The sequence below is a fragment of the Hirsutella rhossiliensis genome (assembly GCF_020360975.1).
Source record: "Hirsutella rhossiliensis strain HR02 chromosome Unknown scaffold00004, whole genome shotgun sequence".
Lineage (NCBI taxonomy): Eukaryota > Fungi > Ascomycota > Sordariomycetes > Hypocreales > Ophiocordycipitaceae > Hirsutella > Hirsutella rhossiliensis.
Genome location: NW_025408670.1, coordinates 6226049 through 6501994, shown reverse-complemented (window position 1 = coordinate 6501994; position 275946 = coordinate 6226049). Strand labels below are relative to the sequence as shown.

Genomic DNA, 275946 nt, shown 5'->3' with positions numbered 1-275946 from the left:
AGGATAGCTCCTAGAAATTAACGAAAATAGGAACTACTAGCAACGATAGCTAAATATAATATTTAAAGTATAACCCGACGACTTAATATACTAAAAGATCCTAAAATAGATAAAAGAATATAAAGCACTAAACGGATACGATATAGAATATTCGGAAGTTCTAATATATAAGAATAAAATCTAGATACTACTAGCGTTACGAGATAAAGTTATATAAGATATATACGAATATCTAATATATAGATACTAAGGAATCTAAAGAATAATAGAACGGATTAAACGATAATATAACTTCCTATAGCTTAAAGAAGTAGTACGATAAGTTATTAAAGAATATAAACTTTACGTACGAAGTAAAGCTAAACGATATAAACTATATAGAGAATTATAACCGCTACTAGTACTAGAAAAACCATAGGATTTAATAGCTTTTAACTATATTATAAAGCTACTACTATTAAAAGAACCTATAACTAACGTTAAGTATAATAGTATATTCGTTATTACTAATAGACTAACGAAGTATAGATACTTCTTACTATATAAAGAAGTAAGTAATATAGAAGAGCTAGTATATATATTCCTACGAATAATTATTAGTAATTACGGACTACCGAATAAGATTATCTCTAATAGAGGAAGTATATTTATAGCTAAGTTTTAGCAAGCTTTTATAGTATAATTAGGGACGAAATATAAGCTTAGTATAGCTTATTACCTATAAATAGATAGATAAATAGAACGACTTAACTAAACGCTTAAATAATATTTACGATACTATATTAGCTATAAATAAAACGATTAGGTTAAATAGCTACTAATAGCGTAACTAGCTTATAATAGCTTAGTTATAGAAATAACTAAGCTCTTACTAGTATACGCTAATTATAGATATAACCTAGAAGCATTTAAGGTTACTCGATAAGGACTATAAGCGGAACGAGCGATACTATAAGTAGATTAGCTATGAAAATTATATAAAGAAATATAATAAGAACTTTAATTCGTTAGAGAACGAATATCTACTTATTATAATCGGAAAAGATTATAGGGACTAATCTTTTAAGAGGGAGATATAGTCTACCTCGTATAACGAAATATTAAAATAAAACGACTAAGTAATAAATTAGATTTTAAGAAACTTAGACCGTTTAAGGTTAAGAAAACTATTTTAAAAGTTAACTACGAACTTTCGCTACTAATAATAATATAGATATACCCGATATTTTATATCTCGTTATTAGAACTAGCACTATAAGACGCTAAACTATAAGATAAAATCGAAGTCGACGACGATTAAGAATATAAAGCCGAATAAATACTAGATATAAGAAAATAAGGTTAGTAATAAGAATACCTTATTAAATAGAAAGGATATAGACTAAAAGAGAATACCTAGGAACCACTTAAGCACTTAACCTATTATAGCTCTCTACTTTAATAATTTTACTAGAAGGTTTAGGAGGGATTAAAGGACTAAGATCCGTAAACTCCTCGCTAATACTAAACGAGGACTAATTCGCCTTATTAGGAACGCTTAACGATTATAAGTTATTTGCCACCTAATACTTATACGCATCGAGCGTAGGTAAAACGCTATCCTCGGTATCTACTTCTTAGATACTACGATAAAATAACTTAGAACTCTTTTCCTTCGCACGATTCCGAATCTTCTAGATATAAGCTAAACGATTAACGGCGATAGATATTTACGACTAAAGGTTCGCAAGCTATGCCTAAAGCTCTAATAAGGCTTCCCTAGCTTCCTCCTCTTCGGAATACAGCCTACGCTGCTCCGCTAATAATTTAGTTACTAAAAGAAATACGTTAGCTACTACGCGTAGAAAGAATTAGAAGACACCTATAAAAAGAGGCTACTAAAACACTATTATAATAGGGACGACTACTAGCAATATAATTATTATAGCGCAAAGAATTTTCGGCTATCCGATAATTTATCTTCTTCGCCTTAAAGTATCGAGTACACGGTATATTAGTAGGATCTCTACTTAAGTCGATATATTCGGTAAGAGTAGCGCACTCGGAGGCTTTTCGGGAACGATTTTTTAGTATACGACTAGATATACTATTAGCAGTATATCCCGAAAAGATAAAGAAATAAGGAACGATATACTTACGCACGACGCGATAAGGGTATATTTATATACGGCGGCTAAGGCAGCTATAGTAGGTCTTACGGATAAGACTAAAAGGAGGGGAGATATCGTGTTACGACCACGGCTACTAGGCCGCTAACGGTCGACCGCGTTAAGCACGTAACACGGTCTAACGGATAAATAGTCGGCACGACTATCTAATAGATATAGGATCGAGGGGATCGTAAAGATCTAAGTAATCTAGGATTAATAGGATTACTACGCTCTATACGACCTAATATTAGGGATTATAGCTAGGCCTATAATCTAAGGATAGTCTCTATAGGTATATATAGCTACCTACTTTTACTCCTTTAGATAGATAGCTCTCTAGCTTTTAATATAGATCTTTATTACGATTCTATCTCTAATTCTAATTACCTAGTTATAGTCTACGGTCTACGACCTCCGACTTATTACTAACGTAATATACTTATTATTGCTTAGACCACGCCCTATTATATCTGCTAATATAAACCCCTCGATAGGTTTATCCCTTAGGAATAACACCGGTCGTTATAATTAGCTAGGTTATTTACTAATATAATCTAGCTAACTTATATTTAATCTTACTATACCTCTTAATAAAGCTAGTATTTATAAACGTTAATATACTTAAGGTTTATCTTAAGCTTCGCGCTTAATTTAGTTAGAAGCTTAATAGTCTAAAGGTTATTATACTAAAGCTCTATAGTTCTTTTAATACTAATACTAAGCTCCTTAATTAGCCGGCTAAATACTACCTATTCCTTAGCTATTTATAAGAGTACTAATAATTTAGCTTTTATAAAAGACGTTATTATAGTAGCCTACTTAATAGCTTTTTAGTTAATTAGCCTATTAAGAAATAGGAATATATATCCTTATAAGGACTTCTTAGTTTCTAAGTTATTAGCGTATAAGGAGTTAAATATATCTTATAGCCGCCTTATTAAGTTTATCGCTATAAAGTAAATATAATAGTCTCTTATATAATAAAAGTAAGCTAGGCACTTATATACTTTAATAGGGACGAGGGTATATACTTAAAGTATATATAGTATATAGCTAAGGATTAATAGAGTAGTTAACTACGCGATTATTTAATTATCGGTCTTAAATATAACTCTAAGGATCTTAGGTTATTAATATAAGTCTTAGAGATTTCTTTACTTTATACCTCTTTATCTTTATTAAAGTTATATAATAGGCGGCCTTTACTTTTAAAGGGGAAAAATAAACGTTTAAATTAATTATAATTAAAAGGGATACTTAATTAAATAATCTAGGCTTTTCTAAAGCCTTTAAGTATACTTAGGGGGGGGGGGGGTAGATAGGAAGCGCTAAGGGTCTTATCCCTTTAATAGGCTAATATTTATAAAGGGTATAATCTTACTTATTAAACTCTTTTTTAGAGGCTTTCTAACCTAAGATACTAATTTTTAAAAACTACTTTAATAGGACGTCTTCTTAGCTAACTTTTTAAAACTAAGCCTAAAATATAAAAAAAGTATACGCCTAAAACTACTATAAATAGCGTACTACGCCCCCTTAAGTATAGCCTTATATAGCTACTAGTAGGTATATAATATACTATTAAAGATTACGAATTAAGTAAGGTTCTCTTTTATATAGGTAGAAAACTCTTCCCTACCCTCGCTAACTAAGGGTATATACCCCCTACTAATAGGACCTAGCTTAGACCTAACTTAGGACCCCGGCCTAGACCTAAGGAAGGCCCTTTTAACTTTAACCCCCCCCCCCTCTTAACTTAAGGGTCGAAATAAGTACCTTAGAGGCTAAGGCTTACTTAGAAAAACTTTAAAAAGCTAATGCTTTTTAAGGACCTTAAAAGAAAGGCCTAGGACCTAAGACTAAGACTTAAAGGATATTAAAATAAAAGATAATACCTAGCCTATACTAAAGACTAGCCTCTTTAGGCCTAGCCTAGCCCTGCTTTAAGCTATCTACTTCTAGCCTAACTAAGCCTTAAAGTAAGTAAAGGGGTAAAAGAAAGCTACCCTTAATAGCCTTATTAGCCCTATACTTATCTAACCTATACTTTAATACTTATAGTAGATCTAGCCCTAGCCCTAGTACCTTTTTCCTAAGGACTAAGCCTAGGGATTCTTTTAATAGGCCCTCTAGGCCTTTAAGGAAGCCTAAAAAATTAAACCCTTTTATAAGACCCTTATAAAAGGGCTTAAGAAGGTAGCTATAAGGACCTTAGACCGCTAATAGCTCCTATAATAGCCCTTATACTAGCTTAAGGCTACTTAGTAGCTTAAAGCTACTTAAGGAAACCTTAAAGCGAGCTTATAGGCTAAGGTTACTATAAAAAAAGCGCCTAAGGCCCTAGCTAAGGCCCTAGCTAAGGCTCTAGTAAAAGCCCTAGTAAAAGCCTTAACTATAAGGGCTTTTACCTTATATAGGCCTAGACTAAGGTCTAGGCTAAGTCTATATATAAGCGGCCTTTATACCTATATAAGCTAAGCTTATACTTCTCTTCCTTTTCCTTTTTATAGATTATTAACCTTCTTTTAATAAACTATACTTAAGCCTATACTTTTACTTACTCTATAATAGTATAATTTACCTTTTATTTTACCTTCTTTATATCCCTATATATAAAATAGCTATTTTTTTTTAGCTGCCTTTAAAGCTAACGTTTAATTACCTAGTCTAGTTAAACCGCCCGCGCTAGTATATATATACGTAAAATATCTATACTCTTATAATTATAAAATTAAAGTAAATATAATACTTAGTTCGCCTAGGCAATTAAAAGCCTCTTATAATAGTAGGGCTCTATATAACTAAGAGCGGTACTACTATACCTTAGTAAGTTTAATAGCTCCTTTATATAGCTTAAGCTATAGCTACTTTATATAAAAGTAAAGCTTTATATTAATAGCGCTATAATAAAGGATATCTATACTTAATTTAACTATCTTTACGCGAGCTTATCCCTATACCTATAAAAGCATCTCTTACTATTTACGCGTACTAGTATAAATAGACTAGCTAACCTCCTTATAAAGCTCTATACTAATTATAGCGAACCTAATATAGCTAAGTTAATAGGCTAGGAGCTTATAACGCTTTATTAAAAGCAAAGTAAAGCTATTCTAGCCTACCTTATATAGTTTAAAGAGGTGCTTTATTAAGTAGATATATATAGCTAGCCTAATATAGTAAAGTATAACTACCTTATTATAAGCTTAAATATAAATTAGTATATCTATTTAAGTAAAAGGTCTATACTACTAAATATATATACTAATCTTATTTACCTTCTTTATAAGCTTAATAGTAATAAGTTTCTTTTTTTATCTTCTTTTATAGTATAAAAAGAAGATAACGCTAGTAATACTATAAATATCTTTATCTCCGCCTTAAAAAGTAAGGATAGAAAGAGGTAGCGGTAAGAGGGTTACTATATAGGCTATAGTAGTAAATCCTATTAGTTTTTAAAGTACCCGCGCTAAGAGGCACGGGTAAACATACTCTAAGTAGTAGAGGGGCATACGCGCTAAGATAAAAAGGAGGTTAGGTTTAACGATAGTAACTCTAATAATAAGTAATCTTAGTAACGCCTTTATAAGCTTTATCGGTATTCCCTTATATATAGTAGAAGCTACTATATAGATAGGATATATACCTATAGTAACTAAAAGGGCGGCTAAGATATAGGAAGGCCGCTAATATAATATAACTATAGTAAAAGGGAGTGCTTATATAGCCCTATATAAGAGGGAGCGGAGCTTTATATACTAAAGTACTATCCTTTATATTACGGTACTAAGAGCTACTACCGTATACCGATATAGGGGGGCGGGATACTATAAGCTTACTAAAGCTAGCTATACGCCGTTCTATATACCTTTACTCCTTAGCTATAAGTACTAAAGCCCGACTCCTAGGGCGCGGCCCTTACTAATAATATAGTTTATTTAAGAAGCTCGCTTAAGAAGGTATTATATATTATTTACTAACGTTTTTTCCGCGACTAAGCGTATATAGTCCGCGTAAGGATTCTATCCTTTTAAGCGCGGTATTAAGTATTATTTAAAGGCACGCTTCTTTAAAAGCTAAGTAGGGGTATAATATAAGGGCTTTTACCCTATATAGGCCTAGACTAAGGTCTAAGCTAAGTCTATATATAAGTAGCCTCCGCGCTTATATAAGCTAAGCTTATACCTTTTTTTCTTTTCCCCTTTATAGATTATTAACCTTCTTTTAATAAACTATACCTAAGCCTATATATTTACTTACTCTATAATACTAACTAAGGCCTTAGCTAAGAAGAATATAAAAAAGGACTTTTAACTTATCTTAAAGCTAAAAAAGGAATCGCTAACGCTAACTATTAACCTTATTACCTTTTATAATAAGCTTAATAAGGCTATAAGGGAACTAGCTATATTAGCTTTATTAACTTTAAATAAAGGTAATATAGTTATAATAATAAAGGCCCTATATATAGTAAAGAAGCTTCTAAAGTAATAAGAGAAGTAGTCCTTATACCTTAAGGAGCTACCTATTAAATCGGCCGACCTTTTAACTAGCTAGACTAAGCTAGTAGCCTAGAGCGTCCCTAACTTCTTAAAGACCCTTATCTTTAATATCTTTACTATAAAAGCTAAAACCTTTAGTAGGATTAATATCCTAGGGTAGCCTAGGTAGCTAGGTACCTTAGGCTTAACGTAAAAGGTAGGATCTATTATCTTTATAGTCCCTTTAAAGGCTATAAGGGCTAAATATTAAAAAAAAGGCCTTTATATAATAGGTCTATAGATTTAAGTTAAGGCCTATAAGGAATATACTATATATATATAGTATTATAGGTACCTTTCCTTTAGCTATAACCCTTAGACCTATTAATAGCTTATTAAGTATACCTTTTACTTAGAAAAGTACTTAACTAAGGACTATAACTACCTTAGCTATAAAGCTAGCTAAGGCTACTCTTACTTTAAGGTCTAATATTATAACTATAAGGGAGAGCACCTTATAACTAATAAGGTATAATCTAGAGTTTATAAGGGAATAATTAATACTTAATAGCCTTAGCCCCTTTATACTTATAAGGCCCTTAAAGCCCCTTAAGCCCCTTAAGCTTAACTATAACCTTATTAGTATTATATAGTATAATACTAATAAGTAGGAAATAGCTAACCTATTAATCTTAAAGTAAGCCTACCTTAGAAATAAAAGTAAACCTTATCTTATTATAAAAGCCTTACCTTTATAAGATCGATAATAGCTATATTATTATATAATACCTAGCCTATAATATTATAACCCTTATCCTTTTTACTAACTTTTCTAAGCTTACTAAGAGGCCTAGGGTTATAGCTTATAAGAGGAAGGAAGCTTAGATAAAAGCTAGCCTTAGCTTTAACCTCTTTTACGATCCTAATATATAGGCTATAAGGTAAAAGGTATTAAACTATTTACTTTTATTAACCTATATAATAAAAAAGAAGTTAAAAGGGCTTTAGCTAGCTAAGGCTAGTAAGGGCCCCTTATAATAAAAAGGCTACTATTAATAGCCTAGCTCTTAAAGTAGCCCTTTCTATTAGTAAGGGACTTTAACCTATACTACCTTTAATAAAACCTATTTATAAAACCCTTTAAAGCCTATAAGGTAAAAGCCCTTATTAGCTAGCTTAACCGCTATAAAGCTTCCTTACTAATAAACCTTAAGGTAGCTATAGAAAGCACTATTACTATAAGAGTCTTTAACTATTATAAGTTATAAGCTTAAGCTATAGCTTAAGCTATATAGTTATATATAAAGGGCTAGATCCTATATATATATATATAAGCTAGCCGCGTATAAGAGAGCTCTATATAGCTTATTAATATTATCCTATAAATAGTACCTATATATACGCCTCTACTTACTCTATAATAGTATAAGCTATTAACTAATAGATTTAATAGATATCTCTTTAAAGAGAGTACTACCTCTTTAAGGAAGTACTCCGCCCCTCCCTAGATAAATAAGAAGTATTATAGCTATCCTAAAAGCAATTAAAAGCGCGATAGCTAGCGAGAAGGATAAGGTTCTTACTATACTAAGGGAGCTGTCTATAGGACTAGCTTTAACCCCTATAACCTCTATACCGCTAGTTATAGCGGCGAAACTACTAACGCGGAAGCCGCTCTCTTAGCTAACTTAAGATAGTAAGCTAAAGTCCTTTTACTTCTTCCTTAGCTAGCTATAAATAAAGTTTATAACTAACGAGAAATAGGGCCTAAATAGCTATTGCGATATAGCGTAGTATTCGCTCTTTTATATACTACTAGAGCCTTAGATATAGCGGATCTCCGGATTCTAAGATAAGGGCGGCCTTAAGGGTAAACGCGACCTATAAGACTTCTTCTAATACCTTATATATACGTTCGGCAACGTATAGGAGCGGGAGAAGGCGTAAGATAAGCTATAGACCCTTAAGTAAAGAGATAGATAAACCTTTAGCGAATTCCTCCTTAATTTTAAAGAGACGCTCTTATAGGTAATAGGGACCATAGTATAAGAAGATAGCGCGAAGCTTATATAGCTATAGAGTTTAATTACGCTAGCCCTATAAGAGCTACTTATCCTTATAATTATACCTACTAACTATAGCGAGTATATAAGCCGGTTAATAAAGGTAGTATAGGGCTATAAGTAAACGCTATATTTCTAAAAGCTCTATAAGCGTACGCTATATAGCGGTAATAGGATTACTACCCCTCTATAAGATAAATAACTAGCTATCGATATAGATAAGGATACCTTAATATTAGCTACCTATATAGACCGGGCTAAATATAGTAGGAAGACGCCGTCGGCTACCCCTTATACCGCCCTATACTTTAAGTAGCGGGCGAAGTAAGTAACGAGCTAGGAAATTAAAAAAAGGAAGGCTAACGGCCGCTACCTACGTTACGGCGCGTTTATATACTTTATATTAAAATGCCCTTTCCTTTTAGCTAAGCGGCCGATAGCGGTTTAAGTAGTAAAGATAGAACCGCTCCTTACCTTAGACGATAAAAAGGACTCCGCCCCCCTAGGCCTAGAGGAAAAAGAGTAGCTCCGGAGTAAAGATAGGCTCTAGAGCCTTAATTACTAGCACTAATAAGAAAGAAGGAGGAATTATCTACCTATATAAAAGAGGAGCCTACTTTAATATAGGTTATAATTAATAACTCCTTACCTATCGCCGCCCTTATAGATAAGGGCTACTAGTACTATACTATAGTTAACGAGGCGCTTATATAAGAGATATAAGTACTAGTAGAAAAGATCGCCTTAAAGTAATTAAAAGGCGCTTTAAGCGCGATAGAAGGTATAGTAATTAAGGGCATTATATAGCTAGCTATAGAGGTCGACGGCTACTATAAGCTTATCGTAGCCTATATAATCCCTTAACTAAAGTTTCCCTTAATCCTTAGGAAACCTTAGTTATTATATATAGAGTTATACTTAGTTCTATACTAAAAAAAGCTATAGTTTAGGCCTATATAATAGTAGGTCCGCTATAACGATAGTTCTATAGGTATAGGACTAAGCGTACGAGCTTTATACTTAGCTTAAGAAGTCCTTACCTCTATCTTTATAGGAACTATATAATATATAAAGTAGGAGGAAGGCTAGGCAGCGGCTAATATAGCGGTCTATATAGTTAGCTTAGCGGATATTAATAAAGCCCTTTAAATAAAGAAGCTAAAGTTAACTATTAAGCTATAGTAGTAGATACTAAAGCGCTTTTATAACCTTCTACTACTATTTAAGTCCTAGGAAGCGGATAAGCTTAACCTATATAAGCTAGGGGTAGACTATAAGATCGTACTCTATACTAATAAAAAGGGGTAAGAACTACCTATACTATTTAGACCGCTATATAGTATATTATATATAGAGCTACTAGTACTAAAGAAGATACTAAGGGACCTCTTAAATAAGGGTTTTATTTAAGTAAGTAGCTTTAAAGCGGGAGCGCTAGTCTTATTTATACGTAAACTAAAGGGTAGGATATAGTTCTACTATAACTATAGGGCTTTAAATATAATTATAAGGCTAAACCGCTACCTTTTACCTTTAATCTTAGATATACTTTATAACCTCTTAAAGGCAAAGTAGTTTATAAAGCTAGATATAAAATAAGCGTTTTATAAGGTATAGATCTTAGAGGGTAATAAGTAAAAGATAGCGTTCTATACGCGCTATAGCTTATTTAAGTAGCTTATAACGCCCTTTAGCCTCTTAGGAGCGCCCGCTACCTTTTAGCGTTATATTAATAATATACTTTAAGACTTCTTCGATAAGTTTGCCTCTATATATATAGATAATATCCTTATTTATATAAGCGGCTTTTATAAGGACTATATATAGAAAGTATAAAGGGTCCTAAAGCGCCTTTAACTTTATAGGCTCTACCTTAACCTAGATAAGTACGAATTTAAGGTTAAGAGGGTTAAGTACTTAGGCTTTATTATCTATATAAGCGTAGGTATATAAGTAGATCCTATAAAGATATAAGCGATTTAGGACTAAGTAGCCCTAACTATATAAATAAGCGTATAGAGCTTCCTTAGGTTCGCGAACTATTATAGGATATTTATTAAGGGCTTCTCCTATATTATAATGCCCTTAAATAAGATTACTAGGAAGCGGACCGCCTTTTATTAAGGGCCTATATAAGAAGGAGCGTTCTATACGCTTAAGGGCCTTTTCTTTTAAGCCCTAGTACTACTTTAGTAAGACTTCGACTAGTCTACGTTAGTTAAAGCGGACTATAGCGGCTAGGCACTTAAAGGAACGCTCTCTTAGGAGGTAGATAGGCGGAAGTAACTAGTAGCGTTCTACTCTTATAAGCTAACCTTAGTAGAGCGGAATTATACTATTTATAATAAGGAGATACTAGCGATTATTAGCTACCTTAAGTAATAGTAAGCGGAGCTCTAAAGCTATAAGAGCTTCGAGGTTCTTATAGACTATAAGAACCTTAAGTACTTTATAACTTACTAGTACCTCTTAGAGCGGTAAGCCTACTAAGCGGAGTATCTCTTATACTTTAACTTCTTAATTAAGTACTAGCTAAGGCGGGACTCTATAGTCCTAGATATACTTTCTTAGAGGGATTAAGACCGGCTAACGGGAGTAGATATCGAGGCCTAGGATCTATAGCTTATCCTATAAGAGGCGCTATAGACTTATATACGAGCTTCCTTAGTAAAGAGATGCGCGGCGCTAACGGATAAGCTTTCCCCTATACCTTTACCTCGGTCTAGTAAGGAGGGATAGACCGGCCTAAGGGCGCGTATAGCGTAGGTATTCTAAGATAAGGTCCTTTAACGCTTATAGGATAAGATATTATCTTTAAACTATACCTATAAGAATATACGCTATACTATTAAGTCCGGCGCTCGACGCTTTAATCTAAAGCTAAAGCTAAAGGTATAAGTAGCTAACTATTATATCGACCTATAGGGGCATTTACGTTAGCGGGGGAGACTATAGGTACTAGGCGCGCTATATATTATAGAAGCTAAGGAGAAGGATAGACTACTAGAGCTAGATAAATAGAACGAGCTTTAAGGGAAGCTAGTCTAGCTTATCTATAACTTTAGTATCGTAAGATACCTAGGTCGGCAGGGTATAGTAGTAGGCCTTATAAGGGATTTTTACTAGCCCCTTTTATAGTACTATATTTACCGCTTCCTTTATAACTATAATATCTATAGCTATACTAAGATTAAAGGGCATAGCTTAAAGGGCTACTTAAGTAGCTTTTAGTACTTAACCGGTTCTATATATATATATAAATAGACTTTATAATAGACCTCTTACTTATAGAGGGCGGTAACTACTATATATAGGTAATTAAGGACCGACTTAGTAAGTCTATAGTATTAAAGCTAATACTATTTATAAATATAGAGTCTTATATAAAGCGCTTCCTATAGTACTAGGCCCGCTTATATAGCTAGCAAGCTTTTATTATAAGCGATAAGGGATCGAATTAAACTAGCTGCTTTTAATAGTACCTATACTAGCTACTTTAGATTATATAGCTACTTAGTATAGTATATTACTTATAGACCGATAAAGGGCCTAAAAAGGTTAACTAAGAGGTATAGGCTTACCTATAGGCTATTATAGCCTATAACTAAGTAGACTAAGACTAGTAGCTCCTTATAGCCTAACTTACGTTAAATAGTAAGCTATATACCTTTATTAAGATAGCCCCTTTCTTTATAACGTATAGCTTCGAACTACCCTTATTAGTTCCTTTTACTATAGATATAGTAGCGGAGTAGTATAGTAATTTATTACTAAAGGGCCGCGCCTTTATATTTATATAAAAGCTATAAGAGACTATAAATTACTATTAATCCGCGATAGCTACCGGGGTATAAGATTAAGAGCAGTATACTAATAAGACTAGGGCTTTAGTAGATAGGTTTATAGTAAGAGATAAAGTATAGCTAGACCTTTATAACTATAGGTTAGTATAGCTAAAGAAAAAGCTTAACTAGCTATATATAAAGTTTATAGTATAAAGGGTTATTAGCTTATAGGTTATAAAGCTTAATAGTATCTTAATAAGGGTCTATAATAAGATTATTATTATTATTATTATTAAGATTATACTAGTAACCTATCTAGAGGTATCTAGAACTTCGACGTTAAATAGGAGGGAAAAACTAGAGTGCTTAGAGGAAAACCCTCCCCTCTTTCGTAGCTAGTCCGCCCTTATACCGGGTCGCGGTTATAATACGTAGGAATCTTACGCCGGCTATCTTAGGTATCGTTATAGTTAGTCGGAATCGTATTAGCCCCGCTATAAAGTAACCTTAGAAAGTAACTCCTTTATATACGCGGGGTATATAGCGTTAATCGGTAGTACGAGCGTTTTTAGTTAACGGTTAATAGTTAATTATATAATTATCTCCGACCTTATCCTATAACGATATCTTCCCGGGCTCTGCCTTGTTTTTCCGCGGTAAGGCTTAGCGGGCTATTTTTATTAATGCCGGCCTTTAGCCGGGCCGGTAATCGGGTTATCGCACCGGCTTCGCTATACTTATTAAGTTACTAGTATCGGCCCTAGGTTTTTATTTTCCCGGTTAGGGGCCCGGACCGGGGTTAGGGGGAGGTCTTAACGAATTCGTTGCTAGGTCCGGGTAAGCGAGGTCCGGGCCGGCCTACTTATAGCAGGGCTAGACTACTAGTATATTTATAAGCGCTTCTAGAAGCGCTAATTAGCTAATTAATAAGTAGGTTAGCGTAGTTTACTAGTCCGACTAAAAATTAATCGTGCCCCTAGCCGGATTCGAACCGACTCTAGTATTATAGCTAGTAGGCTTCCTAGGTATATAACTACTATACTACGAGGGTTCTATAATAAGATTAATATAGACCTCCTTTATAGAGCCTCCTTTAACCCGCTACCTAGATAAGAAGTAGCGGACGCTTAACCGCCTATAATTAAGGTAAAGGGAAAGGATAAGTTTAAGGTTAAAGAGATATAAGCCGCGCGCTAGAAAAGGGTTAGTAAGAGGAAACGCTAAAAGGTCCTCGTTAAGTAGTATAGGTATCTTAACCCTACGTAAGAACCTATATATAAGTTTATAAGAGCTATAGCCCTCGATAAGTTTAAGGCCTTATTTAAGATAGTAAATAAGAATAATAAACTAGTAAACTACTAATAGTAGCTTAGGCTAGGACTATAAAGTAGGTAAAGTAAAGTAGGTAGTTATAATAACGTAAGCGTAATAATATAAGCGGAGATAAAAATAGCGTTTATTTTAAAGAAAAGCCCTTAGACTACTTAGACCTACTCCTTATCCTTATCGTTATCGTTATCCTCTTCCTTATTATCCTCCTTTACCTTATTAGTAGCGGCGGCGCTCTCTAAGGCGCTTAGGCGGCCTTCGAAGCCCGCGAGCTAGTTAGCGGTAGCGGCGGCTCTAAGGGCTCTAGGGGTAGGGGGGGCCCAGCTAATAGTAGTAGCGGGGGCGGCGGCGAGTATAGATAAGGGGACCGCCGATAAGGCGACGGAGGTAGTATCCTTAGTACCGGGAGAGTTAGTAGTAGGAGTCCGGGATAACTATTACTAGCTTAGGGACCTCGAGAGACTAAACTATCGATCTAATAGCTAGAAGAGCTATTTAATTAAGGAGATAGAGCTAATATTACTAACGTAGATAACTTACGCGGCCTTTAGTAAGTAGTAAGAAGTGCCCTCTTCTTAATAGAATATATACTAACTTATACCTAAAAACGGGATATTAACTTAGGAGAAGCTTAGAGGGATATAAAAGGGGCTATTTAGACGGGAAAGGGTAACCGGGGAGAAGAGCAATAAAAATAGATATATATTATAGACTATTAGATTATCTAGGAATCTACCTACGAAAAGTCCCTTTATTTACTTTTATACCTACTTTTAATCTCTCCTTCGCGAGATACTTATATATATTTAGATATATATATATATTATATATATTATATATATTCTATCTCCTAAACCCCGGTCTTAAGGGAGGAGAGGGCCTAGCTTACCTAGCCGAGCAATTATAATCGGTAGCCGTGCTCCTCGCTTACGTAATAGACCTAACCTAAGACGACGTCCTATATCTCGCCGCACGCGTCCCCTCGATAGTGTCGCTGTGATTGCCCTCGCGATGCTAGCCCTATAAGTCGAGGTATAGCGCTATTAGTGCTGCGTAGCGTTAGTTAAAGGCAATATCCTACACCGGGACATTTCCGAGAACAATATTATTAAAACCGACCGTAAAACGACTAGCTATATAGGCATGCTAATCGACCTAGACCTTACTAAGGAGCTATCTTTACTATAGCTAGAAAGTAAGCTAGCGCCGCTGTCCCTACTAGGCAGCAGCGGAAGGATCTAGGAGCGATACCCCGTAACTCGTCTCTACTTATCGGAACTAACGGGTAGAAACATATGTCGGATTACGTGCACTATCACGTGCAGACACCGGGTAAATCCGGCAGCTAATTTCCCCTTTAGGGACGAGGCCTCCTTAGAGGCCTTAAGAAGAAAAAAGAACATATAATTATTATAATTAATATAACCTCTTTTATAGCTATATATAAGCTGCTATATTAAACCTTAATCTATCGTATATACCTACCTATTTCCTTATTAGGCCCGAGCTATAGAACTACCGTTCTAATAATTAAGAGTCTTATATCTCTATTTACTACTAACTATTTATTACGAAAAGGCTCCCTTTAAGAAATACTAATAGCCCGAATATATAGCGATCGAAATATACCTATAAAACACTTAATACTAAGTAAGATAGACACTAACACGAAAAATAAGGAGGTCTTACTTAATAACCTATAAGATTGGTCTATCTAGAATAATAAGTTCTACGCTTACGCCTACGACCGAAAGCTCTAGCTATAGATTGCTAACGACCTTGCCGCTAGGCTCCTTAAGAGGTTCCCGGCCGAGCTAGTGCCTCTAAACTTTATAGAGCTATAGACGGCCCTAGAGAGAGATAGGGCCTAGAAAGAATACTCCTAATAGTAGCAAATCTATACCTATTACTTTCGACTATACGAAAAATAGGAAGACTTACTCCGCGAGCTTTAGGACTAGATCTTAAAGACGATATATTATATATACTATTAGACCTACTATAACCCCGATAAGTCCTTACGCGTATAGTACGTAAAGCTATAAAAACACGCTAAGGGATTATAGGAAGAAGTTCTCTATACTCTTTAAAATAACTACGAAGATATAGTTAAGCCTCTTATAAAGGCCCCTCGAAACTAGCACCTTTAGTTAGATACCTAGAAGAAAGCTATAAATAAAGGAATCTAGGAGGGCCTCCTAGAAGCTTTCTACTACTTAATTTAGATCCGCGACTTCTTTAAGGCTATCTCGCTATAGTTCCCCACGTAGGTAATATTAGTCTAAGTATCTAAAAGAATAAGAGACCTAAGTTTCGATATATATACTATATTAAATATATTTACCGAATTTATCGATACCCTACTTATAATACCTACCGTAGTAAAGAAGGGAGCCTTTAGCTTAACCTATAATAATAAGGGCAAATCTAATAAGAAAGGAAAGAGGCTAAGAGCCCTTACTACTAACGAATAAGGATAAAAGCTTTATAGACTCTACGATCTTAACGGCTATACTATCGAAAAATACTAGAGCGTCGACCTAAAAGGCGCCGCTAGCTAGTGGCCTAGGAAGAGGGTAGATATTATAAAGAAGAACCTTTAAGATCTAGAGATCGCTAAGGAGGTAGAAAAACTTAAAGGAAAGAAGAAGACGGTGTACTAGGAAGATAATAAAGACGATTAACTTATACGAGCGATAGGGAAGGTTTTAATCGCGTCTTTCCTTATTACTCTTCCTAGTTAGGTTAAAGGATTATTTACTATTAATTCCTACCCTCTATACTACTTTTTAATCCTTGATTTTAGATCTATAATCTATATCTTTATCGAGATTACTCGATTTATTAACTTCTATATAGCTTAAGTAAGAGACTTCTTTTAGGCCGGCGAGGATAAGGTCCCTATCTAAGGATATAGCGACGTCGATATCTAGGTTAAGACTCTAATAGGATTAAAGGTACTTAGGCTACTCGATGCCGCCTACTATAAGAATTTTACTTATAACCTCGTCTCTTACTAGCTACTTAAGAAATAGGGTATTTAGTAGGATAAAGACCTAAGTAAGAAACTAAGCCTACGCGCCCTTAACTAAAGTATTGTTAGCCTTATAAAACGACGCTATAGTTAATTTATACTTAAATATATTCCTTAATATTTCTTAAGGTAGGTATTCTTTACCCGCCGAAATATATTTAATTCCTTTACTAAGCGGAAGCCTTAAAAGGCATTAGCTAAAGTATAGTATCTATAACTAGGACACCCTAAACCTAGGGCCCTAGAACACCTTATTAACTACTCTAGAGGAGTTAGAATTAAGGGAATTACTATAAGAGTCTTTAACTATTATAGGTTATAGGCTTAGGCTACGGCCTAAGCTATATAGTTATATATAGAGGGCTAGATCCTATACGTATATATATAGGCTAGCCGCGTATAGGAGAGCTCTATATAGCTTATTAATATTATTCTACGGACGGTACCTACGCGCACGCCTCTACCTACTCTATAATAGTATAAGCTATTAACTAATAGATCTAATAGATATCTCTCTAGAGAGGGCGCCTCCCCCTTAAGGAAGCACTCCGCCCTTCCCTAGATAGATAGGAAGTATCGCAGCTATCTTAGAAGCGATTAGAAGCGCGATAGCTAGCGAGAAGGACGAGGTTCTCGCTATACTAAGGGAGCCGTCTACGAGACCGGCTTTAACCCTTACGGCCTCTATAACGCCGGTTACGGCGGCGATACTACCGACGAGGAAGCCGCTCCCTTAGCCGACTTAAGATAGCAAGCTAGAGTCCTTTTACTTCTTCCTTAGCCGGCTATAGATAAAGTTTATAACCGACGAGAAATAGGGCCTAAATAGCTATCGCGATATAGCGTAGTATTCGCTCCTTTATACGCTGCCGGAGCCCTAGATATAGCGGATCTCTAGATTCTAGGATAAGGGCGGCCCTAGGGGTAGACGCGACCTATAAGACTTCTTCTAATACCTTATATATATATTCGGCAACGTATAGGAGTAGGAGAAGGCGTAAGATAGGCTATAGACCCTTAAGTAGAGAGACGGATAAACCTTTAGCGAATTCCTTCCCGATTTTGAAGAGACGCTCTTACGGGTAGCGGGGACTATAGTATAGGAAGATAGCGCGAAGCTTATATAGCTACGGAATTCGATTACGCTAGCCCTATAAGAGCTACTTATCCCCGTAATTATACTTACTAACTACGGCGAGTATATAAGCCGGTTAATAAAGGTAGCTTAGGGCTATAAGTAGACGCCGCGTTTTTAAAAGCTCCGTAAGCGCACGCCGTATAGCGGCGATAGGATTACCGCCCCTTTATAAGATAAATAACCGGCTATCGATATAGACGGGGATACCTTAATATCGGCTACCCGCACGGACCGGGTTAGACGCGGTAAGAAGACGCCGTCGATATTACGACCACGGTCAGCGGGCCGCAGGAGAGCCGGCCACGTTCACGTAATAAGGCGGCTCGGAACAATGGTCGGGACGAGAAGTCACTTAGGCTTAGCTCACCTAGAGCGTACGTGAGCTAAGTAAGCCTTATATAGATAGATCACTACTTAGGAGCATAGCTTACGAGTGAGCTATGGTGAGCTACGAAGGGGATCACGGCTAGGACCGTGATCTAAGGACAGTCTCTACGGGTATATATAGCCACCTACTTTTACTCCTTTAGATATATAGCTCTCTAGCTTTTAATATATTATAGATCTTTATCACGATTCTATCTCTAATTCTAATTACCTAGTTATAGTCTACGGTCTACGACCTCCGACTTATTACTAACGTAATATACTTATTATTGCTTAGACCACGCCCTGTTATATCTGCTAATATAAACCCCTCGATAGGTTTATCCCTTAGGAATAATACCGGTCGTTATACGTTAAAAGCTCTTATTTAGTATAATACCGCGTTACTCTAAGCAATATCGCAACTATCGATATGCCTATATAGCAAGCCGGATCAACTAACTCTAGAGCTACTATATCGCCTTAGGATATAATGCGCGAGATTATTACCCTTCGATAAGAGGTATAGTTACTTAGGAACGGAGGAGGCAACGGATAAGTTAGAGACCTTAGAGAAGCAGTTAAACTAAAGCAGCTAGGACTATTCGACGGTACTTATAGCACTCTTTAAGACTTTCTTACCTAACTTAAGGCCTACCACCGGTTTTACCCGAAACTTTCGAACCTAGTCGAAAAGGTACTCTACGTAGGAAATTATTTATCTAGAACGGCACTCGCTTAGTTTAGACCTATTATAAGGGACTATCTCGACAACTAACTAGCATAACGAAATAGTAAAACGGACGAAGTCTTTGCTAGTTTCTAAGGATTTAAAGAAGCTATTACTAAGGTATTCGGAATAACCGACGAAGAACGAGAAGCCGAATAGAAACTTCGAGAACTCCGATAAAGGACCTTAGCATCGGACTATACTGCTAAATTCCGTTAAGTCACCTTAAAACTTAAATAGGACGACGAACCCCTTATATCGCGATTCTACGACGGACTTAAGGAAGAAGTTAAGGACGAACTCTATAAGGAAGATCGACCCGACGGCCTCTTAAACTATATCGCTATAGTAGTACGAATCGACGATAGATAGTATGCGCGACGCTAAGAAAAGAAATAAGGAAGAGGAAACTAGAACCCTTCCTATAGGAATAACTTTAACCGACGCGCTAACTATAAAAGAAGCGCAAACTCCTATTGCCTACGCCTATATAACTAACCTAGGTAGGATAGATCTAGATATAATATAAAAAGCAAAGGAAAGTATTTTAACTGCGGAAAACCTAGACATTACTCTAAGAATATAGACAACCTCGGGAGAGAGAAAACCTACTAGGCACTAGCCCTAGAGGTAAGAAACACCTAAACGCTACTAATAGATAGGAACTAAAGTATAAACTCCTTAGTTAGACTATATGCTACGACGACGAATGCACGGTATACTTAAGCGATAAGAACGGTACCGGATAGTTCCTAAAGCTACTAAAGAAAACCCTTATAATAATATAACGAAGGGATCCTAAAACATAGAAATAAGTTAAATTCGTAGAACTAGAATACCCCTATCCTAAAGGAGTCTCCTAAGACTAGATTAGGAAGCACGGCAAACGATTCTAGGAAGATATACGAAATAAAAATCGATAATAGCGACGGGCAGTCTATAAACAATATAATAAAGAAGATAAGGACGTAGCCCTTATGCTTACGAAACTTAGACAATAACTTAAAAAAGAATAACGAAGTGTCGACGATATAAGCTCTAAAGAATAAGAAATACCTAGAGAAACGGAAGACGAGAACGAACTCGTACTACCACCCTCGCTACTAAGGGAAAATACCACGATTAGAGAACACGCTCTATACTTTAAAGAATTTAAAGAAATGCTTAAAATTAGAACCTAATAAACACCTTAAATTCTTATAGAAAACTAATAAGCTATATTAATTCGATATTAACCGGCACTACGTAGAGGAGACTACGCTATAGCTATCGCCGTAGTCGATACCTTTATAGCTCTATAACGAGAATAGTAACTATAAGGAGAATTTAGAGACGATCTATAAATACTACTTACTTATAAGCACTATAAGTATATTTTATAGATATTATACGTCTACCTAGATTGCATAATATACTTCTAGATAAGGCACGACGACGCCTTCCCGGTTAGGTTCGAGGATAAGTACTTTCGAAACCCTACTTAAGCATAGAACTAGACTACTAGAAAATCGATTAACGCTACCCGAACGACTAAGTTATATTATTAGAACCCGATTACGGTACGCTACTCGAATACCGCGATAATTATGGTTTATTAACGAGATATCTTTCGGAGATATATAAAATCTATAGACACGCTAAAATAGAGGAATAGCACAACGCTACTCGCTCTAAGATATCCGAACCCTTAATCTTCTAAAGACTTACGCAACGAGTTAAATGCGATAAAGAAAATTATAACGAATACGCATACCTAAACTATAGAATTTATAAATATAAAAAAGCACGAGCATAGCATAAACGATATAACGGTATACTAAAAGATTATTAGCAGTACGTACGAAGGCTATAAGCCGTATTCGACTAAGGAAGAATCGATATAGAAACACTACGTAAAAAATAGAAAGACGCTAAACGAAAACTCGACCTTTAGTACGAAAACGAATAGAATTGCGAAGCATAGTACGCAATTAACTACGAAGCAGCACAATGCAAACGACATAGCGTCGAGAAACAAGAAATCTTCGATTAGCTATAAGAAATCAGTCTCTTAAGCTCCGACACGATACTACGCGATAAAAACGTAAAGAAACGATATTAATAATAAATCGAAGAAGAATACCTAAATAAAACGAATAAGGACTAGGTAAAAAACGAGGTACGCTATCTATAAAAGGGCTATAGACTAGCACGACACGATAAGATCTAAGGACCCTATACATAGCAACGGCAAGCTATAGCGACTAAATAGTATTAGACATCTAAATCGCGGGACATTACGCACGCATACTTTTAGACTACGGCGCGATAGGCAACTACGTTTTACCTAGAGTCGTTAATCGTTACCGACTTATATAGAGATATAAGATAGATCTATATAAACTTACGAATATTAAAGGAGAGGCCTTTAACTATAATAACGGAATTATTAATATAGAGATTAATTACCTTGATATTAATATCTAGGGCCACGACGAACGAGTTAACTTTAATATTATAGATATTAGAGAACATAACCTTATATTAGGGCTTCTATAGCTATAGGAGAGTAACCTACTAATTAACTAGAAAACTAGCTAGCTACGTTAGAACGAAGACGTAAGTTTCTAGGACTAGTAGATTTAGGAGAAAGTAAAATTTTGCGATGATTTAGCCACTAAATAGGATAAAAGGGATAACCGTTTAAGCAAATCATTACGGGCTTTAGCGATATAAACGAAAACAGTCACCGAACCGGCGGATACGACAAAATCGACTAATAAGACCTACTTACTAACTAACACGGCTATATAACCTAGCATCCGATATAAATAGAATAAAGGACATAATATAAAGATCCGAAGAGTTATTGCTACTCTAAGGAAAGACCTTAAATAAATTAATAAAGAGCTCGAGTTAAGAGAAACCAGCTCTTAAGAGAAAGAACAAAGCCTATAAGACAGAATAAAGAACATCCCCTAGGAATACCGGAAATACAATAAACTCTTTAAGGAAGAACTTAAGATAGGGTTACCTAAACACAGCTAATAGGACTACGAAATTTATCTTAAGGATAGAACAACGCCGACGTTCTATAAAATCTATAACCTAAACGAAAAGCAACTATAAACGCTACGCGACTACCTCGACGAGAATCTACGAAAAGGATATATACGAACATTAATATCTAAAGCAGGCTATCTAGTTATATTTATTCTAAAGAAAAACGGCAAGCTACGACTAGTTATCGACTATAGACGCCTAAACGATATTATAATAAAGGACCGAACACTATTACCGCTTATATCGGAACTACGAGATCGACTATACGGCAAAAAATAGTTTATAGCCCTCGACCTTAAAGGCGCCTATAACTTAATACGCATAAAAAAGGGACACAAATAGATAATAGCCTTTAGAACGAAATTCGGACTATTCGAATATCTAGTAATACTATTTAGACTTATAAATACACTAGCTACCTTCTAATAGATAATTAACAATGTCCTACGCGAACACTTAGATATCTTTATAGTAGTATATCTAGATAATATCCTAATCTTCTTAGACACCCTAGAAGAATATAAGGAATACGTCTATAAGGTACTCCGCGTACTTTAGAATGCGAAGTTACTAGTTAAACTAAAGAAAAGTAAGTTCTATATATAGGAAGTAGACTTCCTTAGACACACGATCTTACTAGGAGAGATACGTATATAATAAGATAAAATTAACTTAGTTAAAGAATAGCTAACGCTAAAGAACGTTAAGGACGTATAAAGTTTCCTAGGATTTATAAATTACTACCGACGATTTATTAAAGATTTCGGAAAGATTGTAGCACTACTATACGACTTAATAAAGAAGGAAAAAGAATTTATATAGGACGACAAAGCCAACGAAGCTTTCGAATGCATTAAGACTACGATTACGTAAGAACTAGTCTTAACTACCTTCGATCTAAAACGATAAATCGAACTCGAAACCGATGTATTAGACTTTACTCTAGGAGTATAAATCGGATAAAAAGATAAGGAAGGAAGACTACGACTAATTGCATTTTACTTAAAAAGGCTATATAGCGTAGAACTTAATTACCCTATCTACGATAAAGAATTCCTCGCAATTATTTAATCTTTTAAGGAATTTTAACACTACCTTCTTAGAAGTAAATATAAAGTTAAGGTCTATATAGACTATAAGAATATCTTATATTTTACAACGACGTAATAGTTAAACGGACGATAGATCTAATAGGCCGAATACTTATTAGAATTCGACTACGAAATAATCTATAGAAAAGGAATAGAAAACGGTCGAGCTAATGCCCTTAGTCGACGAAGTAACTACGACATAGGGGCACCTATAGCGAAAGGATAGCTCCTAGAAATCAACGAAAACGGGAACTACTAGCAACGATAGCTAAATATAATATTTAAAGTATAACCCGACAACTCGATATACTAGAAGATCCTAAAATAGATAAAAGAACACGAAGCACTAAACGGATGCGATATAGAACATTTAGAAGTTCTAATATATAAAAACAAAATCTAGATACTACTAAAATTACGAGATAAAGTTATATAAGATATATACGAATATCTAATATATAGATACTAAGGAATCCGAAGAATAATAGAACGGATTAAACGATAATATAACTTCCTATAGCTTAAAGAAGCAGTATAATAAGTTATTAAAGAATATAAACTTTGCGCATAAAGTAAGGCTAAACGACATAAACCATACGGAGAATTATAACCGCTACTAGTACTAGAAAAACCATAGGATTCGATAGCTTTCGACTATATTATAAAGCTACTACTATTAAAAGAACCTATAACTAACGTTAAGTATAACAGCATATTCGTTATTACCGATAGACTAACGAAGTATAGGTATTTTTTACCGTATAAAGAAGCAAGTAATACGGAAGAGCTAGCATATATATTCCTACGAATAATTATTAGTAATTACGGACTACCGAACGAGATTATCTCTAATAGAGGAAGCACGTTTATAGCTAAGTTTTAGCAAGCTCTTATAGTATAATTAGGGACGAAATATAAGCTTAGTATAGCTTATTACCTATAAATAGATAGATAAATAGAACGACTTAACTAAACGCTTAAATAATATTTACGATGCTATATTAGCTACGAATAAAACGATTAAGTTAAATAGCTACTAATAGATAGGGACTAATCTTTCGAGAGGGAGATATAGTCTACCTTATACGACGAAATATTAAAATAAAACGACTAAGCAATAAATTAGATTTTAAGAAACTTAGACCGTTTAAGGTTAAGAAAACCATTTTAAAAGTTAACTACGAACTTTCGCTACTAATAATAATGCGGATACACCCGATATTTTATATCTTATTATTAGAACTAGCGCCACGAAACGCTAAACTATAGGAAAAAATCAAAGTCAACGATAATTAGGAATATAAAGCCGAATAAATACTAGATATAAGAAAACAAGGTTAGCAATAAGAATACCTTATTAAGTAGAAGGGATACGGACTAGAGGAAAATACCTAGGAACCACTTAAGCACTTAACCTACTACGGTTCTCTACTTCGATAGTTCTACTAGCAAAATCCACCCTAGGTATCGTAAAATCGCCTAACGAACTAATAGCATTCTAATCAATTATATTAAATCCACCTATAGACTAAACATCGACTACCGCTTTAGATTCTTAGCGCTCAGCCTCGTTAAGGTTATCTAAGGAATAAAGGCCCCGACGGACTATCTTAGTACCCTTCGTCTTTAGCTAGCGCTTTTAACGGCGAAACCGCGCTAAACGAGCTAAGGCTTCGTTTAGGTCGGCTTAAGCTTTTAACATTCGCTCCTTAGCAATTTCTTCTTCTTTATCTAATCGATCGGACTCTAGATTTATTCGGGATACTAAGAAACACGTTAGCTGCAAACAATAGGTAGGACAACGAAGTCACCTACGGGAGCTAATCGCTACGCCCAACGCATCGCAGGAACGACCCCGCCGTATATATTCGGCATACTTAGAAGATTTCTCTAGCATTTTATAGCGGAAGCCGCGCAACAAATAGAAAGAACACGGTATAACGTCGAAACTAAGACGAATAATAGACTTAGCTAAACGAATACGCTTAAGGGTCTTACGAGAACGATCCTTCGACACGCGACTAGACATACTATTAGTAGCATATCCTAAGGGATAGAAAGGACGAAACGGGGAACACATATACGCGCGATAAGGGTATATTTATACACGGCGGCTAAGGCAGCAGCAGGTCTTACGGACAAGACTAAAAGGAGGGGAGACATCGTGTTACGACCACGGTCAGCGGGCCGTAGGAGAGCCGGCCACGTTCACGTAATAAGGCGGCTCGGAACAATAGTCGGGACGAGAAGTCACTTAGGCTTAGCTCACCTAGAGCGTACGTGAGCTAAGTGAGCCTTATATAGATAGATCACCACTTAGGAGCATAGCTTACGAGTAAGCTATAGTAAGCCACGAAGGGGATTATAGCTAGGACCGTAATCTAAGGACAGTCTCTACGGGTATATATAGCTACCTACTTTTACTCCTTTAGATATATAGCTCTCTAGCTTTTAATATATTATAGATCTTTATTACGATTCTATCTCTAATTCTAATTACCTAGTTATAGTCTACGGTCTACGACCTCCGACTTATTACTAACGTAATATACTTATTATTGCTTAGACCACGCCCTATTATATCTGCTAATATAAACCCCTCGATAGGTTTATCCCTTAGGAATAACACCGGTCGTTATAGTCGACTACCCCTTATACCGCCCCGTACTCTAAGTAGCGGGCGAAGTAGGTAATAAGCGAGGAAATTAAGAAAAGGAAGGCTAACGGCCGCTGCCTATATTATAGAGTATCTACGTACTTTATATTAAATTGCCTCTTCCTTTTAGCTAAGCGGCCTATAGCGGTTTAAGTAGCGAAGATAGAACCGCTCCTCGCCTTAGATAATAAGGAGGACTCCGCCCCCCTAGGCCTAGAGGAAAAAGAGTAGCTCCGGAGTAAAGACGGGCTCCGGAGCCTTAATTACTAGCACTAGTAAAGGAGAAGGAAGAATTATCCGCCTATATAGAAGAGGAGCCTACTTTAATATAGGTTATAATTAATAACTCCTTACCTATTACCGCCCTTATAGATAAGGGCTACTAGTACTACGCTATAGTTAACGAGGCGCTTATATAAGAGATATAAGTACTAGTAGAAAAGATCGCCTTAAGGCGAGTAAAGGGCGCCTTAGGCGCGATAAAGGGTATAGTAATTAAGGGTATTATATAGCTAGCTATAGAGGTCGACGGTTACTATAAGCTTATCGTAGCCTATATAATCCCTTAACTAGAGTTTCCCTTAATCCTTAGGAAACCCTAGTTATTATATATAGAGTTATACTTAGTTCTATATTAAAGAAAGCTATAGTTTAGGCCTATATAATAGTAGGTCCGCTATAATAATAGTTCCGTAGGCGTAGGACTAGGCGTATAAGCTTTATACTTAGTATAAGGAGTCCTTACCTCTATCTTTATAAGAACCGTGCGACGGGTAGAGCGGGGGCAAGGCCGGGTAGCGGCTAACGTAGCGGTCTACGTAGTTAGCCTAGCGGATATCGATAAGGCCCTCTAAATAAAGAAGCTAAAGTCGCCCTTTAAGCTATAGCAATAGATACTAAAGCGTTTTTATAACCTCCTACTACTATTTAAGGCCTAAGAAGCGGATAAGCTTAACTTATATAAGCTAAGGGTAGACTATAAGATCGTACTCCGCACTAATAAGAAGGGGTAGGAACTGCCTATACTATTCGGACCGCTATATAGTATATTATACGTAGAGCTACTAGTGCTAAAGAAAACGCTAAGGGACCTCTTAGATAAGGGTTTTTTTTAAGTAAGTAGCTCTAAAGTAAGAGCGCTAGTCTTATTTATACGTAAACTAAGGGGCGGGATATAGTTCTATTACGACTATAGGGCTCTAAATATAATTATAAGGCTAGACCGCTACCCCTTACCCTTAATCTCGGATATACTCTATAACCTTTTAAAGGCAAAGTAGTTTACGAAGCTAGATATAAAATAAGCGTTCTATAAGGTATAGATCTTAGAGGGTAACGAGTAGAAGATAGCGTTCTATATACGCTATAGCTTATTTAAGTAGCTCGTAACGCCCTTCGGCCTCTTAGGAGCGCCCGCTACCTTCTAGCGTTATATTAATAACGTACTTTAGGACTTCCTCGATAAGTTCGCCTCTATATATATAGATAATATCCTTATCTATATAAGCGGCTCCTACGAGGACTATATATAGAAAGTATAAAGGGTCCTAGAGCGCCTCTAACTTTATAGGCTCTACCTTAACCTAAATAAGTACGAATTTAGGGTTAAGAGGGTTAAGTACTTAGGCTTTATTATCTACGTAGGTATAGGTATATAGGCGGACCCCGTAAAGATCTAAGCGATTTAAGACTAGGCTGCCCTAACTATATAAATAAGCGTATAGAGCTTCCTTAGGTTCGCGAACTATTATAGGATATTTATTAAGGGCTTCTCCTATATTATAATGCCCTTAAACGAGATTACTAGGAAGTAGACTACCTTTCGCTAGGGGCCTATATAGGAAGGAGCGTTTTATACGCTTAAGGACCTATTCTTTTAAGCCTTAGTACTACTTTAGTAGGACTTTAACTAGTCTACGTTAGTTAAAGCGGACTATAGCGGCTAGGCACTTAGAGGAACGCTCTCCTAAGAGGTAGATAAGCGGAAGTAACTAGTAGCGTTCTACTCTTATAAGCTAACCCTAGTAGAGCGGAATTACGCTATTTACGATAAAGAGATACTAGCGGTTATTAGCTACCTTAAGTAATAGTAAGTAGAGCTCTAGAGCTATAAGAGCTTCGAGGTCCTTATAGACTATAGGAACCTTAAGTACTTTATAACTCGCTAGTACCTCTTAGAGCGGTAAGCCCGCTAAGCGGAGTATCTCTTATACTTTAACTTCTTAATTAAGTACCGCCCTAGGCGGGACTCCGCGGTCTTAGACGCGCTTTCTTAGAGGGATTAAGACCGGCTAACGGGAGCGGATATCGAGGCCCGGGATCTATAGCTTATCTTATAAGAAGCACTACGGACTTATATAGGAGCTTCCTTAGTAGAGGAAGACGTAGTACTAGCGAATAAGCTTCCCTCCGCGCCCTTACCTTAGTCCGGCGAGGAGGGATAGACCGGCCTAGGGGCGCGCGCGGCGAGAGTATTCTAAGATAAGGCCCTTTAACGCTTATAGGATAGGATAGCGGCTCTAAACTATACTTACGAGGGCGTGCGCCGCGCTATTAAGTCCGGCGCTTAACGCTTAGATCTAAAGCTAAAGCTAAAGGTATAGGTGGCCGACTACTATATTAACCTATAAGGGTATCTACGCTAGCGGGGGAGACTATAGGTACCGGGCGCACTATATACTACGGAAGCTAAAGAGAAGGAGGGACCGCTAGAGCTAGATAAATATAAGGAACGGTGTTCCTACTATAAATAAAGCAGCTATAATATACTCTCCCGATTATATAAGCTAATAAGTAGTATATTAATTATAGATAAAATCTTATCCTATAGAGTAAGAATCGCTCGTTATTTTGCATATTATTGTGCATTAAACGGGTTGCCGGTTATCGATAATCGGGAATCCGTTTAATATATAATAATATATAAAATAACGAGCGATTCTTACTCTATAGGATAAGATTTTATCTATAATTAATATACTACTATAACTATATAAGAAAGTATATTATAGCTTTGCTTTAAATAGAACACCGTTCCTTATAATAAACGGAACGAGCTCTAAGGGAGGCTAGTTTAACTTATCTATAACTTTAGCGTTATAGGTTACCTAGGTAGATAGGGTATAGTAGTAGGCCTTATAAGGGACTTTTACTAGCCCCTCCTATAGTACTACGTTCGTTGCTTCCTCTATAACTATAATATCTATAGCTATATAAAGATCTAGAGGGCGTAGCTTAAAGGGCTACTTAAGTAGCTTTTAGTACCTAACCGGTTCTATATATATATATAGATAGACTTTATAATAGACCTCCTACTTATAGAGGGCGGCAACCGCTATATATAGGTAATTAAGGACCGACTTAGTAAGTCTATAGTATTAAAGCTAATACCGTCTATAGATATAGAGTCTTATATAAAGCGCTTCCTATAGTACTAGGCCCGCTCGTATAGCTAGCTAGCCTCTATTATAAGCGATAAGGGATCGAATTAGACTAGCTGCTTTTAGTAGTACTTATACTAGCTACTTTAGATTACGTAGCTACTTAGTATAGTATATTACCTATAGACTAATAGAGGGCCTAAGAGGGTTAACTAGGAGGCGTAGGCTTACCTATAGGCTATTATAGCCTATAATTAAGTAGACTAAGACTAGTAGCTCCCCGCGGCCTAACTTACGTTAAATAGTAAACTATATACCTCTATTAAAATAGCCCCTTTCTTTATAATATATAGCTTTAAACTACCCTTACTAGTTCCCTTTACTATAGATATAGTAGTAGAGTAGTATAGTAATTTATTATTAGAGGGCCGCGCCTCTACGTTTATATAAAAGCTATAGGAGACTATAGATTATTACTAATCCGCGATAGCCGCCGCGGCGTAAGATTAAGAGCGGCACGCTAATAAGACTAAGGCCCTAGTAGATAGGTTCGCGGTAAGAGATAAAGTATAGCTAGACCTCTATAACTATAGGTTAGTACGACTAAAGAAGAAGCTTAACTAGCTATACGCGAAGTTTATAGTATAGAAGGTTATTAGCCCGTAGGTTATAGAGCTTAATAGTCTCTTAATAAGGGTCTATAATAAGATTAATATAGACCTCCTTTATAGAGCCTCCTTTAACCCGCTACCTAGATAAAAAGTAGCGGACGCTTAACTGCCTATAATCGAGGTAGAAGGAGAGGACGAGTTTAAGGTTAAAGAGATATAAGCTACGCGCTAGAAAAAAGTTAGTAAGAGGAAACGCTAGGAGGTCCTCGTTAAGTAGCGCGGGTATCTTAACCCTATATAAGAACCTATATATAAGTTTACGGGAACTATAGCCCTCGATAAGTTTAAAGCCTTATTTAGAATAATAGACGAGAACGATAGACTAATAGACTACTAATAGTAGCCTAAGCTAAGACTATAAAGTAAGTAAAGCGGAGTAAGTAGTTATAATAACGCGAGCGTAATTATATAAGTAAAGATAAAAATAGCGTTTATTTTAGGGCGGAGCCCCTAGACTACCTAGACCTACTCCTTATCCTTATCGTCGTCCTTATCTTTATCCTTATCGTTCTCCTTTACCTTATTAGCGGCGGCGGCGCTTTCTAGGGCGCTTAGGCGGCCCTCTAAGCCCGCGAGCTAGTCGGCGGCAGCGGCGGCTCTAAGGGCTCCTAGGGCGGGGGGGGCCCGGCTAGTAATAGCGGCGGGGGCGGCGGCGGGCACGGCTAAGGGGACCGCTAATAAGGCGACGGAGGTAATATCCCTAGTACCGGGAGAGTTAGTAGCGGAAGTAAAAGAGCTAGATAAGAGGAACTTATTTAAGGATAAGGCCCTAGCGCTCGAGGGCGCGGAGATTACGGTAGGCGGCGGCGGCGGCGGTAAGGCGCTTCTTAGTAGCCCCCCGTGCCTGCCTATACGCGCCGGCCTTTTAAGCCAACGCCGTAGCGAGTAGGATAGGAGGCGCCGCCTTATAGGCGCGGCCGGCACGCGCGCACTAGTAATAACTACCGCTACGGCGGCGCCCGACTTAGTCGGCGTAGGGGAGCTCCTATAACGCGTACTATATATAGGGGGCCGCGCGGGCGGCTCTAGCCTATACTTAGCGTTTATACTTTAAGAAGTTAGCGGAAAATAGCTACTACGCTCGCTAGGTAGCGGACTTATAGGGGTAGTAGTAGCGGAGGTAGGGGTAAAGGGGCCGGGCGTTATAGCCGGCGGCGGGGACGGCATTATTACCCGGAAGGGCGACGTAAGGGCGGCTAGCGTAGTAGAGGCAGAGGCGGCGGCGGTAGGCGCGGTCGCGGGGGCGCGGGCAAGAGCAGCGGCAGCGGCGGAGCCGTCGTCGGCCGTGCTTAGTACGGCGTCGACGAACGACTCCGCACGCTCCGAGAAGGAGGAAGCGGGGGAGGGGAAGGTAGATATATCTATCGCGGAAGTTAGTATTACGGATTATAGCCTCCCGCTCTATAAGGTAGAGAACTTACTAGTTAAAGTTATTATTATTAGGGCTATTATTGCTACTATAGCTATTACTATAAGTATACGTTAATAAGGCGGCCTATATAGCTAAGAACGAACTAACGCCTTAAGTAGAGCGGAACTTACTTATTACTACTATTATTATAGTTAAAGAAAGAGGAGAAGGAAAGAAAGGAGGAAGGGGGGGATGCCGCCTTATATAACCCTAGGTAGAGGAGGCTGCCTAAGGCTAAGGGGACGGGCAACCTAAGGCTTATATAGGTCTAGGCCGGCCGCCGGCTACTTAGGGGCGTATATAATAGGTTACGCCCCTATTTAAACGGCTAGCCGGCCGATAAGTATAGAGCCCGGTTCTAGCTACCCGGGCTAATAAGCATAGGGATAATAGGGCTAGTTAGGCTAGTACGATTAACGGAAAAGGGTAGGGTAGAGCTAGCGGCACGGGCCCTATAGTATAGAAGCCGTTAATAGGGTAACGCCGCGCCGCGCTTAAGGAAGGGTATTATATAAGAGTCTTTAACTATTATAGGTTATAGGCTTAGGCTATAGCCTAAGCCGTATAGTTACGTATAGAGGGCCGGATCCTATATATATATATACGGGCTAGCCGCGTATAGGAGAGCTCTATATAGCTTATTAATATTATTCTATAGACGGCACCTATATATACGCCTTTGCCTACTTTATAATAATTACTACCGCGTAATACGATAATTATAAGATAGTAAAGGTAAAACAGATAATTTAATAAGAGCCTTATACTATAGACTACTATAAAAGTAAGAGACTAGCGATCGATTTTTATAACCTTTAGCTTAATTTAAAAGGATTTAACTCCCTAATACTTCTTACCGATAAAGTAAGCGGCTTTTCTTAGGACTACTACCTCTAAGATTAGAAAGCTAATACTATTATTACTACCCTTAAACACGCTATTAACTACCTTACGTACTAATTTAACTTTAAGGTTAAAGTTATCGAATACGATAATAAACTAACGAGCTAAAAGCTAGTAGTTATATAGTTCCTACTTAAAAGAAACCTTAAAGTCGAACCCTTAGCCCCTTATACTTAAGACTAAAACGGAGGTGCTAAGCGCTTAGGGGGTATAATTAAAGATAAGGTATATATAATAAGAGGTAACCTTCCTTCGAAACTATAGAGAGAAGTTTATAAATCTACCGTCTACCTTAATAAACGTACGCTAAAATATAGAATTAAGTAGACTTCGCTATATAAAGATCTAATAAGGAGAAAGCCTATATAAGAGTATCTCCGAGCTTATAGCTATAAAGCTTTTACTATAACTCTATTAAACTAAGATAAGAGGAATCGCTTTAAGAAACTTAACCTATAGGCTTAGATAGGATACCTTATAGGATATACGTCCTTTAATATATACCGAATTTAGGTACTATTAGAAGGCAAAGTAATCTCTACCTAAGACGTTATTTTTAACGAGTACTAGATTTTCGATAGAATACTTAAGAGCCTCGCTTAAAACGTTAAGGAAGTAGACCTTAAGGAGCTAGCTCTAGCCCTTATATATATAAGTCTTCTAGAAGACGATAAAATCGCCCCGAAAGCAGCCCTATAGGCGCTTAACGAGCAAATCTTCGAATTTAACTATAATAACGATAACGAGTATATAGTAGAGCCTAAGAAAGACCTAGAAGGTTAGGAAAGTCGATATATAGAAGCCCGATTCGAGCTACTACCGACGCCTCCTTTAACTCGCATTAATATAAATAAATCTACCTAAAAAGCGAGTTAAGCTTAACGAGCCCTAGGAAATTATCTATTAGTAGGGTTAAGGAATCCTTCCCTCGTATATTAATAGAAGCTTATATTAGGAATCTTCCCTTAAGCACGCCTAGCTAGGAATACTTCCTACGTATAGTATAAATTATACCTAGTAATAAGGAACCCTTAAGCTTAAAGTAGTAGAGCAAGGAATCCTTTCCTATATAAATATACTACGTTAAGGAACCCTCTTTATAGTAAAGCAAAGGAATCCTTCCCTTATAATAATTACGTATTAAGGAACCCTCTTTACGGTAAGTAGAAGGAACCCTTCTCTTATACTTATACCTATATATTAAGGAACCCTCTTTATAGTAAGGCAAAGGAATCCTTCCCTTACGATAATTATATATTAAGGAACCCTCTTTATAGTAAGTAGAAGGAACCCTTCTCTTATAACTATATCTACGCGTTATAGAACCCTCTTTATAGCGAGTAGAGGGAACCCCTCTCTCGTAATAACTATACCGCTTTAAGGAATCCTCTTAGTAGTAGGGTTAAGGAATCCTTCCCTCGCGTAAATATATAGCTAACTAGTATGCCGCCTTTATAGTAGGTATATAAGTAAGACTACTTATAAAAGATAAGCTAAGCTATAAGATTAAAGATAAAGTATATTTTAAACGGCTAATTATAAAGAAATAGATCTATTACCGAGACCTTCTAGACGTGCCGAAATACTACTCTTAACTATAAGACTACCCTCTAAGATATTAATTCGAGGAGGTAGAGGAAGTATACCTTTAGAGCTATAAAGATATAAAGTCTTAGTTTAAGGTAAGCTCTATAGAGCTCCTAAAGAAGGCCTAAGTACTTAACTATATATAGGTTTACGTATATAAATTTAATAAGCACGGGAGGCTCTTAAAATATAAGGTAAGACTAGTAGTATAAGGGGATTAATAGCTCCGAAATAGGTAAGAAACCTATATAGCTATACTTACTAAAAGAAGCTTTTATATATTAATAGCGATAGCGGTAAGGTTCGACCTCGAACTAATCTAATATAACGCTATTAACGCGTTTATAAATACCTATCTTAATAAGGAAGTCTTTATAAAGATACTACTAAGCTATAGGAAATATAGGACCGTATTAAAGCTTAATAAAGCCCTTTACGGATTAAGGAAATTACTATTACTATAGCATCGAGAGCTTACTAATACGCTTAAGAAGCTTAGCTTTAAGCTAGTACTATACGAGCCTTACTACCTTACCCTTAATAGAATCATCGTTTTCTTTTATATTAACGATATCGTCTTTATATATTAGCTAAAGAATAAGATAAGGGCGTAAGCCCTAGAAGTGTAAATACGTAAGAAATACTAGCTAATAAGTAGTAATAGCCTTTAGTAGTTTCTTAGTATTAAGATTCTTTAAGACCGCGAGAAAGGCTTTATTTAGCTATTATAAGCCTTATATATCGATAAGATCTTACGCCTCGCGAAGAAACATAGGAGCTTTAACACCCTAATAAGGGTTAACGAACTTTTCCTATTTAATAGCATTGCTTTATTTACTAATATTAATTCGTACTAAGTAAAAATAGGCTCCGTGCTATACGCTATAGTTATTACGCGCCTAGATATTGCGTTTATAACTTTAAAGCTATTAAAGTTTAACTTTAACCTAGGACCTAAATATTATAAAGCGGCCGACCGCGTAATCTACTATCTATAGTAGATAAAATAACTAGCGCTCCGCTTAAGGGGTAGGGAAGATTTCGAAGTAGTAAGCGACGCCTCTTTCGCTAATAACTTATTAGACTATAAGAGCTCTTAAGCTTTTATAATAAAGCTATTTAGAGGCCTTATCGGCTAGCGAGTAAATAAATAAGATACTATTACTACTTTAACTATAGAGGCGGAGCTACTTACCCTCTTATAAGCGGCAAAGGAATTAATATACGTAAGCCGCTTAATCTAAGAACTTAACGTAAAACTTAACTACTCTTAAATTAGTATTTAATACGATAATATATAAATAATACGTATCGTAACCGCGGAGGTAGTAACGCTACGAACTAAGCTATAGCACGTCGATATTTATAACTACTTTAACGGTGACTACGGTATATACCTAAAGACATACCTACGCTAACGGCAATAGTAGTAGCTAGATACCGAAAGACGAGGGGGTCTAAGGGGAATAAAGGAAACGAGAAAGCACTAGGCAGGGCAAGGCAAAGGCGAAGAGGGCTAAAAAGGTATATTAGTATATAAGGAACGGTGTTCCTACTATAAATAAAGCAGCTATAATATACTCTCCCGATTATATAAGCTAATAAGTAGTATATTAATTATAGATAAAATCTTATCCTATAGAGTAAGAATCGCTCGTTATTTTGCATGTTATTATATATTAAAGGGGTTGCCGGTTATCGTATAATCGGGAATCGAAGGAACAGAGCTAGCTTAGAATGCTAGCTAAGACCTCTTAAGAACACCGGCACGACCAACCTCCTTTAAACACGAATATTAGAGGAACCAAGACACTTCTAGATTCACTCGAGGTATCACGGAATTCCCTAGTCTTAGGGCTATACGGCAGCCTAAATCTAGTCCCGAAAGGTTCTTCCGTTCAGCTACAATTGTCTATATAAGACAGCATGTCCGCTAGTAGATAGAGAGAGAATTATTAACTTTAACACCTCTTCTACACACTAATATACTATTAATAAATTCCATTGAAAATCCTACCTTATACTCCTTCTTCCCCTCTATTACGTAGTCTTACGTAATTCCTTGATTTCCTAAAATTCCGCTTTTGCTTATATACCTTAAGAGGTTATAAGCCCGGCTTGCTCCTTTTAAGCTAGGAAATCAACTACTTATACCTTTGAAATTCCTCGTCGAAATATTCAATTAAAATTCCTTTCGAAATTCCCCCTAACTTCTTTTACCTTCCTATGCTCTTAAACTCCCGTCTAGACTTCTCGATCCCTACGAACGAAATAATACCGAATTTATATAAAATAGGTAGATAGAAAGAATACGAATTTACTAGACTTAAGGGAAATTTAAATTATACTTTATAGACTACGAGGATAGAAGCTATCCTTATAAAAGAAAAGCTTATTACTGCTCTAGAGCAAGCAAATTATATATAGACTACGGAGGTTTTATCTATAATATTCCTTTAAGTCGAAGATAGTCCCTTAATATAAATTCGGCATCTAAAAAATGCTAAAGAAGCGTAGGATAGGCTTAAAAAGCTATATAATCCGTCGAACTTTTCGTCGAATTATCTGCTTATTAAGCAGCTCTTTAATCTTAGTCCCTCGGACTCTAATTTAGAGAAATACCTTTATAAGGTAAAGGAAATCTACGAGGATTTAAAATCCTATAATATAGAAATTCTAGAAGTTATTCTTATAGCATGGATTCTTAATTGCCTTAATAAGGAATTTAGAAGCTATATTATAAATATTACGTAGAGCCTTAAGTATAATTCTACGGCGTTTACCCTCGAAACCCTTATAGCCAGTCTTTTAGACGAAGCTAGAAGAATAGAGGATATAGACGAATCTTCGGAGAAAACCTTCCTAATACGAAGGAAGCCTTAGAAATCCCATAGAAATTCTATAGATACTCCTTATTATAAGGAATGCAAAAAACCAGGGCATTTTATAGTAAATTGCTATAAATTATACCCGAATAAGGCTCCCGCTTATTAGGTATTAAATAAAGGAAAAAGGGACGATAGGACTTAAATTTCTAAGAAGAGAAAATCTTCTTCTTCTTCTTCTTCTAGGAAGAAATCCCCTTCTAGTAGCATTTCTACTACTAATAAAAGAAGGAAGGCTCGAATTACTAAGCTAGAGTCCGATTCGGAAGATAGTAATAAGGTCTTAAATATAGCTTCGTAAGAAAATATAGACCTAGATATCGACCTTATAGACCTTTCTAGGGCTCCGACCCCTATATAAACGTCTAAGGATTTAGAGGTAATTTTAACTTCTATAAATACCCCTATAGCAGAAGCTAATAAAGACTCTCTTTTAGGACCTCTAGAAGCCTCGATTCCTAGAATAAAGGAATTAGTCTTAAAGGTAAGAGAGGAGGATTTCTAGTTATAAGAATAAAAGGATCTTTAATTTTATCTATAATACCGGAGCTACTAGGCATATAGTATCTAATAAGAATTTCCTTATTAACTATAAAGAAATTAAGTCTAAAGTTTACTAGGAAAAGCTTCCTTTATATTAGTAAAAGGAAGGGGACTTAGTATTTAAGTTCCTATATAGTAGAAAAGGTATATCCTTCGAGACTGCTTTTATATACCCAATTAGGGTAAATATACTATCCTAATCTTATTTTAATAATACCTATGCCTTAATAGGAGGAAATAAAGTCCTTTTATTAGATAATAAGGCTAAGGTCCTTATTAAAGGACTTCTTAGAAATAAATTATATTATATTCTTATAGAACCTTTATTAGAAAGCTAATTAATCCTTATTACGTCTTTAAAAGCAAAGGATATAGATTTTTATACTTAGCACTTACGCTTAGGGTATATAAATAGTAGGGCTATTTTAGAAATATTAAAAAGATATAATAAGGATATAAAAATGCCTTTAAAAGAGGAAAATAAAATAAGGCAATGCGAAATATATATTAGAGCTAAAGCAACGAATAAGGTTAATAAATAACCTTCGTATAAGTCTTATTCTTATTTAGAAAAAATAGTACTAGATATTTAAGGGCTAATTAAAGTGCCTACTTATAATAAATATTACTATTATATCTCTTTCCTAGATATAGGAACCCGATATCTAGAAATATACCTTCTTCGAAAAAAGGGAGAAGCTCTAGATAGGTTCCTAGAATTTAAAAATAGGGTAGAAAATAACCTAAAAAATACTAGGATTAGAGAAGCATTTTCTAATAATGCTAAAGAATTTATATATAAAATAAAGCTCTATTGCGAAAAGAAGGAATTACCTTTAATTCTAGTCCTCCTAGGACATGGAATCTAATAGTAGAATAGAAAGAATAAATCGTACTATATTAGAAAAGTACGAGCTCTTTTATTTACTACTAGGCTTCCTAAATATCTATAGGAGAAGCTGTTTTAATAGCTACCTATTTATATAATAGATCACCGTATTCTACGATAGGATTTAAAGTCCTATAGAAAGAGGATAATATAATACTACCCTTTAAGACCTTAAATAAAATTAAGACCTTCGGAAGCCTTATATATTATAAGAATAAAGACCTAAAGATAAGCTAGATAATAGAGCTTTTAAGGGAATAATAGTAGGCTATTTAGAAAATATATATAAAATCTAGGATTTTCTAAGAGAAAGATTACTATCTCTAGAGATATTACTATACTAGAAAATAAATTTATAAAAATCTAGAAATCTCTAGTAGTAATAATACCTTTGATTTTAATTCTATTCCGAATAAAGATAAGCTAGGCTATATCCCTATAGAGGAAGCTACTAGAGAACCTAGAGATAAAAGTCCTCGCCTCTATATAAGAAGAGTCTTTAAATAACGATCCTATTCCTACTACTAGTAAAATAGTAGTAGAATTACCTAAGAAGCCGGAAGGGTTTAATTCTAACTATATCGAATACCCTAACGTTAATTTATTTCTAAACTACGATTTTATAGAGTTAATTCTAGCTAGTATAGAAAATTAGGATCTAAAAATTCTAAAGACCTATAAATAGGCAATAAATAGCCCTAAATTAGTATTTTAGAAAGATACTATAATTAAAAATTATCTAGCTAATTAAATATAAAACTTAGAATTTTCCTACCTCCTAGGGATAGGGAGGCTATAGGAGGCCGCTAGGTCTATACTATTAAGAAGGATAGTTAAAATAATATAATAAAATATAAAGCCCGTTTTATAATATAGGGATTTAAGTAGATCTATAGCTTAGATTTCCTAGATACCTTCTCGACTACGGCTAGACCCGAATCTATTAGAATTCTACTTATTTTAGCTATTATCTACGAATTCGAAGCTTTATAGATAGATATAATAAATGCCTTTATATATACCGATATAGATAGCGAAGTATATATCGATCTTCCTATAGGCTACGAAGAATACGCTCTTAAAGAATATTATTTAAAATATAGATTAGCTTATAGAGCTAAAGGAATTAAATTAACTAAATTCCTAGACCTATATAAAACCGGTTAAATTAAAGCAAAGCTAAAGAAAGCATTATATAGCCTAAAATAAAGTCCTAAGCTCTAGTATAATCATTTAAAAATTATACTAAATAAACTCGGATTTCTTCCTCTTTTAATAGATAAAGGAGTATTTATAAATAAGGACTATAGTATAGCCTTAGCAATTTACGTCGACGACTTTCTTATAGTAGGGCCCTTTAAATCTATAATAAAAGAAAGATTATTTAAAGAATTATCTAAATTCCTAGATTTTAGTATCTTAGGAGATATAAAAGACTTCTTTATAATAACCGGTATTATTCCTAAGGGATAAACCTATCGAGGGGTTTATATTAGCAGATATAATAGGGCGTGGTCTAAGCAATAATAAGTATATTACCTTAGTAATAAGTCGGAGGTTATAAACCATAGACTATAACTAGGTAATTAGAATTAGAGATAGAATCGTAATAAAGATCTATAATATATTAAAAGCTAGAGAGCTATCTATTTAAAGGAGTAAAAGTAGGTAGCTATATATACCCGTAGAGACTATCCTTAGATCACGGTCCTAGCCGTGATCCCCTTCGTAGCTTACTATAGCTTACTCATAAGCTATGCTCCTAAGTAGTAATCTATCTATATAAGGCTTACTTAGCTCACGTACGCTCTAGGTAAGCTAAGCCTAAGTAACTTCTCGTCCCGACTATTATTCCGAGCCGCCTTATTACGTAAACGTGGCCGGCTCTCCTACGGCCCGCTAACCGTAGTCGTAATATTCTTAGGTCTAAATATTATAATAAACCGAGAAAATAAAGAGCTATATATATCCTAAGAAAATTATACCTTAAATAAATTAAAGGAATTTAATAAAGAAGGTTTAGGAACTTCGAATTTACCCGCTATAGTAGGTATTTATAAAAGCAAAGGAATTACCTTCTAAGGAAGATATATTATAATTTTAGAAAGAAATAGGATCTCTATTATACTTAGCCTTATTTACTAGGCTAGATATCTTATATTCTATAATTTCCTGCGCTAGATTCGCGGCTAAGCCCGACTAGACGTATTTTAAGGCTTTAAATATAATTTAGAAATATTTAAATAAATTCCCTAGCCTAAAGATTAAATATAATTGCAATATCCCTTTTACCTATCTATATAAAGGGTTTTACCGACTCTAGCTAGGCGTCGGATTTAACGGACGGAAAATCCTTTTCCGGTTACTGTTTTATATATATAATAATATAATAAGCTAGGCTTGCTCTAAGTAGAAAGCCGTTGCCCTTTCTACTACAGTAGAGTATATTAGCCTTAGAGGCAAATAAAAAAGCTATTTATTTAAATATGCTTTTTAAAAATATTACTAAGGATCTATCTATTAAGATTCTTAATACTATACCTCCTATTTTAACGGATAATACTACTACTATTAAATTAGTAGAAAATCTAGAATTTTATAAAAGGTCTAAGTATATAAGATTAGCCTATTACTATACTAGAACTAGTATAAGAGAAGGGGAAATTAGAGTTTTTTATATTAAATTAGAAGATAATATAGCTAATATTTTTACGAAGGAATTAAGACCTAGATTACTCTATAAATTTAGAGACGGTCTATCCTTAATATAAGTTCCTAAGTAATTAAAAGGGGTTTTTAGATATTTCTTATACTTTCTATATCTTTCCCCTACTAGGTTTTTCCTTTTAGGTTTCCTAGAAAAATATTTACTAGGTTTTTATCTATTAAGATTTTCTTAGTAATAATAGGTTTTACCTTATATAAGGTTATCCTATAAATAATTATTATAACTATAGATTTTTTCCTACCATAGGTTTTTCTATTAGTATATACCTAAGGATTTTTTCCTAAGAAAGAATAGGTTTTTATATATCTTATTAAGGTATAAGAATAGTTTTCCTATATTAGGTTTTTACCTATATATATACTACTATAAATAAATTAGTAAAGAGTATATAAATCTACTCTTTAAGGGAGGCTATAAGGAACGGTGTTCCTACTATAAATAAAGCAGCTATAATATACTCTCCTGATTATATAAGCTAATAAGTAGTATATTAATTATAGATAAAATCTTATCCTATAGAGCAAGAATCGCTCGTTATTTTATATATTATTATGCATTAAACGGGTTGCCGGTTATCGTATAATCGGGAATCGAAGGAATAGAGCTAGCTTAGAATACTAGCTAAGACCTCTTAAGAACACCGGCACGACTAACCTCCTTTAAACATAAATATTAGAGGAACTAAGACACTTCTAGATTTACTCGAGGTATCACGGAATTTCCTAGTCTTAGGGCTATACGGCAGCCTAAATCTAGTCCCGAAAGGTTCTTCCGTTTAGCTATAATTATCTATATAAGACAGTATGTCCGCTAGTAGATAGAGTAAGAATTATTAACTTTAACACCTCTTCTATATACTAATATACTACTAATAAATTCCGTTGAAAATCCTACCTTATACTCCTTCTTCCCCTCTATTACGTAGTCTTATATAATTCCTTAATTTTCTAAAATTCCGCTTTTACTTATATACCTTAAGAGTTCTCTACTACTTAGCGGAGAAATTCTATATAAAGCCTCTTATATACCCTTCTTAGTATATTAAGCTCTACTATATATAGGCTTACTACCTTTATTATAGTATACTTTTAATATAGCTAGTCGAGCTTCTTATATAGCCGGTTAGTTATATATTTAGCTATATCTACCTATACTTTATTACTTACCTCGAACCTCTCTACTAAGGCTCTCCTTTAGTTTACCGTTTCCTCTTATCTTACTTACGCTATAATAATAGCGGTTTATAGGAAGTCGGTTACCTCTCTTATCTTTTAGGCGAGCTCCTTCGCCCCTCTTACTTCTAGCGCTAGCGGCCTTTCCTCCTTCGCTATTTAAACTAGCTCGATATCGTATCTATATATCGCAAAGAACGAGCTTACGCCCGTTATCGATACTACGCGGTTATTTAATATAGCTTATATATATAGTAGCTATACTCCTTAGTTATCCTAGCTATAGTAAACGTATGCTTAAAGGTACGCCTATACTTCTTAGTTCGCGCGCTTAGTCGACCTATCTATCTATAAATAGTATACTAAACTTAACTTCTTTTATACTCTTATTTATTTATAGAACTCCCTTTAAAAGCTTCCTATTTAGTTTATCCCTTTATTTAATACGATCGACCTTAGTATCCTATAAAAGCGGAAGTAAGCTTAGAGGAACCTTATTATATATACTACTACCCCTATCGTTAGTATCGCTTTAAGCGTTACCGCCTTCGTTAGCCGGTCTATAATTACCTAAAGGTACCTTACGCCTTTTATCTTAGTTAGTAGTAGTTCGACTATAAAGTCTATCGATAGGTATATAAATAGTTAAGATAGCGGTATTAAAGGCTTTAAGAGTCCCTTTTAAAGTTACCTTTATATATACCCCCTCTTATATAGTCTATAGTTAGCGATAAGCCGCCTTACTATCGCCGACTAGCTAGGCTAAAAGAATTCTTAGGCTAGTATCGCTAAGGTCCCCTCTCTCCCTAAGTATCTTACCGCTATTAAGTCGTGCGTTTATTAAGCTATCTATACTTAAAGTATATTCTATTCCTTGCCCCCTTTTCCTTTATCGTACTTTAGTTTCCCCGATACTTATAGCCTCTCTTAAAAGTATAACTGTCTCTTAACGTCGATCGTATATTCGCTTAGCTATACCTTTAGCTACTATTTTAGTGCTAGCGATCTCTCCCCTTTATATACTACTTAAAACACCGCCTAGTATTCCTTATCTTTCCCTAGCGCCTTTATCTATTTCTTCTATAGCTCTTAGTTATCGAATACTAATATAGGGTTAGCCTATTCCTAGGGTATATTTCGGCCTAAGTTTAGGTCGAGTTCTAGTCGGTTATTGCCCTTATTCGCCTCTTCCTTAGGTCGTTTAACGGGTTTCCCCCGCTTCGCTAACGTACGCTATTGCGCCTAGCCCTCCCCTACCTACCTATAGCGCCGCTACTACCGCCCTATCTTAAGTTAAGCGTCCTAGTAGGTCGGCGTATTAGCCCCCGGCGGGGACTAAGCGGCCCTATAGGTATACGGTCTCTAGAATTATCTAGACTACCCGCCTTATCTCCCTTTTATCTATTTCGCCCGCTAGCCGATCCTACTTATAGCGGGATAGCGCGTCGGGCACCGCCGCTAGCCTCCCTAGCTAGAACTCTAGTATAAAGTTATAGGATATAAGCTCTATTATCTATTAGCTTTATCTCTTATTTAACTTCTTCTTTATTATAAAGTACCTTAGGTTATCGTAGTTAGTTAGTACTATAAAAGTAGGTATATTCTAGAGTTTTACTCTTTAAAAGTCTAGGCACTATATAATTACGAGTATCTCCTTATCGTAGATTAAGTAGTTATACTCCGCTAGGTTTAGTCTCTTTAAGAAAAATCCTACTAGGTATTATATACCGTCTAGCCCTACCTATATTAGCGCCCCCCCTATCGCGAATCTAGAGTAGTCCGCCTCTAGGTATATTTCTCTCTTTAGGTTTTAAAGTTATAGTACCAGGGCGTTATAAAAGGCGTTCTAGATAAACTTAAACGCTACTTAGTACTTATCTATTTACTTAAAGATCGCGCCCTTCTTATAAAGGCTATCTAGGTATACCGATACCTCTACGTAGAGTAATATAAAGGCCCGGTAGTAGTTCGCGAAGCTAAGGAAGCTCCGGACTCCTCTTATATTCTAGGGTGCTCGCTATATCTATATTACCTAGATCTTCTCTAGGTTATATCGAACCTTGCCCCTTACCTATATAATAAAGCCTAGGTACTTAACCTCCTTTATTATAAAGTTATACTTCCTTAGGTCTAGTATTAAGCTTGCCTTTTATAGCTTTTAAAGTACCCTCGCTACCTTCTCTTAATAGTCTTAGAGAGACCCCGATAAGTAGATTAAGACGTTATTTATATACGCTATAACGAACTTATATAGGTATTCCTTTAGTACCTTATTAATATATTATTAGAAAGTAGCTAGCGTCTCTATTAAGCTAAATAGGTATACTTACTACTTAAATAACCTAAACCTTATTTAAAAGGCTATCTTAAACTTATAGCCCTTTACTATCTAGATTTTATAGAACGCTACTATTATAAGAGTCTTTAACTATTATAGGTAATAAGCTTAGGCCGCGGCCTAAGCTATATAGTTACGTATAAAGGGCCGGATCCCGTAAGTATAAGGGCGGGCTAGCCGCGTATAAAAGAGCTCTATATAGCTTATTAATATTATCCTATAGACGGCACCTACGTATACGCTTCTGCCTACTCTATAATAGTATAAGCTATTAACTAATAGATCTAATAGATATCTCTCTAGAAAGGGTACCGCTTCCTTAAGGGAGTACCCCGCTACCCCTTAGGCGGATAGGAAGTATTATAGCTATCCTAGAAGCGATTAGAAGCGCGACGGCTAGCGAGAAGAACGAGGTTCTCGCTATACTAGGGGAGCTATCTACGAGACTAGCGTTAACCCCTACGACCTTAGCAATACCGGTTACGGCGGCGGTACTACTAATATAGAAGCCGCTTCCTTAGCCGACTTAGGACGGTAAGCCTAAGTCCTTTTACTTCTTCCTTAGCCGGCTATAAACGAAGTTTATAATAGACGAGAAATAGGGCCTAAACGGCTATTATAATATAGCGTGGTATTCGCTCCTTTATACGCTACTAGAGCCCTAGATATAGCGGATCTCTAGATTCTAAGATAAGGGCGGCCCTAGAGGCAGACGCGACCTATAGGACTTCTTTTAACACCTTATATATACGTTCGGCAACGTATAGGAGCGGGAGAAGGCATAGGATAGGCTACGGACCCTTAAGTAGAGGGATAGGTTATTACGACCACGGCTACTAGGCCGCTAACGGTCGACCGCGTTAAGCACGTAACACGGTCTAACGGATAAATAGTCGGCACGACTATCTAATAGATATAGGATCGAGGGGATCGTAGAGATCTAAGTAATCTAGGATTAACGAGATTACTACGCTCTATACGATCTAACGTTAGGGATTATAGCTAGGCCTATAATCTAAGGATAGTCTCTATAGGTATATATAGCTACCTACTTTTACTTCTTTAAATAGATAGCTCTCTAGCTTTTAATATAGATCTTTATTACGATTTATCTTTAATTTTAATTACTTAGTTATAGTCTACGGTCTACGACCTCCGACTTATTACTAACGTAATATACTTATTATTGCTTAGACCACGCCCTATTATATCTACTAATATAAACCCCTCGATAGGTTTATCCCTTAGGAATAATACCGGTCGTTATACGTTAAAAGCTCTTATTTAGTATAATACCGCGTTACTTTAAGTAATATCGTAACTATTAATATACCTATATAGTAAGCTAGATTAACTAACTCTAGAGCTACTATATCGCCTTAGGATATATTGCGCGAGATTATTACCCTTTAATATAAGGTATAGTTACTTAGGAATAAATGAGGCAACGGATAAGTTAAGGACCTTAGAGAAGTAGTTAAACTAAAATAGCTAGGACTATTTAACGGTACTTATAGTACGCTTCGAGACTTTCTTACCTAACTTAAGGCCTACTACTAGTTTTACTCTACTAAACTCTTAGACCTAGTCGAAAAGGTACTCTACATAGGAAATTATTTATCTAGAATAGTACTCGCTTAGTTTAGACTTATTATAAGGGACTTTCTCGATAACTAACTAGCGCGATAAGATAACGAAATAGATAAAGTCTTTGCTAGTTTCTAAGGATTTAAAGAAGCTATTACGAAGGTATTTAGAATAACTAATAAGGAACGAGAAGCTAAATAGAAACTCTAAGAACTCTAATAAAGGATCTTAGTATTAGATTATACTACGAAGTTCCGTTAAGTTACCTTAAAGCTTAATTAAGACGACGAACCCCTTATATTACGATTCTACGATAGGCTTAAAGAAGAAGTTAAGGACGAGCTCTATAAGGAAAATCGACTTAATAACCTCTTAGACTATATTACTATAGTAGTACGAATCGACGATAGATAGTATACGCGATACTAAGAAAAGAAATAAGGAAGAGGAAACTAGAACCCTTCCTATAGAAATAACTTTAGCTAACGCGCTAACTATAAGAAAAAGCGCGAAACTCTTATTACCTACGCTTATATAACTAACCTAGGTAGGATAGATCTAGATATAATATAGAAAAGTAAAGGAAAGTATTTTAACTATAGGAAACTTAGATATTACTTTAAAGAATATAAATAACCTCGTAAGGAGAAGAAAACCTACTAAGTACTAGCCCTAAAAGGTAAGAAATACCTAAACGCTACTAATAGATAGGAACTAAAGTATAAACTCCTTAGTTAGACTATATACTATAACGACGAATATATAGTATACTTAAGCGATAAAAATAGTACTAGATAGTTCCTAAAGCTATTAAAGAAAACCCTTATAATAATATAACGAAGGGATCTTAAAATATAGAAATAAGTTAAATTCGTAGAACTAGAATACCCTTATCCTAAAGGAGTCTCCTAAGACTAAATTAAGAAGAATAGCAAATAATTCTAGGAAGATATATAAAATAAAAATCGATAATAATAATAAGCAGTCTATAAATAATATAATAAAGAAGATATAGATATAGCCCTTATACTTATAAAACTCGGATAATAACCTAAGGAGGAATAACGAAGTATCGATAATATAAGCTCTAAAGAATAAGAAATACCTAGAGAAACGGAAGACGAAAACGAACTTATACTACTACCCTTACTACTAAGGGAAAATACTACGATTAGAGAACACGCTTTATACTTTAAAGAATTTAAAGAAATACTTAAAATTAAAACCTAATAAATACCTTAAATTCTTATAGAAAACTAATAAGCTATACTAATTCGATATTAACCGGCACTACGCGAAGGAGACTATACTATAGCTATCGCCGTAATCGATACCTTTATAGCTCTATAACGAGAATAGTAACTATAAGGAGAATTTAAAGACGATCTATAAATACTACTTACTTATAAGTACTATAAGTATATTTTATAGATATTATACGTTTACCTAGATTATATAATATACTTCTAGATAAAGGCACGATACGATGCCTTCTTAGTTAGGTTTAAGGGATAAGTACTTTTAAAACCTTACTTAAGTATAGAACTAGACTACTAGAAAATCGATTAACGCTACTTAAATAACTAAGTTATATTATTAGAACCCGATTATAGTACGCTACTTAAATACCGCGATAATTATAGTTTATTAGCGAGATATCTTTTAAAGATATATAAAATCTATAAATACGCTAAAATAGAAGAATAGTATAATACTACTCGCTCTAAGATATCTAAACGCTTAATCTTTTAAAGACTTACATAATAAGTTAAATATAACGAAGAAGATTATAATAAATATATATACCTAAACTATAGAGTTTATAAATATAAAAAAGTATAAGTATAGTATAAACGATATAACGGTATACTAAAAGATTATTAGTAATATATATAAAGGCTATAAGCTATATTCGACTAAGGAAGAATTAATATAAAAATACTATATAAAAAATAGAAAGATATAGAACGAAAACTTAACCTTTAGTATAAAAACAAATAGAATTATAAAGTATAGTATATAATTAACTATAAAGTAGTATAATATAAACGATATAGCATTAAGAAATAAGAAATCTTCGATTAGCTATAAGAAATTAGTCTCTTAAGCCCCGATACGATACTATATAACGAAAATATAAAGAAACGATATTAATAATAAATCGAAGAAGAATACCTAAATAAAATAAATAAGGACTAAGTAAAAAACGAGGTATACTATCTATAAAAGGGCTATAGACTAGTACGATATAATAAGATCTAAGGACCCTATATATAGTAACGGTAAGCTATAGTAACTAAATAGTATTAGATATCTAAATCGCGGGATATTATATATATATACTTTTAGACTATAGCGCGATAGGTAACTACGTTTTACTTAAAGTCGTTAATCGTTACCGACTTATATAAAGATATAAGATAGATCTATATAAACTTATAAATATTAAAGGAGAGGCCTTTAACTATAATAATAGAATTATTAATATAGAGATTAATTACCTTAATATTAATATCTAGGGCTATAACGAATATGTTAACTTCGATATTATAAATATTAAAGAATATAACCTTATATTAGGACTTTTATAGCTATAGGAGAGCAACCTATTAATTAACTAGAAAACTAGCTAGCTACGTTAGAATAAAGATATAAGTTTCTAGGACTAGTAGATTTAAGAGAAAGTAAAATTTTACGATAATTTAGCTACTAAATAGGATAAAAGGGATAACTATTTAAGTAAATTATTACGGGCTTTAACGATATAAATAAAAATAGTAACCGAACTAGCGGATATAATAAAATCGACCAATAAGACCTATATACTAACTAATATAGCTATATAACCTAGTATCCGATATAAATAGAATAAAGGATATAATATAAAGATCTAAAGAGTTATTGCTACTTTAAAGAAAGACCTTAAATAAATTCATAAAGAGCTTAAGTTAAGAGAAACTAGCTCTTAAAAGAAAGAATATAGCTTATAAGATAAAATAAAGAATATCCCCTAGGAATACCGGAAATATAATAAACTCTTTAAGGAAGAACTTAAGATAGGGTTACTTAAATATAGCTAATAAGACTATAAAATTTATCTTAAGGATAGAATAACGCTAACGTTTTATAAAATCTATAACTTAAACGAAAAGTAACTATAAACGCTACGCGACTACCTTAACGAGAATCTATAAAAAGGATATATATAAATATTAATATCTAAAGTAAGCTATCTAGTTATATTTATTTTAAAGAAAAACGGTAAGCTACGACTAGTTATTAACTATAGACGCCTAAACGATATTATAATAAAGGACCGAATACTATTACCGCTTATATCGGAACTATAAGATCGACTATATAGTAAAAAATAGTTTATAGCCCTCGACCTTAAAGGCGCTTATAACTTAATACGTATAAAAAAGGGACGCGAATAGATAATAGCTTTTAGAACGAAATTTAGACTATTTAAATATCTAGTAATACTATTTAGACTTATAAATATACTAGCTACCTTCTAATAGATAATTAATAATATCCTACGTAAATACTTAGATATCTTTATAGTAGTATATCTAGATAATATCTTAATCTTCTTAGATACCTTAGAAGAATATAAGGAATACGTCTATAAGGTACTCCGCGTACTTTAGAATATAAAGTTACTAGTTAAACTAAAGAAAAGTAAGTTCTATATATAGGAAGTAGACTTCCTTAAATATACGATCTTACTAAGAGAGATATATATATAATAAGATAAAATTAACTTAGTTAAAGAATAGCTAACGCTAAAGAACGTTAAGGACGTATAAAGTTTCCTAGGATTTATAAATTACTACTAACGATTTATTAAAGATTTTAGAAAGATTATAGTACTATTATACGACTTAATAAAGAAGGAAAAAGAATTTATATAGAACGATAAAGCTAATAAAGCTTTCGAATATATTAAGACTACGATTACGTAAGAACTAGTCTTAACTACCTTCGATCTAAAATAATAAATCGAACTTAAAACCGATATATTAGACTTTACTTTAAGAGTATAAATTAAATAAAAAGATAATAAAGGAAGACTATAACTAATTATATTCTACTTAAAAAAGCTATATAGCGTAGAACTTAATTACCCTATCTATAATAAAGAATTCCTTACAATTATTTAAGCTTTTAAGGAATTTCGATACTACCTTCTTAGAAGTAAATATAAAGTTAAGGTCTATATAGACTATAAGAATATCTTATATTTTATAATAACGTAATAGTTAAACGGATAATAGATCCGATAAGCTAAATACTTATTAGAATTTAACTATAAAATAATCTATAAAAAAGGAATAGAAAACGGTCGAGCTAATACCCTTAGTCGACGAAGTAACTACGATATAAGGGCACCTATAGCGAAAGGATAGCTCCTAGAAATTAATGAAAACGGGAACTACTAGCAACGATAGCTAAATATAATATTTAAAGTATAACCTAACGACTTAACTTACTAAAAGATCCTAAAATAGATAAAAAAATATAAAGTACTAAACGGATATAATATAGGATATTTAAAAGTTCTAATATATAAAAATAAAATCTAGATACTACTAGAATTGCGAGATAAAGTTATATAAGATATATATAAATATCTAATATATAGATACTAAGGAATCTAAAGAGTAATAGAACGGATTAAATAATAATATAACTTCCTATAGCTTAAAGAAGTAGTACGATAAGTTATTAAAGAATATAAACTTTATATACGAAGTAAAGCTAAATAATATAAACTATACGGAGAATTATAACCGCTACTAGTACTAGAGAAACTATAGGATTTAATAGCTTTCGACTATATTATAAAGCTACTACCGTTAAAAGAACCTATAACTAACGTTAAGTATAATAGTATATTCGTTATTACTAATAGATTAATAAAGTATAGATACTTTTTACCGTATAAAGAAGTAAGTAATATAAAAGAGCTAGTATATATATTCCTATAAATAATTATTAGTAATTATAGACTACTAAATAAGATTATCTTTAATAGAGGAAGTATATTTATAGCTAAGTTTTAGTAAGCTCTTATAGTATAATTAGGACGAAATATAAGCTTAGTATAGCTTATTACCTATAAATAAATAGATAAATAGAACGACTTAACTAAACGCTTAAATAATATTTACGATACTATATTAGCTACGAATAAAACGATTAAGTTAAATAGCTACTAATAGCGTAACTAGCTTATAATAGCTTAGTTACGGAAATAACTAAGCTCTTACTAATATATACTAATTACGGATATAACTTAGAAGTATTTAAGGTTACTCGATAAGGACTATAAGCGGAACGAGTAATACTATAAGTAGATTAGCTATAAAAATTATATAAAGAAATATAATAAGAACTTTAATTTATTAGAGAATAAATATCTACTTACTATAATCGGAAAAGATTATAGGGACTAATCTTTTAAGAGGGAGATATAGTCTACCTTGTACAACGAAATATTAAAATAAAACGACTAAGTAATAAATTAGATTTTAAGAAACTTAGACCGTTTAAGGTTAAGAAAACTATTTTAAAAGTTAACTATAAACTTTCGCTACTAATAATAATATAGATATACCTAATATTTTATATCTTATTATTAAAACTAGCGCTATAAAACGCTAAACTATAGGAAAAAATCGAAGTTAACGACGATTAAGAATATAAAGTAGAATAAATACTAGATATAAGAAAATAAAGTTAGTAATAAGAATACCTTATTAAGTAGAAGGGATATAGACTAGAGGAAAATACCTAGGAACTACTTAAGTACTTAACCTACTATAGTTCTCTACTTCGATAATTTTACTAGAAGGTTTAGGAGGGATTAAAGGACTAAGATCCGTAAACTCCTTACTAATACTAAACGAGGACTAATTCGCCTTATTAGGAACGCCTAACGATTATAAGTTATTTACTACTTAATACTTATATATATCGAGCGTAGGTAAAACGCTATCCTTAGTATCTACTTCTTAGATACTACGACGAAATAACTTAGAACTCTTTTCCTTTATATAATTCCGAATCTTCCGGATACGAGCTAAACGATTAACGGCGATAGATATTTACGACTAAAGATTCGTAAGCTATGCCTAAAGCTCTAATAAGGCTTCCCTAGCTTCCTCCTCTTTAGAATATAGCCTATACTACTCCGCTAATAATTTAGTTACTAAAAGAAATATATTAGCTACTACGTATAAAAAGAATTAAAAGACACCTATAAAAAGAGGCTACTAAAATACTATTATAATAGGGACGACTACTAGCAATATAATTATTATAGCGCGAAGAATTTTCGGCTATCTAATAATTCGTTTTCTTCGCCTTAAAGTATCGAGTATATAGTATATTAATAGGATCTCTACTTAAGTCGATATATTCGGTAAGAGCAGCGCGCTTAGAGGCTTTTTAGGAACAATTTTTTAGTATATAACTAGATATACTATTAGTAGTATATCCCGAAAGGATAAAGAGATAAGGAACGATATACTTACGCACGACGCGATAAGGGTATATTTATATATAGCGGCTAAGGCAGCTATAGTAGGTCTTACGGATAAGACTAAAAGGAGGGGAGATATCGTATTACGACCACGGCTACTAGGCCGCTAATAGTCGACCGCGTTAAGTACGTAATACGGTCTAACGGATAAATAGTCGGCACGACTATTTAATAGATATAGGATCGAGGGGATCGTAGAGATCTAAGTAATCTAGGATTAATAAGATTACTACGCTCTATACGATTTAATATTAGGGATTATAGCTAGGCCTATAATCTAAGGATAGTCTCTATAGGTATATATAGCTACCTACTTTTACTTCTTTAGATAGATAGCTCTCTAGCTTTTAATATAGATCTTTATTACGATTTATCTCTAATTCTAATTACCTAGTTATAGTCTATAGTCTACGACCTCCGACTTATTACTAACGTAATATACTTATTATTACTTAGACCACGCCCTATTATATCTACTAATATAAACCCCTCGATAGGTTTATCCCTTAGGAATAACACCGGTCGTTATATAGGTAGACCTTTAGCGAATTCCTCCTTAACTTTAAAGAGACGCTCTTATAAGTAGCGGGAACTATAGTATAAGAAGATAGCGCGAAGCTTATATAGTTATAGAACTTAATTACGCTAGCCCTATAGGAGCTACTTATCCCTATAATTATACCTACTAACTATAGCGAGTATATAAGCCGGTTAATAAAGGTAGTATAGGGCTATAAGTAGACGCCGCGTTTTTAAAAGCTTTATAAGCGTACGCCGTATAGCGGTAATAGGATTACCGCCCCTTTATAAGAAGAATAGCCGACTATCGATACTAACGGAGATACCTTAATATCGGCTACCTATATAGACCGAGCTAAACGTAGTAGGAAGTTATCTTCGAATATCCCCTATACTATCCCGCTCTCTAAGTAGCGGGCGAAGTAAGTAATAAGTAAGGAAATCGGGAAAAGGAAGGCTAATAGCCGCTGCCTATATTACGGCGCGTCTATATACTTTATATTAAAATGCCCCTTCCTTTTAGCTAAGCGGCCTATAGTAGTTCGAGTAGTAAAGATAGAACCGCTCCTTACCTTAGATAATAAAGAGGACTCCGCTCCCTTAGGCCTAGAGGAAAAAGAGTAGCTTTAGAGTAAAGACGGGCTCCGGAGCCCTAATTACTAGCACTAGTAAAGGAGAAGGAGGAATTATCCGCCTATATAGAAAAGGAGCCTACTTTAATATAGGTTATAGTTAATAATTCTTTACCTATCGCTGCCTTTATAGATAAGGGCTACTAGTACTACGCCGTAGTTAATAAGGCGCTTATACGAGAGATATAAGTACCGGTAGAAAAGATCGCCTTAAGGTAAGTAAAGGGCGCCTTAGGCGCGATAAAGGGTATAGTAATTAGGGGTATTATATAGCTAGCTATAGAGGTTAACGGTTACTATAAGCTTATCGTAGCCTATATAATCCCTTAACTAGAGTTTCCCTTAATCCTTAGGAAACCCTAGTTATTATATATAGAGTTATACTCGGTTCCGTACTAAAAGAAGCTATAGTTTAAGCCTATATAACGGTAGGTCCGCTATAACGACGGTTTTATAGGCATAGGACTAAGCGTGCGAGCTTTATACTTAGTATAAGAAGTCCTTACCTCTATCTTTATAAGAACTATACGATAGTTAGAGCGGGAGGAAGGCTAGGTAGCGGCTAACGTAGCGGTCTATATAGTTAGCTTAGCGGATATCGATAAGGCCCTCTAAGCGAAGAAGCTAAAGTCGCCTTCTAAGCTATAGTAGTAGATACTAAAGCGCTTTTATAACCTCCTACTACTATTTAAGTCCTAGGAAGCGGATAAGCTTAACCTATATAAGCTAAGGGTAGACTATAAGATCGTACTCTATACCGATAAGAAGGGGTAGGAACTACCTATACTATTTAGACCGCTATATAGTATATTATACGCGGAGCTACTAGTACTAAAGAAGACGCTAAGGGACCTCCTAGATAAGGGTTTTATTTAAATAAGTAGCTCTAAAGTAGGAGCGCCGGTCCTATTTATATATAAACTAAAGGGCGGGATATAGTTTTATTACGACTATAGGGCTCTAAACGTAATTATAAGGCTAGACCGCTACCCCTTACCCTTAATCTTAGATACGCTCTATAACCTTTCGAAGGTAAAGTAGTTTATAAAGCTAGATATAAAATAAGCGTTTTATAAGGTATAGATCTCGGAGGGTAATAAGTAAAAGACAGCGTTCTATATACGCTATAGCTTATTTAAGTAGCTTATAACGCCCTTCGGCCTCTTAAGAGCGCCCGCTACCTTTTAGCGTTATATTAATAACGTACTTTAGGACTTCCTTAATAAGTTCGCCTCTATATATATAGATAATATCCTTATCTATATAAGCGGCTCCTACGAGGACTATATATAGAAAGTATAGAGGGTCTTAGAGCGCCTTTAACTTTATAAGCTCTACCTTAACCTAAATAAGTACGAATTTAGGGTTAAGAGGGTTAAGTACTTAGGCTTTATTATCTACGCTAGTATAGGTATATAGGCGGATCCCGTAAAGATCTAAGCGATTTAGGACTAAGCTACCCTAACTATATAGATAGGCGTATAGAGCTTCCTTAAGTTCGCGAACTATTATAGGATATTTATTAAGGGCTTCTCCTATATTATAATACCCTTAAATAAGATTACTAGGAAGCGGACCGCCTTTTACTAAGGGCCTATATAGGAAGGAGCGTTCTATACGCTTAAGGACCTATTCTCTTAAGCCCTAGTACTACTTTAGTAGGACTTCGACTAGTCTACGTTAGTTAAAGCAGACTATAGCGGCTAGGTACTTAAAGGAACGCTCTCTTAAAAGGTAAACGGGCGGAAGTAACCGGTAGCGTTCTACTCCTATAAGCTAACCTTAGTAAAGTAGAATTACGCTATTTACGATAAGGAGATACTAGCGATTATTAGCTACCTTAAGTAATAGTAAGCGGAGCTCTAGAGCTATAAGAGCTTTAAGGTTCTTATAGACTATAAGAACCTTAAGTACTTTATAACTCGCTAGTACCTCTTAAAGCAGTAAGCCTACTAAGTAGAGTATCTCTTACGCTTTAACTTCTCGATTAAGTACCGGCTAGGGCGGGACTCTATAGTCCTAGATACGCTTTCCTAGAGGGATTAGGACCGGCTAACGGGAGCGGATATCGAGGCCTAGGATCTATAGCTTATCTCGTAAGAAGCGCTACGGACTTATATAGGAGCTTTCCTAGTAGAGGAAGGCGCGGCGCTAACGGATAAGCCTTCCCTTATACCTTCGCCTCGGCCCAGCGAGGAGGGATAGACTAGCCTAGGGGCGCGTGCGGTGCGGGTATTCTAAGATAAGGTCCTTTAGCGCTTATAGGATATAATATTATCTCTAGACCGTACCTACGAGAGCGTGCGCCGCGCTATTAAGTCCGGCGCTTAACGCCTTAATCTAAAGCTAAAGCTAAAGGTATAAGTAGCCGACTATTATATCGACCTACGGGGGTACCTACGTTAGCGGGGGAGACTATAGGTGCCGGGCGCGCCGTATACTATAGAAGCTAGGGAGAAGGATAGACCGCTAGAGCTAGATAAATAGAATAAGCTCTAAAGGAAGCTAGTCTAGCTCGTCTATAACTCTAATATCGTAGGCTACCTAGGTAGGCAGGGCATAGTAGTAGGCCTTGCGAGGGGTTTCTACTAGCCCCTCCTATAGTACTACGTTCGCTACTTCCTCTATAACTATAATATCTATAGCCGTACTAAGATTTAAAGGGCATAGCTTAAGGGGCTACTTAAGTAGCTTCCGGTACCCGACTAGTTCTATATATATATATAGATAGACTTTATAACGGACCTCTTACTTATAGAGGGCGGCAGCCGCTACATATAGGTAATTAAGGACTAACTTAGTAAGTCTATAGTATTAAAGCCGATACTATTTATAGATATAAAGTCCTATATAGAGCGCTTCCTATAGTACTAGGCCCGCTTATATAGCTAGCTAGCCTTTATTATAAGTAATAGGGGATCGAATTAAACTAGCCGCTTTTAGTAATACCTATACTAGCTACTTTAGATTATATAGCTACTTAGTATAGTATATTACCTATAGACTAATAGAGGGCCTAACAGGGTTAACTAAGAAGCGTAGGCTTACCTATAGGCCGTTATAGCCTATAACTAAGTAAACTAAGACCGTTAGCTTCATGCCTAACTTATATTAAAGTAAACTATATACTCTATTAAGATAGCCCCTTTCTTTATAACGTATAGCTTCGAACTACCCTTACTAGTTCCCTTTACTATAGATATAGTAGTAGAGTAGTATAGTAATTTATTACTAAAGGGCCGCGCCTCTACGTTTATACGAAAGCTATAGGAGACTACGGATTATTACTAATCCGCGATAGCCGCTATAGCGTAAGATTAAGAGTAGTACGCTAATAAGACTAGGGCCCTAGTAGATAGGTTTATAGTAGGAAATAAGGTATAGCTAGACCTCCGTAACTATAGGTCGGTATAGCTAAAAAAGAAGCTTAACTAGCTATACGTAAAGTTTATAGTATAGAGGGTTATTAGCCTATAGGTTATAGAGCTCGATAGTCTCTTAATAGGGGTCTATAATAAGATTAATATAGACCTCCTTTATAGAGCCTCCTTTAACCCGCTGCCTAGATAAGAAATAGCGGACGCTTAACTGCCTATAATCGAGGTAAAGGGAGAGGACGAGTTTAAGGTTAAAGAGATATAAGCCGCGCGCTAGAAAAAGGTCGGTAGGGGGAAACGCTAGAAGGTCCTCGTTAAGTAGCGTAGGTATCTCGACCTTACGTAGGAACCTATATATAAGTTTATAGAAACTATAGCCCTTAATAAGTTCGAAGCCTTATATAGAACGGTAGACGAGAATAATAGACTAGCGGACTACTAATAGTAGCTTAGGCTAGGACTATAAAGTAGGTATAGCGGAGGGGGCAGTTATAGTAATATAAGCAATATAAGTATAATAGTATAGGCGGAGATAAAAACAGCGTTTATTATAGGGCGGAGCCCCTAAACTACTTAGGCCTATTTATCTTTATTATTATTATCCTTATCGGCCTCCTCCTTCTTATTAGCGGCGGCGGCGGTCTCTAAGGCGCTAAGGCGGCCCTTTAAGCCTATAAGCTAGTCGGCGGCGGCGGCGGCTCTAAGGGTAAAAGGGCGGCGGCTAGCGGCGGCGGTAGGGGCAGCGGCGGTAGCGGAGGCGGGCACGGCTAAGGGGACCGCCGATAGGGCGACGGAGGTAGTATCCCTAGCGCCGGGTACGTTAAAGGCGGAAATAAGGGAGCGGAGGAGTAGGACTTACTTAGGTATAAGGCCCTATCGCTCGAGGGCGTAGAGGTTATAGTAGGCAGCGGCGGCAGCGGTAAGGCGCTTCTTAGTAGCCCCCTACGCCTACCTATATAAGCCGGCCTTTTAAGCCGACGCCGTAGCGAGTAGGATAGGAGGCGCCGCCTTATAGGCGCGGCCGGCTCGCGCGTACTAGTAGTAGCTACCGCCGCGGCGGCGCCCGGCCTAGTTAGAGTAGTCGAGCTAGGTAGCGGCGGGGACGGCGTCGTTACCCTAAGGGGCGACGTAAGAGCGAATAGCGTAGTAGAAGCGGCGGCGGCGGCGGTAGGAGCAGTAGCAGCGGCGCGGGTAGGAGCGGCGGTAGCGGCGGAGTTATCGTCGGCCGCGGCTAGTATAGTATCAACGAACGACTCCGTACGCTCTAAGAAGGAGGAGGTAGGAGAGGGAGAGGCGGATATATCTATCGTAGAAGTTAGTATAATAGAATACGGCCTCCCGCTCTATAAGGCGCGGAACTTATTAGTTAAAGTTATTATTATTATTAAGGCTATTATTACTACTACCGCTACTATTATAAGTATACGTTAATAGAGCGGCCTATATAGCTAAGAACGGACTAACGCCTTAGGTAGAGCGGAACTTACCTATTAATACTATTACTACGGTTAAAGAAAGGAGAGAAGGAAGGGAAGGGGGAAGGGGGGGATGCCGCCTTATATACCCCTTAGTAGAGGATACTACCTAAGGTAGAGGGGAGGGGCAACCTAAGGCTTATATAGGTCTAAACTAGCCGCCGGCTACTTAGGGGCGTATATAATAGGTTATACCTTTATTTAAACGGCTAGCTAGCTAATAAGTATAGAGCTAGGTCCTAGCTACCTAGGCTAACGGGCGCGGGGATAATAGGGCTAGTAGGGCCAGCCCTATTAACGGGAAAGGGTAAGGAAGAGCCCGCGGTATAGGCCTAATTATATAGGAGCTATTAATAGGGCAGCGCTATACCGCGCTTAAGGGAGGGTATTATATAAGAGTCTTTAACTATTATAGGTAATAGGCTTAGGCCGCGGCCTAAGCTATATAGTTACGTATAGAGGGCCGGATCCTATAAGTATAAGGGCGGGCTAGCCGCGTATAAAAGAGCTCTATATAGCTTATTAATATTATCCTATAAATAGCACCTATATATACGCCTTTACTTACTCTATAATAACTATAACGTCGAGCTTTATAAACTACTTTACCTTTGCGAGTATCTATAGTATCTCTATAATTAAGGGTAGCGTATACCTATCCTTCTTTATAATCGCGTTTAAGGCCTAGTAGTTATAGTAAAATCGTAAGCGACTATCTAACTTTTAGGTAAAGAGTACTAAGGCCGCGGCTAAGAAGCTACTTAAGTAGATTAAGTCTACCTCTATTAACTCGCTTAGGGTCTTCCTTAGTACTAAGAGTTCCTCCCTTAATATATTATAAAGGGGTCCTTATAGTAAGGGGGGCTCTACCCTATCTTTATTTAGTATTAGGTTAATCTTATAGTCTACCCCTAGCTTATATAAGGGTATCTCTAACGCTTTCTTTAGTATAAAGAAGTCTAAGTATATATCTAGCGCCTACTTTAGGACGTAGTCCGCTAGGTCTACCGCCGTCTTTAGCTAGAGTACTCTCTTTATATCCTTTATTATAATCGCCTAAATATCGACTATCCTCCGCCTTCCTTTATTATCCCTTACTACCCTCTCCCTTTAATATTCCGCTATAAATACTACCGCGCTAACGATCTTTACCCTTTAAATCTATTTTACCCTCTTTACTACTTCTAATCCCTATAGGCCTATTTAGATCTTAGCCTTACTATATTAAATCCGATCCCCCGCTACGTTATATATTACTTAGTTCTTCTTTATCTATAGCCTTCCTAAGAATATATTATAGCTTAGCCTAGGGACTATATATATAAAGGTCTACTCTATATAACTATTAATATCTAGCTTAAATACTATAATTTCTTTTATTTATAGGGCTAGAGTATCTTTTAAGAACGGCCTTAGTTATCTTCTCTTCTTATCGGTAAGAAGTATTTATAGCTTCTTTACTACTATAAGGGAACACGTATTATAGTACGATTAGTTAGGTAGTAGAGATAGCTAGAGGTACTACGCTATATATATTATATTCTCCTTATTATAAGACTAAAGCTTTTAAGAAGAGGGATTTCTCCTTTTTAGTCGGAGTAGTAAGTAGTCTATAATATATAAGTAGGGTAGGCACGATTCCTTACTAATACCCTACCGATATATTAGTACTATATACCTAAGTACTTTATTAGCCTATACCTCTTAGTAGCGCTCTTATAACTACCCTCTCGCTTACTATAGTATAGTAATTATAGCTAGTATCTATAAGCGCGTTAAGTCCTTTCTTCCTATTAATACTTACCCTTAGCGTTACTAGGCCTAGTATAAGATAGTCCCTCGTTAACTTCTAAGCTTCTTACTATTTTTCTTCTACTATTAGCGCCCGACTTTATACTAAGGTTCCCCTTTTTCTAAGTCGTTATTATCCTTAGCGTCTCTCTCTTCCTTTATTACGCCCGCCCTCTAGGTTTCCTATCTCCTCTTCTTATAATAGAGCGCGATATATCCTCTAACTCTATAGTTAAAGTACGTCCGATTCTCTAGCTAGCTCTACCCCTCCTTTTATCTATCTAGGGCGTTAATACCGGTTATTAAGGTATCCCTATCTTTATCCTTCCTTTCCTAGGGGTATATATCCGCTAGTCTCCTTTAGTTTAAGGGGGGTTATCTTATTTACTAGACCCTCTCTAGCTTAGCCGCTATTTACGCTACCCGATTAATATAGGCGGCGAAGCTTAATATAAGGAGGTCGACTATAGCTAACGCCTTATAGAGCTAGATTCCTAGAGCCCCCTCTAAGAAGACGATCTAAACGTCGTATAGCTAAGACCCGCCTCTAGCCTTAAAGAGTCTTTACTTAAACTTTAAGAGGAATACTATAAACGTTTAACCTTCCCCTTATTTTATTATCTAGATCGCCGCCGCTACGCGTAACTTAATATCTATATTAAGGTAGATTAAGTTAAGGTACTTTAGGAATTCCTTTTAGTTATAGCCCCTCTCCGCCCTTATTCTATAGTATATAGCGACCGTTTATTATAGCCCGGCGTTTAGGTAGTTATAAATAAGGTAGAAGATTTCCCTTAAGCTTAAGAAGAATTCTTTATTAATCTTATACTTCTCCTATATATATCGTGCCTATAGGGTATAGTACTATTATTATCTATCGAATTTTCCTAGGCTTAGGAGAGGCTTCCTATAGCTATTCTTCCTTACTACCTCCCTTTTAGTCGTAGGCGTCGCTGCCTCCCCCGTTACCCCTAAGGGCGGTATTATACTACCTACCCCGCCCCTAGCCCCCTCCTATATACCTATCTATATTAATTTATCTATCCTTTAATATATCCTCTTAATCTAGCTAATTAGTTCCTATATCTATAGTTAGCTCTATATTACCTAATACCTTATCTCTACCTCTCTTACCTATAGCGAGAGTATCGCTTACTCTATCGTTAGCCGGGCGTCTAGCCTTCCTATCGCCGCTCCCTACCGTCTTTAGGCTTATTCTCCCTCCTTTAAGTCGTTAGGATATCTATATTATATCCTTTCGGTCCGATCTCTCTCTAGGCTTTATAGCCTTATCTAAAAGGAGCTTTAGATATATTAAGGGCCGGCGTATACGTAGTATAGTAGTATAGGGCCGAATAATTATTTATCTAAAGCTAAGGAGAAAAGAGGAAAACTCTATCTTAGTCGCGACGGTTATTTATCTTCTTTAGTCCCTAGCTCGACCTATATTCGGGTGCTATTCGGCCTAAGTTTAGCTCGAGCTCTGCCTATATATAGGTCTACTTCGGCCCGACTTTAGTACGGTCGCTATAGCGTAACCTTAGCCTTTTACGGGCGTAGCCTATAATAGCTATATAGTAGGGAGCAATTCTCCTTAGTCGTCCTATACGTACGATATATAGGCTCTTAGGTAGGCCTTAATCTCTTAGTTTATCCTCTTTAGTCCCTTATTAGTTTATAGATAATACGCCGTGCTAAGCCGCTACGATATACCCGCTAGCTAGTAGAATCTCTTTTAAAATTAGCTTAACTAGTTACTTCCGCGGTCGCTAATAATTAAGCGTAGTATCTTATAGAACCTATAATAATACTAGAGAAAACGCTATATATACGACTTAGCTTCTATAGTATTTATTACCTTAAGGGTTATAGCCTTTATTAGTCTATCTATAATTACCTATAAGTACCTTACCTTACTCGGTCCTATAGGCGGTAGGTCTATAATAAAGTCTATAGATAAATAACTTTAAGGTCGATCTAGAATTAGTAGAGGCTTAAGAAATCCCCTTTTTAACTAACGCTAGATATATACTTTACTATAGGTATTATAATTAGCTACGAACTAGTAAACTAACTAGGACTATCTAGGCTAGTAAAATCAGCGTGCTATAATAGCTAGTATACCTTCCCGGCTAAGATAGCTAGCTATAATAGAGTTATATAACTACTATATAATATAGGTTCTTAACTAGTCTTTTAGATTCTTCTTAGTTGCCCTTCTCTTTAGATCTACTAAGCACCTAAATACGGTTTCTAAATATTAGCCTTTAGCCTACGTCGATCGCGTATTTTAAAATCTAAATCTTTAGGCCTAGCTAGGTATAATAACCGGTATTATTCTTAAGGGATAAACCTATCGAGGGGATAATATTAGTAGATATAATAGGGCGTAGTCTAAGTAATAATAAGTATATTATATTAGTAATAAGTCGGAGGTTATAGACTATAGACTATAACTAGGTAATTAAGTAATCGGAATTAAAGATAAGATTATAATAGAGATCGTAATAATTATAATATATTAAAAGCTATCGAGCTATTTATCTAAAGGAGTATTTTATTCTTTCCTTATATATCTTAAGAGCTTCCTTAGATCGCCGAGAGCGCTAAGTAATCCTATTATCTAAGAGCGCTAGAGCGCTAAAGTAATCCTATAATCCTAGCCGTAGAGCGTTAGAGCGCTAAAGTAACCCGTTGCTTTAAACTTAATTAGCCCGTCGGTCTATTTAATATTCCTTGCTCCCTACGTTATATAACCTCGTAATATATATTAGTCCCCGCGGTTCGCTAGACTATAGTCGTAATAGGATGCCTCCCCTCCTTTTAGTCTTATCCCTAAGACCTACTACTTTAGCCGCTATATATAAATATACCCTTATCGCGTCGTATATAAGTATATCGTTCCTTATTCTTTTATCTTTTTAGGATATACTACTAATAGTATATCTAGTTATATTTAAAAATCCTATTCTTATAATTCCGATAAATTATATTAACGATCGGAGCTAGTATCCTAGACCGAGATCTATAGTATTAAAATTATACCTTACTCTTATTATTTTCGGTTAAGCCTAACTTATAAAGTCGGCGAGCGTTTTAATTAGTATTCTAAATATACCTCTATAGGCCGTTCTTATAATAGTTATAATATAGCGTCTGCTTATTTATTTTATCCCTTTCCTTCTTTATTATTCTTTTTACTAATATTCCTTCTTTTCTAGTTCGTTATATTATAAATTAATAGTAAAAGATTAATTCGGACGAATAGAAAGTAAAAGAAGTATTAAAGGAAGCAATAGCTTACCTAGCTTAGATTAGGAAATAGAAGCGTTTCCTAAAGGACCGAGGTAGTAAGTTATTTTAGCGGGGTATATAAGCTATTAATAAAGAAGATAGTATAACGCGTTCTTTTTAAGATAAATCGGTTTATTTATTAAATAAGGAAACTATTACTATTAGCGAGGTTTAATCGTTTAGTACTTTAGACGTATTAAACTAGGATACTATTCTTAGTAACCCTATATTTCCGATTAAGGGTTCGCTTAATAGAACTATTAAAGTAGAGAGCTATAGTAGGTTAAGTATTTAAGTAGTTCCTAGGTATTTTCCTCTAGCTTATATTCCTTTTACTTAATAAGGTATTCTTATTACTAACCTTATTTTCTTATATCTAGTATTTATTTAGCTTTATATTCTTAATTATTATTAACTTTGATTTTATCCTATAGTTTAGCGTTTTATAGTACTAGTTTTAATTATAAGATATAAAATATTAGGTATATCCGTATTATTATTAGTAGCGAAAGTTCGTAGTTAACTTTTAAAATAGCTTTCTTAACCTTAAATAGTCTAAGTTTCTTAAAATCTAATTTATTACTTAGTTATTTTATTTTAATATTTCGTTATATAAGGTAGACTATATCTCCCTCTTAAAAGATTAGTCCCTATAATCTTTTCCGATTATAATAAGTAGATATTTATTCTCTAATAAATTAAAGTTCTTATTATATTTCTTTATATAATTTTTATAGCTAATCTACCTATAGTATCGCTCGTTCCGCTTATAGTCCTTATTAAGTAACCTTAAATGCTTCTAGGTTATATCCGTAATTAGTATATACTAGTAAGAGCTTAGTTATTTCTATAACTAAGCTATTATAAGCTAGTTACGCTATTAGTAGCTATTTAACTTAATCGTTTTATTTATAGCTAATATAGTATTATAAATATTATTTAAGCGTTTAGTTAAGTCGTTCTATTTATCTATCTATTTATAGGTAATAAGCTATACTAAGCTTATATTTCGTCCTTAATTATACTATAAGAGCTTACTAAAATTTAGCTATAAACGTACTTCCTTTAATAAAGATAATCTTATTTAGTAGTCTATAATTACTAATAATAGTTTATAGGAATATATATACTAGCTCTTCTATATTACTTACTTCTTTATATAGTAAGAAGTACTTATACTTTATTAGTCTATCGGTAATAATAAATACACTATTATACTTAACGTTAGTTATAGGTTCTTTTAATAGTAGTAGCTTTATAATATAGTCGAAAGCTATTAAATCCTATGGTTTTTCTAGTACTAGTAGCGGTTATAATTCTCTATATAGTTTATATTATTTAGCTTTACTTTATACGTAAAGTTTATATTCTTTAATAACTTATTATACTACTTCTTTAAGCTATAAGTATAAGGGCTTTTACCCTATATAGGCCTAGACTAGGGTCTAGGCTAAGTCTATATATAAGCGGCCTCCGCCCCTATATAGGCTAGGCCTATACTTCTCTTCCTTTTCCCCCTTATAGATTAATAACCTTCTTTTAATAGACCGTACCTAAGCCTACGCCTCTACCTACTCTATAATAATATAATCTACCCTTTATTTTACCCTCTCTATATCCCTATATATAGAATAGCTATTTTTAGCTGCCTTTAAAGCCGACGTTTAATTACTTAGTTTAGTTAAACCGCCCGCGCTAGTATATACGTATATAAAATATCTATACTCCTATAATCGTAAAATTAAGGCGAACGTAATACTTAGTTCGCCCGGGCAATTAAGAGCCTTTTATAATAGTAGGGCTCCGTATAACTAAGAGCGGTACTACCGCACCTTAGTAAGTTCGACGGCTCCTCCGTAGAGCTCGAGCTATAGCTACTTTATATAGAAGTAAAGCTCCGTACTAATAGCGCTATAATAGGGGATATCCGCGCCTAATTCGACTATCTTTATGCGAGCCTATCCCTATGCCTATAAAGGTATCTCTTACCGTTTACGCGTACTAGTATAAACGGACTAGCTAACCTCCTCGCGAAGCTCCGTACTAATTACGGCGAACCTAACGTAGCTAAGTCGGTAGGCTAGGAGCTTATAACGCTCTATTAAAAGCGGAGTAAAGCTATTCTAGCCTACCTCGTATAGTTCGAAGAGGTGCTTTATCGAGTAAACGTATATAGCTAGCCCGACGCGGTAAAGTATAATTACCTCGTTACGAGCTTAAATTCGGATTAGCGTACCCGTCTAAGCGAAAGGTCTATACTACTAAATACGTATACCGATCTCGTCCGCCTTCTTCGCGAGCTTAGTAGCAATAAGTTTCTTTTTTCGTCTTCTTCCGTAGTATAAGAAGAAGATAACGCTAGTAATACTATAGATATCTCTATCTCCGCCTCGAGGACCGAGGATAGAAAGAGGTAGCGATAGGAGGGTCGCTATATAGGCTACGGCAGTAAATCCTACTAGTTTTTAAAGTACCCGCGCCTCCCGGCGCGGGTAAACGCACTCTAAGTAGTAGAGGGGCGTACGCGCTAGGACGGAAAGGAGGTTAGGTTCGACGATAGCGACTCTAGCGATAAGTAATCTTAGTAACGCCTTTACGGGCTTCGTCGGCGTCCCCTCGCGTGCGGTAGTAGCTACTATATAGATAGGACGTATGCCCGTAGCGACTAAAAGAGCGGCTAAGATATAGGAAGGCCGCTAATATAATATAACTATAGTAAAAGGGAGTGCCTATATAGCCCTATATAGGAGGGAGTAGAGCCTTATATACCGGAGTACCGTCCCCTACGTTGCGGTACTAGGAGCTACTACCGTACGCCGATATAGGGGGGGCGGGATACTATAAGCTTACCGAAGCTAGCTACGCGCTATTCTACGTACCTCTACTCCTTAGCTAAAAGTACTAAAGCCCGACTCCTAGGGCGCGGCCCCTACTAATAATATAGTTTATCCGAGAAGCTCGCTTAGGAGGGTATTATACGTTATTTGCTAACGTTTTTTCCGCGACTAAGCGTACGTAGTCCGCGTAAGGGTTCCGTCCCCTTAAGCGCGGTATTAGGTATTATTTAGAGGCGCGCTTCTTTAAAAGCTAGGTAGGGGTATAATATAAGGGCTTTTGCTTATATAGGCCTAGACTAAGGTCTAGGCTAAGTCTATATATAAGCGGCCTCCGCGCCTATATAGGCTAGGCCTATACTTCTCTTCTTTTTCCCCCTTATAGATTAATAACCTTCTTTTAATAAACTATACCTAAGCCTATGCCTTTATCTACTCTATAATAATAAGAAGTTATATTATCGTTTAATCCGTTCTATTATTCTTTAGATTCCTTAGTATCTATATATTAGATATTTATATATATCTTATATAACTTTATCTTATAATTTTAATAGTATTTAGATTTTATTTTTATATATTAGAACTTCTAAATATTCTATATTATATCTATTTAATACTTTATATTCTTTTATTTATTTTAGGATCTTTTAATATATCGAGTTATTAGGTTATACTTTAAATATTATATTTAGCTATTATTGCTAGTAGTTCCTATTTTCGTTAATTTCTAGGAGCTATCCTTTTACTATAAGTGCTCCTATATCGTAGTTACTTCGTCGACTAAGGGTATTAGCTTAACCGTTTTCTATTCCTTTTCTATAGATTATTTCGTAGTCGAATTCTAATAAATATTCGGCCTATTAGATCTATCGTCCGTTTAACTATTACGTCGTTATAAAATATAAGATATTCTTATAATCTATATAAACCTTAACTTTATATTTACTTTTAAAAAGGTAGTATTAAAACTCCTTAAAAGCTTAAATAATTACGAGGAATTCTTTATCGTAGATAGGGTAATTAAGTTCTACGCTATATAGCTTTTTCGAGTAAAATATAATTAGTTATAGTCTTCCTTTATTATCTTTTTATCCGATTTATACTCTTAGAGTAAAGTCTAATATATTAGTTTCGAGTTCGATTTATTATTTTAGATCGAAGGTAGTTAAGACTAATTCTTATATAATCGTAGTCTTAATATAATCGAAAGCTTCGTTAGCTTTATCGTCCTATATAAATTCTTTTTCCTTTTTTATTAAGTTATATAATAGTATTATAATCTTTCCGAAATCTTTAATAAATCGTCGGTAGTAATTTATAAATCCTAGGAAACTTTATATATCCTTAACGTTCTTTAGCGTTAGCTATTCTTTAACTAAGTTAATCTTATCTTATTATATTTATATCTCTCTTAGTAAGATTATATATCTAAGAAAGTCTACTTTCTATATATAGAACTTACTTTTTTTTAGTTTAACTAGTAACTTTATATTTTAAAGTATATAGAGTACCTTATAAATATATTCCTTATATTCTTTTAGGGTATCTAAGAAGATTAGGATATTATCTAGGTATACTACTATAAAGATATCTAAGTATTCGCGTAGGATATTATTAATTATCTATTAAAAGGTAGCTAGTATATTTATAAGTCTAAATAGTATTACTAGATATTTAAATAGTCCGAATTTCGTTTTAAAAGCTATTATCTATTTATATCCCTTTTTTATATATATTAAGTTATAAGCGCCTTTAAGATCGAGGGCTATAAACTATTTTTTACTATATAATCGATCTTATAGTTTTAAAATAAGTAGTAATAGTATTCGGTCTTTTATTATAATATTATTTAAGCGTTTATAGTTAATAACTAGTTATAGCTTACCGTTTTTCTTTAAAATAAATATAACTAGATAGCTTACTTTAGATATTAATATTTATATATATCCCTTTTATAGATTCTCGTTAAGGTAGTTATATAGCGTTTATAGTTACTTTTCGTTTAAGTTATAGATTTTATAAAACGTCGGCGTTATTCTATCCTTAAGATAAATTTCGTGGTCTTATTAACTATATTTAAGTAACCCTATCTTAAGTTCTTCCTTAAAGAGTTTATTATATTTCCGGTATTCCTAGGGGATATTCTTTATTCTATCTTATAGGCTTTATTCTTTCTTTTAAGAGCTAGTTTCTCTTAACTTAAGCTCTTTATTAATTTATTTAAGGTCTTTCCTTAGAGTAGCAATAACTCTTTAGATCTTTATATTATATCCTTTATTCTATTTATATTAGATACTAGGTTATATAGCTATATTAGTTAGTATATAGGTCTTATTAGTCGATTTTATTATATCCGCTAGTTCGGTTACTATTTTTATTTATATTACTAAAGCCCGTAATAATTTACTTAAATAGTTATCCCTTTTATCTTATTTAGTAGCTAAATTATTATAAAATTTTACTTTCTTTTAAATCTACTAGTCCTAGAAACTTATATCTTCGTTTTAATATAGCTAGCTAGTTTTCTAGTTAGTTAGTAGGTTGCTCTCCTATAGCTATAGAAGCCTTAATATAAGGTCGTATTCTTTAATATCTATAATATTAAAGTTAACTCGTTTATTATAGCCCTAGATATTAATATCGAGGTAATTAACCTTTATATTAATAATTCCGTTATTATAGTTAAAGGCCTCTCCTTTAATATTTATAAGTTTATATAGATCTATCTTATATCTCTATATAAGTCGGTAACGATTAATAACTTTAAGTAAAACGTAATTACCTATCGCGCTATAGTCTAAAAGTATACGTATATAATATCCCGCGATTTAGATATTTAATACTATTTAGTCGCTATAGCTTACCGTTGCTATATATAGGGTCCTTAGATCTTATCGTATCGTGCTAGTCTATAGCCCTTTTATAAATAGTATACCTTATTTTTTACTTAGTCTTTATTTATTTTATTTAGGTATTCTTCTTTAATTTATTATTAATATCGTTTCTTTATATTTTCGTCGCATAGTATTATATCGGGGCTTAAGAGACTAATTTCTTATAGCTAATCGAAGATTTCTTATTTCTTAACGCTATATCGTTTATATTATACTACTTTATAGTTAATTATATACTATACTTTATAATTTTATTTATTTTTATACTAAAGGTTAAGTTTTCGTTTTATATCTTTTTATTTTATATATAGTATTTCTATAATAATTCTTCCTTAGTTAAATATAGCTTATAGCCTTTATACGTATTACTAATAATCTTTTAATATACTATTATATTGTTTATACTATACTTATACTTTTTTATATTTATAAACTCTATAGTTTAAGTATATATATTCGTTATAATCTTCTTTATTATATTTAATTTATTATATAAGTCTTTAAAAGATTAATAGTTCGGATACCTTAAAGTAAGTAGCGCTATACTATTCCTCTATTTTAGCGTATTTATAGATTTTATATATCTCTAAAAGATATCTCGTTAATAAACCGTAATTATCGCGGTATTTAAGTAGCGTACCGTAATTAGGTTCTAATAATATAACTTAGTTATTTAGGTAGCGTTAATTAATTTTTTAGTAGTTTAGTTTTATACTTAGGTAGGGTTTCGAAAGTACTTATCCTTTAAATCTAACTAAGAAGGCGTTATATTATACCTTTATCTAGAAGTATATTATATAGTCTAAGTAAACGTATAAGATCTATGAAATATACTTATACTCTTTATAACTAAGTACTATTCTTAGGTTATTTAAAAATTCTCCTTATAGTTACTATTCTTATTATAGAGCTATAAAGGTATCGACTATAGCGATAGCTATAGCGTAGTCTCCTCTATATAGTGCTAGTTAATATCGAATTAATATACCTTATTAGTTTTCTATAAGAATTTAAGGTATTTATTAAGTTCTAATTTTAAGTATTTCTTTAAATTCTTCGAAGTATAGAGCGTGTTCTTTAATTATAGTATTTTCCCTTAATAGCGAGGGTAGTAGTATAAGTTCGTTCTTATCTTCTATTTCTCTAGGTATTTCTTATTTTTTAGACCTTATATCGTCGATACTTCGTTATTCCTCTTTAGGTTATTATCTAAGTTTTATAAGTATAAGGGCTATATTTATATCTTCTTTATTATATTATTTATAGACTACCCGTTATTATTATCGATTTTTATTTCGTATATCTTCTTAGAATCGTTTACCGTTCTTCTTAATTTAGTCTTAAGAGACTCTTTTAAGATAAGGGTATTCTAGTTCTATAAATTTAACTTATTTCTATATTTTAGGATCCCTTTATTATATTATTATAAGGGTCTTCTTTAGTAGCTTTAGGAACTATCTAGTACCGTTCTTATCGCTTAAGTATACTATATATTCGTCGTCGTAGTATATAGTCTAACTAAGGAGTTTATACTTTAGTTCCTATTTATTAGTAGTATTTAGGTATTTCTTACCTTTTAGGGCTAGTGCCTAGTAGGTTTTCTTTTCCTTATAGGGTTATCTATATTTCTTAGAGTAATATCTAAGTTTCCTATAGTTAAAATACTTTCTTTTACTTTTTTATATTATATCTAGATCTATCCTACTTAGGTTAATTATATAGGCGTAAGTAATAGGAGTTTCGCGCTTCTTTTTATAGTTAGCGCGTTAGTTAAAGTTATTCTTATAGGAAGGGTTTTAGTTTCCTCTTCCTTATTTCTTTTCTTAGCGTCGCGTATACTATCTATTATTAATTTATACTACTATAGTAATATAGTTTAAGAGGTTATTAGGTCGATTTTCCTTATAAAGCTCGTCCTTAACTTCTTTTTTAAGCCTATTATAGAATTATAATATAAGAGGTTCGTTATCTTAATTAAGCTTTAAGGTAACTTTATAGAACTTTATAGTATAATCTAATACTAAGATCCTTTATTAAAGTTCTTAAAGTTTTTATTTAACTTCTTATTCCTCGTCGGTTATTCTAAATACCTTTATAATAGCTTCTTTAAATCCTTAGAAACTAGTAAAGACTTTATCTATCTTATTATCTTATCGCGCTAGTTAGTTATCGAGAAAGTCCCTTATAATAGGTCTAAACTAAGCGAGTACTATTCTAAATAAATAATTTCCTACGTAGAGTACCTTTTCGACTAAGTCCGAGAGTTTAGTAGGGTAAAACCAGTAGTAGGCCTTAAGTTAGGTAAGAAAGTCTTAAAGTATATTATAAGTACTATCGAATAGTCCTAGCTATTTTAGTTTAACTACTTCTCTAAGGTCCTTAACTTATCCGTTACCTCCTTTATTCCTAAGTAACTATACCTTATATTAAAGGGCGATAATTTCGCGTATTATATCTTAAGGCGATATAGTAGCTCTAGAGTTAGCTAATCTAGCTTACTATATAAGTATATTAATAGTTACGATATTACTTAGAGTAACGCGGTATTATACTAAATAAGAGCTTTTAATATATAATAACTAGTATTATTCCTAAGGGATAAACCTATTAAGGGGTTTATATTAGTAGATATAATAAGGCGTAGTCTAAGCAATAATAAGTATATTATATTAATAATAAGTTAGAGGTTATAGACTATAGACTATAACTAAGTAATTAAGTAATCGGAATTAAAGATAAGATTATAATAGAGATCGTAATAATTATAATATATTAAAAGCTATCGAGCTATCTATTTAAAGGAGTATTCCGTTCCTTCCTTATATATCTCGAGAGCTTCCTTAGATCGCCGAGAGCGCTAGGTAATCCCGTCGTCTAGGAGCGCTAGAGCGCTAGAGCGATCCTACGATCCTAGCCGTAGAGCGCTAGAGCGCTAGAGTAACCCGTCGCTCTAAACTTAATTAGCCTATCGGTCCGTCTAATATTCCTTGCTCCCTACGTTACGTGACCTCGTAATATATATTAGTCCCCGCGGTTCGCTGGACCGTGGTCGTAATACTAGGGTAGGAAGACACGCTCGCGATCGCGGACTGCCTTATAGGCTGCCCGGAATATTAAGTCCTTTTCCGCCGTTTTATCTTAGAGTTACTAAAGGTCTACTTCCTCGAAGACCTTTATCTTTAGTAAGGTAAATATCTCTAAATAGTTAGAACTTATTACGTTAATACGTACTCTTATCGATAATAAAATCGCACTATCTAGTATTAACTATATTATTCTTTCTTATTCCTACTCGTTATCGATGCCCTATAGTTTATCTTATTTATAGCGGGATAATATATTAAGTATAATAGTCTCGCTTCCTAGTTAATACTTAAGCTTAAAGTCGAACTAAGATAATTCGGCTACTTAATAGCTTTACTATTTTATAAGCTTCTAGCGTATTATAAAATACTTTAGGTTATAGTAATCGGTAAGGATTATAAATAAGCTATAGCTTTTAAGCTTAGTACTCTAATTATCGAGGCATCTTATAATAGCTAGTATCTCTTTATTATAAATAGGATAGTTATACTTTACTAATAAAAGTCGCTTTAAGAAGAAGGTATATATATATCGATATCCGTTAGCGTCCTCTTATACTAGAACCCCTCTTAATATATAGCCTAAGCAATCTATCTCTAAGAATATCGGTAGACCTAGATCCTACTACTTAAGTATAGGTAACTTATAAAATCATCGCTTTAGTTCCTAAAATACCTTATTCTCTACCTATCCCTAACGGAAGGTAGTTCCCTTCTTAAGTATAGTATCTAGCGGCTAAGTAATCTTAGCGTAGTTAGGAATAAAGATCTAGTAGTAGTTAGCGAAACCTAGAAAACTTTTAATACCCTTTACTATAATTAGAGCCTCTTATTTACGGATAGCACGCTACTTCTTAGGATTATAAGCGATCCCCTTTCCTACGTTAATAATAAATCTAAGGTACTTAACCTCTTATACTAAAAACTTATACTTCGCTAGGTCTAGATATAGCCTAGCGTCGGCGAGTACTTAGAGAACTTTTTATACCTTAGCCTTATAATTAGCCTTTAAACTACTTAAGTAGATTAATATATTATCTAGGTACGCTATAATAAAACTATTTAGCTACTCGCGTAATATACTATTTATATATCGCTAAAATAATACTAGTATACCGCTTAAGCTAAAGAGGTATACGAGCTACTTATAGAGCCCGAATCTTATCTAAAATATAGTTTTCTATTTATATCTTAGGGCTATACGGATCTTATAAAAGGCGGCTACTACGTTTAGTTTAGTAAACTACTTAGCTTTAGCTAAGTTTTATAAGGTCTCCGCGATAAAGGGAAGTAGGTATCGGTCGCGCTTAGTAATTATATTTAGCGCCTAGTAGTTATAGTAAAATCGCAGCCCTTTATTTAGCTTCTTTATAAATAGCACTAGTGCTATAGCGGCCGAGCTACTTACTTAGATAAACCCTTTATCTAAAAGGTCCTTTAAGGTCTTTTATAAGACTAATAACTCTTTACGTAATATATTATAAAGCGGTCCCTAGGGTAGGGGCGGCTCGTTCTTATTCTTATTAGGCTATAAGTTTACCTTATAGCCTATACCTAGCCGGTATAGCGGTAGCTTTATAGCCTCTTTTAATAAAAATAGGTTATAGAACTCTTTTAATACTTCCGCTAGAACTATCTTACTTAAATTAACTAGCGGCTTTAGCTAAAGCGCCTTCTCTATATCTAATAAGCTAATCGCTTATATTAAGAACGCGTTATGCTTCTAGCGTTTCTTTATATATCGATACTCGGCTATAAATACGGCTACTAATATAAGTCTCGCGCTTTAAATCGCGCGTACTTTAGCGGGTTCTTTTTACCCTACGAGGCGTATTATTACGCCTCCTCTCCTATAGTATACTCGCTACTTAGTAGCGTCGTAAACAACCTAGTTCCCTACTATTTAAGGCTAGCTAAGGAATATATCTTAGCCTAGGCCTAGGACTATATATATAAATATACGTTTATTAAACCTTATAGTTTTAACTATAATAGCTATAACTCCTAAAGATATAATACTCTTTATTATCTCTAAAAAACCCTTAATCTTTTATAGTTTTAAATTAACGAAGAGAACCTAAAACTTCTAAATAAGAGCTTTATCGATTACGGTATAGTAATTATATCTATAATTAACTAGGATATATATAGGATTGCCTTTATTTAGCCGCGTATTTACTAGTATAGGCTAACTATTTATATACGGCTTAAACGCCTTCTAGTCTTAAATATCTACCTTTAAAGGCCCTAGCGCCCGCTTTCGTACTAGGGCTAGTCTTTTCCCTCTAACTTATCCTTATTAAATTCTTTTATTAGTTCTAAGTTATTTACGTTATTAGATTTTCTCGCGCGTATAACCTTAGAGCGATATCGCTTCTCTTTACTAAGGAAGACTACTTTAGCTAGGCAATCTATAATAATATAGTCCGTTTAACTATAGTAGAAGTAACTACGCTTATCCTTATACTTTTAATTATAATTACGATAACTATTTAACTCTTAGATAGTACGGTTAACGTCCGTTATCTCGATATCTCTATTAGAATCCCCTAGGCTCCCTTTAGCTCGCTCCCTTAGTAGCTATAGGGTTATCCTCTTAGTCGAAGGCGGCTATTTACCTAACTTAAGCCTTTCTAGTCTTTTAGTAATCTCCTAAAGCCTTATAAGCTATCCTTAGTAATCTTTAGGAAAGACGGCTATAACTAAGCTTTCTTAAAGGCGCTTATTTATTATATTCTCTAGGAATATAATCTTTATATTATTAGGCTAATCTACGCCCCTAGCCTCGGCTAATGCCTATTTAAAACGAGGAAGGAAGGTAGCGAGCGGCTAGTCTTCCTATTACTATATAGTTCTTAGTATAATAATAGTATAAGACTAGATATTACTATCTTAATAGGTTCGGTTAAGATACTATATAAACTCCTAAGGATTATAGGAACCTCTAGGGCCTCCCGCTTATAAGAGTCTAGGCGTTGCCTAGACAGTTAATAAGTGTGGTCAATTAACAAGCTAGGCAGCTTAGTCAATTCGTTACCTTTTATCGCGTGCGTGCAACACGCCGTACGTGGCAGAGGGGGGTAGTGGCGCGACCATAGCCTGTGCCCTCTTAGGTCTACTCTATGATATGTTGACTAAGCTACCTACTGGTCGTAGGTTCGAGTCCCCGTGCGTGAGGCCAGACAGGCGCGCATGCATACGGGCGCCGCAGCCTAGAGGCGTGTGCATGGCGCAGGCAGCGGGGGATCTCAACCTAGGCTAACAGGTGGTGCGGCACCTAGGGGTAATAGCCTATCAACTAAGGGAGTGACGGAAGAGAGCGCGGGAAGAAACCATGTGTAAGAGTCTAGGCGTTGCCTAGATAGTTGATAAGTGTGGTCAATTGACAAGCTAGGCAGCTTAGTCAATTCGTTACCTTTTGTCGCGTGCGTGCAACACGCCGTACGTAGCAGAGGGGGGTAGTGGCGCGACCATAGCCTGTGCCCTCTTGGGTCTACTCCATGACACCGCTATATAAAATATAGTAACTACCTACTAAGGTTTCTCTCCTAAGTATAAGTTAATAAGATACTAGAGTTTACGATTCCTATTATAGTAGTACGCGTTAAGCTTAAGCTTATCCTATATCTACCTAGCCTAGGCGGTATAGCTCTTCTATAAGCCGTCGTATTTCGGCGGGTTTAGTAAGGGTTTCCGTATTACTATACGGTAGGTCTTCGAGAATAGGGTATAAAAACTAGGCGTGCTCTTACCTAGGCCTCCTACTATAGGCGGCGGTAGTAAACCCTTAGCGTTTTATAGCTAAGCTCGACCGAGCTAATCTATTATTAAGGCGAGTTAGTCTTATAAGGGGTTAAGGGTCGCGCTAACCGCTTCTTAAATTCGTTTATTAATCTACTATTATTAGAGCCTCGGGCTCTCGCTCTATTAATCTATCCTAACGAGCAGTATCTAATCGGTAGCTTTATTTTAGAGCTCTAGATATATAAGAGGCTAGCCCGGAGTTTACTTAATAAGTAGGTGCCTATATATTATCTATCTAGAGCTAAGGAGGAAAGGAAGCTAAACTTAAGGCGTAGCCTCGAGTGCGAGCCTATATTACCCTTTATAGAATGTTCTCGTAGCTTCCGGGTCCGCGGAGCGGGGCCGGTGCTGCCACCCGAGCACGACCCACCGGACCCGGTACAACCGGGTCCACCAAGCCGGGCACAGCCCGTGACAATTGGTATGCATAACTATGGATCCGCTCTTAATGGAAACCACTCTGGCTGGCCGAGCTGGAGCTCAAGCGGGTGGAACTCCGTACCACAGCCAAAGCCCTCCCAGTGCATGAGCATGCCCTGATATTTCCTCTTCCTGTCGTCGTTCACTAATCGCATTGGTGGCCACTGAAGAAGTCTTGTTAGCTCGCCGGCTGTACATGTCCTGTCCGTAAGGGGCAAAAGAATTACTTATCCGCTGAAATTGCCTATCGGACAAGCATGAAGCTTACTAGTTCCCTATTAGCTAACAAGATCCAGCGGTTCCTATAATCGTAAACCGTCTCAGCATACCGCTAACAGCTTACCCAGCTATTAAACACTCGAAAAGCTATTTGCAAACTATCATTATAGCCTATACCGTTGCCACTTAGAACATATTAATCCATCCGTCTCAGGTCAGGGTTATCACTTACATGCTTCGTCGCCCATGATAAGCAGGTCGCTGGCATGCTGTCAACTTATTGATGGCGGAATGAGGTGTTTACGCCCTGTACTTGTTCGTCGTATTAACAAGTCGCTAGTAATCACCGTTGTCGCTTCTGGAGTCAAGGGTTGCTTGCATCATATTATCCCCATTCGCGTCAGCAGGTCCCCAGTCGCCAGTCTTTTAGCAACGGTAGCAAGCGCTACTTGTATCCTTTCGTCACGTAGCGTATCAGCATACGGGGCCTAAATTGTGACGGCCCGAGGAGCTACTTACATTCTAAGTTCACCGGTCGTGCCTGGAAATACCAATGTATTCATCGGCAGCAGGAAAATGACTTACTCGTTTGCGCCCGTTATACTAGCCCACTGCATCTAGCCAGCCATTAAAGCAGCGATCATATGATTCCACTTACGCCCTAGTCGCCTATCGTAAGTATGCTTGCTAATATGTATGTCAAGCGAGGAGCAACTCATGGACTACAGGAGCCCGTATGTTGGTGTTGCTATATTAACTATTATCACCGAGGTCACTTGTTTGCTTAACAGCATCGTATTAACATGCCATTAACTGTCTAGTAGCTCCTGTATAGTTACTAGAGCGGTCACGTACATCATAAAGTCGCCCATCGCATTAGTCGCCGGTGCTTGATATGGGCTTGGTCTGTAATGAGAGACTCATTCTCTGTTCAAAATTGCGTCAACCTGTCATCCGTCGCTGAAATTTGCACAAGAAAAACTGGTGACTTACATGCGACTATCCTCGTTTAGTATATTGCTCCGATCTATGACAACCCGTTGCCTTCTTCATTGAAGTCATAAAGATTGACTCACAACTTATACCTCCCATCGTATCAGCACGCTGCCGGTTATCAATGTTTCTTGGCGATATCGGAAGCCACTCATCACCGGCTGCTATACGTATCAGCACATCCCAAGGAAGATGGTGAAAATGATAGTCGACGGCTTCATTTGATGATGGAGTCTTAAAGGAAAAAGTATTTAGGGGTCCGAGTGCTTGTGGTGAAGTTCCAGTGATGAGTTCTTATGGTGAGACTAGCTGAGAAGTTGATGATTCTGGCCTCTTTATATCTATCAATAGATGCCACAAGACCACTGTTTTCTCAGTTTGGATAGGAGTCATCGTATGTGCCAGCATATAAGAATGTCCTGCATGGTCAATTCCTCGGGTTGCTCGAATCAACTATAAACCCCGATAGGTACGTTGCATGTGCATTCCGTAGGGTCGTTGAAACCTTGTTTATATCATGTGTTCTCTTAGGGTTTTGAACATTCCGTCATGCGTAATTTTGGAATTTCGCCCTTTGTAACACAAGACTCAACTGCCGCAACTAACTTTCATCTAGGTTTCTAGTTACTATAATTAGCATAAACTACTATCTATACATTTCTACGGGTTACACGTCTATTTGATCACCGGTCATTCTCTACGCTATACGCCATCGCTGAAATTTCTCTAGCTATACCTCTATGGTTAGGTTCGTTAATTCAGCCCGAAGGGCGTTCTACTCAGTCAGAAAGATTCGAGCATAAAACCTCCTCTGATTGGCTAATTGGCCTGGCTTGTGCTCAACTCGTGCGCGGATTGGTCGGCCGATAACGTCACCAAATGAAGGCCCGCAAAATTACCCTGAGCGTTGACTAGGTAACTGGCCAGCTTGGCAGGCTCTCCAAGAGCTTCCAGTTCTTCCTTTCTTCCATCCATGCCATCAATTTACTGGGTCGCTAGGCACTCTTTACACTAACCTACATAGCGGCTGCTTCTCTTTCTGCCCAATCTATCAAACTAATCATGTTACTAACGGTTTATAGGTTCACCTATTACCTCGGCAGCCGGCCCACCTCCCAAGATTCTCCGGTTATTCTGTCTCTTCTAGCAGTCTGAAGGGTAAGAGGTGGATACATATACGGCCAGATGGAGGACGACATACCCCAGGCAGTTCGGAATTGCCATACCTGCAAGCAAGACCTGCCTGAAGTCGAATTTCGAAGCGTCAAGGACCCTACGAAGTTTACAAGAGACTGTGCTAGCTGTAGGCACGCCGAAAGGAACGGGTAACCGAATCTCGAGCCGCCGTTGCCGCAATGCGGAATTTCGCCTTGAGGCTATCGCCACGCAGAGCCACGAAACGGACCGATTCTCTAGCTAACCTGACGCCTCCAAGGCGGGCTGCGCCAACGCCTGCGTGTGTGCAAGTCTTACGACCCCTGCCACATCTACGTTATGCCGTGCCCTGGCGCCCGCACTCCAGGGACTGCCTAGACCTCTGCCGGGCCATCTACCTCAAGCGCGGTAGAGGACCTTCCCCACCCCTCCTACCCTTGGCCTGCCAACAGTAGTTCTGGGCACGCCGATTCCAGAAACGCCAATTCCTCAAGGCACTCTCCCATCGGCTTCTGTTGTGCAAGGCACGCCTATACCGAAGGAATCGCCTCGTACCCCTCCTTCATTACTGCCACAGAGTCGTCGCCGCGGCCGCTATACACGTCGAGTCAACATTAACCCCCGGCCACGGCCACAGCCTGAAGAGCGACAGTTCGATCAGATAGTTGATCCGCCTTTTACAGGGGACCTTGACTTGCCTGCCCTTTGTGAGGGGGATCGAGCCCTTGTGCGCGAGTTCTATACTGCCCTGAATGACGACAAGATGCATAGTTGCATTCGCTGCCAGGAGCGTTGGTTCGATATGAAGCGAAATAGCTTGAAAATCTGCAGCCGCTGCATTAGTCGAGACAGGAAGAAAGGCCCCAACGAGCCCTACTTCTTTAGCGCTGCGAACAACCTTGACTTTGGGAAGTCCCGAGCGATCTACCCGATCTAACGATGGTCGAGGAGATGCTCATTGCTAGAGTTCACGTACATGTGAAGGTCCTGCAGGTACGTGGCGCTCAATATAAATATCGCGGTCATGTTGTCCACTTCCTTCGCAATGTTGGCAGGCTATTTGAAGAGCTCCCGGTCCTACCTGAAGAGCTAGATGTCGTCCTCCTGCGGCCTCCTAATATGGAGGGCAGCCCTCGCTTCCGGCAACAGTTTGCTCGCGATTTGCGGGTACGCCGCTCATGCCTGTTGGCGTGGCTGCACTACCTACAGCGCCACCACCGGGGCTATCGCGATATCGTCGTGAGTCAGAATCGCTTGCACCGGCTTCCTCTTGATGGCAACATAGTTGATTCCATTGCCAGCCAAGTGGCTGACATACCTGACGGCGAGGTCCCCAAAGGCCCCGTCGAGGAGGCTGTGGAAGAGGATCCTAGCGATGCCGATGCATCAGCGATCCCGAATTTGCAGGTTACCGATACCGAATTGAACGCTCTGCAGTCCCGATTTCTTGATGGTACCCCTAACCCTGAGCGTATGACTGATGTGGAGCATATACCGTGTAACGCGCAGGCTCACCACCAGATGCCGCTGCCTTCAGTTCGCAGGACCCCCATCGACGAATTCAACCGTTCCCAGCCGCTGCTAACGCTTGCATTCCCTACCCTCTACCCTGACGGCAAGGCCGACTTCGTGGAGCCTCGTTTACGGAGCATCACGTTCCAGGACTACCTTGCCCATGCGATGAGATGGCATGACGGACGTTTCGCCCGCCATAAGACGTGGCCTTCGTCGCCCTCAACACGCTGTTACGTGCGCAGGTCCGAAAGCGAAGTGACTACCTCGTCAAGCAACGCGACAGCCGCCGTCAGCCCCTTACACGCGCCGACCTAGAGGAAGCAATGGCTGAGCCTGACGAGCCGGAGGCTCAGGTCCTGATCCAGTCGATCACGCGCCAAGCCGCAGTAATTAGGGCACCCGGCCGTATTGGTATAAACAAAGGAAGGAGTTGGAAGCATATGCCTATAATCTAGGCAAGCCCGGCCTTTTCGCTACTGCAAGTGCAGCCGATTACCACTGGGAATCCCTATACCGCCATATGCCTCGATTTGACGAGTGGCAAACAGCTCCTGAGGCGGCGCGGATGGCTCTATCCGGCAACTACTGCGAGACAACGCCCACATCGCTGCGTACCACTTTCATAAGCGTTATGCGCTGTTTAGGCTATTGTCTTGAAGCAGAAGTTCAACCTAACGGACTCTTGGGGCCGCTACGAGTGGCAGGGCAGGGGTTCCAGTCACCACCACGGCCTATATTGGCTAAGTGGCCACCCAGACTTAGATCCTGACAACGATCAGTCCGGAGCAATTCGCTCGCATCTGGGGATACCACGTATCTGCAGTGAACCCAGAGCCACAGCGAATACAGGCTCCTGGGGAAGGGAACCCTGATCGGTAATCTACTGGAACATCCCTTACCGTTCAGTTCCTATCGATGGTAGTCAACCGCGTGCAACGCCACCGCTGCAACAACTACTGCATGCAGCTCAATAAGCATACCAAGCAGGTGGAGTGCCGCTTTGATTTCCTCACGGCCAGCGCCTACTAGCCTCCTTGACAAGGTTCCTCACTCTAAACACTGGAGCTTTAGGGCGAGCGGAACGATGGCCAGATTAACCACTACAACCGCTTGCTTACCGTTGCGTGGCTAGCCAATACAGATGTTTCGCCTTGCACGAGTCTACAGCAGGTAATCGATTACGCGGCCAAATACTGCTCCAAGTCGGAAAAGAAGAGCGAGTCTTTTGCCCAGATTGGGAAGGCCCTGATGCCCCGGGTCAAGGACCACAACCCCTTGATTTCCTTCACGTCAAAGCTCCTCAATCAGCTGGTTGCGGAGCGGGATTACTCGAAGCAGGAGGTCAGCCACTTGCTCCTCGGCCTGCCGTTACAGGAAGGGTCACGAACTTGCCTGTACGTCGACTGTCGTAATCCTGACAGGCATTCCCGCTCCCTCCGTATTGACGGCGATGAGGTGGACGAGGCCCCCAACGTTTACGAAAAGTACACTCAACGCCCGGAAGCCCTAGCGGACCTAAGCTACGTCTCCTTCCTGAAATGCTGGAATTTCCGCCCTAGGGACCCTTCCGTGGAAGCAATGGCAGCCAGGCAACATTAACGGCAGGCCTCGAGTGCTGGTTTACTTTCCTCGCTATCAGGCTGATCCAGAAGGTCAACAGTGGTCAGATTACTGTCGTGTAAAGCTAACATTAAACCACCCACATCGGCGGGTTGATGATCTCCTCACAGTTGACGGCCAGCTTTTTGGTTCTCACGCTGAGGCCTTCTCCTATTGTTGGCAGCATCACAGTCATGGTGATGACCATTACGGTCGGCCAAAAGAGGCTCGATTACAGCCTCAAGATGATCAATACGAGGCTCTGCCTGTGGAGGAAGAATTTGATGACGAAGACTGGATTCGCCTCGCCGCCCTTTACCTGACAACTCCCTTACCCAGGAAGATCTTGACCTACTTGGCCGCCGCGATATCGACATCAATTACGACTGGACACAGCATGTGGGTACTTATCCGGAACTCCGAGACGGCTACTGGAAAGACCTTATCGCTAGCCACCCCATGGCCAACGATGTGGAGGTCCTTGGCCCTCACTGGCGTAATACGCTGAATACGCAACAACGGCTCGTGTACGACACATTCATGGGCCACTTCCAGGCGCAAAATCCTGCTCAAATCCTTCTCCACGTTGATGGTGGTGGTGGCACAGGCAAGTCGTTCCTTATCAAGGTGCTTTCTTCCCATCTTCAGGCAGCCGCCCTACCGAATCCTAGCCCTATATGCCGCGTGGCGCCAACAGGCGTTGCGAGTAACCAGATACAGGGCAGCACCATTCATTCGTTGCTGCGCCTCCCAGTAGGCGGTACTTTCACCGACCTTCCCCCGGCCGACGCAGCCGCCCTTCAGTCCCGCCTACGGCACATCAAATACCTCGTTATCGATGAAAAGAGCATGCTAGGGCTTGAGCAGCTCGCGCGGATCGATTCCCGTTTGCGACAAGCCTTTCCACAGCGTAACCTCGAGTTCTTTGGTGGTGTGAGCGTTGTGCTTGTGGGCGATTTCTTCCAGTTACCACCAGTCCGACAAAAGCCCTGTATTCGACTAGCACCGGCCTGTCTTCGTTGGAAAGGAGGGCAGGTGGCCTACCGCCTATTTGACCGCACCGTCTTCCTGACCACGGCACAGCGCCAGGCTGGTGATGATCAGGCCCAGTTCCGTCAGGCGTTGCAGGAACTGCGTGATGTAAAGTTATCTATACCATCCTGGAACCTCCTTAGCAATCGGGTACAGGCCAGGCTACCGCGGAGCGAGCTTGACGGCTTCAGGACCGCTTTGCGAGTGTATTCTACAAAGGCACGGGTCAACCAATACAACCACGAGCATATGGTGCATCTCAACGCCCCGGCAATACAAGTGGAGGCAAAGAATCACGGCAACGGCGCTGGGCAGGCACCAAGCAACAATGCTGGCAATCTATCTAACAAGTTCCCTGTTGCTAAGGGCACCAGGGTGATGCTCACGACTAATCTGTGGCAATCAGCTGGCCTAGTTAACGGTGCTCAGGGTACTGTATACGATATCGCCTGGAGCGCAGGCGCCGATCCATTGGAAGACCCCCCAGCCGTTATTATGGTGGACTTTGATAGCTACGACGGACCGCCGTATCTAACAACTAACGAGGGCAGGAAAATCTCACCCCATCCTGCCAGTCAGGCGGGACTTCCTTGTGGGCAACGAGACCTGCGCTCGCACGCAGTTTCCTAATCGTGGCGTTTGCTATTACTGTTCACAAATGCCAGAGCCTAACAAAGGATAAAATAGTTACTGATCTCGCTACACGCGACTTCCAGGCCGGTATTAGCTATGTTGCCGTCTCACGGGTTACCTCGCTCCAAGGCTTACTCCTTGAGGCGCCGTTCGATCGTCAGAGCCTCTATAACCACACGCCGACGGAAGGTTATACGCCTGCGTTTCCTACGTACTGCATTCACGGCTAACTATGAGACAGGGATGAAGATGCGCCTCGCTGACCAACAACGGCGTCAGGGTCAACAGCTGAGCGATCCACTGTATCCACCACTCTACCGTGACTAAACGTCGTCTTCCTACAAGCTACAGGAAGGGGGTACGATATAGGGTTATAGTTAGACTGGGCCTGCCAGGAAGTAGTTCGAACGGCTGGTTAGCCGCTGAAGGCGGAAGGGGGGTTCTAGTGGGTACCCCTTAAGAAAGTCGAGTGCAGGTATACGATATTCACCCTTCGGGCTGGATATTCAGCCGTTAAGCCCCTTGCATTGGCAACTTAACGGGTGTTCGAAGTATTTTATTTAAAAACATGATTCAACTCCTACTATTTTCATCTCCTCCTATCGTAAACGAGCAACCCGAGGCCATTTTCCCGAGTGCTGGCTTGGTCTTCCCGAGATGCTCCCGTGTAATTTATTTATTGTATTAACATAGTCTGCTCTACTTGTAAATCTACAGCCTCTTGACAACGGGTGTCTTTCGCCGTTGAAACCAATAGACTGAGTCTCATCACACCGGCAAGTGGAGTTTCCTTCCCATATGCTCAAGGCTCGCCAACCGCACTCTTGCCGCCAAATATCCGAGTGGATTTATGGTAGCATACCTTTTTTCCTTTCAACCAGGGGAGGGTTTATCGCGCCTATAAATTACAGCTGTCAAAGTCAGCAACGATTGCGGCGACAAAACCACCACCCTAAGCACCCACAAAAGCCCAGAAAAAGAGTGGGTTAATTGACATCGAGAAGAGAAGAGGAGCGTGCCAAGCAACGGCGAGATGTAAAGAAGCGGGTAAAACGACAAATATAAGGGAAGCTTGGCGCCCCTAGGCAACGTGCACCACGGGTATGTATAAGTGCAGGCATGGGTACATTGCCCGTGGGTGTAATAAACAGCTCTAAGAGTCTTCATTGTGCGCAGTTTGTGGTTACCGTATTGTCACCATCTTTAAGGGTAATACACATCCCCCGGCCGTAAGGTCCTCCCTTTATAAAGATCCATTATAAACTTTATAAACGACCGACATGCGTTTCTCAAATAATACAAACACTCGATGACCCCCGGTACGACTGTCTGTTGGCCATTCCTGCACCTATTCTTAATAATCAACGAACTAAGTTACTCCGTAGGCATCAAGCATTCAGACCAAGCAGAAACGCTGTCTACCCAGGTATCTCATTCCCTCCTTTCTTCTTGGCTGCGGTGCTGCTTTTACGTAAATTGGTGTTACTTCGTATACGCATGCGACTCACTATGCCCGGACCGCTATCCACGTATCTCTGCTCCGGAAAGACCTTCCAACGCTGTGTGCATACAGCTGCAGCAGCTCCTTGCAGCTTGGCGGCGTGTCGATTCGAATCCGAGGGGAGTTGGGCTGATGTGCGGAGTCAAGGACCCTTGTCATCGTAACTTTGACGGAGTACTCCGCATCTCACCTTGGCCCAAGAAGAAGAAAGTATAATACATCAGTTCGGCCACGTTGTTATCGTGCGCGAGCCGTCTCTTCTCCTCCCGCCCCTCTTGATGTAGCGAGCAGCGGCAAATCCTGCGCCGTCACCACCCCGAGTAACCCACCCACCCACGGCGGCTTGCCAAATGGTGCGTCTCGCTGACGACTGAATATCGGCAGACCAACCATTGTTCGCGTCAGAGTACTGTGGCGTGACCGTCCAGCCGCGCTCTCTCCAGCACCATGAGCACCAAGCTGGGGGAGCCTCTCCCGCCAGGAGACGACCATGTAAGAATCACTAATCACTACCAACATCTAGACGGACCCAGCCCGTAATCTCGCTCGCTGACTCTTTCCGCAAAGGCTGTCAGCGTATCGCTTCCGAAATGGAGCGACACAGTGGGCTGGGCTAGCCGAGACCCAGGCGTGCTTTCACGGCTTCAGGCTGGGTATCCCCGGTTCTATGTGCCCCATATCGTCCGGGATCTGGCAGACAACTTACTCAAATGGGCTGCGGCGACTCCTCTCCGTGGTTCTGGCAAACAGGGGCACGTCGCTGGTGGTCAGGCCGCAATGCTGTTTCCGAGCCAAAGAATGGCCGAGGCTTGCCAACGATACTTGGAGAAACGTGACGAGAACAACGTCCGCGAGCATGGGCCGATTGCGGTCATTCATGTCAGCTTCGACGGCCGGGCAACGGGAATTGACAGTTCAATGACATGCCCTCCAAGCCCTGGCCAGGACGTCTTCGTGGCCATGTATCCCGACCAATTGGGGCCCGAGGCAAAGGCGTTCTGGCAGCATACCGGCTTCGGTATCTCGAGTCGATTCGCTGCCTTTTGGTTAAAGAACGCGCCATTTCTTCGACAGCAGGGCGATGAAGCCGGTGACGGCGGTAAGACCGAGACACTGCCCATAGAGGATGCACAAAGTGCAGCCATCTCTCTTCGCCAGCGCATCGCAGGCCTTTATTCCACGGCGCCCAATAATGTGGGTGTAAGTGATGTGTACCTCTATCCCACGGGCATGTCCGCCATGGCCCACACGGCATTGGCTTTGCAAAGTCTCGGTAGCCATGCGTCCGAAAGATATCGAGTAGCCGTGTTTGGGTAGGTTCCAGCCACATGCCCAGGTTGACTCCCAGAGAAAGGGGCATGCATCACGATGCCCTCACCTACCCCGACTGATCACTTCAATTCATAGGTTCCTGTACGTCGATACCTTCAAGGTCCTCAGCAAAGTCCATGGCTTCGACTGCGTGCTGTATGGCCACGCCTCATCCTCTGACATGGATACGCTCGAGAAAGACCTACAGTCTGGCGTGCATTTTGATGCACTCTATACAGAGTTTCCCGGAAATCCCCTGCTCGGCTCGTTGGACCTCGACCGCCTGTACGCTTTAGCCAAGAAGTATGGCTTCCTCGTGGTAGTCGACGATACCATCGGGACCTCGGTCAACTTGAACCTGGCGCCGCTGTGCGACGTCCTCTGCACGAGCTTGACCAAGATGTTCAGCGGAGCCTGCAATGTCATGGGCGGCAGTGCGGTGCTGAGCCCGCAGTCGAGGCATCACGAGAAGCTGCGCACGACGTTTTCCAATGCCTACCTGGACACGTACTTTCCCCTCGATGTGGTTGTCATGGACAAGAATAGTGCAGATTTCTCGAGCCGCGTCCTTTCGGCGAGCCGGAACGCAGAGCGTATCGCAGAGCGGTTGCGCGGGCATCGAGCTGTCGAGAATGTCTTCTACCCCAAGGGCAGCCCGACACAGCACCTTTACGACCGGTATAAGCGAGCCAGAGGCGAGTACGGATACCTGCTGTCGATCCGGTTCGTGAAGCCGGCGGCGGCAATAGCCTTTCATGATGCCCTGGATGTGGCCAAGGGTCCGAGCCTGGGGACGAACTTTACGCTCTGTTGCGCGTATACCTTACTCGCTCACTATTCGGAGCTCGAATGGGCTGCCAAATACGGCGTGGTCGAGCACCTCGTCCGCATCAGCGTGGGCATCGAGGAGTCGGGCACCTTGGAGGGACTCGTAGTAAAGGCCCTTTCTGCGGCCGAGGAGCTTTGTTAATGCGCTTGATCAGAGTAAAAGATGGGAATTCATGGAGGGGAAGAATGACCATATAGGGCAACCGTGAACGACAAGCAGACTTTGGTATGGTCTGAGTTGACATGACATCCCCAGAATCTTGATCAACGAACGTTTGCTGCAATGCTAAGCGACGTTTACCTTGAAGCAAGCTTCAGTGCTGGTCCCCCATTTGTATCGTATCGAGACACGTTCCAAGGCATGACATCGCTGACATCCCATCTCCACAAGTGCTGATGTAAAATCCCTCCTTTTCCCGCCCGCATCTCAAGAGCATGAAGACCGTGAGACCGGACACAAGTGACGACAGGCCGGACATGAAACGTCGTCTTTCCAGGTTCACACACACTCAGCCGCATTATGGATCACGACGCGGGGCATAGCAGTGATTGCCGGTAAATGGGGAGCTGGTAATCCATCTCATCGAGCTTATTTACCTAATGTCATCTCCATTGGCTTCCATCTACCTATCATCGTTCCTCACTGCATCAGCCCACACATACCTCAGTCTGGTAACGTCACATCAAACTCATCCTGCGCACTCTGCTCTTCCCCCGCCCCGTCATCTTGTCCGGCCCCTTCCGCCAAGAAAAGCGACGAGTATGAGGTCTATAAAACAGATAAAGGGGGGCTGTTCGTCGCCAGAGGCCACGCCTTGCTCGTCGCACGTACGCACGACCCTGACAGAGCCTAGCCAGCAACCCTTTTAAGCGTTGAGAGATGGGCCGCTTCGTCTGGCTTGCCAGCATGGCCGCTGGCCTTGCTGCCGCTACCTGTGCCTCCAAACAGCCAAGCGTTCATGCTCTGGCATGCCCTCGCGTCGGCACCCTCGACTTTGCCCAGTCGGTGCCGGATCGCAAGCCCTTTCCCCGAACACAGGTCGACCTCTGCTACACGAACGAGCATCTCGAGGTGCGGTTCACTGCGTACGACGAGGTCAACTTCTACTTCAACGAGTCCCATGGCACCAATGACGATATATGGGCGTATGAGGTCATGGAGGCATTTATCCACATGGGTACCGGTGACCCACAGACCTACCTCGAGTTTGAAGTGAGCCCCAACAACGTCACGTACCAGGCTTTCGTCTACAACCCGTCCAAGGATCGCTCAGCCAATGCCCCATTTGACCATTTCTTCGTCACGGACCCGGCCAAGGACGGATTCAGTGCCGTTACAGAGCTCAACCGGACGGGAAATATTTGGAAAAGCAACGTCAAGATCCCCCTCGGCCTCTTCAACGTGAATAAAGGCGCGGCCAGGGGGACAAAATGGAGGATGAACTTTTTCAGGACAGTCGTGAGTCCGACGACATACCCTAACCAGGAGCTCGGGGCGTGGAGCTCGCCCCTAAAGGCCAGCTTTCACATTACGGAATGCTTTGGCAAAGTATTGTTTCTCTAGGAGGAGATAGCCGTGAGGACACAAGACTTTCACCGAACTTGGCTTCTTGTTGAGTTGTGGCTATTTGAAGCCATTGAGCGATCATCCACCGGGGGCCCGGCTGCGCGCACATGTCGCTCGAGCTTTGCCATCAATAATTCAATTCACTTATCCTCGGCTCTCAGTGACGATAGTTTCTTGCACTGCACGTCTTGCTCTAGATGACCATGGTGTGGAGAAAATAAGGCATGCCCGAAGACGAGAGTATCATCTGTACTGGACTCGACTACCAAAGGTTAGAACCATCTTTCTCCCTCGCTCGTTCAGGAAGTCGTTCTGTCAGATCGGACCCAGTGGCATAGCTATTGTTAGCACGCAAAGAAAGGCACTCATGTGGAAGCTTCTTGTATCTTTTCGTGGTGGTTTGGGTACAGGACAGCAAAGAGACGCTGGGAGAGAAGGCCTCATTTCGCTCGCCACACGTAGCTCCGCGGTGGCCTCGCATCCGAGGCTTTTCTTGGCCCTCTTAGCCTTGGAATGGGTCCAGGTGACGTCGGCAGATTTGGTGGCTTTTCTTGGCCTAACGAATTACCATGCCCCACCCCCCTTTCGGTAACACCCACCTTTCGGTAGCGCAATTGAAAAATTCTCCACCAAAAGTCTACCATTTGAACTACATGAAATATGATCAGAACTTAACATTATAAACACAAAAATTATATCATTCCGTAGAGAAATGGACGCTCTTATATGTACCGGCGCTTTTTTTACCATTCGCCCGGATCTGGTGGTGACTGGAAGGGCTTCGGGTGCCACCTTGACTTCGATCACTGAAGCTGTCTCCACCTCTGAGACCGCCTCCTCCTCTGTGTCAGAATTCAGCACAACGGCTATCTCTTGGCTTTTAATTTGGGGAATGGCTTCCTCAGCCACCAAAGCTTCACTGAGAGTCATGAACCGTCTGTTCCGGTTCGGAATTGCTCTCCTCTTCTTGCCTCTCTGCAGCCGGGCCACTTCTTCCTCTAGCTTCGCGATTCTGTTGCTGTGCTCGGCAAGCGTCTGTTCTTGGGCTTCAAAGCCTCTAGCTATCACGGCGTATCGTCTCCGGGTGCCAGGAGTCTTGTTCTTTCCGAAATCGCGAATCTGGCGGCTGTTTCTTGGCGTATCATCAGAACCCAAAAATGGCGCGGACTTTGGAGACGTCTCTACAATGTCCGCGTGAATTTCTGGATGCCGCAATGCCTTGGATCGTGAGATCGGCCAATTCCCAGTGACCCTCCAGCCGGACAATATATTCTTTGCCGTCATTCCAACCTCGCGCGCTTTAGCATATGCCCGTATAAAATTGACCTTATGAACAGGCGCAGAATCGGTCAAACAGGTCAATTTCTGAAGTTCTTTCCGGTAAGCTGCCTTGGAGGCATTGAATACACCGTTATCTAACGGCTGGAGGCCATGAGAGCAGTGGGCAGGAAGGTAACAGCAATAAACGTTGTTCAAAAGCATGTGGCCATCCATGCATCCTGGTCCCGGTTAACGGTAATTCCTACAGAGGTGGATAAAGAAACGCACCGTTGCATGACTTCCATGTCCATCTAATATGATCAGTCTAGCATCTGAGGCATCGGCTGGTCGCGTCTGGGGCAAATAGACCCTCTCAAGCCACTCAATAGCGATATGGTTGTCCGTCCATCCGTTGGGCGACGTTATGTAATGCCAGTCGGCTATTTTGCCGAATTCCGTCAAGAACCACTGTTTCTGAAGTTCTTTGCCCTTAAAGATAATGCCAAGGTAAGGACACGGCCGTCCGCGGTGATAGCTTCAATAAATGAGGTCCAGTTGCGGGACTGTGGCCCTTTCAGAAGGGCCTTCCGTTTTGGGTCTGCACTCCCAACCACAAGACTATCCAAACCTGGCAAAAAGAGTCTGGTTAGTAAAAGTAATGAAAGACAAGCCAAATACTCACCAAAGCCAGACATAATACCGCCTTCGTCAACATTCACGGTATTTTCTGGTTTAATCCATCCATACTCCTTTTCCTGATATCGAAGAACCAGTGAACCGCACGAGGCGTAAAAGCATTAAATCGGTTAGCTTCCTGACGTCTCCACGCTTGTTCTTGATGTCCGGATGGCGATTGATGAATTTAGAGACCCAGTTGCGCCCCACTGTCCGCTCGTTGTTCAGTTGCTTCATAAGAGCCTCCACACATGCGCGGATCTGACTGTGGGAGGGAGCATAGCCGAGAGACTCTTGGCGGAGGATCCAAGAAACCAAGCGAGCTTCCTGAGACTTACTCAAGAGTTGACGAGGCTGGATCTGATCAGCCAGGGCTACCTGGCCTTTGAGTCTGTCGGAAATAGACTGCTGAGGTATGTCATACTTTTGGGCGGCGCGGTACTGCGACAAGCCGTTTTTTGTGACATCAATTATCGCATTAGCCATAATATCCTCCGTATAAATACTCCGAGGCCGCTTTAAGGTCATTTTGGTCATGTGGTGGAGGAATAACGAGAAGAATCATCGTCAGGAGGCGGAAGGAGATTAGGGGGTTGGATGGTAATTTCGCGTGCAAGGTACGCACAGGCCACAGACCCCTGTACAAACATTCAACCATCGAAAAGTAGAATTCAATCAATCCTCTATCTACTCCAAGTGACGGCTTGTGAATATCTTCAAAGCTGGCTGGAATCGGTGTAAGTGAAATTGATGGGTTTTGGTGGGGATATTTCCTAATGCGCTACCGAAAGGTGGGTGTTACCGAAAGGGGGGTGGGGCATGGTAGTCCACGATGCTCCCCCGCAAATGTGGTGGCTTGACTCTGATTCTGCCCTACCGCTTCGCCTATCCGAATACCAATTAATAGATATATATGTGTATATCTGTATATATGTCCGTGTTTCGCGTCGAGTGCAATCCCAACCATGGAAGTTAGAATTCAAGGAACCGAAGCGCTTGTTGGCCAGCCACTCGACGGTAAGGGGTCAACTGTTGGCAAATAAGAAGACAATTCTCGCGTGTCCCTATTCCCATTTCATCCTAGTTGGATTCTCTCGTGGGGCATGTGGCGCTTCAAGGGCCGGCCAAACCGTAAAGGGGCGAACTTGGAGAGATGGCGTGGCGTCATGGCCATTATGTGGCAAACGCTGCTCGAGTTAAACCCTATCCGATCTGGAGTACCGGCTGGCCTGCAGCAGGGAGCTTTGAAAATTATGTCGAACGAGTTTCCAGGATAATTTCACAAATGTATCCATCGGGTTTTCTTTCCCACGTGCCGACAATGCGAGCCGTGTCCCTCCTGACATGTCTCGGATCCTGCCTCGTGTACTTCCCCAGTATCCTTCCCGTAAGACACTGCGGCTGCTCTCCCCTGGATCAAGGTTTTGGAAAGAGAGGGAAATAAAAAGTCTCAAAATGTGTTTGCTTCAGCAGCTGAGCCGTGGCATCAGAATTCGCCTGTCTCGGTCCGTGTGTTCTCAGCGACAAGGGCATACACAGAAGCCCTTCATTGACAGATAATGGCGTGTCCGCCATGCCAAATTCAGCGTCAAAGGCAGTCTGTCACCACAATGGACACCCGGGAATCCAACCGGCGATAATTAGCAGGCCGCCGGAGGGAGAGGTGGAGCCGGCCCACATCGGCCGGGCCTGTCCGGGGCTACGAGTCGGCGCCGCCGTGGGTGATGTGATTTGACGCTCCCACTCCCCTCGCACATCTCCATGATGCATGTTGCATGTAGGTAGTCATCATGGCGCAGTAGCCCTCCTACACTTCGGTTCACAAACCGTGGGGGCCCTCGGCGCGGAGATGCCGGTGTCACCCATTCGGAGTTGCACCCTGCGCACAGGCTGACGTCTGCTGCGAATAAATATGAATCAGGGACACGGCCTTTTTTGCTTCTTCTCTGGCCAAGCTTCTCTGCTCTAGCCGTATATGTGTATATTTTATCCTTCGGTCAATGTTGTGACCTGAGCAGCCCTCTTATCCCCAGTCGTAGTCGAAGCGTACGCCTACGCAGCCATGAAGCTTCAAAACGCTTCCATCGTCGCAGCGGCACTGCTGCTGCCCACCGCAGCAGCCGTCAATACGACGGTGGACCTTTCGTACAGCAAGTACAAGGGCATCTCGCTGGAAAACGGCATCAGCCAATGGCTCGGCATACGGTTCGCAGCGCCGCCCGTGGGCAGCTTGAGGTTCATGCCGCCCCAGGATCCCCCCCATACGAGTGGGTTGCAAAGGGCAGACAAGGTAAGCTAAACGACAAAACTTGCGTGGCTTCGAGGAAGATTGGCCCCGACGCCCCATTCCTTTGTTCGCTCACTGACAAGCTTCGTAGCATGGCAAGTATTGTTTGGCAACTATGGCGAACCCAAAGAGCAAAAAGACATCCGAGGACTGCCTCTTCTTGGATGTGCAGGCTCCTACAAAGGCCACACCCAACTCAAAGCTGCCCGTATTCCTCTACGTCCAGGGAGGAGGCTTCAGCACCAACTCCAACCCCAACATCAATGCCTCGGGGCTCATCAAGGCGAGCGACTTCAGCATGGTCGTCGTCAGCTTCAACTACCGCGTCGGACCCTACGGCTTTCTCACCGACGGCAAGCATATCTCGGCCAACAACGGCCTCCGAGACCAGCTCAAAGTCATGGAGTGGGTGCAGAAGCACATTTCCAAGTTCGGGGGCGACCCCAAGCACGTCGTGCTCGGCGGGTCCAGCGCCGGCGCCGAGAGCGTCGTCTTGCACATGACGTCCAACAACGGGACGGGGCAGAAGCTGTTCCACGGCGCCATTGCCGAGTCGCCCTCGTTTGCCACGATGCTCACAGTGTCCGCGTCTGCCTACCAGTACCGTCACCTAGCGACACGCCTCGGTTGCGTCGGCCGCGATAGTCTCGGCTGCCTCCGGAACAAGACGGCCGCGGAAATGCAGGCGCAAAACATCAATATCCCGCTCCCCGGCGCCGCCTCGGCCCCCAACTACATGTACGTGCCCGTCATCGACGGCGACCTGGTACCCGACTACACCTACCGGCTCCTAGAGCAGGGCAAGTTTGCCAGGATGCCGGCCATTTTCGGAGACGACAGCAACGGAGGCACACAGTTCACCCCCGAGAACACGTCGACGCTGGCCGAGAGCAACCAGTACATCTTGGACCAGTACCCCTTCATGAACCTGGATCAGCTCAGCGAAATCAACGAGCTGTATCCAAACCCGAATAACACCTGTCCCAGCAAGGGCTGCTACTGGAGGCAGGTCAGCAACGTCTACGGCGAGGCGCGCTACATGTGCCCGTCCCGTGCCTTCACCTCGGCGCTGGCCGGCGCCGGCGTCAACAACTCGTTCGCCTATCGGTGGAACGTGGAGGATCCTGAGCAGGTGAAACAGGGCCTCGGCGTGCCGCACACGGTCGAACTCAACGCCCTTTGGGGGCCCGAGTATTCGCCCAAGCCGCCAAAGAGCTATAAGAAGGGTGGCAGGAACGAAGAGGCATCGCCCGTCATACAGCGATACTGGACCAACTTTATCCGGACCTATGATCCGAACAAGGGCGGCTCAGGAAGCCCCGACCGCAACCAGACTGCGAAATGGGAGCCGTGGTCCAAGGGGACGCAGGCACGACTCGTCTTCCAGACCGGGGGCAAGGCTGAGATGGAGCCGTTTGGCGATGCGCTGAACAAGAGGTGTGATTTTTGGGCCAAGAATGGCATCTCGATGCGATTATGAGCCGGCATACGACAGTGAATGTTGCCCAGCGGTCTTTCCATTCGTTACTACATATAGGGCATGGACATGGAGTTTGGTGGTTATCACGGACACGATAACTCGGGAGTCTTCAATGTTTCAGCTCTTCTGAGTGTTTCCAATGCCTCGCGGGCGGGAGCATGAACAAATAGCACATATTTAATGGAACAAGTAAATTCAAAATCCGACCAGACTTGCACAAACATCGACAGAGTAACAGAGCTACCTTGAGAGAGATGGATGGACACATTACCTCTACTGAGAAACTGTTTCCTGATTGAATGTTGAATTTCCGGTCTTCAACTGCCTCTTTGGCATTTCTTCAGAGCATTCATGACAGTTACTCAAACATTCCCCTTGTTCATTCAAGGACACTGAAATTCACCTTGCCATCTGCTTCTGGCCAACACAATACAGCGTGACAGTAGACTGTCGATACCAGTTGTGCAACCTCACGCCGTAGCAGGCAAAGCCCGGTGAACATGCTCGGGCTGATCAGCGGATGGCTTATTGAGCATTCAAGCAGTCACGCTTGGGCTCTTCATCTCGGTCTCTCTTATATAAGACGGCGGGGAGAAAAGGCACAGGTAAACAAGCAAATGCAGCTCGGGCTGACATTCCCCATCACGGTGCTGGTGAGTGGTAGCAGGCGAACTCTCGACAGTGCTTCGGGTCAACGGGGTTGCATCAACGACCAACCTCAAGAGGGAGCCGCGGCAGCTCGGCATCTCTGCAGTGACACGCGACACCCGCCGTGCTGCGGGGTAATCACGGATGGGCAATGGCTTCGTTCTCGTGTGCATGCAAGGCCTGTGTCTCTCCTCACTCCTCGGCATGTCGTTTGATGACCTCAACTGGCCGTTTCCGCAACCACGAACCCGCACGCGACAGACGGCGCAGATAATCAAAGCCAATACGCAAATCCGGTGCCATGACGGGCCACGACACCTACTCGCTCTGGATCGGCGGCCGCGAGACGCCGGGCAACGGTGAAGTGTGCGCCGGCCCATTGAACCCCTTGCCGCCCCAGCACGGCTTTGGCTGTACGAGCAGCACGCCCTTGCTGAGACTTGATGGCCCTTCTTTATAAACAGCATTTCCGTTCAAGACCCAGCAACCGGCCGTGTCTTCGCCGAGTACGTCCAAGTGGCCCCGCAAGAGCAGTTCGAAAACCGAACCAGCCCGCCTTGCTAAACTCTCCCTTCCGGGCCGCTTTCTTTGAACTCGCAGGTGTCATTCTGCTTCCCCGTCCGATGTCGAGGCCGCCGTCCAGTTCGCACACGAGGCCTTCCGGTCCGGAGCCTGGTCCAAGGCACCTCGCCACTTCCGCGCCGACGTCTTGGACAAGGCAGCCGAGCTCTTGTCGCTCGAGCTGCCGCAGCTCATTGAGCTCGAGGTCCGCCAGACGGGCAGGGCGATCCGAGAGATGAAGGCTCAGGTTCCTTCTCTGCTCCGCTGGTTCCGATACTACGCCGCCCTTCTTCGCACCGAGCAAAGGCCCGTCCTGCCCACTGCGGGGAAGCTTCACAACTGGCTTGAGCGCGTGCCTCTCGGCGTCGTCGTCCAGATCACGCCCTTCAACCACCCGCTCCTCATCGCCGTCAAGAAGCTGGCCCCTGCCCTGGCAGCCGGCAACAGCATCTTGCTGAAGCCGAGCGAGCTTACCCCCATCACCAGCCTGCTGCTGGGCCCGCTGCTCAAGAGCGCCGGCCTGCCGGACGGCGTCTTCAGCGTGCTTCCCGGCCTCGGCTCCGTCACCGGTACGGCCCTCGTCAGTCATCCCCTTGTGCGCAAAGTCGACGTGACGGGAGGGACGGCTGCGGGACGGGCCATCGGATGCATCGTTGGAGGAAACCTGGCCCGCTACACGGCTGAGTTGGGTGGCAAGGCGCCCTTGGTGGTGTTTGACAAGGCGTGCATCGATGCAGCCGTCAACGGCATCGCGTTTGGCTCCTTTGTCGCGTCAGGTCAGACCTGCGTGGCTGCAACGCGAATCATTGTGCACAGCGCCGTGCTTCCTGAGCTCGAGGAGAAGCTGAGGGCCAAGAGCGAATCTATTGCTCGACGCATTGGCTCGCCTTCACATCCAGAGTCGTCCATGGGGCCCCTGATATCGTCCCGGCAGCTTCAGAACGTCGAGACGCTGGTGGGCGAGACCCTCTCCGGCGGCGCGGCAAGACTGGTCTGCGGCGGACGGCGAATGGACGGCCTTTCGTCCCTCGACAGGACCGACTTGTCCCAGGGCTACTTTTACCCGCCGACCGTGATAGCATCGGCCTCCGGGCGCAGCATCACCGCCACCAGACTCTGGCGAGAAGAGGCATTCGGCCCTGTCATTGTCCTGGTAGGTTTCGACTCCGACGCCGAGGCAGTAGAGCTGGCCAACAACAGCGACTTTGGCCTCGGCGCCGCAATTTGGACCCAGGACCTCAGCCAGGCATTTAGGGTGTCGGAGCAGATTGACACCGGCATTGTCTGGGTCAACACGCACCACCGCAACGATCCAAGCAGCCCGTGGGGCGGTGCGACGAGCGCCAGCGGCGTCGGCAGCGAGAACGGGCTGGATGCCTATCACGCTTACACGACGACCAAGAGCATCATCATCAACTACGCGTCGACGGAGGAGTCGCTGGTCGCGGATGACTGGTTCAAGGAGGGCGCTGCCGGTGTTCGTTATGGCTGAGGCGGCTCATTGCGGCTTCAGCCGGAGTGCCAGGCCTCTGCATCGCGAACCTCATCATGGCATGGCAAGAGACCCGCCCCCTACATATAGTCTCGAAGCACCAGGAGGACGAGCATCTGCGCTGCACAGAGCTTGGAGTGGACGTGATGATTTACAAGATTACCGGCCCGTAGTATCTATGGAGTATGGACATGTGCCTTCCGCCTTACCCCTGGGCCAAGACGTCCATCCCACTACCAAGAGTTGTATATCCAGCTTGCCTCGCTATATAACACGTGGTTTTAAATTAACATGCATGCTCGTTCTACGAGATTCGTATGAGTTGTATCTGATGCACCCGAGCCCCGTCACGAATGTCTCAAACTCAATGCCGTAGAGCTCGCTGACGGTTCCACGACACTGGCAGTGGTCATGCCACGGTCATGTGCCAACTCTATTGCACTTTGGCATCAATCAACCCCGCAGTAGAAGAGAGTGGTGGTATTGAGGGGAGAGTCGTTGCGGAAGAGGGCCCTGGGTAGGTAAAGGACGGGATGAGGCGGGAGATGGGGAGCGGAGAAGCGGAGAGAGGGCTGTCGGTGCTTGTTTTCGGCCCCTCGCTCCCCAGAAAGCGCGGCATGCGCCGATCCGGGGCTTTGGCAGGACGCCAATCGGCTGGCTCCAATAGCAGCAGGGGCACGGTGAAGCCCCGGGACTTTCACATGAGTCTCGGGGCATGGACACGTAGGTAGTGCCAACTCCTCCAGAGCTCCATGCGCGCCTCAGAGGGCAGGACATGTCCGCTCCGGAAACGAAAGGGGAAGCGAGGAGTTGCAGTGCATCCATTCCGCCGCAATGCCTTCCTGTTAGGTCATGGGCCGGCGATGGACTACATGCGGTGGCTTACAGGCGGTGGCCCATCTGCGTCACTGCACATGCCTCGATGGCTGCATGTGGCCGAACCATGCGGCCGTGACCTCGGAACAAACGTCAGATCGCAAATAGAAAGGCCCGACGCCAATCGTTGAGGTGCACACCGTGGTCCCCGATGAGACGTAACCATACCCTCGCGTCCAACCAAGAGCGAGGGAAGGATGGCTTGAATCAACGCGTCAGTGGCCCGTCGGCCGGCACCACGTCAGGCACAGCAGCCCTTTGTTCCGTCCACACGGCTTCCGCGGATCATGTGCTTAATACGGCATGTTGAGGCGATTCCGGAGTCGATTCAGACAACCCGTCTACGGGGCTTATCCCATATCGACACCCGCCAGGCCGACTGCATCTGGGGAGGACTTTTGAGACCCAAATGCTACGTCGTTTCGTACCCATACTACATCTGTTCCATGGAGCGAGGCTAATGCAATCCGCGGTGGCTTCGCCGAACAAATGGTGCAGACCGATTTGGCCTGTGCCGGCATGAACCGGTCTGCTCGTCGCAACGCCAGCTCTCTCAGTTCACGATTGGCCTTTGCGGAAGTAATTCTTGGGTGGAGGCGCCTTCGGATTGAAGCCACCAAGGTCATAAATGTATGTCATACGTGGCTTCGAGCTTCCCATACGAGAAGTATGTCCGTCAACAAGACCAGGGGGTTGAGTCCGACTCAGTCCGTTGTACTCGGCGCTCAACGTGGCTTCCAAGTCTTCCAATGGATTGCTCAAGCCGTTCGTCTCTCTAGTCACACTGCAATAGGGGCGTTGATCATGCTACTGACATTACTGTATCCATGACCATGTTCAACGTCACGCGGCCCCGGCTGTTGATCAGAGGGCCCATTCCATGATGCTTCCCAGTACAAAAGCCTCAGCTGCCGCTCTTCATCTTTCTCGAGCTCCCTCCAAGCCCCATATATCGGTCGCATATACTTACAGTCCTTGTCGAACCTTCAGCTCACGCCTATTCCCCCACCACCCAACATGAAGCTCTCTGTCGTCGCTCTTGTCTTTGCCGCCGCCGTGCAGGCTCAAAGCCTCAAAGACATACCCGCCTGCGCCGTCCCTTGCCTTGAGGCCTCCGTTAAGAAGAAGACTTCCTGCCAGACAACGGACCTGCGTTGTGTCTGCAAGCCCGAAAACTTCTCCAAGATTCGCGACGACGCGACCAGCTGCGTCATTACGAGGTGTGGTGCCGAGACAGGTAAGATGACATCGCGCCTCGTGTCGGCTGAGATGGACTTGCAGTCGAAAGCAACGCATCATACTAACAAACGGCCCTTTAGGCAAAGTAATCGAGGCTACCCAGAAGCTCTGCAAGTCTGTTGGAGGCAAGTAGGGGAGATGAGCTCAGGCTGGACCATGTAATTACGTTGCCACGCATTAGGTAGGCGGCCAACACGATCTATGTAGCGATTCAGGGATCACAATGCATTTCTGGGAGCAATATCCTCTTCGCAGTATAGCTCCCGTATGAGAATGGACGAAGTAATCCGCTGAGATGGGTCTCAACCAGTTACGCAACAACGGACCCAAAACATGCCGAGTAAATCCCCTTGAATATACGAACACGCTTGGGGAGAGAGCACAGGCAACGACTCGTTACAAAGCACTACACGTAGGCAACCGCTTACATCCGACACCGGATCCCACGGCCGGTTTCTCAGTCGTCCCACATCACCTTCATAGAAGTGGGAAACGGCCAAAAGTCCCCCCAATCCTCCGTCAAGAACGTCCCATACCCTCCCGGCCCCGGCACCTTCTTCAGCGTCCCCTGGGGCCCGGGGACTCTCCTCAGGCCCTTCTTCCGGAACAGGGCTCTGAACAGCTCGACCAGGGCCACCTGGCTGACGTCCTTGCCGAGGCTCGCGAGCGGCTCGGCGCCGTAGTGGACGTACGAGTCGATGGGCCGTCGCGGATTGACCATGTCGGCGTTGGGGAAGTGTATTTTGTCGCGGGCGGCAGTGTCAAACGAGACGTAGACGCGGTCGCCCGGCCGGATCACGACTTGGCGGCCGTCCTCCTCGGCGAACGAGTCGGCTTCCGAGGCCTTGCGGCAGAAGCCGGGCGGCCCGGACAGGCGGATGCCCTCGAGGGCGTATCCGAGCAGCAAGGCGTCGGCATCGTCGCTCGTCCCCTGGGCGGCCAGGCGATAGATATCGTCAACGTACGGCTGTCCTTGAGGCGACAGGTAGAAGTCGACGGCTTGAGCAAACTATGTGATGGAAGGGTCAGTAACTGAAACATTGTTCTTCTGCAACTCGAAGCGTATTCGAGACAATATGAGAGGTCAGCACCCACCAATTGAGCTTCGCTTGGCACCAAGGCGCCCGCTGTTGGGAGAATCTGCCCCCACGCAATGTCGTGCGCCTTGAGTCCTGCCTTGGAGAGCCCCTTGATCAGGTTGACTCCGTAGGCGGCCAGCGTGTTATCCTTGGGCTTGCCCGTGAACAGGCCGGTCGTGCCGAGCATGGTGCTAATCTTGACATTGGTCTCGACGATGCTTCCCAGCTGCGAGGCCAGCTCCTTGGCCGTTTGCCTGAGCGAGAACGACTTGACGGGGTCGAGGTCGTGGAAGACGGTCATGAACAGCGTCGTCAGCGCCGTGTAGAGCTCCTGCTCCGAGAAGACGCCCCTGGGGTTCTCCTTGGACTTGAGGGGAAGGTTGAACATGCGAGCGGCAAAGTGCGTGTGAGCCAGGTTCCCGACGTCGCGCACCACGTCGCACTGCGTCTTGCCGGCCATGTTGCGCGATTTTTCCGCCAGCAGCCGCTCGGCAATCATGGAGTAAAAGGCCTTGATGGACGGCTTCCAGCTGTGAGTGTAGACGAGCGCGTCTAGGCGTTTCCGGTCGTCACCCTTCTCGCTGCCGCGGCCGCCGTGGCCCATGAGCTGGTCCAGACCCTCCTTCCAGTTGACGGGATACCGCTCGGCGGTGCCGAGGATGTGCGTGATGCCCGCCAGCGACGAGACGGCGATGTAGGGCGGCACGAAGCGCGGCCGCTCGAAGCTGAAGCGCTGGACGCGGCCGAGATTGGTCAGGATCTTGCGGTTCTCGGACGGGATCACCATGGGGTAGTGGGCGTAGACCGAGTCGCGCTTGAAGTGGTTGGGGAACGCGCGGATGAAGAGCTTGTAGAAGACGCAGCCGTGGTTGATGTCGAGGTCGTAGTTGGCCTCGTTGAACCCCCACTGGGTCAGGTAGCCCGGGTGGTAGTCGGTCGTGTAGTGGCGGTCGCCGCGGACCAGCGACACGGCATCGGAGAGGACGACGCGCGAGATGGTGTAAGTCGGGGCGATGCCGACGCCCGGCACCATGGGCGTCTTGCCCTCCTCGGCGACGATGCCCGGGTACAGCTCGACGTTGTCCGGGTGCTGGTACAGGTTGCGCAGCGCGTCGGCGACGGCAGGGTCCGAGTTGATGTCCTCAAAGGTGGCGTAGGCCTTGAGGCCGAAGTGCTTGCGGAACTCGTTGAGCCCGGCCAGGTTCCACTTGCGGCCGCGGATGATGCCCAGCAGCTCGACGGGCTTCATGATGCGCGGCACGTTGCGGGCGCCGAATGCTCCGCCGGGCTGCTCGATGGCCGTGGCCATGCAGCCGGCCAGCTCGTCGTCGTTGAAGCGGCCGTCGGGCCCGCGACTGAAGCCGCCAAAGGTGCGGTGGCCCGGGTCAGGGGCAACCGTCGTCTCAAACTTGCGGGCGGCGCCCATCAGCGTCTGCAGGTCCATGGCGCCGTAGTTGTCGCCGAGCAGCTGCTTGTAAAAGTCCTGGATCCAGGCCTCGTCCATCTCCGAGATGCACGAGTGCCAGCGGTAGCACAGGTTGAACTCGGCCGACACGACGTTTCCGACGCCGCTCTCGGCGCCCTTGGCGGTGCCCACGGCCACGCCCATCTCCTGCCGCGGATCCAGCGTCCACGTCGTGTCGACGCGGTTGAGGTTGATGATGTTCCGCACGTAGTCGATGAGCGTGATGTTGATGTACAGGCCCGACGTGATGAGCCGGGCCGTCTGGAACAGATCCTCGTCGTGCTTTTTCCACGCCGCCGCCTCGGCCTCGTCGCTCAGGCCCCGTGCCGGCTTGGGGAACCTATTGTGCTCGTTGATGGCCGCCAGGTTGCCGGCCACGTGGTTGTGGAAGCGGTTGAGCATGATGAGGAGGATGCACACGCCCGGAGGGTTGCCAACCAGGCGCTTGTCGGCAAACGTGTCGGGCTTCATCATGCCATCCTTGAAGGTGCGGATCGAGTCGACGGCTTCCTTGGAGCTTCCGTAGAGGGGGGACAGGTCGAGGTAGGAGGAAGAGTCGTTTTGGTTTCCGTCCTGTCTGTTGGTAGAAAACAGGTCTGCATCACATCAGTCGCCGCCCGAGCTCAGGGGCCACTATGCTCGCCCACTCACCGTGGATGATGATGGTGGCCCAGTACCAGAGGATGCTCGACACGTTGTTGGGGTTCCGCTTGAATCCGTCTCGCGCCATGACGGCCTCGTAGACGGTCTCGGGGTCGGGCAAAGCGCCCAGGTTCGCCTTTCCGGGCTTCACCGTGCGCGAGTAGGGCGTGCCGGCCGCGCCCAGCGTGGGCATGAGGGGGTTCTGCAGAGCCGATCAGCAACACAGACGGAAGAGAGGGTGACGGCTGGTCCTACGTTGTTGGACCCGTCGGGCTGGCGGTAGCGAAACTCATCGCCCATGTACAGCAGCGGCGGGTGATCGAGCGAGTTCCACAGCTGGTCGATGAAGACGTTTGTGAGAACCTCTTGCCTGGTCGAGCGATTCGGCATCGTGGCCACCAGCCGGATCGTCCGTTCCATGACCATGGTCTTGTCGTCGGCTTGGGTCTCGCCCTTGAGCTTTGCCTTGACGATGTCCTTGAGAGTCATGAGGTCTGCCTCGACATGTCAGCCGTCTGGCCAAGCCGGGTGGCCACACGCTTCGATATACCTGCCCATCCGATGCTGCGGAGATCCTGCACCAGAGTCGGTCGCTTCAAGAGCACTCGGTAGGAGCCGTCGCCCATCTCGGTCGGGAGTGGCCGGCGCGATGCCTGGCGATAGTGCGACAGAGACCACGTCTCGCCCTTGGAGGGCTTGCGCGGCGCCTTGGGCGACTTTCCATCTTTCCTGACGCTCGACGAGCGGCGCCGATGCCCATTGACCTGCGCTCCGTCGGTTCCGTTGGTTTGAGCGCCGTTCTGGATGTCATTTTGAGCTCCGTTGTGAGCTCCGTTGTGAGCTCCGTTGTGAGCTCCCTCGGCCTTGGGCTCTTCTCCTGGCGACATGGTTCTTCTGTTCCTTCACGATGTCTGTGACGTGACCCGCGTATTGTATTTCCACGCGCGGGGGCGCGGGACTTCCGTCTTTTATGTATGGCAGCATTACAGGCGCACATGCAATACATGCAATGGCCTGTCTCCTCCCGTGGCCTTGTCCTAGACTCGCACCCATGCATACATAGGGCCTACAATGTGAGGGCCCCAGATGATGGAATGTCGGGCTGGCCGCCCCTGCATCTGATCATTTCCAAGTTGGGCACATTAGCGGGATCCAAGCTTCGGATCTGTGGCCGGGGTCTCCCTCGTACCCTCCCTTGGGTTGTATTCACACGAGCTCGACGCATTCCTCGACAAAGACGTGAGTGTAAGGGCACGGCAGGGAACCAGTACAGTTCAGCGCGAGAACTGGCCCGCGGATAATTACCAGGTAATTTGCCAGCGTTGGATTCTCAGGAGCCCCCCCGGCTGGTGCTACCCCGGACTTGGATGCGAAAGCATGAGGCGAATCGGACAACTGGACGGCAGGGCGGCAAAGTGGTGGTGGCATCGGCTCCCACGACGAGATGTACGGTAAGTGCAGTTCAGCTTTGCTGCCGGACACGCTACGGTATGCACGCCGGGAGACGGTGATTGGGGAAAGCACCTCGCTGTGGCGAATGAGGTAGCTGGCCGACGTAATCTGCATCTGGCGAGATTGGGCAGTTCCGGCGCCGGGGCACGATGCCGGCGGACCGGGGCCCCGCTTCAGCCCGCGTCTCGCTCCCGCGTCTCGCTCGGGCCGGCAATAATACTGTAGTTGCAGTATATATGCACCCATGAGCCCACAGCAGCAGACTGCTCTGGTATTGTACAGTACATACAGAAGACGGCAGAACAAGCAGAGGTAGTGTAGTACTGTAGTGAGCGCCAGCCTACAGCCCCTCGACCACCCATGGACGCCGAAATCATGTGCCTATACAAGGTGGCTCGCTCTCCGCGGTTGGGGATGCCGTGTGTTTGCCGCAGCTCAACATCTTTTCCCTTGTCCCTGGTCCCTTTTGTCCCCTTTGCTTTTTCCTCTCCATATCGTACGTCCTCTTATTACATACAGTTGCTCGGTACCGCCCCGGCCCCCTGCTCTTAATAAGTTGCATCGGCAAAGTGACCCATCAGCTGTTTAACCAACCGAGCTTCACGGCCATGGCCATGTCGTCTCCGTCATTCTCGGTGCCGGGCAGCAATGAGATCAGACGGCCGGCCACGTACCGCAGCCTCTTCACGACCCTTTGACCGCGGCTAGCCAGTGATACGGTAGAGCAGAAACTATGCCGGGCTCGCAGAATTTCATCGCCGTCCCGCCGTCGCATTCGAGTCCCGAGAGACTAGCTGACCAAACAGAGCAAGAGCTGAAATCTCGACGCCATCACATGTCTCTGCTGGGCAAAACACAGGTCTTACCTTTAAATTCACCGCGCTCTCCATTGGTCATGCCAATCCCTGCGAGGCCACTTTGTGCGGCGGACCTCAGAGAAGCAAACATGGAGCAGGGTCTATCACGTAGCACAGATGCAACTCCGCATCTCAACTCTCGTCGAGCCAGCCACGCCCTGCCCACTACTGAGACATGCAGCAAGACACGCGTCTCAGCAGCAAAGCAATGCTTCTCCTTTTCTCTTTTTCTTTTGCTCTTCCCTTCTCGCTCAATCAGCTGGAAACAGCATGGCCATCACCACCGGTCCATCGATCGCTCTTGGCCAGTGTCGATATGTATGGTAGGGTCCATACGGCGCAGGTCAATGCATACACCTCCAGCAGCCTTCGCAAATAAATACCAGTCACACAAACTCGCCTGCCGGGCGATGCGACGTTTCACGTCGAGCGCACAAAGCTGTCTCTTAGCTGGATATTTACCGTGTCGAGGCCGGTGGAGTCGTCTCCGTTGGCCTCAATCGGGCCTCTAATCTCCTTCACTCAATAGCACCCCGGTTCTGCCAATTGCCTCCCTTCCAAAGCCGTAGCCCCCTCACATGGCTCATCCGCCAAGCTCTGGGGCTGAGCAAGCGCGAGCTGCCCGGCCTGTGGTTGGCATGGCCAAGATCCATTAACCGCCGCGTCCCAGCGTCCGGCGTCGTCTTCCATTCCAAGCTCGTTTCGTCATGTCAAGATAGCAACAGCCCAAGACCAGCATGTACGGGTACACCGTCCTCCCTCGCAGTGCTAGCCATCACCGGGCAATTCCCCCTCTGCCGTCCAGCTTTCCGTCACTGCAGGCGTTGGATGTCGCCAAGTTCAAGGTTGGAAGCTCGGGCGTTCGTCGTCTCTACTTTCTCCATGATGCCTCTACTTCGTTCGCAAATCATGCACGTAAAACGGCAATTTATCGCTGTCGTAGACGTGCCCGTGTGGTTGCTCCGTGTCGCGATAGATGTTGCCAATCGAGTGCTGATGAAAGGTATCTTGATGCTTGCAATCTAGGATGTGGTCCAGTCCAGGCGGATGGGTAAGTCGAAATATTCCATACCTGTGACCGGTCAGCGCTTGTGGCATGTCACGCCCAGGAAACCGAGGAAGCAATTACTCTGGCTTAAACTTGGGAGCACACACAATGGCGATGCTCTCTGGCATCATGACCTGGTATCCCGCCTGTGTATGGAGGTCGCGAGAGCTCATGAAGCACGTCTGCGTTGGGTGCGTGTGGATCCATCCCAGAACCAGCAAGTCCTCGCTCGCGCAGTAGTCGAACATGGCACCTTCGTTCTCCGTCTCGCAAGTGTCCGAGGTACACTTTTGATCGGGAATGAGGAGACATCGCACGAACAGGGCGTTGTTGACTGGGGTACCGCAGAGGATCCCGCACATTTCCAACCCGGCTCGGGTGTTTTTGGAAGCAATCTCGAGAAACGCAGACCGAAGCTTGCTGGGGAGGAAGACGGGGCGGATAGGGTCGCCGTTCTCGAGATAGGCTCCAGGTTTGAACGCAAGCCGCTCTTTCTTTGGGAGCGGCGGTCCGTCCAAGGGCCCCTTTGGCGGTCGAGGAGGCTGGTCAGTGGCTGCAGAGGGACGAGTCGAAATCAGCGGGGCTCCATCGTCCCAGTGCACTTTGCGCGGAACGGCGGGCCCCTGATGGCTTGAAGTGGAAGAACGAACCGAGCCATCTTTCACGTCCGGAATATCCGGCGAGAGCAGGCGTTCCTTTGGTGGCCGGCTCGGTCCGGGCACCGGCGACGGGCGCTGCTGACGCTGGGAATCATCGAACTCGAGCGGCCTAGACTTGGCTATCGAGGGATAGCTGTACTGGATCGGAGTCGTCATGTGAGCTGGAGTGTGGTCGCGGAACTTCCCTGGATCGCTGTCTGCATGCTCATCGAGACTCATGGCTCGCCTAGCTGCTTCCATCTGCCTCTGAAGGTCATGTTCGTCGGGAACTCGGGATCTGCCGTCGTGGAAAGCCGTCTCGCCATGTCCCGGTGTCATGGAGGTTTGATAGTCGGGGCTGCGGCTGGTCCTAGACGCCCTTCTGGCTTTGTCTCTGCGGGCGAGCTCCTGCTGGGCCAAGTCGACGGCCAGCTCCTGATGTTCCGAGGCGTCGAGCACTTTTGCAGGGCCACTGAGGCTCGGGTCGCGAGCGGCAAAGTCTGCATAGCTAGAGGGGGCAGCCGGGCGTTGGCGCGCAGCATGGGCGGCTTCCGACGACGTGCGCTCCCACTCGGCATGCTCTTGTTCCAGGATGGGCTTGATGCGCTCCAGGTCGCCGAGGACACCGTCGATGCGTTTCGACAAGGGTCGGAATGCCCTGCGGCTCTCCGGGTCCTTGAACTGGGGATGCGTGGGCAGGCATTTGAGGACCAATATCGAGTGGCGGTACAGCATCATGTATGCTCGTCCATAGTCGCCGTCGGAGCGGGCAAACGAGGCCTGGTGCGACGGTCAGCTCGAGACGACCGGCGGGAGGAGGGCCAAGGGGGGTCGTACCTCTTGCTGAAGGGTTTCGGCGGCCCTGGTCCAGTGCTTGAAGGGGATGTTTGTGTTGAATCTAAAGTTTTCGGCCTGGGCAGCCAGGGCGGCGACCGACTGCGGCCGCGACGAGGAGCGAGGCTCCATCTTCCTCTGCGACGACGACGTCAACTGGGGTTGGGTTGGCAATGTTAGCAGCGCGACAAGCGCTCACGATGGCTCGGGGCATAATAAGGTGGACCAGGCGGAGATGATGCTGAGATGGCCAGTAGTTCGTACTCCCATGGCGGTTTTTGTGGCCCGAGGTGCGCGATGGGCAGGCAGACGGATGTATGAAATGGTTGCGGATGCTGTGACGCGTTGCTGGAACCAGTTCTAGCAGGTGGCGGCGGGCGGGGTGACGTGGTGTAGCTGCCCTGTGCTGCTATGGAGGGGCAGGTCAGGTCAGGTCGTACAGGTACCCCGCCGCCGACTTTCGGCCGCCGACATGCCCTGATGGCAGCCTTGAGCCAACTGGACAGCGCCTGAGGTGTGCTGGCCCGCCAAATCACGAAGCTTTGCAAACAACAGTGCCTCCTCGTCAGGCTGTAATATGACTCACCACTGAGTCGATTCTGCAGGTATTTTCTTACCAACTATGGTCAATGGTCGCTTGAAAACTCCCAGTCACGCTGGCAGATGTGCGGCCTCTCGAAATCTCCCACGCTCGCTTCACCGTGGGCACTCTCCCTCACCCAATGGCTCTACTGGGACAAATGCAAGAGATTCGCAAGCTTTCCAAATCTCCACCCACGAGGCCGTCTCTGCTTTTCCTGGCCGCCTTTTTCCTGGCCATGACGGCATGGGTTTGAATGCCTGGTTTTATAGATTGAACACCTCCATCCCAACCGGTTTCATTGAGTCGGCTGCTTGCCCTGGCCAACTGCCGCCCCCTGTGCGCTCGCCTGTACTTGGATAATTTCTGCTTTTTTTCGTTCGAGCTTCTCCTGCGTTTCTGTGACTTGGGTCTCCAGTCTCGAGCTACAGCAGCTTGTCAGCCCATCAGATCTGACGCCGGGGATTAGGCTCACCAACACTTCGGCGCCAATAAAGTCAAGCCGGCCTTTGACCGTGCTTTCTGCCTCCACCTTATCTTGCTTAAGCAGTACTGGTCCCACGAGCTTGTAGATGGTCTCGTCGTCACCCAGGTTGTCAAACTCCTTGCCGTCTCGTCAGTCAACCAGGGCGCACGTTGGGGCTGGTCACGTTTTACCTTTTGAACGCCGAGGTTTTCTTGCTTCTGCCCTTCTAGCTTCTGCCTTGCCGCCACATGGTTCTGTAGGTCTGGGGGTTATGTTTAGCAACAGATAGAGGTGCTCGGCGAACGAGACGTCGTCACCTTGCTGAAGTTTCTGGTAGTCCTCGGAGAGAGACTGGAGGAGAGCTTGGGCCTCAGCCATGGTTGCGCCAAAGCACTCGAGACACACAGGCTCTTTCCTGTCTGGCTTGCTTCACCGCTGCAACTGGCGCGTCGTCCTTGGCCGTCCTGTCCTGTCTTCTCAGGTAAATGTTGTTCATGTCCGAAGCCGATGAGGCAGACGACGGCCCACTGGCCATCAAATTGATAAGGATAAGAGCCCCTCCCTCCCCGGTACAAGGGTAGGTACGCGTTACTCGGCCGATCCTAGGCGCCTCAAAGTACCCCAGCTGATGTCCACTCGCCGCCACATCAACATCGAACCGTCTGCCTCACGCCGAGCAGCATCGCCTCTCTGCCCTCTTCGCCTCGGCCAATCCTCTTTTTGACCCTGCGATTTGGGCCTGCTATCACCAAAGGCTCGCTACCCCCCCGCGGCCCCTTTCCCATCCGCCAACCACGACCTAGGCGGGCAGGCTTCGACATGTCGACCAACTTTCGCGACCGGGCCATCGCCGAGGTCCAAAAGGCCATCGCCGCGGACCACAACAAGGAGTATCAAAAGGCCTTTGATCTCTACATGTCGTCGATGGAGCTCTGGGTAAAGGCGCTCAAGTGGGAGAAGAACAAGGCACTCAAGGCCACCATGCAAGAAAAGATGGCCACCTACCTCGATCGCGCCGAGAAGCTCAAGCAGTTCCTTCAGTCCGAGGTCGACAACAACGCAAACGGCGGCAAGGCCCTGATGGGAGTCAATGGCTCCAGCACGGGCAAGAGCAAGGGCGTCGCCGAGGACGACGACAGCAAGAAGCTCCGCAACGCGCTCTCTGGCGCCATCTTGCAGGAGAGGCCAAACGTCCGGTGGGAGGATATCGCGGGGCTCGAGGGCGCCAAGGAGACTCTGAAGGAGGCCGTGGTGCTGCCCATAAAGTTTCCAAACTTGTTTCAAGGCAAGAGACAGGCGTGGAAGGGCATCCTGCTCTACGGCCCCCCCGGCACTGGTAAAAGCTACCTCGCAAAGGCAGTGGCCACGGAGGCAAACAGCACCTTTTTCAGCATCAGCAGTTCCGACTTGGTGAGCAAATGGATGGGCGAAAGCGAACGGTAAGCAGATCACCAAGGGCCAAGGTGTTGAACTCGCTGCTGAACACTGCATTTCTCGCCAGGCTCGTCAAGCTCCTGTTTTCAATGGCTAGGGAAAACAAGCCGTCGGTAATTTTCATTGACGAAATCGATGCTCTATGCGGCCCTCGCGGCGAAGGCGAGTCGGAAGCTTCTCGCCGTATAAAGACGGAAATTCTCGTTCAGATGGATGGCGTCGGCAACGACAGCAAGGGGATCCTCGTGCTTGGAGCAACAAACATCCCCTGGCAACTCGATGCCGCCATCCGCCGGCGGTTCCAGCGACGAGTTCACATTGGGCTCCCGGACGTCAATGGCCGGGCAAGGATGTTCAAGCTCGCCATTGGCGACACCGACACTGCCCTGCAAGCCAACGACTTCAACGTCCTGGCCTCCAAGTCTGACGGTTTCTCGGGCAGCGACATCAGCAACGTGGTTCAGCATGCCCTGATGCGCCCTGTTCGCAAGATTCTGCAGGCCACGCACTTCAAGCCGGTTCGTGGTAGCCCACGCACCGCGTGCAGCTCGGTACTGACAACGGCACAGGTCATGAAAGATGGAAAGCGGATGCTTACACCATGTTCGCCTGGCGATGCCCAAAACATTGAAATGACGTACGACGACGTCAACGCGGACGAGCTGCTTGCCCCTGATGTCATGCTAAAGGATTTCGAAATGGCGCTGGAGGATTCGCATCCTACGGTGGCCAAGGGGGATGTCGACAGACAGATTGAGTGGACAAATGAGTTTGGCAGCGAGGGCGCCTGACGGCGGCTTCTCTGTCTTTCTGCGACGATGTGGTATGACGGCGTCTTGAGGAGTTCATCTTGGGCATCTGGGCGAGCTACCGTATGCACGTTGGTTCTCGGGAGCGGCGTCGGTAGCCTCTGTTTACTCGCGTGCTGGGGAAACATATCGGGAAGTAGGCAACGGTTTGAAGACAAGATTTGCGGCCTGGACCGTCGTTGTTTTGCACTTCTTGAGCAAAGTTCATGTTGAGGCCTCACCAAGCAGCTGCTTCAGTTTCAAGCACGACTCCTATACATTTCGTGACAGCAGTGATGGAATGACGATGGTTCCTGTATCGTCATGATCCGAGCATAGCTGCCAAAGGCGTCTATTCACCACATGAGCAGAAGCAGATGCCAATCCAGCTCATGGGGACTGCTGGGGGCCCTCCTAGAAAACAGTCAAGGTACAGGGTAAGCCTTGGCGTGTCATGGGCCAAGCGCCGTCTATCGCGGCACCGCGAAACTGCCGGGCGGTCTGAACTGGCAATAATTCCGTCGTACTATTATTTCCTGATCAAAAGCCGCTTTGCGCTACTACCAGGACGTCACCAGCGGAACAGCTATGTTCTCGGGCCCAACTGCCAAAACCTCATGTTGGCAAGTCTCCGAAATGGGCATGCGACCTTTGCAAGGCTGGCCTGTCGGCCAATCGCGGCCCAGCAGATCCGAGCGAAGGCGACGGCAAAGACGACGGTAAAGCCGACGGTGAAGAGGACGAGAAAGGCGACAGCAACTATGGCAACAGAGACGCCAGCAGGACCGACGGAAAGAAAGACGGAAACCCCGGCGGAAGACACGGAGGGAATCACGGCAAAACTGGCGGCGGAAGAGAGCGAAGAGACGGCAGAGGGGAAAACCATGGCAAAGAGGACGGCAAAGAGGACGGCAAAGACGCCCGCAAAGACGCCCGCAAAGACGCCCGCAAGGACGACGAAAATGAAGACGGAAGAGAAGACGGGAAAAAAGACCGTAAAGACAAAGAAAACGGCCGAGACAAACGAAGCGCAAGAGGGAGAAGAGACGGAAGAGGAAAAGCGGGCGACAGAGAAAAATGAGGCGGAAGAGGAGGAGACGAAGAAGAAAAACAAGAGGGGAGGTCCTATGCTGAATGTCAAAGGCGTCGTGGCGCGCAAACTCGACGATACAAACATTTGGAAACGCGGGCGCGCGCGCAAGGACGTCGGTGCTCCGCGCGTGGTAGACCCGCGCAGGGTCAACATTGTGAGCTCGAGCCTCTGCGGTAAGATTCGCCGGATGCCCCTGTCCTAAGCCCGAGGCTGACCAGGAGGCGCAACAGACAGCATTGTCAAGAACCTGGGCCCGTCGCTTGAGCGGCACCGAGGATGCGATCTGGTCGACTTGAACCCCGGCGTGGGCTTGTGGAGCCGGAAGCTGCACGAGTTTCTTCAGCCACGCAAGCATATTCTCATGGACCTCGACGCAGAGCTTTACAAGCCCTTTCTGTCCAAGCTCCTCAAGCAGGACAACGTTGAGCTGGTACCCAAGTCGGGCATTGTGTGGAAGGATCTGCTCGAGATGATGCACAGTCATCTGCCCGGCCAGACGGAGAGGGACAAGGACGATGTGCCAAGCCGCAACGACACGCTCCTCGTCACGGCCAACCTCTCCATGTTCCCCAAGAAGACGTTCCACGGCTTCGAGAGCGTCAGCACAATGGTCCTCTACCAGCTCCTGTCGAGCATCCGCACGTCGAGCTTGTTCCAAAAGTACGGCCTGGTCCGCATGCTCATCTGGATCAACGACGAGGACAAGAAGAGGATCCTCCCCCGCTCGCTCCCTCGGCGCAGACGCAGCGCCTTTGAGGCCGAGATTTCCTGCGAGTGGGTCCACGAGGTCGCCGGCGTAGATGTGCCCGAGAACCGATGCTCGCTGCGCGACTGGTGGGTCAGTACCGAGTCGGGATACCGGGCCGTGGAGCGCATGGCGGCGCAGGGCTTGGAGATGCCGAGCAGAAGAATGACCAAGGCCTATAAAGAGTGTATGCAAAGGCCGGAGCTCATGGGGCAGATGCTGGCTGGCGTCCATCCACCGACGCTGGAGCGCCCTTTCAAGGGGGAGCTGGAACAGCTCGAACGGGCTGAGCAGCGGCGAGGATCCAACGACGCCACGTCGAAGCGGCTGAGGATCCTGCGGTCGCGGGACAAGCTGGTGCAGGGCGAGGCTCTCCAATACCTCGAATATCTCCAGCAGTTCAGAGACATCTCACGGCTCGCAGCCTCGTCGCCGAGCGAGTTTGAAACGGCAAACGCAGAGTGGAACGAGCGAATAGGCAACCTCAAGAAGAACATGCGCACCGAGTTCAATGGCATCAAGGACAACTACATTCTCTTCCGCCAGGACCCGCCCGCCATGCTATGGGACAGGAGGGCCCTGGAGCCCCTGAGCGTGTTCCCGACCGACTTCTTCCCCAACGCACCGACGGCCCTGCTCGACATCCAGCCCAAAGCCATGCGGCCCGTCTTTCGGCAGTACGGGCCGGCGAGCTCGCGGTCCGGCGACATGTCGGACATCATGCTGCGCTTCTGGTACCAGCACACGCTCTTCCCCGTCGCCAAGGCCATGGACGGCCTCTGGGGCGGCTTCGGCGACCTCGTGGCCCAGTGCCCCAGCTTGACGGACCCGGACCGCGGCGGCTCGCCGCTGACGGGCCACGGGGCCATGGTGTCGCGCGCCATGAACGAGGAGCAGTGGGCCGAGATTGTGCAGGCCTGGATGGACTGGCCGTTTCGGCCGACGTATGTGCAGATGCTGGGCCGCATGGTGGAGGAGGCCGACGCCGACGCCGAGGAGGAGGACGGCAAGTCTGGCGCCATGGGCGTCATGTTCTGAAGCCATGGCGCAAGCGTACAGAGAGGCTCGGTCTGGCCGTGGCATGAGCGTGTGTACCATTTTTGTACTCTATAGAGGCTGGCAGGGCGTCGGCGAGGCATCTGGCGGTTGGGTAGATGGACCAAGACAAGCACATTCAACGGTATCGCAGCAAGCTCAACATTGACTTTGTCGGTACAGAAGCCACGAATGCGTCGACAGAGATTTATTCCCTCCCCTTCTTATTGTCCACTCTGTTCTTTTCCACGCTCTTTCTCACACCTCATCTTGACGAGAGGGAGCAAGGCCAGGGTGAAGCTCGTGCGCATGCCTCTTCCCCCCTGAGCGCCCGCGAGACAAGGACCGCATTGAAAAGAGGCACAATATCCACGACCCCCTTTCCGCACACCCACAACACTCCCCCCAGCTCGTCCACGACAGCCGCAATGCTCCCGCCACGCCACCTCCCCAGCACCCTCTCCCTCACGCACCTGCTACCACTCCTCCTCCTCCTCCTCCTCCTCCTCCTCTCGCACGCCGCACACGCCAACTTCCTCGACCGCTACAGCCGCTGCAAGAAGCTGTGGCACCACCTCGACCCGCGCGCCAGCGTCATCGTGCGCATCGCCGACCTCGCCGGCGCATGGCCGCTCGAGATGGCGCCGTGGGACTTTGTCGACTACGTGACGCGCGCGTGCCCGTCCGATCAGCGCGCGTGCTTCCGCCGTGCCATGGCCGTGCCGGGCACCATCATGCTCGCCGACGACCGCGCCCCCGTGCGCACCAATGTCAGCGTCACCCTCGAGGGCGTCTTTGATGTCCACCGCAGTTCTCTCTCGGGCGGTGGTCGCGATGACCTCGTGCGCATGCTGGCCTTGTTGCTGCGGCGCTTGTATAACCCCCAGCGCACCTTGTTCGCCGAGTATGAGAGTCGCAATCCCGAGACGAACAAGACCTCTGTCGGTGCGTTTGCGGTGCTTTCACCTCCTCGCTCTCCAAACACCCCCCTCCCCTTTCTCTCTCGCGTGGACGGAAGAGCAAAGCTGATGACCCGTCTGTCCTAACGCAGTATACCGCCCCATATACCACGCTCCCGCAGCCATCGGCGTCGGCGTCGGCTTCCACCCTTGGCAAGCAAAATACTGGCTCTCCATCCAAGTCGACGGCCACTCCTCCCGTCCTGCGCCCAGCGGCCAGTGCCGCTACTTCAAGGATCACGCCCTCGACGACTACTATCACGACCTGAGGACGCGCCTGAGTCGCTTGCGCCGCCTCGGCTACGTGAAGTGCCTGTGGCCTGGGGACCTGTCAGAGCCTACCTTACCGCTCGACTACGAGAGCCCAGCCGACAAGATTGTCGAGAGAGATCGGGCCGAGCTTCAGAACCGCCGTGAGAATCCAGAAGAGCAGTGAAAGAGATGTGGGAGGACCAAGCATGGCTGCGCAGCGCCAACTGAAGTGGTGGAGACAGGGCAGCATGGGGATATGAGCGAGTGGGAGTTGCGGACATATCAAACTGCCAACGGACGTGAACGTGTCAACTTTGATTTTCCCTGCGTCTCCAGAGTGTAGGAACACCAGCCCGCAGGGCCCTAATCATCCATTTATCCTCTGAAACGTCCCGACCCAACAGTAACTCCTACCTGTCCATGCCCCTGAGTGTGCTTCAACTGTCTAAGTAGGCTTGTAGGCACTCGCCCATTCTAGCTGAATGCTGGTATCAAAAGGGGTAGTTGGTGCACGCCCAAACGCCGCCGCAAGTCAATATCCAAATCAAAGACCAAAAATTGTACACGGCTTTCGGCTCTCTGGCCACTCAAGTCAAAGCCATCGGTCCTACCGTGACTCTTTCAGAGATGAATCTTTGAGGAGGTCGGCCACCCAGCCCATGGTCTCTCGTCGGTCGTCGAGGACGCGCGCATACTCGAGCAGCAGCCGCATGACGTATACCAACATGTCTTCCTTGCGGAGCACCCGCTCCGCCCACTCCTTGCCCTCGGTGGCAATCTTCTCGGCGGCGGCGTCGTGGTCGTTGCGGCCCTTGTACCCGAGGAAGTACTCCATGATGCCGTAGTAGTCGGAGAAGCGGTTGTCCATGGGTACAAAGTGCTTCCACGGCACGAGGCGGCTGTCGTGCCATTCTCGCCAGACGGTGGCCTTGATAGGCAGCGACGTCGACCGCAGGAATCCGAGGTAGCGCCCCGAGAACGAGTTGCCGTCAATGTCTGGCAGGAACTTGGAGTTGAACTGCTCAGCCATTTTGACGGCGGACTGGGGCTCAAAGTAAAAGTCGGTATAGTTGCAGCCCCCGTCCTGTGGGGGGTCGCAGAAGAGATCGATAAAGGCAACGTCGGAAAACTCGGCGACCCATTCGCCCAGCTTGCCATGCTGTGCCGGGTTCACGTGGTACTCGTCGCTGGGCAGGACAAAGTTCTCGGCTCTCGCCTTGCCCGACTCGACCAGCCCGATCTTGGTCCCGTTGCCCATGGACACGAAGCGATGGCGCTGAAAGCCTCTCCAGTTGGTCTCACGGTTCTTGCCACCAGTGGCAACGCCGCGCCAGACGATCGTATTGTTCTTGTCGGCCCAGCGAGCGCCACGAGCGCCGCCGCCAGTGAAGCGCTCCTCCTCGCTCCAGTACATGGGCGCGGGCAGGAGGATTTCGTTGTTGACCGTGAGCTTGGAGCCGCCAAACATGGGGAACATGATTTTGGTCGCGCTAGTGGAAATGGGCTCGATGAGGATGCCCTCGAGACCCTGTAGATCCGGCTGGTGGCAGAGCTCGTTGGACTTGGTGTAGTTGGCAACGTAGCCTTCGTGAAGATGTTGAGCGGCGTACTTGTTGCAGATGACGGGAGGATCGGCGAACGACTCCTGCAGGGGGGCTTCGCGAGCGGGACTGTCTGGGGAGCAACCGCGGCGGGCAACGGACCAGTACGGCTCTTTGCACATGTTAGCTCTTCGGACGCCCGTGCACAGTCTGATGCAGTTTTGGGAATCAGTCGACTCACTGGTACCCTCCCACTCTATCTTGGGGACCTTGACGCCCAGCTCGTCCGTCTGGGGAGCCGGGAGCGTCTGGAACGTAGACACGACAGTTTTGGCGTCGGGCAGCTTGACCGTCTTGGCTGCCTTTTCCATGTACCCGTTGATGTCCTCCCAAGGAACGACAAGTCTGGGCTCGTCCATGGCGTTCAAGGCAATGTCCATGTCGGGGAGACCGTGCTCAATCTCCTTGATCATCTCGAGCCATATCTTTGTCCAGAACCAGTCTGATGCGGCCGAGGCATTGCCCTTTCGAATATTGATTGTCATCTCAGCCTGGCTGGCTCGGCGCCGCATATCCAAGGGTTCCATGCCCCAGAACGGCTCGATGTCGTGGTGAATCTGGTCAAAGAAGTCCTCGACCAGGACGACGTTGTGCGAGCGAGCAAACTCGTGCCACTTGTCGAAGCCCGGGGGAGGGTGGCGACCGCGGCGCTTGCGGTATGCCTCGGCAGCCTGCTCTACCGTCTTGGACTCTTTGGACATGAGCTCGGCAAAGGAGTGCTGGGCATCGTATATCAACTTGTCGATGGGGTGGTGATGCTGATCGGGGTTGACTGGCAGCGGGGCCTTGGGCTCGTCGGCGGAAGGCTGATGCTTTAACATGGGCCGGTGAGGTTTTGACGCAATCTTTTCAAATGCCAACCCCGGATTCAGAGACGTGTCGTGCAAGGGGCGGCGCAATATGGCGGAGGAGACGTATATGTCGCGAGAGCTGCGGTGCAAAGAGAAGAAGGCGACGAGGAGCAGGACGGAGACGACAAGGTATCGGACAAAGCCCGAAGGCCTTCGCGGAAACGGGCCTGGGGATAGCATCTTCTTGACCATGTTGGAGGATTGCCCGCGGACTGGGCAGGGGGGAGGAGGTTGGAGGCTCGAGGTGAGGAAGATGCGTCGGAGCGGTCGCAGGTGGCGACGGGAATGGCCGGTGGTCGGGGAATAAGGGGCGCTAGCTGGTCTAGACGGCGCCCTCTCGCACGCAAAGGTCAGCCGTCAGGACACAGGTATGGTGTTGCATCCCAGGGCGAAGGAGAGACGAGATGGACGGCAGTGGACGGCAGTGGACAGCGGTGGCAGTTTCAGCGGTGGTCAGAGGAGGTGGCGGCGGATGGCGGCTTTACCGACTGGTGGAAAGGGGAGCTTGATATGAGTTGGCCGATGGACACCGAGGTAGGCAGGTAGGTACCCGGGCTTGCCAGGGAAGATGGGTGAGGAGCGAGGTAGCTCGGATTACATACGCCCGCAGTAAAGGGGGAGGATCGTGCACGGAGTGGAGGCCCTCGGGGAAGCTGGCGGAATAAGTAAGTTAACAATGGGAGAAAAGGGTACGGAGTCCGTGAGAATGAGATGGCCGCCAAGAAAAAGACAGAAGCCACTAAGACAGAATATCGAGACTCTCGGGTGCATCATGAGGCGGGGAGGGAACCATGACAAGGGGGTCGTGGGGCCGTTCTGCTGGTGAGGAGCCACCTGTGGGTAGGCCAAGCCGGGCGATCTGCAAACGCACAGTATGTACAGAGTACTTGGCGCAAACTCGCGAGGCCAGCAAATTCCAGTGCTCCCTGGCTGGGGGGGGGGCGCCTGAATGAATGCATTCGGGCCGCGTGTGTGCTCGGCTCTCGAGGAGACCGTTTACTTGGTCGCAAGCCACGAATCTAAATGACGACCGTTGCCGAAGCATGGTAAAAGGCAGGGAACCGTGTAGAGATTCAGAGGCAAGGAGGAAGCCTAAGAAAAGGGGCCACCTACCGACTTAGGTAGGTACCTATCTACCTTGCGGTACCTAGGTACCTAGCCTCAACGGGTGGGTACCTAGGTAGGTAGGTAGGTACCTAGGTAGGTAGGTAGGTACCTAGGTAAGGTAGGTAGGTACCTTTGCTCATGGTACCTCCGACCGACCGGCGCAGCACAATCCAAACAGCCAGCGGAGAGACTCGAAAGGCATTCACTCTGTCAGTCAACCGTCTACTCCGTAGAAATTGAGATGTATAATAATTTGCTGCCTTGCGACCGACACTCCGACTACAGCTATTCGAGATGGGGCCCTGCATCCACTAAGCCGTGCTCGAAGCGCCGTCCCTTTTCTCTCTCGCACCAAGACGCGCTGGACGCGGCCCGAATACTTTACGGGCCCGCCCCCGCGTCAAACTTTCTTCACCATCCATCTGCATCTACATGCCGCTTCACACAGCCATCTCGAGCCATCCCTCTCCCTTGACGGCCGCCATGTCTCTCCTCTCCGCCCACCTCGAACAAATCGCCTACTCCTGTCAAGGCATCGACGCCCTCCAGTACGTCGCGCATTCCAATCGCATTGCCAGCCATCCATCTCGCTGACCCACAATAGCTTCCCTCCTCCCAAGATATTCACAAACGCCCTCCTGTCCAGCCACGACATCACATGCCTCATCCGCGACACCGAAGCCCATGAGCGCGCCCTCTTCTCCGTTCCGCCGCCACCGCCCCCCTCTGCCTCCCTCCGCAGCCCCGACCTCGAGTCCCAGCCCTCCGCCAACCGCCGTCAGACCGTCTTCAATGTCGCCGAGGGCGAGGTGACGGCCGCCGGCCCCGGTCGCGGCTCCACCCACCCACGCCGCCGCACCGCCGTCGCCGCCGTCCTGGGCGGCGAGATGCACGAGCAGCTGCGCGCCGATCGCAAGGGAGACGTCGACGTCGACGTGCTGCTCCGCGGCGCCGAGAAGCTCTGCGGCGTCTATGAGCTGCCCGGCGCCCGCGAGCGCATCGCTGCCCTGCGAAGCCGCTATCGCAACGGTAAAAACACCACCGCCTACTACGAAGCAAAGGTCGCCGAGCAGGCCGAGCAGCTTGCAAGCATGAACAAGGGCTGGCTCGGCGACGACGACGACGACGAGCAGCAACACCAAGCCCCCGAGGACGAGAGCGAGCTCTGGACCGAGGCTGACTTGCGCCGAGAAGAGGACGAGGCGCGCGAGATGGAGCTCAAGAAAAAGGAGCTGCAGGCAAGGTTACTGGCCATGGACAAAGACCTCGGAGGGCTCTTGAATATGTGACGTGACCAACAGTTGACGTGCTATGATACCCCCTTTTATATAACAAGCAAAATGAGGCCTCAGAAGACGCAGCCGCTCTCTGCACCGCATACGGCACGTATGCGTCTCTCTTTCGCGGCGACGCCGTCCTCTGCCGCATCCTTGGCCGCCACGAGCTGCGCCAGAAAGCCAGACACATCCTCAGCCCCGTCCACCTCGTACGCGCCGTTGATGATGAACTTGGGCACGCCGTTCAAGCCCATGCGATACGCCTCGGCCACCTCCCGGTCAACCTGCTCACCGCCCTCGCCATCCTCGAGCCACCTCCTCGCCTCGTCACGGTCGATGCCCACCCTCGCCGCCGCAGTCTCAAGGTCATCCCAGCTCGTAATGTCGGCCCCCTCCTCGAAAAACATGCCCATGATGGCGCCCATGAGCCGGTCCGCTACGTCCAGCCCCTTGGTCACCCCCAGCTGTACCATCCGATGCGAATCGCGCGACGCGCCGATGCGGCCCGCAAACGTATAGTCAAGCCCCTCCTGCGCGCCGAGCTGCGCCATGCGCGCCTGCTTGGCCGGCAGACGGTGCGCGCCGAACCGGCCCGCCGCCGCGTCCAGGACCGACATGGACTTGGCCGGCGGGTTGCGGTCCAGCAGGTACGCGTGCCAGCGGATGGTAAAGGTCGAGGACGAGCCCCCGGGGACCGTCTTGCGGTACAGGCTGATGGCGCGGTCCAGGCGCATCTTGCCGAGGTGACAGAAGGGACATACCGTGTCAGAGATGATGGTGATGTCAAAGTGCGTCATTGCGAGCGCTGTCTTGATCGCGTGCAGGGCGAGCGGCTAATGCTGCTTGTTTATAATGGAAAACTATTGGGACGATGACGGACATTGGCTAGACATCTGGCAGTCGATGGATGAGGCATGATTGCTTATATACTGGACCTTTTACGGATCGATTGTATTCAAACGTTGAATAGGCGAAACAATAGTCGTAGCCTTGGCGTTTACGAGCTGCGCAATGCCGTTAGTGGAGTTTCGTCATCAAGCCGCGCCAACAGGCGGACTTCCGCCCACATGCGAACAGTAGCTGCGGAACAGCTCTTGCGGAGATGGCCTGGGTTCCGCAACCCAACACGACGGGCTGAAAAGTAGCAAGAGACTCAAAATCAGAACTAAATAATTACACGTCATCACGCAAATAGGACCAAGGCACCTGCCGCCCGCCTTTGTGGAAGCGGCGGCCTCAAAATTTCCTATGGACGGCGGGTCAAGTTGCTGCCATGGCGTATTCGACCCGAAGCTATTTAGACTCTAATACACGCAGAGAATATCATCTGCTATTCTAGACATCAATCGTTATCCGTCATTCGTCATTGAGATTGCCCTCTTGGGGTATCACAACCATAACATCTCGTTCTTCCAGTGCCCCAGAGACAGGAAGGGGGAAGCCTTTGCTGCTCAAATGCGATTCGGCTTCAACGCTTGGTAGGACCACAGAGATTGACGACGAAGCTAGCCAGCCGAGGGGTCTCTTCGCCATCATCTTGACGTTGACGAGTGGCGTCATCTGAAGGGACATCGCTACCAGAGTTGCGGCTACGCCGATTGTCCCGGGGAGATGCGCCAAGGTACGGGCCACGAGAAGAGACCGCATGAGATTCGTTGGCGGGTGCACTCGGCCTATTGTACCCGAGTCTCGCTGCCTCGGGGCGAACGAGGCTATCCCTCGGTCGGTAGCTGTTTCTATCGCGGTTGGTGGCGGATCGCTGCTCATGGGCGCTTCGCTCAGTCGACGCACCTCGGTCCCTGACTAGGTCGACCCCACCGCTTCTTGCCTCGGAGTTGTTAGAATACTGAGCCACGCGGTCCCAATCTTCGAGTGCCGAGTACGGGCTGCGGAGGAAGGAATGTAATTCGTGCAGGAGAAGCCTGGTGTTCTCGCGACCGAGATGGGTGGTCACGACATCCTCGACGCTTCCGTCGCTGCCTCGGAGCTCGAAGTGCTGCAACAGCCAGATGATGTGACCGAGCAGCCTCTCGACCGTTGTAGCCCGCCTCCGATCCTGGAAAGTCTGAGGGCTTTCTCCAACACAAGGCGTGATGTCGTCGGCGTCAGGGGTTGTGAGCCAGCTGAAGACTCGAAGCTCTCGGCGGAGAAATGTCTTGGCGCGTCTCTGCAGTTCATCGTCGTTGCGGAAACTGTCTCGCGTTAGTTCGCGGTAGCGAGATACTGGATTTGACCCGACATGCATCGAGTAGCGTAGACGGCGGTAGACGTCGCGCCGGAACGCTAGGCCGGCAGGCTCGTCCCTTTCCACCCTGGCTCGCCAGGGTCGTGGACCGCGAGTGTGAGAGCGAGCTCGTCCAAACTGGAGAGCAGTGTTTAGCGGTGGCTGGACTCCCCTTTGAGCATCGGCGAGTGTCATATTGGGTGGCGGTCTCATACCGAGGGGACCGTACTCGTGGGTTTGCTGCAGGTCGGCTGGTCCATGGACAGCTCTGTAAACAGGTGCTTTGCAAATGGGACACATACGGCCTGGGTTTTGAAGCAACCAGAAATGAACGCATGCGAAATGAAAGTTTCGGTGGCCACAGGGGAATAGCTGGCAAGGCTCGGCGAGAGCGTCGAGGCAGACGACGCAGCGTCCGATGTCCGCGGCGTCTTGCTCGTCCTGTCTCTGTCTCTCCAGCCGTTCTTCCCTGTCCAACACCCACGGCGGAACGGGATCCATGGCTGGACTCGAGCCCAGACGCCGGTGCTCAGCCAGCGTCGCGAAACTGGGGGCGAGATCGGCTCAGCTGGGGAGGTCGAGATGCTTCACCAAGTACGAAGGTTGAAATGTGAAGCAGGTGGGGCTTGCACGTACAGCTTTGTTTTGTTGTGGGTGCCTCTGATGGGGCTAGTCTGGCTTAGTCAGCCTGAACAGCGGCACCAGCCCTGCTGTACAGGCCAGTGAGTGTACCTGATCTGGTGGGGCTACAGGGCAGTGCCGGGGCAAGTACGTAGTGAGGGGCCAATCCCGCTACAGGGGTGGTGACGCGAACCCGACAGCTGCCCACGCGTCGTGCTAGAGTGAGACGCGTCGGGTGCGTTTATTGCCCTGAAGCACCAAGGGCTCTCAGCGCCTGTGGAGCAAGGCGCCCCAGACGCTGCATGTCCGGCACGAAAGCGATTCTTGATACTGCTGCAACTCGTGGCCGCAGCAGCCATGAACGAGGAATTAACTTTTCTTTACGAAGCAAAGGCCAAGGACCTGCGTGCGCACCTCAAGACCTGGGAGAATGACTGGGCGAGGACGCATCGTGGCAGCAAGCCGGGCCGGCAGGACATCAAGGACAACCCAGGCATTGGTAGGCCGGCTCTTCTGATAACCAAAAATTTGGGCCAGCATCTTACTGTGTTGTTACAGCCGAAAAGTACAAGGAATACAGCAAGGTACGGGATATACTCGCCGGCAAGGCGCCTGCGCCTCCGGCCAAGGACGATGAGCCCAGGTCCAAGAAGCGCAGACCCGAGCCTACACCGTCCGAGACCCCCCTCAAGCGAACCAGGCACGCCGAAACTCCCCATCGAGACCGCGCCCGAGACGACGAGCTCATGAACTCACCCGGCATCTCGAGAAAGCTCTTCAGCCCCGCCAAGGTCACATCACTAGGCCCAACGCCGCAAAAGGATGGACGAGTGCTCGGCCTCTTCGACTTGCTCGTCGAACGGGAACTCGGGACGCCGTCGCAGAAGAACAAGGATGCGGCAAAGAAGCCGGCAAGTCGATACAACATTCACGCGACGCCGAGTAAGCGCACAGGCAGCGAAAACGTGGACGGCGACGCGGAACTGGCCCGGACGCCCATGTCGGCGAGCAAGCGGCATCTTGTGAATGCGACCATGACACCGATGAAGAATCGAGGAGAGACGAGATGCGGGAGAACGCCGACGTCGGTGTCGAAGCTGCAGTTTGACACGCCGGCTTTTCTGAAGAGGAACACGCTTCCGACACTCAATGAGAATGACGCATTCGACATGCCTGCCCCGTTGAAACTGCCGCGGAAGCCACTCGTTCGCGGCCTGAGCGAGATTGTCGCCAGTCTCAGACGAGTGGAGGAAGAGACGCTCGATGACGACCTAGAAGCTCTACGCGAGGCAGAAAACGAACAAGATGGCGGGGCGCCGGTCAAGCGTCCACCACAAATGCCGACAGAACCAGACAGCCAAGCTAGGCGCCTCCCGCTCGGCGGGTTTGACGACGAGGGATTGTACGACAGTCCAGAGGAGGACAAGTCGCATCGAAACGGGAATCCGTTGGCAGTGTACAAGAAAAAGGCACCCAAGAGGACAACCAGGCGGGTCAACATCAAGCCGACGTGGAACAAGCGTCCTACGGACATGGCTGAAAGCAGCGGTAGCCTTGAGGCCGATGAAGACAGCACCTTGGGAGCGAGGCCTGATGCCGCTGGCCCGAGCGGGCAAGTTGAAGGGCTGTTGGATGACCAAGATTTCCAAGACGTCAATCCAACGAGAAAGCCCAAGGCAAAGGCGGCAAAGGAGGGCCCTATCAAGAAGACGGTGAGAAAGGTCAACGAGCTGGCGCACGCCAACTTCCAGAGGCTCAAGCTACGCAACTCGGGAGCAAAGGGGGGGCCGGGACACAACAGTCGCTTCCGCCGGCGGCGTTGACAGACCAGACTGGTCTGTCGCGAGTCTGTCGCGGGGCTGCGACGGGGTCTGAGTCATTTGGAAGTGCACCTGAACGGTCGATCATTGTTATTCAAGCGTGCATATTGCGGAGTTTGGGGCTTTGGGTGCTCCGTGACAGCCGCGGACGGGGCTCGAGATGATGAAGTTATGACAATCCACACAAACTCATGAAGGAGCTTGAATGGCAATCGTGGCAACTGCCTCAGCAACTGGCATGTCCTTAAGAGGAAAGGCGGATGCGATGCGCACCAATCAGCTGCGTGTGTGAATGGATGTACCCGCGATTGTACCTCGAGACTCCTCCTCGCCAACTGCCCGAAAATCCAGCTGGCATCTTCGGCAGATTTTCCCTCCTATTTTTCGTCCTCGTTTGGTTATTGTAGCTGGTAGTCACATTCATTCAGCATCACTCCCGCCCCATTGTCTCTCCCTTGACCTCCCTTGACCTCCCTTGACCTCAACGGGTCTTGGGGTTTCTTGCGCTCTTGCGCCGGCGCGTAACTCTAGCGCCAGCTGTCGACGCCCCTGCGCTCCTCGTTCACGCCCTCCCTGTTTGCGATGCGACACGCGCCCCCACAGCCTTTGCCCGACCATCTCCTCGTTCATGGACTGCATTGGATGCATTAGACCTCCCCCCTCGCCTCTGCTTTCGCATCTCGCCGCTCTCTTCACATCCCTGCGGGTCTAGATGCCGCAGCATGAGATCGATGCTGTACGGGGAGGCTATTTCACATTTAAATTATGGTATGTTTCCTCCCTCGCCTCTCACTATCTCGCTATCTTTGCTCTCTGCTCACAAACTTCAGACGCCGGTAATGTACGATGCGGAAAACGTCGTCGGGGCGCCTGACTTTGAGCCACAGGGAGACGGCTTCCCCGGCGTCGACTTGCTCATGGACCTCAGCAATCATCGCTGTGGGACGCTAGACCTTGTGAAGTGTACAGCAGACCTCGGCGAAGTCTCAGAATTTCCCGTCAAATCGCCCGAACAATCAGTCCCGGGAGAGCAACGAGCCTTCGATGACGACTCGGGCGCATTCCCTGAAGCCTCGGCAGACACAATCAACCAAGGCCACCCGGAGACGGGCAGCTCGCCCATTGCGCCATCTCTTCCGCCTCCGGAGAGCAGCTCTGTACGCGTGGAAATCCCCGAGTGTGCCCTTCTGACGCCTCGGTCCTACTACGAGCCTTTCGAACCACCTGTGCTCACAATGCCTGAATCGCAGGCTTTGGCAACGCTAGCTTCAGTCCGCAGACGGCTTCGAAAGCCCGCTGCTGAATTCGTCGAGTATAACCTCGACGAGTTCGCCGTCTATTGTGACACGCAAACCTATCCTTGCGAGATGAGACCGTTGCACCATCTTGATACCAAGTTGCAACTCGGCGTCTTCTTCTTCGACGGCGTTTTAAGTGTTTGCGGTCAAAGCAGCATCTTTGTGAGGCGCGTTCCCATCTTCGCCATGCCAATCGACAACTACGGCGATGTCTCCAAGCACACGGTTCAAGGCGACGTGTGGCTCCAATCAGCACTCAACCGCCACCGAAACATCTACTACAGGTTGGGCAAACCAGCAAAGGAGTACTCGCGCTTTTACCATCCCTCGCTGTGGGTGGCCGACCTCGCGAAGCACTTTGTCGACTTCTTAAAGGTCATGGAAGACCACAAGAGAAAAGTCTCCATCCGCCTGTTCAGCACCACGTTTTGCACATGGCTCAAGCGAAGACACAAGAACGCGCCGGCGTTTTTGAGGTGGCTCAAACAACATCCGTGTGAGGATTTCCGAACTGCCATTGCCGCCAACCTCCCATTTCTGCACAAGGAAGCCATCGGCGTTCTCGGACCAGCGAGCACATATTTCCATATGATATGGTCTGAGACCTGGAACTTCAGTCGCTACAAAGTGCAGCCCGCCGCCGCCAGTCCTCGAACGGTCGTGACACAGTACACCTACGATTGTTTTAAGCACATGCCCTTTGGAGATCAGCTGGAGGTGGTCCCAATCAGCGCAAAGACTAAGAACCTGCGAAACAGGCTCATCCGAGAGCGTCACTTGGAGTTGCCTGCTGCCCTCCACGAGTCCCCCAAAAGCGTATCCACCGCGCCAGATGCACGAATCAAGAACATCAAGCCAGGGGACACCATTTCCACGCACCGAGACGGCGAGCAGTCGGGAACAATGTGGAAACGTGAGGTTTCCAGGGATTTCAACGACGTTGACCGGTGGTTCGCGCTGGTCCAGGAGGTGTATACCCAGAAAGGTGGCAAGCGAGCCTTCGACGTCATCTGGTACTATCGGCCAGTCGACACGCTCTGTGGCTTGATGAAGTACCCCTGGAATAACGAGTTGTTTCTGTCGGACCATTGCTCGTGCCCCGAAAATCACAAGATTGGCGAGGACGAGGTGCTGGGGGTCCACGATGTCGAATTTGGCGCGACTTCAGCGACAAACGCCGAGTTCTTTTGTCGGCAGACTTACGTCCATGAGGAGCGCAAGTGGGTTACGTTGGACGCCCAGCACAGGTGGTGCGAGCACACGGGCCAGAAAAGCCGATCGTCTCAATACAGAACTGGAGACACCTTGCTGGTATGCATCGATGCTGCGAGCGGCATGTCCGAACCCTGCGAGCTCGTCATCTCCTATATGGAACTCAGCAAGACCATATACCGGCTCCGAAGGCTGCTTCGACGCATACAGGTCGATCCACAAGCCCAGACTGCCCGCCCCAACGAGCTTGTGTACAGCGAGCTCTTCATCGAATGCGGAGAGAACCGGATCGTCGGCCGCTGCCACGTCCGCTTCTTTGCGGTTGGTGCCACCATCCCGCCTCCATACGACCGTGATGGGGTGGGTGGTTGCTTTTATCTTGGCCACCAGCAAGTCGTGGACGAAGACGGTGTTTCGCGATGTGTGCCCCTTGAATCGGGGCCCACGACCATGCGACAGGGCTACGATCCGGAAATGGAGATGCCCAAACTCCGTGGAATCGACCTATTCTGCGGCGGCGGCAACTTCGGAAGGGGTCTCGAGGAAGGTGGTGGCATCCAGATGAACTGGGCGAACGACTACGACAGCAAGGCCATGCACACGTACATGGCCAACTTGCCGGATCCAGAGGCAGTGACGCCCTTCCTCGGCTCCATTGACGACTTGCAGCGCCTCGCCATCAAGGGCAACTTTTCCAAGCGCGTTCCGGCCATCGGCGACGTCGACTTCGTTTCCGCGGGCAGTCCGTGTCCGGGGTTTTCTCAGCTGACCAACGACAAGACGACGGTCCGGCAGCGCAAGAATCAGTCTCTGGTGGCCGCCTTTGCATCCTTTGTCGACCTCTACCGGCCCAAGTACGGCCTCTTGGAGAACGTCCCGGGCATCGTACACAAGCATGCCAACCGCGACCAGGACGTCTTCAGCCAGCTCATTTGCGCCGCAGTCGGCCTCGGCTACCAGACGCAGTTTTTCTTCCTCGACGCCTCGTCCTGCGGGTCGCCCCAGCGCCGCTCCCGCGTCTTTCTCGCCTTCGCCGCGCCAGGCTACAAGCTCCCGGGCAAGCCTCTCATGACGCACTCGCACCCCCCAAAGACGAGGTCTCAAGGCTTGGGAATGCTGCCCACCGGCGAGCCAATGGCGGTGAGGGAGATGCCGCGGGCAACGCCCTTTAAGTTTGTCACCGCGGAGCAGGCGACGTCGGACCTGCCCGCAATCCTAGATGCGAAGCCAGATATATGTGTCCCGTTTCCAGACCATCGTGTCTCTCTGGGAATAACGCGCAAACAGAGAACACGCATCTCGCTCATCCCGAATCAACCCTGGGGCATAAACTTTGCGCAGGCCTGGTTTGGTATGGGCTCGAAGCGCGCCCCCGGTGCCGGGATCCTGACACCCGCCGAGCACGCACTGTTTGTCCTGTCTAGACGTAATGCGCCCACCGAGGGAAGAGACGCGAGCGAGGTTAAGTGCCGCCAAAGCCGCGTCGGCCCCACAGGCGACCTTTCCAATGCTTACGGACGCCTCTACCCACACCGGCTTATGGAGACAATAGTCACGGCGAACAACCCGTGCGATGGAAAGAACGGGCGCTCGCTGCACTGGCGCGAGGATCGCATCATGACCATCATGGAGGCACGCCGCGCACAGGGCGTCCGCGACGACGAGGTGCTCCTGGGCAACCCGGCCACGCAGTACAAGATTGTGGGCAACAGCGTGGCAAGGGAGGTGGCCGTTGCGCTGGGTATTGTCTTCCGGGAGGCATGGGCGGAGAGCCTCGAGGCGGGCGGCGGGTTTTCCGGTGAGCCGATCAAGCTGGTGGACAATGGCGAGAGCGTGGACGAGGCCGAGGCAATGCTCGCAACAGAGCCCCCCGTGGTCATGGTTGACGACGCGTCGGCCATGTCGGAGCCGGCGCCGGGGCTCTGGTCCTCGTGCGGCAGTTCGACGCCCGCCACGACGATAGCATACCCTTCTCCCACGCCGAGCCAAGCCGGCACGGCTGGGGGCGTCAAACGGCAAATGTCGCTCACCGTTGAAATCCGCAGCCCCAAGCGACGTCGCAGTGAATCGCCCAAGGGGGCCAATGTCATGGGCGAGCCCAGTCCACTTGGCAAGACGGTTGTCGCGCTCGACGATGTGCAGCCTCTTGAGTAGCCAGCACTCAGCTAAGCATGGTACCGGCGTTGATTGATGGATAGTGGGAATTTTGAATGCCCGGTAACTATTGGATTGAGGAAGGGGGCTTTCTAGGGAGTGAAGGTACTAGACACGGCGCCGGGGTGAGGCTCTTTCGTCCACGCACAAGGCGGAGTTCTCTCGTCGTCAATATACAATGTGCACCAGCCCAAGGGCTTGGTCAGTGCAACTCGAAATTCCATTCCATTCCCTGTGTGCATGGGGGATCTATATATGCTCCCAAAGCAAGGTGTCCAAGGAGCAGGGACGGCGCTCTTGCTGCAGCTCGACGTTGCATTATCTCGGGTCTCTTGGACCGTAGCCAGGAGGAGGACATGGCAAGAATGGTTAGCCGTGACTTGCATACAGCTTGATCCGGGTTGCCAGACTAGTAGGGCAGCTGACCGGCCAGCAGGGACAGGGATGGGAGAGTCATGAACGAGGTTGAAGTGCGGAGAAGTCTGACATGACTGCGGAGGAGGAGTGTCGCACAGAGTCGGGGCATCTGGACGTAAGTTGTTACTGTTCACCCGGTTTGGTTGCAATGCGTCGATGATGATGGACAGAGGCGCACAGGGTGATGAGACAAGTAATATAATATAAATAAAAAAAGGACGACGACGACGATGACGGTCGGGGTTGGGGCATGGCTTGACCGTCGGACACGGCTTGCTGGTGTTTTGGCGCGCGCACGGTTGCGCCTTCGGCGGCGGCTCACTCACACCATGGACTGGGTCTATTGAAAGCATGCGAAGCTACAGGCTACGGGGGGCCCAGGATGACGCCCGAGGAGACGGTGAGATGGTGATGGTGGATGGTGGTGCGTCGTACAGACGGGTATGAAAAGCAAAGGCAGGGAAATAGCGCGTCGCACGGCAATGCGTTTGCTGATGACACAAAAGGTCCACGTGGCTCTCTGGTCTGTGTGGGTGAACCAAGATGCGGGCCGCCCGGTCGGTTCAGCAAGGGCCGAGGTTGAGGACATTGATTGAGAGAGCTTGTGCGACGAGGAATTGGGGGGGTGGAGGGGGAAGGGGGAGAGAGAGAGAGGGAGAGAGAGAGACAAGTAGGTGGTTGAGATGCGGGGAGGAGGGGAAAGAAGAGTTGGACAAGGCGGCGACGCGGCCAACGAGAATTGCCGGTGTTGGGGGGTTGGAGGGGAGCTGTTGTTGACGCGAGATGCAAGAATCCGAAAGCAGTTCGGTGTCGGTTCGAGAGAGAGATGCAAGTCGAGTCGAGGCTAACTTAGGGGACCAAGTGTTAGGGGAGCAAGAGTGGTGCTGCCTGGAGGCGGGCCGGCCGGCAGGGGTCTTGAAAAAACGGTCGGTTCAGCTCGCTTGGATGGATGCCTGGGGGACTCCAGCGCCCAGGAGAGGGGAAGGGGGGGGGGGGGGTTCCCACATGGACCCCTAATTATTAGAGGTAAGTATTAATTAAGCACTGTACTAGCAAGTGGCTGTAAGTTACTACTTACTACCTCCTTAGGCCGCGGTGCTACGTGCCACAGCGGGACACCGTAAATGTGTTTTCCTGCCGCCGTGGCGTACGAAATACAACCTTACTGTACAGACTGCAGGCTGGTTGCCAGCACCCGTTCAAATCGCTGGGCAAGGACACGCAGCAATAGCCACCGACGGACGTCGTACAGTAATTAGTACGTCGTGGTTGCTGAGTGAGTGAGTGGGTGGGTGAGAGGGTGGGTGAGAGGGTGGGTGAGAGGGTGGGTGAGAGTGCGTGAGCGTAAGTGAGTGAATGAGTGCATAATAATAGTAATAGGCGAATGAACCGCGAGAGTGGATCGAGCTGTTGTACGTACTTTGTTCTAGAAGGCCTGAAGGCTGAAGGCCAGCCAGTCTCCCAACTCGGCTTTGTCAGTGTCGCAGCCTGACTGGCCCCTCCACCAACGTAATAATAAATGGCAAATCTGTCTCGACAAAAAACCCACCGTCGAGAGCAAAGTCGCTTATAATTACCGCCCAGTACGAAGAACCGTTGCGCGTACAATGCGGCTTGCCGACCCGCGTCCTCTACCCAACGGCACGTCTCCCTGTCCGTCTCCGTACTCGGCCAAGCGGTCCTGAGCTACTGCCTAAGCCACCTGCCCGTCCTTCTAGTCAGCGCCTTCCTGTCCCGGGCCCAATCAAGCCCATTTTGACTTCCGTGAATTCCGTGCCATCCCCGTCTCGCCGACTTTCTTCTCTCTCTCTCTCTCTCTCTCTCTCTCTCCCTCTGTCTCTTTTTTTCTCTCTCTCTTCTCTCTCTCTCTCTCTCTCTCTCTCTCTGTCTCCCCCATCGCCAGACACGACTCTTCTTCTTTCTCCTCTCCGCCGACGAGTCGCGCGCCCTTTTCGCCCGTCTCCCATCCTCGCCCCTCCTGTCAACTCCCTCTTCTTCTTCCACTTCCTTTTCTCCTTCCTCTTCTCCTTCCTCTTCCTCCTCGTCCCCCTCGTCATCCGCCGCCGCCTGTTCCATTTCCGTCGTCGTCGTCGCCGCCGCCGCCGGAAGCTCGTCGTCAAGCACCGACACTTGACTGAGCATCCGTCTCCCTCGCCGAATGGCTTCACACACACGCACCTAGCCCACGCGACAAACAACGCCCATACTTCTCTCGGCGCCCGACTGTTGCTTGCAGCGCAAACCAGCCGCCTACCTTCGCCCACCACCTCGCGCTTCCACAGCAGCTGCACCCTCCCTCAGATCCCTCGGGTTCCGTCCAGCCGCAGCTCGCGAATGCGAATCTTCTTCCGGCCCTCCCATCCTCCTTACACTCGACCTCGCGCGATAAGATATCGACACCAGCCCGCCGATGCGCCATGACATACATTGTGAGCCGCCCCTCCTTCCCTTGACACCCCTCCTTTGCCCCCTCCCCTCTCCCCCTTGGAATATCCCGGTCCTCGAGCATCACATGCCTGCTCTCCGAAGCGCCATGCATGCAGCCATCTGAGCAGACGTGCATTCCCCCGACCACATCTTCAAGGATTCGAGCCTTGCCTGCCACCACATGTGTCGACAAGCAACCTATCGTCGTGCTTACCACGACGTGCGAGACGGCATTGCTACCCTTCTTCCCACCACCATCTGCCCAATCCCTACTCTCCCGCCCTCTTATACACACCGCTCCGTTCTCTTCGGCCCTTGGTCGGCACTAATCCTCTCACCGATCATCAATCAATCGCGCAACACATTTGCTGAGCCTCTCTGTTGGCTCGCCATGTCGCCCATTCCGTCGCCCGTCTGGATGAGATGCGCCACGATTCTCTGCCAAGAGAGCAACATGTCCCTCATTTGTCCCTTCGCTCCCTGCTTCTCCCTGCTATTGGCCCGCTATGCTCCCATCAATCCATTGCCACCCTGACATGCGCTTCTGCAATTGACATCTAGCCCCTTCTCGCTCTTGGTTTTGGCGCGGATATGTGGCTGACGCGACGCCTACAGCTCTGCCTGGCTCACTACTGCGACACGCATGGCCCGACGCCCTTGATGGTTACCGAGGGCTTGGGAAACCCATGCTCCGTCTGCTTCGACGATTCCTCGTCGACTCCCAACGCCCAGCCCAAGTCGGCCGTCGACGGGCGCCCTCGATCTAGCGCCCCGACTTCGGCGCCAGACTCCCAGAGCCCGGCCGCTGCCCTCAATGACGCCCTCCGCGAGCTGCACATTGCCCGAAGCGCCTCCGTCCCGGCCTCGGAGCAGGACGCTCAAGCGAAGCGCGCTGCCTTGCGGCACACTGCCGCAGCGGCCGGCGTTGGCGCCGCCTCCACTTCGGCTCTCGAAAGCGTCTTGGACAGCCTAAGGCCCGGCTTTCCACAACACTCGCGCCGCGATTCCAGCTTCCGACGAACATACGATGAGACGGTCACCAAGAAACAAGGCCCCTGCGATAATTGTGCCATGACGCTCCCGCGGCGACAGACTAGCGCCGGCAGCAGTCGCGAACACGCGACCGATACACAAAGGCCGACGCTGCGGACCCGAACGCCCATCGAGCGAGTCTTTGGGGCTGCCGACCAAGCCTCGCCTCCAAGCTCGCAGTCCTCGAGCGATACCGATGGAGACGAGGCCACGCGGCGCGTGCGCAATAGGAGGGCGGCAATGGTCAGCTCACGAACCACGTCGTGCTCCAGCATGTCGACGTCGTCGGACAGATCGGCGTATCACTTCCACTACATTAATTACACGTCCACCCACGAGCCCATCCAGGCAGACTCCTTTTCTCTCGTCCGAGCCTCGTGTCTACGAGCTCTGTCCTTTGAGACTCTTCCAAGAGCCCCTTCAACCTCGACGCCCGCCTCTTCTCCGCAGCTGAACCATTCGCCCTCCTTCGTAACGACACAAAGTCCCGGGTCGGCAGCTACGGGAGGCGCCATCTTCTTCGGCGACGCCATGGCAGGCTACACGACCGCATACATCTTTCGCATCCCCGACCTCCACGCTCGTGGTCACAAGCGCGTCTATGCCTTCTTGGCTCTGAGCACGTACAAGGAGAGACTCGCCATGAAGACGTTTGCCATGGTTTCGGCAGCTTTTCGCGATCTGGCAACTTGGATCCAGCAGCTTGCAGAGGCCGAGGCAGAGCGGACGAGAGAGTCGTCGCCCATCGGCAGTGTCTTGCACAATGGAGCGTGGATTCCCCCACCAACAATGTCTGCCTTGGACGTGTCGGCGGCCGCGGACCGTTGTGGGAGTAGCTTTCTCACGGGCGGAAGCGGTTTCGCAAGGCGCATGGGCGGCCCAGGCGGCACCTCGTCACTCAAGGCCCGCGGGCTCGCCGAACTCGTTGGCCAACCCGACTTTTTCATCGAGCTCCACGGAAAGTTCATCCGGCTTCTGTTGGAGGTCGGGGTCGCGTTGAGTTCCTAGAGTTTCAACCTCTTTGAGGCCCCCAGGTTGCTTGTGCAATCCGGGGGCTGGCCTCCTTTTGCGCCGGCAGAGTGCAGTTTTGCGTTTGGGACCTTTCGTCAGCAGCATAGCACTGGCGTTTCACCGGCCTCGGTTTTCGCTTTACGCTTAACGTCTAATCGCCCTCGTCATGTTGCTTATATTTTTCTGTCTCTTTGATTTTGTCTTTGACTTGTTTTGAGGTCCTTGAAGCGATTGCTGTTTGACCACATTTCTGAGAATTGTTTGTAAAGTATTATCCAGTGCGCTGACTCCTGAAGGGCGTGACCTCAAGGCGAAGGAGTGCGGCTCGGTTCGCCGGCCACGCTTGGGCGAGCAACCAAGGGACAAGACCGTTTGTACTACCTACGTATCGAATAACTAACTAGACTGAGACGTGTCTTTGTCTTGCCGCGCGCATGGGGCGCGCGGCTCTTTTACCACAGCGGGGGAGGGAAAGGGACACCACGATGAGCCGCGGCAGCAATGGAAATGTCCTCGTGGCATCAAGCGAGGAGATTTTGTGTAGTATATTCTTTACCCATGATTTGTAGGGCGACATGTTGTAGCGATCTGCTGCCAATGTAATGTATATGTATATTCACCTCTGCACATGGGCGCGGCCAAGCTCAAGGTGGCCGTGTGGCTGCAACAATTACCCCGTAGCTGTCCATCAGCAGCATCGAAGCCAGACGTGCGCAAAACCACCGTCCCGAGGACAACGTCCGTAGTCTCCGCTTCGCACCGCTCCGCTCTGCACTGCCCTTCCCCTCCAGCACCAACTTCGATGCACGACGGCACGCCCCAAGCCTGTCCAACCCTTGCCTGCAGCCCGCGCTCACTTGTAAAAGTCAAACTTGTTGTCGTCGCTGGTGCCCTTGACCTGGCTCGAGTAGGCATCCTCCAGGTCGCTCTGGATGATGTTGTACCTGTTCTTGCGGACGGCGCGCAGGCCGGCCTCCTGCATGATGGCGGCGATGATGGCGCCCGACAGGGGGTCGTTGCGGACAATGAGGCTGTCGAGGTCGACCTCGGGCGCGAGGCTCATCTTGCTGGCAATGGTGGAGAAGATGAGGCGGCGCTCGCGGCGGTCGCGCAGCGAGGGAAACTCAATCTTGCGGTCCAGGCGCCCCGGACGTAGCAGGGCCGGGTCCAGCGTGTCGGCGCGGTTGGTGGCCATGATGACCTTGACGTTGGACGTCTGGTCGAAGCCGTCCATCTGGTTGAGCAGCTCGAGCAGGATGCGCTGGACCTCGCGGTCGGCGCCGGTTTGCGCGTCGAAGCGCTTGGTGGCAATGGCGTCGATCTCGTCGATGAAGATGATGGCGGGGGAGTTTTCGCGGGCCATGCGGAACACGTCACGCACCATGCGCGGGCCCTCGCCGAGATACTTTTGCACAAATTCGGAGCCCACGACGCGGATGAAGCTGGCCGTTGTCGAGTTTGCAACGGCCTTTACGAGCATCGTCTTGCCCGTTCCGGGGGGGCCGTAGAGCAGGACGCCGCGCGGGGGGTCAATGCCAATCTGCTTGTATAGGTCAAAGTGCGTCAGGGGCAGTTCGACGGCCTCGCGAATCTCCTGCTTCTGCATGTCAAGGCCACCGACGTCGGCGTACGTCACGTCGGGCTTCTCGTCGGCGCCGAGCATGGCAATGGAGGAGTCGGCTTCGGGGGGGAGGATGTCGACAAGGGCATTGGAGTGTCGGTGGAGGGCGACCGAGGACGAGGGCTTGAGCTTCTCGCGGTCGAGCGTTGACAGGATGCGGACGACATAGTTGGAACCGGTGCTGGATTGCACGATGCCAGTGCTGGGAGGATGGGTTAGAGTCCGGTGTTAGGGACAGATGAGGTGTAATTTACTTTTGATCGATGGCTTCCATGAATTGGCCGATGACTAGGGGCACGCTCTGGATGCGCTTGATCTCCTCCTGGGCTCGAACAAGCTCGCGCTTCAGGCTCCTGAGCAGGTGGTCAGGGCGTTGCACAGAGCAGGATTGAAGGGGGGGCGTACCTCTGCTCATCCTTGATGTATTCCTCTTGCAGCTGGATATACCTGGGCTGGCCGTCAGTCCTGGCCATGGGTAGAGAGCCGGATGCAAGGAGATAGCGCCGCAACATACTCCAACTGCCGCTGGAGCTTCTTCAGCGTGGCATAGTCGTCCCCTCCGTCGACGGGTAGGCCCTCAAAGTGGTCTATGGTGGGTATGGTCGAGGGCGCGGCCTTTTTGTGCGGCGGGACGTGATTAGCCGGGTTCTCGACAGCGATATCGCCCATCTTGTGGCGCTTTGCCGGGACGGTTGATGGTTTGGGTGTTGTGTCGGATGAGGCGGCGCAGAGACTGCGGGGGGCGATGCGATGTTGCCCGGCTCTTGGATTATCGCAACGAGTAGGCTGCGAGGAGCCGGTGGCGGGATTGGGCGGCGGCGATGGCTGTGGTGATGATGGTGGTGGTAGTGATGTGAAGGATGCTGGTGAGCAGGCGACAGAGGGCGACGACGTCTTTGTTGGCCATTGTCAGGTAGCTGATAGCTTCCGGCGGCGAAGCGCTTAGTCAGAATAGTCAGAGTGAGACATGCGCACGTGACCGAGGCCGAGTAACCTAGACTGTCTTGGTCTCCCTCCCTCTCCGTCTGCTTTGTGGCGCAACAAGCGATATAGACGAGACATCAAAAGGGTAGCACTTGAAGCAGGTGCCCGCGCTGGTAGCTTGAGGCTTGCAGCACGAGGGCCTGCCTTGGGCTACAGCTGCAAGAAAACAAAAATGCAGTTTCGAGAGCGGCAGCCATGTCCGAGCTCGGCAGGTCGGGGGGAGGGGGAAGGGGAAAACTTGTCCATCTGCGATGCGAGGCAGAAGCGGGCTCGAGAGATGCTCCGACTGGGCCACGGGACCCTGGATATGAGTTGTCACGACAGACGGGGACTCTGGCGAGCGTCTCGGCGCAGGCAGCCACCTCGTAGCGCATGGCGGCTGCTGGGGCCTCGCCCACGGTTGACGATGGCAGCTGAGCTGTTGGGTCTCTGAGGTGCAAGACATTCTTCAGGTGCCCGTCCACAGCTGGTGACGGTGCCCGTATTCTGAGCAAGGCGAAAAGTCTGCCCGGCCATTGCTGTCAACCCGGCTTCCAGGCTGCCAGAAAGGACGGGCTGGCCAGTAGTACTTGGACGCGCAGCGCACAGTGCCGCCAGCAGCAGAGCATCGTCGGGTGCGTCACCCCCTCCGTTGACCGGAAGCCGACTGACTGTACTCCGTACGGAGTACATGAAGCCCCATCAAAAGCCCGATGGGCAGGTACTCGCTCCGTGCATACTGTGTGTCGGCGGTCCGTGAGGTACTCGGCTTCTCGGTACCCTGAGTGCGGCAGGCTTGTACTCTCTGCTGGCCCGGTACCTGCTCAAGGCCCGAACAGGTTCCAAGGCGGGCCACTTACTCCGGCACCTGCCCGGCTGCGTCTGGCAACCTTAATACCAGAGGTACCCGGCCTCGTGTGTGCCTGATGTACTGTACATGGCCAAAAAGGTGGGTACCTGGCCCCAAGTACCTCGTCCGTCTCCTCTCCTCCTCCTCTCCTCTCACCACTTCTCCAACCGCTGCTAACCTTTCCATATTTCTCTCCTCCTCACCTCCTTTCCACCCTGCCCTCGCCGCTTCTCTCCAGCCCAACCACCACCACCCAAGGCGCTCCAGCACTCGCAACCACCAGGATTCCGCCTTTTCCCCTCTCTCGCCAACGCACCGGCCATCCGCCCCTCTCCGCCGTGCCCCCGATATTTCGGTGGATCGAGTGTGTCACCACCCTCTCTTGTCGGCTGACAGGCATCAACACCGTCGTCTCTCTTCCGCCCATCTCGTCCGTTCCTCATCTGCCTCAGCCGACACGCATCGGCTTCTCTTAGCTGCAATCCGACCCTTTGCCGCTTTCCTCCGCCCGCTGCACCAATGTCGTCGGTCATCAGCATCCCCGCCGGCCGCCCAGCAGTCGGGCCAGGGTACCACGATTCTCCAAAGGCCATGGGCAGCTCGTCGGCGAGCTCCTACTCCAGCTTGTCGTCGCCCTCGTCGCCCTCTTCGACACCCAACGCAAAGATGCTGCACGCCCGCCGCCCGAGTCTCCTTGGTACGCCATACTCCTGAAGCCCTCACCGCCAATGTGGCTGGTGTTCCCCCACTCCCGCCCATGGTCGCTGGCCGGGGATAGCGGCAACCTACCAAGCGTAAACTGACCCAGATACATGTCTAGGCTCCGCCATCTCCAAGCAAGAATGCACCGTCATCAACATCGGTGACCCTGATGGTCCCCCCCGCCTGGTATGAAACCTGCCCGTGTGGTCCACTCCAAATGCTGACCAGCCTGTCCACAGATCTCGTATCTTTCCTCCAGCCAAGGATTTGCCTGGAACCCAGGTAAGCGAACCCGAACGCCCTTTGTCCCCTAGTTTCTGACTCGAGTACCCAGAAATCTTTCTGCCCTCCTACGTCGACTGCGACTACAAACCGCTCGAGAACCAATGCGAACCCGTACACGAAATCGTGCTCAGCGACGAAGAGTCGAGGGACCTGCTGCCGCAATAGCCGAGCCCGTCGATCCGGCGGTTGGGGGACGGCTTGGTTCCCCAAGAACCGGAGTCGCAAGTTAGACTCGTTGTTCTCACGAAAAGCTCGGCGCTCAGGGCTGTCTTTGTTGTCTCCTCTCCACATGTCATGGCAATTTGGACTCGAAGGGGTGTTTTTTCTTTTGATACGGGCGGGAGTTTTGGCACGGAAGCTCAAGACTGTTGCGGCGGCACAGAAGTGGCCTGCACATGGCTAATACGGGACTGCTTGGGTTGGAGGAGGCTCGGTTTGGGCCGCCTTTGTTGGCAAGGCGCACGATACGGTGGTTAGTAGGATTATGACATGTTGTATGGCTGGAAGCGGCGGTTGAGGGCGAGGAGTCTCGTATTCCCCCGGTCTTTTTCTCTCTTGCCTGGCGCTGATTTTAGAATGCGACTGCCTGAGGATGGACTTGAAGCATGGCCATGCCGACTTGTTGAAGACGTGTATCTGTAGGGTTCGGACGCGGTAGCAGAGTGAAGGGAGACGATCAGATGTCCTGAATGCCACTCGTTGCAGAAGAGAGGTGAAAAGTAGGATAATCCAATGACGTTGACGAGACAAACAGGGGTAGCGAGGGCGCCTTGAAGATTGCATGACATGACGCCTTCACGAGCCCAAGAGTCGAGTGTCAGCCTGCTTGTTGGCTAGTGCAGCCGGGGAGGTACCTCAAGTGCATGGAGCTGCCGTGAGAGCAGCTGGGGCGTGGTACCGGTACATGCTGGACCAGTCCCCGCTTCGGTTGTGGGCGCTACAGGACGCTTATGGATTGACGATTCCCCACATGCGCAAGGGAAATCTTGGGGTCTGTTCATGTCTGCAGGGCACGTGACTCTGCACAAGGCACGGGGCACGTTGGTAGACCTGGTAGAAACCTTAGGTAAGCTGACTTTCACCCGGTCCGACAGGCTTCTTTATCAGCCATTATTTCTCAGGTTCCCTATTCGTACTGGTACAACATAATTCCATGGATGTGTTAGGTCGCCGGCAACGTTGGCCCACGGCCGGGTAAGACATGCACATGCAGCCTAGCTTGGGGAGGCGCGCGTGCGCTGTCTGACGGCGTTGGAGGAGGATTGTCGCGCAAGGCCGGGCAACAATGGCCAATGTCGTCGAGATGCCGGGTACGTACCTGCCTACTCTGCACCACCGGGCGGCGCGCGCGGTGCAGAGAGCGAGAGCCGGCGGTACCTCGTCCCGGTACTCCGTGGCCCCCCCGACCGAGAAGCCGGCGTCAAGGTGCTTTGTCCACAGTGCGGATACTCGCCGCCCGGGCTTGCGGGCTGGCTGGCGGCTGGGCGATGGGGTGAGCTGGCCTGCGTGGTAAGTTACCGTGTTTTCTCCCTTTGGGACACTGTACATATGTAGCGTCAACGAGGGCGGGCCGTCATCAAGCATCAGACGGTTTGCTCGCCACCAAGCTACGGGTACCGAATAGCCAGCGTTTCGTTTACGAAAATCCAGAGACGCAAAGGGTTCGAACGATGACGGTGGCATCATTTGTCCAAGTTGACAGCTTGCCGAGCAGAAAGCCCATGCACGCCTTCCACCGCATCTGCCGCGCAACCCTAAACCCGTCCAAGTAAACAAGCAGCAAGTGCCAGCGCGGGGGACCACCAACCAACCAACCGACCCAACAAAGCCGGCCATCGTCCAACACCCGCCACGCAACGCGCACTCACTCACTCCCCTTGCACAGGGCGACCCGGGGCCGTGGGCACCCAAAGCCCCAGAAAGGCACACGCGCCTGTCCGAACAACAGCAACTACAGCCCCATCGCGCGCGCGCGCGCACACACGCGGATCAGCACCGCCGTCCCACACGCGCCGCCGCCGGCCATGGACGCCGAGTCCATCGTCTCGCAGGTCCAGCGCAGGATCGAGCTCCAGTCCCCCGACGACCTGGCCTACCTGCTCGCCAACGTGCGCCGCGCCGCCGCCGCGCGCCTCGACGAGGCCTTCCCCCACGTCGACGGCGGCGACGGCGACGACGACGATGGGCTGCGCAACCAAATCGCCGCCCTGGTCGACGAGGTGGGATCGCATTGGAACCCCCCTGCCTGACGAGAAGAAGAGAGAGAGAGAGGGAGACGATTCCTGTCGCTGACGTTGCTTCCTTGCGCACTCGCAGTACATTGACAAGACCTTCACCCTCGCCGCCCCAAACCTCTCCATAAACGGCCTCGCCGTGCCCGACCACCAGCTCCGCACCACCACCTCCTCATCCGGCCCCTCACCCCCCTCAGCCGTCTACGAGCCCTTTGACGCGCGCAAGCGCCACCGCGTCGCAGACCTCATCGCCGCCGAGGAGAAGCTGCTCGAGGAGGTGGCCGCCCTGAAGCGCGCCGTCCCCGCCGCCGCCGCCGCCGACCACGCCGCCCGCGTCCGCGACGCCACCGCCCGCGACGACGCCCTCGTCGACCAGCGCCTCGCCCGCGAGGCTGCCGATGCCGCCGCCGCCGCCGCCGCCCTGTCCGTGCCGGACCTCGAGAGGCAGCATGCTGTCGAGGCCGGCTTTCGCGGCGCCGTCGATGTCCTCGGGAGGTTGAAGAGGGACATGCCCGCCGTTGTCGCCAAGATGGAGAGGGCCCGGGTCGCGGGGGAATATGTCATTACCGAGGGGAGGTAGGTGACAGGCGCCGTTTGTAGGAACATTCACGGGGGAAGCGCTCCGATGCCCGTAAGGACAAAGGAAGGAGTTGAGGCGTCTGGAAATGGGGAGGCAGGGTTAAATAACTCCATGATATCCGCTTGGTTGAAGCCACGCCCAAGCTGCTCCATCACGGCGGGCGTGGCACTTGATTCATCATACTTTGTTGGCCTAGGCGACCATGTTCTTCGTCACTCTCGAATGCACACGTCTTGATAACACGGCCGGCGAGAACCATCCATGGGAACCTTCGTACGTCTGCCGGCGGGGAAATACCGCTCACTCTCGATACAATCTCCCATACTACTCTACTTCGTACGCGCCACCCTCTAATGCCATTGTTGCCGAGCTTTCCCCTTCTTTTCACGTCGGCTTTTTATTTTTTGTCCCAATTGTCTCAAACCCTTTGCTTCTCTCTCCCAACTCCGCGTGAAAGCCATTCACGCCCGACGTCTTGTTGTGGCTGTAATACCAGCTTCTATGCCGCGGCAGTCTCCTTGGCGACGTCCTTCTCCGGCACAGGGGCCGATGCAACACCAGTGGTCACCACAGGGGTCTCAATCTCAGAGCCCTTGTTCTCAATGGTCCTGCCGTCCGCCTCTCCCTTCTTCTTCTCCCACTTGGCGGGCTTGGCCCACTCGGCCTCGTGCCACGGGCCGGCGTCGCTGTTCTCGCAGCCCCCGGGGCACTCGCAGGTACCGCCAAACGCCTTGGGCAGGCTCTCGGCGGGGACCTGTTTCAGGAGCTCGCTCTGGTAGCCGGAGCCGAGGATGTTGATCTTGGCGACGGTGACGGGGTCGAGCCAGCCCTTGACGACGCTCCAGACGGTGGAGAAGCCCCACGGGGCGTTGATCATGTACAGCTTGCCCAGGCGCTCGGGGTAGTAGTTCTGGGAGATGACCGATGCCTGGCGGACATATGAGTAGACCTGGGGCACCTTGGTAAGGGTCACGCCCTTGAGGTCCATGACGGTGCAGCACGTCTCGAGGAGCTTGCCGGCCTTGCGCGAGCAGGCGGGGAGACGCGGGTCAGCGAGGCGCTCATACTCGACGGCGAGGTTGGTGAGCATGCGCTCGGCCGTAGTGATCTTGTACATGGCGTTCAGGTCGATACCGCCGAGCGTCTCGATGTAGATGGGGCGTCCATCCTGAGCGGAAAGGACAAGTGTCAGCAGAGAGCATGGCTGTCTCTGGGGCCACAACCATTTCTCACCTTGTCCGTCTTGTGGTAGAACTGCTTGTAGTACTTGGCCACCTCGGTCTTCTCGGGGTAGTCCCAGATGGGCACCGTCTCGTCAAGCTTGGTGTCCTTTCGCCACTTCTCGCAGTCGACGAACCTGGGAGGCGGGCCTGTCAACGTCCGGAACCTCGCGCCGGGGGATTCCACGTCTGTCTGCTCACATTTGCTTGGCCAGGGAAACGTCAAACTTGCGCGCTCGCAGGAACCGCAGCTGTGAGATGCAGAGTTAGTCGGTCCTCCGGAGAATCCTCTCCATTGAGTTGGAGGGGCGGAGGTACCATGGTCAGCGTGTCCAGGCGATCCGTGTACCCCTCGGCCTCGAGCATCATCCTGAGCTGGTGGACCTGAGCAATCTGCTGCTCCTTGAGGTGGCCGGCGTGGCCATCCTGGGCCTCGGCCGCCGTGTGCGGGAAGTCGTAGTCGTCGTACTTGGAGTTGAGATCCATGGTGAGCGAGTAGCTGGGCTGGTGAGGAGGGAAGCCGAAGTCAGAAGGGGTGGGGGGGGGTCAGGAGGAGAGAGAGCAAGAGATGAAGAAGCGAGATCGGCAGAGGCAAGAGTCCCCGCTATATAAATAGGAGGTGGCAGACGATAGAGCCTGGATGGTGGGCAAACCAGATCGAGGCGGAGCCAGTGACGGTATCAACGGTGGTCTTTCTTTCTGGGCGCTTTCAGTGGGGATCGAAGTACTGGTACTCCCTGTCCAGTGCCTTGAAGCTGCGCAAGGCAAGTATTATATACGGAAAACGTGCATGTAATTTTCACGCCTCCTCCGTACCGCCTGCCGTTCTCCATTCGGCCGGGGCATCCCGCTGCGGGGCACTCACGTGCAGCATCACATGCCGATTAGATAACGGGTAAGAGGCCCTTGCGTTGCTCAACGTGCGCCACACCTTTTTTTCTGCACCGGATTTCAAGTGCAATGTCGACCGACCTCCAATCGACAGACGACGAATCCACAGCTTCCGACACATGCACATGGTGGCCGAGACCGACGGCTCGTCATGAGGGCTGTCCCGCAGAGGATCGGCCTCGTCAACGTCTCGCGACAAGTCGTCACCAGCCCCCGGCCGCGGCGATGCCTCCACCTCACCGCGCCCGCCGGCCTGCCGCGGAAGCGCTACTTCTTCACCTCGAACCCCTTTCTCTCCAGAAACCCGGCTGACGAGTCCAAACCGCCGCTCTCGCCGCCCCCGTCTGAATCCGCCCTCGCCGCCGAGCATGCGTCCACGTCAACGGCCGCCGCCCCCGCCCCCGCAAAGAGGAAGCCCCCGCGCGCCACGACGGCCAAGAACTCGTTGCGCCGCGTCGCCATCATCGCCCAGCAGCCCAAGCGCGACGCCGCCGCCGCCGCTGCCCACAAGCCCCAGCCCCCGTCGCCCGAGGGCTCGGAGCTGGACCCCTCGACCACCATGAGCGCCGCCTGCGTGGCCGAGTCGTTCAACATGCCCATGGTGCTCGAGATCCTGGCGTCGCACGGCTTCGCCATCGACCCCGACCGTACCGGCTTCGACGCCGGCGAGGTGGTGCACGCAAAGGGTGTCAACGGCGGCGACATCTTCGTCTTCCCCTCGGGCACCATCGTCACCTGGTCGCTGCCGCCGGACGTGGTCACCAAGCAGCTGCTGCGCGCCGCCGAGGACGCCCACCCGCCGCAGCTGCGAGAGGTCGAGGACCTCGACTTCGTCGTCGATACCAACAAGGCTGAGAGCACCATGAAGGGCGACCTCGTCGTACTCGGCACGCGCAGGGAGCACAAGGAGGGCGACACGCTCGACACGACGCTCGCAAAGATTGCCTTTTCCTCGGGCCTGGCGCGCAGCACAAAGCTGGCCGTGCTCGAGAGTGCGCTGACGTCGTACTTTGAAAGCACCAGGAACATCCCCGACCTCCTCTCCCGCGGCGCCGGCGTGCCCCTCGGCCGCCGCTTCATCCTGCAGAAGACGGGCGAGCTGCTCAGCCTCCGCGCCCGCCTCAACCACTACTCGGAGCTCACCGACTCCCTGCCCGACATCTTCTGGGACAGCCGCGCCGAGCTCGGCCTCGAGGGCTACTACGACCAGGTCGGCCGCGCCCTCGACGTCAACGTCCGCATCCGCACCCTCAACCAGAAGATGGACTACGCCCAGGAGATTGCCACGGTCCTGCGCGAAATGTCGAGCGAGCAGCACGGCACCCGCCTCGAGCTCATCATCATCCTCCTCATCGCCGTCGAGGTCGTCTTTGAGCTGCGCCGCATCGTCCTCGAGTGGGGCCAGGAAAAGACCACTGCAAAGGCTGTAGTAGTCGAGCAGCTCCGCCCGCCGCAGTGAGTGCCTCGGCGGCCCATTTCTCGCACGCCCCTTTTGCGCTCTGCCATGGGAGGTCTGTCTTGCTTCGTGGCATTGTATTATACGTTTGGCTGGTTGGCGCCGCTTCTGGCCACAGCGCCCACCTTTTCGCCATTGCCGTTGCATAGCATTCTAGATTTCTCGAAACAAAGGATACCCATCTCTTCAACCCCTCCACCGCTCTTTGTGCCAGATCCCGATAAAATCATCCCGTAAACTGTGTCTGGTCGTAGAAGCCCTGGTCCTCGAGTCGACGGCGGCCGCGCCAGTCTCCCAACCACGCACCGCCCGAAAGAATCTTTCTGGGCTTGGTACCTGGTTTGTATCCAACCTCGCCCTTCTCACGTCGCCGACTCTTCCCACCCTGACCAGTCGGGAGCCCCCGCTCTTGATGCCACGGATACAGTAGCATGGCCTGCATTCTCGTACCGACATCGGTGATAGCTCTTCTACTTCTCCTTGCTGACCATCTCGGCTTCGCTCGTCAGCTTCTCTCTGGATATTACTCGACGTGTTTCCAGCGCTCCGCAACCCACAGCATCAAGCACGCAAGTGGACACATCAAGATGAGACAGAATTGATTGCTCAGACAAGGCCGTCTACCTCACTAGCTCTAGATGCTCAAAGCCCGACAAAAACACGGGAGATATGCCCCCATGCCCCAGCCCAGAGCCAGAGTCCCCAGCCAGTCCGAAAGTTATCCGACCCCGTCCAGCGTCCGTCTCAAAAGTTTTTTTTCGGTTTTTTCTTCTTCATAGCGATGCCTCTCTGCCCTTTCAAACCTGCCAGCCGCAAACACCAAAAGTTTGACGTCGACGTGTTACTCGCCCAAGAAATGGGTAATGTTTCATAGGAAAGCACGCGAGGTGCCCAAACGTCGACGCTTCTTGGCAGGGCCCTGGCGAGTCCGGCCAGCCGCGGCTAGGGAGCAAAAGTCGACTCCCAAGCATCTTCGATGGGTGCAAGAGGCATCCTCCGCAACACTTCGGCCCCACTGGCCCATTCGTCCAACGTAGTCGTATCGTGAGTGGTATCGTCGAACCCGCCCATTGCAAGGCAATCGTCTGGTCTGTTCCCAACACCCTTTGCCAAGGCCCCCCTTGCGGGCGAGGAGCATGCAGAAAAACGAGCCTGGTCGAGCCTTTTGCGCCGCACCTCGTCCCGTAGATCACTCCATGCAAAAGCCACGCCAACGCCCCTCCTTGTAGTGCAACCGCCGCTGTCATAACGAGTAGCCGTTCCCCATCCGCTTCCTCCCGCTCGGAGTCTGCGCATCCTCTCGACTCCCTCTCTATCCTTTCATCGCATTAGGATTTTGCTTAGAGCGGGCTCGGACGCCGATCCAGCGCCAACGAGGGTATGTTACAAGTGACAGCCTTCTGCGCCAATGCAACTCGGGGTAAGATAGAAGTAGGAAGAAAAAAGGTAGGCGAGACTGTCCTCCAAGACAGAGTCCTGTCGTGTCCTCTCGCCTGTCGATGAGTGAATGATCCCATCCTGGGACCCGAGGGAAATGGTCCGCTTCCGGGACCAGGAGGGAGCGAGGGGCGGCGTGTGGTCATCGTCCGTGAGTATTCGAGTCCGATTCGCCGCCCCGCCGATTCGCCAAAATGGGCGAATAATGTACATCCAACATTAAAATCAACATCAGTCCCTGTGCTGGCGATAAAAATAATCCATGTTGAGCTCCAAAACGCCGTCCGTCCTCACCTGCACCGCCGCTTACCCGAGGTCTCGAGCGAGACGACAAGGTTAGGACTGCGGATCGCGGGGCGGGCCTCGGCCACGACCGCCGCCGCCACGACCGCGGAAGCCGCCGCGGCCTCGGCCCCGTCCACGTCCGCTGGGGTAGCCGTTATGCTGGCCGTTCTGGCTTTGCCAGTTGCTCTGAGGCTGGCCTTGGTGGAGGGCCTGTTGAGGCATGGCTTGGGTGCCCGGCTGCGCATTCTTGGGGAGACTGGAGATGGGGCGGGGGATGGAGTCGGGATTTTCATAGACATAGAGGCTCTTGTCGATGCTTGGGGGGATGGGCTGGATTTCGGTTCCGAGATCCCGCTCAATGTTGTAGAGATTGAAGCGGTCGTCCCAGTTGATGAGGTTGATGGCGAGACCAAGGTGGCCGTAGCGTCCGGACCGGCCAATTCGGTGGAGGTAGGTTTCGGCGTTCTTGGGAAAGTCAAAGTTGATGACGACATTGACGGCCTGGATGTCAATGCCGCGGGTAAGGAGATCAGAGCAGACGAGGTTTCGGCACACACCGTTGCGGAAGTCGTGGAAGACGCGGTTGCGGGCCTGCTGGGCCATGCGGGCGTGGCTGTAGAAGCACGAGTAGCCCAGCTCGGTGATTTTCTTGGCGAGCAGCTCGACGCGGTTGGTCGAGTTGCAGAAGATGATGGATTGGTTGATCTGGAGCTTGGAGAAGAGGGTGTTGAGGCAGTGGACCTTTTGCTTTTCCTCGACAAAGGCGTAGTATTGCGTGATGCCCCGCAGGGTGAGCTCATCCATGAGGTTGATTTCGTAGGGGCTTGTCATGTTGCGGTCGGAGAAGTCTTTTACGGAGACGGGGAAGGTGGCGGAGAAGAGCATCACCTGGCGGTCCTTGGGATGGAACTGCAGCAGCTGCTCGATGACGGGGGTGAATTCGACGGACAGAAGCTTGTCAGCTTCGTCCATGATAAACATGGGGCACTCGCTCAGGTCGGCGACGTTCTTGCCTGCCAGGTCGAGGATTCTGCCGGGGGTTCCGACGACAATGTGGACGGGCTCCTGGAGCCGCATGATGTCGTCGCGCAGGCCAGTGCCGCCTGTGGTGACCATGATGTTGACGCCGAGGTGCTTGCCCAGAGTCTTGCAGACTTGTGACGTCTGCATGGCGAGCTCGCGCGTGGGGACGAGGATGAGGCATTGAATCTTGGAAACCTTGGGGTTAATGCGCTCGAGGATGGGGATGACGAAGGCGGCAGTCTTGCCGGTGCCGTTCTTTGCTCTTGCCAGGATGTCGCGGCCAGTCAAGGCGACGGGGATGGCCTCTTCTTGGATGGGCGATGGCTTCTCGAAACCGGCTTCGAAGATGCCCATGAGCAAGTCTCGCTTGAGCGCAAAGTTTTCGAACTCGAGGCCTTTTGTTTTGGTAACATCCTGCAGGTGGTTTGCGTCAGTCGCTGGTGCAGATCAGATAGTGGGGATGAAGCAGCGAAAGGAACAACCGGAGAGCACGTACTTCTGTTTGATGCCGGTTGTCCTTTGCGGGAAGTTTGAGGCTCCGCTTCCAGTCGTCGTTCTGAGCTCCTTCGCTACGACGTGCGTCAGCAAGCAGAGAGCTACGGGGAGCCGACACGGCTGCCACGGACCTGAGCTGCGTGCTTCTCAGCTGATCTGCCAGCTGTTCCGACATTGTTTGTGCCTCGTCTGCCCGTGCGCAGACAGTGAGAGCCACGAGGCTATTCGCTTTGCCTGTCCTCGACCGGTCAAACGACGGGTCCAAGGAGCCGCTGCTTTTGGTTTTTTACTGGGCGGAGGCGGCGGAGCTAATCGGCGAGGTAGTGGCCCGCCGTTGGGGAGCTTCGAGGGGACGTAACTGCTGGGCGTGGCACAAAAGGCCTCGAGGGTTCGCGGGAGAGGAGGTTTGTTTGGATCGTGGTGGTTTTTCTGCGCCGGAGGGGAAGGGATTTGATGGATGAATTGGGCGAAGTTCCAGTTCAAGGCGGGCCGAGCAACGCGATGTGTGCTTGCTCTTGGCCAGGGCACGTGACCCAAGGGGGCTCCTCCTCCTCCTGCCGCTGTTCAGGTACCGTCCACTGCGTTGCATTGCAGCATCATGGCTGCCATGGCTGCTTGCCTCTTCTCACCATTGTCGACTTTGGAGCCCAAGCAGTGTGCAGGCCATAATCAACATGCTTCAACCGGGTGCCAAAGCCAACGATCGAGTCCCATTCTTACATCTCTCCTCGAGAGTCGAGAGTCTGCCTCGGCCTCTATTGCCGCGGAACCGTCTACCAGAGAGTCTCCCAAAAGGAAAACAAGACAAAATACAAGACCCATCTTCATGTTTATCCAAAGACGGCACACGCCACTCCAACTTGCGGCCTATAGCTTCATGCCCATGGCCTTGGCCACCCTCAGGCTCTGCCTCATGCTCAGGTCCAGCATAATCTCCTCGCTGCCGCCGGGGATGGCGTACGCCCTGACGTCGCGGTACAGCCTCTCCACCTTGCCGCCCTGGCCGCCGCGCGAGTAGCTCAGCCCGCCAAAGATCTGGCTGGCCTCGCGCGCGCAGAACTCAAACGTCAACGTCGACTGCGCCTTGAGGCTGGCAATGGGTCCGCCCAGTCGCAGCATGGCCTCGGTCTCGCCCATCTTCTTGCACTGGTACACCAGGTTCTCGAGCCAGTTGTACGACGCCTCAATCTGCCGCGCCATGTGCGCCAGCTTCATGCGGATAACGGGGTGCTCGATGAGCTTCTTGTCAAAGGTGCGCCGCTTGTTGGCGTACTTGACCGACTCTTCGTAGCAGACGCGCGAGAAGCGGAGCGACTGGATGATGATGCCCATGCGCTCGTGGTTGAAGTTTGTCATGATGACTGGGAAAAGAATGTCAGCCCACGATATGCCCCACGTCCCCGGGAGAGCCGTACCTCGGAAGCCCTGGTTCTTCTTGCCCAGCAGATTATCCACGGGCACCTTGACATCCTCAAAGGTAATGTACGTGGTGCCCGACGACCACACGCCCTGGCAGTCCATGCGACGGGTGCTGACGCCCTCGCCGCGCTCAATGAGGAGCAGGCTGACGCCGTTCATGCCGGGCCCGCCGGTGCGCACGGCCGTGGTGAAGTAGTCGCACCAGATGCCGTTTGTGATCCACTTCTTCTCGCCGTTGACGATGAAGTGCTTGCCGTCGTCGCTCAGGCGCGCCTCGCACGTCAGGTTGGCCACGTCGCTGCCGGCGTCGGGCTCGGTAATGGCCAGGCAGATGCGCTTGTCGCCGCTGAGGATGCCCGGCATGATGCGGTCCTTGAGGGCCTGGCTGCCAAACTTCATGACGGGCGGGCAGCCGATGCCGAAGCCGCCAATGATGTTCCAGACGAAGCCGCCCGAGCCGGTGCGCGACAGCTCGTCCGTCAGCAGCATCTCGTGGAACAGATCCCACTTCTCGGGCGGCACCGACTTGACGGCGGCCGCGTACTGGGTCGGGAACTTGATGCCCAGCAGGCCGGCCAGGTATCCGCGGCGGCCCATTTCCTTGTAGATTTCCTCGGGCACGCGCTTGGCCTCGTCCCACTCGGTCACATTGGGCTCGATTTCGGTTTCCACCCACTCGCGCACCTCGGCGCGCAGGGCAGCGTGCGTCTCATCAAAGTAGGGAGAGTGGTACTGGTCGGGGGTTCAGCCACGGCGCAACGAGAGAAGAGAGGCCACTTACGCTCTGGTACCAGGCAGGGTCGGCAAAGGGAATCTGGTGGCCAAAGGGCTCGAGGGGCTCCGAGTCGTCGTCGTGGCTCGACGTCGCCTGCTTCTTGGGGGCGGCGGGAGCCTTGGCGGGCGCGGGGCTGTGCTCGGCCTTGGGCTTGGGCTTGGGCTTGGAGTCGAGCGAGCCGACCTGGAGCTTGGCCTGGTACTTTTTGAGGATGCCCTCGTTGTGGTATTTCCAAAACTGCTTGGACGCGTCCTTGCCGGCCACGCGCTGGAGGATCTTTTTGCCGCCTGCATGGTTGCGCCGTCAGTCACTTGCGTCAAGGCCGGGAGACTCCAGGGGAAGGTTGGTACCGGGATGGTCGTCCTGGAACTTGGTCAGGTCGTAGACGTCGCCATCGACAATAATGTACAGGTCGTCGGGCTTGTTGTGCGACGCAACGTCGCTGGTCGCAAAGACCTTGGACATGGTGGCTGGGTGGGTTGGGTAGGTTGTGAAGAGGTCAGATGGGTGGTGGGTGTGGAAGCGAACGGAGAGAGAGAGAGGGTTGGGGGTTTTGGGCAAGGGAAGAGAAGAAGGGAGGAGAAGGGGGGGACGGAGGGAAGAGATGGGCTTGGGCCGTTGCTCGATGGAAAGCTTAGCTTGAAGCCAATCGGCAATGGAGACTATCACATGCCTACTTAATTACCTACGGATACATGCTTGATTACCTTGTTGCCATTAAGCGAATATAGACCCGGTGCAGCCCCAAAGTGTCCCCAGATTCTTTCTCCCCCACAAGATGCGGCACCGGCCCTGCAAATGCACCTTATTATCATGCAGCACATGACCTGCCTCAGCCTTCTACCCTCCTCCTTGGTGCCTTGCCTAGGCATACACACGCATGTCCACCGTTTGATCCGTCACGCGACGCTTGCCTCTCGGTACCTGTCAAGCATGTGAATGCGCTGGTGCTGATGTCACCGCCCTCGTCGAGCCCCGGAGCCTCGCTGGTGGGGGCGAGCCCATGTGGGGGGGCGCCAGAGGACAGCCGAGGTAACTAGATCCGTACCGGGACGGCCACCAGTCAGAGCGTCAGCGTTGCCAATATCCGGCCGGCCCCAGGCTTGAACCCACTCTCCGGACTACCGGTTTCCATTGAGACAAGAGACGCGACGAAAAGACGGAAAAGTAGGTAGACGACTAGACGGTCTGTCCGTGTCACTGCGCCCTCCCACGATCATGTATGCACCTGTAGAAAAAGACGAAAAGTAGTGTCGTCTTCACATCCCGTGATATGCTTGGTCCAAGCCCCTTTCTCCAAACGCCAGAGCCTCACCCCTATCCCAAAGCCCTCCTCAGACGCCGAGGTGCCACGGCTAAGCGCTAAGCACCTCCTGCGCGCGGCTTGGCCTTTGCAGCCGCCTTCTCCTTCTTGTCCTGCCTCAGCTTCTTCTTCTTCTCCTCATTCTTCTCCTCCAGCTTGCGCTTGTGCGCCGCCCTCTCCTCCTCCGTCTTGGCCACCGGCTTGAAGAAGCCCTCGAGCCGCGCCTGCTGCGACGACTTGAGGTTCTTCTCCAGCCGCGCCCCGCCGCTGCGCACCCGGTCCTCCGAGAAGCCCTTTTCCGTCACCAGAAACGTCACCAGCCCCTCAATGTCGGGCTTCTCCCACTTGAAGTCGCACAGCGCGTCGTCGGCCTTGCGCACGTCGGGCTCAAAGAAGAGATCCCGCGCGTCCTTGAACGGCCAGTCCTCGGGCAGCGTGTACTTTTTCTTCGAGTCCTTTTCGATGGCCTCGACCACCTTTTCCAGCGACCCGTGCTCGCGGATCAGCTTGAGCGCCGTCGTCGGCCCAATCTTGGGAATCGGGTCGAGGTAGTCGCAGCCGAGGAGGATGCAGAGATCGACAAACTGCAACGGTCAGTTGGTTTTGAATCATTGGCGGCCACGCCAAGGCAACCCACCTGCTTCCGCTCCATGTTGAGGCCCTCGAGGACCTTGTCGAGCCGGATCTCCTGGATCGGCTCCTTGCGCTGCTCACTAAAGGTGAGATGGCGTAGCAGAATGGGCGTGTTGAAGCACAGCGTGTCCATGTCCTCGCTCGCCGCCGCGTACACCTTGCCGGCCTGCGCCAGCACCGCGCACTGCGCCTCGGCCTCTGTCGGCGCCACAATGTAGGGGATGCCCATGAGCTTCAGCAGGCGCCGGCACTCCTCGTTGTGTTCTCGCGTCACGCGCACCGTCCGCCTCGAAAACTTTTCCACGTCCTCGGCCGTGCCCGTCTCCTTGGCCTCCTCGAGGCCCTCGGTCGCCTCTTGCTTGCGCTGGAACCGCTTCGCCAGCTCGCCCGACTTGAGCTTGGGCGGCGCGCCGTCAAACACGTAGAGGGGTTTGATGCCGTTGTCCACCATGCGCAGGGTGCGGTAGAACATGCCCATGAGATGCGACGTCGTCTCGCCGCTCTCGTTCATGAGCTGCTGCCCGTCGGACCGCACGGCAATCAGGAAACTGTAGATGCTCATGGACGCGTCCTGGTCGCCAGCCTGGTCAGCGCCTCGACTAAATCGGCATTACCGGTGATTCAACGCACAATGGCAACTTTGCGACCAAAGTGGTTCTTGATCTCGCCCTCCTTGATCGAGTCGGGCGCCTCCTCCTTGATGATCTGGAACAGCTGCTTGATGCCCATGGTTGCTGTATGCCTGCTCCGCGGCAGGACTTCGTGCTCCTCGCAAGCTATCTGACAATACAAAGGCTGGCGGGTTTGACGATGCCGTCTGTTGCGATGCGAAGGCCGAAATGTATTGGGTGAATGCTATGAACAAGAGACGCGCCAAAAAAAGAGGGTCGTGACGCGAACAGGACTTTAAGTGGTCCCACTTTTATTACCGCACAGCCGGAAGCCCGAATAGGCACGACAAGAAGATGACCAGCCTCTGCGGAGTATCCAGATCCAGAGCCCATGATTCGACATGCGATACTCTCCCATTCCATCTTTCCAACAGGCAAATCATCCATCATCATTCACGCCAAAGTCATGTCCCGAGGTCACCACCTCCCCCTCCATCCGACGACCGCCAGCAGTCCTCTGAGGCACGGCGCCGCATCGTGCTGGCCAGGCCGGGGTGGAAGATGGCAGGTCGCTGCTCGCGCAGGGAGAGCAGTAGTTCAGTGAGACGAGTTGCTCCTCCTCTGCCCTCCTTTGCAGATGCCATCGGGTTCTGTTTAATCTACCGCTCGGAATACAGAGCAGTCAAGGAGGAATCTAGCCTTGCGCTCCACCTTGCCGTGCGGAATTGTCAAGTGCCCCTCGGGCCTTGCCTTGGCAAAGGCGTCGTCGTCGTGCAGAGCCACTGGGTCTGCTGGGGGATCATGGAGAATGCCCAGCACTGCCTGGTCTATATCCACTATGTCTGGGTATCGTACATTCGTCTCTCTCCGAGATGGTCCCCAAAGTGGCTGCAGATAGTCTCAGTGTCGGCTCTGGAGGGTGGCATCAGCAAGCTTCTCACCCGTCCTCGAAAAATACCTTCTTCCTCCCGCTGCCCCGGCTGTCTTCCATGCTGTCCAGCGCCTGGTCGATTTCCATGATGTCCAGCATTTCGGCCTCGACGTCACGCGTCAGGTCGGCGCTGACATCGGCTGCCGCATTCAGCGTGTTCATAAAGTCGAATCCAACGCGCGGGCGAGATGGTAATTGTGCCAAGGGATCCTTGCCATCAGGCGTGTCGTCTTGATTCTTCGAGATAGACCGCCGCCTCAAAACTCCAGATTTGGACGTGCCGAGATTGTACGACATGCTGGCAATCCTGTCATTCTGTCCGCGCACAATGATTGCGTCCGATCGTTCGCCCTTTGAAAACGGCCGTCTCCTTCGCCTGTCCACCACACCGCCAATCTTCGTCCCAGGGCCATCCTCTCCCTGTCGCACAACAACAATCCGCGACTCGCCTTGGATCAGGACGTCGACGGGGAGACCGCCGTCCGGGTCAATCTGCCCACTGCTGCTGGTGGGGTCTGCCACGAGGCTGGCGCCACAGCAGCGTTCGCCGAGAAGGCCCGTGGATAAGTCAAGGAGCTTGACCATTCTCGTTGGCTGCGCTCCGCTGAACAGGTTGACACCGCCACCGTGCCCTCTCCGCAGCTGCGAGTCCCAGAACTTGGAAATCGCCGGGATGACGCAGACATGCTCCTGGCCACCGATCCAGAGGACCAGGCTCTCGTCCTGGAGAACCCGACCCGCCGAGGGCAGCGCAACTGTCCTGATGCCGCCCCGGACGCTGGAGAGGCGGTCAAGCGTTGCCGCCGTGCTCAGGGATGCAGTGGCCTGGCGTCGTGTGTGAGGGGTCATCGGTGCGAACTCTCCCAACGAGTTCTCTTTTGGTTGTGTGGCGATGCTACGCAGCGAGCCAGTCCCTTCGACATGTCCAGATACGCTAAAGACCGTCAACGCCGCGCCTTGAACGCCAGGCTTGAGTTTGTTGGAAATGGCAGCGCTGGGCGGAGAGGGGCTGACGCCGTCGACATCCCAGATCCCCCACATGCCGTCGGCCAGGAGGGCGAAAACTGCACGCCCATGCGATATCCACACAGCATCCAAGATGGGCTTCCTAGACGCCGAAGGTCTGGCAAACGGCTGGTACAGGGACAATAGCCAGGACCCTTGTGGCGGAAAGGGGCCGACTGCTTCGGGTTCGGGCGGCAAGGACGAGGCAGCGAGATCATAGATTCGGACTGCCTGACGCGAGGAAACGGTGAGAAGCTGCGTGGTGTGCGTCGGGTTGAACGAGATGCTGGTGAGGGGATGCGGCAAGAACTCGGTCTGGAACGGCTCCAGCGGCCGCTGTGGCTTGGATCTCCAGCCCAGCGGAACATCCCACAGCAGCAGTGTGCCGGAAGCTTGCATGGAGTGCGCCGCTACCACAACTCTACCCTGCTTGACCTGTGACTCTGGTGAGTGCTTGGACTTGATCAGATTCATGGCGAGTCCGTCGCTATGCCTCGTCTGTCCACCGAGGAGAACCAACGACTCGCCCCAAGCCCCAGAACCGGCTGTTCCGGCCAGAAGGTCGGTCCTCAGCTCCGCCCTCGCCTTGCTCTCCGGCGACGGGGGCGTCAGTGGCAGGGTGATGAGGTAGACGTCGTTGGTGACACAAGACACGGCGAAGACCATCTTCTCCGCCAAAAGAGGGGCATCTCCAGCCGCGGAGACGTCTTGAGCAGCACACGGGGCCATGGGTATCACTGCCACATTCAACACGCTCGTACCCAGGGCCAGGTCAAGCGTCTGGATAATTTGGGGATACGGGGTGCGCTCTGCGACGTCCTCGAAACGCGGCTTGTCCTCGAAAGTTGGCGTCGCCTGCGCCTTGGCAGGCGGCTGGTCGTCGTCGTCGGAATCGATTATCATGATGACATCTTCAGAAGCCCCGTTTCGCTTCTCCTTGGGCGCTTGTTTTTCTGCCGGTTTGAGTCGTCGACCGCCTCGCCACACGAGCGTGACGCCATTCTCGTGGGCGAATATCAAGATGGTAGCGCCTTGGGGAGACTGGACGGGATATGTCTGGACGTCATTGATGCGACGCGACAGGTTGTAGCTTTGACACAAAAATTAGTTCTCCCGTGCACTTGTTTATCTGAATTCAGATGTCTTGACCCACGTGAATTGCCAGTTCTGGGCCGTGCGACGGATACGAGGCGTCGTAGCCGAGCTCATCGTGCAGGTTGTGCCGGAGCACTCCGGGGCGAGTGAGACTCTCGTGAGCTCCAAAATGTTGCTCTCGAAGCTTTATCTCATGGTATCTGGCGGATGGGGAGGTTAGGCGATGGTGAGGTGGGAGGTCGGCGAAATGCCTTGGAAGCTTTGCAAGTCGCTAGCGGTGTTTGTCGCCCGTTGGAAACTTTTCAGCGCACCGGCCTGGCGTACCGTGTCGCGCAGCTACGAGCTTTGGTTGGCTGTCACGTGATGCGCGTAACCCCCTCGCAGCATGCTCTCCAATGTCCACGCTCGTTACTCCGTATTTCGTACGCAAAGCATTTGAGCAGAACGCGTCACGTGTTTTTGGCCTCTGCTTCCATCAGTTATCGACTGCAGTACTGCACACACGGCTGACTTGATGTCAGGTAAAGACATGAGACGCATTGTCCAATGACGCTGGGACAAGGCCACTAACATCACGCAATCTACGGAGTAGGTTGACGAACAGTTGTGCCAGCGACGTGTCACGCCTTCACGGAAAACATTGCCTACCAGGCAATCTTCCCAACTAATCCATCAACGACCATGTTAAGATGGTGCTACCTAAAATTAATGAAGCTTTTCGAATACCCGTCGGCGACTCAAGAGATCCGTCTACACATGCAGATCTGTCCACGAGCCGACATGGCAGTCCCGAGCATTTCCCCAGTCCATCACCCTGAGACGGTCATGGCGACGCGATATGACTATACTTAGTTTTACTATGGCGCAATCCATACGTACATTCCTCCCCAGACCCTACCAGGAAAATGTCCTTCGCTCCTCGTCCGAAGAAATATAAGAATAGGTGAAAAAAGAAAGCTCGGTCGGCGACCATCAGACATGTCGTCAAAATATTGTCCGACAATGGGCTCGTTCGACGCGCCTTACGTTGCGGGAGTTTCATGGCCGAGTCTCGGCGTCGATCTTCTCGCGTGAGGTGCGGGGCGAAGTGTCATCGTGTTAATCGACCTCGCCCAAGATCGAAAGTCGAGAATGCCAAAATCGGTAGAGCCGTCGCCCACAGTGACTCTGATAGACATCACTGGGGCGGATGGCCAGATTGGCCCATGCTTCGGCTGCCAGCGGGAGGCACAGGTCAGTGAAGCAGCTGAAGTGATGACACTGATCTGAAGTCGCCAGAGCCGAGCTTCGAAGGTGAAGTGAGAAGTAAAGAGCGGATGGCATAGGGGTCAGCGGAGGTGTATCGCACGTGCCGTCGAATTCGGCCGTCTCCTCTGGGCAAATAAATGCACAACCCTACGCCTGGAAGCAAAACGAGTCAAACGCCGCCAGGCCATTGGTCGGTTGCCTACCAATGGGCTGAGCTTCATCCCAAAACGCCGTGAATGCCCGAGTGGTGGTATTTTTCAGAGACAAAAGAAGAAGAGGCTCGGTTTATATATTGACAGATTCCGCTTGTCGTGTCACTGGGCTAGTTTTGAGCTCATGCATTGGTGACCTGTGACGGCAAGTTAGAAAACGGTCTCGGAGCCGAGGGCCTGCGGGTGTTGGGGGGATCGACATACCCGAAGGATCCTGCGCGAGTAATCTTCATTGTCTGCGATGCTGCCGTCACTCATTCGGCGGTGGGCCAGAACGGGATCCAGACGCGAATCAGTCATGGACATGCTTCCACTGCTGCCGGGCGGCTTGGACCCGTTGATGAAGGCGTTGACTGCAGCATTCCGGCGGTGTTCCTCCTCTATCTCCGAGTTACGTCTCCGCCGAATGAAGAAGAAGATGCCGCCGATTAACAAGGCAGCAGCGACCACACCAGCGACTGAGCCCGCAACGATGGGAGCTGTGTTGGGGCCGCTCTTGACTTCGTCACCGGCAGCTGACGGCCTCGCGGTTCGGGTTTGAGTGACAATAGCTGGTGCCGTAGAATCCGAGTCGGTCGTCGATGAGCGGGTGGGATCGGACGACGAGCTCGAGGAAGACGAAGAGGCCGGCTCGTAGTCTCCGACGTTGACTGTGACACCGGTGTTGTAGACGGACCAATGGCCGGGGTTGCCGAGTCCACCACAGGCCTCCAAGGGGTAGGAAGGGCACGGGTAGTTGCAGTTCCCGTCCTCGACAACATCGGACGCGGGCGGATAGACAAAGCCGCAATAGCACTGCGGGCCTTGTAATCCCGAAACTGGGAACTTGCCTTTCTTGCAGACTTCGTTGCAGGACCCCGATGACATGTTTTCAACAGTGTGAGTGGTCATGTTACCTCCCGATTTGTAGCACCCATGGGGGGTGGGCGAGTTCGGTAGTGGAAAGGTCGAGGGCTCCTGTTTGGCCTTTGACGTCTGGCGGCCGGCTAACGTGCCCATTTCGTCACGGACGACGAGCGTGGGCGGATCGAGTGCGCCACAGACTCTCGATGCAACCAGCATGGCCGCGCAGGCGATTGTTGACGTCTTCATGACTTTGGTTTTTAGTGGCAGCCGTACGATGGAGCGAGTATTGTAGAGAAAAGTCTGTCCTCTTTTCTTTCCCCTGGCAATGGGAAAAGAAATTGACCGGCTTCGTCGGTCGACACCCAGGCCACGAGAAGTAGATTTGCCGTCGCTGTCGTCGGTCGTCGACGTGAAGAACGTGAAAAGGCAGCTGAACCTGCCCAGTCGAAAAGGCGTCCAGTCAGGAGAGGGACAGCCAGAAGCCCAAATTCGATGGCGAAACGGGCATGAGAGGGCGGTTTGGTGACCTGTACTTGCCAAGGCACCGTGGCCCGATGCCGCGTCGAAGGCAGTCTATCCGGGGAGAAGGGTTGATTCGTGGCCGTACACGGTTCGGAAGTGCCTCGAGGGGGGGAAGGACAGCACAACCCGCGCGTTTGGTGACCAAAAGGTTGGCGATATGGACGGGTGGCCTGAATGGAGTTGAGGCAGTGGACTCGGGGGGGAAGGGGGGGAAGGAGGGACTGGAACGAGCGACGAGGTGTTTTGGTTGAAAGTCGGCGTTGACTGCTGGGCGAGAGAGCGAGCGACGAGAGAGGGAGAGTGGGAGTGGGCGGGAAAGAATAGGAGGGAGCTGGAGGATGGCAGAATGAGTGGGAACGCCCGGGGGTGGAGGGGGGTATGGATAATTAGGAAATGACCACCTAATCAGGCCAGGGGCCAGGGGAACAGTGGAACACGCAGGTATCCGACACGAGTGGGCGGGGATAGTCAGAAACCTTTGAGTACCTGGGCAGGACAAAGAACAAAGGGTCCTCCGGCTATCTGAACATGGGGATTCGAGGGCCCACAGACTGCTAAGGTACGAGGGATGCTGGGGTCTCAGGACACAATGACACATGTACCTGGACAGTATCCCGCAAACGGGGAGTACTTGGAGGCGCGTGGCCAGTCGCTAGCTTGACCAAGCTGGTCAGGGGCCGGAGCAACCAAGGCAACCCAAGGCAGAGGGCCATACGAGGCTTGCCTGCGAGGAGGAAATTACTCACGGACCCAAGGTGTGGGCGTCGACGAGCGCTGGTTGGCAGACGTTGATGGTGGATGACCGCACAGGACCACCATTACGGCAGACGGCTACTGCACGTAGCGGACGATGGCGTGCGTATTTGAGAGCGCCCAGATGCCGGAAGGGGAGCGAAGCGCCGACGAGCAGACAGGAACAGTGTTCTGGGTAAAGTCAGGGCATTTGCGCAGGGCATTTGCGCAGGGCATTTGCGCAGGGGGCTCAGGATTCTCTCGCCCATCACACCGGCGCAGTCTGTCGGCGGGCTGGAATGGCGGGCGCCTATTGGCCGGGCTGCGCGTCAGCCACGCAGACGCCGTATCGGGTACTGGGCGCGGCGACGGGCCTGCTAGGCGGGCAGCGGGCCCGCTCGGCCACTTCCCTAACGGACCACATGCGTCGGCCAAGGCATCAATGTCCCGTGTACTTGAGCTAGGATTCCAGCTCGGCCCCCATTCGCTGGGTGGTAATTACCGCGCTAGTGCGAGCACATGTCTTTCTCCGCAACAACAAGGGGCTCCACCGACAATGGAAAAGAGCGTCGTGCCCTCGGCGTCGACGCATCAATGCCTACGGAGTGCTAGGACGGATCGATTGTGCTCTTGTGTTAGGGTTGGCCAGTGCATAATGTGACTGTGCTAGGTACGTAGTGGCCGGCCCACCCGGTGGATGAAATGGGCGCGAGCGATGCGACACTGCACAAATGGCGCCTCCATTGTGCCCGAGGCCGACCGACGGGCACGTGTCCGGAGGAGAAAGGGACGAAAATCACGAACGCGATGGTGTCGTTTCCGCGGACTCACATGGCCAACTGACCTGACCCTTGCCCTCTTGCATCCTGACGACGACAGGCATGGACGACGGAACGAGGCCACGCGGTTGCTGTTGGGCCCGTATCAAAAATGGGGGTGCGTGAACGATAATGCAAGGTCCTGCAGGTACTTTGTGGTCCCATCTCCGCGCATGAGCCGAGTACTGATCGCTACCTGAAGCACGATGCTGCCGGGGCACACCGTTGCGTACCGCCTTTGTAGACGCGGCCTGGCATTGTGGGTTACAGTATGTACAACAACAACATCGACATGCTGCTCAAGGTTGCACAAGTCGCCGGGCGAAGACATAACTTGGTTTCCTTTCTTCTCGTCCCTTGCTCCCTCGCCCCCTTTTTTCTCGTTTCCTTTGGGTTCGCGCGGTTTCGGTTTCGGCTCCTAGCACCAACGACGGCTCGAGGCCACCAGCGAGGCGCAAATGCAAGGGCCGTGCAGCGCAGCCCCCGACGGAAACCCCCCGACACCATACGCATGGCAGGCAGGGCGTCGCAGGCAGCGTCCAAGTGCTGCACTCGTGTATCGACGCTTCTACACTGTTGGGAGTGGGTTCTCTTGCGTTGCGTGGAGACCAAACTCGCCATACCTTCTTGGCTGTTTATGCGGTGTACGGCCTTGGATAAACTACAGCGCATCTCGCAAGGGAGCAGGCATTTGAGCTGTGTACTGTACACACGCATGAGCAGACGCGAGTGGAGATTGGCTTTTTTTTCTCCTCACTCCGCGTCTCTCTGGATGATCCCGGGAGCCTTGGCTCAGCCTCTTTGTCCCAATGGCCGTGGACGGATGTACTGTACTACTCACCACTGCCCATGCGCAATTACCTTGATTCTAATAATAACCCAGAATTGCTCGGCAGGGTTCCCGAGCGAGACATTCTACAGGATACAGAGAATGAAATAGGCTTACAAATTTGTCGGCGCCGGAGCACGCATCGTCTTGCTGGCATGCCAACGAGATGATGCAGAGGCACCGCGCTCGCTCCGGCCAGGTGAAGCGCGCGCGCGTCCGGAATGCCTGACGCCGACGCATTCGTACGTGTTCGTCGAGACATATATCGACACCCGGTCAACCGCAATATATCGGACAAGCAATCAAAGAGAGGACCAAGGCAAATATGTGGGGATCAAAGGTTAAAATGTCTGCCATCTCGTCTTCCATCCTGGATTCGACCGAAGTGGAATAATACCTTCCTTGCTTTGATCGCTGGTAGGTACATGCCTGGGTTACTAAAGGCAATCCACGTGCTCCAGCTGATAGATACGTACAGGTATCAGTAAGCTCCACTGATGAGGTAAGCCGCAACCTCTTACCACGTGTAGCCGGCCGTTGTTGGCTGGCCTCGATTGCGGTATCGGAGCCGGCATCTCGGTGACTCAAGATGAAGTCGAAGCAACAAAAAAAATTGGCATCGCCAGACAAACATACACCGAATGAAGCTCTGCAACATCTTGCACGCGCCCTTCCGTCCTCGCCTGCTCTGTTCAATTGCAGCCACGCCGGGCACCACTAGCCAGAGCCATTCATATTGTGCGTCAGACACACCGCCCCCAAAATAATTCATCCCCGCGTCCAACATCTAACCCACCCGCGCCGCAGGACGCCGAGTTTCCGTCGTCATACCAAGCATCTTTCCACCCATCATTGATCCGATAAACCACCTCTCCCGGTGGTCTCGCAGCAAGATGGGCCAACAACAACACCCCGCCATCCTCCTCCGAGCGGAGCAGAAGCCCCTCGAGCACCGCTCCTTTTCCCCCGCCGTCATCCGCTCCCTCGTCGACGCCGGCTACCCCGTCTCGGTCGAGCGCTCCTCGACCGACCCCGACTTCCGGCGCATCTTTGACGACGCCGAGTACGCGGCTGCGGGGGCCACCCTCGTCCCCGCCGGCGGATGGCCCAATGCCGCCCCCGGCACCCTGGTCCTCGGCCTCAAGGAGATCCCCGAGGACGACTTTGCCCTGGCCAATGACCACATCGCCTTTGCCCACTGCTACAAGAACCAGGGCGGCTGGGAAAAGGTCCTCGCCCGCTTCCCGCGCGGCGGCTCCGTCCTGTACGACCTCGAGTTCCTCGTCGACGAGCAGGGCCGCCGCGTGAGCGCCTTTGGCTACCACGCCGGCTTCACCGGCGCCGCTCTCGGCGTCAAGGCGTGGGCGCGCCAGCTGTCCCACCCCGGCGAGAAGCTCCCCTCGGTCGGCAGCTTTACCGACGGCCGGGGCTACTACCGCAACGAGGACGAGCTGGTCGACCAGATCCGCAAGGACGTCGAGGCGGGCGAGAAGGCGTTGGGCCGCAAGCCCACGGCCATGGTGCTGGGCGCCCTGGGCCGGTGTGGAAAGGGGGCCTGCGACTTGTTCCTCAAGGCCGGCATCCCCGCGGAGAACATTACCAGATGGGACCTGGCCGAGACCAAGGACCGGGACGGCCCATATGAGGAGATTGTCCAACACGACATCTTCCTCAACGCCGTAAGATTTCCTCTTCTCCCCTTTCGAGTTGGGCTGACGAGGCATGCAGATATACCTTTCCAAGCCCATCCCTCCCTTTGTCAACGGCGACCTCCTCACCCGGGCAGGCCGCAAGCTGTCCGTGGTCGTCGACGTGTCGTGCGACACGACCAACCCGCACAACCCCATCCCCATCTACAGCATCAACACCACCTTTGACGACCCCACGGTGCCCGCCGAGATCAAGGGCGACCAGAACACGGGCCCGCTGTCCGTCATCAGCATCGACCACCTGCCCTCGATGCTGCCGCGCGAGGCCAGCGAGGCCTTTAGCGAGGGCCTGCGCGAGTCGCTGCTCCAGCTCAAGGACCTCAAGACGTCGCGCGTCTGGGTGGATGCCGAGAAGCTCTTCAACGAAAAGGTTGCGCAGCTGCCCGAGGCGCTGAGGGGGCCGCACAGGGGATAGGCGTCTTTCGTGTAACGTCTATCCATGGCATGGGGCCGCGGCCGAGGATGCAACAGGCCTGGCTCACTAAACAAGACGGCACAACGGGGTTTGCTCTTGCTAGTGGACATGATGACATCATGTCTTGTGTACGTCACAATTTGCACCCTGAGACTGGTGGTTTCCAAGGTACAGATGAGTATAAATCATCCTTTGCCGTCTGGCCGCAGTCTTTATCAAGGACATGCAGCGCATGGACGTAGTCGTACAGCAGATGCATGTTTCGTAGTCGGCTAACACGACGGCCAAGTCCCGGCATGGACCGTCAGTCTTGGCCAATGTAAGCAGCAGACCCAGGCGAGGACGACAAAGGGCGAGGCAAGGCGTGAAAACAGTTGTTGGCCGCTCGCTTGTATCTAAGGCGTCCAGCGAGATGCATCGCGCGTCTCGAGGCTGGCGCCACTCAACGGCAGCTGGACCTGAGTGAGATCTTGCTCTTCTCCTCATCACGGTACACGAGGCGAAATCCTCCGTATCAAACCCCCGAGAGCCATCTGCTCCGGCTCACAATGACAACCGAGTGACACCCCGACGCCAAGAAAGACACCAGCACGAGGCCCCAACCGCGCCTTTGTCCAACCATAACTTGATACCACATTCAACAAGCCCCGGCCCTTCTTCACGGGCTCTAACTCGGCCGCCAAGCCCGCCCGTCCGTGCCGCAACGCCTTCGCCGTAAATTACACGCCCTGTCGGGTGGTGCGTCTCGACCAAAGAGTCCGTGTTCGCCCCCTGAATAAGACTTCCCTCCTTGGCCAACAGTATGCTGCCTGTCGCTCCCCGAATTTTGCCCTCTGTCCATTTTTCTCTTCTCTGCCACCCCTGCAAGCAAGCTGCCCCGCCCAACGCAGGCGAACAACATCCGAGACAGCCCTCTCCATCAGTTGCCTCCCCTCTGCGACAGTTCAGCCCCCTGGAGGACCAACCAACAGCATGGCCGTCGGGCATCTATGCTGTGGCTGACTCTTCTCCTCGCATCGCATCACCGTGGTGAGAAAGCAATCGGCCCATAGACAGCCAGCTTCGCGGTTCTGAATAGGTTCTTCACTGTAAAGTAACAGGCGTTAGGAGCTCATGCGCGCTCTACAACTTGCCAAGTCGGCAGGTTCTTGCATCACGCATCAGACTTTCGTTGCTGCTGTTGCTGCCCTGCTCCGGGGATAACGGGGACGGGAACTGGAGTCACCTTTTGCGGCGGCACAAACGCTGCCCCTGGCGTCCCATTCGACCCCTGCCGCTGGCCGACTGGTGTCGATGGCTTCTGCTGATCCATCACGCTTACACGCGCGGCTGCCAGTCTGTTGCCTTCACCCCCTGGGGTGCCATAGCCCATGCCGGGAGAGGCTCCTGGCTGGGCAATCTTATCCGCAAACATGGCGGTGCGTTCTTGAGCCGCCACGCGGGCCTTGGCCTGGTCAAGTATCCGCTGCTGCTGGGCTTCGGGGATCACGGTGTGATATCCCGTCAGGCCCGGGTTCTGGTTCGATCCAGGCTGGCCCGCGGCACTGCCCGGGTACCTGTTCATCGGCGCATTCCCTTGGCTGGGGAATCGCTGATTCTGCTGCAAGTTAGGCGAGGGGCTGTACGGTGGTCTCTGGGGGACTTGGGGAGACATGGTCCTAGGTGGCGCGCCCGAGCCGTTGGTGTAGGCTGCCCCATAGTTGGGTTGACCAGGGGTTCCTTGCTGTTGCGGATAGCCTTGAGGGAAAGCATAGCGCGCGTTTGGGTTGCCCTGTTGGGGCTGGATCGGTTGCTGAGGCGGAAGCTGATGCTGGGGCGGCGCCGGCGCCGGCTGCTGCTGCAGAGGCTGCTGTTGCGGCTGCAGAGGCATTTGCGCGTAGCCTGGCCGCTGTTGACCTGCATACAGGGGCATGTTTTGATGTCCGTAGGGCGTCTGCGCCTTGGCCAGCTGGGTGGCGTACTGGTTCGGGTAGCCGTTGGGACGGGTGTACTGGTTCGGCTGCGGGGGCCGAGCTTGATGGGCAGAGGGGGGTATGTTCCGCGGCTGTTGATAGTTGGGCGCAGGGCTTGGCCGGTAGTACTGCTGCGGGTGCGAGGGAGGCCGCGTCGGCGTTGCGTACTGGTTCGGCGCCTGGTACTTGGTCCCGTAAGGCGTCGAGATGCTTGGGGTGCGCTGACTGCCAGGACGACCAGCGACATGTGCGGCCTGTTGCTGAGCCTGCTGAGCTTGCTGAGCCTGCTGAGCCTGCTGCTGGGCTCGCAACCGGGCTTGAAGACCGACATCGTCTTCTTCCATGACGCCCCGGTACTGGTCGGTCTGGACCTGGACCCTGGTGCTGATCAAGAGATCGTCCAGCTGGTCGCCGTTCAGCTTGGCCACCGCATACGGCGGCAGCGTCTTGATGATGAGCGCCAACTGCGCCTTGAGCATTTGGTAGGTCGCATGCTCTTCTTCGGACGGCTGGGGACCAGCGGTAGCGAGCATGTCTCCCGTCACCGGGTCGCTCGACTGGCGGTTTTGAGAGTTGGGAAGCGTGAGATTTCGGATGCGCTGGTACGAGGCGAGCGTCTCGATCATGTCGCTCACTTCGTCGAGGATTTCATCGGCCTCCTTCTCGCCTTCGTCCCGTCCGCTGCCCATGACGTCTTCGAGGGTGGGATCGACGACAGATTCATCCCAGTTGTCGATGGCCTCTTGGACGGCCGCCTCATCCAGTTCAGCCAGTTTTGTACTTTGCGCGTCGGCATCGTCGACGTCGCCGTAGCATTCAATCTCAATCAACCGTTGGAAGCTGCGCTGGCCAGACTTTTGCCACCACATTCGCCCGGCGACGCTGGACGGAACCACGGCAGCAGCGTCGTCCTTACACGGTGCAAAGCTGGAAAAGGCGCCTCGGAACAGGGCCTCCATCTCCGTCATCTCCAGCTCCGACGCAGACGGCTTCTTGCCCGCCAGGCTCTGGGCCCGTTCACGCTGCTTCGTTTTTGTTTGGGACGATGGAGTCGCATTACTGTAGTCGAGATAGTGGCCGGCCGTGAGCTTCGTGGTGTAGTAGCAGTTGGTCCGGTACTTGGAAGTGTCGGTGAGTTCCGGATGATAAAAGTCCAAAATGTTGCCCTTGGCCTGGGTCTTGGGCTGCTTCGGGGGCTGTAGCGGCGGCAGCGACCGAGGCGGCGCAAACAGCTCGCCGAGAGTTTGCGTCATCTCCCGAGGCGTCGAGGGCGCGACTCGGGAGATGGAAACGCCCGGAGGCAGGGTGAGCTTGAAAAGGTCGGTGCCGCGGGCAAGGGGAAGGCTCGAAAACAGACGCCTCTCCTGTGGCGCGTAGCCAACGACGGAGAGCACCGTCTCGCCGGCGTCCGAGGCAGCTTCAGCGGCCGCGTCGCCCGATGAATGCGCGGCTGCCACGTTGGGGTATGCCTTTTCACGATTAAGAATCTGCATGGCCTTGTTCTTGAAGTCACGTATCCGAAGCGCCGCCTTGGCGGTCATCGTCTTGTCGGCGTCCTCGGATGGCTTGGAGTCCAAGTCGGACAGCGCGGCCTTGACGGCGGAGAGGACATCATTGGCCATGTCCTCCATGTCTGCGTACTCGCCGGCCACCACCTTGTCCGAGACGCTGGAACGCGAAGGCGGCTCCGACGACTTTTGCCGTTTCGCATCGGGCTCAAGATCGGGCGACGCTTCGGACAGCGGGCGTTTGAGGATGGAGTGTTCGACATCGAGGCTTGACGGGGACGGTTAGCTGGCTCGGTCGAGGGAGGGCCGCAGCATGATGGCGGAGGGCAAGGCAAAGGAAGGAAGAGACGCGGGCTACCTTGTCAAAACGTCAAAATACGACTTGATCAAGTCCCTTTGGTTGCCTGCAGGCCACCGGCGGGGTGCAGTGGGCTTCTGCTCGACCTGATGCTTGGCCTCGGCGGGCGGCTCGTCTCCGGAGTCACGTTTCCGCTTGCTGGGGACGGCGAGCTGGTCGTTGGAGTCGCTGTCCGGGGTCATGGCGCCATTTGGCTCGGGGGCGGTTGCGTGCGCCATTTTTTCAATCTCGGGGCGCGAGTCGGGCGGACTTGTCGTGGTGATGATGGTGGCCGCGCCGTGTCGCGATACGCGGTGGATTGGCAGATTGGTGCGACTCCCAACCTAAGCCCGTTTGTCGAGGCCGCGCCGACACAACGGCTGCATCCAGCGTTTGCCGTGCAATCGAGGGCAGCGCCTGAGTACAAGGCAGCCAGGCGTCCTCGGGCAAGAGGGGACCGTTTTTTTGTCGTCTCACGGGCTGCGCAGAGGCGTAATGCAACCGGATGGGCGGCCAGAGGGAAGAAAACGGATGTTGTCCTAGATCGCCGAGCAGGAAGGTACTCGTCCTCCAGCGGCACCAACGCTAAGGCTTGTCGAGGAAAAGTCTAAAATTGGCAGCACGTGATTTGTCGATGCCCTCTCGCCGCTCCCACCACCGCCTCTCCCACTGCCATGACGGCCTCATTTTACTGCCTTTGATTGCCCCCTGCACCTCCCATTTTCGCACTCGGCCTTTCCGCTGCACGATGCCGTGAAACCTGCCTACCTTACCTAAGGCATCCGCCTACCGCACGCCTGTCTGCCTAGCAGCACACGCCTATCTGCCTAGCAGAAGCCTATCTGCCTCTACGGCCAGTGCCTGAATTCACTGCTGACTCACCCCCCTCCCGCACCACGTAGGGAGACAATGGGAATGGCTGTTGACTGGCGCCTGCTCGCTCAAACAAAACACTGGAAATTCGGATGAAACATTTACAGGCCCATAAGACCCGTCGACTTCACTCGCCCCTCAGAGAAGTGGCTGTCCTTAAGCAACATCATAGCATCACCGACGTCCATCACCAGTGCTGTTCGTCTTGCCCGCTCGCCATGTGTGATTCTTGTTTACACAGCATCAAGCTGCCTGGTGCTACAAGTTGCGTCCCAATTCAAGCAGACAAACAGTCCCATTCCGTTGTCGAACCAAACCCCATTCTTGGGCAAAAGGGTTGCTCCAATTACCTATCCAGACTTCAATGTCCTCGTCACGGCAGCGAGCCAGTGCCTCAAGGCCACGGTACACACCAACATGTATGGCTTGCATCCAGTATGTGTTCTGCGTGCATTACAAAGAAGACACGGTCTCACCTGTTCAAAAAGTGCGTGCTGCTACGCCCTGAATGGTACACCATAACCTCGTCCCTGCCCGTCCCTCACTAACTGGCCAAAGCCAAGCCGACAGCGCCCCTTTCGAGGTCGTACACAGAGTAGTACTTTCGGAGAAAGGCATCGCCCAGGATGGCCAACGGGCCGACGGGTTCGGGAAAGTCCATGCCCTGGAATGTGGAGATGCAGGACCCGGAGACTTCGAGGATGTAATGCGAGGCGGGCAGGCTGTAGTTGGCACCGCCGAGCGCAAAGGTGATGTCGGGCAGCTTGTCGCGCTTGGCACAGTCAATCGTGTACTGTCCGTTCCAGCCCTTCTTGGCCCCCATTTGCGCGTTCAGCATCTCGGCAATGGAGCTGGGGAGCATGTTGAGCGAAGTGCCAGTGTCCAGGATGACGCCCGTATTATCAAGCTCGGCCACGTCATGGCCATATGCAATAGACTTGAAATCGACCTCCCAGTACGCCTTGCGACGGAGGGGAATGTACTCGATATCGCCCTTGTAGTGATCCTTGTCAACTCCGCCAAAGACGGCCTCGCTGCCTTTCTCGTCGTTGTTTGAGAGATAGAATGCGAAGACGGCCTTGTCCAGAAGCTTCTGCTTGATCATGTTGTAGAAGGGAGGGACGATTTTGTTGACGGAAATGGTGTCGAAGCCGAGACCAAGAATGCCATCAAATCGACCGAAGGCGAAGGCGAGGCCAGGCTCACTGGTGGCCTCGGCAAAGTCCTGGTTTTTTATCTTCAGGTTGCCGATGGACATGACATCGTTGGAAACGAAGCCAGACAGGCTTCCAGACCCGTAGCGGATCTCAAAGCTAGACCCGTTCTTCTTGAATGTTGACGACGACGATGAGTCGTATTTCGAGTGGAGGAAGCAGGCAATGCTGCTGCACTGGGTTGAGGGCACCCAAAGATTGGAGCTTCCCGTGTCCAGCACGACCTTGAAAGTCTGTGGCGGCGTGCCAACAGTGATCTCGGAGAAGTCTAGGCATCGTCAGCGCACGCAGCCTGCGGGGATAACGGACTGGGAGCCTTACACTGAGCATTCATGAAGTTGGTAACGGGGACGGGGTGATCGCCTTGCACCACAGGAGGCGCAGAGTTGAACATGGCGTCGGCATGGGTCTTGGGGCGCGAGCCCAGGAACTTTTGGGCTTCGGATCGAGCGCCCAGATACTTGTTGCGGAGGTGCTCGGCGTGATCCATCAAGGAGGCGCCAGCCTGTAGAGGGTTGCGTCAGCATCCGCCGCTATGCAGTCGGCTTCTTTCAGCGAGCGGGGGGGCATACCAGCTGCTCCTCCAGGTGAACCTTTTGCAGCTTCATCTTGTGGATGCCGGCCTGGGCAGACCCCGCCAGGGCGGCCGCGACGACGAGGGCGCTCTTCATGATGGCGACACCTCGGGGAAGTGAGCTGAGAGTCTAGAGAGTAGGCTGTGGTACGATGGCCGCAGGCGACGACGGCTAGAAAAGGCGAGACGGATGGTGCTGATGGCCTTCGGGCGATGCGAGAGGCCAAGGAAGACGCGAACGATAAATACCGACGATATCAGAGAGTGGAAGCAAGGAAAGTATGGGTGGGTATTGGGGAGGAGGGAGAGGGGAGGGAGGAGAAGGAAGGACAGGAGGCAAGAGCTTAGGCCCTGGAGCTGCGTGGAGGGATGGCTGCCATGTTTTGGCCGACAAAGCGCCCCAGCGCCGGTGGCGTGCTGGCGTGCTGGCGTTCATGTTCGGCCGCCGAGGTATGTACCTCTCCTCGTACAGACTTCGTACAGCGCTCAATGACGAAACTGCCTCCTGCCGGGGAACATCGGCGGTTGGACGGGGGGAGCTCTAGCAGGAAACTCCTGGGGTACCTAAGGGACTGTACCTTAACGTGATGTAAGGTACGAAGTACCAAAGTACCCCCCGTGCTGCGGGCCGGACGTGCTGGGTGGATCACGGTGCTCGCGGCTGAGGCGGATACTTGAATTTCAGGTACCCTCTAAGGCAGGCCTGGAAGTAGAGTATGTACTTAGAGGTAACGTCGGGGGCGGAAGCTTGCCCTGTCGCCCCTAGCCGAGAGCGGAGCAGGCGCCAAAGATTGTGCACGAGGCTGCTAAAGCCCCAAAGAGGAAGGAGGAGCAAGTACAGTACGAAGTACAAGCTAGACGGAACCTCCGGCTGCTGAAACCGGACATAGGCCATACTCGAGCGCAGGTTGTGAGGTTAGGCGTCAAGTACATACTGTACATGCAGCTACAGAGTACAGCAGAGGACATCCCGAGCCATGAGCCCTGCTCTAATGGACGGATGTCGCCGCCTCACGCGCTGTTCTGCCTGCTCACGCCAGCGTTGGCGCTCGCGGGGCGCTGAATGCGAATCGGCTAATAACCCCAGATGATCCTCCGTGTACGGCCACGCGCTCCATTGGGAACTCGCCCACAAAGTATACTGTACGTTTCCGCACCGTATGTGAGCGTCATTGTCATCTGCATCTTATTGTTCTGGGGCCTCTGGTTCCCTTAGCCTTAGCCCAATCGCAGGCTTGCCTGTCAGCTGTCTCGTAGCTTCTGACCCCAGGAGTGACACAACCGGATCTCGCCGACGAGGCAGATGGGAGCCTTTCTCTGCCACGGAAGAACGACGATCCCACGGATCGCAACTATTGGCCGGCGTGCAATGTCACGGTATGTACATTCACCCGCGTTGCTGCCGACCATGGATCGCCTGGTGGCATTACAGTATGTGCAGGGCAAGCAACATGGTACGTATTTGTTTTGACTCAAAACCCGTCTCACTCTCCAACGCTGCGGGCGCCACATCATCGGATTACTGTTTCGGGGCGCGTTGGATGCGGTGCGAGCTCTGTGCATCCAAGACGAACAGTTGTGCCGGCAACGACTCCAGCTGGCTCCATGGCATCGGCGGCTCAGAACTACCGGTCAAGCAAGAGGCGCATGCAGGATGAACAAGACATTTTACTTGAGCCTCTTTATCCAAAGAACCGTCAACGCGCAGAGCTACCCTATGCAAACGGAGAGCCGAAAAAAGGCGCGCAACGCGTCATCCACCCACCCACGCAAGGATCCCTTGACCAACCTGGCGGGTCTCAGCCGGCGAACAAACCCAGTTACACGATAGCACACCTTCACCACCAGCTAGCTAGCCTGCCCACAGGCCTCGCCTGATCCAGCTCGAGTGTTGGCCTGCGCCGCACTCTGTAGACTCTGCTCCATCTAGAATCGTCATCCGCCCTCCATATAAGGCTGCTAAGAAGCACTCACCCGGGCCCAGGCCCCTCTCCTCTACAGGGTACGAATACTTCGTAGCAAATCCCATATCCTCAGTGGAAACGGGGCCGTGAGTGCCTTGTCTCCTGGAGACGTGGTTGTACGTGAAAATCGCCAAGAATCGCGGTCTCCATCAACCAATCTGACCTCGCAGAGCATCCACCTCCCTCTGCAGGGCGTCCAGATCCGCCAGTATATCGTCACCCTTCCCAGGATCCGGAGCCTGCTCTTCCCCCAAAGTCGCCGTCCCGCCAGAGCTCGACACAAGTAGCCTCTGCCCCGAGTGCGCCGATGCCGCCTCTCCGCTAGTTCGCCGCGGCAGGGCATCTAGGCTGCCGGAGCTGCTGCCCCGCTGTCTCGGCGGCGGAGGTGGTGGCCGGGCAGGCCCGTCTCGGGCCCTGCTTTCCACCGAGACGCGTCGGCTGAGGCCCTCGACACTGATGACGCTCGCGGGACGCTTGACGGAGGGCTTACGCGTCGGCGGGCGGGGTGGTGGCGACACGAGTTTCGAGCCTGCGGGGTGCGCTTCGTCATGTGCGGTAGCGGCCGAGGCATCGAGGGGGGCGGAATGGTCCGAATCGGACTGAGGCGTGGGCGACGGTGGGACTGAGGTGACTTGCGATGATGTCGGCGTTATCTGCCGCGACGCTGCGTGCGGTCTTCGTGGCGGCGGAGGAGTTGGAGCATGGCCTGCGTGTCGGGGCTCGTCGGATCGAGTGGGCGTCTCGTCGCCAGACGTACCAACAGGCACCTCGTCGCCGCGCCGCCTCGAGGGAGTCGATTCAGCAGCAGGCAGATGCCCCCTGCTCTCTCCCCGAGCGTGGCCCCTTCGTGGCGGAGGCGCCGGGGCCGACTTCTTGCCGCCGCTGGGCTGCGTTGCGGAATCGCGCTGTGGCTCTGCCGCTCCAGCATCCGGCTCCCGCCCCGGCGGCTGCTCCGGAACCCTGCCTGCTGATTCGCGGTCGAATGGAGAATCGGCTCCGTCGTCTACACTTGTGCGCACGGGTGAAGGGGGGAGGGGCTTGTTGACATCGGTGGGCAGGCCAATACCCAGCGCGTCGCTGCCGTCGTCCCGTAGTGATCTGCCTCGCCGAGAACTCGGAGGCGGTGGCGGGGCTTTCTTCTCCTTGCCAGAGTGTCCATCGGGGCTGGTTGTGGATACCGGCCTGGCATGGTTGTCCGAGTTGTCGGCTGATGAGGTTTCCGAGTTTGACGACTCCTCTTCCTCCTCGCTCCCCTCTGCCGTAGTTCCCCCGGCGTGGAGGTTGTTAGCAGGCGCCGCTCTCTTTGCTGCGGAGTCGTTGCTTGCCGGGGAGTCCGTTGCCAGGAGGGGCTCTGTGTCGTTGACCTTGCCCGTGAGAAGCAGCCTCTTGAACGAATCCACGTTGAGCGACTGCCTCGCCAGGTTCCCCGCCTTGAGCGCAGCCCCCTCGCTCTTCCTCTGGTTTTCCAGATGCTCGGAGTCCTCTGGGGCCTGCAACGTCTTGCTGAAAGGGTTGGCCGGCGACGCGGCGTTCCCGGTTGGCACGACGGCCGGCGGCGCCGGAGCTGGCGCGGTCGCTGGGGTGTCGGGATCGCTCTCGTCTGTCGACCACGAGACGCCAAAGGGGTCGCGGTAGAGCGACTCAGCGTAGCCGCTGCGGCTCACGTTGGCTGGCCATTCTGGCGAGTCGGGGGAGAGGGGCGGCGGCGACAGCACGCGGACCTTCTTGACGGTCCTGGGCTTGTCGAGGATGGCGCCATCGCCGCCGAGGGGCGAGTCGCTGCGGAGGCTCGACTTGACGGGCGACTGCACGCGGGTCGTGTCAATGGCCTCGAGCGCCTTTTTCCGGAACGGGTTCGACGACATGGTGACGGTTCGTTCAGAGGTCGGGTCGGCAGCGGCGGGTGGTCTTACGCAGGCTTGCGCAAGCACACACGTCGTCGTCGCAACAGCAAGCAGACAAACAATCGCGGACCCTGGACTTGGTGGAGGGGGGCGGCCCTGTGTTTGTTTCTGGGGTCGGATCGAACCGGATCGGACGAGTAGAGAGGACAGCCAGCAAAGGCTGGTAGGGCGCCGAGGCAGAGCTGTCTTAGCTCGAGGACGGGAGTCACGGAACGCGGAGTTGATGACGCAGGGCCGTCATTTTCGGCCTGCAGCCAGGCTGTGCCTCTTGGGCGGAGGCGTAAGAGGGTGCACTTGGTACCAGACGGGCCGTCACAGTCTCGTCGACGACAATCCGTCACATGGGAAATCGTCTCCTGGGAATCCTCGGGACTTCGGACCTTGGGGAGGCCATCTCGGAGGGCTGTCAGCCATGACTGTTGGCGTGGAGGCACGTTAGCTGCTAGTGGGGGCTGATTCGTTTCCATTAACAGGGTACTGAGCCCCAGGCGACGCTTCTCTGCCGATAGGCATGTATCTTGCTAACTGAGGCTGCCACGCCGCCGCGTTTGCGGATGCGCAGTGAGGGGCTATTGAGAGGCTAGCAACCGTTCGGCGTGCCTGAGATAAGAGACGGCTTCTCTCGAGATAGTGCCATGTGAGAACTTGAAGTCAGGCATGAGACTGCCTGTTCCGTCACGGTTCCTCGCACTCATGAACATGGTGTTTGGCACTCTGGCGCTCTGGCACTGTATCTTTACCTCGCTGATCTAGCGATGAGGACATGATTTTTCACGGTACATTCAACCGTCATTACCCCTTGCTACCCTATACTTGAGGGCATATTGTTTATCATGCGATGAGCTGCGAAAAGATGGCGAGAAAGGGAACAGGAATGATATTGCTATGCTGTTTTCGACCACGATCGACGGTGCAGTACATCTACACCGTCGTCATCTCGCCATCAGTCACTTTTGAATGACCATTCCACTCACCCGTCAGCCCACTTGACAGTCCCAGCGCTGGCATGTCCCCGACGGATAAAGACACGAGCTTAATTATCGGCGAAGTAAACAAGGCGGGCTTCCAGGCGCGTCGCAACACTCAAACAGCTCTTGCGCAAACAAGCTCACGGGCGCTCCGAGATGGAACAGCAGGCACAGGCAAGCCAATCTTCATAGCATATCATTCCTCACCCCCCGGATCCCAAGTGGTATAATTACAATTCGTGCCAGCACTGTACAAGTGCCTTTCCGCGGCCAAGTCTCGTGAGACGTGCGCCCTCTCCGGCTCCAAGTCGCGCGTACGTCCCCAGTTCTGCGACGTGAAACTCGCCCTCCAACGTCGCGCAGACCCTCCTGCCGTGAAAAGTGGAATCAAAAAAGAAGAAAAGCTCGGCCACGGCCCTTTCAGACTCAGCCTTGTTCCCCCAACATCTGACAACCTGGCAGATGCGAAGGAAAAGGCCATCATGCCCATGCGCGCGCACAAAACAACACAAGACCCATTTCCCAGCGCTCCCGCCCAACCAATTCACAAATCCGAGTTCAGCCTGCGTCTCCTTGCCGTGCCATTCCAATCGAAACCCGGAACGCCGTAGACATCATTGAAGGGAAAGGAAAAAAAAAGAACGTAGCAAAGTGGCCTATGCCTTGGCGGAAGCAGGAGTGGCAGCCGCCTTCTTGGGCGCAGCCCTCTTTGGTGTCGCCTTCTTTGCTACAGGCTTCTGGGCCTTGGTGACGCGTCCCGATTTCGTCTTGGTCAAGACAGTTTCAGGCTTTTCAGGCTATCGAATTAAGGGCGTTAGAAGACGCATCCCCGTGCACGAGCGACAGACAAAACAAGTACCTTGGCGACAGGGGCAGCGGCGGCAGGAGCCTTCTTGGTGGCGGGTGCCTTTTTGGGAGCAGCAGGCTTCTTGGCAGTGGTTGAAGCAGCGGCCTTGGGCTCGCTCTTGGCGGGGGCAGCCTTCTTGGGGGCAGCCTTCTTGGCGGCGGGGGCGGCGACGGGCTTCTTCGGAGGAGGAGCAGGGTCCTTCTTCACGGCGGGCTTCTTAGGTTCGGCCTTCTTCTTGGCCAGTTTGGTGCCGCCGGAGGGACCCTTGGGCTGAGCGAAAACACCCTTGTCGACGCCGTTCTTCAGGGCCTTGTTGAAGAGAGAATCGAACATGTTGTCCGACACATTGAGCTGGTTGTTGGCCTTGACGTACTTCTTCAGGGACTGGCGGCTGTACAGGGTCGTCAGCATCCTCCACGGGTAGCAGCAAGGCGCGTCCCGCTGGGCGGGGACAGTGAGGAGTCTCACCTGGAGCCATTGCGGTCCTTGAGCTGTTGGGGGCGGGCGCGTTAGCAAAGGGCGCTCTCGCATGCGATACGCGTTGGGGGGAAAAGGGCCATCCACGGGCGACCATGCGCTCCCCATGGCGCGACACGGTCGGGACCAAGCGACGGGGAGAGGCGGCACGGCCAATGCGCCGGAAGCACGGGGCGCATAAAACTCACGTTGACAATGGCGTCAATGATCATGTCCTGCGGTGTGTCAGAAGACGAGTTGCCTCGAGTAAAAGCCGGATTGCGACGAACCTGGTAACTGGCGTGGGTTGCGCCAGCCTTTGCCTTCGGGGCAGCGGCTTCGGCCTTCTTGGGAGGCATGGCTGGGGATTGAGGGGGGGGGGATTCGTGCGAGCGGGGACGGACGCGAGGTGGCAAAAAAAAAGGCAGACGAGGCTTTGATCGACAGCGGGATGGAAGGGCGACGAGAATCAAGAAGAAATCGGGCGAGGCTTTTGTGCTTGATCAAATGGGGGAGAGCAGACGAGCAGGATCGGCGGGCGCGTGGAGGGGATGGGGCTTGTTTATATATCGGGCGGGGGCAAGACCGCAATCAGTACCGCGGGAGCTCCTGGCTGCTGTTGTGCGTGCGGCCGTCCACCACGTCCACGCTTCTTTCCTTCCTTCCTCCCCCTAGTGCGAGCCGTGGAACCCACCCGCTACCGTTCCCGGCCGGGGGTAACGAGACAAGCCTTGGGTCTCGGCGCAGCTGAGCTACCGGTGCCTTGCCTAGAGGGAGAGAGAGAGAGAGAGAGACGGGGAGAGGGTTTATTCGCGAGCCACGCGGCGCCCGCTCCTGGGCCCCCCTCTCTTCCCCTGGTGCCTCGCATCTCTGCCACCACTTGCCTCCCCTCCATCCCCCCTCTCTCGGCGTCTACCTCACTCTCTCGTCACCTCTCCCCCCCCCTTTTTGTGCCTCGAGATGGTGACGCTGGCAACATGTGGGCGACGTGAATCCATACACGCGCACGTGTCTTTCGCCCTGCCTCGCCCTGCCCCTCCAACCAAAACCCCCGTTGGCTTCGACTCGCTGTGTGACCGCCAGGGACCGAGATCAAAACCTATAACATAGTCCAGGTTCCGCTCCCCGGGGCCGAGCGCAAGACAGGCTCCCCCCCCGAGCGCATGATTCGAAAGGCCGTCCTGTCCTGCCCGGGATGGACGCTCTGCGACACTGTCTGCAGCACCTTGTGCCATGACGGACGGGATGAGAAACTGACAGCTTCAGCCACATCCCAAGCCGTGCGTGAGCACCCAGAGAGGCCAAGTCCTCCCGCGTGACATGCCATCAGCCCCCCGTGTCCCCGTGTTATGGCTCGAGGTAAAAATGGGTGCCAATTCCTCCAAAATCATACCTCGAGAGGGACCAATTTTCTGATTGGCTGCAGCCCTTCAACCTCACCTCGCCGCCCCTCACACGTCTGATCTGGCATGGGTAGAGCCTCGACCGCCCACCTCCCCCGACTTTGCTTTCCTCTGCCTCTCCCTCTTTCTCTCCTTGTGCAGTCGAGGTCTCGATGAGTCATTCCGCCTGGCCCTCTAGGTTTTGCCCTAGGATGGGATGCCGCAGGAAAAGCGAAGAGTGCATTTATCAAGGTGATATCTTGCTGCCGTGCCGCTGCTGTCGCCTTGTTTTTTCCTTCGCTGCGAGACGTGTTGTGTTTTGAATGGTTTTGATATCCGAATGGGCGCCCGCCTGCCTTTCCCTGCCGCTTCAATCATCTGACGTGGACCCGAGGTGATTTGCGCCTAGCTACCGGCTGCGTTCGATTGTTTGCCGAAATCTCGAGCTTAGCCGTGCGGCTCTTGCGGTGGCGGGACGCTCCCAGGCTTCAAAGGCCAGCCGCCCCGCGCATTCCCGACACAGCCTGAAGCTATCCGCACCTCTCGCACCTGCACATTGCTGCCCCAATGAATCGCCATCGCATCACCAGAACGCGCTCGCCCTTGACTCAAAGCGTGCGTGCTGTTCGAAAATTTAAACGACTCCTTTTCTGCGCCTCAGCTGCCCGTAATACCCAGCTGCCGCGACCGAGTGCTCTGCCGGACCTGATGCGTGGCCTGAAGGTCACACTGTCGGACACTGGCCATTTCGCATGGCTCGCCACCACCGGCACTGATGCATGACTTGCACATTCAAATTCAATGAGCACGTTGTACCGCAATATGAGGTGCTGGTGTAAAATCATCCCTTGGTTGGGTACTGCGCTGAGCGATTGAATATAGTGCTTAAAGGGGACGTGGCGTCGAGTTTGCTCTCCATGTCCGCCATCCACGCCGCCTGGAATCCATAGACCAGCGGGGCCGAGTAACGGGACGGTAAAACGGTCAAGACGGAGAAAACAGGTCCAAGTTCTTTCCTCAATGTGTCCTCTGAATGCTTACATTTCGCTCTATGCCGAGCTGCGCCGTCATGTTTATGCAACATCACGCGTGGCCCGCAAAGACGCGAGAGGGATGCTCGACGCGACTCATCACGTCCGAGGGGCTCATGTACATCTCTTGCGCGGTCACCAACTGCCATAGATGTCATGTAGAAAGCAAAGCTTGGCCTTGAATAGCTTCGAGGGCTGTCCCATGGAATATTTCCCAAGTTTGAGCCACTCTTAGAGGCGCTTGGCTGAAGAGGGCACCACCGCCTCCATGGTCGGCTTTCCGAGCACCGTGTCGCCACGTCCCCCTGGAAGCATGGCTACAAAGCACAAGCCCTCGGCCTGTCCGCTTTTGAGCGGTTCTCAGCATGGGCAGGCAGAGTAGCGCGTCTCTCGGACAATCCGGACCATTTGGACTTTGATTCTAGCGAACACCTAGGCTTTCTGGGTCACCTGTACTTCGCCGAGGCGGGTGTTTAGCGGGCAGGCCCGCCAGCTCAATTACATGATATGATATGGAATGATACTCGGACGAGAAGAAAGAATGGTTACGGCTCCATCTCTGTATGCGCTTCGCTGTCCGTTTGTTGGCACAGCATTCGTCCGAGCACATCGACGACGACTTACACGACGAGGGCAGCGTGTAAGTGGCTAGAAGTGGGGCGCTGACTCGAGACAGCACCAAGGCAGATCCACGTGATGAAGAGAAAGCTCACGCTCCGAACGACTGGATCGTACGTCAGCCAACCAGGTATCTGCGCTGGAAGAGTCTGCCGCCCAGTACGGATTAGTCAAGAGCTCCGAGACCGAGGCACTTGCTCCAAAATAGGGGGACTTCTTCAGAAGCTGCCACGGAGAACACAATACCCGATCCGATAACCCCCCCGCCTCCCCTGCCAATGAGGAGGCAGGAGCACGGCCAACGGCGGCCGGCCGAACCCTGCCAATCAGGCAAAAAGGCCAGCGAGGCACGACGACTGCACCTCTCGGTAGTAGAGGAACGTGCGAATTTCAGCCTGCAAAACCCCAGCCCCGCCAGCTGTCCGACGTGCTGCGCAACGGGGACACGAGGATCATGGAAGAGCGCCTGAGCCTGTGATTGTTTCTTCCTCGTTTCTTCCCGCCGTCCTTGCCAAGGCACCTCGCCAACCGCCTCCTTCTCCCCGCTTGGCGCGCTCTCTCGACCGGCCCTCGACTCCAGCAACGCCGAGCTTCGCCTCCTCTCCCGCAATGTCCGACTACTCCCAATACCACGCCCTCGGCCAAGGCGTAGGCGCCGACCCCAACGATCGCAATCGAAACAACGCATACGCCCAATCGCCATCCCATGCCCCGGGAGCAGCTCCCTATGGTGGTGCGTCCCAGCAACCATCCATGGGCGGGCAGCCACCGCCGGGCTTTGGTCACCCACAAGGCCAAAGCTTTCACGCCCATCCTCCCTCGCAGCCAGACGACGCTTCCCTCGCAGCGCAAATGGGGGGGATGAACCTGGGTCCCGCCGACGGCCAGGGAACAATACGCAAGAAGAAGAAGGATCGCCATGCCTATCACACAGTCGAGCCAACGGGCTCGTCCCAGGCTTTCAACGGCATGCCGCCTACCGGCCTCGCGAGTAGCCCGTTCATGCCCTCTGCCGCTGGGCCGACAAGCCCGGGCTTTGGCGGCCACTTTGGCGAACAGCAGGGCATTCCTGGCATCATGAACCCAAACCAGTTCCCGGCTCCGGCCGGCACACCCTTTAGCCCCGCTAACGCGATGGCTCCCGCTGGTTTCGTGGCCGGCAATGGTTCTGCCGACGCGGCTGCGACCATTGCGCCCACGGGCGCCTCCAAGATATCCCTCGACGACATGCCCAGCGTGCCCGTATCGCGAGACTCGGCTCAGCAGCACTTCCTCAAGAACGTGTATCCTACATTTGAACGTCACGTCCCGCCTCCCACGACCATCTCCTTTGTGGCGTACGACCAAGGCAACGCCTCGCCCAAGTTTGCTCGCCTTACGATGAACAACATTCCCGCCACACCCGACGGCCTACAGGCCACGGGCCTTCCCCTTGGTCTGCTCCTACAACCCCTTGCACCTGTTCAAGCAGGAGAAGCGGCCATTCCTGTTCTAGACTTTGGAGACACCGGGCCGCCACGATGCCGCAGATGCCGCGCCTATATCAACCCCTTTATGATGTTTCGATCAGGAGGCAACAAGTTTGTTTGCAACCTCTGTACTCATCCCAACGACACCTCGCCCGAGTATTTCTGTGCCACGAGCCCGCAGGGTGTGCGGGTGGATCGCGATCAGCGGCCGGAGCTTCACCGTGGCACCGTGGAGTTTGTGGTGCCAAAAGAGTACTGGACAAGAGAGCCGGTTGGCTTACGCTGGCTCTTTGTCATCGACGCGACACAGGAGTCATATAACAAGGGCTTCATGGAGACATTCTGCGATGGCATCCTGAACGCTCTTTACGGGGGCGAGGCCGACGTCGGTGGCGAGCCGAAGCCAAGGCTACCCGAAGGCGCCAAGGTTGGATTCATGACATATGACAAGGATATTCATTTCTACAATATCAACGTAAGTTCCACTCGGGCGTCGAAATGTCTGCGGCTCTGGCGGGTGATGGCTGACTGACGGTGCTGCAGCCCCGATTGGAACAGGCTCAGATGATGATAATGCCTGATCTGGAGGACCCCTTCGTGCCACTGGGCGAGGGCTTATTCGTTGATCCGTACGAGTCCAAGGCGCTCATCTCCTCTCTGCTAACTCGTCTGCCCGAGATGTTCTCGGACATCAAGAACCCGGAGCCGGCCCTGCTCGCGGGCCTGAACTCGGCCCTGGCAGCCCTGGAGAAGACGGGAGGCAAGATTGTCTGCTCATGCTCTGCGCTGCCTACATGGGGCCCTGGACGACTTTTCATGCGGGACGATGGCAATCATCCCGGCGGCGAGATGGACAAGAAGCTGTACACGACTGAGCACCCGGCGTGGAAGAAGGTTGCCGAGAAGATGGCGGCATCTGGTGTTGGTACTGACTTCTTCCTCGCGGCTCCATCTGGGGGCTACCTTGACGTTGCCACCATCGGTAAGAACGCCTGGCTTGATGTGCGGAGAGGAGGCTCAAGGGTTGACGCTTCGTGCAGGACATGTTGCTGCCACGACGGGCGGCGAGACCTTTTACTACCCGAATTTCATTGCCCCACGAGACAGCCCCAAACTGTCTGCAGAGATTGCGCACACCGTCACGCGAGAAACCGGCTTCCAAGCTTTGATGAAGGTCCGATGCTCCAACGGCCTGCAGGTTGGCGCGTACCACGGCAACTTTGTGCAGCATACCTTTGGCGCCGACTTGGAAATAGGAGTCATCGACGCGGACAAGGCGCTTGCGGTGTCGTTCAGCTACGATGGCAAGCTCGACTCCAAGCTGGATGCCCATTTCCAGTCGGCCCTCCTCTACACAACGGCCTCTGGCCAGCGTAGAGTGCGATGCTGCAACGTGATTGCTAGTGTCAGCGAGACGTCAAAGGAAGCTAGCATGAGAGATCAGAGCATCCGCGGCTGCATGAAATTCGTCGACCAAGATGCGGTCGTCGCCCTGCTGGCCAAGGAAGCCAGCACGAAGCTCGCAACGACGTCGAGTAACCTCAAGGACGTCCGAAACTGGCTCAGCGAACGAACAATCGACGTCATGGCCTGCTACCGGAAACACTCGGCCCAGCAACACCCCGCTGGCCAGCTGGTCATGCCCGAGCGGCTGAAGGAGTTCTGCATGTACATCCTGTGTCTCATCAAGTCGCGGGCTTTCAAGGGCGGCATTGAGAACTCGGACCGGAGAGTCCAAGAGATGCGAATGGTGCGCTCCATGGGCTCCACTGAGCTGAGCCTGTACCTGTATCCTCGTATCATCCCCATCCACAACCTTCAGCCCGATGAAGGTTTCGCCGACGCCGAAACAGGGCATCTGAAGATGCCGCCGTCGGTCCGCGCATCGTTTGGCCGCGTGGAGCCTGGCGGTGTCTACCTCGTGGAGAACGGACAACAGTGCCTGCTCTGGTTCCACGAGCAAACGTCGCCAAACCTTGTCACGGACCTCTTTGGCGAGGGGAAGGACTCGCTCACGAGCCTGGACGCGTACACATCATCCCTGCCCGTGTTGGAGACGCACCTGAACTGCCAGGTCCGCAATATCATCGAGTTCCTCAAGACGATGAGGGGGTCCAAGGGCTTGACGATACAGCTCGCACGGCGTGGGATTGACGGCGCCGAGTACGAATTCGCACGGATGTTGGTCGAGGACCGGAACAACGAGGCGCAGAGTTATGTTGACTGGCTGGTTCACGTGCACAAGGGTGTGCAGCTGGAGGTGAGTTGACTCGGACATGTCACCCCCTGGCCTCTCACCAGGAGCGAGCTAACCGGCGGTTGTAGTTGAGCGGACAGCGCAAAAAAGAAGCTGAGAGCGAGGCGGCGCAGACGTTGGCTAACTTTACGGGGCTGAGACCGGCGTACTGGTAGGCGTGGTCTGTCGACCGGACCATGCTGTGCCACGGCACCTGTCATCTGCACAAAATGACGGGGTGATGAGACGATTCGGTATTGTACTCGACGACCGGCCTCGCCCGCGCGACTTGTCGTGCCGACGGAAGACAGTGAGAGGAGAGGAGAGAGGTCAAGGCAAGGCGGGGAGTGTTAGGGGGGGGGGGCAGAGAGGGGTCAGCATAAGCTGCCTTGCAGGCCTTGTAGCACGATCCAAGCAACCAATGGCACAGACAAAAGTCCAGAAAGGGAAATCGAGTCGCCGACGGGATGAAAAGCTCGTCTTGCTTAGTGCCCTCTTCCCTCTTCCGGCCTTCCCGTCCCTGTCTCTAAGCCGGAAAGGAACAGCTCCGTAGAGGGGAAAAAATTAAACATAAAAAAGAAGTCCCGTCACTCACGCCCCCTCCTCTTTCACGCCCCCCTTCTTTCGTCGGGCGTTCCTCTATCGCTTCCACATCCAGACACGTGCATGGCACGCTTAAGCACGGGGCAAAGCAGATCCCCAACGACCCGGGACCGGGCCGCACACAGCGGGTCCGTCCCAGGCGGGCCCAAAAAAAGAGGCGAACGAGTCTGCCGATCCGCCGGCAGTGGCAGACCAGAAAGGTGGGGGAAGCAACATCTACGTATAAGCCAAGACGGGTTTGCCTTTGTCTTAGAGAGATTCAGGCTAGAGGATACTATATCTGGTAGTGTAAGTAATGTACATTGTGACAGTGACAGTATAGTAGAAGATAGGGGGGGGGGGGGGAGGACAAGAGCAAGCCATGGAATACCTATTACATGTAGAAAAGGTAAGTCATGCGCCATCTTGTCTGTCCTCTCGTCCCCCCGTTTCCCCCGGCGTTGCCCATTTTGCCTCCAAGGGGAAAAGGGGGGGTGGTCTTGGTCCGGCGCGGCGCGGGAATGTGCGTCTTGCCGGCCGGGCCAGGGAAGGGGGGGGGCGAGAAAGAGAGAGAGAGAAGGCTGCCCGGCCGGAGGGAGGGAGAACGAGCTGCTTTGGCTCTCCGACTACTCACTCGTACATGCTACCAACCCTCCCTTGGGGGACCGACCCTGCCACAACGCCCGGCTTTGCATGCTCCCCCGTAGTCAATTCTCACTCCCCATGGCGACTGTGCGCGCGTACATATGTACGACCTGCTCGGGTCGGGTGGCTCGATGCCGATGCTTATGCCTCCCTACCTAGCTAGACACATATATTACCTCGTCCAACAGGGGGCACAGGTGGAGAGTGCGTATGTATGCGTATATGTAGACAGGACGCAGGCCCGCGAGGGCGGTAACTCGATCTGCTCTTCGCTCCACGATGAACCCCCCCCCCCCTTTTTTCCCCCTTTTTTTCCCCCTTCCGGCGGGCAGACGGAGGAGACCCTTGGTTCAGCTGCGGCGGCGGAGAGTAGACCAACCGTGACGAGGTGACGGGGATGAGTCAGGTTGCAGTGAGATGTTCAAATCAGAAAAAATGAAGATGTCACTGTGCGCGTTGTGTCGAGACTTGACCGGGACGTGCAGTGTGCTGGCACCGACGTCTTCGATGCAATGCTACTCTACCACACCCTCCCCGCCCTTGAACGGCTCCCGCCCCCTCGTTACCGGATCTGGGCCTTGGGCGGTCCTGGCTAAAACACGCCAGCCGCATCACCTGCTCTGACAGCTCATACCTCTTCGCCCACCCGCAAGAGCCTTGTCACACCAGAGAGCCCAGCAACCACCAGTCTCTCACTTCCCCGTGATCCACAGCATGCAACCCCGATCCTCGCCGTCAACCAATACACACTAACACCATGTGCCCTATGCGGAACGCCGCTCGGGGGGGCCGGGCAGGGGGCCTGGGACATGAGAAAAAGCAAACACACGACAAATAAGACTTCACCCGGAGCGTCGAGGTGAGACGGAATGCAGCAGCCAACGCCATGCTAATACATGACTGCTCCACTCTCACAGCCGTAAAGGCCTTCCGCAGCATCCTCCCGGAGTTATTGAGAGCGGCCCCCGCCGGTAGCGCCTCTTGTCTTCCTGGCGATGCGGGGGTGCGCGTGGGCTGAAGCGCCGACCATTGTTGGGCGGCGCGCAAGGTCGAGGAATGAGCAGCGGCGGAACTAGGAGATGGGGGCAGACCAGGACGAGGCGACGGGTCAAGGGAGGAGCCTGGCGAGTTTAGTTCTTCTGAACTCCCGTCCCGGAGCGCCGAGATCGAACGCCATCTCCTCGGAAACGTCGTTGCTTCATGACGTGATCATGCTTAAGCCGTAGCGCGGATCGGGTCGGCTGAGAACACGCTCAATCTCGCCGGTATCAAAGACTCGCTGGAAGATGGCAATGTCTGTGGGCGCGTAGCTTCGGCTCGAGGCAGAGCCCGAGGAGCCGGACCCGTCGCGCGATCGCCCCTTGGAGCCCCCCTTCTTGTCCTTCTTGGCTATCTCGTCCAGGATCAGGCGCGTCGTGCTTTGCGCAGGGTCTTCGAACGCAAAGATGACGTAGCGGAATTGGCCGCGCAAGTCCGGGTCAAAGAGGAAGACGTCGCGCCAAATCTCGGCCACCTCCTGTGGGGGGTTGCGACAGCTGTTGCCCAGGCCGAAATCCCCAATGACAATCTGGTTGTAGTTGTTGTAGAGACATATGCGCAACGCGCCTCGTATCTTCTCCCTCATCATGTCGCGTTCTTCCGAAAAGGAGTATCTGGACCCATTGTCCTTGAGTTTGGGCCACCGTGTCGGAGGCACAGAGACGACGGGCAGGTCGTACCAGCTCTCCAGCTTCTCGTAGCGGTCGTGGGGGCCTCTACAGACGACGACGGCATCGGACAGTATACCCCCCGTGGACGGGATGGGGTAGTTTGACGCCTCACCTGTGTTGGGCCAGGGGTTGCTGAGAGTGGCCGAGAGGTTACTTCGACGACAGAGCTTCTCCTCGTAGCCAGCACAGCCAGTTTCCCAGTCACCCCCCGGGCGGCGCTCGTTTGCGGCGCAGATGAAGGGCATGCGGACCCTGGGCCCTCCAGCCGCCTCGCTGGCCCTGCTGGCAGCTGCGCCCGAAGAAATGGCTGTCATGACCGGGTCCTCTGTGACGAAGTGGAAGACGGGCGGGCGCGTGCTCAGGGTGTGGCGTCGAATATCCAGCTGGGCCGTCGGCTGCCGATACAGGACTGAGAAAGGGGGGAAGTCTTCGGCGTAGCCTGCGTTGATCATGGGTATAAAGTTTCTCTTGGTGTCTGCCGCCACCTCGGACGGCTTCACCCTGCTGGACTTTGCTCCCGGAGCCATGTCGATGCTTGTTGCGCTTCCACGGGAACGGCAGAAGGCGTGGAGGCAGGCAGCTCGACGACGTCAGGCAGAGAGCGATGCAAAGAGGGGATAAGCGGATACATGGACGAGCGGAGCCGACTTTTATATGCTTTCCTGTCTTGTCGACGGCTGTTGAGCGAAGAGAAGAACAGTCATTCGGATTCCTACCATCCAGGGCGGAGAAGCGAGGTGTAGGGATGCTCGACGAGTTGTGCGACCCAATATGTCCAGGATCTGAATCACTTGTTTGGAACAGACTTCTCTCTCGAGGCGAGAGGCGAGCAGGTCCAGATATGGATGGCCGTCTCGAGAGTCGAGAGCGGGAACAGGTGATGGTGCAAAAGCCCATGTCTGGACGGATGAGGCTCTTTGGCGAGAGACAAATGAAATGCCCAAGAGCCCGAGAGTATCTAGCTTCCAAGATGGCGGGACAGCGAGTGGTGGCACGGAACTGCGGGCTGCCATCCTGCTGGCAGATCTAACGGTATTGGGGGGGCGTGTCGACATCTCAGACATGGACCCTTGGCAGAGTTCCTGGCATCTAGGCACTGGCCACGTCGACATCCAACAGCCAGAGGTCAGCAGCGCGATGCTTGATAGACAATCTGCCGCCCCGGAACATTGCCCTGAGCTGGGGGCTCAGATCTGTGGTACCTCATCTCGCCTTGGTCCAACGTGGAGGCGTGCATGCCGCCCAGAAGGGCAAGCCTCTCTCTCTTGCTCTCGCTCGCTCTCTTGGCGCACCCCCACTCGCCTCAGTCCCTCCCATCATCCTTGCTCGGTCATGGAATTGGCCTGGCACGGAGGTGAGCGAGATACCGCAGGCCGGGGTGGCCGATTCGAGCAATGATCCGAGACCGGGCAAGACAGCAAGGGGAATAGACGAAAGACTGTCGAGCGTGGGCCATCTCGGGACGGCTGGCATTAGAGGTCTGGGAGAGAAACATGGGCTGCCAATGAAAAGCGCCGCGTCCCGTCACGAGAAGGAGACGGAGGGCGGCGACGACAGAGCACAGGCGGGATCGAGTTCCAGCAACGAGGGCCATCAGTAAGCGGGGGGAACAATGAGACCGTGATGAGAGAGGTCGATGGCGAAGGCGACAATGAGGGTGATGGATGACGGTATTGTTGGCGTTGAAGAATGCGCGCGTGAGTCCAAGGCGGGACGATGGGATGAGCCCGCACTGTACGCAGGATGAGCCCTCGGGTCTCGTCACACTGTAGAGACATTCAAAGCAAACACGGTGCTCGGACCGGCAGGAAGCGGACGCGACCTTCTTTCCCAGATGATTCCACCCGGCACGCTCTCCAGGGTAGGTGCCAAGGTAGGTGCACTGGGTAGGTGCACATGGCCCAAGCGAGGCAGCGGGTCGCATGAGGTTGCAGCAGGCATTTGTGGCTGCAGCGCGTTAGACCGCTAAATCGGAGCCCTCCTAGTGGACGCCTCTGCCGCCGGCGCGCGGTTCTTCGGAGCGGCGCCGCGGCTTTTCCTTAATCCCGCCTCACCTCATCCAATCCTACTCTGCCTGCCAACGACCAATTGGCCTGTCACGAGCCACTCGCTGCCGCCTTGCCCGGCCCGTCACGCACACATGCAGCTTGAGATAGAGATTGCCCTCCGTCATGCCGCCTGCACCGTGCCGGGCTTCTCGTCTGCTTCCCTGGTCACCCGCGAGGCGCTACTCAGTCCGCATCCCGGGCGAATCGCACCCGTCCATCAAGACCGTGGCCGACCTGAGGGCTTGGTCGCCTCAGGCCAATGTCCCTGATGTCGAGGTCTGCGGCTGGGTGAGGTCTGTTCGCAAGAGCTCAGGGGTCCGCTTCGTCGACATCACCGACGGCTCCTCCATGAGGCCGGTGCAGGCCGTTGTCGACAAGAAACAGTCGAGCGAGTGCGCATCCACCCCCCTCGGCTCTCTCCAGCACAGGCACGTGGCTGACCATGCTGCAGCCTGCGACTCGGCGCGGCCGTTCGCCTGAGAGGCACCTGGTACAATGCGAAGAACCTGCCTGGCTCCGAGGCCAATGTCTCAAATGCTCCATCATCAGAACCAGGCGAGCCGACCTCTCACGCCAGCAACAACCATGCCGTCCCTCCGGATCCCGAAACCTCACAACCCATGCACGAGCTGCAGGTGAACCATGTTGAGGTCTTGGCATCATCCGATCCCGAGGTGAGCCTCGTTTGCTTTCGTCATTCCGTGGGCCGCCACTAACTCTTCCGTCTCCAAGACGTACCCCATCCAGAACAAGTACCAGACACCCGAGAGCCTGCGCGCCGTTACGCATCTTCGCTCGCGGACGCCTGTCAACGCCACCCTGCTCCGTCTGCGATCCGACGCCATGGCCGCGCTGACACGGTTCTTCTCCCAAGAAAAGTTTCAGCAAACTCACCCACCCATCATCACCTCATCCGATTGCGAGGGCGCCGGCGAGGCCTTCGCTGTTGGGGCTGGTGGGCGTGCCGACTTTTTCAGAGACCCCAAGTATCTCACTGTCTCAACCCAGCTTCATCTCGAGGCCCTGGCTCAGGCTCTCGGTAACGTGTGGACTCTTTCGCCTACATTTCGAGCGGAGAAAAGTGACACCTCTCGGCACTTGAGCGAGTTCTACATGCTCGAGGCGGAGATGAGTTTTGTTCAAGACATGAACCAAGTCATGGATCTGGTACAGAGCATGATGGCCTTTTTGGCCGGCGAGCTGAAGCAGCTTGACGCCGCCAAAGAGCTCGACAAGAACAGGCTTGATTCCCGCGATCCCGCGGAAAACTTGGCCTTGGCCGATCTCGTGGACCCGGAGGAGCTTGGGCGGCGGTGGAGAGGGCTCCTCTTGCCGAGAAAGTGGCCGCGAATCACCTACACCGAAGCTGTGGAGAGGCTGCAGCCCGCTGCCGGCCAATTTGAGCACGAGCCTATCTGGGGTCGTGGTCTGCAGTCAGAGCACGAAAAGTACCTGGCCGAACAGATTGGGTACGACAAGGCCGAGGACGCCTACGTACCCGTCTTTGTCACGCACTTTCCTCAAGAGATCAAGGCCTTCTACATGATACGGTCAGATTCGCGTCCATCCCATGGGGAGACGGTCGATTGCTTCGATCTCTTGGTACCCAGCCTTGGCGAGCTTGCGGGCGGTTCCATGCGCGAGCACCGGCTGTCACAGCTCGAAGACAACATGAGACTCCAAGGGCTGCCGGTGCCGTCCCGCCGCAAGGCAACAGGAAACGACATGACGTGGTATCTGGACCTGAGGCGCTGGGGCTGTCCCCCCCATGGTGGCTTCGGGCTCGGCTTCGACAGGCTGCTGAGTTACTTGACGGGCGTGCCGAATGTTCGCGACGTCGTCCCGTTCCCACGGCATTTCGGGCGTTGCGACTGCTAGCCGGGGTAGCACAACATATTGGCATCTCGTCGCATCTCCGCTGTTTCAACCAAATGTCGACCCGACGTTTCGGACGGCTAAAATGGTGCGCCCCATGCTGTGCTCGCCAATGCCTACCCAGCTCGGTCGGCCCTTCAAGAGTTGGGGCCGTTGTACATGTCTAATAAGCGCCGGGTTTATTTTCGGCAACCAGACGGACTGTTGATTGTGCCGATCCGTGAGCGCTTGGGGTTCTTGCCTGCCTAGGCAGTCGGTGTGTGCTATTCTGCCGGCGTACAGCCGGGGCATCTACCAAACGCCGTGAACTCGTCTAAAACATCAATAGACAAGATTAAGAGCCCTTCGATCTTTCACGACGTCTTCCTGCTTTCTTCTTGACAATGAGGTAGGCCTTTGAAACATACTCTGTATCTCGTCACTGACATGCCATTAGCTCAACGACAGACGCTGGCAACACACCGTTCCCCTACGTCGTAGGTCGACAAATGGAATTAAAGACGACAAGCGGTAAAGACATCCGAGTCACCATTACGCACGTCTACCCTATCACTACATCGCCTGTTATGGAGGTTCAAATGACAACGCCCGACGGATACCGCAAGCTGTTCCTGAAATTTTTTGATCGACGCTTTGGGGAGCCCCGCCGGAAGCACCCGCACGACCAGCAAGCTGAAGCGGCATGGCAAAATTGTGTTCGCTCCGGTTTGGCTCAGAGTCTCCTTGAATCCCTCCGACACGATGATGAAATGATTAAGATGGCACGCCTCCAAGAGGACGACGACAATAACAACGAGAAGGAGAGTGACGAAGAAGAGGAGGAGGAGGAAGAAGACGACGAGGAGCAGCAGCTTCAAGAGCAAGAAGCTATTATTTACTACGGAACTCAAGAAGGCTATACGAACGAGGTCCGAGCCTACACTCAATTATCATCACTTCAGGGCCGATGCATTCCTAGCTTTATCGAGTCAGTCATCAACGACTCCGTCGCAGCACCTATAGATCTACCTGCTAGCTACTTTCAGATTCCAGGCATATTACTCCAGCATATTCATGGCTTTCCCCTATCAGACCTTATCCTAAAAATTCCAAATTCACCTAGCATTTGGAGTAAAATAGTCAGGGGCGCTATTGAAGTCGCCAAGCAAGTCAACCAGGCGGGGGTCATTCACTTAGACTGTCAGCCTCGGAATATTCTAGTATCCGAGACGAGCCTTGGGAATTTCGAGGCCTACATGATTGATTTCGCGCAATGTGCTTTTGGAGCCGACTATAAGAACACGGACGATTTGGACGACGAGAAGGGCTATGCACATCATGTACATCTGTTCGATAATCGCGGGGCGATTGCAGTTCTCATGTCTCGAAGGGTAGCTAGGGAAACGCCTTTTAAGATTTTCTTTCCGGTGGTATAGAGATCATATTGCTCATAGAATGATTTGTGCGTGACAGCACAAGTTATGTCCTCCCTATAGCTAGCATAATAGGAAATACGGCTAACAGGTTGCGCCGTGAGCGACACTCCTTGGAAAGTTCCAGCCCTGCTGGAAAGCACTTTGCGTCTGGTCAATGAGCAGTGCTTGCAGTGAAAGTTAAGAGGTGCCCGTCTGGCAACGAAAGAAACGCCAGGCAATCCAGCACCATTTGCACCATTCTGCAACCCGTTACGCGTCGAACCAAGGCGGCCAAATCACTGTCAAAGCTTAATGAGCGGCGCCTCTCCATGACGAGGCCAGGGCTCTACAGTTGAATAATAACTCTTGCCGACTACGGAATCCCTGAAGATGCGACCAAGCAACCCCTTCAACACTTGCAAATGGAATCTGCCCAGGACAAGGCAGAGTTTGAAATTCGCCTTGCTTTGAGTCCTCGCAAGTGGCTTTTAAGCAGAAGAACGACAAAAAGGCGTGTGTCACAGGACATGCTCCTTGAAGGACAAGTCTCTCGAGAGTTGGTCTGTTACAATATCACAGCCAGACTGGACCCCGTCTTTGAACAATATGCTCTCGGTTGTTGAAAAGCCATAAGACTGCGTGAGTCACTCCAGGATGACTTGGCACGAGACTTGATTTTTTTCAAAGCTTGCCCCGGCCTTACTCGTGGACTGATACAAATGGACACGACGTGGAGCAGCACGCGTCTGGCTGATTGTTTTTGCAACCGAGTAACATGGATTCCTTCACCCATGGGTCCCTCCGGGGCTTGTCGTTCATTGCGCCGGCCACTGCTGCTTCGGACCGGTTGCTGCATAGGCCAGGGCACCCCATGTACGGATGCGGACTTATCCAGGGCACATGACTGAGGCTGGTGCTCGACAGTATAATTTCTGCCTTGCCACAAGGAGCGTAAGATGATGAATCCTGCATGAATCGTCGACGCCGCTTGCGAAGCTACAGGTGCTCACATTCCCGCCTCGGCCGTTAGTTTGAGTCTCTACGCACACACCACAACAGCCGAAGAATTGGAGAAAGGTCTGAATCTTGCCTTCCGTCAGTTGTAGAAGGCGCATCGCCAAGCCCGCTTGGACCGGTACTTGAAGCAGGGCCTGGGTTCTTGAAATGCGGTGACTCCGCCGGTCCTGAGGCTATAGAGATCACGCCATGGGGGCTGGCGGCTCACCGTTGAGGTATCTGAAGTCTAGGTTTACGGGGTAACGACGCACGTGGGTGAGACGTAGGTTGCGAGGCGGGTACGAATTCCGTCCAGGATTATGCTTTTCGAGCAAAGTGCTAGGTGGTGGAGTTGGGAAGACGGGCTATCTATCAAGCGGCCATGGCGGCTGGGCAGGATGGGGAGCTCGGAATACTCGATTCCGATTGGTAGAAGAACGAGGCTTGACGGCCATCCTCCGGCTTTGGCTTCCCATGACTCATCGCGGCCCATATGTGTTCAGCTCCTATGGGCGGGATTCTCGTCCGGGGGGGGGAGACCAAGGCCAAGGCATGAGCGGTTGCTTGGCAAGGGAGTCGAGAGGTTCTTTGCGAGCGGGTTGTTTGTTCTGCACTTTGGTCTCCAAGCAACTCCATTATTCCTAGTCTCTTGAGTCAGGCAGCTGTTCGAGGCCTATGGCGTGCAATATTTCGAAGTCATGGACTATTCCTCAACTCACGCTCCCACTCCAAGCGAGATGACCCTGAATCTCACCTGTCAGTGCGGGTATCAAAGTGGGCAATACTGTATGTATGGCCTCATGTCCAAGATTGGAACCCCTTGATTATAAGCCACGTATGCCACGACTTCTTCTACGAATCGCCACGTATAGCCTGCTGGCTCGGATGATATACTAATCTCAGGCGCGCATTCGTGCTTAATTGCCTCACAACAAGAGAGAGGGCGCAGAAACAGACACGCTGGGGTCGGGGCGTGTCACGGAAGTTCCCACATGAATAGGAGACGGCCGCATGGGCGTCAAATGGGCTTCCCGACACACTCATCTTGTGGTAGCCTCGGGCGATGACGGGCCGGCTGAGTTGATCAGCGGTTACCGAAGTATTCTAGAGAGAGCCGAACGCTCCCTTGACGAGGGCGGGAGCGCTCGGTATGTTCTGGCACCGAGGGAGAAGAAGCAAAATTACTTGGCTCTTCAGTCCAGAGTTCAATAGTTCCACGTTGTGCGTCTCAGCGGTCATCAAATCCCGGCATGGGCACAGACCCCCTACTATCCATACATACATGCATACAGAAACAAGGGGTAGGAGCATGTCCGGAGCCGCCATGGCAGGCGAAAATCAAACCATCTCCTTGCGACTGCCTCACGAAAGCGAGGCGGGATTCTCCATCCGAAGCCGGATGAGCCCCCTGTCTCGTTTATGCAAATCATAGGACTATACGTGGCGGACGGTCCTTTGACCAAGATAGGACCGTCATTTGTATGTATAAGTCGCCACTTGGCGGCACATGGCCGACTTTTGACTCATGGTTGAGGGTTAAAGCCGGCCTCTCGGCCGAAAGGATCATGGCACGCGAGCGAATAAGGCTAATATTGAGTTTCCGAGCTGGTGACGCGCGTGTGCCTGCCTGTCCGGGTCAAGAACTTCTGGAGCTGCTCCGCCAGTCGCTGGTGGGGCTGGGGCTGCCATGCGGTGGGAAGCCAAGATCCATGCATGATAATACACACCGACAGTGGCTATCGTCATCTGGCCAGCTCGAGATATAGGGGTATGACTATCAAGGGTCTGTCTGACTCGCCCGGGGGTTGGGGGGTGGACTCGGGGGATGTATGTGAGGGTAAATGGATAGCTTGGATAGCTCGGAGCCGGTACCCTGGATCCGTATGCTTGGCATCTGCTCTCGGTGCCGTCGGGTCTGGGTGATGAGAGGTGAGCCGGCGCGTCATGAAGCCTGGCGATGGCCGTTTGCTGTGATGATGCCGGAGTCGAGGAGGTGCGAGGTCGAGGCTTGTATGACTAAGGCAAGGCTTTAGGGGGCGAAGGGCATAGCACAGTAGCAACGATGCGACGTCGGTGGAAAAGAAATTGATATTTTCTCTGCCAATACCCGGGAAAGCAAGCAAGAAAACCCACCAGTCGAAATCTCTGGCAGAAACTGGCCCCCCGAACGGCCCGCAGACGGAGCTTCGGAGCGTGTCGGTGAGGGAGGGGACATGGGAGACCAGGACCAGGCCTTGCCGTCCTCACGGGCAATTTGCTACGACGGCATGACGCCGCGCCAGGCTCGCATCGTGGGCGCCCTGCTGGGCCTGCACGCCGGCGACAGCCTCGGGGCGACGTTCGAATTTGCCAGCCACGCGGCCATGGCGTCGCGGCAGCCCGACGCCATTGGCCACATGGTCGGCGGCGGGCCCTTTGGCTGGCCGGCCGGCCACGCCACCGACGACAGCGACATGGCGCGCGGCGTGCTGCTGGCCTACCGGGACCGCGGGCCGGGCGACGACGTGGCGCGGCTGGCGGGCGACCACTTTGTGCGCTGGCTGGAGGGCGACGACTGGCCCGGCCGCGCGCCCGCGAGCCGGCCGGTGGACATTGGGCTCGCGACGCAGCAGGGGCTGGAGCGCTATCGCCGGTCGCGCGACCCGGACCGCGCCGGGGCGGGACGCGGCAGCGCGGGCAACGGGAGCCTGATGCGGTGCCTGGCTACGGGGCTCTTCCAGCCGGACCGCGACAGGCTGGTCGACGAGAGCGTGCGCATCAGCAGGGTGACGCACGACGACGACCGCTGCACCGTCTCGTGCGCCGTCTACAACGCCATGGTGGCCGAGCTGGTCGACGGCAGGCCCGCCGACGCCGCCGTGGCAGCGGGGGAGGCCGTGGCGGCGCGGCTCGAGGGCAACAGCAACAACAGCAACAACAGTAGCAACAACAACAGCAACAACAACAACGGCGGCGGCGGCGGCGGCGGCGGCGGCCCCGTCCTCGACGCCGTCAAGCTGGGCAGGCGGGTGTCGGTGGCAGCCATGGCGCGCGACGGCCCGCCGGCGGCGATGAAGGGCCGAGCCACCGGCTACGTGCTCGAGACGCTGGCCGTGGCCGTGGCGGCGGTGCTGGACGGGCGCAGCCTGCGCGACGTGCTCGTCGACGTGGTCCGCATCGGCGGCGACACCGACACCAACGCGGCCGTGGCCGGGGGCTTGCTGGGGGCGAGGGACGGCGTCGAGGCCGTGCCCGCCGAGTGGGCGGTGAAGCTGCAGTTTGCCAGCGAGTTTAGGGAGATTGCGCTGGCACTGACGACAGGGGAGGGTGGCCGAGGGGGCGAGGAGCCGTAGTCGTTGCAGGCGGGCGCCCTCTCGACGTCGAACCAAATACGGATGTGAATGGATACTTTGGAGATGAACGCGTTGTTACCTATGCGACTTGCCTGAGTCGTTGATTCAGCATGGGCTCTTCACTTGGCATATGTACTCTCCACATGCACATGCACACACGCACGCGCGCACACACACACACATAATTACACACACACACATACACACACACACACACACACCTCATGCTCGCCGTGGGGTCGATTCGAGACGGCATGTACGAGAAGGGCGTGAGAGTGGTTTGCCGTCACGGCCTGGGCACCAGCAACAGCAACCTCCCCCGACTTGTTCTTCGACCATCCATGCTCTGCAAACCGCCATTGTCCCAGACCGAGGAAGCTGGTTCCCCTCGACAAACCCTGACGTTTGGTCGAGAGAGAGAGAACCCGGCCCAAACGCTGCGGACCGCAGATCATCAAGCCTTCTCTTGGGAAGGGGGGGTGGGAGGCGTAAGCGAGTGACGAGAAGGCAAGGGGGTGCGGGAAAGCTTGAATGGTAAGTTTAGATACGGATACATACAGTACCGTTGTATGTACAATGCTCGAGTCTGTAGGGGACAAGACAGTAAGAAGGGGAGCAGAAAAAGAAAAGGGGACAAGGTGCTGTAAAGTGCCCGGCTCTCCCGTGCCGACTTATCCATGGCGCATCGAGCATTCCCGTCAGACAGAAACGCGGGCGAGGATCAGCGCGCACACACACAAACGTACACATCGAACGAGGTACGGATACACGGCAGCAGCTTTGCCTGTCTACTGTGCCCTCTGTATCCGTACATGCTCGGCGTGCGTGTCGGCGGATGCATGCATGCACAATACGCCTCGCCCTCGCACCTGCACGCGCACCCCTCCCTCGTCTCCATCGCCGCCTCTGGGTTGCTTATTACCGCCTCGACGGAGTACATACCGTGGTCGACGACTGGGTTTATATTGAGTGCATGGAGACATGGGCCAGGGCGAGTGCGTGGTCGAGAGGAGAGATGGACCGGAGCAGATGGACGGGGCCACATCTTCCCGGTCCAAAGCTTCGTGCCGCAACCCAGCAGCCGTCGTCCTGCTCGATCTGTCCGAGCAGTTGGTTGCCTGGACTCGAATGCAACGCTGGATGCAGTCGAGTGCTTCGTGTCAGGGCGTGTAAGTCACTGTACAGGAGTAATACATACAGTACATGTGGATGGAGTGGACGAGCGCCCTGCTTTGGAGTTTTATTTCCCGCACCGTTGCAGGGCAGAAGACGCGCATTGCATCATGGCGTCGGGGCCCGGAGTCGGAGCGTTGCCGAGCCTAAACACTGAGCTTCTTGCTCGGGCCCTTGGCATGTACGGATGGGCAATGGGCTACGACGAGGCATCCGTGGAGAGCACGTACATGTGTGGGTAGACGGACGGGCACTCATAACTTGTGCTTTGCTACACTGGACAGTTGCTTGTGCGTGAATGCCCATTCGTATTCGCATATACAGTTGACGGCGGCATGAAGCTGAGGAACAAGGACACCCGTCAACCTATGCCTATGTAGTAATCTTTATTCAGCTGGGCCTCGGCAATCCTCCGGATCCCTTCATGCCCCCTCCCCTTTGCTCCATCTGCGCCACTTGTCGTATGATGGATGGAGGGATGGATGGCTGGCCGGCCGGCTGGCTGGCTCCGGAAAATCTCCGCCATGGACGGGTGAATGCGAACAATGGCGGTCTTGTATTTATGTCCGTTTTGTTCTATTTCTTTCCCTGCTTGGCTTCCTTCTTCCCCCGCAGGCCTCGTCGCCCGCTCTCGTTTTCCTCCGCCTGGTTGATGCTTCCCCCCCCTTTTCCACCCCCAAGCCGCCTTGGTTGGATGTATCCTCTCATCTTGTGGAACGTTGTCGTAGGTACGGATACAAAGTAAGCTTTTCTCTTTCCATCCTTCTTTTCGTCATCCCTTTCCCGTCATCTTCATCTTGTCCTGTCGCCAGCGCGGGTCAGAAAAAGTAAAAATAAGTGACCGTGTTACGCGGCTGCGGCATGACTCGGTCAATTGCCGATGTTTCTTGTTTCTATGCCCTTGTCTCATCCAATAAAGCCCGATCCAAAGGGGGCTCGGTGTGGCGCCTGGAGCACACCTTGCATGGCATTAGACGGCGGGCGGCCTTGGCAGGGCCTGGTGAAGCAGTTCTGCTGTTGTTACAGAGAGGGAAAGTTTGTTTTCAGTTACAGTAGATCCGAGACCGTCCCGTGTGATGAATGGTTTATGCAAACCGACGCAGTGTCGGCGGCCGAGGGAGGCGTCCGGACGGACGGTGGCTTGGACATGGAGCGTATTGACCTGGGACCGGAACAAGGATCACTGTCTGTTCCATCCAACAGGTGACATTGAGCGACGAAAATGGATAGCTTGGGGGGGTGTCACAGTCGGGACGACACAGACGGGCTCCAAAAGCGATGGCATTTCGCACGCATCATGCACATGCACTGCGGACACGGCCTCTTTGCTGCGCGCCACGGATGGGATTGTGCCGTGAGCACCGAGCAGAGCCTCGCGTCCTGCAACGGCCCCCGCGGCGCGTGTGAGAGGGTGCCGTGTTGCGGCGCGGCGAAAATGCTTGGACGGATCGAGGCGAGCCCATCACGGCAGGAATCGAAGAGGCGGCTACACATGCCACGCATTCATTCAAAGTCGGAATGGAAGAATTCACTGCCTTGTCCGGCTGGAAGCTCAGAGCCAGCTCGCACATACTTGCTTTTGTTATACCGTCATCTGTACGTTGGCTGATTGCCGTCGACGCGACCAGCTGGTTTTGAGACGTGGCTCATCATCGTTGCAGCTAGTGTTTGTACCGTTTGGCAGGCCGGCCGAGCAAGAACAGATGGACAAACCGGGAAGTTGAATAGTTAGCGGGCTGAAGTTGGTATCCATCCATACACGTCTGGTTTCACACTCTGCAGTGACGGATTGTGTTGGCGTGAAGCGTTGTCACTCTGAGCCCCTTACTCACGCCAGCCAAGCCCTGCTCTCTCTCTCTCTCTGTCTCTCTCTCTCTCTCTCTCACACACACTCTCTCTCACTCTTACTCTCTTACTCTCTCTTACTCTCTCTTACTCTCTCTCTCTCTCTCTCTCTCTCTCTCTCTTCCTTCGTGTCTCCCGCTTTTGCCTCTACGTGGGACGAGACGAAACACGATCGACGCCCCTCCCTTGCTGAGTCGGGCCTCCAACCAAGTGCCGGCTGCTCGAACCCACTCTTTCCCCTCTATATCAATCTTTCCATTTTTGTTTTGGCTCACGAGTCAACTCCAGACCCAATGGAGAAGGCCCTCCTCCTCTCTTCCATGTCCAGGGTGTCCCTCCCATCCATCCATCCATCCTAGTGCCCCCAAACCCCCACGTCTCGCGTGTCAAACCCCATACCCGCCCTCTTTTAACTTGGGCTGTTCTCTTACTTTATTTCTGGTCTTGTCAATGCGCGACATGTTAGTTTGCTGCCCATTTCGGCCCTCCCATCTTCTGAGCCAGTCGGCTCCCGGACACGCGCCCGGACTCGCTGGTGCTTTGGGCTTGGCTCCAGCCATGTAGATTGTGTTGGCATATATGTACGTTGCTATTATGCGTACCGACGTAATTATAATTAACTGCTCCTCTTTTGTACATATCCATCAACCCAAGTCCAGACCCGGTGACGCCATGAACTCAGCCGCCGAGCCCCGGACCGGCAGATGGAGTGCTTTCTTGTCAGTCCTTTTAAGGAAGCTGGTTTGGGACGGTGAATCGTGCACCGGTCGGGGCGGACTCGATCCGCGGATTGTAGCCGGGCATGAAACCCGGGGGCCGACGGGTTGCAGCGCAAGTGGGATGGGAGCGGCCCCGATCACCTTTTACCCGTCTATTGCCAGGTCACCCTGGCCATGTGTCTCGATTAGCCGGCTTTGTCGACGGGGGCCGAGGGAAACGCTCCCTACTGTACTAAGGAGAATACTCGTGTGGTGGTTGTAGTTGCAATGGTTGTTGTTGGGCGACCGACGACGGCTTGCAGCCATCGTCAACATGGCAGGTTCTCGAGGAAAGCTGTCCCGTCTGCCTGCCTGTACTGTACATGCAAATGCTTGGTATACCTACGTGCTTGATCCTTTGTATGCACCGATGAGGGGAGTGTGAGTGTGTGGTGGGTTGAGGTGCACGCCGAAAGGATTAGGATGAGCTTGCTCGTCCGCCTCCTCGCCCGTCTCCTCGGAGTTCTGTCCAGCAGCAAACGACAACAACCAACCAGACGGCGGCCGGGAATAAGCTCAGGCCGTCTTGGGCCAACCAAGACAGTCTGTCGAGACGAGGGGAGGCCCCTGCGGCCAAGTCGGCTGCGACGGCATCCCGACAGCGCCAAGCAAACGCCTTTTGTGTCTTGCTCGGACGGGACGGACGCATGTATTGGGTCCATGGATGGATGGGCCACATGCATAGCCTGATGCACCATGGAGATAAGCATGCCTCTCTGCAGAGAGAGAGGGCATCAACAAAGACGCTCACGTATCTGCCGCCCGCCAAAACGGCCACGGCGCACCGAGTGCCCTGTACCCAGACTGCCACAGCGCGCCGCGTGCCCTGTAGACCGGTACGGGCCCAGGCGCTGTGGGCGCGTTGGACCCCTGCGTATCTGCGCCTAGGCACACCCCCCCCCCCGCCCAGGTCGGCGGCCACTGAACAGGCAGGAATGGGCTTCCATGCCAAGGCCAGTGGCTTGCAACGCTTAAATGTATGCTTAAAAAACCCAAAAGCAGCCGAGTTAGCCGTAGCTGTTTCGCTCGGATCACCCCTCCCCCAGCCCTCGGCCGCCAATCCCCCCACGCCCTCCCTCGTTTTCCTTCTTCCCTTGCCCTGTCGCTGCACCTACGCCAATCTATCGAAACCAACGAGCCGGCGGATACGAAAGAGGAAAGCCCCGTGCTTACTTTTATTTCTTTCTTGTTCCACTTGGTCTTCTCCATGACCGCTGGGGCCAAGAGGGGGCGAAAAGGGAGGTGACGAGGGGGAGGACGAAGGGGAAGACGCGGAGGAGGACGACGACGATGGGAAGGCGACGGGAAGACGACGGGAAGACGACGGGAAGACGACGCCCGCTGGGCTGACCGCCCTCGTCGGTCCCGGCCTGTCGATCATGGTCGCTCATCTCGTTGGCTGCCTGGCGAGAACCCACGCCCCATGCAAGCCGCACACGAGGCTGGCGGTCTGGATTGCTGCACTGCCCTGCCAGTATCAAGGCGGTGGTGGGTGGCTGCATCTGCTGTCCTCTCTCGACGTGTCGGAATCGACGCTGCGCAAGCAAGCAAAATACGACAGACCGGAAGCTGGGGAAAAGCCAAGCTCTCGTTCCAGGCGTTGGGACCCTGGATCGTCGGCTTGGCACAGGTACGATCAGTCAAGGCTGCAAGGGTGTGTCGTTTGGAGCATGGTCCGTACTCCGTACATGGCAGTCGAAGCGGCAGTCTCCGTACATGTATACAAAGGCTATCCATGTACGGATACCGACCTATGCTACGGATGCCCGTCACCGTTTCCGCTGTTCGCGGACCGCAAGCACACACTCTCTCTGTTCATCAAACGTCGACGACAAGCATCGTCGTGGAAGGCGGGTGCGTCAAGAAACAGGAGCCGTCGGAGCCGGCTCGGCATGATCGTCAGACGTCATCATGGCGCCTGGCACCGGGGGGGGAGGGGCTTTGGTGCTGGGCGTGTCGTCATTGGCCAAGGACGAGTGCCGGCGCGCCTCACACGGAGGATACCCGAGAGACGGATGGAGAGGGCGCCTCGAGGGCCCCCCCCCCCCCGGGCTGCTGCATGGTCATACAAAACACACACACACACACAGAGTGGGAGAGACTCGGTCGGGTGCACATTGTACATATCACACAACTTGCTTCGTGCATGCTTTGTACACGCTTTGTACTGGCATGTCCGTCCACTTGCACCTGTTGTTCTGTAGGGCGTTGCCACAGGACCTCGATGCCGACGATCAACGTCACGTCATCCGCCGCCTCAAAGGCCGCCGCCGATAGCGCCTGCGTCAGTCCTGCTGCATTGCAGTGTGGCTTTTGAGTTTGCTTTCCCCACCCTGTCCCATCCATCCGCGCCTGTTCGGCTGTAGAGGAGCACACCAGCTTCTGGCTGGTACACCGGGTATTGACTGCCTTGACCATGGCCCAGCCGGTTCGACAAGCCAAGCATCTACAAGAGCATGGTAGGTCTGGTTTGCTCGTTGCTGGCAGATGCGTCGCTGGCAATTCACCACTCCTGTACTGTACACGGATGGATCCCGACCCTCTCGACCCTCCCGACACGCCCCGGAATGAAGACGGCGAGCACGAGTCTTTGCGGCCATCAGCCCCCCTTACAAGTCACACGGCATCTCCCGCGGCGGGAAAAAAGAAAGGAAAAAGCTAATCGGGGGTTCTTGTTTCAGCCTTTCAAGAACCGTCCTACTCTCGGACCTTTTTGCGGCAATAAGCGCGAGCGACGGACGGGATGGAGCGGGCGCACGAGCGCTGCCATGGTAGCTGCCATTGCTCTCTGTCTTTGCTCTCTGTCCGGCCCGACGAGTACAGTAATTAGGGGAGGAGTGGAAAGTGGCAAGACAAGAGGAGAAAATGGACAAGATGGATAACACACAGTACAGCCTGGGCCCATGTCGGTGCGCGCCGCCAACGCTACTTTGGCATACAGTACGTATTCTCTTCGAGACGAGTACAGTACCGTAACTGATGTGATTCTTCGAAGCCGAGAGACGGAACAGGAAATGTTTGTTGTCGCCTGCGTGCGCGTCGACCGTGGCTCGCCCGTGAGTGAGACAGACGTGGAAAAGCCTAAATAGTCCCAAGGCGCCCTGAGACGGCCTGGGTAGCAGCAGCTGGCTCGAGGCAGCTGGCTCGAGGCAGCTTACGTGTTCCCTCGAGTCGATGCAGCTGCAGCTTTTCAAGAAACATGGCGGCTGGCGGTGACGCAGAGTGCCGTCCCAGAGCCAAAGGGATGCCAAAAGCCGAGACAGCCCAGCAAGCCATTGGCAGCACCCGGCTGACCGGCACAGGAGCTCCCTCCCACGGGTGCACCCCGACGGAAGCCCGAGGGCGAGCAGCAGCAGGGACGAGGAGGCGCCGTGACCTTTTCATTGTGCTGCGCCGAATGCAGGCGAGCAGTTCACAGAGGGCCTTTTGTTGTTCCTCGGTGTAGGTGTACGGGTACGGGTACCAACCGACCACCTGCCTACCATACGATGCATACGATGCATATCCGTACATGCTTACAAGATACAAGCCCGGAGATTCCGCGTGGGCAGAATGCCATGATGCATGCAAGAGTGGCCTGGTCCAAGCCGCGCGGAAACACAAAGACTGGCCGGCCCAAACAACGACGACGGCCCTTGGACGAGTTTGCGTGGCGCTGGCTGGTGGCATGCACATGGACACTTGCATACGCACGCACGCACGGCTTTAAACATGTGCTGAGATGATCTTAAGGTAAAGTCTAATACCTTTCACCCGGCCGGTCTCGATGGTGATAGGACGGGGGCCCCGTCTGGGTCTATGCATGGACAGCTATTATGCACGACCAGGGCAAAGGAAAGGCGCATGAGTTTGACGCATATGTACATTTTTGTGTGTGCGTGCTTGGCCTTGCATTCACATGTATCCATTCGTACATGGCTGCACTGCCCGTCTAGACAGATGCACGGAGTAGGAGCCCGCGTAGGGGCAGTCAGCCAAACGTCATGGGCGGACATCAGGCTGCTCATGTGTACAGTATTATCCATCCACGTATTCGTACAGTCAACAGGAGTCCGGCGGGGCCTGGAAGAGTTGACGGGCTCTTGATGGAAAACTTCCATTCCATGACACGAAACTCAAGTGGCACCATCGTGTAACGACGACGACGATGACGACCATGACAGCAACAACAACTACAAAATCAACACCGTTCTCCAACAGCAGCCGCAGACTCGTCCGGCAACCACGGCACTCTTGCGCCGCGACAAGGCGTCGTTAGCGCGCGTGCTGGACCGTCGTCTTTTACGACGACTCTGTCTTGTCATAGTGTGCACAGGGGAATACATACGTGTGAGGCGGCGGTGGGGGCGCCACTATTGAAAGGGCTAGCAGCGCCCTCCGTGTACTTGGGGGCTGGGGCGCGACAGCTGAACCCTGATGACTGACTGTCTCGACTTGTTCTTCTCTTCCTTCCTCTTCGTTTCCCCTTTGTGCTGGCTGGAGTGGGTGTGGGGGGGTGTTTGCTTGGTTGCAGAAGACAATGCCGAAATCCGGCAGAGGTGAAGTGCCGTGCGCGCTGTGTCAACTCTATCGATGCATAAATGCGATAGGCAACTCCAAGTACGTACATTAGTCCCATTGGATAAGGTATGAATATACAGGTACGTACCTACCTATCTATATACCTACCTACCTACCTATATATATATGTGTATATATATATAAGTACCCAAGTATACATGTATAAGTATACCTAGATACCTTAGGTAGTAATGTATATATCTATATAAAGTGGTTAAACATGGAGGGCGACGCTTATAAAACACGCAGATATAATCATGGACATGTACTCCGTGTGGATTCATCTGGACCTGTAAAACGCACCCGTTGCGCACGCGAATAGTAGATAACAGGTTTCGCGATATGCAGTGGATACCTGGGCCGGGTGTAATCCAAAGCATTGCTCAAAGGGCGCTCGTGCATTACAGACAATGGACAGCGACGGCCTGCGTGCAATCATGTGGGGAGCGGGAGCGCCCAGAATCCAGATGAGCGCCATCTCTGGTGCGAGGACGGGCGGCTGTGCGCAGACAACAAGACGGTTGGCTCGAGTTGAAATAAGCTTATAGGGTGTCTTGTCGATGCCTCATTGCCTTGGCATGCTGTCGCAGACGTGCCCATGTAACGCGGACTGACACACCGCATGCGCAAGCAGCACTGGAGCAAAGACTGTCGATGCCACACGGCGGCCGCGGCGCACGGTGGGCCGGCCGAAGCGGCTCTCCCACATGAAGCCATGGCGTTGCGACGAGGGCGGAAACGAGGCGATTGATCCCTGCCTGGGTATGCCCATCTTGGGAGGGTTCCTGTCGCGGTGACTAATTATTCATGCTTATGTGCTAGTCAGGTTGTCTAAATTGCCATGGAGCGTGCCAATCTATATACGCTTCGGTATTAGTGTCTAGGAAGCAGCTCGAGCGTGCCGGAACCATGTTTTCGGTTAGTTATACACGCTTCCCACCCAAACGCACACACACTCAAACGCATTGTGCCAAGCCAGCCAGCCAGCAGACAAACTCTTGGCCCCAGTATAATATACGTACATCATATACAAGCATGACGGAGAGTAACTTATAGTAAGAAGAGATTGTACATATAGGTAGGTACTGTGTAGGTAGGTAGGTAGGTACCTAGGTAGGTAGGTCGGCGTCTAGACACATGGTACAAGGCAACAAGCAAGCAGGGAGGGAGCGCGCTCTGCTTTTAGGCAGATGGCCACGACGCACATGGAGGGAAGCATGCAGGCAGAAGGGAGTGGGTTCTCCAAGCCGTTGGTTGCCAAGCAATGCGAAAAGGCTACTGTATAGAGTTGTCGAAAAGGACATTGGCAGGACGGTTATGCACAACTTTGGCCTTTTGCTTGTGCTCCCTCCCGCGGGCCCCTCGTAAATTAGCCGGCTCGTTGGTCGTGGAAAGCATGGCACGTTGCGCCTTCCCATCTTCGAGCCAAGGGGAGGAAGGCGTCACGGTCGCTGTTTTCCGAGAATGGTGCGCGTGCACTGTTTCGGCGCAACAGGCAGGCTGGCAGGCAGGCAAGCAGGCAGGCAGGCAGACAGTCGCCTCGCTATAAAATCTGCCGACCGGCCTCGGGTCGCGTGCTTAATTTAACCTTGCAACCCCCTCGTCTATTCTTTTCTCTTTGTTCCTCGATCGTCCTTGATCCCCCCAGCACGGCGCAGCAGCACGGCGAAGCAGCAACGCAGCAGCAACGCAGCAATAACGCAGCAGAACAGGCAGGCAAGGCAGGCAGGCAGGCAACGGCACGCGAACCTTGGGGGGGCCCGCAATCTTCGACGTTGCGCCTTTTCTTCTTCTCCTCCCATCCTGTCCAACGACGACGGCCCTTTCTTTTGCAGCTGTCGGGTTCCGCCGTTTGCACACGACCTGTGGCGCATGGTAAGCACATTCCCTTGCGCGCCAGCACCCTCGAGCAGCTTAGCGGCCACGACACGAGAGAAAAAGCTTGTCCTGGCCAACAGGCGGCACACCCCCCCTCCTCCATCTCTCTCGGCTCCAGAGCACCCCTCCCCCCCCCCAAAAGGCCCCCCAAAGGCCCCCCAAGACCCCCAAAGCCCCCCCCCCCCCCTTGTATCCCACCCCCTGTGGCAACCTCTGCTACCCCCCCCTGCTCCTCCATGGCACACCCCCCTTCTCGGCTCTGCAGCGCCGACGTATCCATCCTCAACTCACTAATCATGGCCCTTGCTTGTCACGCACCACGCCTTATTACCAACCCCAACCTTAATTTACACTCTCTTCCCTCCTCGTCCTCCTCATTAAGACCTCGATCCTCGACCTCATGTTAACCTCTCCTCCGCCCCATAGCTCTGCCCCCAAACTCTACGACTCCCAACGTTGCGCCAAAAAACAAAACCGTCGAGCGCCGTCAAAGCCACCAGCTACCGCCGCCCACTCATCATCGTCTTGATCCAACAACGTAGGTAAGGCTCACCGTCTGTTTCCCTCGTCGACGACACGCTCCTCGCCTCGACTCGTCCTGGCGCCGCGGATTGGCCCGCATCGCCATGTCGCTTCCCGCCTCGGCCCAGACGGCCATACAAGCGGCCTATCGTGGTCGCAAGCGCGTACCGTGGCCCGCCCTCGCCTATTCTTCACTCTCGGTCGCCTTGGGGTCACAGCCACGCTGCCGAGACCCTCTCGAACCCTGTGCTCTCCAGTCGCCATGCACATCGCCAAGCGGCAACACCTCAATCGACCCTTGTGTGCCTGGGCCGTGACCGCCGCAACCCACGCCTGTCGCTGTCGGACCTGAGTGTTTGCATGTGCCGACATTGCCGTGAGCGACGGACGTACTGTCCTCGGCATCCACGGGCGTACAGGGGGTCGTCGTTTGAGCAAGTCGCTTCAACTGCGACCCAGGCGCCGGCCACTCGGCCCATTCTCTTCTTCACCGCCCGAGCCCCCTTTCTCGCCTCGTTTCCCACTGTCCCGTGCCCCGAGCAAAGTTGACGAGACTAACCCATCCAATGCAGCTCTGGCTCCCGCTTCGGCAAGCCCTCTTCCGCTCCAGGAGCTGCCAGATAAAGCACCAACGCCTTTATCTTCTGGGCTCAAGTGCTCCCCAGCTCTGCGGACTTGAGCCCATCATCATCGTTCCTGTCGCCCTGCGTCTTCCTCGCCGCGGCGGTCGTCCTGCGCAAGCAGGCACGGGAAACAGCTGTCAAAACGGACGCAATCACTTCAGACAAGATGGAGACGTACCACGGCTACGTCCGGACTCCCGGAGACGCCATCAAGCTGTTTGAGGCTTGCCGCCTTGGCCTGCTGCCCCGAGTCCAGCGCCGCTTGTCGGAAAAGGAGAGGCAGTCGATCCGCTCGGGCTCCGTCTTTGTGTGGGATGAGCGTGAGGCCGGCATGAGGCGGTGGACAGACGGCAAATCGTGGAGCGCCAGCCGCGTGTCCGGCAGCTTCTTGACCTACAGGGAAATGGAGGGCAAGCGGGGGGGCGGCTTCGGCAACGGCAGGAGAGGAGCCGGCAAGACCCCCGACTCGGGCCGCGGCAGCGACGAGGACCACGACGACGGGGAGCCCGAGGGCTACCGCTACAAGGCCGACGGCCTGATGAAGCAGTCCTTCAGCATCACCACCTCCAATGGCCAACATCTGCATCTCATCTCCTACTACTCCCGGCCGCAGCCGGGCCAACCGGACCTACCCCAGCCGAGCTCCGACCCATCCCTGCGTGCCATTGTTCCGCCCAAGGGCATGTATCCTGAGTCGAGCATGGGCGAGACGAACCAGACGCCGGCACTCACGCGCGCGCCCATGCAGCAGCCATACATGATCGCCCCCCAACATTCCCACGCCCATCACCAAGCCTACGCCTACGGCCAGCCCGGCTACGGATGGCCCCCGTCGCCGGCCGCAACCCCCCCGTACGGGCATTATGCGCCGTCGCCCTACCCGCCACACGTTCATGCCCTGCCTCCGCCCCAGGCCTCACAGCCGTACGCGACCTCGCACTACACGCACGCTCCACCCCACGAACGGGCTCCGCTGCCTCCACTACAGAACCCTAACAAAGCCGGCTCATTACCGGTCTACCCAGGCCACACCGCCGCACATGGGCCGTCGCCGCCGCGATTGCACGACTCGCCGCGGCAAAAGGACCTGCAGGCGGCGGCACAAGCCGTCATCAGCGACCACCATCTCGGCAATGGGTTGGCCAAGGGCTCCCATGGACCCCTCCCGGCCCTCAACTCGGTGGCACCCGGGACTTGCTCGTCGAGCCACCCGGCCATGGCGACGCCACCCATGCGGCACATGAGCGTCAGCCCCCCGAGCATCTCTCACCCCGATGGTGCCATGCCCCGTGGCAGCACCAGGCCGAGCCTATCGGCCCTCCTGCACCCGACGCCATCCAACAGCGAGCCCAGCAGCGCCAAGACGGCCAGCAGCGGAAGCGCCAGCAGCAGCCCGCGGACCAACGGCCTGGTCCTGGACAAGGGTGGTGCCAGCGAGGACGCCAGAGCGCTGAGGATGCTGGATCGCAAGTTTTGCATCTGAGCGGAGTGGAGGGTCTCCGGATACCGATAATACCCTGGTGGGCTGCGCGAGGCAGATTACAGCACATGGAGTTGTTTGCGTGACGCATTTCACCGGCGTTGATATTTTTTAGGTTGGAGAGGGGGAATCCGGCGGCACGAGGCGCATTGACGACGCGGCATGTGTTTCCCTTTTTTCCATTTACGCTTATTTCTACCCTTATCTTTGTTGCCGCAGCGGGGGTCAGGCCTGGGAATGCAAAGGCAGGGACTGATCGCCCTTTGCAGCGGAGACTTCCGGTTAAAGTTTGAGACGTGGAGCACCTCGCGTTAAGTAGGCAGCGTCAAGTCGAGCCGATTTGCCGGGGCTTTTCAGTTGGCCCCCGCATTGGAAAGAGAATGGATGCGACGTCGAGGCCAACAAGGGCCTTTGAAATTTGCAGCAGTCGAGGATGTGACTTGTCGTGAGTTGGGTGCAGCGGTGGCAGCAGCGAGGTTCCTGCATTGCCCGGCAAGGGGGTCAAGTCGGTATACGAATAGGTAGGTAAGACCAGGCCGGCGGGGGACGGCGGCTTCAATCAGCGGGCGGCGATGATGAGGCTGTGCGGTTTGTAGACTGGGTTTGTAGACTGGGACAGGCCGGGAAAAGTCCGAGGGTGGCTGTCCAGGACGGCTCGCCGGAAAAGGGGGCGTGGGAAAAGAGACGGCCACCTGCATGCACAAAGAGACTCAACACTGAACATATAGATAGATGCAAAGGATCAAGATGGCTTCACGGCGGTAATTAATCAAACGCCGTTACTTGGTACATGCAGATACATACACGGAGTGTATAAGTGGGAACATGCAGTCGTTCGTTTCGAGTAAAAAAAGGGGGCGTGTCGCCGACTCTAATCTCGATGCATCCAGCCTTGTGGCCACAATTGCCCAACCGGAGCATTGATGGGAGAATATCGACCCTTTTTTCCGTGTCAGTGCGCGGCAGTCAACCAAAAACGAATTGAAAACAAAGCTTGTCTGCCGTGGCCAAGCCGGAGAGGAAGAGTAAAGACGAAAAGAAGGCAAGAGGGGTACGTTGAAGGGAAAGAAACGGGGAGATAGAGGGGGGGTGCGTGTTGAAGAGAGCCGTTCGTTGTTGTTTGTGTCCCATGCGGGGGCGTAAGAGAGTGTGCGTGACGCGCAAGCAGGGGGGAGAGACATGACCGGATAAGTCGGATCTTCCAAGCCTCGCCACCTGCTGTTGTACGTACTGGATGTGTCAGGTCGGACATGAGATGAGCGCGCAGCACGGCAGAGACGAGCACGGGAACCAACGAGGCAAGCCAACCATGGTCCCCTGTACGGTCCGGCGGGGAGGGGTGGATGGACTGCATTTCCTTTACTTTCTTTGTTTCTTTTTTCCTTTTCGTTACTTTTACCTACGACATAAGCTTGTTTCCTTAGCAGACACGTTTATTTTCCCTGGCCCACTCGCGTAAGTCTGTCGCATGCGTGGGCAGTCAAACGACGATCGCTTGTCTGCCTGCCAATGAAGAGACGAGTCAGGCCTGGGAGGAGGGGGAACCATCGTGGCTTGACTTTGCGTCGTCCTCACACGATTCGAGCACCTTTCACGAATACGTGCCTGTGGATTGGCGAGAGGCCCTGCTTGGGTGACGCTCCTTTTCGGCGTATCCCCCCCCCCTTCTTGCTTGGTTGTGTGGCTTCATGCGGGTGATGATGCGTGCTTGTCGAGGGGATCATGGACAGATTGGCTGCGGCTTGTGACTGTGTGAGTAAGAGGTGGGAGTGAAGGAGCCTGAGACGCGCGCGGCCCAGCACACAGCACCGCGCCTGATGCGTCTTTCATCCACCCACAGCAACGACGGCGGCTCACTCGGCCTGGACCGCCCTCCTCTTCAGCACGGCCGAATTCTCGTTGAGCCCGTGATAGTCGTGGGCGTCGAGGCAGGCCTGGCGACTCAGCAACACGGCGGGCGCGGCCCTCTGCGTCATCTCGGCCTCGTACTCGTCGACGGCCTGCCTCTGGGCCGACTGCCCGCCGTGGCCCGCGCGCTCGAGGGCGCGGCACAGGTAAAAGGCGTCGAGGATGCCGTGGTTGGCCGCCTCGCCGCGGTACATGGTCATTGCGTGGGCGGCGTCGCCGACGAGGGTGACGCGGCCGTCGCGGTTGTCCCAGGGCCGGCACGGCCAGTCCTGCAGGGCAATCTCCATGATGGGGCTCGACGCGGGGATGCCGTCGATGACGGCGCGCAGCGACGGGTGGAAGCCCTCGGCGCGGCGGCGCATCTCGGCGAGGCGCGCGGCGTCGGTGGCGGGCACCTGGTCGGCGGCCGGGTCCTTGACGAGCCACGAGATGATGACCTGGACGCGGTAGTGCTCGGCGGGCGTGGCGCGCGAGCCGTTGGTGTCGGGCGTCTCGAGCAGCGACACCCACAGGAAGTGGCCCGTCTCCGGGTGGCAGCCCTGGAAGAGCAGCGGGTCGATGTCGCGCAGCGGCTGGGCCTGGTCGGGCGTCAGGTCGACGGCGGCGCCGACGAGCTTGACGGGCAGCTGGTGGTTGGCGTGGGCGTCGGGCACGAGGAACTCGCGGGTGCGCGAGCTGGCGCCCTCTGCGCCGACGAGCAGACGGCCGCGAGCCTCGTCGCCATCCTCAAAGACGGCCCTGACCCCGCCGCCGTCGGCGACCAGCTCGACGCGGGCGAGGCGCTTCCCCCAGCGGACGTGGCCGGCGACGCCGCGCAGCAGGGCCTTGCGCAGGCGCTCGCGGTTGACGCGGCGGCGGTCGTTGGGGGGGATGCGGAACTTGGCCTCGAGGGTGGCGAGGTTGAGGAACAGGAAGTTGCCGCGGTCGCAGCGGCCGATGTCCGGGTCGACCTGGACGGCGTCGATGGCGTCGAGCGTCGCGGCGTCGAGCAGCTGCCGCAGGTAGGGGAGCACCCAGTGCAGCGTGATGGCCCAGCCGTGGGGGCGGGCGTCGACGTGGGTGTCGCGCTCGTATATTTCAAAGGGTATGTTGGCCTTGGGCGGTGAGCAGAGGGGAAGAGGCGTGTCGTGGGTGGTCAATACCTTTTTGAGCCCGTGGGCGAGACAGAGGCCGACGACGCCGGCGCCGCAGATGATGACGGACATTGCCTGTTGCGACCTTTATGACAGGTAGTAAATGTTGGGGAAATCCGTCGAAATGAGTGAGCTGGTCAGATTGCAAAGCTGTCTCGTTCATTCCAAAAAGAGAGGTGCATCTGCTGCCATTGTCACGTCCGACATGGCCTGTCGGTCATTTTCCACTTTGAGCCGAGCCTCGGTCGGCAGCGCCTCTACGGCCGACGCTCGACTCCTCCCCTTACGACTGCTGCAGCTAATCCGAAAACGCACCGCCCCGTCATCTCGGTGGCCTCGGAACAAGGAGGCTAAGCTGGCTTGGGAAGAAGAGTGTAGGGCTACCTGTCGGTAAGCCAAAACACCACCAATGCGCGCATCCGCAGAGGCTCGAAGCTGGTCCTCGTCATCTTTCCTCCTCCGTCGTCCTTCCTTTCTCACATATTTCTTGTCTTCTTCGTCCTCAGGACACAAGCTCGACTGAAGCTGTCTCGGCCCTCCCTCCAAGATTGTTCTGCAGCCGTCGGAAACCGGGAGTCTTTTCTGGATCGCGACTCGGTCCAAGATGGGAGACTTTTTCATTGTGCATGCCGCGGAGAGTGAGCGTTGCGAGAGGGACGCTAGGCTCACGGCGAGAGAAAGAATGCCGAGTCATTGCGCCGCATGGCAGTCTGCCAAAGTGTCGACTGCTTCCGCGACGCTTTTTGCTGGCCCGCTGAAACGGAGGATTTACCAGCTTTAAGCTTGTAGGCCCAGCTTGAGCTTGCAGCTCCAGCTTAAGCTTGTACTGTAGGCCCAGCTTAAGCTTGTAGGTGTCCTCCGGCGCGGTCCGTCGGCGGGGAGGGTGGAGACGCCTGGAAGCCGCTGGGCGGGGGAAGCTGTCTAAGCCGCGACATTGTTGTGCCGACCCGTGATGATGAGCAACTTGGGGAGTACTGTACGTAACTTGGCTAATTACTTTATGCCTGACTGGCTCGGGTCACGTGGCGAGATGGACCCTCAACCTGCCTGCCAGCATTGAGCCTCTTCGCGGGCTATTGACCAAACGAACAAGGGCATTGTTGTGCGACGCTGCCTCCAGCCTTTGCTTCGACGCCCGCCCCAAGCCCTCAGCCATTGACCCCTCTCCCTCGACGCAGAGGACATGCCCGCCATCGCCGCGGCAGAGCCCCGCCACCGTCCCTCTCCCTGATCCCTCGTGCGCGCAAAGGACGCCATGCTCGCCGCGCCGCCTTGATCGCCAAACATGTTCACCTTTTGCCCCCTCCAGGGCGCCCTCTCCGAATCCACGGCGTCGCAATCCCTCCTCGAGCTCGATGGCGGCGTCAAGGTCCTCGTCGACCTCGGCTGGGACGAGTCGTTTGATGTCAACAAGCTAGCCGAGCTCGAAAAGTGAGTCTTCGCCACGCCCTGCTTCACCGCGACGTCGCTGACGATCTGCTGCCCGACAGGCAAGTCCCGACGCTCTCGCTCATCCTCCTCACCCACGCCACCGTCTCTCACCTCGCCGCCTACGTCCACTGCTGCAAAAACTTTCCTCTCTTCACCCGCGTCCCTGCCTACGCCACCCGCCCCGTCATCGACCTCGGCCGCTCCCTCACCCAAGACTTGTACTCGTCGACCCCCGCCGCCTGCACCACAATCTCCCAGAGCTCCCTTTCCGAGCTCGCCTATGCCTATTCTCAGACGGCCTCGACCGCCCAGAACCTCCTCCTACAGTCCCCGACCCCAAGCGACATCGCGCGATACTTCTCCCTTATACAACCCCTCAAGTATTCGCAGCCTCACCAGCCGTTGCCGTCGCCATTTTCCCCGCCGCTCAACGGACTGACCATCACCGCCTACAACGCGGGCCATACTCTCGGCGGCACCATCTGGCACATCCAGCACGGGCTGGAATCCATCGTCTACGCTGTCGACTGGAACCAGGCCCGAGAAAATGTCTTTGCTGGCGCCGCCTGGCTCGACGGGGCCGCGGGCGGCGGAGCCGAAGTCATTGAGCAGCTGCGGAAGCCGACGGCTCTCATTTGCAGCAGCCGGGGCGCGCAGGCCGGCGGCCGTGTTAAGAGAGATGAGAGCCTGATCGACATGATCAAGGCGTGCGTGTCCAAGGGAGGCACGGTGCTGATTCCCGTCGACTCGAGCGCCCGTGTCTTGGAAATGGCCTACTTTCTCGAGCACGCGTGGAGGCAGGATGCTTCGCCCAAGGGCAGCACTCTGAGATCGGCCAAGCTCTACCTCGCTGGCCGCAACATGTCGAGCACCATGCGCTATGCTAGGAGCATGCTTGAGTGGATGGACAACAACATTGTGCAGGAGTTTGAAGCGTGTGCCGAGGGGCAGCGCAAAGCAAACGGAGCCAATGATAGGAAAGAAGCCGGCCCTTTCGACTTTAAACATCTCCGGCTCCTTGAACGAAGGGCGCAAATCGCCAAGCTGCTCAGCCGCGTCGGTGATCATGGCGAGTCCAAGGGTCGGGTCATATTGGCCAGCGACATGAGCATGGAGTGGGGCTTCTCCAAAGACTTGATCAAGGGCTTGGCGAGTGATTCCAAGAACCTAGTCATTCTGACCGACAGGCCAAGCGTGGCCAAAGACGGCAGCGAGTCTGTTGCGAGGACCCTCTGGGAATGGTGGAAGGAAAAGCGGGACGGAGTCTCTGTCGAGCAGACGGCTGGCGGCGACCAACTCGAGACGGTGTACGGCGGCGGTCGGGAGCTGCAGCTTCGCCAGGCTGCCCGACAAGCTCTCGAAGGCGACGAGCTCGCCGTTTACCAACAATGGCTCGTCACCCAGAGGCAGCTCCAGGCGACGCAGCACGCGGGCGGGGCCACGGCTTTGGAGGCATCGGCCGATGTCGACGATGCGTCTTCAGATTCGTCGTCTGATTCCGAGGACGAGGATGGCCAGCAGCAAGGCAAGGCACTGACCGTTTCCGCAACCATGGGCCAGGCCGGGCGCAAGAACGTGGTGCTCAAGGACGAGGACCTGGGCATCAACGTCTTGATCAAGAAGAAGGGCGTCTACGACTTCGACTCACGCGGAAAGAGGGGCCGCGAAAGATGCTTTCCCCTTGCCGTCCGGAGAAAGAGGAACGATGACTTTGGGGAGCTGATTCGACCCGAGGACTACCTGCGCGCGGAGGAGAAGGATGAGGACAACGCCGACGGCGGCAACGTGGCGGCCGAGGACGACAAGCTTGGCAAGAAGCGCAAGTGGGGCGATGTCGCCAAAAGGGCCTCGGGGCCCAGGAGACGGGGGCAGGGCGGCAAGGCGCAGGCGGCGGCCGAGGCCGTGGACGGAGCTGCTGCCGCTGCCGCCTCCGCCGCCGAAGCGGTCGAGCACGACGAATTGGACGCTGTGGAGGATACGGAGCCCGAAGAGCCGACGGGTCCGTCCAAGCTCGTCTACAACTCGGAGACGATTGCGGCCAACCTCCGCATTGCCTTTGTCGACTTCAGCGGTCTCCACGACCGGCGAAGCCTGGACATGCTGATCCCCCTGATTCAACCGCGCAAGCTGATTCTCGTGGGCGGCAGCCGCGACGAGACGATGGCCCTCGCGGCGGACTGCCGGGCAGCGCTGGCCAAGGACGGGGATAAGGCGGTGGACGTGTTTACGCCCGAAGTCGGCGTCTGGGTCGACGCCAGTGTCGACACCAACGCCTGGGTCGTCAAGCTGGCGGACCCGCTGGTCAAGAAGATCAAGTGGCAAAACGTCCGTGGCTTCAGCATCGTCACCATCAGCGGCCAGCTCCACGCGGCGGCGGGCGCGTCCGAGGCCCCGCCGGCGGACGAGGACGAGTCGCGGGCCAAGCGCCAGAAGACGGAGCCGTCGTCGGCGGCGCTCGCGCCGACGTCGCTGGCCTCGTCGGCGGCACCGTCGGCGCTGCCCGTGCTCGACGTGGTGCCGGTCAACCTGCTCTCGGCGACGCGCACGGCCGCGCAGCCGCTGCACGTGGGCGACCTGCGGCTGGCGGACCTGCGGCGCGCGATGCAGGGCGCCGGCCATGGGGCCGAGTTTCGCGGTGAGGGCATGCTCGTCGTCGACGGCTCCGTCGTCGTGCGCAAGACGACCGAGGGCCGCGTCGAGGTGGAGAGCGTGGGCCTGCCCGTCGCCGGCGGCGCTAGGAGGAACACTGTGTACGCGGTCAAGAGGGCCATTTACGAAGGCCTGGCTGTCGTGGCGGGCGCCTAGGGGGGATGCGCGCGCGCGCGTGAAGAATAAAACTAGACATTTCATGCTTGAACATTGACGCTGTGTGTTCCTTATGCGCGTAGAGAACGGGCAAGTGACTATAATACGACGCTCGTAGCAACATGATGGACGCGCGCTGGCTTCTATTTAACTCCTCATCATCACGGGATCCCTCATCGTACAGCTGGTGTGTCCTCGCCTGGCCGGCTACTGCTCCTCGTCTCTATGACTTGAGTCCGGGGAGACGGCCCAGACTACATCAAACAAAGGCTCCTCCTCTCTTCTAGTCAACACCACGCTTTCTCGTGCCGTATTCGTCTTGTATGCGCCCCAAACGCCGAGCAATGCAACACTAGTCCAACAAAAAAACCCGCCATCCCCGGGTGGTCTGCCGCGAAGCATCGGCAAAACACACACCCCCTTTTTCACCCCCTGATAGCACAAACACAGACGCGACGCAGCATAGGCCTCGGTGCCTTCGGGGGAGGGCTACGTCGCCTGCTTCATGTGCACCATCTCATACGCGCCGGCGCCGTCGGGCCCGCGGCCGCGGCCGCTCCCGCTCGCAAAGCCGGGGTCGGCGTCGTCGGCGTCGAGCGGCGGGGCATTCTCGCCCTGCTCGGCGGCGGCGGCGCGGGAGCCGAGGATGCGTCCGCCGCCGAAGAAGACGGGCTGAAGCTCGCGGTAGCGGCACCCCCACATTCCGAAGGAGACGGCGACGGCGGCGGAGGCGAGCATGGCGATCCACCACATGTAGTTGCGGGGGAGGACGCGGCTGTAGAGCGTCGTCAGGACGAGGTGGAGGAAGTGGACGGTGAGGGCGAAGTCGGGGACGAGCTTGCTGCGGGCGACGAGGACGACGATGGCGACGGCCCTGAGGGCGAGGCAGAAGAGGTTAGCTCACGTCCGTTGCGTCCTCGCAGCGCGGCCCCGGACGGACCCCTCGGCGCTGCGCGGGCACGACACAAAGCGAGGAGTCGTCTCGGCGAAGCAGGGCAGCCATCGACGTACATGCAGAGCCCACCGTCCAGAACCCAGATCAGGGCCAGGAGCCAGCCGCGCGTGGTGTCGCCGCGCACGCGGTCCCAGCCAAAGACCAGGTCGAGGCTAAAGGGCATGCCGGCGACCAGGGCGGTGAAGAGCATGAGGACGACGGCGGCGGCGTAGAAGAGGGCCTGGAGCGTGGCGATCTGCGTGGCGATCTTGACGGGCTGGAGCTCCGAGAGGGCGCCGGCGCGCGGGGGGCGGCGTCGTCGTGGCATTCGAGCGCGCTGCTGCCGCCGGTTTTTTTTTGCCCTTTGCAGGAGGAAGAGCGAGGGGAATGCGGGTTTTCGAGATGGGGGAGTGCGAGGTTGGCTGGGAGAGGCGGGCGGATGCTGGAGAGGGCGGCGGCGGCAAAAGGCGAGAGGGGAAGGAGAGCAGACTTTTGCGTCGTCGTCGGATGCGTTCGCTGGCTTGAGGAGGACTCGGTTCTTATTTATTATTATTGCCTTCGCTCGCTCGCCGTGGCTCCAAGTCGTCGCTCCTTTAACAAAAGCAAGCCCTCGCCAGCCGGACGGAACGGGGGCGCGAGCGACGCGACGCGGCCGCTTTTCGACAAATGACCAGAGCCTCAGGGGCGGGGGGGAGGGGGGGTCCCGCGAGCGCACGAGAGTCCGCGTGAGGCGCAGTGCAGATAAGGCCTGGATGGGGAGAAACGAGGGTGGGAAGTTGTGGCGATTTCAGAGAGAGAGGGCGAGAGAGACGTCACGACCCTGTTTAGGCATCTCGTCGTTGCCTGCCTGCACTCGCCTTGCTACTGTACACCTGTCACCTACCCGAGGCGCCATGCCGAGTACCGAGTACTTGGGTCCCGCGCAAGGAGGCGGAGACGGGGCCCGAACCTGTACCTGGGAAGCAGTCGGCAGCCAGCAACGGGACCTGAACCAGGCCCGAACGGTTATTGCCGGGGGACGACAACTGGCGTCGGCTCACCGCCCGGGCCGTTCTGCCGTGAAAAGCACCCGCCCTGTGCTCTGCTTCGACCTCGCCTGTCCGTCTCCGTCTCCGACTCCGTCTCCGGCCCACGCATTTCCCACCAACAAACACGACCAAAGCATCGAGACTCGAACACGTCTGATCTTCGAGGGCGCACCTCAGCTACAGCCCCACTGCCTCTCCTGCCGGAGCCTGGACAACCCTCGTCCTCGGCTCATCCATCGCCCCTCCAACCATCCATCGTCAAGCAACCGCCGAACCGCGACCGCCTGCTCCAAGGCGCAGACTGCACAGCAACACCAAAATGGGCTGGCGGGAGTGGTGGCCCCTTTCCTCCTCCTCCTCCTCCTCCTCCTCCTCCTCCCCGCGCCGACGCAATCCGCTCCGGCGCCGCCATCCCCACCCGCGCCGAGCGTCAGCAGTGCTGGGCCGCGCGCGACGCCTACTTCGCCTGCCTCGACGCCCACGACATCCTCGACGCCACGCGCGACCCCGCCGCCGCCCGCCGTGCCTGCCCCCGCGAGTCCGACGTCTTTGAGCGCGACTGCGCCGCCGCCTGGGTCACCCACTTCAAGCAGTGGCGCGTCGCCGACGCCCAGAAGAGGAGGCGCCTCGACGAGCTGCGCAGGCAGGGCGCCCACGAGATGACGGTCCAGACGTCGTTTGCCCCCGAGGCTGCCTCCAAGCCCGCCAGCAGCAAGGACGACATTCAGAATATGCTGCATAGGAAAAGGAGTGCTTAGACTACAACCCGGTAACGGACAAGAAATGCATGGCAAGAAGCTGGGTAGAAAATGTATTCCTCTTTCGCCACCACTATACGTCCGCACGACAACACGACGCACACCGCGGCCCGCCATTGAGGGCCCTGTACAAGTACCACCATCTATTACACGAGCAATCAATGTCACTCTCATCATATCATTTTATGTTCTAGAATACCGTGAACCAGCTTCGCTGCTCTCGTTCCACCTTGACTATAGTACAAGGGGCAAGAATGGGCCACCGAACAAATGAGAACCAACGGTGAAATAAAAATAAGGAAAAGCCGATCTGGAGGCTTACATGCTGCAAAATTTCTTGTTTGTGCGTTAGTGGTATCATCCATGTTTTTTCTTCAAAGTCAAGGTAAAAGAGAGGGCACGCGTGCAAGAACACAGCCAAGACCAACTTCTTTGCATGTCGAGCTTCCCACTCTGCCACCACGACCATCAAGCCCCATTGAGAAAAGAAAAGGGGAGTTGGGCATGTGTCCAGGCTCTGAGAGTCCACGACTCGTCTTCGTCATCGATCCCTCCGCTTCTTCACACTTTCTCCCTAGTCGTGTTGCAAATATGTCTATCCATCCGAGCGTCCACGTCAAGCACCCTCTCGCCCAAAACCTCCGAGGCGTTCTGAGCGTCGACATGCTGTTCCCTGGACCACCCCCTCTTCCCTCTTCGTTCGGTTGCGCTGGCGTGCAGCTTGGTCGTCAGGAGATAGTAATCACAAACGGAAATGGTTCAATCTTTAGCTCGTCTCGCCGGAAAGCAGAGGCACGTCATGGTCACGGCAACCTAGGCAACCATCCTCACTCCTCCGCCGTTCGGCTTCTTTTCCCCGGGAAGGGGGGGCAGACCCTTGTTCAGGCTCTCTTTGCTCAGCCGAGGACGCAGCCTCAGTGAGCTGTCCCTGCTGATCGTTCCGTTGCTATTGCCCCCATAGCCGCTGTCCGAGCTTTCGACCTTGAGCTGGGATTGGCTCTTCGGTGGCGTGGGTGGCGGCGGCCCAGAAGGGGGCGGAGGCACAGGCATCTTGCCATTGGATCCCGTTGCGCTGCTCGTCCCCGGTCCCGCATCGACGCGGCTGCTTTCGCCGACTTCTTCCACGACGGGAAGGATAGACTCGTGCTGCAATGAGTCCCGTTTGTCGGGCATCGACGCCCCGGTGCGCAACGTCCGGTCAGGGACATCCTGCTCCGACGCCCCCTTCGCGATAGACCGTCGCGCCTCCCTCGACGCCATCTCGAGTGTTTCTCGCCCTTCTGGGGACGCCGAGCCCCCCGCTGGTGGTGCTGGCGGCCGGTGGTCCGGCATGGGCGGGATGCCGTGGTGGGACCTGGGCGTGGGGTTTTGGTGTGATGCCTGCTCTGAAGCCTGGGCCGCGATAGCTTCCTGATCCTTCCGCTGCGCCTCCCGCCTCCCCTCCTCTGCAGACATGGTGATTCCCTCGATAAAGTTGTAGAATCGGTCTCCGTACTCGTCCGGCGGCAGTGCCGAGATCTGTGTCCTGTCACTCGATAGGCCCTTCCAGAAATGCTCAATCTTCTTGATTATTCCGTACTGGTGTGCGGTGTTAGTCTCGGCGTTCAACGTGCAAAGAGGCCTTGCTCGCCCAGGAGACTTACGTGGGTCAGACAGTCGATGACGCCGAGGTAGTAAATCTCTTCCGCAGGCGAATTGTCCTCATGTGTGGCCCTGAAGCCGCCGTCATCCTGGTTGAAGACGAATCCCGGACGGCTGTGGCCCTCGCGCAGCTCGTCAGGCATCTTGTCCAAAGCTTGACCCATGGGCACCGGACGCTCCTGTCGAATCATCTGCCTGAGCTCTCTGGCCTTGCGTACATTCTCCAGCTTCGATGGAGTTCGGAGGAGGGCCGATTGGGGGTCGTCCTCGGCCGACTTTTCGCCTCCCGGGTTAAAGACCTGAAGAGTCTTGTCGCGTAGATTCTCTTCGTTGCCTCGCGAAAGATCGTGGATGCCGACGAGGAGGGAGTAGTCCATGATCTGGAGACGTTTGAGGAGTACGACATCTCGCTGCAGTTGCTCCAGGAACAGCTGCTTCTTCTGAATGCCGAGCGCCAGTTGCTGTTGCCGCCTCAGCCAGTTGAGATCCTTCAACGTGGCGCGAGGGTTCTTGGCGAGGTCGTCTTCCCTGTAGTCCCTGCCAATCGTCGACCCTTTCAGGTCAAAGGTCGTGTGGATGTCCCGGTGCGGCGGGAAGAGGTTGTTCATGACGACAAAGTGAATTTTCTTGCCGTAGGGCATCTTGACGCGGTGAAGGCCGTAAAACTGAGAGAGGAGCGAGTTGGGGTTGTCCTGGACATGGGTGTAGTAGTCCTTGAGAATCTTCCTCAGGAACTTGTGCTCGGAATGATGAATAGTCTTGATGATGTACTTGTAATCTCTGGAGAAGTAAAAGAAGCTGCCGCTCTTGCCGGGGGAGCCGAGCTCGGAGAGGATGTATTTGCCCGTCAAGGAAACGAGATAATCGGCCGGGTCAAGACGGAACAGGGCTCGTAGCCTACGAAAGACCCAAGGCGCGTAGTCCTTGAACTTGAAGTCGTATTTTGCCGAAGGAACCAGTTCGTTGCCAGTGCTGTGGTACGGTCAGCGCCATGTTATCCCTACTCTGGACAATGTCCGGCTTACATGTCAAACGTCGACTTCTGCTTGGCGTCAAAGTCGGCGTCGGTCAACTCCCGATCGAGCTTGGCGTTGGTCCTCGAGACAGACACCCGGATCCCCGTCAGCATGTTATACGCGGTGACCCAGTTGGCGTGGCTCTCGTCGACTTTGGTGCCGACGAGCACGCGGTCGTCGTCCTCTTCCTCCTTGCGTTTCCGCTTGCTGGCTCTCTTTTGCCGGTAGGCCTCGGCCCACCTGATGGCATCCTCGTCGCGGACCACCTCGTCCCTGGGGAAGTCGGACTGCATTGACCGTGTGGTACGGCGAACAAGATTCAGCGAAGCACGGCGAGTCCCAACGGAGCCGGCGACGCTGGGCGAGAAGCGCCCGCTAGCGTAGGCAGCATCCACGCCATCCCTCGACTGCCGGCTTGGGGGCAGCTTGGGAACTTCAAGCGTGTGTCTCTGCTTAAGGGACGGTCCCCCCGTTGGCGGTTGAAGATGCCCCGAGGAAGATGTGGGCACGGATGCGCTGGCATACTGAATTGCGGGCGGGGAAGAAAACCGGTTAGGGTGGCCTTTGGGCAGCCCAGGCTCTAGGCCTTGAGCGAGGGGGGCTGTCTGTGACCTCGTATTGAGAAGATCAGGTTCGGGAGACGCTGGTGGTGCTTGCGGCGGAGAAGTATCGTCGCCGGCCCGTTTCGAGGCACCATGGCTGCCTTCCATGGGCGGATGGTCTTGTGCAAGCTGGGTCGCCGGGGCTGCCGTGTAAGGCGGGTTCGCCTGGCTTGTTGGAGGGGAAGCGTGGTCATTTGCGTTGGCCGGAGGCAGTCGTTGCACCGTCCGATCGGGCAGAATGGTAGTGCCGTTGGGCTGCGGGTTGGTGGGCTTTGGTGCGTCCTGTGCGTCAGAGTCGGCGTGCACACTCTTGCTGTTAGCAAGGGAGCTCATGCTCGTTGGTCGCGTTACGTTGCCATTCGCGGGCATCGGAGTTGTGTCTGAAATGTCCGAGTCGTGGGTGGACAGGGTCGAGCTCTCGTCAAAGCTCTCGTTGCTCAGGCCGGGGCGGGCGTGGCCGATAGCAGCCCCATTGACAGGACTCTTTGCTTTTGTCGCGATACCAAAGTCGTTTCCGAATTCGAGATGCAGAAGGTCGAGATCGGTGGAGAAGATGGGCGAGGTGTCGTCGTTGAGGAACGAGGGCATCTCGCACTAATCCGGAGACGACGTCGCGCGCGGCTCTGCGAAAGGATGTCGAGGCGAGCAAACGGTGTTGATGTGGCAATGTGATGGAAGTGGCGTGCCCTTGCTCTCTCGTTCTCCCTGGCTCTCTCACACAGGCGCAGACGGCAGACGGCAGACGGCAGACGTCGTTTGGTCGTGCTCCGGTCGATGGGATGACGACGCTTAGTTAAGCGAAGAACTGGGAGGGCTGTGTCTCAGCAGACGCAAAGGGATGGTGAGCCGGTGCCGCGGCCGAAGCACAAGAGAGGGAAGTCAATGGCGATGATGGTGACAGTCATCGAACGTGGTGGACAGGCGAGACAAGGAGCATGGCGCGCGGATGGGCGACGACTCGACAGCTACGCGGGCAGCAGCAGGACTGGCTGAAGAGGGCCCCCGAGGCCGAAAGACTGCGGAATGCGAAGCGGAAGCAGGGCCCGAGAGGGGAAAAAAACAGCGATAAGAAAAAGAGGTGCTGCTTTGCGTCTCCGGGCGTGGCTTCACCGCAGCGACGGCGATGAGGATGACGGGGCGGCGGGCGAGTGGCGGGCGAGTGGCGGGCGAAGGGTTGGAGAGGAGGGTTGAGATTGACCAAGTTTGGCGGGCTGGGAACGCGGAAAGTGTCGTCGTCGGTCTGGCCGCGTCGCCAGCAAGGTATGGAGGTTGTGCCAAGCCAGGAGGGTGGACCTGGGCACCATGTACCCTGGGCACCTGTCCCTTGGCAAACTGGCGGTGCACACGCGCTTATCGTTACTCGGCCAGCGCTGAGTGCACAAGGAGTCTACCTGGGCACCGAGTACCCACCGCCATCTCGCTGCTGATTTGTGGTCGTCGAGGTACTAGGTGCTAGTGGCCGTAGTGGATGGAGCGCAAAATTGCAGCGAGGCTTTGGCGGCTTGCAGCAGGGGTAGCGGGCGGGTGCCCGCTGTAGATGATGCCCGAGTACCACCACCACTACCTACCTACCTGCCTACCTACCGTGCCATCAACAAATGCTGCACCTCGCACCACCGCACACGGCTTGCGAAACGTCGCCTCTCTCACAGGCGCCTTGATAGGCCAGATGGCTGGCTGCTTGTTGGTGAGGGCAGTGGCCGGCCAGCATACATAATCGCCCAAGGCCCATGCCTCTGCGCGGCGGTGAAAGCTCCATGTGCTATAAATGGCTTGGGCCATTGATAAGAATATGCCGCGTGCAATGGGCACTGCAATTACTGTATGCCTCTCAGGCGCATTCCCGCGGGGTGAGACTGATCCAACCGCCCTGCGAGTCGTCCTCTGTCGGTCGCCCCTTGATAGGCAGACGTCGCATGCAGTCAATAGGGGATCTGGGTAATATTTCCATTACGCCTTTTGGTCCTGACTGCGGGTGAGCGGCATCGACTCAGCCACGGCGGCGACGACCCACCACTTCAGCGGCCCGGCCATGGTTGTGTTTTTTTCTTTCTCTCGCTGATTTGATTATTTACCGTATCCAAGTCGTAGACGCTTTCCGACTCTTTGCCCTTGAAGATCAGTGTACTGTATCACCTGGTGTGCATCTCGGTTCCGAAACCACTTTACCGGTGCCTTTGTTTCGACATGCCCACGCGACGTCATCGGGCCATGGACGAGGCCGGCCAAGAGTTGTTTTCGAGACAAACAAACGCTCCTCTTCTACCGATAACAAGAGCATTGAGGCTGCGGGTCCCGCCGGGCTCTCGGTGCCCACCTCGGAGTACCGAGTACCTCTTCCAGCAAGTAATGTCTCACTCGTCATCGACGACTCAAAATTGCTTGATGAGGTCGGAACCGGGGCCCGTTGAGTCGCACCCGTGGGCGCACCCATGGGCGCCCACTGAGCATCATTCGAGTCGTGCCAACACCGCGGTTTACCTGGTGCGTGTCACCACCGCACGTTGGTAAGCAACGGCCAGCCGAATCCTTGCGATGCACTTTGCTATAATCTCAAGGGACCCTTCATTTTGCCGCCCCCAGCTCGCGTTTCTGGGAGCTAAGTGGCCCATGTCCTGGCATGAGGTCTCGAACCAAAAATAAAAACAACAAGCGAAGAGAATAGCACAAAAGGCCATCTCTAGGGTCCTGTGTCAGTAAGGGGGCATGAGACTGCTGGACCGAATACAAGACGCCTGGTCCAACAACCCAAAGAAATCATGTCAAGAAAATGGGCAGCGAAGCTCGGCTCGTTTGACTTTCCAAACGTCATTGGCTCGACTCATTATCGAATCCGGTCATGATCCTCGCACTCGCTTGTGCCGTACATAGCATTAGGCAACAAGGCCTGCGAAACAGCAGGCTTCACTTTGGTATGGATGACTACTGTACCGTCAGCTGTCTAAAAATCATAAGTTACTCGAGTAGTCACCAGATGATGCTTTCCAGACGTTGGACAGGAAGAAGCTCCACGGCGTCGAGAGCCTTTCCTGTCCGACAAGCCCCGTCAGCTTACGGTGTGCTGGCGCCTGTAGTGGCAGTGGTAGTCGATGCTGTATTCATCTTGGCTGTCCCTCGAGACACCTCGGAATCCTCTCGAGCAGCGACTCGGGCAGCCAATGAATTGTCCATGGCGCATCTGGGGCACAAGGGACCTACCTACCTGCTTTTGGCCCCCGACGATGGGTGGAGATGAGACTCCTGATATACATTAATTTCCATCGACGTTTGGGCTTTTCCAGATAGGGCGAATCTGGATGATTTATTTGCCTGGCGCCTGAGGGGCTGCAGCAGACGATTTCGCAAGACGAACTCCGTGAGACGATCGGGACAACGGACCTTTTGTTGCACGCGAGCTTGTGCGGCCAAAAAAAAAGGCGCATTCAGGCTATCCACGGCGTCAAACCTCTGTCATTCTGATTGGGGATGCTCGGTCCAACGAGCCTGATGGGTTCAGCCCAGCAGCATCAGGCCAGTTAGCAGCCAAGACGAGTACAAGTCAGTCGGCGCCTTGAAGATCTGCCCCACCTCCCACCTCCCACCCCACCCGCTCACAATCCCTCTCCCCAAGTTTCTCCTCTTCCTTCATCACCACCACCACCACCTATAACATCATAGCCGCGATTCACTCTCTCCAGCGTGCCCCCTCTCCCATTGCACGGCATCGCGGCGCATCCCCCAGCATACACCCAGCGATAGATGCTTTTGATTTGACGACACTCACACTCGAAGCGCCCGCCTCGTCAAGCCCGCTTCCATCAAAGCAAACGTCTCGGGCGCCTCGCAGCCTGGCTTGGTTTGGCGTGGCCGACTGACCTCGGAGTCCGCCCGGGCTGCGTCCCGCCCTTGTCCCTGTCGCCTTCGTCCACGACGCCGCCCCTGCCGACTGAATGGAGCAGCCAACGATGGATAACCCCGAGAACAAGCAACAGCCGCCCCAGGTTCAACCGTGCAGGTACAAGGTCGGCAAGACGCTCGGTGCCGGCTCCTACTCAGTCGTCAAGGAGTGCGTCCACATTGACACGGGCCGCTACTATGCTGCCAAGGTCATCAACAAGCGCCTCATGGCCGGGCGCGAGCACATGGTGAGGCCCCTAACCTTGCCTGTCTGTCCATCGACGACACAAGCGACCAGTCACTGACAAGTCTCATCGGCAACGACAGGTCCGCAACGAAATCTCCGTCCTCAAAAAGGTGTCCATGGGCCACCAAAACATCCTCACCCTCGTCGACTACTTCGAGACGATGAACAACCTCTACCTCGTCACCGACCTCGCCCTCGGCGGCGAGCTATTTGATCGCATCTGCCGCAAGGGCTCCTACTACGAGTCCGACGCCGCAGACCTCATCCGTGCCACCCTGTCCGCCGTCGCATACCTCCACGACCACGGCATCGTCCACCGCGACCTCAAGCCCGAGAACCTCCTCTTCCGCACCCCCGAGGACAACGCCGACCTCCTCATTGCCGACTTTGGCCTCTCGCGCATCATGGACGAGGAGAAGTTCCACGTCCTGACGACGACGTGCGGTACGCCGGGGTACATGGCCCCCGAGATCTTCAAGAAGACGGGCCACGGCAAGCCCGTCGATCTCTGGGCCCTTGGCGTCATCACCTACTTCCTCCTCTGCGGGTACACGCCCTTTGACCGCGACTCGGACTTTGAGGAGATGCAGGCCATTCTCAACGCAGACTACAGCTTCACCCCCATCGAGTACTGGCGCGGCGTGTCCACCCACGCCAAAGACTTTATCCGCCGCTGCCTGACCGTCGACCACACCAAGCGCATCACCGCCCACGAGGCTCTCCAGCATCCTTTTGTCGCCGACCAGGAGCCTTCGGATGGTGCCGGCGAGAACCTGCTGCCCACAATCAAGAAAAACTTCAACGCCCGCCGCACCCTGCACGCCGCCATCGACACCGTCCGCGCCATCAACAAGCTTCGCGAGGCCCAGAACCTGATGATGGACGGCGCCCGCTCCGGCGAACCCTCTGGCGCAAAGGCGGCCGCGCGCGGCTCCGCGTCGACGGCGGTGCGCAAGGACGACAGCGCGATATCTCTCGGCAAGGACGACAGCGGCTACGCCACGCAGCCCGACTCGGACGACGTGGTCATGGGCAACACGCAGGCCGGCACCAGCGGCGTACCGGCATCGTTACGGCCGGGGAACCAGGCAAACCGCGTCGTCCAGACAAGCCACGGGCTCTGGAGCGCCCCCACGTCGCAGAGGTAGCCACACCGACCCCGTGCTCTGCGCATGGCGAGGCAGCGCGGGGTGCCAGAGGAGGAGGGACGATGAGCGAGAGAGAGCGGTTGGCTAGCTCTCTGGGCGCGGGATATTTGGCCGGGTATTTATAAACAAGGGAATGGGGTGAAGTTGTCTTTGTTGGTATATGCATGCAAACCTGGAACTGCAGATGAGTAGGCTCCGACAACTCGGTGAGGACGAGGGGGACATGATCTACGCTCGCCATGGCGAAAACGTCGACGCACATGGCATGGATATAATCGGCATCTCCTTTTTGGGTGTGTTTGGGGCGAGGAAAGTGTTCTACTTGAGCAAATTCAAGGACCCGGATCTGCGTGAGCGGTGGGCGAGGGGGGAGGACGCGTGGGAGAATCGCCCGTGTATGTCGAGAGACATGACGTGGGCTCATGTGGGAAAGAAAAGCGAGCGTCCGAGACGGGGGGGGGGGGCGCTATGTGATATCATGCACACACACTCTGATGCGTCCAAGGGATTGGGCTCTGATTCCGGCGCGCGCACATGACCAACTGGTGGCCGCCTACCCGGGAGCCAACGCCCGCCTGTCTACGAGCTGGTTAAACCATCATCCTGGATCGTCGGTCGGGTTGTAGATCGGCCCCGCGTCTCCGCGGCAACGCGGCAAAAGTCGACGCCAACGACGACGGACTGGCTGCTGCTTCAGCACGTAGTTAGTTACCCAAGTCAGTCGGGCCCCCCTTTGACTACGCAGATGGAGGAGAAGGGCGAGGCAAAAGAAGCACAGCGACGACACGCAAACAGACCAGGAGCTGAGCCCCCGGGAGCTAGAAACACGGGCGCTTTGCAATTCACCTGCCTGTCGTCATTCCTCTGCAACGTCTAGCGTCTAGCGAGTGGTGTCTCTGGTATTTCCTCCCATTCCCTCCCCGGCCTGCCTGGCGCCTTTTTGGTCCAAATCTCGAAGCCATCCGCGCCTGCAGCCTTGATCATGACGGCCGTCCCAGAAACCCGTGAGCGCCTCCCTTTTAGAGCCCCTGCCCCGCGGGGCCATTCCTCCCTTGGCCGCTGCCGCAAGCCATCGCGAGTAGTGAGCCCGCTCTGTGCGATGCGGGATTTCCATATCAACATAACTTGTAAATGTGTGTGTGTGAGTGTGTGTTGGTGTGTATATGCACAGGTCTGTCTGTTGTGGTGGTTAAACATTACGTATTCTATCATGGTCGAGTGGCCGCCGACTCCCAGGTCGAAAGGAAGAGAAAGTGGCGCTTCGTTCCGGGCGCCCTTGCGCCCACTCTGCCGACTCCCTGCGCATTAATGGCGGCCAGCCGTCAAATCCCCGGGGGCGAGCGTGCACCTCTCCCGGTGGCTCGTATGGACATATCATGGTTGTGTAGAATAGACGGCGCCTTGCGCCGAGTCGCTGTGCCGCTAGAATGCCAAAGATGCAAAGCCAGAATGCTTCACGTGCAGATCGTAGGATATTTCCAACGTCGAGTCGTACCAGCCTGCCCTGGCCAGGGATGACATGGGATGCAGCCCGGTCGCGGCGGTGGGTGGGGTCGGCGAGCGAGTGAGATCGATTGCCGTCGTGCATCGCCATGCACTGTAATTTCCCGACAAGAGCCGAGAGAGACCATCACCTCGTGATGACGACATCGCTCAACTCGACGTCTCGGTGCGAACTCGCATCCCACGGCTGGACGTGGCTGTCCACATCCACGACAAACACCCCCGAGGATCCGTCCGACGAGGACGGGCTGACGGTGCCGCTGCTCGAGCTATAGCTGGAGCTGCTTCCGAGGGACCACCCGTCGCTCGAGTCACCGCGGCGGTGCTCGAACAGTCCAAGTCCGAAGTACTGGCCATCACCGTACTCTTCGTCTGGGGTGCGATGGCGGTGGCCGACTTCAACGTAGTCGTAATCCCATCGAGTCAGCTTGCCGGGCTGGCGCCGAGGCAGCCATCGTGCGCGAGCGGAATAGAAAAAGGCCATGGCGATCAGGCCGCCGCCGACGAGATCGATGGCGTAGTGATGGCTGAGGTACATGGTGGACCACCAGATCCACCCGGCGTAGCCGATGAAGAAGAACTTTAGCTGCGGGAAGCAGTGACTCATGAAGAGAGCTTCCAGGACGGCGTAGCCCCCGTGCAGAGACGGGAATGCGCCAAAGGGCAGGGGCGCGGCGGTAAAGTTGGTCGAGTAGAGGTCGATGCCGAAAATGGCGTCAATGCGTGCCAGGCCCGCCGGGGACCCGGGCATGCCGTAGGCTGCGGGCACGAGGCCGTGCTCATTCTCGTACCACGGCGGGGTGCAGGGGAAGAGCAGCTGGATGGTGACGCCGAGGATGCTCATCCAGCCAAAGGTGCGCGCAAAGACGGCCGTGGTGCCGGGCGCGGCGAAGATGAACATGATGAGGGAGCAGGCGGCAGGGGCTCCAAAATGGATGATGCCGTAGGGGAGCCAGGCGAGTATGTCGAGGACGGCATGCTGATGGGCCGAGAGGATGTTGGATAGGTTTGCCCCGTAGAGTACGTTTTCCAGGGCCGGCAGCACTCGAACCCAGATGTGAGGACGGTATTCGGTGGGGATGAAGCTGTCAGCAGCACGTTAGCGCGGCGCCAGAGTTTGGCTGTGGATGCTGGGTAGTGGAAACTTACCGGCTGCAGAAAAAGTAGACGAGCCAAACCCATATCGTGACCGAGGGCAGAAAGAATTGGCGGGTCGCGGGCATGAGTAGGATCCAGGCGGCGCCGACGAGGGCAAACGTCTTGACGGCGGGGGCCGAAGGGGCTATCCATAGCGAGAAGAGGACGAGGCCGGCCAAGAAGAGGTACTGAAGGTCGGCGGGGTGCCATCTGCGCCTTTGCAGGTCGCGGATGCCGTCCCAGAGGTTAAAGGACTTCTGTAGCGTGGTGATGTCAGAAGCACCGGGTCTAGCGTTGGAACGACTGCGACGGCGGGTTGTCGTGTGGTAGCGGCTCGGTAGACGGTTGAGGACGGCGACAGCAAGGTTCTCGGTCCATAGCGACGGGAGCACCGGCTTCCCCGGAGCCGTGCCCGCGAGGTCCTTCATCATGAGCCAGTCGCGCGGCGGGTTGAGTCAAGAGTCGTCGGAGTCGATTATTCGAGATGGACAACGAGGGCGGAAACGGCGTCGAAGTGTCGGTTGAGAGCGGGTCGAGAGGGGGCGTCGGCAAGCAGCTCTTGGCGCCCAGAAAGAGCGCCAAAAGCGAGGGAAAAAAAAGTATGCCAAAGGATAGCCAAGCTCTACCGCATAATCGACATCGAAAGGAGACGTTGTGCCTGTTGCTTGCTGAAGCAGCCTGGAGAAATGACGGCAGAGTGTGTGAAAGGCCGAGGGAGGCGGATCCGAGTCAGCCTGGTATGTGCGGGCAGCGAGCGAGCGAGGCACGCAAGTGGTCTAAGAGGCGGTTGCGCACGAGGAGGAGGAGGAGAAGGAGGAGAAGCTGCTGCTGCCACCGGCGAGGAGGAGGAGGAGGAGGAGGAGGAGAAAAGGGTTGTCGTGGAGGACGCAGATATCTTAGGAGGTAGGTGCAAGGAGCAAGAGAAGAGAAGCAGGAAGAAAGAAGTCGTGATTTGAGTGTATCAGGTTCGGGGAATGAATGGGAAACCGGCCTTTTGCGCCTTTCCGGCCACAGCTGTTGCTTGCTCGCCATTGACCGCCAAAAGGCAAGTGGGGCCCTTTCTTGGAGGGGCCACGGCGGACTTGGCTTGTGGTGGGTGGAGGCCCGCGGCTACCAGCGCAGCGGAGGTAGTGGGTACGCCCGGTGGAAGTACCTGCAAGATACCCCACCAACGGATGATGAAGGGGAAAATGATATGCGCCAGCTTCAGCGACAAGCTCTAATTAAGCGCAGCAGACAAGACAGCGGAACAGGAAAAAGCAAGGGACGGGGGCTATACGCATCCTGTCTAGCCCTGAGAGGGTGAATGGAGAGCGCGAGCAGGGGCCGCCGACTGCCTGCCAACCTGCCTGCCAGCATGCCTGCCTTGTGTTGTGGTGCTGTGGTGCTGTGGTGCTGTGGTGCTGTGGTGCTGTGGTGCTGTGGTGCTGTGGCTGGACAGATGGCGTGCCACATGCGAGCAAACACCCATGCCCGATGGTGGATCCTTGTCTAGCGCCAGTCCGCCTGTCCGCCGAACCGGAGAGCTCGGGGGTTGGCGCAGAGCGCGGAAAGGCCGAGCGCACTCGCGCTCTCCGGGCCCGTGTGGGGGGGCCGCGCGCTGAGATGACTAACAAGGCAATTGCAAGTCTTGTTAGCAATCAACAGTCGGGGAGTCAGTCGGAGGTACCTTGGACACACACCTTGGACACACCTTGGACGCACGATCCTTTGTGCTGCTGCCCTTTGCGTCTTGGCACGGGTTTCATTACAGTACAGTACAACACACCGGGCCTTTGTGTGCAGGCAGACTGACTGTACTTTGTTAGACCTCTTGTACACGGCTGACATAGGTACAGCCCTACACACAGGTACCGTGCGTACCTACCAGAGCAATTCGGCGGCGGATGGACGGCATGCCATCACAGGCCGTTTGTGGCCCCGGCCGGCTGCAACGGCTCATGAGGAGGGCTCAACGGGCTTCTTTCATCATCGGCAGGTGATAACCTACAAGGCTACTGCTGCACGGGCTTGGAGCCATCAGCTCACCCGTCCTGGTCCTTTTAGGCTTGGGACGCCCCACCGCCGCTCTCTGGTGCTTCTTGTCGGGCAACGGCGGCGACCCGGAACCCCGCAAGTGCCGACGACAGAAGCAAGAAGACATGTGAGTCCTCCTCATGCAGGGAGCCCATTGTCCCAACCACCAAAGACGAGAAAGAGAGAGGCTGGCAAGGGGCGAGGGGCTACACAGACGGCTGCACAAAACCCTTCTCCCGGTGGACGACGGATGCAAAATTGGCCGGTCGATGAGCTCTTTTGACGGGGACAGCGTGAAGCCTCGCTTTACCCAGCCCGTACAACACATTAGGTAAGTAGGTAGGTACTTTATTACACATGACCTGTATCGAGCGAGGTATGCATGGTACGGATGTAGAGATTGCTTGGCAGGTTGGCTTGGCATGGCATCTTTGGTCATCTTGGACGGCCAACGTGCCGCCCGGGATCAGCAGCCTGTATGGGGTCTTGTAGACAGACTCGTTCAATGGCACTGCCGACGGCAGCCCTCTCTCTCTGTCTCCGAATCCTGCACTGGAGCGTCATGGACGAGGGAGGTACTGTACCCTGCCTTCGGAAATGGGTTAAGGTACACAGATAAACTCCGGTACCTCCATGCCGAGGCCTGCCCCGCCGCTGCCACGAGTCCCCTTTACATGGCGCAAATACATGAGCTCCGACGCTTCCGGCCAGCTCTGACGACCACCACCAACGACAACAGCATGAAATTGGCAGCAAGATTTTTCTTAAACAGGCCAACATGGAAGGGCAAGGATGCCGGACCCGGACGGGGGATCGGCACTTTGGCAAAGCATGGACGACTGCCCTTGTCGACGGCACATGTCGGCATCGGCATATCTGCTGTAATCTCGTCAAATTTTTCATCTGGCGTGTTGCTCGAGTCACAACACGTCGCGAGCCCCCAAGACGCGAGACGGGAAAGCATTGGTAATCAAACGGGAATCGCATCAACAAGGGAGCATCGGGGACAAGACGGAGCATTCTCCACGGCGACGGGGCTATCCGGCCCGACGCAATGGCACATCGGACCTCGTAGGGCCCCGAAAGTCTTTCCTCCTGGCCTCGCTTCCCTGGAAAGCGGATGGCGCGAACGCCGGGCGGTGCTACCATGCTGCGTACAGTAGAGCGGGGGGCCGAGCGTTGGGAGAGACCCCTGCTCGGAGGCGAGTCCTGTCTCGCGCGAGCAGTGGTCGCGTGTTCCATGGCCATGTCAGGCCGTGAGGAGCAATGCAATCTCGGTCTACGTACTCCAAGTCCTGTACTGTCGTCTGATGTTGTGGCTCCATCTGGTGGTTTTCACTTGATTGATCAAGACGCAGTGTCACAGTGAATGCAGCTTGTACGTTGTGCGTTTTACACGTGTTGCCCTGCAGCATTGCCGACGAGTGCATGACGACATGAATGCAGCAGCTGGCAAGATAAAGTCTTGGCGTCAGGCCCGCTAGTCTGTTTAGTCCCAGAGCAAGCAGCCCCGTCGTTATTAGGGCGGTACCGCCTACTTCAGCCACATGTACCTACCCTAAGTTACTTACCCCTTACAAAGCGACTCGTCGTCGTCCCATGCGCCGCCTACTGTAGTGGGAGGAGCCGCCGCCGCCGCCGCCGCCCCGCCACGCCGCGCCCGCCGGCCGAGGCAAGTGGACAGTTCGCAAAGTTGCTCCTCGCTTGCTTTTGCCGGCGGCTCCGACTTGGAAAGGGATTTGGCACTGTCCACGCGCAACGTGCCGCACAAGCGGCTACGCCAAGACAACGCACGACAGCCCCCCCCTTACGGATACCAGCCAACAAGCGGCTCACTAAGCGCCGGGTCTGCTTCCGTCTCTCCCGTCTCTCCCATCTTCTCTCCCCCCTTCTCTCCCATTTCTGTCTGACCCCCCCCAGCAACTGTCCACCAGAAAAGGGACAGCCAAGCCAAACCCAAAGCAACGAAACAGACTTGCCCGTCCGGGCGCCAGACAACACCTCCACGTATCGCAGTCAACAGGTGTGTCCCCTTTACCCAACAGCAACCTGGCCAAGACCGCCGATTCCGATCGCGCCAGCCGACTAGCCTAAAGCACCAACGCCATGACCTGCCAACCCACTCAGACATGCCCAAAGCCCCATGGCGCCAGGGGGAGCCATTGTCTCTCTTTTCTTTTTTGTTGTTGTTTGCTTTCTTCTTCCCTCTTCCAGTCATCACACCAACACCACGACGGCCATGGCAATTGGTATTGACTGTTGTGCTAGAATTAGCTGCCTCCAAGATACTCGCAGCAAGCCCGTTCCCGCTGCAGACAAAGCACGGCTTCTCATCGCACCACTTGACTCGCCGTCTGCCGTCCAAACTCCGCGCAACAAGGCTGCGGCACCTCTGATGTCATCCACCCCCGCGCCAAGAGCCCATTCGTCTCAGTCTCCCACTCTGTTTTCCTCGTCAGCTCTTGGCGGTCGTTCCTTCATGCTCCTGCCTCGCGTCCGGTGATGCGGCGCGCCGCGTGTCCGTCCATGAAACACCCGTCTACTTCTCTTTCTAAACTCCACCCCGAACAGTCCGCCCAAGTGGATCGTGTGCCAGGCTTTTTCAAGTCACCGTCTCTCTTGCCAGTACTCCGTACCTACAGATTAGCACCATGCTCATCGTAGCCACGCATTGGTCATCTTTCACCGCACCTGTGTATCACCAGGCACGTCACCTCATCGGCCGAGTTGCCATTCATCATCAACATCCCAGGGCCCCATGGACGGGCAGACAGTTGAAACGTCATCAAACAAACATTGGATTACTGGTCTTTCATTTTGGTTCTGCTCACTATATGCTCTCAGCAACTGTCGGACGTGCCAACCCAGCTGGCTGTGCCCGTGAGCAACATGTCCTCAGTTCTCCCTCTGTCCTCTGTGCGCTTGTCTCCAACCGAGCCAGCGTGGGCGACGGTGAGCTATTTCTAACATAAAAACAACATCTCCAAACGCCGTGCCGCCGAGTTATGCGAGATCCACCTCGAGCCAAACTGTCTGCGAGATTCATCACAATCTCAGCCCTTCCATAATTACACCCTTTCGAAAACAGAAAGGAAAAAGGGCAGACACGTGAACATGTCTTGCCTCAGTGGCGCCGCGCTGCACCGTAAACGCCATTTCCGGCACGCCGTTTTCCTGGCCACCCCGTCATGACCTTCTAGGCTGGGGCTTTGGATTCGGGCGCTCGGACGGCCGTCTGCTTCTTCTTCTTCTTCCCGGAGGCCTGCGCACTGGGAGGAGGCGATGTCTGCTGCGACGAGCTGGTCCCTGCCGCGTTGCCTGCGCTGTCTTTGCCCCTCTTGCCCTTCTTCACGTCCTTGCCGACCGGTGCGGCCACGGCGGGCAGAGGGATCGGGACCGGCGAAACTTTGGGCTGCTGCGAAGAGCTTGGAATCGGGGGGATTGGCACGGCTGTCTGGCGAGGAATGGGTACCGGGGTATCCTTCTTGACCGGCGGCAGTGACTGCGAGCTCGAGGGCACCGGTTGTTCGCCCTTGGCCTTCCTCGACTTCTTGGCCTTGCCCGTCAAGGGGGACGAGGCGGCCGCTGGCGCTGACCCGAGGCCAGAGAGCGAGTACGTTGGGGCCGGGATAGTAGGCGGCATCACGGGCGTCTGCTTCGCCTTGCTCGTGGCAGACAGGGGCGGTTCAGAGCCGAGGTCTGGGCTCCCGTCGCGAGCCGTCTTGGGCTTCTTAGTTTTGGACTCTGCCGTCTGGCTCTCCTCCATTAGCTGCGAGGCTGCAGCGGCTGCCTCGTCTTCGGAAGATGGCTGCTTTCGCTTGCCACTGCGCGGGACTGCGGCCTGCTGGCTCGCCTCGACTGCGGCCTCTTTGCGTTTGCCTTTCTTGCTCTTGGGAGTCGGCTTGTCTGACTGGGCCTTGGGGGTTGACATGTCCGGCGGAACCTGGGGGGCCGTAGGAAGGGCGGGGGCATCCGCCATCTCGCAATCCTCGCCGCCTGAGCCGCTGTCCATGCCAATCTTGCCCATGGGAGTGTCGACGCCAATCGGCTTGAAGCGCGCCTTGAGGCCCTTTGGCTGGGGACGAGGAGCATTGTTCTCCGAGGGTCCGACTGTAGAGCCATCGGCACCCAGCTGCGTGATGCGCCTGACCTGCATGATCTGATCGATCTGCTGTGAAGCTGTGCGATTGGTTAGCCAACTCGGCAGTCCCCAAAGACGTCGTGTCATGGGACTGGACTTGCCTGCTTGGTAGTGGGATCCATCTGCCGACGGAATCATAATCTGGATAGAGCTCTTTGGTGCCATGTTGTCGAATGAGATGCCAAAGTCCTGTCCGCCATGGGTAAAGGCACGGTCTCCGCGCTGCGAAGCGTCCATAGGGATCTCGATGTTCTGCACCACAGAGATGGGCACTCCGGAGGGAACCGTAAAGTACCAGAACTGCTTGCCCTGCATGCTGGCCTGGCTGCAGATGCGAGCCACATCTTGGCCGCTGGTGCCGTCACCGCTCTTGCGCAGGACAAAATCCGGCGAGATGACGCTAGGAGGGGCAATTTGGCCTCCGGGCTGGCGATCCTCCATGTGAATCGACTCGTCGGCCATTTCCTGGTCAGACTCGGCGGAGCTCGCAGGGGATCTCGAAGGGGACGAGCCGGTCTGCTTCGGGGCAGGCTTGGCGGGCTTGCCATCCTTGCTTTCGCTCTCGTCACTGGAGTTGTCTTCTTCACTAGAGCTGGACGATTGGGGGCTGTTGCCGTTGACGACTGGCTTGGTTTTGGCGGATGTTTCGCCTGCGTCGCTCTCCGGCTCACTTTCGTCGCTGTCGCTGTCGCTGGTCTCCGAATCGGAAGTGGATTCAGATTGTTTCGCGACGGCGGGCTTTTCCGCGTTGCCAGTTTCATTCTCATCGCTCGAGTCGGAGTCGGAGGTGGAGTCGGAAGAAGAGGGAGCCTTCTTGGCAGTAACCCCATTGGCATTCGCCTTGGGCTTCGGGCTTTCGTCCGACTCGGAGTCGCTGGTGGAGTCATCCGAAGAGTCGGGGTCAGGCTTGACGAGCTTGGCCCTGTTGTTTCGCTCGGCATCACTGTCGGCTATCTCTAGCTTGTTGCTGGGACGCTTGGACGCGGCGGCAGCCTTTGTGGCAGGTTGAGAGAGCTTTCTGAGAAAGTCGGCACCGCCCTCGTCACCGCTGCTGTCGCTGTCACTCGAATCATCGTCACTATCGTCGTCATCTCCGAAGATGGACTTGTTGATAGCTCCAGGCTCCTGCTTGATGGCGGGCGCAGGTCGGCCGAGGGGCCGTCGGTTATACTGGGCGTCTGCGCTGAGGCCCCTGTTGGTGTTTTCAATGTGCTTGCTGAGCGAATGCACCTTGAAGGGCTCCTTGGGCGCCATGGCGAGAGTTGCTCAAGGTGTGCTTCTGAGGCTCGGGGTTTGGCTAGCCTCGACGAGCAAAAGCAAGGCGAGGGAGGGAGGTGATGTGGCTGTCGAAACTTTTTTTTGGGCGTGTGGAAATTTTAATGATTTCAGCCGAGTTGGCGAGGCCCACCAAAAACGCGCTCGCGTGCGGCATCAACGCGCCGCTGGCAACTCTCCCCTGTAAAAATTCTTCTCTTCTGCGGGCTGTTAGCAGCCTGTTAGTGGATAATTATTTTCAGGTCACCCGACCATGCTTCTGCCTCTCTAGCCCTAACGGGGCTCTAGCAAGCACCAAAAGGCAGACTTTGGAGAGTTCGTCTCCTCTTGGGAAGCTGGTCTCGAATAACGGCATGCCTCACGCTGCCTCGCCTTCTGCCGCCTTTACTGGCTGGCCTCGACTTCTGCCGCATCGCGGCCCCGACCTTTTCTGCCGCCTCGCGGCCCGACTTCTTCTCGCCCTTCCTGGCACGCCTCGCGCTGCCTCGCACCCTCTGCCGCCTTTACCGGCTGGCCTCGCCTTCTGCCGCCTTGCGGCCCTGACTCCTTCTGCCGTCTCGCGGCCCCGACCTTTGCTGCCTTGCGGCCCTGCTGCCGCCCAGCGGCCACGACTTCCTCTGGACTGGTGGGCCGCGGGGGCCCCGAGGAGCTACAAGAGCCTAGAGCTCAAGGCCTCACCCGGGTGCCCCCCGGAGCTGCACACCAATCGACAACACCTCCACCACCTGCTTGCTACGAGGAGTAGGCACGGGGACTTCGCCGACTGTCATGACCACGAAGTGGCCCCGGATCGAACGCTCCTGCGGGAGAAGACAATCGCCATCGGGGCGAACCCCCGACTAACATTGCTACACTCTCTGCTCCCTTTTTCTTTTCTTTTTCTTTCTGCCCCGTAGGCCCTCCTCGAGGGGGCTTGCGGCCGGCCCATGACTTCGTGGGCTTTCTCAGTCACCCGGCCTCGGCCAAAGACTGACTACTATTACGGCTTCACTGCCGTGCCTGGAACCCGCTGACGGGGGAAGGGCCCCGGATTTCCGACCGGCCTCAGAGCCTCAGAATTGCTAGATGGAGTGGTTAGGTGCTACACACGGTCCTTAGTCCAGGTACTCGGGATATTCTATGTATCTAGTCTTCTCTAGCCTAGCACGTCTTTTGCCCTTATAGGGATGTCCCAGACGGTAATCAATACTACTACTACTACTACTACAACGCGCCGCTGGCAGCTGCAGCCCAGGGCCGGGAGGGGAAGGAGGAGGAAAAAAGATTCGCATATCTTATCGATAAGCACCGAATCACTATCGAACAGCTTCGCCCTGCACGTCGATATAGCCTCATCTGTTGACGGAAATCCACTGAAGACGGACTTCGGTCCCCGCAAGCCATTCCCTCTTTGACCCGGCTGCTGACAATGCCGTCGTCGCCCAACAAGAGGCGAAAAATAGACGCCCCCGGCACCCCCCAGTGTAGGTTGTTGACTTGCGCTCACCCTTGCTCCATCGCCCGGCACTCACTCACTCATCCCAATTCGTCAGCCGCTGTGAGCGCCATAAGTGCACTGGCAGCCCGCCGGCGACTCACGGCGTCTGCGTCGGCCGACTCTTCCGCCCCGGCGGAATCAGCCTCTCCCCAGGGCTCGTCCAACCCGTTTAGTCCGCTACAGCAGAAGCGTGAGCCCGTCAAGTCGGCCAAGAGGGCTGGCTCGAGGGTTCCAGCAGGCCAGCAAGGCCGTGACCAAGGATCGAGGTTGGTCTCCGCGCCCATCTTCACCTCGTCCATGCTCGCGCCTGACCTGTTTGGCCCAGCACGGATCCTGAGACGGCCACATCCAGGTCGACTTCTCGACCCGTCACTTATTCCTCCTTCTCCCTGTCCAAGCACAATCACCATGTCAACGGCCAAGGCGTACTCAAGCTTAGGCTTGAAGATGTCGAGGTAGGATGCTGGAACTTCTCTCCACCATGCTTTTCCTCCCGCTCACTCGTTCAGCGCTTTCTTCTTGTTGGGAGTTTCGGAATCCGCGTGTCCACAGGAGAGGTGACAGTCGCCGGCGCCTCGCTTCTGCCCTCGGACAAGATATACTGGGTTTATGCGCCCCATTGTCACGCGGTTCCCGTCTTGAGAACTGCAGAAAACACTCACGTTGAGCTGCACAATGATCCCGAGGCCGACAACCTGAGAAAGCTAGGCAGCCTGTCACCCTTATTCCAAAGGCTGTGGAACCAAGCCGCAACGGCTGACGCGGATAAAAAACGGGCAAAAGGTCCGTCAACCTTTCAACTGGTTGGTGTTTCCCTCTATCGGGCTCCCGTACTCCCTTGCTGACACTCGATAGCTCGGGGACTCGGGAGACGTCCCCAGGGTGTCTATTGTGCGAGAACTCGTCTGTCCTCCGAAGTGGAACAAGAAGCTGGCATCCCTGGTAGAGTCCGTCTCTGGGCGGGAGCCCTTGTCCATTATAATTTGCGGCCCCAAGTCGGCCGGAAAGTCGACATTTTCCAAGCTCCTTACAAACCGACTGTTGACCACCACAAACGCAGGCCCGGACGGCTCATTCCGGCCGATTACAACGGGCGTGGCCGTCCTGGATCTCGACCCGGGACAGCCAGAATATGCTCCACCAGGCACGGTGTCGCTCGTCCATGTCACCCAGCCCAACCTGGGCGTGCCGTTTACGCACCCGAGTCTCGACGACGAAGCCGCCCAGGTGGTGAGGTGCCACGCGCTGGCCTCGGTCAACCCAGCCTCGACGACCGACCTCCACTTGGAGTGTGCTCTAGATCTTTATGGCTACTACCACCGCAAACTCCGCAACTGCCCCCTGGTAATCAACACCCCTGGATGGATTCTCAGCTTGGGCTTGGAGCTTCTCGTCGAGATAATCGTCAAGGTACGCCCTGGCGAAGTTATCTACATGTCAGAAGAGGGGCCCGCAGAGACGGTTGAGGCCTTGCGCAACGCTACCAAGAACACGTTTACCTCATTGCCGTCACAACCGTCCGATTTAAAGTCGCGTACTGCTGCGCATTTTCGAGAGATGCAGACCATGTCCTACTTTCACTCTTCGACAAGGCATGGCTCCGAGGACAAGAGGCGACTGAGTTGGGTCCCTCACGCCCTTACGTATGTACGTCCCTTGGTGGTGCGTTACGTGGGCCCATCCTGCGGGTTTCTCGGCGTACTGCGATACGACTCCCAGCTACCGCCGGACCTGATGGGCGAGGCAATCAACGGCATGGTGCTTGCCATTGTCGAGATTGAGGAGCGCCAGGCGTTTCGACAAGGTTTCCAAGAGGCTACATCTGGCTCCCTCGACTGTGACGGTGGCGCCACGCCTCAACCATCCATCTCTAGGACGCCCGAAGGCATACCTTTTATCCCCAACCCCGACGACCTAACCCTTGATCCACGACACTCGCGCACAATCGGTCTCGCCTTAGTGCGTGGTATCGACACAGCCAACAAGTCGCTCCAGATACTCACGCCGACGCCTCCTGAGAAGATTAGCGAGGCAAGAGCCCGGGGAAGCAGCATCGTCCTGGTACACGGCAAGTTCGACACGCCTTTTTGGTCGTACACAGAGCACCTGTATGAGCAGTCCGGCCAGGGCGACGAGCCCGAGGGAGAAGTCGAGGTGACGGACGAAGACACCGACAAGAGCTCGGTCGACGAACCGGCCCATGCCTTGGACGGGGGAGACGACACGGCCATGCCGTGGGTGGAGGTTCTCAGGGGCAACCAGAAACGTCCAGTCGGTTCAAAGGTGTGGAGGGTGCGGCGAGACCTTGGCCGAAATGCTGGTGGTGTCTAAGTGGCGCTCTGTGCCGCCTCCGCTATTGCATGTTTCGACAGCCAATTGGTTGCGGGAGCTGCGTCATGTGAGGTTACACGACCGCAGATAGTTGCTGCAGTTGTATGAGACCGCAGGAGATTCCTCCTAGAGGCAGGTAAGCATGCCTGTGATAACTCAAAGTGGCTCGTTGTATCCCTTGATTTGGCCGGCGATGACTGGCAGAGCAATAGCTCTGGAGGATCTGGGGAACACGACATACATAAATACAAGGGCATCCCCAGTCCCGCCAAGATGGCTCACAAGTGATTTTGCTCCCCCTCCTGGAACAGCTTGTGGTTGAAAGATGACTTCGAATATGACGGCGACCTCGGCGTCGCACAAATCCCATGTCGACATTGTCGGAGCCGGGTCGGCGGGCCTGATGCTGGCGTTGTGGATGGCACGGCTGGGCATCAAAACGCGCGACGTGGACAAGCGGACGGACAAGGTCTCTTCTGGCCAGGCCGACGGGCAAGGTCTGCTGCGTGTGCCGCCGTGTCCTGCTGTGGCTGATGGGGGAGCTTCCAAGTGCGGACGTTGGAGATACTGGACGGCTTCGGCATCGGCGAATGCGAGTGGGAGGAGGCCAACCACATGATTGGTATGCACCAGCCCTCGGGGGAGGAAGTTGGGGAGAAGGGTGCTACTGGTCACGGTGCTACGATGAGTTCTGACGCAGAGACTCGCGAGAGGTCAGTTTCTGGAACCCCAACGAGAACGGCAAGATCCGGCGCGACGTGCGCATGCCGAACTCGACATCGGGGCTCTCGCGATTCACTCAATGCGTCGTCCGCCAGGGCCGAATGGAAAACGTCTCTGCTCGACGCCATCCGCGCCTTGAAGCCATGACCAGCGGACCCGCAAGTCCGCATCGAGCGCCAGACGATGCTGACGGCTCTCGCCATGGACGAAGGCCTTGCCTACGACGAAGACGCATACCCCATAGAGGTGACACTGCGTCACCTAACCGAGGAGGCCACGCCCGCGCAGCGGCTGAGCAACGTCGGGGATGGGCTGCACAGGAGCACCCTCGCCGACGACACGGGCAATATCCTGGAGCGAAGCGCTCTGGGGACGGAACAGCGGCTGGAGGAGAAAGACGAGCAGGTCCGGGCCAGGTTCCTGGTCGGCTGCGACGGCGCGCACTCGTGAGTCCGGAATACGCTTGGCGATGAATTCGAGATGGTGGGAGAGACGACCGATGCCATCTGTAAGTCAGTCGAGCCACGTCCCCGTGAGACGGGAGATTTCGTATTGGACGCCCTGCCTGCTGACAGTCGGAATCTCTTGAGTGGCGGCCAGGGGCGTGCTCGACGTTGTGCCAATTACGGACTTCCGTAGGTGAGACCTGCATCGTATGACGACAGAGGCAGAACTGTTGACCCGGGACCGCGCAGCCGACATCAGAAACCGCTGCATGGTGCGCACAGCCGGGTCGGGGACCATCACGGCCAGTCCCCGTGAGAAACTGGCTCGTGAAGCAGTATATGCAGCTCGGGGCCACCCTATCCTGCGGGCGTGTGGACCGAGACAGGTCACCCTGGAGGCCATCCTCGAGGCTACGCAGAAGATCCCGAGCCCGTACAGTACACGATCAGCTATCACTGCACTTACTGGTACTCTACATGCCCATGCTGCTTCGCTCGGGAGACAACATGCTGACGACCGTCGCTTGCATATGCATCATGTAGGTGGACGGCTTACCGGATCGGCTAACGTTGCGGGAAGCGTTTCAGCAAAGCTTGACCGCATATTCCTCGCAGGCGGCCCGTCACCGTTTCTTGTCTCTCTCAACTGCTTTCCAAAGATAGGGGCTCCGCTGACCCGACCCGGCCATCCTATGCGGTGTACACGCACCCGCCCAAGGCCGGCCTGGGGATGAACACGTCCACGCAGGACACATACAGCCTCGGCTGGAAGCTGGGTCTTGTGTGCAACAAGGTGGCGCGGCGCGGCGTGCTGTCTACGTACGAGCTCGAGCGGCGGCAGGTTGCCGAGCAGCTCGTTGCCTTTGACCAGCAGTTTGCCAGCATGTGTACGGGGCGGCATGGACGATGAAGGGGGCTTAGGAGGCGTTCCGGATGAGCCAGATGGTACAGTAAGTTGTCTTGTCGACACTGGGTCGAGTCTGCAGGTGCATAACGTACATACTTGCCCACCTACGTCTGCCGTCTTTTTCTTGCCGTCTTTTTCTCCGCTGTTCTCTCCTTCTCTACAGTACGATGCCGGCCACAGCCCAGGCGAGGGCCACAAAAGCAACCGAGGATAGGAATGAAAAAGAAATGCAGAACCGGCGGGGCTGACGACGGCAGAACGGGATGCAGACCCCTCTGCACGGGGCTTAGTTCACGACCGGGGTGGGCATACGCTATAAGCCAACCATGTGCTCGTCTCGACAGCCGATGACAAGCAGTGCGACCCAGGGCCGGCGGCCAACTGCAAGCCCGGCACTCGCTTTGCCTCGCACAAGGTGCTGAACCAGGCGGACCCGCGGCCGTGGGAGCTCCACCACCTCATGCCGTCAGACGGGCGGTTCCGCGTCGGCGACGTTTCGCGCCATGGTCAGCTCGTCAACGGGCTCGGGGGGTGGCTGACGACGGAGTTGCTGCTCCGGCACCCGCGCATGGTGTTGAGTCCCGGGGCCGGTGCCGGCTGGGGCCAGAGGGTGAAAACCGCGCAGGGGGCGGAAGCCGGGCTCATTGAGGTGCTGCTAGTGTACGCAGCGAGGCGCGAGGAGATTGAGCTGCTGACGGACCTGCACGAGCTGTACCACCCGTGGGACGCGAAGCTGGGGTGGTACTATGACAAAACGTTTATCGACGGGCCCAGCTACCACGAGGACCACGGCAGGGCGTGCGAGGGCTACGGCGTGGATGCCGACGGGGGTGTGTGCCGCGGTGGTGGTTCGTCCGGACGGATACGTTGGCCTGGTGATCTCGCTCGACGACGGGGGAGATGGTTCGACGCCGTGTTACGGAGGAAGAGGTGCTCATGAGGAGAGGGGGGGAAAGAAAGGGGGAGGGGGGAAGGGGGCTGGGATGGTTGGCTGGCTGGCCCAACTTGTTGGTCGTTTTCTTTCTTTTTTTCTTTTTCTCATCATGGCTCGAGCGCTTGGGTGCTTGCAGGATGCTTTGCAAGATTTGCTGTTGTGTATGTGTGCGGAGTATCCGTACGGAGTACAGTGTGCTGTTGTGTGTGTCTCAGGGCCACGTCGGTCGAGTTAAGCAGTGATGAGGTAACTACAGGCTATCTGGTCTGCGAGGGAAAGAAATAGGCAAAGGAAGAAAAAAAGCAAGAGGCTGTGCATTTCCTCGCATACAGTACATGTCCGTACTGTCTGCTGTCAAGGCCGTTTCAAGGCCCTGTCCAGCGGGACCGACGACGTGACAGGCGCGGCGCCGTTGTGACATGGGGCGGCTATTTGCTGGACCTTGCTCCACCCTCATCAAGGCGTTTCTTGTTTGTACTGGGCGAAGAGACTAGTAACTGCATGTCGGTTGCGTCGTGGCACGCTGCGACACCGGGTAGCTGGGCGTGTAACACGACAGGATCGACGGCTTACCACCCAGCTCGGGAGGCGGGCGGGCAACATTTGAGTGTATCAGTGTATGTGCGTTCAGGAGACATACGAGCACTCGGTCTACATCCCTACAGTCGGTATCCGTATACTCGGTGCAGAGCACAGGCACCCGGTGTTGGCGTTGTTGGAATTGAGAGAAAACATGCAAGGCCATGGAGGTGGAGCAGAGACAGGGGAGGGGGGCAGGAAAAAACGGTCGACGGCGTGGAGGGATTGTGACTGATCGGATTCTGTCGACGGAGAAAAGCAAGCTATCTTGGATGAGTAAAGAGGCCAAGCAAGGCAGAGAGAGAGGAGAGGGATGTAGTTTAATATCCTTCCCCGCAAATCGGAGACGGCAAATGGCTCGATCCAACGGCCGTGCAGAATCGTGGGCCGCATGTACGTACCAAGTATGCACACACACACACTCGCACGCACACACACGCACGCACACACACGCACATACACACATGCGTGCGTGCGCACCGTACCGTACTGTGCAGTGCAGTACGTGCAAGAGGCTATTTGTCATATATGACAGACAGGGCTTTTTTGCTGTCGCGGATTCTTTCTTCTTTTGCCTGGGGTTCAGACGGCAGCAGTATGGAGAGACAAACGCTCTACTAAAACAGAGCATGCGCGATGTCCCGTGTACAGTAGGTACGTATTTATCCCTCTTCCCCCCCCCGCCTACCGCCTAAACGGTTGCCCGGGGCGGGGCGGGATTGCCTCGGGACGGGTCATCGATACAAGGCATCACACGTTGTCGCGCGAGACAAGCAGGTACTGTACTTACCTGCGGGGCGAGCGGAGCCAACCGCCGGCCCGTATGCGGTTGACAGGCCCGGAGGGCGGCATCAACCGCCCATTGGCTACCCGCGGGGAGCTAGAAGAGAAGACATGGATCGACCCGGCAAGACGAAGAGGCGCTAAAACAAACCACCACCACTGGTCTCTGTACTGTAGATGCGCACAAAGAGATGATCTTGCGCATGTGTGATACGTAGGTGTACGATGACACAGTGACGGCGCACTGTGTTGCCTGCATGACCGGGGACGATTGACAGCTGGCAGGACTAGGATGGACAATCGGCGCTCTGGTTCTCGGCTGACGGTACCCTTAGCCTTGCAACCTTGGCACCACCCTTGCACCCTTGGCACCCTTCCCTGGCAAATGCAGCATGCATTTCATTGGCCCCGGGAGCCCGGTTCCGTGCCAGGGCTCTCTCGTCCGTGTCGCTGGCCCGACTGCGTACGCACCGCAAAGTCGTTCAGAGCTTTCGAAACTTGCCATTGTACTGTATGCGGCTGTGCAAAGCAAGAAGAAAACAAGAACAGCCCTACAGTGCAGGGAGCCAAGGGCTGTGCTCGTGCTATCCATGCAACAGCCCTACAGTGCTCAAAGTGCACTGTGCCCGTACCCTACATACAAGTACCTCGCTGTGCAATATTCCGTCGTCATCTCTCTCCTCTCCTGTCTGGGCAAAGGCCTCGAACGGCTTATTGCGCGCCGTTTGGCGTGGGCATCCGTCCACTATGGTGTCTTGCACCCACAACAAGCTGGCGCATTGCCGAAAAGGTCCGCTGTTGACCTTGTCGCCGCATTGGTACACGACATCGAGGAGGCTTTCTCGCGCAAGCAGGTCGCCACACTCGTGACAATGGACGTCGAAGGCGCCTTCGACACTGTCCTTCGTAGCAGGCTCATTCTTCGCCTTCGGCAGCAAGGATGGCCTCGGAATGTCGCTCGTTGGGCTGGCCTTTATGCATGACCGAGCAGCACGTGTCCGCTACCAGGATGTCATGACACCTCGTCACCCTTGCAGTGCGGACTGCCGCAAGGATCGCCAGCTTCTCCCATACTTTTCCTACTATACACAGAGCCAATCTACCGCCTGAGCAACCCCAAGGGGCGCTTCGGCTATGCAGACGACACTGCCGTCCTTTGCGTCGGAGACTCCCTGGAGGAGACTGCCCACAGAGCGTCGAAACATGTTCACGAACTCATGACATGGGGCACCGCGAACGCGATAACCTTCGACCCCAAGAAGACTGAAGTCATGCACTTCTCCCGAACTACACCGAGGAATGCACCTCCAGTCTTCCATGGCGAGGTAGAAAAGCGGCCAGGCTCAGCCATGCGGTGGCTCGGCATCTGGCTTGACAGCACCCTGACGTTCAAGACGCACGTCGAGAAGTGGACTGCCAAAGCGCAAGCAGTGGCCTACCATCTCAAGGGTTTGACAATACCAACCGCGGCCCCTACCAGGTGCGGTCCGAGAGCCGTCCGCGCCTGCATCGAGCCGCAATTGTTCTTTGGGGCAGAGGCGTGGTACCCGGGCATGACCTGCCCGCGATGGAATAAGCCGGCAAAGGAAGGGCCATCAAGAATACGGCACCTCATCCGGCGGATGGACAAGTCGCTCAACACGGCCATGCGAGCCATCCTCCCGGTCTGGAAGACGACGCCGCTCAGCGCCAGGCACCGGAGGCGGGCATACCGCCAGTTTCGCACCTGCTCCAGGCGTGTCGAACGCGCTTCGCAGCCCGTCTCAAGTCCTCGACGAAGCGCACCCGCTTGCGGTGCGAACGAAGCCGATCCGGGCCCCTGTCATCAACAGGGCCATTAAGTTAAAATACCAGCGTCCACGACAACCTTTCCGGACCAGACTGCGTCGCACTGACGAGCTGCTCCCAAGGTGCGCCAGGCCAGACCTTCTCGCACGTAGGTTCGCCAGCGACCAGCGTGGACCTTGCAAACTGCGCCGAAAGAAGAATCGGCGGCAAACTTCGGCGAGTGGCTCCAATCAGTTGCTCCACGGACAGCAATCGTCTACTCGGACGGATCCCTCTCCCGGAGGAGCCGCGGGTACGGCTATGCGGTACATCAGGATGGACTCACCGTCCTCAGCGGTAACGGCCGTCTTGGGCTTGCTGAGGTCTTTGATGCCGAGGCGAGAGGCTCCCAGAGGGTCTGCGTGCTGCGTTGAGCCTCCCGGCTGCAGACCAGATTGTCGTATGCCTCGATAACCTCGCGGTCGCGACGTGTCTTCAAGGCATGCCGTCAGATTCCTCCCAGAAGGAGTTCCTGGAATTCCAGGCCTTGGCCGCAGAACATGGTGCCACTGAGATCCGCTGGATCCCCGGCCACACCAACATCCCAGGTAACGAGCAGGCAGACGCCTTAGCAAAGGCAGGAACCTCTCAACCCGAGCCTGCAGACGCTCTCCCGACGCTGGCATATCTGCGCAAGGTCGCTAGGCAGCGACCAAAAGACGCATTCAAAGCCTGGTGGGAAGTTTCTGCACCCCAACAGTACAGGGTCCTCGACCTCGATGCCACGACTGGCTGCCCGCCAGAACTTACCATTCCACGACCTCTGCTCCACCATCTGCTCGCAGCAAGAACCCACCACGGGGACTTCGCTGATTACCACGAAAGGTTGAACCACGACGATGCGCGACTGACGTGCTCATGTGGTCGACGAAAAGAACCAAAGCATCTCTTCTATTGCCGGAAGATCGCGCCGCGACATCGGATGAGGTTGGCACCTCACCGAGCGCGGCGGTCAACCGAGCAATAGGCAGAGACTTCGACCAGTTCGTCAAGGTGGCGAAGGCAAGCTCGTTCTTTGGAACGATCTGCCCTCGCCACTAGGCGGCAGCAACCGCTTTCCTCCTTCCTTCCCTTTGTTTGCACACACACCCATTTTCTCTTACCCGACTCGGCCGGGCGGAGGGTGCTCTCCGGAACCGGCCCTGTGAGGCCAAAACGAAAGACATGGCTGTCGCGCCTGAACGTCCCGCTGACGGGCAGCAGGCTGAGCAAAGAAGCGCCTTTGAGCCGATGAAATGCTGAATGGTGGATTGTTTACGTTCTGTGGAAGGGCAGAAGACGCGGATTGGTACTCGTTTCGTTTCGCGTATTGTGGGCCTACTCCGCGATAGTAGACTTCCAGCAGCTCAGCACGTCCTGTGCCCCGTCTCGGGGACCTGAGCGACCTAAAGGTCGCTGGACGGAAAATACAATAATAATAATAATAATAATATTCCGTCGTCGGTGACTTGACGCGCCGTCCCTTCTTGACCCCCCCCCCCCAATGTCCACCGCTCTCTCAAAGCCTCTCTCCCCATCCATCCATCAACCCCCGCCGGCCTCCTCTCCTTCACCGAGCCTCGTTGCTCCATGATTTGCGCCTCGCCCTCGTGCGCGCCCGTCAGCGTCAGACCAAAGGACATCATCACCACCGTCTGAGTCGAAGCCATGGGCGGCAGCCCCGAGGACAATGCACACAGCCGCTCCGCCTGCACCGAGTGCCAGCGCCGCAAGCAAAAGGTAGCCAGCCTCTCTCTCCAACATCGTCTTTGCATCCTCGCCATGGTCGTCTTCTCCAGCCAACGCCTCGCTCACCTCAAACCTCCAGTGCAACCGCGTTTGGCCTTGCAACCACTGCCAGAAGCGCAAGGTCGCCGACAAGTGCCGCTTCACCAACAACCAGCCCACTCCCGACAAGGGCGCCGGCCAGGACACGGGCCGCAAACGCCAATTGAGCCATGATGACTTGACCGACTCGAGCGATACTAACCCCTGGGATGACGGCGAGAGCGGCTTCGAGGCCCTCGGCTACACCCCCGCTCACCTCTTTTCTGGCCTCGCCACCGAGGTAAGGCCTCGCACATGATGTCGCCACCTCTGCTTGTCTGACACCAGCCTTCTCCAGCGGAGGGTCAGCACGACTGCCAGGCAGCAAAGGCAGTTCGAAATGGACTCGGACTCGTGCCCTCAGCTCCACCGAACCCTCCAAGTTCTGCCTCCTCGACCCTACACAGGTGAGAGCCCGCCTTCCCCCCTCCTCCCCCTCTCACCGGCCAATCTTTGTCAAGCCGACTGACACGTCCAGACTCTCTCGTTCAAAACTTCTTGGACAATGTCAATTACCACTACTACATCATCTACCCTACTTCTTTCCTGGAAGACTACCGCAATTGGTGGGCTGCGAGGTCGGCCAACAAGCCCCTCGGCCTTCAGTGGACTTGTCTCCTTCTCATGGTCTGCGCCTGCTCTGCCCAGTACACCGACGTCGAGCTGCAGCGCAAGCTCGAGCACGACATGGGCGAGACGACACAGACGCTCACGGAAAAGTACCACAATGCCGCCCGCGAGTTGCACAGCGTCATCCCCGTCGGCAACAACCACATCTTGAACGTCCAGTCCCTGCTGCACTCCTGCTACTGGTACAAGTCCGAGGCCCGCTTCGTCGAGTGCTGGCACGTCCTCAGCACCGCCATCAGAGAGGCGCAGGAGCTGGGTCAGTGCCCTCCCCCAGCCCCCCTCTCGCTCCGTCTCGGCGCTGACCGTCACCAGGCATCCATCAAGAGCCCGTCTCTGGGCCCATGTCCGAGTTTGAGCGCGAGATGCGCAGGAGAATCTGGTGCATCCTCGACACTTGGGATTGGTACGTTGTCCCCCGAGCGCCAACTCACCCGGCAGCTTCTGACCTCTCTCCCAAGGCAAATCTCGGCCCTGCTGTCCCGCCCAATGATCATCGATCGTTCTGACTGCCAAGTCGGCCTGCCCAGCCTCAAGCTTGAGGGCTACTCGCCGTCGCCTCTGATGCACATGAAGCTGCAGTCGGAACTCATCACCCAACTGTCTCGTCGCTTCGGGCTTCCCAAACACGTCGCCAGCCCCTCCGACGTCAGGGATTACCAGGCCATCATTGAAACGTGGATGAGCAGCTTCCCCCCAAGCTACGCTCTCAACAACCCCGACCACAGTGCCGACTTGCAGCGGCCGTGGATCGTCCTGCACCGGCACTACCTCCACACCATGTCCTTTTCGATGCTGCTCGACCCCATTCGCGCGTACCTGGCGAAGCCGATGACGGCGAGCTCACCCCCGGACGAACTGAGGATCCGCAGCGACGGCATCAACTATTGCCTGAGGCTCATGAGCGCCCTCTACGGCTTCTTCGACCACGTGTACCCGAGGGACGCCAAGTTTCACTTTGTGCTGTTTTGCATCTTCGACACCGCCGCTGTCCTCTGCTCGGCCCTCATGCACGACGAGGACGGTAGCACCCCTCGGCGCGACGACATCCTCGGCGCCATTGACGGAGCGGTCGCGATGCTGAAGCGCCTCAACAACGCCACGAAAACGGCCAAGACATCGTACGACATCCTCCTCCGCGTCTCCCAGCGAGTGACGAGGCCCGCTGCGACGGCGCCGCCCCATTTCCCCTCGGGCAAGGGGCGTCAGAGGAAGACACCCAGGGTGGGGGGGCTGGCCACGACGCCGCCGTGCGGGCGCCAAGTCGAGTTGGCCGTAGCCAGCGACGCAGGCTCCGTCGAGTCATACGTCTCGTACAACAGCATGCCGTCCCAGAGCGGCATCCTCGTGTCTCACACACCCAGCCCCCACTCGATGTCGCCCGTCGACCGCAAGTACTATGGCGGAGCGGTCGTCTGCCCGACGGCGTCGCCACCTGGCGGCATGAGCGTCGACGGGTCCGTGGCTCTGTCGACGTCTCCCGTCGACCACATGAGCGCGCACGGGTATGGTCACTCAACACCCTATCTCAACATGACGCCACCCATGGAGGATGTGTACCAACCAGTCGAGTTTGGCAACATAACCCAGCAGGAGCTGGGGGACCTGGCTTCATTGTGGAACTACGAGAGCCTCAACTTGTATTTTATCGCCCCGCAGCCCTAGGCCATCTCGTGCGGAGGCTCTGGTCACTGCACCACCATTTGACCATGAGGCGGATGTTTGCGGGCGAGAAGCTAACGGCTTTGGCAAGTCCTGCGCAGCTTTAAGGCGAGCAAGAGCTGTGACAAGTAATGTTGGAAACGAGCATCTACGACAACGTACTACGACGGTACCATGAACGAATCGTTTGGAGGACAGGATTGGGCATACGAGGGACAGGCAACTACTAACTAAGCAAGGGGAGGGGGGAAAAGAGGAAAAGAGCCATGGATACGGATGCCAGACTTTATTAGAAGGAACCGGCGTTCAACTTGCCGAGCACTTTATTAGAAGGCAACGGCGTTCATTTTGCCGAGCACTTTATTAGAAGGCAACGGCGTTCAGTTTGCCGGGCACTTTATTAGAAGGCAACGGCGTTCAGCTTGCCGAGCAAGGGGCACGGGCACCGCGCAAGAACTCGTCCTTGGGACACCAAGCGAGACGCATTCGTTATTTTGCTGTTCATGTTATCATGCAGGGGGCTTGACACGGCAAGGGAAGAGCATCATTATTGTTGATAGCATCGACTACAGATGGTATTTGAAATCCAGTTCCCGATCACCGGTGCGAACCTTTCGCTGGTCCCTGACGTGGCCACGGGCAATGCGGGCCTTTTGGCGGTTGCAGCGGCGCAGGTAGAGCCAGTTGAGGACGATGAAGATCTGCGACAAGCCGAGGGCGGCGACGGAGACGGAGTTGCCGAGGAGGTACGGGGGCTTGAGGTAGACTTGGCCGGCGAGGATGCCGGCCGAGTTGGCGATGCTCAACTGGACGCCGATGGCGGTGGCGCGGCGGTAATGGGGCGCGACGTTGACGTTGAGCAGGGTGAGGTTGAGGCCGGGCCCGGTGAAGACGGCGACGGCGCAGAGGAAGGTGGCGAAGAACTTGACGGGGCTGGAGGTTGAGCAGATGATGAGGAGGTAGCCGACGATGCCGGGGACGTTGGCGAGGAAGACAAAGGGCCCGCGGAGGCGCGTGCGGTCCGAGAGAAAGGCGAGGCAGAGGAAGGCGAGGCCGCCGAAGAGGTAGACGGGGATGCTCAGGTACTGGGCCTGGATGGGCGAGTAGCCCATGCTGACGATGATGGAGGGCAGGAAGGTGCTGAAGCCGTAGAGCAGCACGTCCTGGCAGAACTGGATGGCGGCGCTGAGGTAGAGCTTGGGGTCGCGCAGGGCGACGGCCACCTCGTGCCAGGCGAAGGCGTCGGCGCCCATGTAGCGGGCGCGCTGGGCGGTGCGCACGCGCATCATGGCGCGCTCGCGGGCGTCGAGGAAGTAGGCCTCGCACGGGTCGTTGGGCAGGCCGAACCAGACGACGGGGGCGACGAGGAGGCTGACGAGGCCCTCGAGCAGGAAGACCCAGCGCCAGCCCGGCAGGCCGGCGACGCCGTCCATCTTGAGGATGGAGTAGGCGAGCAGGCCGCCAAAGGCGCCGGCGACGGCGGCGCAGACGAAGAGGTAGGAGACGCGCGTGGCCTGCTCGTCGCGCTTGTAGACCATGGTCAGGTACAGGTTGAGGGCCGGGAACAGGCCGGCCTCGGTGGCGCCGAGGACGAGGCGCACGGCGTACAGGCCGGCGACGGAGCCGACGCAGGCGGTCAGCGCCGTGGCGACGGACCAGACGACGCAGAGGCCCGTGATGAGCAGGCGCGGCGTCAGGCGGCGCATCATGACGGTCCAGGGCGGCTCGAAGGCGACGTAGGTGGCGTAGAAGATGGACACGGCGATGGAGAACTGGTGCGGCGTCGCGCCGATGGCCTCGGGCATGCCGGCGACGCGCACGTTGCCGATGTTGGCGCGGTCGAGGAAGCAGCTGAGGTACAGCAGCATCATGATGGGCACGAAGAAGGCGTCGAGCTTGAGCAGCAGCCGCCGCTCTTCCCGCGGGTCCAGGGCCGTGTTTTCATCGCCGCCGGCCGCCGGGGGGAGGGCCTGGAGCCCGCGCGGTTGATCCGGACCGGAGGACGAGCCCGAGGCTTTCCGGGACACGGCGGCGGCGGCGGCGGCGGTGGTGGCTGTGGGCTGCTTCTCGTCGCCGTCCTGACCGGCGGTTGCGTGGGCCGTCTCGGGACCGTCTAAGGCGGCCATGGCTTACAGCCTTCCTCGGCCTCGTTTCCCACCGACAGAGTGGGAGGTGGACAGGAGACAGGCAGAGTATCGGTAGGCCGGGCGGGCGGCGGGATCTCGGCTTCGGCGGTGGTCGGGGAGCGGCGCCGAAAGACACAAGACGAGGCAGGCAGACAGACGAGCAAGCAGGGATGGCTCAACAAAGCCCGGAGAGCCAGCCCGGGCGAGTATATATCTGTATGTATAATATATATATCCCTCTTGTCCTGGCCAGAGTCGACGGATATATGTACATATAGTATTCGCGCCTGCCCTGCCCATCGTACGATGCCCCAAGAATGCAAGGGTTCGTGTTTAAACTTCTCCTTCTTCCTCCTCCCCCTCTTACTGCAACTCTGCATCTGCCTTGCCGGCTCTCGTCCGCGGGCTGTCTGGCTCTGGCTCGCACTCCCTCCCCTCTGGTCGGGTATATGTGCGTACACTAAATTATGTGTTTAATTTTTTTTTTCCGCAACAAGGGGGAGCGAGATGGGAAAATTAACTTTCCCATTTGCCCGTTTGGACGTATCGTAGCCCCGGTAGGGGCGCAACGTGGTGGGACAGAGTCCGAGTTTTTCCCACGTCGTGTGGAGCAGCAGCCGTGCAAGCGACGGAGGCCATTTCCGTCCTGGGGGGCCGCGGCGGCACCGTGGACGTGTCTTGGGGATGGAAAAAGCTTACATGGCGGAGGGAGGCCGAGGCGGATATGTTTAGCCGCTGGCGGCTGTGCCGGTGTATGTAAGTCGGACACTCGCTGTACGGGACAGTCAACCCCCCCCCCCCTTTACTCGCCTTCTTATCGGTGCCTCTACCTACTTGCTGCTACGGGCAGTCCCGCTGTTCTCTTACCCGAGAGAGCGGTGATGTATATAATTCTACCTTCAGACGTCGTGGCTGTGGATAAAGTCGGACAGGTGGACGCTGCCGGCGCCGTCCAAGTCCATGGTCGGGCAAGCGAAGCCCTCCTCCCAGAGGCCAAAGTCCATGCCCGTGGTGGCGCTCTCGTCGTAAAAGGGCTCGTCGAGGGCGCTGCTGTCGACGGCCGGGAAGGTCGCCAGCGCCTCGCTTACCCCGTCGGGGCCCGGGGGGTTGATGACGGAGCCTATGATCTGCCCCTGGTGCTGAGGCGGCATGGCGGTCTGCGGAAAGGGAAGCGAAGACGCCCTGTGTTGGTGGTGGGCGCCCTGAGTCGTGTTGTCGTTGTTGTCGTTGGTGCTGGTAGGCGTCTTGTTGCCGTCATGGCGGTGATGCTGGTCGTCATGGTCGGCAAGGCTGGCGTGCAGGTGGACGAGCAGCTCGTGCCGTGCGCCCATGTGGCTGTTTCCGCGCTCGCCCATGCTGCGCAGCAGGCTGAGGCCGGCGTTCATGGCCAAGCTGTTGGCCGGCGTGGTTGGGAATGCCGCGCAGACCATGACGAGCACAATGGTGGCCGAGAAGATGTGCTCGCCGTCCATGTAGCCGTACGTCGCTGGCCTTGCATCAGCGAGGCCTCACACGACTCCTCACCCATGGGAAGGGAAGAGGACAAGAAGCAACAAGACCCACCAACCATGTCCCGCTGCGAGGCAATCACCATCATGTTGACCGTGTCCTGCGCCGCGCCGACGCACATGTCAATGACCCTGGCCGTCGTGTGCGACAGGCCCTCCCTCCAGTCCCGCTGGCGCGCGCCGGGCCCGGCGGCGCGGACGGCGCGCAGGCGGCGCTGGACGATGTGGAAGAACAGCGGGCGCACCGTCATGTTGATGCAGAAGAAGTAGTGGGCGAGGGCGCCGACGCTCTCGCGGCTGAAGCGCAGGCGCGCGGGCTCGAAGCGCAGCCGGTCCGGCAGCTCGCGGTGCCAGCGCGACAGGGCCAGGACGATGCTCTGCACCGAGGCCATCAGGCTGCGGCCCGAGCGCGGCGCCGCGCGGCGGTAGATGGTGGTGTGGATGCGGCCCAGGATGCGCGACAGCTGCGTGTAGTGCCGCAGCATCACGGCCGGGCACGACGCGGCGTCGTCGGCCCCGGCCAGCGGCGCCGGCTGGTCGACGCCGATGTCGTCGTCCTGGATGGTCAGGGGGTTGCCCGACTTGGCGCACAGGATGCGGTCGAGGCTGTAGACGGACCACCACACGCGGCGCCGGTGCTCGCGCGCCGCCGCCTCGTCGGCCCCGGCCCCGGCGGCGGTGGCGGCCCCCGGGCTGACCTCCTGGTGCAGGCCGAGCGAGATGGCCATGCGCAGCGCCCTGCCGACGTACTGGAAGGCGGCGTCGCGCCGGTTCATGTTCTGCATGAAGTAGCCCGCCAGCGCCAGCGTCTCGACGCCCAGGATCGAGCCGGCCTCGTGCGACTCGGGCAGCAGGCTCAGCGCGTCGGTGAAGTAGTCGAAGCCGGGGGGCCCGCGGAAGCCGACCCACTGGTTGACCGAGTACAGCTGGCCAAAGGCCAGGACCAGCAGCAGCTTCGCGTAGGCGAGGCAGCCGTCGCGGTCGCGCAGGTCCGGGGCGCCGGCGTGATAGGCGGCGGCCAGGAGGCGCTCAAACGAGTCGGCCGGGTCGGTAAAGGCAAAGATGGTGCCGATGTACATGTACTGCGCCGCAAACAGCCGGCGTGCCATGTCGACGGGCGGCAGCCGTGAGCTCAGCCGGAGGACCGTGTGCCGGCGCGAGGGCAGCGCGTCGGGCTCGTACAGGTTGGCGTCGTCGAGGCCGGCGTCGTCGTTGTCGGCGGCGGCGGCGGCGCCGTAGCGGCCCGACAGCTTGCGCGCGTTGCGCAGGAAGTTGTCCGACGACGCGGGGCCCTGGAAGCCTGGCTCCCGGCCCTGCTCAGAACGGCGGCGGGCAGGAGGGGGGGCGTGGAGGGAGACGGGGACTTACTGGTCAAGGGCCGGTCGAGGCTGAGCTGGGTAAAGGGCTCGAGCAAGGGCTGCTCGTCGCCGAAGTCCTCGTCTCCGTCGAGCGCGGCGCCCTGGTCTCGGCCGCCATCGCCACTGGCCTCACTCGACTGCGCGGCTGCCGGATGGAAACAGGTCAGCCGTCAAGCTCGCGGGCCGTCAAGGGAGAGAGAGACAAGAAGGAGGAGGAGGAGGAGGAGGAGGAGTAGAGAACAAGGAGGATAAGAGAAGAGGCCCACCGTCGAAAGCCTTGGCCTTGGCCTCGAGCTGCCTCAGATAACTGACAAACAAAAGCGTCGGTGCTGAGCAGACAAACATACACGCGGCCCAAGGGACTCACGACTCGTTGACGAGAATCTTCCTCGCCCCCTCGTACACGCACGCCAGCCCGCCATCGCGGCACCGCGAGCAGCTCGGCTTCTCCTTGGAGCAGTACGAGCGCCGCTGACGGCAGTGGAGGCAGCTATGCGAGGCCGGCCCCCGGGTTAGCACATGCATGCAGAGAGACGCGGGGACAAGCAACGTGTGTCACCGGGCGGAGAGCCGGAGCCGGAAGCTACGGACGGGGAGCAAGAGAGCGGGGGAAGGGCGGTTGGTTTCGGGACTCACGCGACGGGCCGGGAGGACATGTGGTCCGTGGCCGGGGCCGTGACCGGGGCGGCGGCGGCGCGAGCAGCCATGCCCGCCTATGCTGTCACGGACCTACAGAGAGGGAAAAAGAAACGCGTCACGGACAGTGGGCAAGCCGAGCAGATGGCGGAGAACGAAGCCGAGATGCAACGATCCTCCCCCCCCTTCCCCCCTCCCTGGTCTCAGCCGTCAGCGGGCGTCGTCGGCGATGGAGAGCGACGGGGCCAACTGCGCGGCGCGCGAATGAGACGCAAGCGTGAGGAGGAGTGAGTGCCTGAGCGAGTCTTGCATGTACGTGTGCATGCGTGAGTGAGTGAGTGGGTGAGTGACTGAATGAGTGAGTGAGTTTCTTGTGCGTTATGTATGCAATGTCGTGTGCGTTTGGCGTGGGGCGCGTGGGAGTGGGGATTGTGAGCCGAGGCGGCACCCAGAGCACGATAGCTGAAGAGGAGAGGAGTGGCGGCGGCGGCGGCGCAGAAACAGCGTCGGGATGAGACGAGGCTGCCGAGCCGGACCACAGTTGCGGTCAGGGTCGGGAATCGACTCCGACGGATCCACGGCCGCGCACAGTTTGGACAGTGCGCATGAGAGCAAGGCATTTAGTAGAGTACCTATCCAAGGTACCTAGTCTGTTAGCCAAGTACCTACCTCCCAAGCTACCTAGGTACTGTACGAAATGATGAACCAGGGTTCGGTCCGGCAAGTGCTGGCGGGCGGGCGCGGTGGCACGTACCGGGTACATACATATGCAGGGCCCGGGTGAGCAGGTACGTACTTAATGCGATGGAGCGGCGAATACCTTCAGCAGACACCCAAGCCCCGGTAGCTCAACGGAAGAGCAGTTCAACTGCAAAGTTGCGGAAAAACGGCAAGTGCCTTGGAAAGGTCGCCAGTTCAACTCTGGCCTGGGGCACTTCTTTTTTTTTGTCCTGTTCAGTCTGTTCCGGCTGCTCGCTGTTCATCATCTCTTTGACCGAGCAACCCCGGTGTCGCCTGCACGTGGCCTCGTCCAATCACGGGCCGCGTCATGGCAGCAGAGCCCCACTATCTTCAGTACAGGTACAGTACCTGCGAGGGTATCCACGTACTGTGCGCAACGCTCTCGCTTAGTATATAATAGTACTCCGTACGTACTGCTAGACCCCCACGACGCTTCCAGCACGCCGGGCCGGCCGCGGACCCACTCCGGTGCTTGCGCCCCCGAAGCCGCCCGGGTCCTTGCCCATCTTGGCCCGCGCGCACTTGGCCACGAGAATAAGACAGGGAACTGGGTTGACGGGACTCCTTTTCCTGTCGCCCAGCGTTCCTCCCCGTTCGTTCCCCATGCGTGCGTCCATGTCCGTATAAACCTTCTCCATACCCCGTGGCATTCTCCGGACCCAACTGGGCGGCACACACACATACACACCCACACACACACACACACACGCAACACACACAAGATCCCGTCATACCGTGTGACCCCAACCTCACGCTTTCCCATTATTTTACTTTGAACAGCTTCCCCCCGCGCCTCTTCGTACATCTGCCCAATCTCTCTCGCCATCCCCCTCTTGTGTGCGTACATAGAGAGGGAGAGAGAGAGAGCAACGCAAATCGAAAGCCCCCTCCCTGCCGTCCGGCAAGCCAAGCCATCATGGCCGAGCCGCTCCGCATCCGCGTCTCCATCGACAGAGGTGGGACCTTCACCGACGTGCACGCCGCTGTCCCCGGCCGTGACGACGACATCGTCCTCAAGCTCCTCTCCGTCGACCCGGCAAACTACCAGGATGCACCCACCGAGGGCATCCGCCGCGTTCTCGAGCTGGTCACCGGCGAGTCCCTGCCCCGGGGCCAGCCCCTCGACCTCTTCCACTTCGAGTCCATTCGCATGGGTACCACGGTCGCCACAAACGCCCTGCTCGAGCGCAAGGGAGACCCCGTCGCCCTCATCACCACCCGCGGCTTCCGCCACCTCCTGGCCATTGGAAACCAGTCCCGCCCCGACATCTTTGATCTCTCCGTCTCGAGGCCCGAGGCTCTCTTTGCCCGCGTCGTCGAGATCGACGAGCGTGTCACCATGGAAGACTACACCGAGGACCCCGCCGCCGCCAAGACGGTCCCCGGTCCGGACGACGCCGACCTCGTCACCGCCCTGACGGGAGAGACGATGCGTGTCCTGCGGCGGCCCGACCCTGCCGAAATCGAGGTCCGGCTGGCCGAGCTCTGGGCGCTGGGCTTTCGCTCCGTTGCCGTCGTCTTCATCCACTCATACGCCTTCCCGGACCACGAGCTCCTAGTCGGCCAACTGGCCCGGCGCGTGGGCTTCTCCGTCACCCTCTCGTCGCAGGTCCAGCCCATGATCAACGTCGTCCCCCGCGGCATGTCCGCCGTCGCCGACGCCTACCTGACCCCCGTCATCCGACGTTACATCGACTCCATTTCCGCAAACTTCAAGGGCGGCTTCGGCTCCGCCGCCACACGCATCGAGTTCATGCAGTCCGACGGTGGCCTTGCCGACTACCGCAACTTCACCGGCCTCAAGGCCATCCTGTCCGGGCCCGCCGGCGGCGTCGTCGGCTACGCCCAGACCTCTTTCGACGAGGACGAACGCCGCCCCATCATCGGCTTCGACATGGGAGGGACTTCGACCGACGTGTCGCGGTACGCCGGCGCCTATGACCACGTCTTCGAGACGACCACGGCCGGCATCGCCATCCAGTCGCCCCAGCTCGACATCCACACCGTCGCTGCCGGAGGAGGCTCCATCCTGGGCTGGAAAAACGGCCTTTTCCACGTTGGGCCCGACTCGGCCTCGGCCCATCCGGGGCCCGCCTGCTACCGCAAGGGAGGGCCCCTCACCATAACCGATGCCAACCTTCTCCTCGGCCGCCTGCTCCCAGACTACTTCCCCAAGGTCTTTGGCCCCGAGGAGAATGAGCCGCTGAGCCGGGACATTGTCGACGCCAAGTTCGCCGAGTTGACGGCCGACATTAACCGGGACAGAAAGCGCTCCGGCCTGTCGCCCTTCTCGCCCCAAGAAGTCGCCCTCGGCTTTCTCAAAGTCGCCGACGAGGGCATGGCTGGACCCATCCGCGCCCTCACCGAGGCACGCGGACACGAGGCCGGCGACCACCATCTCGCCTGCTTCGGCGGCGCCGGCGGGCAGCACGCTTGCTCCGTCGCCGGGGTTCTCGGCATCTCACGCATCATCATCCACAAGTATTCGTCCGTCCTGTCGGCCTACGGCATCTCGCTGGCCGACGTCGTCCACGAGGTTCAGCGGCCCGCGGCCATCATGTACCGTGACGAAACCAAGGCCGCCCTCCGCCTCCAGCTCGAGCAGCTCGCCGAGCAGGCCACCCTCGAGCTCATCAAGCAAGGCTTTCCGCCGGGACGCATCTCCCACAGCGCCTACCTGAGCATGCGTTACGTTGGCTCCAGCAGCTCCCTCATGATCCGCAAGGGCGACGACGACTGGGACTTCAAGCGCGAGTTTGAGGAGGCCCACCGCCGCGGCTTTGGCTTCCACTTCCCGGACAAGGGTATTGTCGTCGATGACATTCGTATCAGGGCCGTCGGCGCCACAGGGGCCAGACGGGCCAGCACTCCCTTTGCCCAGATGAAGAAGCTGATGCGCCATTCCTCGCCCCCGGCTCCCAGCGGAATAAGCCCCGTATATTTTGACGCCTGCGGCTACCTCGAGACCCCTGTTTACGAGCTGCAGGGTCTGCCTGCGGGAGCGCACCTGGCCGGGCCGGCCCTCATCATCGACAACACCCAGACAATCCTCGTCTGGCCGGGCACGACGGCCACGATCCTCGACAGCTACGTCGTCGTCGACGCCGCTCCTCGCCCGATGGAGTCTTTGCCGGACGCCACGGGTGACGAGTTCAGCCCGATCCAACTGACCGTATTCGGCCATCGCTTCATGTCTGTGGCGGAGCAGATGGGCCGCACGCTGAAGAAGACGGCCGTTTCGACCAACATCAAGGAGCGTCTCGACTTCTCGTGCGCCATCTTCAGCCCCGACGGCGGCCTCGTCGCCAACGCGCCCCACGTGCCGGTGCATCTGGGCTCCATGCAGTTCGCCGTCCAGCACCAGCACAAGCTGTGGGAGGGCCGGCTTCAGGACGGCGACGTGCTCGTGTCAAACCACCCGTCGTGCGGCGGCACCCACCTGCCGGACATCACCGTCATCACCCCGGTCTTCGACGGAGATGCACTGGCGTTTTACGTGGCCTCGCGCGGCCACCACGCCGACATTGGCGGCATTCTGCCGGGATCCATGCCGCCCACCTCGTCGGCGCTGTGGCAAGAAGGCGCCGCGATTGAGTCGACCAAGCTCGTGAGCGCCGGCCGCTTCGACGAGGACGAGGTGCGGAGGCTCTTGCTCGAGGAGCCGGCTCGGCACCAAGGCTGCTCGGGCACGCGGAGGCTGCAGGACAACCTCTCGGACCTCAAGGCCCAGATAGCGGCCAACGCCAAGGGCATCCTGCTCATCAAGGCCCTCATCGCCGAGTTTGGCCTTGGCTGCGTGCACCGATACATGTACGCCATCCAGCACACGGCCGAGGACGCCGTCCGCGCCCTCATGCGGGCCACCCTCGCCAAGCATGGGCCGGAGCCGCTGACGGCCACCGACTACATGGATGACGGAACGCCCATCCGCCTCGCCGTCACCATCTCGCCCGACGGCTCTGCCACCTTTGACTTTACCGGGACAGGCCCCCAGGTCCTGGGCAACACCAACGCCCCGATAGCCATCACACACTCGGCCATCATCTACTGCCTGCGTAGTCTCGTCTCGTCGTCGATCCCGCTGAACCAGGGGTGTCTGACGCCCGTCAAAATCGTCGTCCCCTCGGGCACCATCCTGAACCCCGCCGCCGGCCTCGCTGTCGTTGGCGGCAACGTCCTCACGTCGCAGCGAGTCACCGACGTGGTGCTTCGGGCTTTCCGCGCCTGCGCAGCCAGCCAAGGTTGCTGCAACAATCTCACCTTTGGCACCGGCGGCAAGGACGCCGTGACGGGCGAGCACAAGGACGGCTTCGGCTATTACGAGACCATCGCGGGCGGCTCCGGCGCCGGGCCGACGTGGGCAGGCCAGAGCGGCGTCCACACGCACATGACCAACACTCGCATCACGGACCCCGAGGTCTTTGAGAAGCGCTATCCCTGTATCCTGCGGCGCTTCGAGCTGCGCAAGGGCTCGGGCGGGCGCGGCAAGAACCGAGGAGGCGATGGAACCATTCGCGAGATTGAGTTTCGTGTGCCGGTCCAGTGCTCGATTCTTAGCGAGCGGAGGTCTCGCCGTCCGTTCGGCATGGACGGAGGGGGCGATGGACACGCGGGGCTGAATGCTATCCATGTGACGGACGAGATGACGGGCGAGAAGAAAATCATCAACCTGGGCGCCAAGGCGACGACCAAGCTTGGCCCCGGGGATAGCGTCGTTATTCAGACGCCAGGAGGCGGTGGCTGGGGGGAGGATGACGAGGGGGAGGATGAATGATTTTGAAGTATGAACCGGAGCCGTGCTCGAGCTGCTACGCAGCAGGATGACAGTTCATGTCTGCCTCGCGCCGCTTTCCCAGGAAGGACACGAGGAGACCCGATCTGCCGGTACGGATTCGAAGCGGCGCTCCAAATCGCCTTGTTCCCATGTGTCATGGACATGCCGGCGTCTGGGATCGGAACCTCGTGTTGGTGATGCTGTTGCAGAGAGGGTGCCAGTCTCCAGATGGACACATGCGACTTTGGTCCTGGCTGCCACACGTTCATCCTCTCTCGGGACTCACGACTTCGCCCAGCTCTTACGCCTTCCCTAATGCCAAGCTCCTGATCGACGCCGCTGCTGCTTGGCAAAAACTAGGCCACATACATTGCACAGCGTGCCGAGACCGTCGGGACCGCAGCGCCATTCGGGCGTCTCGCCAGTGCCGCAGGCGTGGCACTTCATGCGCGAGTTGCGGGTGCGCTGCGGCGGCTGTCAGCGGGCAAGGGTGTGGCCTCGCGGGATGTTGGGAGTAGGCGAGAGAGCACAGACCTGCTTGCGCTGGACGCCGGACTTGCGGTGGCGAGAGTGATGGGCATCGTGTCGGTGCTGTTCTTGCTCACGCGGTTGCTGGGAATGGTTGTGCTTGGGAGGATGAAGGATGTCACCGTCAGCCTTGGCCCGGGGCGGCTGTTTGCTCTTCTTGGAGACTCTTGTAGCATCGGCACGGGGTTGGACGGGATGCGGAGGGCTGCCGTGGGTCAGGGGGGAGTGGGAGATGAAGAGGGGGAAGCCCACTTGATCAGCCTCGGAGCGCATCTGGAACATGGCAGTGCGTGTCAGCCTGAATGACGACGCTGATCCAGGAGCGGCAGACGCACCATGTGGAAGCCAAGGCCATCGCCCGGGAGCAGGCGCGTGGCCGGCTTAGACCCGGACATGGAGGGCTCATGGTCGTCGGGGCTGCTGCTGCTGCACCATGGAGTGGCGGAGGCGACGGATCCTCGTTGAGGGGGGCCGCCTGTGTGCTGGAGGGCGTGGTGCGGACTGCGGCTGGCGATGGACATCCAACGGGCAGGGGACGATGGCTTGAGGAGGTACGACGAGGCCAGGCAGTCTTCGTCGGTCTTCGTCGGTCTTTTGGGAGGGGGGGGAGCCAAGCGGCAGTGGGAGGAGGAGAGAGGGGAGAGGAAGGGGAGCAAGAAATAGTCGAGGAAAAGCGGAGGCGCGCGAGTCTAGTATCGACTAGACCAAACACACCACCACTCGGCCCTAAACACAAGAAGATTAGAGCCAACGCTCCCTTCTCATGCCACTCTTGGGCAGCAAGGCTCGCCGCGGCCTGCAAGACGGGAGTGGGCAAGAGGCAAAAGGGTGCATCGTGCATCTTCGAGGTCCTGCGGGAGGGTAGCTTCGGGCGCACTGTGCCGGCCCACATCTCCGCGCACACTGTGCAGCAGAGGGAGGATGCCAAGACAAGTTAATTGACATCCCATGTAATTCGTACTACTTCGCCAACCATTCTCCTTGGCCCACGATAAAGATCAAAGACGCCAGAGGTCAGCGGACTTCTGCACGGAGTACTGTGCAGGTAGCAGGACAACGCCGACTGCAGGGCAGCCGCGCAATCGATGCACGGAGGAGCGAGCGGCCACTCAAAATCATTGGATGCACTGTGCATGCACTGTGCGGCACGATACCCTCATGACCTGACTGACTGGCCATTGATGGCCCGCTCTTGGCCTATAGCCGAGTCTATAAATTTTCCGACAAAATGCCGACGAAACACCGCCTGTCCTCCATTTTCCGTGTGGCACCGAGAATTCCGCCTTTTGTCCTACCACCGACAGTCATTTCCGGACCGCCTTTTATTGGACCACGACCTTGACAGTCCTCCAAGCATATGCAATGCCCCATCAAAAAGGCGACACGCGGCGCAGCTGCCCTGGGCAGATAGTCATGGAGGATGCCATCACTTCCTGACATATGCGCCAGCAGGGAACCCCCGTCTTATTTCCATGGGTACTTTGTACCTTGGCGAGGCAAACCACGAACACGTCGCTTCCATTTCCTCGTCGCCTGTGCTTTGTATGGCCACGTGGTGGCTCGTAGAGGAAGCGCTCCCGGGGCCCTGCTCCGTCACTGGGTCGTCGTGCCTGTCAGTCGCCGCTGTCTATCGTGGATCGAGGTTCAAGACATACCAGAGTAGGCCATACCTATCGTCAGTTTAAAGCTTGTGACATATAGGCCGGGGTGTGTGCCGTGTTCCCAGTCACTCTCTTGGTCGACCAGTCTTGTCCTTCCAAACCCCGATCCAGATCTGCCAAAAAAAGGGCCTTGCGACTTGTATATTTTCCTCATTTTTTTCGAGCTTTTTCGTGTACCGTCCTTGATACTTTGGACACTTACCCAAAAACCTTTTCGCCAAATAGATGGCTTGCTTTTGCTTGTGCACAACAAAGGGCAAGGCATTGGCAGGCACAGCCGTCGGGCCAGTCGATCGTCGTTATTTGTGGGGAGACGTTGCGATCGCCGTTGAAGAATTGTTCGTAATTAGCCGTGTACCGAAAAGGGAGCCCGGCTTCCTAGCGGGGCCGAGATGCGGAGCGGGCCGCTGTGGAGCCTTATGCATTGAACCTCCGTCGCATCGCATGGTGCAATCTCATCTCATTGCAGAAAAGAATCGTTCGCAATAGCCGCCTACATTGTGCTGGAAATGTAAGCGCTTGGCTTCAGCTGCTTGTCCCAATCCGCCATTCGACATGCAGCTGTTGAAGCCGTATCACTGCGAGCCAAAATGGGTCCCGATGCCGGCAAAGCCATCACTTGCTGGAGCCGACGACCCGTTTGCCGACCTGTTTAGGACTGGTCCTGGTCCCGACGGCCTTGCGAGATTTGCGGCCGGTGCGGGGTTGAGGTCCGGCCTCTGCATCTTTGCGCTGACGGGCTGGTCCGGGTCGTTGAGCCAGCGCTGCACACGAGCTGCCGCGAGGGCCCACGACTCGTTGGTGCCGGATTGATCGTTTCCAGCACTATGAATGGCAATACATATCAGCACTCACTCAAGGACATGCACAGGGAAGCAGATGGCAGTGTCAAGTTGTGGGCCTGTACGTGGAAACGGAGCCTCGACAGGCGGCCGTGGACGACCCAGAAGTCCCCATGACTGCGAAAGACGGGACGGTAAGAGACTGGAAATGGTGTCTCCCGAAAATGACTCGGTCTCTGGGAGCGCGTGCTCCGAAGACGGCGGCAGACAAACCGGGAGGCTTTGGCCGTGGGGGTGAGTTGTGATACTTGAGAATGCAGTCAACCACGAGCGGTCGAATGCATCGACTTGGATCCTAGCTGTTGGAACAGGTCGAGGTCTAGGAGGAAAGACTTTTTTATATACTCATCGCAATGCTCGACTGCTTTCTCACCCTTGCCTTGTCTCGTCAGCACAGCAAGGCCTCGAATCTCTCTGCCTTCTGCATACAGCACAGCACTAGCGTGATAATAGCTGAGTATTGGCTACGGGCTTACTTCTTCCCCATCCCTGCCTGCCTGATCGGCGCGGTAACCAGGTAATAAGCACAACCCATGCAAACCATCACGGTACGCACATCCCGGAGGTGCGGCGAGAAGCTCACCCTCCCCTCACCCCCCCTTTTGGGAGGAGAGTGACATCTTTGCCCTGCCGGCCGACAATCCGATATCGCAGCTTTATAGGGCGTTTTTTAGAGCTGCAGCTGTAGCGAATTAGACCCTCGAATTGTGCGTGCAGTAGTTGCGCGCATTTGCTACCGGCGCCGGCCGCGTGTCCACCTTGACTTGCTTAACCGGCCGCGGTTGCAGTCAGACAATTGGCAAACGGCCATGCAGCCCATGCAGTGATGAAGGGATTCAACCTTTGGGTGGGGCGTTTTGCCTTGGCGGTAGCGAATTAGACCCCCCAAGCTTGCTGTCAAGCCACCTGACGGGTCACCGACGCTGTCGGAGGACGCAGCCGTCGATTGCGCGACAGCGGTGATGAAGAATCAGCTTTAACGCAGAAGCGTGCATGCGGGAATACGGGAGACGGACTTCCACGGGCATCGTGACCGAGCATGGCGATGCAGGAAAACACGGGATTCTTACCAATAGGTGCGGTAGGGGCGTGTTGATGATAATAGAGCATCTGCTCATCTCACCCCACACCTCACCCCACGCCTCACCCCACGCCCCACCCCTGCTCCCTCTGCGCCATGCGGAGTCCCTCCCACGCGCTATGGGGGCAGGGCTCTAAAAAGATACATGGCCTCTGCGCTCTACCATCCACGAAATATGTCGCCACGCACCGAAAACACCTCTAGGCTCGTCATGTCGTATGAAGCCTTGATGTTGAGAAGCCAGGCATTACGGGTTCAGCTGTGGGCGAGGACGAGGAGCGTGTTGCGTGTTCTTCTCTCTTCGCCTGCGGCTGATAGCAGGGGGGGATCTCCAGGCTTTCTCTATCGATGTGCCGCAACTTAGCAGAAGGAAATCCAACTCGGAGATATTCCGTGATGATGGTCACAGTCTTCGCACTTAGGACGCCATGATTTCGTCTACCGACGCCGAGACAGCCATTATCACACAGCCCACCGAAAAGGTGTCAAGAGGCATTAAAGGGCATCGGGAGAGATAACTCGGACATTGCGTAGATGCATTCTTGAACGGATACTCTACGTGGTGTTGAAAGATGTCCCGTTTCAAGCCGTTTTCACAATAACCAAGTCCCTCTTATAAGGGGGGCTTTAAAAAACTTTTAACGGAGAAAACATTAAGCAGCATGCTCAAATGGATCATAAGCGATACATTCATGGTGCTTGAATTTCTTTTGTCCCCGCACCGACGAGGGGACCGGAAACATGCCAGCGGCTGAAGGGGATGGCCAGTTTAAGCGCGGGGGAGGGGATATCACAGAGTTAGCACGGGGTGACAAACGCAAGCAGGCTGCATATGCTGTACGGCAACTAAGTACCGCGCCATAGCAGGGATACGTAGGGCTTGGCTATTCGGGCATAAGCCTATCGCCTCTACGAGTGGAGAATGTAATAAGCAACGGCACAGCCTGCTCTAGAATCGCTGAGGCTTTGGCACCGGCAAGTGACGTCACCGACTACACCGTCACTCTATTCCTTGCGACTGTTGCAGAAAGGCGGCCACGAGGGATCGGCGGCTTCTATTTCCAACAAGGCGCTCGGTCATCCACCGGCCAGCTCTGAAGCCCGAAAATTATCCCAGGCAAACACGCGCACATATACCAACACGTGTCAATACGTGCATACACATCAGATTGGCGGAATACCGCTCGGACAGACACGAGTGGAACACTTGATCGATTGCGGCTCTGGTGCGACTTGTCGACTTGGATGCTTCAGCTGGCGACTTGTATGTACATGATTGGAATGAAAGCTGGCTATCAAGACGCTACGGAGTCATGGGGCTCGTGAATGGTAACTCGGCCAAGCATTAGAATATCCAAGAGACGGCTCTCCTGGCCTTTGCCTGCCACCCTTTCTTCTTCTCTACCGCGTGCTCGTCGGCAGTGTGAACGTCCGTTTCCAGGTCCATCTCGTCCAACCCGACTAGCTTGGTCCGTTTGAAAAGCTTCCACCCAAGATACATGATGAGCATGATGGGTAGCTCAATGTAGAAACTCACGAAGCTAACGGGGTCGAACTTGGGGCTGAAGCAGCTCCACCCTTGTATAAGCACCAGGCAGCAGTTGAGGACGACGGCCATCCAGGGGCCCCACGGATAGGTCCAGTTACGGAAGGGGAGCAGGTGCGTCTTGCCCTGGCGTTCGAGGCCGGAGCGGAAGCGGATGGAGGCGATGCCGATGGAGATCCAGCTGAGCTGGTTGGAGACGCCGACGATGCTAAGCCCCCAGTCAGACACGTGTGGGCGTTGGAAGAGGGGAGGCAGGATCCGACACCTCGCCACCCCCTCGAGAACCCGGGGGGCAACTTACTTTTGCAACCAGTTCCACAGCTGGCCGGCTCCAATGAAGCTCGAGGCAAAGCAAAGCCCGGCAATGGCGCTCGAGGCAAGCACGGCGACCCAAGGGACCTGTTTCTTGTTGAGCTTTGCGAAAACCCGCGGGGCGTGGCCCTCCATGGCGAGCGTGTACAAGAGCCGAGCCGCGGCGAACAGGGCATGGTTGCCGGCCGACAGGACGCTGGTGAGGATGACGGCGTTGATGACGCTCCCGGCGGCGCGGGCGCCCGTCATCTGAAAGACAATGGTAAAGGGCGAGGTGCGCGTCGACTTGGAGTTGAGGCCCGGGTAGGTGTAGGGGACATTGAGGCCGATGAGGAGGATGGAGAGGATGCTGAGGCGCAGGCGGTCAGTGGTTTTCGGGCTCGACGTGTTTGCTCGTCGGCACGTACTAGAAGAGGAGGATCCGCCAGAAGACGTTCTTGACGACGCGGGGCATGTTCTTTGTGGGGTTTTTGGTTTCGCCGGCCGTGATGGCAATGGATTCGGTGCCGCCGTCTGGTGCACGCACAGTCAGGCCACGTACCGACCGGGAGGGTCGAGGGAGCGGCCGACTTACACGCAAAAGAGGCCGTCACGAAGACCGAGGCGAAGCCCCCGACGCCGCCAACGAATGGGGCCCCGGGAAGGCGCCAGTTCTCTCCGCCAATGTAGCGGCCCTCCAAGTTGGCGCCAGCATTGACGGCGATACCGACGATGATGAAGGCCTGGCGAGGAAACCGGTCAGCGACGGCGTCGGACCGTGTTTCTCGTCGGCCCACTCACCACAATGGTAATGACTTTGAGCAGGCTCAGCCAGTATTCCAGCTCGCCGTATGCGCCGACGGAAATGACGTTGATGGCGATGAGGATGAAGAGAAAGATGAGGCTCAGGGCCCAGCCGGGAAAGTGGTCGGTCCAGTACTGCAGGATGAGCTGCAGGGCGACCAAGTCGGAGGCGGTGGAGACGGCGTCGTTGAACCAGTAGTTCCAGGTGAGGGCGAAGCCGAATGCGTCGTCGACGAAGCGGCTGTCCCCAACCAAGGAAAGCCATGGTCAGCCAGCGCGCCTCTCGCAAGACAGCAAGACACGTGTCCCAGGAGCAGCTTACCCGGCAAAGGTGCAGAAGCTGCCGGCGACGGGGACAAAGGCCGACATCTCGCCCAGGCACAGCATGGTGATGAAGACGATGGCGCCGATGATGGCGTAGCAGATGAGGATCGAGGCCGGGCCGCCGGTGGCGAGCGACTTGCCGGTGCCGAGGAAGAGGCCGGTGCCGATGGTGCCGCCGATGGCGATCATCTGGACCTGGCGCGCGGAGAGGGAGCGCTTGAGGAAGTCGGACTGGGCGAAGACGAGGCCCTCTGCGTCGTCGTGCGACGGCTCTCGGGTCTTGGCCTCGACATCGTGCTTGGGGGCCGTCGACGAGTCGTTGTCGCCGGCCGACAAGGGGGCTTGCGCCATTGTGAGGAATTATGTATCGCAGACAGATAGATGGGCTACGTAGATGTGCGTGTGTGTACGCCGTGCGTGTATGGATGAACGAGCCGGGTCGAGTCGAGTCGAGATGGGGAATCAGATGGCTGCCTCGGTTAGATGGAAAAGCGCGCAAGAGGGGGCGAGTCGAGCGGCTGACGACGGCCTGGTCGGTTGTCTGTCTTGTCGGCGCCAAATCAGGCACGGTCGCGGGCAACGAGGGTATTGCAGCGCCATGGAGAGGAGTGATCAGAGGCAGCGCCGAAGCGCGAGGAGGCTCCGCGGATTAATAAATAAATTGGGTGGCGGATTGCGTGCTCGACGGGGAACCCACTTCGCACTATGGGGAGATGGACCATTTATGGAGTTTTCTGCTCTCATTAGCAATTGCGGCAACCAATGGTAAGCACGCCATCGGGTAGCACCATCGACGGGCGGCGAAGCTTGGCTTGGCCGTTCCCCGCATGATTGGATTCGCTGTCGTCGATGATCAATCACGTCTTCTTCCTTCTTCTGTCGTTGCCTCTTTCGGTGCTTCCGCAAGTCATGTATGTGCCATTTGCCTCTCTTGTTTTCCACCTTGGCGTTGCTTCTCTTCGTCTTTCCCAGCCCGCAGCTGAAATCTCCACAAATGCCAGGCCAAAAGCACATGATCGACAAGAGGCCGACTGGGGTGAGAGGTAATTACAGTAATTACTGTCAGGACAAGATGCCTGATTAATACGCGCCAATTATGCCCCTCCGCCCTAATGGAGGTGCCCCTATTTTGCTTGGTGTAGCGGTAATTATTGGACCAGCCTGACAGGTGCCAACTGGTAACCAGTTACTCTGTACGTACCATACAAGCCCCCCCGAGACGCTTTCAACGACTTTGGACCATCCACCTCTTCACGCGTTGCGGGTTCTTGCACACCCCGCGCGGCCAACAGGACAGACAGTGTTGGTCCCCGCCCGAGCCAACGGCTTGCCCCACGTTTCCGCGACGGCACGCGCTAGACAAGCAAAAACACATTACAGTCTGCAACGCTCAGCACATGGAAGAAACCCTACTTCCGCCTTCTAGAGCGCTTCGGCAATGGTTCCAGGCACATGTGGATCGGCGCCCGTAGCCCACATCAGGTAGTTGGATGGTAGGGTGCAGCCTCGTGGGTGCCATTGGATGCATCGTCTCGGCGCGAGACACCTGCATGCACTCGAGAAACGCAACCCATCTTCCCCATCTTCCGCTGCGTCTCATCTCGCCATGCAAGATGAAACAGATCAGGCACGAGCCTATAATTTTACTCGTCACATGTGTGTAATCTGCTTCACAGAACTGGGTAAGGCCACTGAGCGTATGCAGCCTTGGTGGTCTACCATGCACGCGACGGCCTACCCTGTACTCGGTATAAAAGACGACGCCATTATCAGATCTCGACTACTCACCATGGTCGCTGTTCCTGACTGGCCCATAATACAGATCACCTGAATCAACGAATACGAAATGGTACCCAGCGTCCCTTGCGAGCCGCCATACTTAAGCGCCTGCTGACTGTCCCTCGGAGGCCGAGAAACAGCCCGACGACACGAGCGGTGGCAAACTCTTATCAGCAGCATGCGAATCGGCCATCATCCGAGTGCCGCAACATCTCCACAACCCCTGTCCCTGTTCCGATCTGGAGTACCAGGACGCGACTGTATATGGTTCACCCCCCCCGTCGTGCCGCTACATCAAGTACTGGGATGCTCGGAATCCCTCGCCAGGTTGACGCGTGCTAAAGTTTCGGCCTCATCTCCGCGTCGCCATCCCCTGCGCCACCCAAGGGCCTGCCAATCACGAACCGCATAGATGAGATGCTCAGGTGATGTGTAACATAACGGGGCAGAGGTACGGGGACGCCAATTTGGAGAGACCATCACGCCATGCATGGCCATGACTTACATAACTGGGAATAAGCCGGGGCTTGCCTCGGGTGCCGGCGTCGGTCCCGTTAGTTGCCGAGTAGATCTCGAAATATGCCGACTTTCACATCGGATATGCCGGCTCAGGGGCCCTGTCTCGGAACACGGCAATGCGGGTGTTGTACATATGTAATGTCACCACGACACGAGGACCCTTCCGAGATGCGGTGGCCAAGCAGCCGATGCAGTGTTCATACAAAAGCATAATCCAGCTCTGTTCTCCCAAGAGTGGACGACCTAGACGTCTCCCAAGAAACTAGTTGCCAAGCTTCGTCAGTGCCCGTCGTCTCATCCTTGCCTGTGTTCTGGTAGGAAATCTAGAGCGGACTTGCGAGATACCGAATCGGTTCAAGCTATAATATAAAGCAATCGTTGTCTAGCTTGAGCGACAGCGTACTTGACTCATCGCACAGCTTCTTTAGACGAGTCTACTTACTTGGAGGATAGAGCATTCTTACATTAAACGCCTTTGGCGCTATTCGGTTCTACTAGGAGTAAGACCTATACTCTTATATACTGAAATATATAACCTATTATAGGCGGAAAAACTATCCTATTAACTAGTATTAGTACGTTTTCAATATCCGTAGTTTGAGTAGAATAGACAAGGCTAAACTGATACATAGTAACTGCCTCGCCTCTATCAGTAAATGTTCGAAATGCTGGTGTATCTTCCTAATACTCATTCTGTATTCTCATTATACTACCATTGAAACGGAATGTCACCAGCTATGTATTATAGGGTTGTAATATGCTCTAATCTATGAGCACTTGCTATAGGGAGCTGGTTATCTATCAAGTAGCGATACATATATTGTATATAGTAGATAGAAACTCTTATGATCCTGGCAGCTTTCTCACGCAGCGGCCAATAAAGTTAGGCAGCGTGGCTTTACTTACTGCTGCGTTGTGTAAACTGATGCGCTACTAGACAAGTTCCATAAGCCGGCGCTTTTGTGGCGAGAGCTGGCACGCATTGGCTGACTCTGCTTCGCAGGACTGTCAGCGACTGGGGCAGTTGGGTGTTTCCATTTGAAGAGAGCTGCGAGGGGCAGTATACTGAATGGTTGTGCGGATATGCTAGGACGCGGACGCAATAAATTGCCGGCTGGCCCGTGTACGTCGTGGTTGGGTACGCCCACAGCCTCGACATCCCATCCAATATGTTGAGCACGACGCCATCAACGAGCCGCAACAACTTGCCTTGAACATCATTGCCATGTAAGTGTCCCGCTAGAAAAATGGCTCATAGGCACGCACCAGCCGGGAGCACGGAGCGTACAGTGCCCTTGTTGAAAGCTTCTGATCATGCTGGTTGAGTGCACGGGAGAAAAACGACGACCTCGAGGACGACGAGGACGAGAAGTCAAGTGTGGTTATGTTGACCGAACATCTCGAGCCATGACATCTGGAACCCCGACGCGAACGTGCTTTAGGGACTTGAAAGCTACGCCATCCACACAAGAGACGAAGCATCTGCGTGAGAGTTTGTGGCATACCAAAGGGAATAATGCAATACTTGTCGTATTGCACGAGTGGCCTTGTATGGTGAGGGCCGTGAGTCCGTGACCATCGACATAACGCACTTGCTGCTGACTAATAGAGGAGCGGATGAAGACGTTACTATAGACTTGATGATTCCTCCTCAACATGGGGGACGGAAGCATGCATTCGGTGGCAAAAGGATGCTTGCCGAGTAAAGGGAAGAAAGGCAAGCAACGAAGCTGGCGGTGCATACAAAAACAGTGAACGTCTCTCCACATGAGGAATCCAGTCCCCCAAGGCAGACAAATGGGCCTCGGGGGAAACGACGCAGAGGTATCCAAGCCTCGGTTCGATCAATCTTGCTTCCATCGCAGGTATATGTATTCAACGCAAATCCGATAACGTGAAACAGCATTTCCAACCACGGCACTATGCGGCAAAGAATGGCCAGCACGCCGCCGGGTGTGGACGTGCCTTGTCGAATCACCCCTCCTGCTTAAGCTTCAGGAAGATGGTGCTCAGGGCAACGTATCAGGTCTCCGCAGGCGGATTCGGCTGTGACGGTGGGTTCGGGCGAACGAGGCTTAGCCTCACGACGGACGGGCCGGCCGAGTCTAACCATCGCTGGATGTCGCTGGTGGACACTTGGGAGCCACCCTTGGACGACGAGGGCATGCCGGAGGAGCTAGGAGACAGGGAGGGTGGTCAGCAAGGAGAGACGAGAAAGGGACTGGAGATGACAAACCTGGTGTAGCTGCCGACGTTGACGGCGACGGAATCGTTCGAGGTGGGTGCCATGACGAAGACGGACGGTTTGAGAGAAGTTAGATTTGGATAGATAGCTCGGGTGCGTTGAAGACGGGACTGTATGAAGCAGGAGGCTATGGTTTGTCATGTGAATGTTGTCAAGGACCTGGAGCAGGCGAGGGCTCAGGAGAGTGGTCGGAGTGATGGCTTATATAGAGTCGAAGAGGGCGTGGGTTGGAACCGAGGCAGGGCCAAGCGATGGTTGACTTGAAGACGATCGACAGGGCTCGGAGCGGGCATGACGGAATGACCGGTAAGCCCACAGAGGCGCTCGAACGCCGAGCATGGCGTGCCCAACGATATCCGGCTGCATGGGGGTGGGGGACGGAAGCATGAGCTGGCAGGGCTCTGAGAGCTCGGCTCGGTTCTTGTCCCATTGGTTGAAGGGGCGCCGTGATGGAGAGTAGGCCGAGGCGAGCAACACGGAGTTCAAGGGTGGGGAGGTCAGTACTGGCGGAGTCTGACAGATGCGGCTCAAGCCTTTGGCAGGGACGCCAGAGTTTGGACCTTTGAGCAAGCCAGCTTGGCGGCAAGCCCGTCCTCCCCCCCTCACCCCGCCCCCGCCCCGCGGCAGCAGTGGACCAGTGGACCAGTGGACGGACAAGATTGGGAAGGCATGGGTTCATGAGCCGGGGGCAAGGGTGGTATGCAAGAACCTGTTCCCATTGGACGTGTGTGCATGTAGACGAGGCAAGCTTGCATCGGTCGGAGAGTGGTTTCGCCCTGGGTTGGGAGGGGGATCGACTGGCGGGGGATCGACTGGCTTTGGAGAGACTGGCTTTGGATCGACCGAGTGTCGGGATTTGGTAGTCAAGGACAGTTGCCCTCTCTGTGGGAATGGGATGCCATGAGCACTGCGCGCAGCATCGGTCCTAGGACTCCTAGCCAGGCGATGGAGCGCATGGGGGGTGCATCTCTGGGTGTCAGCGGCAACTCGAGAGCCGGCTGGAAGGGCAATGAGGGAACTCACAGCATGGGAAGCTTGGTCCCGGGCCGGAACCGCGCCGCGCTCAGCTCAGCCTTGGGAGTTGCTCCTGGTTATTAAGGTATGTATTGTATGCATTGACAGGAGCACACCACCGTGCTGATTGACTCTGTGCACGGTATGGCACCAACGTCCTTACTTTATCCGGTCCACGTGTCGGCTGATGAAGAAAAGAGACTTAACTTGCTAGTAGTCTGGGACCGCGAGATCAGGTCCCCGCCCGCCCCAAGTCCCCATTAGCATGACCCTCTACTCCGTATACTATCCATAGCCTCAGTTGCTCAGGTACGAGGCAAGTACATGCATGTCCTTTTTCATCAGCCATGGCAGTGTCGTCCCCATCCATACTGTGCCAAGCACGGCCGAGTTCAACCACAGTGGAACTACATGCCGTCTCACCCACCCACAGCTTCAAGCCCAGCAATTGGGCGGGATCTGCAGGGGCAGGAGGCTGAGCGAGTAAAAGTGTCCGTCTCTTGCTCGCATCTCGGCCACGCCGGGGTCGGTGCCGGATGACGTGGAGGGGCGGTTGCTCCAAGCTCGACTGGACAGGGACCGTCGACAGGGACCGTCGACAGGGACTGGCGACAGGGACTGATGTTGTATGCGCGCTCGCACACCGAAATGGTCACGCTCGGCCGCTCCCCAGGCCAAAGGCAAGCCCCATCGACTCTCGCCTGGGACGGTAGCATTGCATCGACGCCAAGCTTTCCCCATTGCCGCGTCACGGCTTCTGCCCGACCGAGAGATACGGTGGTGGCTGCTCGGTCCCGGCAAAGACGAGGATCCGAGTCCCTGTTCTTAGCTTTCAGAGTCCCAGGGACAGAGCGACCGTGCAATATACGCTCAGCCAGGCGGTCACAACTGGGAGAAGCAACTTCGCGCGCAGAAAGCCGGGCCTGAAGAGGACGTACTGTTGTTGTAGTATTTGCTGCCTCGGTATGCAGCTTGTTCTTCGCAAAACCCTCATGACCATCCCCGAGACTCTGTCGCCTCTCTGGTGCCTCCGGTTTCCGACTCTAGGACCTACTGCTGTCAGCTGTCGTCACCGGGGCGGAAAGTCGCTGCCCCACAACGGGACCTTGTTGACAGCCTACCTACCTACCAACTTACCTACCTAGTAAAAGTACGTTGATTGGCGCCACCGAGTTGACCAAGTAGGTAGTACTCAGTAATAGCTGATAGGTCACGTATCTCATCGGTTGGGGCGAGCCACTCAACAGGTGCTTTGTACTGAACATCGTTGAGCAGTCTACATATCTACGGTATCCTGGTACAAAGACCTCGGGCAAAAGTGTCTCTCAAGCAGTCTCTTGGAAAGTCACTGCTACCTGCTCTGTAGGTAGCTAGGTACGAAGGAAGCCGGCACCTGGCTTGTTTCCAAGGTACCTGTACTTTGGAGACGAGACTGCTGTAGGCGCCCCTGATTGGGCTATTCTAGCTTCGTCAGCCTGAGCCGCGGCACGAGCCCTTAAGGTTCGTGCCCGGGCCCGTTGTCTTCACTTTCTAAGATAGGTACAGTACCTAGGTACTGTACAATTTGCGGGGCACTCCCCAGGGCGTTCGCGCCAGCCGGGGGCGATACCTACCTATCTACCTACCTGTCTACCTACCTGTCTAC

General features: G+C 52.5%; 59 protein-coding genes and 1 non-coding gene across 60 annotated transcripts; 30 read left to right on the top strand and 30 right to left on the bottom strand.

Moving 5' to 3' along the window:
- Window positions 1–82310: 82310 nt before the first annotated feature.
- On the top strand, window positions 82311–84108 carry HRG_05103 (PIF1-like helicase domain-containing protein; the record flags this gene model as incomplete). Its single annotated transcript, XM_044863574.1, has 8 exons — window positions 82311–82328; window positions 82456–82723; window positions 82769–83049; window positions 83200–83256; window positions 83305–83578; window positions 83627–83740; window positions 83836–83970; window positions 84023–84108. The coding sequence occupies 8 exons, from the start codon at window positions 82311–82313 to the stop codon at window positions 84106–84108; spliced, it is 1233 nt and encodes a 410-aa protein (XP_044722188.1).
- Window positions 84109–85729: 1621 nt separating this feature from the next.
- HRG_05102 (cys/Met metabolism PLP-dependent enzyme domain-containing protein) lies at window positions 85730–87563 on the top strand (the record flags this gene model as incomplete). Its single annotated transcript, XM_044863573.1, has 4 exons — window positions 85730–85774; window positions 85850–86381; window positions 86424–86595; window positions 86690–87563. The coding sequence occupies 4 exons, from the start codon at window positions 85730–85732 to the stop codon at window positions 87561–87563; spliced, it is 1623 nt and encodes a 540-aa protein (XP_044722187.1).
- Window positions 87564–88328: 765 nt separating this feature from the next.
- HRG_05101 (uncharacterized protein) lies at window positions 88329–88985 on the top strand (the record flags this gene model as incomplete). Its single annotated transcript, XM_044863572.1, has 1 exon — window positions 88329–88985. The coding sequence occupies one exon, from the start codon at window positions 88329–88331 to the stop codon at window positions 88983–88985; it is 657 nt and encodes a 218-aa protein (XP_044722186.1).
- A 1475-nt stretch (window positions 88986–90460) lies between these two features.
- HRG_05100 (DDE superfamily endonuclease domain-containing protein) lies at window positions 90461–90943 on the bottom strand (the record flags this gene model as incomplete). The annotated part of the gene is made up of 4 exons (XM_044863571.1): window positions 90461–90487; window positions 90537–90737; window positions 90860–90876; window positions 90931–90943. The coding sequence occupies 4 exons, from the start codon at window positions 90941–90943 to the stop codon at window positions 90461–90463; spliced, it is 258 nt and encodes an 85-aa protein (XP_044722185.1).
- A 37-nt stretch (window positions 90944–90980) lies between these two features.
- Window positions 90981–91451, bottom strand: HRG_05099 (tc5 transposase DNA-binding domain-containing protein; the record flags this gene model as incomplete). Its single annotated transcript, XM_044863570.1, has 1 exon — window positions 90981–91451. The coding sequence occupies one exon, from the start codon at window positions 91449–91451 to the stop codon at window positions 90981–90983; it is 471 nt and encodes a 156-aa protein (XP_044722184.1).
- A 1534-nt stretch (window positions 91452–92985) lies between these two features.
- HRG_05098 (carboxylesterase family domain-containing protein) lies at window positions 92986–94690 on the top strand (the record flags this gene model as incomplete). Its single annotated transcript, XM_044863569.1, has 2 exons — window positions 92986–93213; window positions 93302–94690. 2 exons carry the CDS (start codon window positions 92986–92988, stop codon window positions 94688–94690), a joined length of 1617 nt encoding a protein of 538 aa, XP_044722183.1.
- Window positions 94691–95639: 949 nt separating this feature from the next.
- HRG_05097 (aldehyde dehydrogenase family domain-containing protein) lies at window positions 95640–97391 on the top strand (the record flags this gene model as incomplete). Its single annotated transcript, XM_044863568.1, has 4 exons — window positions 95640–95704; window positions 95803–95844; window positions 95939–96881; window positions 96951–97391. 4 exons carry the CDS (start codon window positions 95640–95642, stop codon window positions 97389–97391), a joined length of 1491 nt encoding a protein of 496 aa, XP_044722182.1.
- Window positions 97392–99284: 1893 nt separating this feature from the next.
- HRG_05096 (CFEM domain-containing protein) lies at window positions 99285–99639 on the top strand (the record flags this gene model as incomplete). The annotated part of the gene is made up of 2 exons (XM_044863567.1): window positions 99285–99504; window positions 99587–99639. 2 exons carry the CDS (start codon window positions 99285–99287, stop codon window positions 99637–99639), a joined length of 273 nt encoding a protein of 90 aa, XP_044722181.1.
- Window positions 99640–99963: 324 nt separating this feature from the next.
- Window positions 99964–103579, bottom strand: HRG_05095 (peroxidase domain-containing protein; the record flags this gene model as incomplete). The annotated part of the gene is made up of 5 exons (XM_044863566.1): window positions 99964–100515; window positions 100602–102646; window positions 102702–102894; window positions 102948–103186; window positions 103243–103579. The coding sequence occupies 5 exons, from the start codon at window positions 103577–103579 to the stop codon at window positions 99964–99966; spliced, it is 3366 nt and encodes a 1121-aa protein (XP_044722180.1).
- Window positions 103580–105892: 2313 nt separating this feature from the next.
- Window positions 105893–107791, bottom strand: HRG_05094 (JAB1/Mov34/MPN/PAD-1 ubiquitin protease domain-containing protein; the record flags this gene model as incomplete). The annotated part of the gene is made up of 6 exons (XM_044863565.1): window positions 105893–106073; window positions 106131–106602; window positions 106657–106672; window positions 106715–107467; window positions 107525–107677; window positions 107786–107791. The coding sequence occupies 6 exons, from the start codon at window positions 107789–107791 to the stop codon at window positions 105893–105895; spliced, it is 1581 nt and encodes a 526-aa protein (XP_044722179.1).
- A 608-nt stretch (window positions 107792–108399) lies between these two features.
- On the bottom strand, window positions 108400–108945 carry HRG_05093 (prefoldin subunit domain-containing protein; the record flags this gene model as incomplete). The annotated part of the gene is made up of 4 exons (XM_044863564.1): window positions 108400–108526; window positions 108581–108705; window positions 108759–108829; window positions 108885–108945. The coding sequence occupies 4 exons, from the start codon at window positions 108943–108945 to the stop codon at window positions 108400–108402; spliced, it is 384 nt and encodes a 127-aa protein (XP_044722178.1).
- A 441-nt stretch (window positions 108946–109386) lies between these two features.
- Window positions 109387–110792, top strand: HRG_05092 (ATPase family associated with various cellular activities (AAA) domain-containing protein; the record flags this gene model as incomplete). Its single annotated transcript, XM_044863563.1, has 3 exons — window positions 109387–110006; window positions 110069–110519; window positions 110571–110792. 3 exons carry the CDS (start codon window positions 109387–109389, stop codon window positions 110790–110792), a joined length of 1293 nt encoding a protein of 430 aa, XP_044722177.1.
- A 758-nt stretch (window positions 110793–111550) lies between these two features.
- Window positions 111551–113665, top strand: HRG_05091 (ribosomal RNA adenine dimethylase domain-containing protein; the record flags this gene model as incomplete). The annotated part of the gene is made up of 2 exons (XM_044863562.1): window positions 111551–112055; window positions 112113–113665. The coding sequence occupies 2 exons, from the start codon at window positions 111551–111553 to the stop codon at window positions 113663–113665; spliced, it is 2058 nt and encodes a 685-aa protein (XP_044722176.1).
- Window positions 113666–114090: 425 nt separating this feature from the next.
- Window positions 114091–115057, top strand: HRG_05090 (uncharacterized protein; the record flags this gene model as incomplete). Its single annotated transcript, XM_044863561.1, has 2 exons — window positions 114091–114607; window positions 114714–115057. The coding sequence occupies 2 exons, from the start codon at window positions 114091–114093 to the stop codon at window positions 115055–115057; spliced, it is 861 nt and encodes a 286-aa protein (XP_044722175.1).
- Window positions 115058–115480: 423 nt separating this feature from the next.
- Window positions 115481–117517, bottom strand: HRG_05089 (glycosyl transferase family 90 domain-containing protein; the record flags this gene model as incomplete). Its single annotated transcript, XM_044863560.1, has 4 exons — window positions 115481–115957; window positions 116012–116586; window positions 116656–116722; window positions 116765–117517. The coding sequence occupies 4 exons, from the start codon at window positions 117515–117517 to the stop codon at window positions 115481–115483; spliced, it is 1872 nt and encodes a 623-aa protein (XP_044722174.1).
- Window positions 117518–118915: 1398 nt separating this feature from the next.
- Window positions 118916–119721, top strand: HRG_05088 (DASH complex subunit spc34 domain-containing protein; the record flags this gene model as incomplete). The annotated part of the gene is made up of 2 exons (XM_044863559.1): window positions 118916–118980; window positions 119037–119721. 2 exons carry the CDS (start codon window positions 118916–118918, stop codon window positions 119719–119721), a joined length of 750 nt encoding a protein of 249 aa, XP_044722173.1.
- A 59-nt stretch (window positions 119722–119780) lies between these two features.
- HRG_05087 (DSBA-like thioredoxin domain-containing protein) lies at window positions 119781–120506 on the bottom strand (the record flags this gene model as incomplete). The annotated part of the gene is made up of 1 exon (XM_044863558.1): window positions 119781–120506. The coding sequence occupies one exon, from the start codon at window positions 120504–120506 to the stop codon at window positions 119781–119783; it is 726 nt and encodes a 241-aa protein (XP_044722172.1).
- Window positions 120507–121177: 671 nt separating this feature from the next.
- HRG_05086 (ring finger domain-containing protein) lies at window positions 121178–122434 on the bottom strand (the record flags this gene model as incomplete). The annotated part of the gene is made up of 1 exon (XM_044863557.1): window positions 121178–122434. The coding sequence occupies one exon, from the start codon at window positions 122432–122434 to the stop codon at window positions 121178–121180; it is 1257 nt and encodes a 418-aa protein (XP_044722171.1).
- A 477-nt stretch (window positions 122435–122911) lies between these two features.
- On the top strand, window positions 122912–124377 carry HRG_05085 (DNA replication and checkpoint protein; the record flags this gene model as incomplete). The annotated part of the gene is made up of 3 exons (XM_044863556.1): window positions 122912–123053; window positions 123113–123138; window positions 123184–124377. 3 exons carry the CDS (start codon window positions 122912–122914, stop codon window positions 124375–124377), a joined length of 1362 nt encoding a protein of 453 aa, XP_044722170.1.
- An 836-nt stretch (window positions 124378–125213) lies between these two features.
- Window positions 125214–129038, top strand: HRG_05084 (c-5 cytosine-specific DNA methylase domain-containing protein; the record flags this gene model as incomplete). Its single annotated transcript, XM_044863555.1, has 1 exon — window positions 125214–129038. One exon carries the CDS (start codon window positions 125214–125216, stop codon window positions 129036–129038), a length of 3825 nt encoding a protein of 1274 aa, XP_044722169.1.
- A 3504-nt stretch (window positions 129039–132542) lies between these two features.
- HRG_05083 (vesicle coat protein involved in golgi to plasma membrane transport domain-containing protein) lies at window positions 132543–133922 on the top strand (the record flags this gene model as incomplete). Its single annotated transcript, XM_044863554.1, has 2 exons — window positions 132543–133705; window positions 133751–133922. The coding sequence occupies 2 exons, from the start codon at window positions 132543–132545 to the stop codon at window positions 133920–133922; spliced, it is 1335 nt and encodes a 444-aa protein (XP_044722168.1).
- An 856-nt stretch (window positions 133923–134778) lies between these two features.
- On the bottom strand, window positions 134779–136215 carry HRG_05082 (ATPase family associated with various cellular activities (AAA) domain-containing protein; the record flags this gene model as incomplete). Its single annotated transcript, XM_044863553.1, has 4 exons — window positions 134779–135748; window positions 135801–135899; window positions 135952–135993; window positions 136061–136215. The coding sequence occupies 4 exons, from the start codon at window positions 136213–136215 to the stop codon at window positions 134779–134781; spliced, it is 1266 nt and encodes a 421-aa protein (XP_044722167.1).
- Window positions 136216–137878: 1663 nt separating this feature from the next.
- Window positions 137879–138511, top strand: HRG_05081 (uncharacterized protein; the record flags this gene model as incomplete). The annotated part of the gene is made up of 4 exons (XM_044863552.1): window positions 137879–138056; window positions 138180–138247; window positions 138301–138343; window positions 138396–138511. The coding sequence occupies 4 exons, from the start codon at window positions 137879–137881 to the stop codon at window positions 138509–138511; spliced, it is 405 nt and encodes a 134-aa protein (XP_044722166.1).
- A 1859-nt stretch (window positions 138512–140370) lies between these two features.
- On the top strand, window positions 140371–141160 carry HRG_05080 (kinetochore protein mis14 like domain-containing protein; the record flags this gene model as incomplete). Its single annotated transcript, XM_044863551.1, has 2 exons — window positions 140371–140565; window positions 140663–141160. The coding sequence occupies 2 exons, from the start codon at window positions 140371–140373 to the stop codon at window positions 141158–141160; spliced, it is 693 nt and encodes a 230-aa protein (XP_044722165.1).
- A 499-nt stretch (window positions 141161–141659) lies between these two features.
- Window positions 141660–142866, bottom strand: HRG_05079 (CRAL/TRIO domain-containing protein; the record flags this gene model as incomplete). Its single annotated transcript, XM_044863550.1, has 4 exons — window positions 141660–142328; window positions 142394–142517; window positions 142582–142631; window positions 142699–142866. The coding sequence occupies 4 exons, from the start codon at window positions 142864–142866 to the stop codon at window positions 141660–141662; spliced, it is 1011 nt and encodes a 336-aa protein (XP_044722164.1).
- A 556-nt stretch (window positions 142867–143422) lies between these two features.
- On the top strand, window positions 143423–144730 carry HRG_05078 (ACR, yagE family protein; the record flags this gene model as incomplete). The annotated part of the gene is made up of 1 exon (XM_044863549.1): window positions 143423–144730. The coding sequence occupies one exon, from the start codon at window positions 143423–143425 to the stop codon at window positions 144728–144730; it is 1308 nt and encodes a 435-aa protein (XP_044722163.1).
- Window positions 144731–146500: 1770 nt separating this feature from the next.
- On the bottom strand, window positions 146501–148142 carry HRG_05077 (DEAD/DEAH box helicase domain-containing protein; the record flags this gene model as incomplete). The annotated part of the gene is made up of 3 exons (XM_044863548.1): window positions 146501–147886; window positions 147969–148041; window positions 148099–148142. 3 exons carry the CDS (start codon window positions 148140–148142, stop codon window positions 146501–146503), a joined length of 1503 nt encoding a protein of 500 aa, XP_044722162.1.
- A 692-nt stretch (window positions 148143–148834) lies between these two features.
- HRG_05076 (cytochrome b5-like heme/Steroid binding domain-containing protein) lies at window positions 148835–150626 on the bottom strand (the record flags this gene model as incomplete). Its single annotated transcript, XM_044863547.1, has 4 exons — window positions 148835–149328; window positions 149383–150118; window positions 150168–150448; window positions 150512–150626. The coding sequence occupies 4 exons, from the start codon at window positions 150624–150626 to the stop codon at window positions 148835–148837; spliced, it is 1626 nt and encodes a 541-aa protein (XP_044722161.1).
- An 897-nt stretch (window positions 150627–151523) lies between these two features.
- Window positions 151524–152826, bottom strand: HRG_05075 (XPG i-region domain-containing protein; the record flags this gene model as incomplete). The annotated part of the gene is made up of 3 exons (XM_044863546.1): window positions 151524–152048; window positions 152102–152668; window positions 152728–152826. 3 exons carry the CDS (start codon window positions 152824–152826, stop codon window positions 151524–151526), a joined length of 1191 nt encoding a protein of 396 aa, XP_044722160.1.
- An 819-nt stretch (window positions 152827–153645) lies between these two features.
- Window positions 153646–155853, bottom strand: HRG_05074 (uncharacterized protein; the record flags this gene model as incomplete). The annotated part of the gene is made up of 2 exons (XM_044863545.1): window positions 153646–155734; window positions 155798–155853. The coding sequence occupies 2 exons, from the start codon at window positions 155851–155853 to the stop codon at window positions 153646–153648; spliced, it is 2145 nt and encodes a 714-aa protein (XP_044722159.1).
- Window positions 155854–157321: 1468 nt separating this feature from the next.
- Window positions 157322–158291, bottom strand: HRG_05073 (WSC domain-containing protein; the record flags this gene model as incomplete). Its single annotated transcript, XM_044863544.1, has 2 exons — window positions 157322–157336; window positions 157404–158291. 2 exons carry the CDS (start codon window positions 158289–158291, stop codon window positions 157322–157324), a joined length of 903 nt encoding a protein of 300 aa, XP_044722158.1.
- A 3548-nt stretch (window positions 158292–161839) lies between these two features.
- On the top strand, window positions 161840–163070 carry HRG_05072 (saccharopine dehydrogenase [NAD(+), L-lysine-forming]; the record flags this gene model as incomplete). The annotated part of the gene is made up of 2 exons (XM_044863543.1): window positions 161840–162625; window positions 162675–163070. The coding sequence occupies 2 exons, from the start codon at window positions 161840–161842 to the stop codon at window positions 163068–163070; spliced, it is 1182 nt and encodes a 393-aa protein (XP_044722157.1).
- Window positions 163071–164223: 1153 nt separating this feature from the next.
- Window positions 164224–167106, bottom strand: HRG_05071 (uncharacterized protein; the record flags this gene model as incomplete). The annotated part of the gene is made up of 5 exons (XM_044863542.1): window positions 164224–164354; window positions 164421–165136; window positions 165191–165247; window positions 165293–166798; window positions 166889–167106. The coding sequence occupies 5 exons, from the start codon at window positions 167104–167106 to the stop codon at window positions 164224–164226; spliced, it is 2628 nt and encodes an 875-aa protein (XP_044722156.1).
- Window positions 167107–168284: 1178 nt separating this feature from the next.
- HRG_05070 (eukaryotic aspartyl protease domain-containing protein) lies at window positions 168285–169625 on the bottom strand (the record flags this gene model as incomplete). The annotated part of the gene is made up of 3 exons (XM_044863541.1): window positions 168285–169222; window positions 169276–169459; window positions 169527–169625. 3 exons carry the CDS (start codon window positions 169623–169625, stop codon window positions 168285–168287), a joined length of 1221 nt encoding a protein of 406 aa, XP_044722155.1.
- Window positions 169626–171641: 2016 nt separating this feature from the next.
- On the bottom strand, window positions 171642–173357 carry HRG_05069 (uncharacterized protein; the record flags this gene model as incomplete). The annotated part of the gene is made up of 1 exon (XM_044863540.1): window positions 171642–173357. One exon carries the CDS (start codon window positions 173355–173357, stop codon window positions 171642–171644), a length of 1716 nt encoding a protein of 571 aa, XP_044722154.1.
- Window positions 173358–175020: 1663 nt separating this feature from the next.
- HRG_05068 (linker histone h1 and h5 family domain-containing protein) lies at window positions 175021–176026 on the bottom strand (the record flags this gene model as incomplete). The annotated part of the gene is made up of 5 exons (XM_044863539.1): window positions 175021–175131; window positions 175224–175602; window positions 175680–175702; window positions 175877–175903; window positions 175958–176026. 5 exons carry the CDS (start codon window positions 176024–176026, stop codon window positions 175021–175023), a joined length of 609 nt encoding a protein of 202 aa, XP_044722153.1.
- A 3281-nt stretch (window positions 176027–179307) lies between these two features.
- On the top strand, window positions 179308–182579 carry HRG_05067 (sec23/Sec24 trunk domain-containing protein; the record flags this gene model as incomplete). The annotated part of the gene is made up of 5 exons (XM_044863538.1): window positions 179308–179685; window positions 179758–180642; window positions 180711–181149; window positions 181208–182427; window positions 182493–182579. 5 exons carry the CDS (start codon window positions 179308–179310, stop codon window positions 182577–182579), a joined length of 3009 nt encoding a protein of 1002 aa, XP_044722152.1.
- A 2249-nt stretch (window positions 182580–184828) lies between these two features.
- Window positions 184829–185866, bottom strand: HRG_05066 (uncharacterized protein; the record flags this gene model as incomplete). Its single annotated transcript, XM_044863537.1, has 1 exon — window positions 184829–185866. One exon carries the CDS (start codon window positions 185864–185866, stop codon window positions 184829–184831), a length of 1038 nt encoding a protein of 345 aa, XP_044722151.1.
- A 1644-nt stretch (window positions 185867–187510) lies between these two features.
- HRG_05065 (tRNA synthetases class II (D, K and n) domain-containing protein) lies at window positions 187511–189265 on the top strand (the record flags this gene model as incomplete). Its single annotated transcript, XM_044863536.1, has 3 exons — window positions 187511–187779; window positions 187839–188061; window positions 188120–189265. The coding sequence occupies 3 exons, from the start codon at window positions 187511–187513 to the stop codon at window positions 189263–189265; spliced, it is 1638 nt and encodes a 545-aa protein (XP_044722150.1).
- Window positions 189266–193865: 4600 nt separating this feature from the next.
- On the top strand, window positions 193866–194984 carry HRG_05064 (ADP-ribosylglycohydrolase domain-containing protein; the record flags this gene model as incomplete). Its single annotated transcript, XM_044863535.1, has 1 exon — window positions 193866–194984. One exon carries the CDS (start codon window positions 193866–193868, stop codon window positions 194982–194984), a length of 1119 nt encoding a protein of 372 aa, XP_044722149.1.
- An 11525-nt stretch (window positions 194985–206509) lies between these two features.
- Window positions 206510–207826, top strand: HRG_05063 (gti1/Pac2 family domain-containing protein; the record flags this gene model as incomplete). Its single annotated transcript, XM_044863534.1, has 1 exon — window positions 206510–207826. The coding sequence occupies one exon, from the start codon at window positions 206510–206512 to the stop codon at window positions 207824–207826; it is 1317 nt and encodes a 438-aa protein (XP_044722148.1).
- Window positions 207827–209676: 1850 nt separating this feature from the next.
- Window positions 209677–210936, bottom strand: HRG_05062 (FAD binding domain-containing protein; the record flags this gene model as incomplete). The annotated part of the gene is made up of 2 exons (XM_044863533.1): window positions 209677–210825; window positions 210874–210936. 2 exons carry the CDS (start codon window positions 210934–210936, stop codon window positions 209677–209679), a joined length of 1212 nt encoding a protein of 403 aa, XP_044722147.1.
- A 1213-nt stretch (window positions 210937–212149) lies between these two features.
- On the top strand, window positions 212150–215100 carry HRG_05061 (metallo-beta-lactamase superfamily domain-containing protein; the record flags this gene model as incomplete). The annotated part of the gene is made up of 3 exons (XM_044863532.1): window positions 212150–212295; window positions 212355–213230; window positions 213273–215100. The coding sequence occupies 3 exons, from the start codon at window positions 212150–212152 to the stop codon at window positions 215098–215100; spliced, it is 2850 nt and encodes a 949-aa protein (XP_044722146.1).
- Window positions 215101–215589: 489 nt separating this feature from the next.
- HRG_05060 (integral membrane protein S linking to the trans golgi network domain-containing protein) lies at window positions 215590–216362 on the bottom strand (the record flags this gene model as incomplete). The annotated part of the gene is made up of 2 exons (XM_044863531.1): window positions 215590–215974; window positions 216112–216362. The coding sequence occupies 2 exons, from the start codon at window positions 216360–216362 to the stop codon at window positions 215590–215592; spliced, it is 636 nt and encodes a 211-aa protein (XP_044722145.1).
- Window positions 216363–216927: 565 nt separating this feature from the next.
- HRG_05059 (cytochrome oxidase c subunit VIb domain-containing protein) lies at window positions 216928–217820 on the top strand (the record flags this gene model as incomplete). Its single annotated transcript, XM_044863530.1, has 2 exons — window positions 216928–217132; window positions 217246–217820. The coding sequence occupies 2 exons, from the start codon at window positions 216928–216930 to the stop codon at window positions 217818–217820; spliced, it is 780 nt and encodes a 259-aa protein (XP_044722144.1).
- An 813-nt stretch (window positions 217821–218633) lies between these two features.
- On the bottom strand, window positions 218634–221667 carry HRG_05058 (phosphatidylinositol-4-phosphate 5-Kinase domain-containing protein; the record flags this gene model as incomplete). The annotated part of the gene is made up of 5 exons (XM_044863529.1): window positions 218634–219398; window positions 219464–220433; window positions 220487–220929; window positions 220987–221361; window positions 221431–221667. The coding sequence occupies 5 exons, from the start codon at window positions 221665–221667 to the stop codon at window positions 218634–218636; spliced, it is 2790 nt and encodes a 929-aa protein (XP_044722143.1).
- Window positions 221668–225008: 3341 nt separating this feature from the next.
- Window positions 225009–226350, top strand: HRG_05057 (kinase; the record flags this gene model as incomplete). The annotated part of the gene is made up of 2 exons (XM_044863528.1): window positions 225009–225203; window positions 225283–226350. 2 exons carry the CDS (start codon window positions 225009–225011, stop codon window positions 226348–226350), a joined length of 1263 nt encoding a protein of 420 aa, XP_044722142.1.
- Window positions 226351–227980: 1630 nt separating this feature from the next.
- HRG_05056 (PAP2 superfamily domain-containing protein) lies at window positions 227981–229418 on the bottom strand (the record flags this gene model as incomplete). Its single annotated transcript, XM_044863527.1, has 2 exons — window positions 227981–228938; window positions 229003–229418. 2 exons carry the CDS (start codon window positions 229416–229418, stop codon window positions 227981–227983), a joined length of 1374 nt encoding a protein of 457 aa, XP_044722141.1.
- A 4784-nt stretch (window positions 229419–234202) lies between these two features.
- Window positions 234203–236401, bottom strand: HRG_05055 (DNA-directed RNA polymerase I subunit RPA34.5 domain-containing protein; the record flags this gene model as incomplete). The annotated part of the gene is made up of 3 exons (XM_044863526.1): window positions 234203–234418; window positions 234479–235185; window positions 235249–236401. The coding sequence occupies 3 exons, from the start codon at window positions 236399–236401 to the stop codon at window positions 234203–234205; spliced, it is 2076 nt and encodes a 691-aa protein (XP_044722140.1).
- A 1429-nt stretch (window positions 236402–237830) lies between these two features.
- HRG_05054 (mRNA cleavage and polyadenylation factor CLP1 p-loop domain-containing protein) lies at window positions 237831–240230 on the top strand (the record flags this gene model as incomplete). Its single annotated transcript, XM_044863525.1, has 5 exons — window positions 237831–237885; window positions 237955–238165; window positions 238225–238354; window positions 238409–238702; window positions 238755–240230. 5 exons carry the CDS (start codon window positions 237831–237833, stop codon window positions 240228–240230), a joined length of 2166 nt encoding a protein of 721 aa, XP_044722139.1.
- Window positions 240231–240567: 337 nt separating this feature from the next.
- Window positions 240568–243658, top strand: HRG_05053 (FAD binding domain-containing protein; the record flags this gene model as incomplete). The annotated part of the gene is made up of 12 exons (XM_044863524.1): window positions 240568–240722; window positions 240773–240852; window positions 240933–241115; window positions 241165–241399; window positions 241554–241588; window positions 241649–241711; window positions 241786–241867; window positions 241943–241962; window positions 242059–242286; window positions 242675–242877; window positions 242932–243136; window positions 243600–243658. The coding sequence occupies 12 exons, from the start codon at window positions 240568–240570 to the stop codon at window positions 243656–243658; spliced, it is 1548 nt and encodes a 515-aa protein (XP_044722138.1).
- Window positions 243659–246871: 3213 nt separating this feature from the next.
- HRG_05052 (RNase H domain-containing protein) lies at window positions 246872–247396 on the top strand (the record flags this gene model as incomplete). Its single annotated transcript, XM_044863523.1, has 1 exon — window positions 246872–247396. One exon carries the CDS (start codon window positions 246872–246874, stop codon window positions 247394–247396), a length of 525 nt encoding a protein of 174 aa, XP_044722137.1.
- A 680-nt stretch (window positions 247397–248076) lies between these two features.
- Window positions 248077–250527, top strand: HRG_05051 (fungal specific transcription factor domain-containing protein; the record flags this gene model as incomplete). The annotated part of the gene is made up of 6 exons (XM_044863522.1): window positions 248077–248148; window positions 248237–248476; window positions 248561–248642; window positions 248714–249121; window positions 249178–249268; window positions 249324–250527. 6 exons carry the CDS (start codon window positions 248077–248079, stop codon window positions 250525–250527), a joined length of 2097 nt encoding a protein of 698 aa, XP_044722136.1.
- Window positions 250528–251090: 563 nt separating this feature from the next.
- HRG_05050 (major facilitator superfamily domain-containing protein) lies at window positions 251091–252650 on the bottom strand (the record flags this gene model as incomplete). The annotated part of the gene is made up of 1 exon (XM_044863521.1): window positions 251091–252650. The coding sequence occupies one exon, from the start codon at window positions 252648–252650 to the stop codon at window positions 251091–251093; it is 1560 nt and encodes a 519-aa protein (XP_044722135.1).
- Window positions 252651–253549: 899 nt separating this feature from the next.
- On the bottom strand, window positions 253550–256223 carry HRG_05049 (fungal specific transcription factor domain-containing protein; the record flags this gene model as incomplete). The annotated part of the gene is made up of 7 exons (XM_044863520.1): window positions 253550–254136; window positions 254214–255240; window positions 255304–255458; window positions 255527–255661; window positions 255783–255823; window positions 255884–256006; window positions 256153–256223. 7 exons carry the CDS (start codon window positions 256221–256223, stop codon window positions 253550–253552), a joined length of 2139 nt encoding a protein of 712 aa, XP_044722134.1.
- A 766-nt stretch (window positions 256224–256989) lies between these two features.
- Window positions 256990–257086, top strand: HRG_12082. The gene has a single exon. It is a non-coding gene; the product is annotated as a tRNA-Cys (tRNA).
- Window positions 257087–257809: 723 nt separating this feature from the next.
- On the top strand, window positions 257810–261667 carry HRG_05048 (hydantoinase b/oxoprolinase domain-containing protein; the record flags this gene model as incomplete). Its single annotated transcript, XM_044863519.1, has 1 exon — window positions 257810–261667. The coding sequence occupies one exon, from the start codon at window positions 257810–257812 to the stop codon at window positions 261665–261667; it is 3858 nt and encodes a 1285-aa protein (XP_044722133.1).
- Window positions 261668–261979: 312 nt separating this feature from the next.
- On the bottom strand, window positions 261980–262590 carry HRG_05047 (GATA zinc finger domain-containing protein; the record flags this gene model as incomplete). Its single annotated transcript, XM_044863518.1, has 3 exons — window positions 261980–262132; window positions 262202–262468; window positions 262531–262590. The coding sequence occupies 3 exons, from the start codon at window positions 262588–262590 to the stop codon at window positions 261980–261982; spliced, it is 480 nt and encodes a 159-aa protein (XP_044722132.1).
- Window positions 262591–267124: 4534 nt separating this feature from the next.
- Window positions 267125–269095, bottom strand: HRG_05046 (amino acid permease domain-containing protein; the record flags this gene model as incomplete). Its single annotated transcript, XM_044863517.1, has 6 exons — window positions 267125–267533; window positions 267627–267986; window positions 268045–268150; window positions 268212–268359; window positions 268418–268661; window positions 268743–269095. 6 exons carry the CDS (start codon window positions 269093–269095, stop codon window positions 267125–267127), a joined length of 1620 nt encoding a protein of 539 aa, XP_044722131.1.
- Window positions 269096–273064: 3969 nt separating this feature from the next.
- HRG_05045 (uncharacterized protein) lies at window positions 273065–273331 on the bottom strand (the record flags this gene model as incomplete). The annotated part of the gene is made up of 2 exons (XM_044863516.1): window positions 273065–273218; window positions 273279–273331. The coding sequence occupies 2 exons, from the start codon at window positions 273329–273331 to the stop codon at window positions 273065–273067; spliced, it is 207 nt and encodes a 68-aa protein (XP_044722130.1).
- Between the last annotated feature and the right edge of the window lie 2615 nt (window positions 273332–275946).